Below are 288,358 nucleotides of genomic sequence, written 5' to 3' on the forward strand. Positions count from 1 at the left end.
GACCTGTTATGACCCCAGTGGACAGGGTCTCAGAGGAACGTGTAAGTCTGCAAGATACAAAAATCCAGCTCATAGGGCTGTGGTAACTGGGTTGACCAAATAGCTACTCCTAACGCCAACACTAGAAGTAGCCGGGGATCATGCCTACGGTGATCGCTAGATGACTCGCGCCAGCCGGAGAATCTAACTACCCCTAGGAGAAGAAAACAAAGACCTCTCTTGCCTCCAGAGAAAGGGACCCCAAAGCAAGATACAAGCCCCCCACAAATAATAACGGTGAGGTAAGAGGAAATGACAAGCACAGAAATGAACCAGGTTCAGCAAAGAGAGGCCAGCTTACTAATAGCAGAATATAGCAAGATAACTTATCTGGTCAACAAAAACCCTATAAAAATCCACGCTGGAGATTCAAGAACCCCCGAACCGTCTAATGGTCCGGGGGGAGAACACCAGCCCCCTAGAGCTTCCAGCAAAGGTCAGGATACAGATAGGAACAAGCTGGACAAAAATACCAAACAAAACAAAAGCAAAAAGCAAAGAAGCAGACTTAGCTTGAAAAACAGGAACCAGGATCAGAGGACAAGAGCACAACAGATTAGCTCTGATTTCAACGATGCCAGGCATTGAACTGAAGGTCCAGGGAGCTTATATAGCAACGCCCCTGAACTAACGGCCCAGGTGAGGATATAGAAAAAGACAGACGCTCCAGAGTCAAATCACTAATGACCACTAGAGGGAGCAAAAAGCAAAATCACAACAGTACCCCCCCCTTAGTGAGGGGTCACCGAACCCTCACCACGACCACCAGGGCGATCAGGATGAGCGGCGTGAAAGGCACGAACTAAATCGGCCGCATGAACATCAGAGGCGACCACCCAGGAATTATCTTCCTGACCATAGCCCTTCCACTTGACCAGGTACTGAAGCCTCCGCCTGGAGAGACGAGAATCCAAGATCTTCTCCACCACGTACTCCAACTCGCCCTCAACCAACACCGGAGCAGGAGGCTCAGCAGAAGGAACCACAGGCACAACGTACCGCCGCAACAAGGACCTATGAAACACGTTGTGGATAGCAAACGACACAGGAAGATCCAGGCGAAAGGATACAGGATTAAGAGTTTCCAATATCTTGTAAGGACCAATAAAACGAGGTTTAAATTTGGGAGAGGAAACCTTCATAGGAACAAAGCGGGAAGAAAGCCACACCAAATCCCCAACACGTAGTCGGGGACCCACACCGCGGCGGCGGTTGGCAAAGCGCTGAGCCCTCTCCTGTGACAACTTCAAGTTGTCCACCACAAGATTCCAGATCCGCTGCAACCTATCCACCACAGAATCCACCCCAGGGCAGTCAGAAGGTTCCACATGACCCGAAGAAAAACGAGGGTGGAAACCAGAGTTGCAGAAAAACGGCGAAACCAAGGTGGCGGAACTAGCCCGATTATTAAGGGCAAACTCAGCTAACGGCAAGAAGGTCACCCAATCGTCCTGATCAGCAGAGACAAAACACCTCAAATAAGCCTCCAAAGTCTGATTAGTTCGCTCCGTCTGTCCATTAGTCTGAGGATGGAAAGCAGACGAAAACGACAAGTCAATGCCCATCCTACTACAAAAGGATCGCCAGAATCTGGAAACGAACTGGGATCCTCTGTCTGACACAATATTCTCAGGGATGCCGTGCAAACGAACCACGTTCTGGAAAAACACAGGAACCAGATCGGAAGAGGAAGGCAGCTTAGGCAAAGGAACCAAATGGACCATCTTGGAGAAGCGATCACATATCACCCAGATAACAGACATGCCCTGAGACACCGGAAGATCAGAAATGAAATCCATGGAGATATGTGTCCAAGGTCTCTTAGGGACAGGCAAGGGCAAGAGCAACCCGCTGGCACGAGAACAGCAAGGCTTAGCTCGAGCACAAGTCCCACAGGACTGTACAAATGACCGCACATCCCTAGACAAGGAAGGCCACCAAAAGGATCTGGCCACCAGATCTCTGGTGCCAAAAATTCCTGGGTGACCTGCCAACACCGAGGAATGAACCTCGGAAATGACTCTGCTGGTCCACTTATCAGGCACAAACAGTCTGTCAGGTGGACAAGAATCAGGCCTATCAGCCTGAAATCTCTGCAACACACGTCGCAGATCTGGAGAAATAGCTGACAAGATAATACCATCCTTAAGAATACCAACAGGTTCAGCGACTCCAGGAGCATCAGGCACAAAGCTCCTGGAAAGAGCATCGGCCTTCACATTCTTAGAACCTGGTAAATACGAGACAACAAAGTCAAAACGGGAGAAAAACAATGACCAGCGGGCCTGTCTAGGATTCAGGCGTTTAGCAGACTCGAGATACATCAGATTTTTGTGATCAGTCAAGACCACCACACGATGCTTAGCACCCTCGAGCCAATGACGCCACTCCTCAAATGCCCATTTCATGGCCAACAACTCCCGATTGCCCACATCATAATTTCGCTCCGCAGGCGAAAACTTCCTAGAGAAAAAGGCGCAAGGTCTCATAACAGAGCAACCAGGGCCTCTCTGCGACAAAACGGCCCCTGCTCCAATCTCTGAAGCATCCACCTCAACTTGAAAGGGAAGCGAGACATCAGGCTGGCACAAAACAGGCGCCGAAGTAAACCGATGTTTCAACTCCTGGAAAGCCTCCATGGCAGCAGGAGCCCAATTAACCACATCGGAGCCCTTCTTGGTCATATCCGTCAAAGGTTTCACAATGCTAGAAAAGTTAGCGATAAAACGACGGTAGAAGTTAGCGAAACCCAAGAACTTCTGAAGACTCTTAACTGACGAGGGCTGAGTCCAATCAAGAATAGCTCGGACCTTGACTGGGTCCATCTCCACAGCAGAAGGGGAAAAAATGAACCCCAAAAAGGGAATCTTCTGTACACCAAAAAGACACTTTGAGCCCTTGACAAACAAAGAATTTTCACGCAAAATTTTAAAGACCATCCTGACCTGCTCCACATGCGAGTCCCAATTATCAGAAAAAACCAGAATATCATCCAGATAAACGATCAGAAATTTATCCAGATAGTTCCGGAAAATGTCATGCATAAAGGACTGAAAAACTGAAGGGGCATTAGAGAGCCCAAAAGGCATCACCAAGTACTCAAAATGACCTTCGGGCGTATTGAATGCGGTTTTCCATTCATCCCCTTGCTTAATGCGCACAAGGTTGTACGCACCACGAAGGTCTATCTTGGTAAACCACTTGGCACCTTTAATCCGGGCAAACAAGTCAGACAACAGCGGCAAAGGATACTGAAATTTGACAGTGATCTTATTTAAAAGCCGATAGTCAATACAAGGCCTCAAAGATCCGTCCTTTTTAGCCACAAAAAAGAATCCCGCACCAAGAGGGGAAGAAGACGGACGGATGTGTCCTTTCTCCAGAGACTCCTTGATATATGAACGCATAGCGGTATGTTCAGGTATCGACAGATTAAACAGTCTTCCCTTAGGAAATTTACTGCCTGGAATCAAATCTATTGCACAGTCACATTCCCTATGAGGAGGCAATGCACTGGACCTGGACTCGCTAAAGACATCCTGATAATCAGACAAGTACTCCGGAACTTCCGAAGGCGTAGAAGAAGCAATAGACACAGGCAGGGAATCCTCATGAATACCACGACAGCCCCAACTAGACACTGACATAGCCTTCCAGTCAAGGACTGGATTATGGGTCTGTAACCATGGCAGCCCCAAAACAACCAAATCATGCATTTTATGTAGAACGAGAAAACGTATTACCTCGCGGTGTTCAGGAGTCATGCACATGGTAACCTGTGTCCAATACTGCGGCTTATTTTCTGCCAATGGCGTAGCATCAATACCCCTAAGAGGGATAGGATTTTCTAATGGTTCAAGAATAAAACCACAGCGCTTAGCAAATGAGAGATCCATAAGACTCAGGGCAGCACCTGAATCTACAAACGCCATGACAGGATAAGATGACAGTGAGCAAATCAAAGTTACAGACAGAATAAACTTAGGATGCAAATTACCAATGGTGACAGGACTAACAACCTTAGATATACGTTTAGAGCATGCTGAGATAACATGTGTAGAATCACCACAGTAGTAGCACAAGCCATTCCGGCGTCTATGAATTTTCCTCTCATTTCTAGTCAGGATTCTATCACATTGCATCAAATCAGGTGTCCGTTCAGACAACACCATGAGGGAATTTGCGGTTTTTCTATCACATTGCATCACATCAGGTGTCTGTTCAGACAATAACATGAGGGAATTTGCGGTTTTGCGCTCCCGCAACCGCCGGTCAATTTGAATAGCCAGGGACATGGTATCATTCAGACCTGTGGGAATGGGAAAACCCACCATAACATTCTTAATGGCCTCAGAAAGGCCATTTCTAAAATTAGCGGCCAGTGCACACTCGTTCCAATGTGTCAGCACGGACCATTTCCGAAATTTTTGGCAATACACCTCAGCCTCGTCCTGGCCCTGAGACATAGCCAGCAAGGCTTTCTCTGCCTGAATCTCAAGATTGGGTTCCTCATAAAGTAAACCGAGCGCCAGAAAAAACGCATCAATATCAGCCAATGCCGGATCTCCTGGCGCCAACGAAAAAGCCCAATCCTGAGGGTCACCCCGTAAGAATGAAATAACAATTTTTACTTGTTGAGCAGAGTCTCCAGACGAACAAGGTTTCAGGGACAAAAATAATTTACAATTATTCCTGAAATTCCTAAACTTAAATCGGTCTCCTGAAAACAGTTCAGGAATCGGAATCTTGGGTTCAGACCTAGGATTTCTGGTAACATAATCTTGTATACCCTGCACACGAGCGGCAAGCTGGTCCACACTTGTAATCAAGGTCTGGACATTCATGTCTGCAGCAAGCTTAAGCCACTCTGAGGTAAAGGGGAAAAGAAAAAAAAAAAATGAGAGAGGGAAAAAAAAACTCAAAATTTTCTTTCTTATAATCCCACTTCTGCAATGCATTAAACATTTAATACTGGCCTGGCATACTGTTATGACCCCAGTGGACAGGGTCTCAGAGGAACGTGTAAGTCTGCAAGATACAAAAATCCAGCTCATAGGGCTGTGGTAACTGGGTTGACCAAATAGCTACTCCTAACGCCAACACTAGAAGTAGCCGGGGATCATGCCTACGGTGATCGCTAGATGACTCGCGCCAGCCGGAGAATCTAACTACCCCTAGGAGAAGAAAACAAAGACCTCTCTTGCCTCCAGAGAAAGGGACCCCAAAGCAAGATACAAGCCCCCCACAAATAATAACGGTGAGGTAAGAGGAAATGACAAACACAGAAATGAACCAGGTTCAGCAAAGAGAGGCCAGCTTACTAATAGCAGAATATAGCAAGATAACTTATCTGGTCAACAAAAACCCTATAAAAATCCACGCTGGAGATTCAAGAACCCCCGAACCGTCTAACGGTCCGGGGGGAGAACACCAGCCCCCTAGAGCTTCCAGCAAAGGTCAGGATACAGATAGGAACAAGCTGGACAAAAATACCAAACAAAACAAAAGCAAAAAGCAAAGAAGCAGACTTAGCTTGAAAAACAGGAACCAGGATCAGAGGACAAGAGCACAACAGATTAGCTCTGATTTCAACGATGCCAGGCATTGAACTGAAGGTCCAGGGAGCTTATATAGCAACGCCCCTGAACTAACGGCCCAGGTGAGGATATAGAAAAAGACAGACGCTCCAGAGTCAAATCACTAATGACCACTAGAGGGAGCAAAAAGCAAAATCACAACACTGACCCCATCTGAAGCCCTAGAGACTGCTAAACAGAAAATGCCCTGTTCTCCAAAGAACTATCCAAGGTGTACTCCCAACTATAGAGTAACAGCACAAAAGCAGCAACTCCTCCAATAGCAGAGACTGAACAATACTGTAGGAACATACGGGAGAAGGAAAAAATTCACAGCAAGAACCAGTCACCATTACAGAAGCAGACATCCAGCAAGAACATGAGGAGCTGGACAGCACCTGGCCCAGACATGATCCACACCTACTGGCTAAAGAAATTAACAGTGGTACATTAACGCATGGCAAAGCAGATGAACCAACTGTCACCACAAAGATTGGCTAACACAAGGAAGAACAGTGCTGATCATGAAGAATCCTCACAAAGGAACAGTTCCATCCAACTGTCACCCAATAACGTGCCTTACAACAACATGGAAACTCCTGTCAGGCATCATAGCCACCAAGCTACAGAACCATATGAACCACTACATGAATGCAACTCAGAAAGGCATTGGGACCAACACCAGAGGTACTAAGCACCAGCTCCTAGTAGATAGAGCAGTCACTCAAGACTCAAGATTTAGACAGACCAATCTCAGCAAGGCCTGGATTGACTACAGGAAAGCCTATGACTCAATGCCAAACACATAGATCTGTGAATCCTTGGCTCTATAATATGTCAACAGGAAATTACAACAAGAAATAGGAGACTTCCTGAGAAACTCAATTGGACAATGGAGAACAACATTGGAAGTCAACTCAAGACAACTAGCACAAGTGACCATCAAATGTCACTGTCAAGGTGACGCACTATCCCCATTTCTGTTCTGCATAGGCTTGAACCACCTCAGTCAGATAATTACAGAGTCTGGCTATGGATACAAGTTCAAAAGTGGAAGCACCATCATCCACCTCCTGTACATGGATAACATCAAGCTGTATGCGAAAAACAAACGAGACATCAATTCGCTGATCCACCTGACAAGGATCTACAGTGAAGACATCGGGAAGTACTTCGGATTGAAGAAGTATGGCCGGCTGTTAATAAAGAGAAGCAAGGTAGTCAAGACTGATGGAGTGGACTGATGGATTACCAGCAGGGCACATAGCAGATGTACAGGCAAGCTACAAGTACCTCGGCATCCCACAGTGAAACGATAGCCATGACGAAGAGGCAAGGAAAGAAGCAGCATTCAAATACCATCAAAGGGTAAGTTAGGTCCTGAAGAATCAGCTCAATGGAAAGAATAAAACCGGCACCATCAATGCATATGCCTTGCCAGTTATCAGATATCCTGCTGGCATAGTGTGCTAACCAAAAGAAGAGATGGAAGCTGCAGATGTGAAGACACGAAAGCTCCTCACAATGCATGGAGGCCTCCACCCTAAGTCTAACACCCAAATATTGTATACCAACAGAAAGGAGTGTGGGCGAGGGTTCATAAGCATCCAAGCCACCATCATGGATGAAATAAGGAATATCAAGGAATACATAAGAAAAATGGCACCAAAAGATGAGATCCTGAGAGAAAGCCTAAGGCAGCAACAACTACAGATCTGGAAGGCAAGACAAGCCCCTGCATGGGATGTACCATCAACAGATAGTGGAGGTGGCTGACATGGAGAAATCCTACCAATGGCTGGAGAAAGCTGGACTCCGAGACAGCACAGAGGCACTAATCATAGTGACATAAGAGCAAGCACTAAGTACAAGAGCCATAGAAGCAGGAATCTATGACACAAGACAAGATTCCAGGTGCAGACTATGCAAAGAAGCCTCAAAAACCGTCCAGCACATAGTGGCAGGATGCAAAATGCAAGCAGGAACAGCGTATACCGAACGCCACAACCAAGTAGGGGGAATTGTATATGGGAACATCTGCACAGCATATGGGCTAAGTCCCCCTAAGTGATGGAGAATGAAAGGGCTAAAATCCTGTGGGACTTCAAGATCCAGATGGATAAGCAGGTGTTGGTTAGCCATCCAGACATTGTGATAGTAGACAAGGATCAGAAGACAGCAATGATAATAGATGTGGCAGTGCCAAGTGACAGCAACATCAGAAAGAAGGAATATGAGAAGCTGGAGAAATACCAGGGCCTCAAAGGAGAACTGGAGAAGATGTGGAAGGTGAAGGCAACAGTGATTCCATTGGTGATACGAGCACTTGGAGCAGTGACCCCTAAGTTGGAAGAATGGCTACAACAGATCCCAGGAGCAACTTCAGAGCTCTCTGTCCAGAAAAGAGCAATGCTGGGAACAACTAAGATCCTGTGCAGAGCCCTCAGGTTCCCTGGCAATCTTGCCTTATGCAGGCGTGTACTATGGAGGACAGAGAATGAACTTCAATCCAATATTGCAGCCAGCATGCAGCCAGCGGGTAAGGAAAGGGTGAATCAAACACCCGAAAACCCCGCCCCTATGGCTGAAAATTGTTCCCTCCAAATTCAGGTGACAGAGTCCCTTTAATCTTAAGCTTAATGTTTTATAAAAATTGTTTTTTTTGCAACAGCTATTTCAGTTTCATATACTGTATCTAATAACTGTTGGACACAGTAATGTTTCTGCCCTGAAATGAGGTTTATTGTACTAACAGAAAATGTGCAATCTGCATTCAAACAAAATTTGACAGGTGCATAAGTATGGGCACCTCACCAGAAAAGTAACATTAATATTTAGTAGATCCTCCTTTTGCAAAAATAACAGCCTCTAGTCGCTTCCTGTAGCTTTTAATGAGTTCCTGGATCGTGGATGAATGTATTTTTGTCCATTCCTCTTTACACAACAATTCCAGTTCAGTTGAGTTTGATGGTCGCCGAGCATGGACAGCCCTCTTCAAATGATCCCACAGATGTTCAATGATATTCAGGTCTGGGGACTGGGATGGCCATTCCAGAACAGTGTAATTGTTCCTCTGCATGAATGCCTGAGTAGATTTGGAGCGGTGTTTTGGATCATTGTCTTGCTGAAAGATCCATCCCCTGCGTAACTTCAACTTTGTCACTGATTCATGAACATTATTGTCAAGAATCTGCTGATACTGAGAGGAATCCATGCGTCCCTCAACTTTAACAAGATTCCCAATGCCGGCATTGGCCACACAGCCCCAAAGCATGATGGAACCTCCACCAAATTTTACTGTGGGTAGCAAGTGTTTTTATTGGAATGCTGTGTTTTTTGGCTGCCATGCATAACGCCTTTTTGTATGACCAAACAACTCAATCTTGGTTTCATCAGTCCACAGGACCTTCTTCCAAAAATAAATTGGCTTCTCCAAATGTGCTTTTGCATACCTCAACCGACTCTGTTTGTGGCGTGCTTGCAGAAATGGCTTCTTTCGCATCACTCTCCCATACAGCTTCTCCTTGTGCAAAGTGCGTTGTATAGTTTATCGATGCACAGTGACACCATCTGCAGCAAGTTGATGCTGCTGTTCTCTGGAGGTGGTCTGAGGATTGTCCTTGACTGATTTCACCATTCTTCTTCTCTGCCTTTCTGATGTTTTTCTTGGCCTGCCACTTCTGGCCTTAACAAGAACTGTACCTGTGTTCTTCCATTTCCTTACTATGTTCCTCACAGTGGAAATTGACAGGTTACATCTCTTAGACAGCTTTTTGTATCCTTCCCCTGAACAACTATGTTGAATAATCGTTGTTTTCAGATCATTTGATAGTTGTTTTGAGGAGCCCATGATGCCACTCTTCAGAGGAGATTCAAACAGGAGAACAACTTGCAAGTGGCCACTTTAAGTAGCTTTTCTCATGATTGCATACACCTGGCTATGAAGTTCAAAGCTCAATGAGGTTACAAAACCAAAAAAAAGTGCTTTAATAAGTCAGTAAAAAGTAGGTAGGAGTATTTAAAACAAGAAAATGATAAGGGTGCCCATACTCATGCACCTGTCAAATTTTGTTTGAAAGCAGATAGCACATTTTCTGTTAGTACAATAAACCTCATTTCAAGGCAGAAACAATACTGTGTCCAACAGTTATTAGATATATGAAACTGAAATAGCTGTTGCAAAAAAAACAATTTTTATAAAACATTAAGCTTAAGATTAATAGGGGTGCCCAAACTTTTTCATATAACTGTATATATATATATATATATATATATATATATATATATATATATATATATATATATATATATACACTCACCGGCCACTTTATTAGGTACACCTGTCCAACTTCTTGTTAACACTTAATTTCTAATTAGCCAATCACATGGCGGCAACTCAGTGCATTTAGGCATGTAGACATGGTCAAGACAATCTCCTGCAGTTCAAACCGAGCATCAGTATGGGGAAGAAAGGTGATTTGAGTGCCTTTGAACGTGGCATGGTTGTTGGTGCCAGAAGGGCTGGTCTGAGTATTTCAGAAACTGCTGATCTACTGGGATTTTCACGCACAACCATCTCTAGGGTTTACAGAGAATGGTCCGAAAAAGAAAAAAAATCCAGTGAGCGGCAGTTCTGTGGGCGGAAATGCCTTGTTGATGCCAGAGGTCAGAGGAGAATGGGCAGACTGGTTCGAGCTGATAGAAAGGCAACAGTGACTCAAATCGCCACCCGTTACAACCAAGGTAGGCCTAAGAGCATCTCTGAACGCACAGTGCCTCGAACTTTGAGGCAGATGGGCTACAGCAGCAGAAGACCACACCAGGTACCACTCCTTTCAGCTAAGAACAGGAAACTGAGGCTACAATTTGTACAAGCTCATCGAAATTGGACAGTAGAAGATTGGAAAAACGTTGCTTGGTCTGATGAGTCTCGATTTCTGCTGCGACATTCGGATGGTAGGGTCAGAATTTGGCGTAAACAACATGAAAGCATGGATCCATCCTGCCTTGTATGGAGCATCTTTGGGATGTGCAGCCGACAAATCTGCGGCAACTGTGTGATGCCATCATGTCAATATCGACCAAAATCTCTGAGGAATGCTTCCAGCACCTTGTTGAATCTATGCCACGAAGAATTGAGGCAGTTCTGAAGGCAAAAGGGGGTCCAACCCGTTACTAGCATGGTGTACCTAATAAAGTGGCCAGTGAGTGTATATATATATATATATATATATAGTGCCTTGTGAAAGTATTCAGCTCCCTGGAACTTTTCAACCTTTTCCCACATATCATGCTTGAAACATAAAGATACCAAATGTAAATTTTTGGTGAGGAATCAACAATAAGTGGAACACAATTGTGTAGTTGAACGAAATTTATTGGTTATTTTAAATTTTTTGGGAAATTCAAAAACTGAAAAGTGGGGCGTGCAATATTATTCGGCCCCTTTACTTTCAGTGCAGCAAACTCACTCCAGAAGTTCATTGTGGATCTCTGAATGATCCAATGTTTTCCTAAATGCCTACATATGATAAATATAATCCACCTGTGTGAAATTAAGTCTCCGTATAAATGCACCTGCTCTGTGATAGTCTCAGGGTTCTGTTTGAAGCACAGAGAGCATCATGAAGACCAAGGAACACAACAGGTAGGACCGTGATACTGTTGTGGAGAAGTTTAAAGCTGGATTTGGATACAAAATGATTTCCAAAACTTTAAACATACCAAGGAGCACTGTGCAAGTGATCATATTGAAATGGAAGGAGTATCATACCACTGCAAACTTTCATCTCAAACAAGGAGAAGACTGATCAGAGAGGCAGCCAAGTTGCCCATGATCACAATGGATGAACTGCATAGATCTACAGCTGAGGTGGGACAGTCTGTCCATAGGACAACAATCAGTTGTACACTGCACAAATCAGGCCTTTATGATAGAGTGGCAAGAAGAAAGCTATTTCTCAATGATATCCATAAAAAGTGTCATTTAAAGTTTGTAACAAGCCACCTGGGAGACACACCAAACATGTGGAAGAAGGTGCTCTGGTCAGATGAAACCAAAATCAAAGTTTTTGGCAACAATGCCAAACGATATGTTTGGCGTAAAGGCAACACAGCTCATCACCCTGAACACACCATCCCCACTGTCAAACATGATGGTGGCAGAATCATGGTTTGGGCCTGCTTTTCTTCAGCAGGGACAGAGAAGATGGTTAAAATTTATGGGAAGATGGATGGAGCCAAATACAGGACTATTCTTGAAGAAAACCTGTTTGAGTCTGCAAAAGACCTGAGACTGGGATGGAAATTTGTCTTCCAACAAGACAATGATCCCAAACATAAAGCCAAATCTACAATGGAATGGTTCCCAAATAAACATATCCAGGTGTTAGACTGTCCAAGTCAAAGTCCAGACCTCAATCAAATCGAGAATCTGTGGAAAGAGCTGAAAACTGCTGTTCACAAACGATCTCCATCAAACCTCACTGAGCTCGAGCTGTTTGCCAAAAATTTACATTTGGTATCTTTATGTATGAAGCATGATATGTGGGAAAAGGTTGAAAAGTTCCAGGGAGCCGAAAACTTTCGCAAGGCACTGTATCAAAAAGAAGGGATGGGCTCATAAAAGACAAAAACAAGCATATATCAGCCCAGCACCAAAAATATACTAATTTACACATCAATAGGTATGTAATATTATTGGAAAGCATATTGATTATCAAATATAGATAATAAAAAACATACAAGACAAAGTAAAAATAGAACAATAGAAAGCATAAGAGCAGTGATAAATGGATCACTGTGTAGGCTTGGATATCAAAGATATGAGATGAAGATATATCTAATAAATAAGTATCGAATATATCTAATAACTATGGAAAAACAAATATAAATATACGGTTATGACTAGTGTTGAGCATTCCGATACTGCAAGTATCGGGTATCGGCCGATACTTGCTGTATCGGAATTCCGATACCGAGATCCGATATTTTTGTGATATCGGGTATCGGTATCGAAACAACATTAATGTAAAAATGTGTAAAAGAGAGAATTAAAATAAAAAATATTGCTATACTCACCTCTCCGACGCAGCCTGCACCTTACCGAGGGAAGCGGCAGCGTTCTTTGTTTAAACTTCGCGCTTTTCTTTCATTTACGTGAGTCCCGGCTTGTGATTGGTTGCGTGCCGCCCATGTGACCGGGACGCAACCAATCACAGCAAGCCGTGACGTAATTTCAGGTCCTTCAGGATTTTAAAATTACGTTCCGGCGTTGTGATTGGTTGCGTCGCAGTCACATGGGCGACGCAACCAATCACAGCAAGCCGTGACGTAATTTCAGGTCCTTAAGGATTTTAAAATTACGTCCCGGCTTTGTGATTGGTTGCGTCGCAGTCACATGGGAGACGCAACCAATCACAAGCCGTGACGTCACGGGAGGCTGGACACGCGCGCATTTTAAAATTTTAAAATGCGCGCGTGTCCAGCCTCCCGGCTTGTGATTGGTTGATCGCGGCGCAACCAATCACAAGCCGGGACGTCACGGGAGGCTGGACACGCGCCCATTTTAAAATTTTAAAATGCGCGCGTGTCCAGCCTCCCGGCTTGTGATTGGTTGATCGCGGCGCAACCAATCACAAGCCGGGACGTCACGGGAGGCTGGACACGCGCCCATTTTAAAAAGCGCGCGTGTCCAGCCTCCCGTGACGTCACGGCTTGTGATTGGTCAGGGCGGCCATGTTGCCGGGACGCGGACCAATCACAGCAAGCCGTGACGAAATTACGTCACGGCTTGCTGTGATTGGTCCGCGTCCCGGCAACATGGGCGCCGTGACCAATCATAAGCCAGGACGTCACTGGAGGCTGGACACGCGCGCTTTTTAAAATGGGCGCATGTCCAGCCTCCCGTGACGTCCCGGCTTGTGATTGGTGAATGGCGGCCATGTTGCCGGGACGCGGACCAATCACAGCAAGCCGTGACGTAATTTCGTCACGGCTTGCTGTGATTGGTCCGCGTCCCGGCAACATGGCCGCCCTGACCAATCAGAAGCCGGGACTTCACGTAACCAAGTAAAAGCGTGAATTTTAAACAAACAACGCTGCCGGTTCCCTCGCTGAGGTCCAGGCTGCGTCGGACAGGTGAGTATAGCGATATTTTTTATTTTAATTCTTTCTTTTACACATTTATATGGATCCCAGGGCCTGAAGGAGAGTTTCCTCTCCTTCAGACCCTGGGAACCATCAGGGATACCGTCCGATACTTGAGTCCCATTGACTTGTATTGGTATCGGGTATCGGTATCGGATTGGATCCGATACTTTGCCGGTATCGGCCGATACTTTCCGATACCGATACTTTCAAGTATCGGACGGTATCGCTCAACACTAGTTATGACTGAAAGTGTTTCTCGCACTCATTGACTTGCATTGGCAAGTTTCGTCCAAGATATGAGGACAATCGCAGCATGCTATGATTTTTTTTCTTATCTCGATCTGAGCAAAGACTCATAGATTAACAATGGTCTGAGTGCAATCCGATTTTTTATTGGGTTGCACTCGTCCGTTTTCCTCGCACATGAGTAAGAGCCCTAACACTGGCAATCCAGATTGGCAGAGGCGAGTAAATAGTGGAGAAAAAAAAGTATCTAGTCAGCCAACAATTGTGCAAGTTCTCCCATTTAAAAGATGAGAGAGGCCTGTAATTGACATCATAGGTATACCACAACTATGAGAGTCAAAATGAGAGAACAAATCCAGAAAATCACCTTGTCTGATTTGGCAAGATTTATTTTGCAAATTATGGTGGAAAATAAGTATTTAGTCACCTAGCAACATGCAAGATTTCTGTCTCTCACAGACCTGGAACTTCTTTAAGAGGCTCCTCTGTCCTCCACTCATTACATGTAGTAATGGCACCTGTTTGAACTTGTTATCAGTATAAAAGACACTTATCCACAACCTCAAACAGTCACACTTCAAACTCCGCGATGGTGAAGACCAAAGAGCTGTCGAAAGACACCAGAAACAAAATTGTAGCCCTGCACCAGGCTGGGAAGCCTGAATCTGCAATAGGCAAGCAGCTTGATGTGATCAACTGTGGGAGCAATAATAAGAAAATAGAAAACATACAAGACTACTGATAATCTCCCTCGATCTGGGGCTCCAACCAATATCTCACCCCATGGGGTCAAACTGATCACAAGAATGGTGAGAAAAAATCCCAGAACCACACGGGGGGACTTAGTGAATGACGTGCATGGAGCTGGGACCACCGTAACAAAGGCTACCATCAGTAACACACTACGCCGCCAAGGACGCAGTTCCTACAGTGCCAGACGTGTCCACTTGCTTAAGCTAGTACATGTCCAGGCCCGTCTGAAGTTTGCTAGATAGCATTTAGATTATCCAGAAGAGTATTGGGAGAATGTCATACGGTCTGATGTAATCAAAGTAGAACTGTTTGGTAGAAACAAAACTCATCATGTTTGGAGGAGGCAGAATGCTGAGTTGCATCCAAAGAACACCATACTCACTGTGAAGCATGGGGGTGGCAATGTAAGATGCTAGCAGGTGCGTAGGATGCAGTGACACAAAGGAGGCAGAGCAAGGGTAAACAGGGATTTTTATGTAACTGCAGCGCCCCAGAGTCCTGGTCGTTGCAGTACTGTGGCTCCGCCGCTAAGGGGGGCTATGGTACGTCTGATGGCACTGAAGGAGTTCATCTGACCAGGTATCACATACACCAATACATTTCACAGTCGGGCCTCCAGGGGGAGCTAAGGGTGCTATTTATTAGGCCACTCCTCACCGTGTGGGTAAACTGGGGGTCAGGCAGGAAGTTAGTCAGAAAGCTGACTGGGTTGGAACCAGGCAACACCTTGTGGCAGAGGGTGTTGTGGAGAAGATTCGGTAGGGTCTCTGTCAGGTTTGGGACCCTGACAGAGGCCTGGCAACAAGAAAGAACATCACGGGACCGTGCCTGCTCAGCATAGCGGCGGTGCCCTAAGCAAGGATCAGAAGCGAGATATATTGTGCTGAGTGAGAAACGAGATCAAAGCAAGAAGGAGATTACCAGTAGGAGTCGTGCTGTAAGATCGAGGCAACATCCTACTGAGGCGCACAACCGGCGGCCGGAACGCCGAGGAAGTATTCATATATCTAGCTCCAAGCAATACTTCAAACCAACGGCAGGACAGTCAGTCACAGGCGGGCTGTCTCACCTAAATCACCTATGCAGACTTGGGGGGCAACCTGTGGAGAGGGGCAACTCTAGGGTCCCGGAAGAGCTCCGAGCCTACCCGTCATACGGGTGCGTCCCAACCATAACACCGGGAGGGACGGAGGATTAGCAGAACATCATCTAATGGAGTTGTTGTGAGGGAACATGAGAAACAGACACAACAGTTGTGGGGACTATCCCGTAAGCACAGCAGGGGAGGACCACAACACATAGCGCTAGCAGGAAGGCACAGATTTCCACCTGCAAGGAGAACTCTGGAGGTGCCATCGGACCGGCCGGACTTGCGCAGCCTGGTGAACCGTATTCTGGACTGAGGACCCAGAGACCTTCAGTAAAGAGGTAAAGAGACTGCAACCTGGTGTCCTCGTTATTTACTGCACCGCACCACCACCACCATCCACATCCATCATATCTATCACAGTACGCCCCTCAGCAGGGTCACAGACCGGGCCTAGCCACCGTGACAACCCCAGAGCAGAGACTCAGAGGCCCGGTACCGGGTACCCCTCTGCCCTGCGGCAGTGGGGGCGCTACAACTTGGCGTCATGAACAGGATCTACTTAAGCCTGAGGAATCGGGTCATGTGTGCCTTGGAACTGTGATTTATTGTGCTTGGACTGTACTTTATTGCAAAGACTGTGCTGTGCCACTTCCCGCCAAAACCGCCGCCATTACAGCGCTAAGGAGAGCGCAGGAGAAGAAGGGCGTGGAAGTGGGCGTAAACAAGCTGAAGAGCGCGAAAGACAATGGCCGCCCAGTCTAAGTATTTCTGCCCCTTGAGGACGTGTCCGTCAGCAGCTGAGGTCCGCCTCCTGATCCTCAATGGTGGGCAGAGACAAAGAAAACGAAACCGCCCATGAAGGAGAGAGCGGGAAAAGGACCAGGAAGAAGAAGTCAGCGACATGGAGGACGCCATGGCCAGCCGCCCGGAGCCGGAGCGTGGGGTCGGAGCCGAGGACTCCCCCAGCTACCCAGAGAGGCACCGCAGCCAGACCTCCACAGTTGACGCTGACCTCCTGCAGACGGGAGCGGACGAGCTGATCCACCAACTCCTGCAGACGCAGCTGAGCACTGAGGCCGGGTGGAAGAAGACCATCATCGGGAGCCTCACCAGACATCTGTCGGCAGCCTCGTCTGGTCCGGAGCAGGAAAGAAGTTCCAGCGCTCCGAAGCCAGAAAGCAAGGCTCTACCGGAAAGCGAGATGCTGCAAGCAGAGATGACAACGTCGCAGCACGACGCCCTGCAGCCAGCATTCCAGACCCCAGCGGAGGCAGAGCAGACCAGCACCGGAGGGACCGCATCTGAAGCAGGTATGAAGGACGACCCTGCCCTGACGACCGACACCACTCCAGTGACTGATCTTGCAGCAGCCGCTACCTCTGCTGCGCAGACCTCCATCGCTGCGCATGATTTAACCGTACATGAAAGACGGATTAACGGCGTTTGTCCAGCACTGGGTGTAACCCTGGACCTCACTTTTCCCAGGCCAAGAAGGGTTAAGTGCCAGGTGCAGCCCTGGAAGCCGTCCAACTAAACCTCGGAAACCTGAATATGTAAATAGTTAACTGCTTGTTTCCCTGCTTTTTGCTGCTAATACCCGACTAGGGTTATTCTTAAAGGGATCCCTTCGTTTACCCGGGATCCCTATTGTTTTTTATTTTTGCTTTTATTTTCATTTTTGCTTTTGTTCCACAATGTTACAAAGAACTGCTGAATCATGAACAATGCATGATACAAACTTCTTGTATATAGTTTGCACCTTCTTAAAGGTGCTCTCTACTGGTTTTACATAAAGACGGACTCTTTGCAAAGATACGGTTCTTGGAACCTGCACTGGAGTCCTTGCTGCATACGGACTTGCAGCTTGAAAAGTTGCACCACCTCATAGAGACTTGGTCCCCTCTTAAAGGGGATGTTCATTGATAGCACTTAAGGAATGATGATGCTTTGAAAGAAGAAGTAATAATGTTGATATGTGAAAGTTAAATGTAACCAATTAGTTAATTGTAAGAAATGTTCAATAATGTTAATAGAAGGATGAGGACAGGAAGTGAACCCGTAGGGGTTAGTGCTGAGTCCTCTTAGGAGCCATATAGGGATGGCTCAGTAATCTCCAACTGAAGGAAAAACATGTTCTATACTGTGTATAGTAGTGGAAGGACAGAAGGCTCGGGCTGAAAGGAGCGGTCCTGTAATAGAAAGGAGAGGCAGTAGGTCTGGAGCCGTTAGGACAGGCGGTCCTGCAGACATAAAGTAGGAGAATGTAGCACAGTTGCTTAAGCCTTATAATGTGTTATAAGAAGGTCTTTAGTGGATTCAGAGTGTACATCCTTAAAGGCAATGTTGAATTAATGTTTAAAAATTTTTGCACTTAGTAGAATACCCGGTTGGATAAGAAAAGTTATTTGAAAGTATTTAACCATGTTTGTAACGTTTAAGTGTCCTCACCTCCCATAAAGGGAAGCTCTGTTCAAATATGCTTATTGTTATTGCACTCACAAAAATTGTATGTCTTTTTGCTGACATGTATTGTTGTTTTCTTCCCAGTCCTGGAGTACTGGATTTAACCGGGGGGAGTGCAGCGCCCCAGAGTCCTGGTCGTTGCAGTACTGTGGCTCCGCCGCTAAAGGGGGCTATGGTACGTCTGATGGCACTGAAGGAGTTCATCTGACCAGGTATCACATACACCAATACATTTCACAGTCGGGCCTCCAGGGGGAGCTAAGGGTGCTATTTATTAGGCCACTCCTCACCGTGTGGGTAAACTGGGGGTCAGGCAGGAAGTTAGTCAGAAAGCTGACTGGGTTGGAACCAGGCAACACCTTGTGGCAGAGGGTGTTGTGGAGAAGATTCGGTAGGGTCTCTGTCAGGTTTGGGACCCTGACAGAGGCCTGGCAACAAGAAAGAACATCACGGGACCGTGCCTGCTCAGCATAGCGGCGGTGCCCTAAGAAAGGATCAGAAGCGAGATATATTGTGCTGAGTGAGAAACGAGATCAAAGCAAGAAGGAGATTACCAGTAGGAGTCGTGCTGTAAGATCGAGGCAACATCCTACTGAGGCGCACAACCGGCGGCCGGAACGCCGAGGAAGTATTCATATATCTAGCTCCAAGCAATACTTCAAACCAACGGCAGGACAGTCAGTCACAGGCGGGCTGTCTCACCTAAATCACCTATGCAGACTTGGGGGGCAACCTGTGGAGAGGGGCAACTCTAGGGTCCCGGAAGAGCTCCGAGCCTACCCGTCATACGGGTGCGTCCCAACCATAACACCGGGAGGGACGGAGGATTAGCAGAACATCATCTAATGGAGTTGTTGTGAGGGAACATGAGAAACAGACACAACAGTTGTGGGGACTATCCCGTAAGCACAGCAGGGGAGGACCACAACACATAGCGCTAGCAGGAAGGCACAGATTTCCACCTGCAAGGAGAACTCTGGAGGTGCCATCGGACCGGCCGGACTTGCGCAGCCTGGTGAACCGTATTCTGGACTGAGGACCCAGAGACCTTCAGTAAAGAGGTAAAGAGACTGCAACCTGGTGTCCTCGTTATTTACTGCACCGCACCACCACCACCATCCACATCCATCATATCTATCACAGTACGCCCCTCAGCAGGGTCACAGACCGGGCCTAGCCACCGTGACAACCCCAGAGCAGAGACTCAGAGGCCCGGTACCGGGTACCCCTCTGCCCTGCGGCAGTGGGGGCGCTACAACTTGGCGTCATGAACAGGATCTACTTAAGCCTGAGGAATCGGGTCATGTGTGCCTTGGAACTGTGATTTATTGTGCTTGGACTGTACTTTATTGCAAAGACTGTGCTGTGCCACTTCCCGCCAAAACCGCCGCCATTACAGCGCTAAGGAGAGCGCAGGAGAAGAAGAAGGGCGTGGAAGTGGGCGTAAACAAGCTGAAGAGCGCGAAAGACAATGGCCGCCCAGTCTAAGTATTTCTGCCCCTTGAGGACGTGTCCGTCAGCAGCTGAGGTCCGCCTCCTGATCCTCAATGGTGGGCAGAGACAAAGAAAACGAAACCGCCCATGAAGGAGAGAGCGGGAAAAGGACCAGGAAGAAGAAGTCAGCGACATGGAGGACGCCATGGCCAGCCGCCCGGAGCCGGAGCGTGGGGTCGGAGCCGAGGACTCCCCCAGCTACCCAGAGAGGCACCGCAGCCAGACCTCCACAGTTGACGCTGACCTCCTGCAGACGGGAGCGGACGAGCTGATCCACCAACTCCTGCAGACGCAGCTGAGCACTGAGGCCGGGTGGAAGAAGACCATCATCGGGAGCCTCACCAGACATCTGTCGGCAGCCTCGTCTGGTCCGGAGCAGGAAAGAAGTTCCAGCGCTCCGAAGCCAGAAAGCAAGGCTCTACCGGAAAGCGAGATGCTGCAAGCAGAGATGACAACGTCGCAGCACGACGCCCTGCAGCCAGCATTCCAGACCCCAGCGGAGGCAGAGCAGACCGGCACCGGAGGGACCGCATCTGAAGCAGGTATGAAGGACGACCCTGCCCTGACGACCGACACCACTCCAGTGACTGATCTTGCAGCAGCCGCTACCTCTGCTGCGCAGACCTCCATCGCTGCGCATGATTTAACCGTACATGAAAGACGGATTAACGGCGTTTGTCCAGCACTGGGTGTAACCCTGGACCTCACTTTTCCCAGGCCAAGAAGGGTTAAGTGCCAGGTGCAGCCCTGGAAGCCGTCCAACTAAACCTCGGAAACCTGAATATGTAAATAGTTAACTGCTTGTTTCCCTGCTTTTTGCTGCTAATACCCGACTAGGGTTATTCTTAAAGGGATCCCTTCGTTTACCCGGGATCCCTATTGTTTTTTATTTTTGCTTTTATTTTCATTTTTGCTTTTGTTCCACAATGTTACAAAGAACTGCTGAATCATGAACAATGCATGATACAAACTTCTTGTATATAGTTTGCACCTTCTTAAAGGTGCTCTCTACTGGTTTTACATAAAGACGGACTCTTTGCAAAGATACGGTTCTTGGAACCTGCACTGGAGTCCTTGCTGCATACGGACTTGCAGCTTGAAAAGTTGCACCACCTCATAGAGACTTGGTCCCCTCTTAAAGGGGATGTTCATTGATAGCACTTAAGGAATGATGATGCTTTGAAAGAAGAAGTAATAATGTTGATATGTGAAAGTTAAATGTAACCAATTAGTTAATTGTAAGAAATGTTCAATAATGTTAATAGAAGGATGAGGACAGGAAGTGAACCCGTAGGGGTTAGTGCTGAGTCCTCTTAGGAGCCATATAGGGATGGCTCAGTAATCTCCAACTGAAGGAAAAACATGTTCTATACTGTGTATAGTAGTGGAAGGACAGAAGGCTCGGGCTGAAAGGAGCGGTCCTGTAATAGAAAGGAGAGGCAGTAGGTCTGGAGCCGTTAGGACAGGCGGTCCTGCAGACATAAAGTAGGAGAATGTAGCACAGTTGCTTAAGCCTTATAATGTGTTATAAGAAGGTCTTTAGTGGATTCAGAGTGTACATCCTTAAAGGCAATGTTGAATTAATGTTTAAAAATTTTTGCACTTAGTAGAATACCCGGTTGGATAAGAAAAGTTATTTGAAAGTATTTAACCATGTTTGTAACGTTTAAGTGTCCTCACCTCCCATAAAGGGAAGCTCTGTTCAAATATGCTTATTGTTATTGCACTCACAAAAATTGTATGTCTTTTTGCTGACATGTATTGTTGTTTTCTTCCCAGTCCTGGAGTACTGGATTTAACCGGGGGGAGTGCAGCGCCCCAGAGTCCTGGTCGTTGCAGTACTGTGGCTCCGCCGCTAAAGGGGGCTATGGTACGTCTGATGGCACTGAAGGAGTTCATCTGACCAGGTATCACATACACCAATACATTTCACAGTCGGGCCTCCAGGGGGAGCTAAGGGTGCTATTTATTAGGCCACTCCTCACCGTGTGGGTAAACTGGGGGTCAGGCAGGAAGTTAGTCAGAAAGCTGACTGGGTTGGAACCAGGCAACACCTTGTGGCAGAGGGTGTTGTGGGGAAGATTCGGTAGGGTCTCTGTCAGGTTTGGGACCCTGACAGAGGCCTGGCAACAAGAAAGAACATCACGGGACCGTGCCTGCTCAGCATAGCGGCGGTGCCCTAAGAAAGGATCAGAAGCGAGATATATTGTGCTGAGTGAGAAACGAGATCAAAGCAAGAAGGAGATTACCAGTAGGAGTCGTGCTGTAAGATCGAGGCAACATCCTACTGAGGCGCACAACCGGCGGCCGGAACGCCGAGGAAGTATTCATATATCTAGCTCCAAGCAATACTTCAAACCAACGGCAGGACAGTCAGTCACAGGCGGGCTGTCTCACCTAAATTACCTATGCAGACTTGGGGGGCAACCTGTGGAGAGGGGCGACTCTAGGGTCCCGGAAGAGCTCCGAGCCTACCCGTCATACGGGTGCGTCCCAACCATAACACCGGGAGGGACGGAGGATTAGCAGAACATCATCTAATCGAGTTGTTGTGAGGGAACATGAGAAACAGACACAACAGTTGTGGGGACTATCCCGTAAGCACAGCAGGGGAGGACCAAAACACATAGCGCTAGCAGGAAGGCACAGATTTCCACCTGCAAGGAGAACTCTGGAGGTGCCATCGGACCGGCTGGACTTGCGCAGCCTGGTGAACCGTATTCCGGACTGAGGACCCAGAGACCTTCAGTAAAGAGGTAAAGAGACTGCAACCTGGTGTCCTCGTTATTTACTGCACCGCACCACCACCACCATCCACATCCATCATATCTATCACTGTACGCCCCTCAGCAGGGTCACGGACTGGGCCTAGCCACCGTGACAACCCCAGAGTACCCCTCGGCCCTGCGGCAGTGGGGGCGCTACATAACAGTAATAAATTAAGCAGGGTGGTATTATTGTAAAAGTAACAACAGATCAACTTATCAGTCTCTGGGCCTTGGTAGGAGGTAGCTGGAAGATCCATCGGTGACTCCGCAGGCGGCGCGAGAAGTCTCCAATCCGGTACCGCAGAAAGGTGATGCACTGGCTCCTTGCGGTGGTGAATCCTCGCGGTCCTTCGGCACATGGTCTCCAGGTACGGGCACGAGATGTTGTAGAGGTGTTGATCCACGGCACAGCGGATGTAGCAAACAGTTCAGCAGACAAGGCCACAGAAGTAGTATGCAGTCCAGAGGTCGCGGCCACAGGTACAGGCCATCACTCAGGGCACAACAGGGATAGGACTGAGCAGTGCCTCCGTGGTGGTGAGCGGAACAATGCTCTGCAGTCTGTACTGGTCACTGTACAGTGCAGGGATCTCTCTAGGCCCTGGGCCGTCAGTCAGAATGGAACTGCTCACCGGGCGAGAAGGCAGGGATAGCTGGATTAGGTCAGCCGAGAGGGAGTCAACCGTCTCTGTGCTCTCACTCTGGTTCCTCGCCAAAAGCCCCATCTTCCCTTGCACACCGCTATTTAAGTCGGACCCGCCCCCTTCAGTCAGGTGTCCTGAACTGCTCTGGACAGAAATCTCTTCCCCTAGGAATAATGGTGACATCCCCGACAGTTGCAGCCCAGACACAGAAGAGGGACAGTTAGCCTGGCTCTCCTCCCTACAGCAACATCATGCTTTGGGGCTGTTTCTCTGTAAAGGGACAAGGATACCTGATCCGTGTACATGAAAGAATTAATGGGGCCATGTATTGTGAGATTTTGAGTTCAAACCTCCTTCCATCAGCATAGAAGGGCATTGAAGATGAAACGTGGATGAGTCTTTCAGCATGATAGTGATCCCAAGCACACTGGCAGACCAATGAAGGAGTGGCTTCGCAAGAAGCATATAAAGGTCCTGGAGTTTCCTAGCCAGTCTCCAGATCTGAACCCCATAGAAAACTTTTGGAGGGAGTTGAAAGTCCATGTGGCCCAGCGACAGGCCCAAAACATCACTGCTCTAGAGGAGATCTGCAGGGAAGGATGGGAAAAGATACCACCAACCTCTGTCATTGCAAACAAAGGATATATAACAAAATATTGAGAAGAACTTTTGTTACTGACCAAATACTTATTTTCCACCATAATTTGCAAAATAAAGCTTGCCAAATCAGACAAGGTGATTTTCTGGATTTTTTTCTCATTTTGACTCTCATAGTTGTGGTCTACCTATGATGTCAATTACTTGCACAATTGGTGGTTGACTAAATACTTTTTTTTCCCCACTGTATACTCGCCTCTGGCAATCTGGATTGCCAGTGTTAGGGCTCTTATTCATGTGCGAGGATAACGGACAAGTGCAACCCAATAAAAAAAATCAGATTACACTCAGACCAATGTTAATCTATGAGTCCTTGCTCAGATCGAGATAAGAAAAAATCACAGCATGCTGCAATTATATCTTGGACGAGACTTGCCAATGCAAGTCAATGGGTGCGAGATAAAAAATCTAACGGCAGTTGGATCATGCGAGTGCCATCCGACTTACACACCAATGTCCTTTGAAAAGCTGGCAATTCATCTGCCACGTACAGTAAAATCACAGCATGACCCGACAGAACAGAATAGATAAAATAGATATATAAACATAAAATAGATAGATATAAAGATGTCAGTGACATATATAATTAGTATAGTGCTTGTTTGGCTTACTGTACATTTATTTTTGTACATACTAAATTATTTTCTGAAAAAAAAGGCATGGGATCCCCCAACATTTTATTAGCCATCAGACGGAAAGCGGATAGATGGAGGCAGATTTTTATAGCCTGAGAAGGGGTAATACCCATGGATCTTCCCAGGCTATTAATATCAGCTCACAGTTTTATTCTTAGCCATTACTGGTTGTTAAAATGGGGAACCCCTCAAAATAGTTATGTAAGGTTCCCCTACATTTAGTAACCAGCAAAGGCTAGGCAGACAGTTCCAGGCTGATATTAATTGCCTAGGAAGGCGCCATGGGTATTGACCTCTTCCCAGACTAACAACATCAGCTCTTAGCCACCCCAGAAAAGGTGCATACATAAGGTGCGCCAATTCTGCCACTTAACCTTGCTCTTCCCACTTGCCCTGGTGTGGTGGCAAGTGGGGTGATAGTTGGGGGGTTGATGCTACCTTTGTATTGTCATTTTTTTCGGGTCCCCCATTTTAATAACCAGGAAAGGCTGGTACAGCTGTAAATTGATATCAATAGGCTGGGAAGCTCTATGAGTATTACCCCCTTCCGGGTGACCCAATGCAATTTTTTTCCGTAAGGAATTTATTTAATAAAAATAAACATGTACAGTAAACTACACACGGAAAGCAATGATTATATATCTCACTCACATATTTAAATCTATCTTTTTGTATTTATCTATCTGTCTCTCTAATCTCTCTCTCTCTATACTGTATATATATTTATATATTATAAGATGGCCGGATGAGTCCTTGAGGGCAGATATGTGTCATTGCAGTTATTAGCTGCAGTGCTGTGAGCACGGAAAAATGCTCCAGCACCTATTGTCCTAAGAGAGTTATTAGGCTATTCCAGGATCGGTTTTACGAGCTGCCATAAGAGATGGGTGGAAATGACTGCTCACATATCCCAACCCCAGGGGTGTGGTTTGGCCAATAAAATGGAGGTTGAGTTTCTCATTCAGTGTCTGGAGCTGGAGATGTGTGGATCTCCTGTGTGTTGGTCTGTCCTAAGGCCTAAAGAACTGGACACTATCCTGAGCGGGTGAACCCACTATAAGTTGTATGGACTTTTTACTTCATCAAAAAGTGAAAAAGCAGAAAAACCGGCACCAAACTGTTAACTGCAGTCTGAATCAGTCCTTAACCCCTTAACCCCCAGAGCTTTTTTCGGTTTTGCGTTTTAGTTTTTCGCTCCTCTTCTTCCCAAAGCCATAGCTTTTTTATTTTTCTGTCAATATGGCCATGTGAGGGCTTTTTTTTGCGGGACGAGTAGTAGTTTTGAAGGACACCATTGGTTTTGCCATGTCCTGTACTAGAAAACAGGAAAACAATTCCAAGTGCGGTGAAATTGCAAAAAAAGTGCGATCCCAGACTTGTTTTTTGTTTGGCTTTTTTACTAGTTTCACTAAATACTAAAATTGACCTGCCAGTATGATTCTCCAGGTCATCACGAGTTCATAGACACCAAATATGTCTAGGTTCTTTTTTTATCTAAGTGGTGAAAAAAAATCCAAACTTTGTTAAAAAAATAAAATATAAATTGTGCCATTTTCCGATACCCGTAGCTTCTCCATTTTTCGTGATCTGGGGTCGAATGCCAAGCTGACATTTTTAATGATACCATTTTGGTGCAGATATGATTTTTTGATCACCTGCTATTGCATTTTAATGCGATGTTACGGGGACCAAAAAAACGTAACTTTGATGTTTTGACTTTTTCCCACTACGCCGTTTAAAGGGAACCTGTCACCTGAATTTGGCGGGACCAGTTTTGGGTCATATGGGCGGGGTTTTCGGGTGTTTGATTCACCCTTTCCTTACCCGCAGGCTGCATGCTGGCCGCAAAATTGGATTGAAGTTTATTCTCTGTCCTCCGGAGTACACGCCTGCGCAAGGCAACTTATATTACTTTTTCTTATATTTTTTATTGATACCTTACATCTTTCTAGGAGGAATCAGAGATAAAAAATATAAAAAAAACCTTAGTTGTGTCTGATTTTTTTTTATCCATGTATCTCACATCCCTGTGCATATTATAATCATCTGCACTATGCACTTTACTTAGAACTAATTTATACTTCATACCTCATTGAGCTGTTTATTTCACAATATTGGTTGTAAAAAAAACTTTTTAAGATGTGTTATCTTTCAGGGCACAGATTCAGTACACTTTTTGTACAGTGTTAGCTTTATTCCATCCGCTGTTTGGTCTGCTTTCATCTCCAATTATTCTATATTTATTTTTGAAAATATTATGTAAACTAATAAAATTATTTATTTGGTTTGTAACCTTGTGTTGGAGGACTTTGTTTTTTCTACATAATTTTTGGCTTGTATACAGTCCTCCGTATTTATATTCTAGGGCTATTCCTTGTAGTTTACACATGGAATAAAGGACATTAACCTTTCTTAAAAGGAACCTGTCACCCTGTTTTTTCAAGGTGAGATAAAAATAGCGTTAAATAGGGGCAGAGCTGTGCTTTACATTAGTGTATTTTTTGTGCCTTTATTCCCCAGCTATGCTGCCGAAATACCTTTGTAAAGTCGCCGTTTTGGGCTGTCACTCACGCTGGTCTGGTCATATGGGCGTGGTGACATCGCTGTTTCTCCCCCAGATCCTGCTCATCTTTCCGTTGGTGGCATAGTGGCGTGCGCATGCCCAACAGGCGAATCCACTGCGCAGCTGAAGGAAAAGAGCGCGATCTGCGCTATTCAGCGGTTTATCGGTGGGGGCGGCCATCTTCCTGAGGCCGCACGTGCGCAGATGGTAGTGCTCGGCTTCCCGGGGCTTCAGGAAAATGGCCGCGGGATGCTGCACGTGCGCAGATGGAGATCGCAGCGGCCATTTTCCTGAAGCCGAGATGCGAACATACACTAATGTAAAGCACAGCTCTGCCTCTATTTAACGCTATTTTTATCTCATCTTGAAAAAACGGGGTGACAGGTTCCCTTTAAGAAGCAATGGTGAGTGCCATTTCTTTTTTTTAATATTGAATATACTTTTTACTTTGTTTTCGCTTTGTGCTGGAAAAGGCCGCACTTTTATTTTGCTATCCTGAGAAGGTGATGCAGTTTAAATAAAGTTGCCTGTATATTTCAGCAATACTGCTTCCTGTGCCTACCTCAACCGCATCTGAGTGAATACAAACCTCTACAATTGTTGGAAAATGCGAGCACGAATCCCAAAGGGTAGTGTGACTGCTGCACAGATACCGCATGTCCTGGGTGAAAGCAACTGCAGGAGCGAAACCTGACAACATGGAGGAATTTATAAAGTAACTGTTGCAACCTAATCTGTAACAGCAACAGATATGAAAGCAGCAGCAGCAGTAGCAGATGCAGCAGCAGCACAGGCAGCAGATGGAACTCCTAGCTGAGGCGATCCATGGCAGGGCACCGACCCGAACATCAAATCCAGGTGATGACTCTCACGTGAGGAAGACGGTAAGAAAACATTGGAAAATATGACCCTGGGAGATGATGTTGAGGCATTCCTGACGATTTTCAAGAAGGTGGCGGTGCGGGAGAAATTTCATCTGGAGCAGTGGGTGGAGGTTCTGGCGCCATATTTAACAGGTGAACCGTAGAAGGCCTATTATGACCTGGCCTTTCAGGACGCTAAAGAGTACGCCAAGTTAAAAGCTGAGATCTTGGTGTGCTTAGGAGTAATTCTGACTGTCAACGGGTGTACCAGTAGGACTATCGCAGTGATAAACCTCCCCGGTCCCACATGTTTGACCTCCTACACCTGGACCAAAAATGGTTGCAACCCGAATCTTCCTCCCCAGCACAGATGGTGGAGAAGATTGTCATAGACAGGTTAATACACTCCCTACCAAGGCCGGTGCAATTCTGGGCAGCCCAAAGTGGTCCCCATAAGGCCAATGACCTAGTGAGCCTGTTGGAGATGTACCAGGCGGTCGAGAGTTCCTTGGAGAAGCAAGGGGTCACAGCTTCCTCATACTGGAGTTCCCAAGGGGGGTCTGAAAAGAGGGGAGCTAGAGCCTTATCTGGGGGACGTCCAAGAGCTCAGGAGGCATCTGAGTTATTGTCAAAGGCCCCATCCAATAGTATGATTTGTTGGAGGTGTCATACCCCAGGTCACATAGCCGCCCATTATACCCCTATACGCAGGCCGCAGGTTTCCGTTTTGTGTGCTTGTTGGCGATGAGGATCAGGCAGCATCCCCAGAGGCCAATATCCCTGAGCTGGAGCTGCCCAACTCAGGGATTTAACTCTAAAACGGGCACTTGATAATGTGACATGCCTAATGGTATTGCTCAAAAGCCGGGACTGACACTCAATACCCATTTTTTGCTTTGAATGGGGAGTTGATATATTGCGTCACCAAGCTGAGAGGGGAGGTAATTAAGCAGTTACTGGTGCCAGGGCCATACAGGTGCAGAGTGTTAGAAATGGCCCATACACATGTGTTAAGTGGTCACCTGGGCATAGAAAAAACCCAGGAACAGACCCTCCAGAGGTTCAACTGGCCCGATGGTCACCGTGATATTGTAAATTTCTGTATGTCCTGTTCCACATGCCAGCTTACTTCTCCAGTGGCCTACTTTTGTAGCCCCTTAGTGCCATTGCCCATTATTGAGGTGCCATTTGATTGCATAGCCATGCATCTAGTGGGATCCCTGGTCAAGTCCGCCATCACAATATCTTGGTGGTACTGGACTATGTTACACAATACCGGGAGGCCTTTCCACTACGTAACTCCTCCGCCAAGTGTATTGCCTGAGAGTTGGTCCATATCTTCTTTAGAAAGGAGTTGCCTAAAGAGATCCTGACTGGCCAAGGGACCCCGTTTATGTCAAAGGTGGTGAAGGAGTTGTGCAAAACCCTGCAAATCTCACAACTCTGGACCTCAGTCTACCATCCACAGACGGATGGCTTGGTAGAAAGATTCTATAAAACCTTGAAGGCCATGTTAAAGAAGGTCATAGAGAAGGACAGCCAAGACTGCAACTGTCTACTACCGTACCTTCTATTCTCTATCAGAGAAGACCCACAAACCTCTGCTGGGGTTTTAAACTTTTGTATGGCCGACACCCCCTTGGGCTCCTCGATGTAGCAAAAAAGACATGGGAGGCAGAGTTTACACGTTACTGGAGTGTAATCAAACATGTGGCCCAGATGCTAGAGAAGATTGTCAAGATTGTCAAGGTGATGCCCATTGTGAGAGAACACCTCCTCAAAGCACAAGAGGTGCAGTTGAGGGTGTACAATAGGTCGGCGACAGTGAGACACTTAGACCTTAGGGATTGAGTACTGGTGCTGGTACCTATGGTGGAGAGCAAATGGCAGGGACCATATGAAATTGTTGAAAAGGTTGGAGATGTCAACTATAAAGTACACTAACCAGGGAGCAAGGAAGCCCAACAGGTATACCATGGCAACCTGATAAAGCCATGATAAGATATGGAGCCCATGGAAGCTTCGTGCTTGGTGGCCAAGCCTGAAGCTATTGTAGAAGAAGTTAAGGTGGCAGAGACGCTGTCACGTGCCTAAAAGTAACAGTGCCGAGAGTTGTTACAACAGAACAGAGACCTGTTCTCGGAGCTGCCAGGTTCTTCAAAGGTCATAGAGCGCGAGGTTCTGACTGAGACTCATGTCCGAGTCAACTTGAAGCTATATCAGATTTACGAAGCCCGCCAAGAGGTGATTTCGAAAGAGGTAAAGTGGATGCTGAGCCGGGGAGTCATCAAAGAGTCCAAGAGTGGGTGGTTCTGTCCAATAATCTTAGTACCGAAACCAGATGGAGAATGGCAGTTTTGTAATGACTATAGGAAATTTAATGAGGTCTCTAAGTTCGATGTATACCCAATGCCCTGTGTCAATGAATTAATTGAGAGGCTAGGGCCGGCTCGTTACATTACTACCATTGACCTTGCATAATGGAATTGGCAAATTTCCATGTCATAAGATGCCAAGGAGTAGACTGCCTTTTCAATGCCTGATGGATGCTTCCAGTACACTAGGATGCCGTTTGGATTACAAGGCGCTCGACCCACATTCCAGAGAGCCATGGACCAGATTCTAGCTCCCCACAAGAGGCACACAGCAGCCTACCTAGATGACAATATGATCTTCAGCCAGGATTGGGGAAACTATCTGAGCAAGGTCCAGGCGATACTTGATGCTCTACGGAAGACATGATTTTCCACAAACTGGAAGAAATGTGCCTTGGGAATGGAGAAAGCAAGATACCTGGACAACCCATGTTTGACCACAACCCTTCTCAAAGAAGCAGGTCAGAGCATTCCTGGGCATTGTGGGACATTATTGCCGGTTTATCCCAAACATCACCATGGTAGCCGCCTCTCTGATGGACCTCCTTAAAGGGACAATGTTTGCTATGGCTAAGTGGTCTCTAGAAGCTGAAATGGCTTTCCAGGAACTGAAGCTAGTCCTGTGTTAACAGTCAGTGCTGGTGGCACCGGAGTTTATGGTCCAAATGGAAGAGTCAGATGTTGGACTGGACGCTGTCTTATCACAAAAGGTAAACTGGGAAGACCACTCCATAATGTATCTGAGTCGGAAGTTGTCATCCTGCGAGAAGAATTACTTCATTAGTGGAGAAGGAATATTTGGCCGTCAAGTTGGCGTTGGATACTCTAAGGTACTGCCTCTTAGGCAGGAAATTCAGACTATTGTCAGACCATGCCCCACTGAAGTGCATGAGGGAGAAGAAGGGTAACAATGCCCAAAAGACAAGATGGTTTCTAGCATTTCAGGATTTTAACTTCCATGTCAGGGCCAGGGAAACTGCGTGGCAATGCTGACACTCTCTCTCGAGTCCACTGTTTGATGGCAGAAGGTGCCAAGCCCTCCAGCTTTGAGCAGAGGAGGAATATGTAAGATGGCCGCCAGACCGGTCCTTGAGAGGAGATATGTGTCATCGCAGTTATTAGCTGTGGTGATGTGAGCTCGGAAGCATGCTCCAGCATATGTAGTGCTGAGAGAGTTATTAGGCCATTCCAGTGCTGGATTTTACGAGCAGTCATAAGAGATGTGTGGGCATGACTGCTCACATATCCCAACCCCACAGGTGTGGTTTAGCAGTTAAAATGGAGGCCGAGTGTCTCAGTGTCTGGAGCTGGAGATGTGTGGATCTCCTGTGTGGTGGTCCGTGCTAAGGCCTAAAGAACTGGACACTATCCTGAGCAAGCGGACCTGCTGTATGTTGTCTGGACTTTTTACTTCATGTTTTCACTTTGTGCCGGAAAAGGCTGTTCTTTTGTTTTGCAATCTTGAGTGGTTCATTCTGTTTAAATAAACTTGCCTGGACATTTCAGCAATAACGCTTCCTGTGCCTACCTCAACTGCAGCTGAGTGAGAACAAACCTCTATAATATATATATTGCAATCGGATCGCATTCGCATGAAAATCGGATGCTAAGTGTTAAACATCGAATTGCACTGACAGGAAAATTGGATGACACTTGCATGACACTCTAATCACTTTTTCGGACCAAAATCAGACCTTTTTTTCACAGTGATGAGTATGTTTTACTGGCTGCTGTGGAGTGGAGGTGACGGTTGTTGTTACAGGCATCCGGAGTGTTGATCTGTGACTGTTGCTTGGTGTTTCGGCTGTGTGCAAATCATCATTTTCTCCTACTTGTTTTTTCTTAATTTTCTCCCTGGTGTTTCTCTGTTGTCTGTTAGTACAAATTTGTATGTTTGATATTTTCATTTATTCCCGTACGTCTTCCCTTGCTAGTCTGGTTTGGGTATATACATACACCATTAATCCCCACTTCTCTGGGTGGGGGAGGTGATCAGATATAGGACTGATTCAGGAGTTCAGCAAGGTACGTGGCCCCGGCGTCTTCACTATCAGAAGTAATTTGGTGGGCAGGGATAGCTAGGTTGCCCCTAATGTTAGAGACAGGAAAGGAGCCCCTGACCCTGAATATTCTGACAACAGAGTTATAACATTTCCTTTGTTTGTTCTGGAACAGCACAAAAAAGCAGAGAAAAAAAGACAATTTAGATATCATTTCACACAAAACCTCCAAAATGTTAGGGCATGTTAGGTTAGGCTATGGGTTGAACTAGATGGACTTAAAGTCTTCCTTCAACCTTAATAACTATGTAACTATGTAACTATGTAAGATGGGCAAAATTGCTGGCACTCTTAGCCTAATACTTGGTTGCACATCTTTGGAATAATTAACTGCAATTAATAGCTTCCTGTAATCATCAACAAGCTTCTTAAGGTACCGTCACATTAAGCGACGCTGCAGCGATATAGACAACGATGCCGATCGCTGCAGCGTCGCTGTTTCGTCGTTGTGTGGTCGCTGGAGAGCTGTCACACAGACAGCTCTCCAGCGACCAACGATGCCGAAGTCCCCGGGTAACCAGGGTAAACATCGGGTTACTAAGCGCAGGGCCGCGCTTAGTAACCCGATGTATACCCTGGTTACCAGTGTAAATGTAAAAAAAACCAAACACTACATACTTACATTCCGGTGCCTGTCGCGTCCTCCGGCGTCCGCTTCCCTGCACTGTGTAAGCGCCAGCCCTAAATCAGAGCGGTGACGTCACCGCTGTGCTTTGCTTTACGGCCGGCGCTGACACAGTGCAGGAAGCTCTGAGCAATAGCGCGGACGCCGGGGGACGTGACAGACATCAGAAGGTGAGTATGTAGTGTTTTTTTTTTACTTTTACAATGGTAACCAGGGTAAATATCGGGTTACTAAGCGCGGCCCTGCGTTTAGTAACCCGATATTTACCCTGGTTACCATTGTAAAACATTGCTGGCATCGTTGCTTTTGCTGTCAAACACAACGATACACGCCGATCTGACGACCAAATAAAGTTCTGGACTTCTAGCTCCGACCAACAATATCACAGCAGGATCCAGATCGCTGCTGTGTGTCAAACACAACAATATCGCTATCCAGGATGCTGCAACGTCACGGATCGCTATCGTTATCATTGGAAAGTTGGTCAGTGTGAAGGTACCTTTACACTTCTCAAATGGAATTTTGAATCACTCTTGTCTTGCAAATTGTCTCTCATATTTGAAGGGCACTTTCCCCCAACAACAATTTTAAGATCTCTCCACAGGTGTTCAATGAGATTTAGTTTTGGACTCATTGCTGGCCACTTCAGAATTAATTACTTGCACAGTAATGGCTTTCTTCTGGCGACTTGACCATGCAGCCTATTTTTCTTCAAGTGCCTCCTTATTGTGCATCTTTAAACAGCCACACCGCTAGTTTTTAGAAAGTCCTGTATTTTAGCTGATGTTATTTGTGGGTTTTTCTTTGCATCCCAAACAATTTTCCTGGCAGTTGTGGAAACATTTTTGTTGATCTACCTATGATTTTGTTTTTACAGAGCCACTGATTTTCCATTTGGTAATTACAGTTTGAATGCTGCAGACTGTCATTATCAATTCCTTGGATATCTTTTTGTATACCTTTTCCTGTTTTATACAGTTCAACTACCTTTTCCTGTAAGTCCATGGACAATTCTTTTGCTTTCCCCATGACTCACAATCCAGAAATGTCAGGGGCTGGATGAATGAGGCAAGAGTCTGTGTGGATCCAAGAAACTCACTCAGCTTTTATGCACACACACTGATTACAAGTAAACAGGTCACAGGTGAGGATGTTACCTTTAGTAGCCATTCAAACCCATTTGTGTCAACTTCTGTGTATGTTAGCAGGCTAAAATCACCAGGGTATGTGAACTTTTAATCAGGGTCATTTGGATGTTTTGGGTTTTCAATAGGATTTAAAAAGAGAAAACACAGTAGTTTGACAATAAATGACTTCACCCACCCACTATCCATGAGTGTAGAAAAGGTTTTGGTGTTATCATTCATACACTCTGAAAAAAGGCCAAGTGTTAGGATTTGAACCTGTGACTCTTTGTTTGCTAGTCTGTTTCTTTGCTTGGAACTTGCTTGACTTCTGCCTGAAACCATATGAACTTCGTCTGGGATAGAGATCATCACCTGCCCTGCTGATTTGTCCCCGCCCTGACTGAGCTTGATTGGACCTGCTATATATACCTGGCCCTGTGCAGCTTCCTGTTGCTGAGTATTTTGTGTGCTCAGTCTAACTGAGTGAAGCAATCTCTGAGCTCCTGGTTGGAAGGTGTCTTGCTGGTATCTCCCTGCTTCTTATTGATATTCTGCTGCTACTACCCTGAACTCCTGCTGCTCATACGGACTTTGTGCATGTGTGTGATCCAGGCCGGCCCTTGCTCGGGCTGGTCCCTACATCTGCGGATATATTGAACTGCCACTGCCATATATTGCATCTCCAGAGGTCTTTCCACAGTCCGGTCACTTGTATACACCTGCTTCGGCCACTGACCTTCAGTCCTGTATCGCCAGTAACGTGACACCAAGAAAGCAAAAAATGATGCTGGGGTATGTAAACTTCTGAGCACAACTGTATATGTGTAATGCAGGCCTTATTGGAACAATATTGAAAATTATGCTCCTCCACTCCGCTCTTCAGCTCATGTTTTGCATTTGTTTTCTCAGGGAGTGAGGAGGCAGGGAGGGCTGTCAATTCTTATATTTGATGAGGAGAGGTTTCCAGCCAATGAAAACTAAAAAAGGCTTTAGTCATTATTGCTTGTGATGTTAGATGGAGTGTGATTGAAAATCAGGAAGTCTGCATAAGTGCAGATTTCAGGACGTCCGAAGCCACCACCCAGTAGTGACATCAATGCAATTGTCACGCTCATGCCCTGACTGTTAAGCGTGAGCTTGGGGGGTTTGTGGCCCCACTGCACCACAAACCAGACTACCCTGGAAGGGGAGTGACTATGACAGCTGCCTTGGTCTTCACTGGAGCTTCTGATGGTGAGGTCAGGCTTGTGCGGCAGGCAGCTGCCAGGAGCTACTCCAGGGTGGTGTCTAGCTGTGGCTGCTGATCCCACTTGGAGAACAGGAACACTAGGACAGGTGTGGGCATCAGGCAGGACTGGCACAGCTGAGACACAGAGCTGGCAGAGACACAGGGCTGGCAGGTACGGCAGAGACACAGGACTGGCAGGTACGGCAGAGACACAGGGCTGGCAGGTACGGCAGAGACGCAGGGCTGGCAGGTACCGCAGAGACGCAGGGCTGGCAGGTACGGCAGAGACGCAGGGCTGGCAGGTACGGCAGAGACGCAGGGCTGGCAGGTACAACAGAGACACAGGGCTGGCAGCTATGGTAGAGACACAGGGCTGGCAGGTACGGCAGAGACACAGGGCTGGCAGGTACAGCAGAGACACAGGGCTGGCAGGTACAGCAGAGACACAGGGATGGCAGGTATGGCAGAGACACAGGGCTGGCAGGAACGGTGTATGAAGGTGTGGTGTATGAACGAACAGGTAGGGACCTGTTCTTACAGAAGATGCAGGTACAGAAACAAGCATGAAGGAATGGAGTATGAAGGAACAGGTTGGGACCTGTTCACACAGGAGATGCAGGTACGGAAACAGCAAGAAGGAATGGAGTGTGAAGGAACAGGTTGGGACCTGTTCACACAGCAGAGAACTGCAAGGCTGCGGATAGGAATAGTAGAGCAACAGGAGATGGAGCAGCAACAGAAGCTAAGCAGAGCGGAACCACAAGGAATGCGGAGAGGAGCTGCAGCAAGAGGTCTCTGCAGCAGCAGAGCAGAGCGGAGCAGAACTGCAGGAGTTCGGAGCAGAGGCAAAGCTGTAAGAGAGCGGAGCCCAGGCAAAGTCACAAGGGTTCAGAGCAGGCAGAGCCGCAAGAGTGCAGAGCATAAGCAGACTGTGAACACAAGGAAAGATACAGCAGAGAAGGAAGCCACAGACAAGGAGACAGGGATAGGACAAAGTTCAGACAAGGTAATGGAACAAGACAAGGAACAAGAACAAAGACACAGGGATCAGGATATTCTGCCTTCTGGAGGGCGGACAACAAGATCAAGGCAAGAACACCGAGAAAAGCTTCTAGAGAGGGAGTAACACAGAGAAAGGCCTGGCAAACTCAGAAGCTAAACACAAACTGAGCTAACACATTGCACAGGCCCAGTCCACTGGGTGGAGCTGCACTAAATATTGGAGGTCTCTTGGCAATTGGTCAGGAACAGATTAGACAGATGCACCTGATTCCTATAAGAACCAGAGAGTTCAGGCGCCGCCCCCCTATGCACACAGCCAGGACGCATGCAGAGAGCAGAGACACAGAATATGGAGCTGGCAAGAAACAGACACCACACTATGACCTGGAGCAGTGGGTAAGATAGTGTGAGAGATGAGAGGCCATGCCGTGATGCCAGCAGAGTTGTTACAGCAATTATGTATAAACTAAAGCATAACGCCAGACCCATGCTAACTAATATGGTAAATGTGCGCAATAAACTAATAAAGGTACTACATGTCAGGGTATTCACATTCTCCACCTAAAGAAGTATTATTCACATTTTTCCCTCTCGACCCTATATATTTCCATCTAGATGTATTAATATGAAAATTTCTTATATCACTAACTCATCAACCATGCATTGAAAAGGAGGACCTGAGTCACCATATCCGTTTAGGTACGTGGCCGCTGCTTGGACGGGAGACACCGCACTCATGGGTAATTAACCCTTTTGATTCTTAATTTTTATGGCATTACATAATGACTACTGAATTTTTGGTACCACGTTATTGTATGGGCATTATAGTAGCATGGACTGATCTAGGTTGATTCATTCAGTCCTTCTCCTTTATGTGGATGGTCTGTTTTTTATTTTGGCCATTTCCTTACCATGTGGCCATCTATATGCATGATTAGACTATGTTGCAAACAGTGTTCTGATATGTTTTCCTGTCCGTAGTCTATGACCTCTACATCTTGTGAATAACCATTTTTCACATCCATAAATATGTAAAGAAAGAATTCTCTTAATACTTCTTTATTGTACTTTTATTCTAAAATCTATTTTTGTATTAATAAATATTGTATTTCATAATATATGGTGACTCATGTCCTCCTTTTAAATGCATTGTATATTGGAGTCAATATGTTTGTGAATACTGTGATAATTGAGTACTGGTAATATTTTCATGCTAAATCATCAACCATGCGTGACTGATAAATCAATATTTTGTTATTTGTTCTAGCGATTATTGACTTACAGCTACTTTCATGTTTCAAACACGTATTTAAATATTGTGTATCCAATGATAAACAGATGATTTGAAGATGGAGTCAGCTTTTAACTTTGCTATTAATAATTGGAAGCAGCTTGTCTTGTTGGCCTATTTTCTTTATTAAATAATTAATCTTGCATGAAAAATAAAAAAAAAGTTATCAGGATTCAAAAAGCATTTGGAGTATGATGTAAAAATATATAAATGACTGTTACATACCTGCTTTATCATAACAGTCATGTTCTGCTCCATTTCTCTATGAGCATCACTCTTTTTTGTGCTTCATGTTGTGTTTTACAGATGCTTTGGTGTTCCTGAGTCATATACTGTACTTTCTCAAGTCCTTTTAAGGCTCATTTGGACACACCCCTGTCTCTGAGTATTGAGATAGGAGTGTGTTCAGTTGATGGTTGTTTGGAGATTGCCACCATTCAGTATCTTCTGTTGCCATCATTTCCTCAGACACCGGTGATTTCTACTATTTGTATCTGTTGATCCATGACCTGCTGCTTAATCGATCAATTGCTGTAAACATCACATACTCTTATTGGATTGTTTAAAATGTTTTGCAATTTTCTGTAGATTTTATATTTTGCATCTGCTGCTTCTGTGACCTGCTGTTTAACCCATTGTTTGTTGTAAGCATCACAAACTGGTATTTAAGACTATTCACATTATGGTACAAACTGTTGTAGATTCTGGTACCTGCATCTGATTTCTGTTTTAGACCTGCCATTTCCCTCTTCATTTGCCCTCATTGTTCTGTGGCTTCTGGGGTGTCCTTCGTCCCTCACATATTTGCCTGCTCTTTATCATAGTCTGTAATCTGATTCTTTACTGCTCCTTATGAATTTCAGCCCAATTAACAAACACATAGGGTACATGAGCCCACCCTGACCAGATTCTTTGCAAAGCCACCTCATCAGGTGAGCATAGCATTAGCAGACTTTTTCCCTCTTTTATGTACTGTAGAAATTAACTAGACATATATAATTCTAAAAATAATGATAATATTAACCCCTTAACGACCGCCAATACGCCTTTTAACTGCGGCAGTTAAGGGTACTTAAACCACAGCGCCGTTAATTAACGGCACTGTGGAAAAAGTGAATAGCGCCTCCCAGAGTTGGATTTTCTCTGGGGTCTCGGTTACCGGGGGTAGCTGAGACCCCAGAGAACATGATTCGGGGGCTTCTTACTGATCCCCGGGTTGCGATCGCCGGTAATTAGCCGCTTACCGGCGGTCGCAAAAAAAACCCAAAAACCGTGATTTCCCATTTAATTTCTCTGTCCTCCGATGTGATCGCACATCAGAGGACAGAGAAATGGGGTCCCCGATTGCCCCCGATACTCACCTGTCTTCCCCGGTGCTCCTCGTGGCTCCCGATGGGCGCCGCCATCTTGTTCCGGCCAAAAAATGGTGGGTGCATGCGCAGTGCGCCCGCCGGCCGGCACCCGGAATATCTGTGGGGTCTCGGCTGCCGGGGGTAGCCGAGACCCCAAAGAACATGATCGGGGTTGGTTTTTACCGACCCTTGTTTTGCAATCGCCGGTAATTAACTGTTTACCGTCGACCGCAAAAAAAAAAAAAAAAAAAGCGGTGTGTCATTCTCTGTCCTCTGATGTGATCGTACATCAGAGGACAGAGAAATAGGGGGATTCGGGGACCCTGTTATACTTACCGGTGTCCCTGGGTCCCCCTGCGACCCCTCCTGCCTGCCGGCTTCTTCATCTGGTAAGAAAATGGCGGGCGCATGCGCAGTGCGCCCGCCATGATCTGCTGGGGCTAAATTTAGGGTTGGGGCTAAATTTAGGGTTAGGGTTAGGGTTGGGGCTAAATTTACGGTTAGGGTTGGGGCTAAATTTAGGGTTAGGGTTGGGGCTAAATTTAGGGTTAGGGCTAGGATTAGGGTTGAGGCTAAAGTTAGTGTTAGTGTTGGGGCTAAAGTTAGGGTTACAGTTGAGGCTAAAGTTAGGGCTAGGGTTGCGGCTAAAGTTAGGGTTAGAGTTGGGATTAGGGTTAGGGTTTGGATTAGGGTTAAGGTTAGGGTTGGGATTAGGGTTAGGGGTGTATTGGTATTAGGGTTAGGTTTGAGGTTAGGGTTGAGATTAGGATTAGGGGTGTGTTGGATTTAGGGTTTTGATAATGGTTATGGTTAGTGTTGAGATTCATGTTGTGTTGGGGTTAGGGTTGGAGTTAGAATTGGGGGGGTTTCCACTGTTTAGGTACATCAGGGGGTCTCCAAACACGACAGCCAATTTTGCGCTCAAAAAGTCAAATGGTGCTCCCTCCCTTCTGAGCTATGCCGTGCGCCCAATCAGTGGTTTACCCTCACATATGGGGCATCAGCGTACTCGGGATAAATTGGACAACAACTTTTGGGGTCCAATTTCTCCTGTTACCTTTGTGAAAATAAAAACTTGGGGCTAAAAAATCTTATTTGTGGAAAAAAAATATTTTTTATTTTCACGACTCTGCATTATAGACCTCTGTGAAGCACTTGGGAATTCAAAGTTCTCACAACACATCTAGATAAGTTCCTTGGGGGGTCTAGTTTCCAAAATGGGGTCACTTGTGGGGGGTTTCTACTGTTTAGGTACATCAGAGGCTCTGTAAACGCAACATAATGCCCGCAGACCTTTCTATCAAAGTCTGCATTTCAAAACGGCGCTCCTTCCCCTCCAAGCTTTGCCGTGCCCCAAACAGTGGTCCCCCCCACACATGGGGTTCCAGCATACTCAGGACAAATTGGACAACAACTTTTCGGTCCAATTTCTCTTGTTACCTTTGTGAAAATAAAAACTTGGGGGCAAAAAAATATTTTTTGCCAGAAAAAAATGTTTTATTTTCACGACTCTGCATCATAAACTTCTGTGAAGCACTTGGGCATTCAAAGTTTTCACCACACATCTAGATAAGTTCCTTGGGGGGTCTAGTTTCCAAAATGGGGTCACTTGTGTTTTTTTTTTACTGTTTAGGTACATCAGGAGCTCTGCAAATGCAACATGATGCCCGCAGACCATCCCATCAAAGTCTGCATTCCAAGCGGCGCTCCTTCCCTTCCGAGCCCCGATGGGTGCCCAAACAGTGCCCCCCCACATATGGGGTATCAGCATACTCAGGACAAACTGGTCATCAGATTTGGGGGTCCAAAGTCTCCTGTTACCCTTGAGAAAATAAAAAATTGCAGGCTAAAAAATCATTTTGGAAGAAAAAAAAGGATTTTTTATTTTCACGGCTCTACTTTATAAATTTCCGTGAAGCACCTGGGGGTTTAAAGTGCTCAACACACATCTAGCTAAGTTCCTTAAGCAGTCTAGTTTCCAAAATGGGGTCACTTGTGGGGGGTTTCTACTGTTTAGGCACATCAGGGGCTCTCCAAACGTGACATGGCGTCCGATCTCAATTCCAGCCAATTCTACATTGAAAAAGTAAAATGGCACTCCTTCTCTTCCAAGCTCTGCGGTGCGCCCAAACAGTGGTTTACCCCCACATATGGGGTATCAACGTACTCAGGAGAAATTGCACAACAACGTTTGTGGTCTAATTTCTCCTGTTACCCTTGTCAAAATAAAAATTTGGGGGCAAAAAGATCATTTTTGTAGAAAAAATTTGATTTTTTATTTTCACGGCTCTACGTTATAAACTTCCGTGAAGCACCTGGGGGTTTAAAGTGCTCAACACACATCTAGCTAAGTTCCTTAAGCAGTCTAGTTTCCAAAATGGTGTCACTTGTGGGGGGTTTCCACTGTTTAGGCACATCAGGGGTTCTCCAAATGTGACATGGCGTCCGATCTCAATTCCAGCCAATTCTACATTGAAAAAGTAAAACGGCACTCCTTCTCTTCCAAGCTCTGCGGTGCGCCCAAACAGTGGTTTACCCCCACATATGGGGTATCGACGAACTCAGGAGAAATTGCACAACAACATTTGTGGTCTAATTTCTCCTGGTACCCTTGTGAAAATAAGAATTTGTGGGTGAAAAGGTCATTTGTGTGTAAACAAATGCAGTTTTTTATTTTCACGGCTCTACGTTATAAACTTCTGTGAAGCACTTGGGGGTTCAAAGTGCTCACCACACATCTAGATAAGTTCCTTAAGGGTCTAGTTTCCAAAATAGTGTCATTTGTGGAGCGTTTCCACTGTTTAGGCCCATCAGGGGCTCTTTAAACGTGACATGGCATCCGATCTCAATTCCAGCCAATTCTGCATTGAAAAAGTCAAACGGCGCTCCTTCTCTTCCAAGCTCTGCGGTGTGCCCAAACAGTGGTTTACCCCCACATATGGGGTACCGTCGTATTCAGGAGAAATTGCACAACAAAATTTATGGTTAAATTTCCATTTTTACACTTGTTAAAATAAAAAAAAATTGTTCTGAAGTAAAATGTTTGCAAAAAAAAGTTAAATGTTCATTTTTGCCTTCCACATTGTTTCAGTTATTGTGAAGCACGTAAAGGGTTAATAAACTTCTTGAATGTGGTTTTGAGCACCTTGAGGGGTGCAGTTTTTCAGAATGGTGTCACACTTGGCTATTTTCTATCATATAGACCCCTCAAAATGACTTCAAATGTGATGTGGTCCCTAAAAAAAAATGGTGTTGTAAAAATGAGAAATTGCTGGTCAACTTTTAACCCTTATAACTCCCTAACAAAAAAAAAATTTGTTTTTAATTGTGCTGATGTAAAGTAGGCATGTAGGAAAAGTTATTTATTAACTATTTTTTGTGACATATCTCTCTGATTTAAGGGCATAAAAAATACAAAGTTTGAAAATTGCAAAATTTTTCAAAAATGTTCGCCATATTTCAATTTTTTTCATAAATAATCGCAAGTAATATCGAAGAAATGTTACCACTAACATGAAGTACAATATGTCACGAAAAAACCTTCTCAGAATCAGCGGGATCTGTTAAAGCATTCCAGAGTTATAACCTCATAAAATGACAGTGGTTAAAATTGTAAAAATTGTCTCAGTCATTAAGTACCAAATTGGCTCTGTCACTAAGGGGTTAATATAGTGACAAAGCTAATTTTTACTTTAATAACCAGGCCAAATTTTACAATTCTGACCACTGTCAGTTTATGCAGTAGTATCTCTGGAACGCTTCAATGTAATCCCAGTGATTTTGAGATTATTTTTTTCATCACATATTGTACTTAATGAAAGTGGTAAAATTTGTTTGATATGACTTGCATTTATTTGTGAAAATATAGCAATTTTGTCAAAAATGTTGAAATAGAATGCAATTTTCAAACTTTCAATCTTTATGTCTTTAAATCAATTAGTCATGCTGAACAAAAAAATAAATAACACCTCCCATATGTCTAGTTTGCATCTGCATCATTTTTCAAGTCTTATTTTATTTTGCTAGGACGTTAGAGCAGTTCAAAATTTTGTAGCAATTTCAATTTTTTTCAACACATTTACAAACCCTGTCTCTTTAGGGACTAGGGTTGAGCGACCTTTACTTTTATAGGATCGGGTCGGGTTTCACGAAACCCGACTTTTTCAAAAGTCGGGTCGAGTGAAATCGGCCGATCCTATAAAAAAGTCGGGGTCGGGGTCGGCCGAAACTCGAAACCCAATGCAGTGCATTGGGTTTCCAATGGTTCCCAGGGTCTGAAGGAGCGGAAACTCTCCTTCAGGCCCTGGGATCCATATTTAAGTGTAAAATAAAGAATTAAAATAAAAAATATCGCTATACTTACCATCTGACGGGCCCTGGTACTAACCGGGAACCTTCCTTCCTTAGAATCAGCCTTCCAGGACCTCGCGGTGACGTCGCGGTGACGTCGCGGTGACGTCGCGGCTTGTGATTGGTCGCGCGGCCGCCCATGTGACCGCTCGCACGACCAATCACAAGCCGCGACGTCACCGTGACGTCACCGAAGGTCCTGGAAGGGCTGATTCTTAGGAAGGAAGGCTGCCGGAAAGAAGCAGGGCATGTCCGAGGGTGAGTATATACCTAATAGGAATAAACTCACCCTCGGCTTCGTTCCGGCAGCCTTCCTTCCTAAGAATCAGCCCTTCCAGGACCTTCGGTGACGTCACGGCTTGTGATTGGTCGCGCGAGCGGTCACATGGGCGGCCGCGCGACCAATCACAAGCCGCGACGTCACCGCGACGTCACCGCAAGGTCCTGGAAGGCTGATTCTAAGGAAGGAAGGTTCCCGGTTAGTACCAGGGCCCGTCAGATGGTAAGTATAGCGATATTTTTTATTTTAATTCTTTATTTTACACTTAAATCTGAATTCCGATACCAATTCCCGATATCTTAAACGTATCGGGAATCGGTATCGGAATTCCGATTCCAGATTCAGAAGATCGCCGACTTCATGGCCGACCCCACACAGGGGTCGGGTCGGGTTTCATGAAACCCGACTTTGCCAAAAGTCGGCGACTTCTGAAAATTGCCGACCCGTTTCGCTCAACCCTATTAGGGACCTATTCCGATTTCAATGGACCTTGAAGGGCCTATATTTTGGAATCTCCCCAAAAGTTATACTATTTTAAAAACTGCGCTCCTCAAATACTTCAAAACTGTTATCAGGAAATGTTTTAGCCCTTCATGTGCTATTCAGAAATTAATGCAAAGTGTAAGAAAAAAATAATAATTTTACCTCTAAAATGTTGCTTTAGCCCAATTATTTCACTTTTGCAGGAGAAAACACCCCAAACTGAACCCCACAGTTTTTTACTCAGTTTCTTTTGAGCACAGTGATATCCCATATGTAGTCAAAAAGTTCTATTTGGATAAATGGCAGGGCTCAGAACGTAAGGAGCAATATTTGAATTTTGGAACACAAATTGGCTGAAATACAGGGTGGGTCATTTATATGGATACACTTAAATAAAATGGGAATGGTTGGTGATATCAACTTCCTGTTTGTGGCACATTATTATATTTGAGGAGAAAACTTTCAAGATGAGTGTTGACCATGACAGCCATTTTGAAGTTGGCCATTTTGGATCAAACTTTTTTTGCTCCAATGGGAAGAGGGTCATGTGACACATCAAACTTATTGAGAATTTCACAAGAAAAACAATGGTGTGCTTTGTTTTAATGTAACTTTATTCTTTCTTGAGTTATTTACAAGTTTCTCTTTGTTTACAGCCATTTACATGTCGCAGAGGTTAACATCTAAGGAGCAGATAGAAATTGTGTTGGTGTCTGGTGAACACAGTACCCTGGTCATTGCAGCAGATTTCAATGCAAGACACCCTATGAGACCATTCATCTCCCATGCTACAGTTAGCAAACTGCTTGCCAAATTTTGTGAAACAGGTTCAGTGTTGGATTTGCCAAAATGTGGATACAAGAAAACTGTCACTAATGAAGAAACATGAGTGGCTGTCCTAGCTTCATTCAGCAAGAGTCCACAGCATAGCACTTGCCATATTTCACTGGAGAGTGGCATCAGTCGAACATCCCTTCGGCGGATATTAGCTACTCACAAATGGCACCCTTACAAAATCCAGCTGCGGCAGCATCTCAACGAGGATGACCCAGATCGGCGCGCTGAATTTGCAGAATGGGCAAAACAAAAATTGGAACAGGACTCTCAGTTTACACAGAAAATTATGTTCAGTGATGAGGCAAACATTTTTGTGAATGGTGAAGTTAACAAACAAAACCACTAACCCACAGTGTATAAATCTCTCCAAGACTGTTGGAACACAAAAATTCATGGTATGATGTGATATATGGGGTACAAAGATGGGCCATTCTTCATCAATGGAGACCTCAATGCCACTGGATATCTGAAATTGCTACATGATGATGTGTTGCCCTCTTTATGCACTGAAGATGGCACGTTTCCTGAGTTTTTCCAGCAAGATGGTGCACCACCACATTATGGATGTCAGGTCCGAGCATTCCTACATGAACAGTTTCCTGGAAAGTAGATTGATAGTCGTGGGCCAGTTGAATGGCCACCAAGGTCTCCAGATCTGACCCCCTTAGACTTTTATCTTTGGGGTCATCTGAAGGCTATTGTCTATGCTGTGAAGATGTGAGATGTGCAGAATCTGAAACAAGGAATACTGGAAGCCTGTGCTAGCATTTCTTCTGTGGTGTTGCTATCCAAGTGTCAAAAGTGGGAGAAGAGAGTTGCATTGACAATCCAACGCAATGGGCATTCGTGGTCATAAACTTGTAAATAGCTCATGAAAGAATAAAGTTACATTTAAACCAAGCAAACCAAGTTTTCTCCCTTCCATATACTAATGTGCCACAAACAGGTAGTTGATATCACCAACCATTCCCATTTTATTTAGGTGTATCCATATAAATGGCCCACCCTGTAGATTGCTGCACCATGTTGCACTGCCCTGAAGGTCACCAAACTGCAGAAATCTACTACAACAGACCCCATTTTGAAAACTACACTACACAGAATTTGATAATATATATTGAATATGTCATCTTATCGTTATAATTTTTTTAACTTTTGAAAAATCCCTAACCCTAAGCCTAACCCTAACCTTTGCCCTAAGCTCAACCCTAACCCTAAGCCCCACCCTAACCCTAATTCCAATCTTAATCCCAGCCATAACAGCAAAGAATGAAAGAAATAAAAATTATAAAATAAAAATAACCTCACTAAGGTGATGACACGGATGGACCACTTACTAATTATTGGACTTTTAATCAATGTGATAGGGTCTATCACAATATTCAAAACGGAATCAATGAGCAAAATCCCTTCTGTTGCAGGGTTACTGCAGACAGATCTTGGCGAGGGTACTATGCATGCGCCCATCATTTTTCTTCATGAGCAGGAAGTTGAGGGATGGGAATGACACAAGAGGGCCGGGGATGGCAAAGGTACAGAGGGGGGCTTGGGGACATTATTTCTCTGTCCTCTGATGTGTTATATCATAATAATAGTGAATCATATATTTTTATGTAATCATCCTTATTCATTGAATAATGGCGATCACATGATCGGAGACCTGAGAAACCATCCCTGATCGTGATCTCCATATTCTCACCTACCCCTAGCAGCTGAGACTAAGATTTTTGGACTCTCGGGGGTACTATACCTGTAATGACACAGCTGTCGAGTGACCCAGGACCACGGGCTCCTTCCCTGTCCCTAACACTAGGGGGCACCCTAGCTTGCCCCAATCCCTGGGATTTTTCTGAAGCTGAAGATGCTGGGCCTCCACCCTTGCCTTACCTCCATAGTTAGCCCTCCGTTTGTTCTCTTCCCCCACCCAGGGAAGAGGGACGCTACTATGCACTATATTACATCAACCCGACAAACAAGGCAACAAAAACAAGGGTTAACAGAAAACTCCAGGCACACAAAATATTCACTCACATATAACAGAGGAATGCAACAGGGTGTGGAGGTAGGGGAATAAACCAAAATAAAGAAGGATAGGGAATTACCACACTTACAAACCAAGCAACAGCCACTGATAACTCCTCCAACTCTCCTCATATGAACTTCTCTCCCTCCATTAGCCATGCAGCAAATGCTAGCTCTGACAAGGATTTTTAACAGAGCCCAGATTATAAAGGGGAAAGGAGTGGCTAACCAAGCTCAGTTGTGAGCACAGGGATTGCTGATTAACCCATGTTCTGCCAAAAGGAATAAACACATTGAAAATGAAGAAGAAGTGCTTCTTTTCATTGCCGGAGTAGGAGCAATCAGATGCTGTGGTCTTGCTACTCTTCACTGTCGCGGTAACCCCATGACAATACCTTTATTCCCAGTTTCCGTTTTAAAATGGCAATGAAGAAATAAGCCTCTTAGTGGCAGCTGTTTTAATGAGTGTCGGCGATTATTAAGGGGTTAATGTTGTTGTGAAATGTAAACAATAAAGAATATAAACAAAAAAACTAAACCAAAAATGTTTTTTTATGTTGTGTTGCCAAAGCAAATTATATTAATTACACAATAATTTATATGTTTTCAAAGCAGTACTAATAAGTTATACAATTTATCTTATAAAAAAACAAAGCCTCATACAGCCACATCAGTGAAATAATAATAAAAAGAATAGAGGCAAAAACAAACAAACAAAATTGCAAGTCATTTTGGCCCATTCAGGCCTGGTCACTAAGGGTTTAATACATTTAACCAGAACAACAAAAATGTAAACATTGGCTCTCACGTACCTATTGTATCATTGCAGAATTCAGGGAACCAACTTCCCAGTTTTTATTTTTACGATACCATTCTTTTCATGACACATTTTAATCTTACCCAATCAATCTATCTGTCACTTAACTATAGGATTCCTGGGAATTTAGTCAACTCTGTGAGAATCAGACACAAGACATATTTATGTAGTGATCTGAGTTAATAGTTGTTTGTCTGAGAACCATCTTAATTGAAAATCAAGCTATGAGTCTATAAATCATGATGTGGATAGATGAGAGTGCACAATAAATCAGGCCACATGTGAAGAAAAAGAAAGACTGTTGTGTCTACAGATTTATTTTAATCCGGCAAAATATGTTAGGAGCGCAGAAGATTTAGAAATGTTACATTTTCAATGAGCATGGGTTTTATTTGAATCATGGGAGTATACTGATGTAGAAGCAGAATAGAATTTCACAGATACAAAGCTACATTTTATGGAACAAAAAATGAAAAAATATTCTATGAAATTCGTCCTTGCTAGGAATAATTTATAGACTGTAATTAGACCTGAATTTTTCAATACTGAGTCCATACACCTAGGATTTATCTAGCATCTACCAGTAATGGAAGAAATAATATGGCTGTGGGCTACACTTTAAAGCACACATGAACACTTGCTGTGAGCCGAAATATAAATTATTAAAGATGTCCTTAAATTTGAGGATTCTAGCAAACTTTAATTTTTTTGGAATTTGATTTGCTCAATGGTGGCTAGCAGGTTGCTATTTGGCTGTGCTCACATTAGCCAGGAGAGTGATAAAAACAATAAAACACTCACCTAGTCCCTTATCTACATCTACTGCCAACAACTCCCTGTTGGCCATCAACTGGTTTTCTAAAGAATTTGTCATCTGTTCACTATTTTATTCTGGAAATGATTAGGACTCAATGTTCTCATGATGTCATAACGTGTATTGCCCAAAACGGTTATGTGATGCAGCGCACATTATGATGGCATGATAGCCGTGGAGGCCTAGCCAGTGTTGGAAGCTCAAGGAGCCAATTGAAGACCAGTATGGAACTGCTGTGGCACTAATAGGTGAGGAGTGAGATGAGTGTGATGTTTTATTGCTTTTGAACCTATTTCTGGCCCATCTGATTATCATGCTCAGGAGAACTTGGAGCATAAAGGCTTTTTTAATAGCAATTGAGTCACATGTGATTCACATAGAGACACCCAGGAGAATTTCAGCAAATCTTGAATTTATGCAGATTCCCTCATATTTACAAAATATGTTTAAGCACTTTTACATTATGAGAAAATACATCATATGTGCATTTATATCACACAGCATAGGAAGAGCTTTCAGAAGCATTTATATCACTTTGCCTGAAAAACCTGTGGCCTTGTTATGCAAAGTAATACCTCCTTTTATTATTATTATTATTATTATTATTATCATTATCATCATTATTATTCATCTTTATTATAGCTAAGCAGACCCATGGAAGTTTGGGTTCGGCTGAATTTTAGTCCAAAGTTCGGTTCAGGCACCAGAACTGGACCCGAACTTGACCCCTGACCTGAAACCCATACAGTTAGGTCCATATATATTTGGACAGAGACAAGATTTTTTTAATTTTGGTTATAGACATTACCACAATGAATTTTAAACAAAACATTTCAGATGCAGTTGAAGATCAGACTTTCAGCTTTCATTTGAGGGTATCCACATCAAAATTGGATGAAGGGTTTAGGAGTTTCAGCTCCTTAACATGTGCCACCCTGTTTTTAAAGGGACCAAAAGTAATTGGACAGTTCAATAATTTTAAATAAAATGTTCATTTTTAGTACTTGGTTGAAAACCCTTTGTTGGCAATGACTGCCTGAAGTCTTGAACTCATGGACATCACCAGACACTGTGTTTCCTCCTTTTTGATGCTCTGTCAGGCCTTCACTGTGGTGGTTTTCAGTTGCTGTCTGTTTGTGGGCCTTTCTATCTGAAGTTTAGTCTTTAACAAGTAAAATACATGCTGAATTGGGTTGAGATTAGGTGACTGACTTGGCCATTCAAGAATATTCCACTTCTTTGATTTAATAAACTCCTGGGTTGCTTTGGCTTTATGTTTTGGGTCATTGTCCATCTGTAGTATGAAACAACGACCAGTTTTGCTGCATTTGGCTGGATCTGAGCACACAGTATGTCTCTGAATACCTCAGAATTCATTGGGCTGCTTCTGTCCTGTGTCACATCATCAATAAACACTAGTGACCCAGTGCCACTGGCAGCCATGCATGCCCAAGCCATCACACTGCCTCCGCCGTGTTTTACAGATGATGTGGTATGCTTTGGATCATGAGCTGTACCACGCCTTCACCATACTTTTCTCTTTCCATCATTCTGGTAGAGGTTGATCTTGGTTTCATCTGTCCAAAGAATGTTCTTCCAGATCTGTGCTGGCTTTTTTAGATGTTTTATAGCAAAGTCCATTCTAGCCTTTTTATTCTTGATGCTTATGAGTGGCTTGCACCGTGCAGTGAACCCTCTGTATTTACTTTCATGCAGTCTTCTCTTTATGGTAGATTTGGATATTGATATGCCTACCTTCTGGAGAGTGTTGTTCACTTGGTTCGCTGTTGTGAAGGGGCTTCTCTTCACCATGGAGATTATTCTGCGATCATCCACCACTGCTGTCTTCTGTGGACGCCCAGGTCTTTTTGCATTGATGAGTTCACCAGTGCTTTCTTTCTTTCTCAGGATGTACCAAGCTGTAGATCTTGCCACTCCTAATATTGTAGCAATTTCTCGGATGGGTTTTTTCTGTTTTTGCAGCTTAAGGATGGCTTGTTTCATCTGCATGGAGAGCTCCTTTGACCGCATGTTTACTTCACAGCAAAACCTTCCAAATGCAAGCACCACACCTCAAATCAAGTCCAAGTCTTTTATCTGCTTAATTGAGAATGACATAATGAAGGGATTGTCCACACCTGTCCATGAAATAGCCTTGGAGTCAATTGTCCAATTACTTTTGGTCCCTTTAAAAACAGGGAGGCACATGTTAAGGAGCTGGAACTCCTAAACCCTTCATCCAATTTTAATGTGGATACCCTCAAATGAAAGCTGAAAGTCTGAACTTCAACTGCATCTGAATTGTTTTGTTTCACATTCATTGTGGTAATGTATATAACCAAAATTAGAAAAATGTTGTCTCTGTCCAAATATATATGGACCTAACTGTATAAGTAAACGGGGACTCGAACTTTTGGTGCTGTAAAATGGCTATAAAATGATCATAGTAAGGGCTAGGGCACTGAAAAGGGAAAAAATGGGGGTAAGAGAATTAAAATTGCCCTACAAACAAATGTGGATAGAGAAATTACATAAAATAACATACAAATTAATAAAAATAAAATAGTAATCTTGAACCAGGAGGCGGAGGTCCAAGTGGAGGAGTTAAGCATAGCCTTATGTGTGTAGTTTATTGTATTTGTTAATATATAAAAAAGTAAATGAAACAATCTGGGGTCTCCATTACCAGCCAAGGGAAAGCAGAAAGCAGGGTAAGCTGGTCTTATTATGCTAGGAAAGGGACAATATCTATGCATCTTCCCAGCCTATTAATATAAGTCCTCAGCTGACTGCTTTGCCTAGGCAGGTTATTAAAAATGATGTGGGGTCCTCCCTATTTTTAATAACCAGCTAAGGCAAAGCAGGCAGCTGGGGGCTGATATTAATAGTCCGAGAAGGTCCATGGATATTGGGTTCTTCCCAGCCTAATAATTAAAGCCCTCAGCTCTCCAGAAATGGCGCACCCATTAAAAGCACCAACACTGGTGCCTAGCCTTAGTTTTTCCTTATTGCCCTGGTTCAGTGGCAATCAGGGTAATGGGATTGGCGGGTTGATGTCAACAGCTAGCAGTGACATGAAGCCCACGGGTTACTAATGGAGAGACTTCTATCAGACATTCCCATTACTAGCTCAGTAAGTAAAAAAATAAAAAATAGATACAGAAGAAAATATATTTTTTTGAAAAAACAGAAAAAATCTTTATTTGAAATAAAACTCCTCAATAATTTTTATTAATTAATAGAAGCTACATGATTATTAGACCCTTCCCAGCATAATAAGACTAGCTCACAGCCAATAGAAGCCAATGGGGTCCTAACTTTTTTTGCTGTAAAATGGGGATAATAAGGGGTAGGGGGCTGAAAAAGGAAGCAAGATGGGGGCAACAACAGGAAAATTGTCCTGCAAGCAACTGTTGATCCACACACTGCATAAAACTTAGCACTAGGCACCTGTGTTTCGTCTTCCTCTGAGATGTGCTGAGGTAGTCCACTGACTAGCATTCCCATGTACTCATTGTCCAACATAAAAAATGGTTGGGCATCAGTGCACACAATCTCTTCCACTTATTTGGCAGTTAAAGGTGGATGGGTCACAGAAACCCAGACAGAGGTGAAATCAAAAAGCAGAAGAGATTGCTGCATGACTTTGGGCCCAGACTGATTGGATGATTTGCAAGGGGGTGAAGAGGAAGAAAGATGTTCATGGTTCTCAGGTGCCAACTTTGCACTTTCTGCAGAGGACTGGGTGGAAGACAATGCGAAGAAACTAGAGGAATTCTCAGCCACCCAATCTAACACCGCCTCAACATGCTCTGGCATCACCATTTGTTTAGTGCTACTAAGGCCTACAAAATAACACAAAACGTTCTGTCGCTTGCGTGCACCTGAGGAAGATGTTGCACTTTTGGACACATAATAGGTACAGATTGACCACAACCTCTCACTGCAGCAGCTACACCATCACCATCAGCAGCACCACAATCACTCTCCTCATGTTTAATATATTTGATGCTCTCCTCATGTTTTTTTCTCTAATAAATATTCCTAGCACAGAAGAGGCCCAAATAGGCCACTCTGCACTAGGTTTTTAGGGCAGTATGTACCAGGCTATATTACAGGCACGTTACACCAGCTTTTATTATGGGCACGCTTAACTAGATTGTATTATGGGCATGCTACACAAGGCTATATTATGGGTATGCTACACCTCCTTGTATTACGAGCATGCTATACAAGGCTGAATTCAGGGCATGCTACACCAGCCTGTATTATGAGCACGCTACTCCTGTCTATATTATGGTCAAGCTACACCAGGCTGCATTACAGACACTCTACACCAGGCTATATTACAGACACACTACACCAGGCTGTATTATGGGAATGCTACACCAAGTTGTATTGCGGGAACGCTACACCACTCTGTATTACGGACATGCTGCACCAGGCTGTTATGTCACGCTACATAAACCTATTAGGGCACTCTAGAGAATATTTTTTTTTTGCATGCTGCACCAGGCTCTGAGGGCACAAGGCTCTGAAGACAGAATGGTGGCGCAACACGTGATCTGTTATGATCCCTAGTGGCTGAGGATCACAAATAGATCAGCAAGTGATTAAACTAAGGACGAGCTCTAGGGAGATGGTAACTGGACTGATCGCAAATCTGAACCTATTCAAAACAACTAGAGATATCCGGTGAACGTGCCTAAAATATTCCTAGACGTCTCGAGCCAGCCTGAGGAACTAGCTACCCCTAAAGAGAAAGAAAGACCTCGCTTGCCTCCAGAGAAATAATCCCCAAAGATATAGAAGCCCCCAACAAATATTAACGGTGAAGTAAGAAGAAGGCACATACATAGGGATGAAATCAGATTCAGCAAAAGAGGCCCACTAGTACTAGAAAGCAGAAAATAGAGCAGGGGTCTATGCGATCAATAAAAAACCCTTACAAAATATCCATCCTGAGATTTCAGGAACCCACACACCAACTAACGGTGTGTGGGGAGAAACTCAGCCCACTAGAGCAACCAGCAAGCGAGGGAATTACATTTTAGCAAGCTGGAACAGAAAACATGATAAACACTGCTGATCAAAAAATGAGCAAACAAAACTTAGCTTATCCTGGATGGACTGGGAGCAAGGTAGTCAGAAGGAATCTGAGTAGCACTGATTACATCGACAGCCGGCAACAAGTGGAAGTAAAACAGAGCTATATAGGAACCTCCCAGAGGATAACGAACCAGCTGATAGCCAGAGACCAGCAGGATAACAGGCAAAGCCACCAGGGGGAGCCCAAAGCAAAAGTCACACCATACCACCAGTGACCACAAGAGGGAGCCTGAACACAGAGTTCACAACAGTACCCCCCCCTTGAGGAGGGGTCACCGAACCCTCATGAAAACCGCCAGGGCGATCAGGATGAGCCACATGGAAGGCACAAACCAAATCGGCTGCATGAACATCAGAGGCGACAACCCAAGAATTATCCTCCTGACCATAGCTCTTCCATTTAACCAAATACTGGAGCCTCCATCTAGAAATACGAGAATCCAAGATCTTCTCCACCACATATTCCAATTCTCCCTCAACCAGCACCGGGGCAAGAGGCTCAATCGGAGGAACCACAGGCACCACATACCTCCGCAACAACGAGCGATGGAACACATTATGAATAGCAAATGATGCTGGGAGGTCCAGACGAAATGACACAGGGCCAAGGACTTCCAGAATCTTATAAGGACCGATAAACCGAGGCTTGAACTTAGGAGAGGAGACCTTCATAGGAACGAAGCGAGAAGACAACCACACCAAGTCCCCAACGCAAAGTTGGGGACCCACACAGCGACGGCGGTTGGCAAAGAGCTGAGCCTTCTCTTGAGACAGCTTCAAATTGTCCACCACATGATTCCAAATCTGATATAACCTATCAACCACAACATCCACTCCAGGACAGTCAGAAGGCTCCACCTGACCCGAGGAAAAACGAGGATGAAACCCCGAATTACAAAAGAAAGGAGAAACCAAAGTAGCAGAACTAGCCCGATTATTAAGGGCAAACTCGGCCAACGGCAAAAAAGTAACCCAGTCGTCCTGATCAGCAGAAACAAAACATCTTAAATAAGTCTCCAAGGTCTGATTAGTTCGCTCGGTTTGGCCATTCGTCTGAGGATGGAAGGCCAACGAAAAAGACAAATCAATGCCCAATTTAGCACAAAAGGTCCGCCAAAATCTAGACACAAACTGGGATCCTCTGTCAGAAACAATGTTCTCAGGAATCCCGTGCAAACGAACCACATTTTGAAAAAACAGTGGAACCAACTCGGAGGAGGAAGGCAACTTAGGCAAGGGCACCAAATGGACCATCTTAGAAAAACGATCACACACCACCCAGATGACAGACATTCTCTGAGAGACAGGGAGATCTGAAATAAAATCCATGGAAATGTGCATCCAAGGCCTCTTCGGGACAGGCAAAGGTAACAGCAAACCACTGGCTCGAGAACAGCAAGGCTTAGCCCGAGCACAAATTCCACAAGACTGCACAAAGGAACGCACATCCCGCGACAAGGAAGGCCACCAAAAAAACCTGGCCACCAAGTCTCTGGTACCAAATATTCCAGGATGGCCCGCCAACACCGAAGAATGAACCTCGGAGATGACTCTGTTGGTCCATCTATCCGGGACAAACAGTCTCTCCGGTGGACAGCGATCAGGTCTATCCGCCTGAAACTCTTGCAGCACACGTCGCAAATCTGGGGAGATGGCAGACAAAATCACCCCTTCTCTAAGAATACCAGCCGGCTCTGAATCTCCAGGAGAGTCAGGCACAAAACTCCTAGAAAGAGCATCAGCCTTCACATTCTTCGAACCAGGCAGGTACGAAACCACGAAATCAAAACGAGAGAAAAACGACCAACGAGCCTGTCTGGGATTCAGCCGCTTGGCCGACTCGAGATAAATCAAATTCTTGTGATCAGTCAAGACCACCACACGATGCTTAGCTCCCTCGAGCCAATGTCGCCACTCCTCAAATGCCCACTTCATAGCCAACAACTCCCGATTACCGACATCATAATTCCGCTCGGCAGGCGAAAACTTTCTAGAAAAGAAAGCACATGGCTTCATCACAGAGTCATCGGAGCTTCTCTGCGACAAAACAGCCCCCGCTCCAATCTCGGAAGCATCAACCTCCACCTGGAAGGGAAGTGAGACATCTGGCTGACATAAGACCGGAGCCGAAGAAAACCGGCGCTTCAGCTCCCGAAAGGCCTCCACAGCCGCAGAGGACCAATTAGTCACATCAGAACCTTTCTTGGTCAAATCCATCAAAGGCTTAACAACACCAGAAAAATTAGCTATGAAGCGACGGTAAAAATTAGCAAAACCCAAGAACTTCTGAAGACTCTTAACCGATGTAGGCTGCGTCCAGTCATAAATAGCCTGAACCTTGACTGGGTCCATCTCAATAGTAGAAGGAGAAAAAATTAAACCCAAAAAAGAAATCTTCTGGACTCCAGAGAGATATTTTGAGCCCTTCACAAATAAAGCATTGTCACGCAGGACCTGAAAGACCATCCTGACCTGCTTAACATGAGACTCCCAATCATCCGAAAAAAACAGAATATCATCCAGATACACAATCATAAACTTATCCAGATATTCACGGAAGATGTCGTGCATAAAGGACTGAAAGACTGAAGGAGCATTAGAAAGTACAAAAGGCATCACCAGGTACTCAAAATGGCCTTCAGGCGTATTAAATGCAGTTTTCCATTCATCACCCTGTTTTATACGCACAAGGTTATACGCACCACGAAGATCTATCTTGGTGAACCAACTAGACCCCCTAATGCGAGCAAACAAATCAGTTAACAATGGCAAAGGATACTGAAATTTGACCGTGATTTTATTCAAAAGGCGATAATCAATACAAAGTCTCAGGGAACCATCCTTCTTAGCCACAAAAAAGAATCCCGCACCAAGAGGGGAAGAGGACAGGCGAATATGTCCCTTCTCCAAAGACTCTATATAACTCCGCATGGCAGCATGCTCCGGCTCCTCAAATACATCCTGGTAGTCTGACAAAAACGTAGGGACTTCAGAAGGAGTGGACGAAGCAATTGACACCACAGGAGCGTCACCATGAATTCCCTGACAACCCCAACTTGACACAGACATAGCTTTCCAATCCAGGACTGGATTATGAGTCTGCAACCATGGTAGACCCAACACGACAACATCATGCAAATTATGCAATACAAGAAAGCGAATCACCTCCTGATGAACAGGAGTCATGCACATGGTCACTTGTGTCCAGTACTGAGGTCTATTCGTAGCCAATGGCGTAGAGTCAATTCCCCTTAGTGGAAAAGGGAATTTTAAAGGCTCCAAATCAAAACCACAGCGCCTGGCAAATGACCAATCCATCAGACTCAGGGCAGCACCTGAATCTACAAAGGCATTAACCGGGTAAGATGACAGGGAACAAATCAGGGTAACAGACAAAATGAACTTAGGCTGTAAAGTACCAATGGTGACAGATTTATCAACCTTTTTTTTGCGCTTAGAGCATGCTGAGATAACATGAGCTGAGTCACCACAGTAAAAGCACAACCCATTTTGCCGTCTATAATTTTGCCGTTCACTTCTGGTCAGAATTCTGTCACATTGCATAGATTCAGGTGTCTGTTCAGAAGACACCGCCAAATGGTGCACAGGTTTGCGCTCCCGCAACCGCCGATCAATCTGAATGGCCAGAGTCATTAACTCATTCAGACCTGCAGGCGTAGGGAACCCCACCATGACATTCTTAATGGCTTCAGAAAGACCTTCTCTGAAATTTGCAGCCAGGGCACACTCATTCCACTGAGTAAGCACCGACCATTTCCGAAATTTCTGGCAGTACACCTCTGCTTCATCTTGCCCCTGCGAGAGGGCCAATAACGCTTTTTCAGCCTGGTTCTCAAGATTAGGTTCCTCATAGAGCAATCCAAGGGCCAGAAAAAACGCATCCACACTGAGCAATGCAGGATCCCCTGGCGCCAATGCGAAGGCCCAATCTTGAGGGTCACCACGCAAAAAGGAAATAATAATCCTAACTTGCTGAACGGCATCACCAGAGGAACGAGGTTTCAAAGAAAGAAACAACTTACAATTGTTCTTAAAATTTAGGAACCTAGATCTATCTCCAGAAAACAACTCCGGAATAGGTATCCTAGGCTCAGGCATAGGACTGTGAACAACAAAATCCTGAATACTCTGAACTCTAGCAGCAAGATGATCCAGACTGGAAGCCAAGCTCTGGACATCCATGTCAGCAGCTGAACTCAGAGCCACACCAAGATTAAGAGGAGGAGAGAATCTAGCACAGCAGCTAGACACACGGCAACAACAAGAAAAAAAAAAAATTCTCAAGGCTTCTTTTCTCCTGCTTCTGCCATGCAATTAACACTTTGCGGGCCGGGTGTACTGTTATGATCCCTAGTGGCTGAGAATCACAAATAGATCAGCAAGTGATTAAACTAAGGACGAGCTCTAGGGAGATGGTAACTGGACTGATCGCAAATCTGAACCTATCCAAAACAACTAGAGGTAGCCAGTGAACGTGCCTAAAAAATTCCTAGACGTCTCGAGCCAGCCTGAGGAACTAGCTACCCCTAAAGAGAAAGAAAGACCTCGCTTGCCTCCAGAGAAATAATCCCCAAAGATATAGAAGTCCCCAACAAATATTAACGGTGAAGTAAGAAGAAGGCACATACATAGGGATGAAATCAGATTCAGCAAAAGAGGCCCACTAGTACTAGAAAGCAGAAAATAGAGCAGGGGTCTATGCGATCAATAAAAAACCCTTACAAAATATCCATCCTGAGATTTCAAGAACCCACACACCAACTAATGGTGTGTGGGGAGAAACTCAGCCCACTAGAGCAACCAGCAAGGGAGGGAATTACATTTTAGCAAGCTGGAACAGAAAACATGATAAACACTGCTGATGAAAAAATGAGCAAACAAAACATAGCTTATCCTGGATGGACTGGGAGCAAGGTAGTAAGAAGGAATCTGAGTAGCACTGATTACATCGACAGCCGGCAACAAGTGGAAGTAAAACAGAGCTATATAGGAACCTCCCAGAGGATAACGAACCAGCTGATAGCCAGAGACCAGCAGGATAACAGGCAAAGCCACCAGGGGGAGCCCAAAGCAAAAGTCACACCATACCACCAGTGACCACAAGAGGGAGTCTGGACATAGAGTTCACAACAGTGATCCAGCTTTAATACAGGACGTGTCGCGTGGTGCACCGGCCAAACACAGCCATGTCAATACTTGGCATGGCTGTTGTTAGTTCAGAAGTGCCCACAGTCTTAGATCTTGTTGATTGGCTGTGCTGCAGCCTTCCAGCAAGCTTTATTAGGCTGTTGAACCCGAACAGGAAGTCCATGTTTAAGGTTTGATACCAAGCACTAGGTGACCGGTACGAACCTCGAACTTTACCTTTTGGGTTTGCTTATCCCTAATCTCTATTACAAAAACAGACGATCCAGTAGTATCCAGGGAGTTCTTCATAAATTATTCTGCCTTATTCAAACTATGTTAAAGGGAACCTGTCTTGCTGAACATGGTATGTGATCTGCCACAGAAGCTGATCAGATTGATGTACATTTCAGCGCAAAAAGTGTTAACATAACTTACTTGTTTTTCTTTGAAATGCCTGGTGTCTGTGTGGCACCCCAGGAGTCCGGTAGCCCCAGTGGCATTGCCTCCCTCACAGGGGTTGATGACATGCCTGGAAGTAAGGAGGGTTTCTCTGACTAGATAACATTTACATCCAAAATCCTTCCTACTCGAGACCAGAAGGGGGAACTTTAACACCTGATTTCAGGGGAGTTTCCTGATATAAGTTCTGGCCTGGAGGCGGAGTTAGTTAGTCTGAAGAAGACAGAGAGGAGAGAAGTCAAGGAAGAACCTGAGGAGTGGAGCTGTAGACAAGCTGACCTCAAGGCCAAGTGCTTGAGACTGGACGCCGGAGTCCATGGTTGTGCCTTTGGGTGCAAACGAAGGGTACAGGACAGTATACGGGACTATGATCTTAACCTTCAGAAAGCACCACAGGCTGTAAAGCAGGTTGACCCTGACAGTGTGCAAGATGAAGATAAGTTGCTGATGGAGCAGTTTATAGAAGGATTCCTGTCTAACAATCAAAAGACACAGCTGCGCATAATGAGCCTACAAAATCCTGAACTGGACTTTGCACACTTTAAAACCATTGCAGTCCATGCAAGAGGCCCCAAAGAAGAAGATTCAGCAGGCCTCCAGTCCAGATGATGTCCCATGGCAATGGCAGAGGAGGATTCCACTGACCAGAGGGAGAGATAACAACCGCTACAAGCAGGATGGACAACCCATCTGTCGCCACTGCAACAAGGTGGGACACATCGCAAGATTCTGCAATTTAAATGAGCAAACCCCTGGGGCAGAGGGCCAACCCCAGGAGTAAAATGTCCACACCCCCACAGTTGTTGAGACAAGTACATGGGAGGACGGCAGGTCCTGTTTGTTGTGATTGATGACATCTCGATGAACGCTTTACTGGACACCGGCTCCCAGGTGATGACTATGCCATTTATTCTTTACAAATGATACTGGGCTGACTCTGATATTACCGGTGGCCCAGATAATGATCTGACAGTAGTCACCTCACCAGCAATGGTCAGCCTTTGCCACAAGTAGGGTATAAAGAGGTGACAATTAAGATTGGCCAAGTAGAATTGCAGTCACAAGGTTTGATTGTAGTTGATATTGACAAACGAGAATGCCATCCTATGATTACTTTAGGTACCAATGTAATAGAATATTGTCTTGCAGAAATTATTGTTTTGTTGCAACAGGTAGCCGTGACTGCCAGTTCCAGTCAACAATGAGTCCTGCGAAAGGAGATCAAAGCACTGATGCAGAGACAATAAGTGGAGTTGTCTGGTGGAGAAGTCGGCAGTGTCAGAGTGAGTGATCCGTTCCCCATTGTAGTACCCCCAAGGATTGAAATGTTAATTTGGTGTCGGGCAGCCAAAGGCCTCAGGGGTCCAGATTACCAGGCTCTGGTAGAACCAGTGTACTCTGATAGCAGGCTCTCTGTCCTGACAGCCAGGGGGTAGTCGATGTTCGCAAGGGGAGAGTACTGATACACATCCTGAATTGTGGGGAAAAAGAGGTCCATTTACCCTGATATGCCACCCTTGCTAAGCTGTTCACTGTAAATAACAATGCAATAGTGACAGCAGAACCCTTGCTTCCATCTGACCAGGTGAGGACAATGGCTCTGAGTGGCAGCTGGAGGATTGGTGTCAACAGCTACACGTAGGCACTGACTGCACTCCTTTGCACCAAAAGCATGGGGCTTACTGAGTGGCTTGAGAGTACGAGCGGGTCTTCGGCAAACTTCCTCTAGACTTTGGGCAGGTAAAAGGGGTCCAACACCATATCCCCACTGTAGATCATCTGCCCATTAAGGAAAGGTACCAGAGTGTATCCCCAGCACACTATCAACATGCCAAGGATATGTTGCGGGAGATGAAGGAGGCTGTGGTAATCAGAGATAGTTGTAGTCCCTGGGCAGCTCTGTTAGACCTCATTAAAAAGAAAGATGGTACCATGAGATTGTGTTTTGACAACAGGCGAATTAACAGCATTACACACAAGGATGCCTACCCATTACCTAGAATTGAGGAGTCACTAGCTGCACTGAGATCCGCTAACTGTTTCTCCACCTTAGATCTCACCAGTGGGTACTGGCAGGTTCCCGGGGCAGAGGCAGATAGAGAAAAGACAGCGTTTACGACACCAATGGGCCTCTGCAAGTTCAACTACGTGCCATTTGGCATTGCAACACACCGGGGACATTCCAAAAGATGATGGAGTGTTGCCTCGGCACAGGAACTTTGAAACCATTCTGTTGTACCTGGATTACATCATCGTCTTCTCCAAGCCCTATGAAGACCACTCAAAGCACCTGGCCTAGGTGTTTGAAGCCCTGTCCAACTTTGGCCTGAAAGTGAAGCCGTCCAAATGCCACCTGCTGAAGCCCAAGGTGCAGTACCTAGGTCACGTGGTAAGCACCGAAGATGTGACACCAGACCCTGAGAAAGTCACCATTATCAGGAAATGGCCAAAACTCCACAACATTCATGAAGTACGATAGTTCCTCGGGTTGATAGGCTACTACTGGAGATTTATTAGGGGCTTCACCAAGATAGCTGCACCTCTGCAAGACTTGCTAGTGGGCCAATCCAACAAGACAAAGAACAAGAGTCCTCAGTTCGAGTGGAACAACAGGTTATAAGAATCCTTCATTTGGATGAAGCTGGCTCTCATGGGAGATGAAGTCCTGGCCTACCCTGACTATGACCAACCATTTGTACTTTGCACAGATGCCAGCAATGTGGGATTAGGAGCCATGCTGTCACAAATGCAGAAAGGCAGGGAGAGAGTGATTGCCTATGCCAGCAGGAAGCTTCATCTCACTGAAAGGAATCCAGACTACAGTTCCTTTAAACTGGAATTCCTCACCATAGTCTGGTTGGTAACAGAGTGCTTCAAGCACTACCCGGCATCAGCGAAGTTCACTATCTACACAGACAATAATCCGCTAACCCACCTTGAAACGCAAAGCAGCGATGGATGGCCCGGCCGTGCAACTATGAGTTTACCATCAAGTACCAAGTGGAACATTAGAACGCTAATGCTGTCCAGGATGCCCAATTCACCAGATGGGGGAGAAGATCTGGAACCATTTGCAGAAATCGAGTTAAAAGCCTTTCACCGCCCAGTTGTGGCCTAATGCTCCCAGGGGGTGAGGAACAAGCGCTGCATCGTGCAGGAGGCTGCGTTAAACCCATTGCTCCACCATGAGTGGCCAGAGATGCAGCACAGTGATCCAGCAGTCCGCCTAGTAAAGGAGTTACGGTCACAAGGTGACTCACACCCTGGTCCAGACGCTCCAAAAGAGACCCAACAGTTGTGGAAGGAGAAGGGCAAGCTGTTCATCTATGAGGGTAAGCTGTGTCAGAGGAACATCAACTCACGCACTCATGAACTGATCTGGCAGGTGGTAGTCCCAAAGCGGAATGCGCCAATGGTCTTGGAAGCGTACCACGATGGAGCAGGACATTTCTGGTGGAAGTAGTTGGAGGTCCTATTTCGTGAAAGATTCTACTGGGTTTGCATGAGAAGAGCCATTGAGAAGTGGTGCCGAGAGTGTGGCCCATGCAACTTGCGCAGGAACGACCGCAGCAGCCAGCGAGCCCCATTACAGCCAATAATCACCAAACTGGTAGTCTTGGACCATGTGAAGCTACCCCAAGCCGGGCAGGCTATGTCTACACCCTCACCATAGTGGACCATTACTCAAGGTTCCTGGTAGTCGTGCCTCTTAAAGACCAAACAGCAAATACAACAGCCAAAGCGTTCCAAGAACACTTTTGTCGACCACACGGTTACCCAGAATGAATGCTCACTGACCAAGGCTCAGCCTTCGAAGCCAAAGTGTTCCAGTAGTTCTGTAACCTGTACGGCTGCAAGAAAATCAGGACAATGCCGTACTACCCGCAGACAAATGGCATGTGCAAGAAAATGAGCCAGGTGGTAATTGACCTGTTGAAGACCTTGCAACTGGAAGAGAGTATTAACCAGCAAAATTGAGTCAAAGCCCAATTTCTCTCTCCTATAAATATAATCCAGCCAAGAGAAAATGATATAAAATATAACTTTTAATCCTATATTTTTTTAAAAAAAGAACTACCCAAAGAAAAGAAAATTTGATAAAGTGCACATTAAAATCTCACTTATCGGCTATAATGTCCATCCGGACCAACATAACATAGGGATGTAAACCTCTTTTATACACAAGGTCCCTACAAGTTATACAGTTAAACCAATTCTGATTAGATTAGATGCCCAATCATATATTTATAGACCGTGAATTTATCAATCCCGACATCATACATGATGTTCTTATTAAAGGGATTCAAACACAGTCTCTATGTGGACTAATTGGCTTGGTTGCATATATTGTTCACCATAGAAAAGAACAAGTAGAGATAAAAAGGAAAGATCTCACCCATCAGCCGTGCAGGCACCGATAATCACCTCTTTGTTTATAACCAACCAGGCTCCATAAAGGGAGTGGATCCAGTTTCTGACCTATTACGCCCTGTACAGGCTAGTATGGCCCTGATCCCCAAACTCCCGCCCTTACAAGGGCAGTCCACATCTGACCCTTATACAAAACAGCCCTATTTGTCCCTGTACCTCCCGACGCGTTTCGTCTGTACTGCGACTCCTCAGGGGACCTCTACACTCAAATAGGGTACATAGCTCCTTCATAGGCGACTAGGGTGCTGTACTGGTAATACTCCGGTTTTCAATGGTCTATCGCCACGCCCCTCTTAATTACCTTTATAGGCTTCACCACGCTATGACAAGATGTCCAATCATTGTGACTCACCTATTCACATACCGCCGCTTTCTCACATCATCCCCTTCACTACACGTGTCTTCAAAAATGGCCGCTATACTTCCGGTTCACACACCCGAGGTCACCGCGCATCACCGTGGAAACCGCTGGTATCCTTCCACGTGTAAACCAAAAATTGCCGCTGACTATCCGGTTCGCGACCCGGAAGTATACTATGGAACGCATCCTGCGTTCCATTCTCACCTCTTCAAGTGGCCACTAATAATGACGACTTCAGCCGTCATATTTCACCTATTCAAAGCCGGAAGAAAATAACAAAGCGGTGGATTTATTAAGTTTATTCATCTTGATTATGTACTTTAAAACCGTATTTCCGCATCACCATTCTCCATGGCAAAAAGAGTATACATGTGGTAGGTATATTCTCCCATACCACCAATATGTCTCCATAACACCATAAAATAAAATAAATGATGAAAGAACTGGTAACATTAATCCCAGAATAATAGGTAATAGCCTCAGAAATGGAATAATTAGGTAGTATAGATCTTCTCATACAGTATTGACAGTACATCAACCAAAGAGGTATTTTACATATCAACCTTCACTTATAGTCTCTTAAATAAAACAATTATAATTCAGTTGCTCATTAAGCCCTCTTGGAGCCACAGTATTTAAGTGGAATATCCATCTCGTTTCTTTTTGCAAGATGATCTTATCCCAATCCCCTCCTCTTATGGGTCTCGCCACTTTCTCAATACCCATAAATTTGATGGAATCTAAATTGCCTCCCTGATAACTGTTAATATGTCGTGCAATTGGGGTTTCTCTTTTATGCGTCACGTCTCCAATGTGTTCTCCTATCCTCCGTTTGAATTCTCTGATAGTTTTACCGATATACTCCTTCCCACATACACAGGAGGCTTTATAAACTACCCCCTTACTACTACAATTGATAAATTCTCTTATCATATACTCCTTCCCAGTAACATGACTGGTAAACCTATCACCCGTAGTAATGTGGGAACAGGCAACACAATGTCCGCATTTAAAGCAGCCCTTTGTATCGTTTGTTAACTATGTCCTAGATATCGGGCTTTTAAAGTGGCTCCTTACAAGCCTATCCTTTAATGAGCGACCTCTTCTATAGGTGATTAACGGTCGCTCCGTTAGTTGACTACCAATGTCTGGATCCATAAGCAAGATGGACCAATGCTTGGTTAAGACTTTCTGTACCTCCTGTGCCCCATTGTCAAACGTGGTAATGTCTCATTTGCCCTTCATTATCCACTCTGCGGGCTGGCCTCAACAATTCAGACCTATTCTTATTTTTTACCTCCTTATATGCCCGCTTTAGAACGTCAGGAGGATATCCCCTTTCCAGGAATTTATTACAAAGTTCCTTAGCCTGTACTTCAAAATCTTCTTCTGTGGAACAGTTCCTGCGGATCCTGAGGTATTGGCTCTTAGGTATCCCTCTTTTCAAATGAGTTGGGTGACTACTCCCATTTGAGTAGTGCATTTGTTGTGGTAGGTTTTTTATACGTGCACATGGTCAAAGTGCCCTCTTCCCCCTTCTTGATCAAGATATCTAAAAATGGTAGTGTCGACGAGTCTATCACTGATGTAAAATAAAGACCCAAATCATTTCGATTAACTGTGTCCACAAATAATGTGAAGTTTGTTAAGGAATCACCCCAGATTACCAGGACATCGTCAATATAATGGGTCCACAATTCAATGGACCCAATAAACTCTGTTATGACCTGGTGGGTATGGAGCGGTGCTGAGATGACCTGGTGGGCAAAACCAATCATGCACTCACTACGGAGCAGCACTGAAAAGACCTGGTGGGTAAAACAAAAATAGGACTAACTCTGAGGAGGTGGTAACTTTACTGACCGCAATCCCTACTCCTAACACCAACACTAGAAATAGCCGTGGAGCGTACCTAACTCTGCCTAGACGCCTCTGCACAGCCTAAGAACTAGCTACCCCTAAAGATGGAAACGGAAAGCTATCTCGCCTCAGAGAAACCCCCAAAGGAAGATAGCCCCCCACAAATATTGACGGTGAGTGGAGAGGGAAATGACAAACTCAGAAATGAAACTAGATTTTTTTTAGCAAAGGAGGCCACTACTATCTAAATAGACAGAGATAGGATAGGTTGCTGTATAAAAACTAAAAGTCCACGCAGAGTTTACAAAAATAACCACCACACCGACTCACGGTGTGGAGGGGCAAATCTGGGACCCCAGAGCTTCCAACTAGCCGGAATATTTCATAATGACAAGCTGGACAAAGAGACATAAATTGAACTGAACAGAAGGTCATAAGCAGGGAAACACCCGAAAAGTAGCAGACTTATCTTAAGCTGAAAATGGACTGGCCAATAGAGAACTTCCAGGAAAGGACTGAATCCACAGGAAATACATTGACAGCTGCCATCCACTAAAGCAAAAAGCCCAGTTAAATAACCAGGCCAGGAAACCGATTAGTGAACGCAGCTGCTAAGTTCCACTTGAAACCACCAGAGGGAGCCCAAGAGCAGAACTCCCAAAAATACCATTCGCAACCACAGGATGGAGCCCAAGAACGGAATTCACAACAGTACCCCCCCTTGAGGAGGGGTCACCGAACCCTCACCAGAGCCCCCAGGCCGATCGGGACGAGCCAAATGAAAAGCACGTACCAAATCGGCAGCATGGACATCAGAGGCAAAAACCCAAGAGTTATCCTCCTGGCCATAACCCTTCCACTTGACCAAATACTGAAGTTTCCGCCTTGAAAGACGAGAATCCAAAAACTTCTCCACCACATATTCCAGCTCCCCCTCAACCAATACCGGAGCAGGAGGGTCAACGGAGGGAACCATGGGCACCACATATCTCCGCAACAAAGATCTATGGAACACATTATGAATGGAAAACGAAGCTGGAAGGGCCAAACGAAAAGACACCGGATTGATAATTTCCGAAATCCTATAAGGACCAATAAAACGAGGTTTAAACTTAGGGGAAGAGACCTTCATAGGAACATGACGAGAAGACAACCAGACCAAATCCCCAACCCGAAGCCGGGGAACAACGCACTGACGGCAGTTAGCAAAACGTTGAGCCTTTTCCTGAGACAATGCTAAATTGTCCACCACATGAGTCCAAATCCGCTGCAACCTGTCCACCACAGAATCCACCCCAGGACAGTCCGAAGACTCAACCTGCCCTGAAGAAAAACGAGGATGAAAACCGAAATTGCAAAAAAAAGGCGAAACCAAAGTAGCCGAACTAGCCCGATTATTAAGGGCAAACTCGGCCAACGGCAAGAAGGTAACCCAATCATCCTGATCAGCAGACACAAAGCATCTCAAGTAGGTTTCCAAGGTCTGATTGGTTCGCTCCGTCTGTCCATTTGCCTGAGGGTGAAATGCCGAAGAAAAAGACAAATTAATGCCCATTCTACCACAAAAGGACCGCCAAAACCTAGAAACAAACTGGGTACCTCTGTCAGACACAATATTCTCCGGAATACCATGCAAACGAACCACATGCTGGAAAAACAAAGGAACCAAATCAGAGGAGGAAGGCAACTTAGGCAAAGTTACCAAATGGACCATTTTAGAAAACCAGTCACAAACCACCCAGATGACAGACATCTTCTGAGACACAGGAAGATCGGAAATAAAATCCATGGAAATATGCGTCCAGGGCCTCTCAGGGATAGGCAAGGGCAAAAGCAACCCACTAGCACGAGAACAGCAGGGCTTAGCCCGAGCACAAATTCCACAGGACTGCACGAAGGAACGCACATCCCGTGATAAAGAAGGCCACCAAAAGGACCTGGCAACCAAATCTCTGGTTCCAAAGATCCCAGGATGACCAGCCAACACCGAACAATGGATCTCAGAAATCACCTTATTAGTCCATCTATCAGGAACAAACAATTTCCCCACAGGACAGCGGTCGGGTCTATCAGCCTGAAACTCCTGAAGCACCCGCCGCAAATCAGGGGAGATAGCAGAAAGAATCACCCCCTCTTTGAGAATACCAGCTGGCTCACGGACTCCAGGAGAATCAGGCAAAAAACTCCTAGACAAGGCATCAGCTTTCACATTCTTAGATCCCGGAAGATACGAGACCCCAAAATCACAACGGGAGAAAAACAAAGACCACCGAGCCTGTCTAGGATTCAAGCGCTTGGCCGACTCAAGGTAAATCAGATTCTTATGGTCGGTCAAGACCACAACACGATGCTTGGCTCCCTCAAGCCAATGTCCCCACTCCTCGAATGCCCACTTCATAGCCAACAACTCCCGATTGCTGACATCATAATTACGCTCAGCAGGCAAAAACTTTCTGGAGAAGAAAGCACACGGCTTCAACACAGAGCCATCAGAGCTTCTCTGAGACAGAACAGCTCCTGCCCCAATCTCAGAAGCGTCAACCTCAACCTGAAAAGGGAGAGAAACATCTGGCTGACGCAACACAGGGGCAGAAGTAAAACGACGCTTAAGCTCCTGAAAGGCCTCCACAGCCGCAGAGGACCAATTCACCACATCTGCACCTTTCTTGGTCAAATCGGTCAGAGGTTTAACCACAATAGAAAAATTAGCAATGAAGCGATGATAAAAATTCGCAAAGCCCAAAAATTTCTGAAGGCTCTTCACAGATGTGGGCTGAGTCCAATCATAAATAGCCTGGACCTTAACAGGGTCCATTTCAATAGCCGAGGGAGAAAAAATGAACCCCAGAAAAGAAACCTTCTGAACTCCAAAAAGGCATTTAGACCCCTTCAAACAGTATATTAGCATGAAGAATCTGAAATACCATCCTGACCTGCTTCACATGAGTCTCCCAATCATCGGAAAAAAACAAAATATCATCCAAATATACAATCATAAATTTATCCAAAAACTCCCGGAAAATATCATGCATAAAGGACTGAAACACAGATGGAGCATTAGAGAGCCCGAAAGGCATCACAAGATATTCAAAATGGCCTTCGGGCATATTAAATGCTGTTTTCCATTTATCACCCTGTTTGGTGCGAACCAGATTACACGCCCCTCGAAGGTCAATCTTGGTAAACCAGCTAGCCCCTTTGATCCGAGCAAACAAATCAGAAAGCAAAGGCAAAGGGTACTGGAATTTGACCGTGATCTTATTGAGAAGGCGATAATCTATACAGGGCCTCAAGGAGCCATCCTTCTTGGCAACAAAAAAGAACCCCGCTCCCAACGGTGACGAAGACGGGCGAATATGCCCCTTCTCCAAGGACTCTTTTACATAAGTCCGCATAGCGGTATGCTCTGGCACAGACAGATTGAAAAGTCGACCCTTAGGGAACTTACAGCCAGGAATCAAATTAATAGCGCAATCACAGTCCCTATGAGGAGGCAGAGGACTGGATTTAGGCTCCTCAAATATATCCTGGAAATCTGACAAAACCTCAGGAACCTCAGAAGAAGGGGACGAGGAAATTGACATCAGAGGAATGTCACTATGTATCCCCTGACAACCCCAACTAGTCACGGACATGGATTTCCAATCCAGCACTGGATTATGTACCTGTAACCATGGAAACCCCAGCACAACCACATCATGCAAATTATGCAACACCAAAAAGCGAATATTTTCCTGATGTGCTGGAGCCATGTTCATGGCTAACTGTGTCCAGTACTGAGGTTTATTCTTGGCCAATGGCGTAGCATCAATCCCCCTCAGGGGAATAGGACTCTGCAACGGCTCCCAGGAAAAACCACAGCGCTTGGCAAATTCCAGGTCCATTAAGTTCAGGGCAGCGCCAGAATCCACAAATGCCATTACAGAAAAGGACGACAATGAGCAAATCAGGGTAACAGATAAGAGAAATTTAGGCTGTAAAGTACTGATGGTAACCGACCTAGCAACCCTCTTAGTTTGCTTCGGGCAGTCAGAGATAGCATGAGTAGCATCACCACAGTAAAAACACAGCCCATTCTGACATCTGAACTCCTGCCGTTCTGCTCTCGTCAAAACTCTATTGCATTGCATAGGCTCAGAACTCTGCCCAGAGGACCGATCAATCTGAATGGCCAGAGACATTGATTCATTCAAACCAGCAGGCATGGGAAACCCCACCATAACATCTTTAAGAGCTTCAGAAAGACCCTTTCTGAAAATAGCTGCCAGGGCATCCTCATTCCATTTTGTAAGCACAGACCACTTTCTAAATTTCTGACAATATATCTCTACTGCTTCCTGACCCTGACACAGAGCCAGCAAAATTTTTTCTGCCTGATCCACAGAATTGGGTTCGTCATAAAGCAGTCCAAGTGCTTGAAAAAACGAATCTATATTGAGCAATGCAGGATTCCCTGGCTCAAGGGAGAATGCCCAGTCCTGCGGGTCGCCACGCAACAGAGAAATAACAATCTTCACCTGCTGAATGGGGTCACCAGAGGAACGGGATCTCAGAGCAAAAAATAATCTGCAATTATTTTTAAAATTCAAAAACCTAGATCTATCCCCAGAAAACAAATCAGGAATAGGAATTCTAGGCTCAGAAACAGGAGTTTGAACAACATAGTCTTGGATACTCTGTACCCTTGCAGCGAGATGATCAACACGCGCAGACAAAGCCTGAACCTCCATATCAGCACCAAGCTCCTGCACCATCCAAAAATCAAGGGGGAAAAAAAAGGACAAAACAAGCAACACAAAAAAAAAAAAAAATGACTCAGAACTTTCTCTTCCCTCTTTTGAGATGCATTTAACACATTGTGGGCCAGCTGTACTGTTATGACCTGGTGGGTACGGAGCGGTGCTGAGATGACCTGGTGGGCAAAACCAATCATGGACTCACTACGGAGCAGCACTGAAAAAACCTGGTGGGTAAAACAAAAATAGGACTAGCTCTGAGGAGGTGGCAACTTTACTGACCGCAATCCCTACTCCTAACACCAACACTAGAAATAGCCGTGGAGCGTACCTAACTCTGCCTAGACGCCTCTGCACAGCCTAAGAACTAGCTACCCCTAAAGATGGAAACGGAAAGCTATCTCGCCTCAGAGAAACCCCCAAAGGAAGATAGCCCCCCACAAATATTGACGGTGAGTGGAGAGGGAAATGACAAACTCAGAAATGAAACTAGATTTTTTAGCAAAGGAGGCCACTACTATCTAAATAGACAGAGATAGGATAGGTTACTGTGCGGTCAGTATAAAAACTAAAAGTCCACGCAGAGTTTACAAAAATAACCACCACACCGACTCACGGAAAGTGGATATACGTCAGTTCTGTTAGTTTGTCGTATATCAGCCAGCCACGTTCTGCCACTTACATTGTGTTGTGTTATACACTGGGCCTGAGTTGTGGTGCAGTCTCCCCCCAAAAAAAAGGAGATTAAAATTGACACAAAGTGGATATTTTGGTTACATTTTTCCAAAAATGAGGAAGTCTGGTGGAAGAGGCCGTGGGCGGTCGTTGCCAGCTGGTACTGATGGTGGTGGTGGTGGAGCATCTGGTGGTAGTGGGAAAAGCAAAATAGCACCTAAGGCTGGAGGTGTTGAGCCAGCGTCATCGTCTGGCTACACAAGGCCTCGAAGGCTCCCTTATCTTGGAGTAGGAAAACCGCTTTTAAAGCCGGAGCAGCAGGAAAAAGTTTTGGTTTTCCTTGCTGACTCAGCCTCTAGCTCTTTCGCCTCCTCTTCAGAAAGTTCCAAATATAAAAGCAGCGAGTCGTCAGTGGATGCTCCCGGTCAGGAACAAGACGTTTCCTTGTGTCCTTCACCCAAACCAAAAGTGAACGATGCGTCAGGCGACACTACAGGTTACTCCATGGAGCTCTTTACATATACCGTGCCTGGGTTAGAAAGGGAAATTGTTAACTGCCCATTACAAGATGAATCGGACATGGAGTGCACTGATGCACAGCCACAGCTAAATTATTATGCTGTTCCATTGACTCAGATCACTAAATTGCCCTCGCAGTGTACTCAGCCAGAATCTGACCCTGATGAGACTATGGTGCCCCGTCCCGAACGCTATAGCACCTTACACGGTGACACAGAGGAAGGTGCACATGACATTGAAGAGGAGGTGATAGATGACCCAGTTGTTGACCCAGATTGGCAGCCATTGGGGGAAGAGGGTGCCGCTGCCAGTAACTCAGAAGTGGAGGAGGATAATCCGCAGCAGCCATCTACATTGCAACAACTGTCATCTGGCAGGCCCGTATTAGGCCAAAAACGTGTGTCAAAAACAAAAACAGTTTTAGGACAGCGTGGCCATCTGGGGAAAGTAGCACAGCGTGCAATGCCTGAAAAGGTATTCGATAGTAGGAAGAGTGAAGTGTGTCAATTTTTTAACCAAGATCCGAATGATCAGTGCAAAGTTATCTGTAAGAAATGCTCAAAGACCTTTAGCAGAGGGAAGAATCTTCAAAATTTAAATACAACGTGCATGCGTAGACATTTAACCAGCATGCACTTGCAAGCCTGGACTAACTACCAAACGTCACGTACCATTGGTGTACCTGCTCAGAATGAAGGTAGTCAGCAACGCAACATTGCTTCCTTCACTGTAAGCCCACCGGTTAGGACACCACCAGCAGCAAATGTGGAGGTATCGTCGCAAGGCCAAAGCAGTCAGGGAATCACAAGGTTATTGGTAGGAAACACTGTATGTAGGCCAACATCAAGAATACGATCACCAACCATCTCTCAATCCGCTATGTCCACCACCACCACCACCGCTAGTTCCACCATATGCAGCTCTCCAGTCCAGCTCACACTACAAGAGACTCTCGTTAGGAAAAGAAAGTAATCATCCTCTCATCTGCCTACACAGGGTTTGAACGCCCACATTGCTAGACTAATCCCGTTAGAGATGATGCGCTACCAGTTGGTTGAAAGCAAAGCTTTCAAAGACCAGATGGCCTACGCAGTACCACGCTATGACCTACCCAGTCGGCACTTCTTTGCGAGAAAAGCCATCCCAGCCCTCCACCAGCATGTCAAAGACCGCATTGTCCATGCACTGAGGCAATCAGTCAGTGGAAAGGTGCACCTCACAACAGATGCATGTACCAGTAGGCATGGCCATGGACATTACATGTCCATCATGGTGCACTGGGTTAATGTGGTGGATGCAGGGTCCACTGGGGAAAGCCATAGTGGGACAGTTCTGCCTAGCCCACGGTCTAGGAAACAATTGGCTGTAAGCGTTCGCCACCGCTCCTCCTCCTCCTCCAGAAGCGAAAGCTCGTCCACAGAGTGCAGACGCACGACCACTCCATCCGCAGCTGCCGGTGTTGCACACGACGTGTCCCATTATCGAACAGCTAGTGGTAAGCGTCACCAGGCTGTGTTACAAATGAAGTGTTTGGGCGACAACAGACACACCGCGGAAGTACTGGCCGAGTACTTGCAGCAAGAAACTCAGTCATGGCTGGGCAGTGTACATCTTGAGGCAGGCAAGGTAGTCAGTGATAACGGAAGGAATTTTATGGCTGCCATAGACCTTTCAGAACTGAAACACATACCTTGCCTGGCTCACACCTTGAACCTGGTGGTGCAGTGCTTCCTGAAAAATTATCCGGGTTTACCAGCCCTGCTCCTGAAGATGCAAAGACTTTGCTCGCACATCCGCCAGTCGCCCATACACTCCAGCCATATGCTGAACCATCAGCGATTGCTGAATTTTCCCCAGCACCACCTAATAATCGACGTTGCAACAAGGTGGAACTCCACACTGCACATGCTTCAGAGGCTGTGCGAACAGAGGCGTGCTGTAATTTATTTGTGGGAGAATACACATACATGGACAGGCACTTGGATGGCAGACATGGAGTTGTCTGGTGTGCAGTGGTCGAAGCTACAAGACTTCTGTCAAGTCCTTCAGTGTTTTGAGGAATGCACACGGCTGGTAAGTGCAGACAACGCCATCATAAGCATGAGCATCCCACTAATGCGTCTGCTGATGCAAAGTTTGATGCACATTAAGGAGCAGGCGTCTGCACCCGAGGAGGAGGGAAGCCTTGATGACAGTCAGCCATTGTCTGCTCAGGGAACTCTCCTGGAAGAGGTGGTGGACGAAGAGGAGGAGGATGATGGGGATGAATATTTATGGGAGGAGGATGCTTCTCAGGGGGCAATAGAAACTCGTGGCGTTGCAAGGTCAGGTACAGGGTTTTTGCGGGACACAAGTGATGTTGATTTGCAAGAAAGTGCTCCTCAACCCAGCACAAGCAGTGAATTGACACCTGGAACATTGGCCCACATGGCTGAGTATGCCTTGCATATCCAAAAAAGGGACCCCCGCATTATCAAAATGTTGACCGATGACGATTACTGGTTGGCCTGCCTCCTGGATCCACGATATAAAGGAAAATTACAAAATATCATGCCACATGAGAACCACCTTGAGCAAGTATTGGCTACCAAACAAGCAACTCTTGTAGACCGTTTGGTTCAGGCATTCCCAGCACACAGCGGCGGTGATGGTTGTCACACGAGCCATAGGGGGCAACATGGCAGAGGTGTTAGAGGTGCACAAATCCGAAGTGGCGTTGGACAGAGGGGTTTTATGACCAGGTTGTGGAGTGATTTCGCAATGACCTCTGACACGACATATACTGCTGCATTGATTCAAAATGACAGGAGATAGCATTTTTCCAGTATGGTTACAAGCTACTTTTACTCCCTCATCAATGTTCTCCCTCACAGGTCATTCCCCTTTGATTACTGGGCATCTAAAATAGACACCTGGCCTGAATTGGCAGAACATGCATTACAGGAGCTCGCTTGCCCTGCTGCTAGTGTGCTATCCGAAAGAGTCTTCAGTGCTGCTGGTTCAATACTGACCGAAAAAAGGACACGTCTGGCTACCCGAAATGTCGATGATGTAACCTTCATTAAAATGAACCAATCATGGATTTCAAATTATTTGTCCCCACCTTCCCCTGCTGACACGTAGCTTGCCTGAAAAATGTTTTGCTTTTGGCCTCCTCTTACTGACTGCTTCAATTCCTCCATTTGCAGCTGCTGAATGTCCACCATAGGCCATTTTTATACCTCCCTAAATGGGCTGACTCCCCCCACAGGGCCGTGGTCACCACCTGGCGCCAGCACCCGTGCGAATGCCTTTTGCCTGGACAGATGGGTGTGCCCACTCTTTGGCGACGGCACTGGCACAGGGTCCCTCATAGTATAATGAAGTGTCTCTTATGGTTGTGGTGCACAACCAATGTCAGACACACTGTCGTAATATGAGGGGCCCTGTGCCAGTACCGCTGCCCACGAGAGTGTTCCCCCCAGCTCGAACAGTGCTCTACCACTTGCAATACTTACCTCTCCCTGCTCCACCACTGTGTAGTCTGTGCTGTTACATCCTTCAATGGCATTGCCAATACAAATTTGTTGAAATGATAGATGACAGTTAAAATATACAGGGGCCCTGGCCTCCATTTAGACCAGTTAATACTTAGTGGTAGTAGATGCAATCTGCTGCTCAGCAGAGGAGCCCACCCCTGTACCTAGCTATGCCACCTGTTTATTTATGAACAATTTTTTGGCTGACATTTAGCCTAGTTAATTATTTGGGCCTACTAACTGTGTCAGCCCCTCATTACAGTTGTCCTCCGCTGAACAAAGCAATGCCTCCTGTTTAGTCCTGTTACCAATTTTGAACTGCATTTAGCCTACTTACTTTTTTGGGCCTACTAACTGTGTCTGCCCCTCATTACAGTTGTCCTCTGCTAAACAAAGCAATGCCGCCAGTTTAGTCCTGTTACCAATTTTGAACTGCATTTAGCCTACTTACTTTTTTGGGCCTACTAACTGTGTCAGCCTCTCATTACAGTTGTCCTCCACTGAACAAAGCAATGCTGCCTGTTTAGTCCTGTTACCAATTTTGAACTGCATTTAGCCTACTTACTTTTTTGGGCCTACTAACTGTGTCAGCCTCTCATTACAGTTGTCCTCCGCTGAAGAAATGCTGCCAATTTAGTCCTGTTACCAATTTTGAACTGCATTTAGCCTACTTACTTTTTTGGGCCTACTAACTGTGTCTGCCCCTCATTACAGTTGTCTTCCGCTGAACAAAGCAATGCTGCCTGTTTAGTCATGTTACCAATTTTGAACTGCATTTAGCCTACTTACTTTTTTGGGCCTACTAACTGTGTCAGACACTCCTTACAGTTGTCCTCCACTGAACAAAGCAATGCCGCCTGTTTAGTCCTGTTACCAATTTTGAACTGCATTTAGCCTACTTTATTATTTGGGCCTATATCTGTGTTTCCCCCTCATCCTGCCCATTGCCCAGCCACTGCTAGATGAGTCTACTGGTACATTGACCCAGACCACTACATTCCCCTTGCACTCTACACAGCCAGAATCTGACCCTGCTGAAAGTCAGGTTCCCCTTCTCGCATACTATACCACCTTACACGGGGACAAAGAGGAAGGTGCAGATGAAAGTGCAGGTTCCTTCATCAGGTGGGGGGAGCATACTTGTTGGCGACATCACTGGCACAGGGCCCCTCATAGTATGCAAAAGTGTCTCTGCCAGTGGGAGGCGCCACCCGCCATCAAACACACCTCTGTACTTTGAGGGACCCTGTGCCAGTGCCAATGCCAACGAGTGGGCCCCCCAGCTTGCTCAGGATCACAGCACTTGCAAAGTTGAAATACTTACCTCTCCCTTCTCCATCGCCGTGACGTATTCCGCATTTCCTGGGCCCATGAAAATCTTGAGCCAGCCCTACCCCCCCACAACTTTAGCCAAATGATCCCCAGTTTTCAATGCCTAACTATTATCATAAAGTGAATTAAGGTTGACAAGCTTCAGTAATAAGAATTGATGTTTTTGGCATTAAAATGGGCACTGTATGTGTTTTCCTGCCCTCCACTCACTGCTGACTTTGATTCCCTATTGACTTGCATTGGGTTTCGTGTTTCAGTCGGCCCCCGACTTTTCGCAATAATCGGCCAATTTCACCCAACCCAACTTTTGACAAAGTCGGGTTTCACGAAACCCGACTCAATCCGAAAAAAGTAAAAGTCGCTCAACTCTACTGGCAAGGTTAGGTCACAAGTGTCTAGGCCGATATTAACTAGCACAGTCAGGGGTAGCTGACAGTCACACTCCAGTCTCTGTCAAGCAGCACGGTTGCAGTACTCACTATCCTGAAGCGGCTGGCACCTGGCTTTATGGCGGTCACTGGGCACACACTGTCTCTTTCTCTCTGGTCCCCACTGTCTACGGCGGGCATCTGCGGTCGCTGGTCTGTGTGGCGCTGGTGCTCCCTGGATGGAGCACTCCTCTCTTTGGTTGCTGCAGCACCAGCTTGACTCTGCTCTGTGAACACGGCTCTGCAAGACTCTGCTCCTCATGGCTCTGCTCGGCTCTCTTCACAGGCAGTGGGGGCACCTTATATACGGCCCATCGCCAAGTCAGTCCTCTCAGGTGGGTTAAGCAGAGGGTGCAGCTCACCATTCTGCATGCTGCTCTCTGCGCTGCTCTCCGCCGGCGCCAGACTGCTCTGCCTCTGGTGCTTTCCTCCTCTCTTACTACTTTGCTGTGAGCACTTGTTTAGCTCTTCCCACCCTCTTGAGACAGCAGGAAACCCCGTCTCACTCAGGCTTCCCCCAGACAGCAAGGGAAGGTCCGCCCCACTCAGGCTTCCCCCCGGGAAGAGAGGATGCAGCTTTTTCAGCTCCAGACCCGGCATGCAATTACCCTCAGTCCAGTCTATCCCCTTTCATCAAAATAAACACTGCACCCCTAGATGAATTAATTGAGAAGTTTAGTTTGTAAAATGGGGTAACTTATGGGGGGTTCTGCTGTCCTGGTTCCTTAGGGGCTCTGCCAGTGTAACATGGCACCCTCAAAAAAGTGCAGCAAAATTTGCACTCTATTATGGTGTTTCTTCCTTTCTGAGCTTTACACTGTGGCTCAAAAGAAGTTTTCATAGTTACATAGGTTGAAAAAAGACCTAGGTCCATCAGGTTCAACCTTCTTCAATCAATTGTTTTTTATCACCAAGGCTAGGTTCACATTAGCGTTTATGTGCACATTGTATCATCTGCATGCACAAATGCATGCAAAAATGCATGCAAACACATATTAATGCAGCGTTTATTCGCTTGATCTTACGCATGACGCAAAAAAACTGCTGCGCTTGTATGCATTTTTGCATGCGTTTGCGTTGTTTATGCGCATGAGTATGGTCTTTCCCAATGGGATTTCAATATAGACCCGGCACAGATGAAATCCTTTTCTTTTGATGCTGTATCCTGCTGCAAGATGGATCTTAGCGTGGTGAGCTTCAATCCGAATCTGGATTTATCATTGAAATTGGCTTTTGCTTTTGCTGTGGCTTGTGAGGAGGAAGGAAGAGAAAAACAGAGAAGATGTTGTCATCGCTATTGGCAACACCCCATTGTTGAGGTCCGAGAGACCCATGGAGCCTACCACTCATTGTACACTGAGCTTTGTGAAAACCCACAAAATTTCTTTGAATACACGAGTATGTCTGAACAGAGCTTCGATGAATTGCTGCATCGTGTGTGAGGATCCATAACCAGGCAGGACATGCAACTACTTAGAGCAAGTCCTGCTGAGGAACGTCTGTTGGTGACCCTACGTACGTAATTTTGAAAAAGAAACACCTGACATTAATATTCTTTTTATAAAAGCCATGTACTCATTTTTTCCCCCATTTTATTTTCCACAGATTTCTGGCTACCAGAGAGACCTTAAGATCTTTACATTTTCAATTTTTGATTGGATTGTCCACCCTTTCTGGAATTGTTGTAGACACCTGCCATGCATTGTGTGACATTCTGCATGCAGAATTTCTCCCTCAAACCCACAACTGAACTCTGGCTGGAAAAATGCTTAAAAATTCAAGGAAATTTGTAATTTTCCAAAATGTGTGGGATCTGTGGATGGCAAACACATTCGGATTCTAAAACCTGCTGGAAGTGGTTCCCAGTACATCAATTATAAAAATACTTTTTCATTGTTCTCATGGCGATTGCGGATGCTGAATGTCGATTTGTCGCCATTGATGATGGCTCATTTGGTGATGAAATGACTCACAGACTTTTAAAAGCTCTGACATGGGATAACATTTGTATGCTAATAATTTTAATTTTCCACCGCCACAACCTCTTCCGAACACTGAAGGACCGCCAATGCTATTTGTTGTTGTTGGGGATGAGGCATTTCAAATGTGTGCCAACTTCATAAAACCATACTCAAGTCGGGGTTTGAATCACACCAAATAGATTTTCAACTACAGTCTGACAAGGGCACGAAAAACTGTGGAGTGTGTTTTTGGTTTGCTAGCAGCTAAATGGCGCATTTTGGGAACACCAAACAATCTTACAATAGAGACAATTGATGAGGTTGTGAAAGCATGTGTTGTTCTACATAATTACATCCTGGCAAAAGAGCAACCCCACTTCGAACTTGATGAAACTGTTAATACCACATTGCCGGATTATCATTATCACCCTCTGAGGACTACAGTGGAAATTGCCCAAAATGAGTGATAAATTGGCTGCCTACTTTGTCTCTGATATTGGATGTGTGTCATAGCAAGATGAAATGGTTTAAAATGTACGTGTAATGTTACACCTGTACTTTTTTCTAACTGTAATATTGACACCTTGAATGTAACTTTAATAATAAACACATTATCTGTAACACCCGTTAATGCTTCACTCAAAAATACACTCAGCAATACACACGTTTAAATAGATAAATTCTTCACTCAACAATACAGAGATGTTTAAATAAAGAGCTAAAGAAAACACAGTGAGACATTTATCTTGAATCAAAATAATTTTTATTAACAAAAATAAAAACAATTTTAACTTTTTTTTAAATTAAAATATGATTACTTTCGGGTTCTGGGGGAGGGACTGACCTGGTGGACCTGAGGGGTGTCGGGCTGTGATGGTAGGCTTGGAGTAGTTGGGGAAGTAGTGGAAGTGGAAGTGGCGGACAATTGGAGGATTGTGTCAGAAACATTGGCAGAGGACACATTGGGGAAAGTGGACACATTAGGAGTGGAAAACAAGTTGGAAGGGATTGACACATTGGATGGGAAAGAACCAAGGGAAGGTGTGGACAGACTTGAAAAAGAGACACATTCAGAGGTGAGGGTTTCCTGGACTTTGTTTTGCTGCTTCCTCTGCCTTTTGCTTCCTGTTGCTGCATGGTGGGTGTGGAAGTCTGAGCTGCTGCACTCGGCTGCATGGTAGAAGTGGAAGGCTGGGTTGCGAAAGCAAAAAAAATAGGTATAAAGGAAAAGTTTTGTGAAAGAAAGTTACCGTATATACTCGAGTATAAGCCGACCCGAGTATAAGCCGAGACCCCTAATTTTGCCACAAAAAACTGGGAAAACTTAATGACTCGAGTATAAGCCTAGGGTAGGAAATGCAGCAGCTACTGGTAAATTTCAAAAATAAAAATAGATACCAATAAACAAAAAATTCATTGAGACATCAGTAGGTTAAGTGTTTTTGAATATCCATATCGAATCAGGAGCCCCATATAATGCTACATACAGTTCATGATGGGCCCCATAAGGTGCTCCATACAAAATACGCCCCATATAATGCTCCATACAGTTTATGATTGGCCCCATAAGATGCTCCATAGAAACATTTTCCCCATACAATGCTGCATAAAGATTAATAATGGCCCCATAAGATGCTCCATAGAAACATTTGCCCCACATAATGCAGCATAAAGGTTGATTATGGCCCCATAAGATGCTCCATAGAGTAAATTGCCCCAAATTCTGTTGCTGCGATTAAAAAAAAAAAAAGATATACTCACATCTCGTCACTCAGGCCCCCGGCACTTGCGATATTCACCTGTCCCCGTTCCATCGCCACGCGCCGGAAGATGTCACAAGCAGAAGGATGCAGTGGTAGAACGGGGACAGGTGAATATCGCGCAATGCTCACCTCCCCAATACTCCCGGCACAGTCCCTGCTTCCATATTCATTACTTTAATGAGTGGTACCATATGTACACAGGAAGAGCTGCCGGTGCCCGGAGACCATCGGAGATGAAGGGACCGCACCAGGAGCAGGTGTAAGTGACAGCCGCCGCTCCCCCTCCCCCGCCGACTCCCTGGGAAAATGACTCGAGTATAAGCAGATAGGGGCACTTTCAGCCAAAAAAAATGGGCTGAAAATCTCGGCTTGTAAAAGAGTATGTACGGTAAATGTTTATTTTTTCCTTCCACATTCCAAAAATTCCTGTGAAGCACCTGAAGAGTTAATCAACTTCTTGAATGTGATTTTGAACAACTTGGGCCGGTTTCACATTTGCGGTTGTGTCCGCAGCGTTTCTTCCACAAATATCCGCATGCGTTGTGTATTCCTATATTTAACATTAGGGACGCATGCATCTGCGATCGTTCGCATTTTGCCGCGTTTGACGAAGCATGCTTGGTTTCATCGTCTGTGGCTTGTCGCAGAAATGCAACATGCAGTAATTTTTAGAGGCATCAATTTGACGCCTGGAAACGTATGCGGTCGATTGCGTAAGGAATGCGCCAAAAAAACACATTGCTGTTCACAAGCACATGTGTTTGCTTGCGCTCGTGAACGCATGCGTTCCACAAGAGAAAAACATGTCTAGACACTGATAAGCCACCCCCCACATACAAGGTGATAAAGGGAGGGAGTGGACATTTGCAGGTCACTACTCAGCAGACACTGAAGCAGACGAGACGCAGGCTACATCCTTGGAGGAAAACAAGACACTGAACAATGTGAGTATATCCTATCCAATGCCTTTATTTTCTATTTTCTGTCTCTACATGTCCTAATTTCTGCCATTTCTTTCTTTCTGCATGCATCAGAATTTCTTCTTCTGATGAGGAGCAACGTCCTGGGCCTTCTGAAGTAGAACATGTCAGTGAGGTGAGTACTTGCCTCCTCAGATTGGTAAGCATTCACTGTCACATCTACACATATGACAATTTTTTTTTTCATTTTTTTAGAGCACTTCTTCTACTGTGGCAGAGACTGGGCAGGAGCAGCGGAGTCACGGTCGGGTGGCAAGGCGGCAGCGTGTACGTATACAAGGCTGACTGTTTACTGTATCCTCACTTTAGTATTCTTGAATCTTCCTTTCTTTACATTCCTATTTCTTTACATTTTTCTTCTGGAATCCTTTTGTATCTTGACTTTCCTATTCATGCCATTTCTCAGCCTCTGTTTTCTTTCTTTTCCTTATGTTAATGGACTCAACAATAATGTCTTTATTTAATTTTTAGGTTCCAGAATGGGATGAAGACCTCATAGAAAATGACCTACTCATCTCCCTGGTCCAGGAGCGAGTCCCGTTGTGGGACACCCGGGTTCCACAGCACTCGGACAACATGACGATCCGGAGCCTATGGAATGAGGTGGCCAAAGAGATGTGGGATGGCTGGGACAACGCCCAGAATCGGGTCTGAAATGCTTTTGGTAAGTATTGCAATGCAGTGTGAAGCAGCAGAGACCTTGGCCGTGCTCACACAACTGTGTGTGATGAGATAAACTCTCAGGAGTTTCTCTCATCACACACAGTTGTGTTAGCACAGCCAAAAGTCCATTGTCTAACCATTATGTTTTGTTTTTTCAGCAGTGGCCAGAGTCAAAACATGTTGGCGTTCGATGAAGGACCGCATCAACAAGGACCTGCGTCAAGAGAGCCGGGTTCCCAGTGGTTCAGAAGCAAGGATCAGAAAATACAAATACCATCGCGTTCTGGCATTTTTAAGACCGGTCCTTGCCCAGAGAACGTAAGTATTTCTCCCGTGCATTAGGTTGTTTTGTATTGCCATAATCTGTATATTTCTATTCCACAGGATTTTGCGTCTGGTTAATTTTTGGTATTAATTTTCTTTTTCCTTTTTTCACTGCACATGGAGCACTACTGTGTCACGGGGAGACTAGGTGAGCGAGAGCTAACAACCCGGGCCCCTGCAATTTCCCTCAGACAGGGAAATCCTGACTGACCCTCTACCTGGAGTTTACACTGATGGTGTGCATGTCCAGGCCTCGACCCTCGCCCTGTCTCCTGTTTCAACCCTAGGCTGAAAACCTCCGCCCACCACCCAGTGAAGATGTAATTCACCAATACCCACAGTTAGCACAGACAAGGGTAAAGGAAAATATACACCACGCCGCAGACACTCAGGAATACACTATAAATGTGCAGGGCAAAATAAATACAAATATAGGAAGGCGTAAATAAGACAAAGGAAAATACACCACCAGCAACGACTCTACAGCAACCAGCTCTCCACTCCAGACCGAGATAAAAACGCACAAGACAGAAGCTATAATCGGCGATGCCCAATGATCAGGAGAGCTATTTAAAGGCAATGGGCATGGCCCAGCTTCCAATCCGAGGATCAGGTAAATTAACCCTGGAACAGCTAGATAGAATCTAGCCGACGCCAATGAGCAAATAGTGGTAAAAAGCGGAATTACCGCTGTCTGTCGAACGACCTGATCTGAACAGCGTCCGACATGACAGTACCCCGCCTTCTACGAGGGACCCCAGGACCCTCACGGTTTATAGGACCCAGCTTGTCCGGATGGCGACGATGAAAAAACCTGACCAGCTGATCCGCATGAATGTCCGAGGCTGGTACCCAGGATCTCTCCTCAGGCCCATAACCACGCCAGTTCACCAAGTACTGTAAAGTGCGGCGCACTAAACGAGAGTCAACCACCTTGGAAACTTCAAACTCCAAATTACCATTCACTAAGACTGGAGGTGACATAGGCGCTGCGTCCACAGAACCCACCACCTTCTTTAGAAGAGACCTGTGGAACACGTTGTGTATCTTATACACCGTAGGGATCTCCAATCGGTACGCTACTGGGTTATTGACGGCGGTGACCCTAAATTGACCAATAAACCGTGGACCCAATTTAAGGGACGGTATTTTGAGTCTTATGTTTTTTGTGGATAACCACACCCAGTCATCCACACTCAGGTCCGGACCTGGCACACGCCTACTGTCAGCCACACGTTTGTACCTAGCACCCACACTCAACAGGCGCTGTTTAACTCTCCTCCAGACTGATGACAATTGTGCTCCTAACTGGTCCTCCTTTGGAACGCCGGAAGAGCCCCTCTGACTCAAAGTACAAAATTGAGGATGTAGCCCGTAAACACAAAAAAACGGAGACTCCCCAGATGACTCCTGGCGGTGATTATTGATGGCAAACTCAGCCAAAGGAAGAAAGGTAGACCACTCCTCCTGGTTATCAGAGACAAAGCAGCGTAAGTACTGTTCCAAATTTTGGTTCATACGCTCCGTCTGACCATTTGACTGAGGATGAAACGCCGAAGAATGAGACAACTTGATCCCCAGCCGTGAGCAAAATGCTTTCCAAAATTTTGCCAAAAACTGAGACCCCCTATCAGACACGATGTCAGACGGAACCCCATGAAGTCTGACCACCTCCTGCACAAATACCTGAGCCAGAGTCTTAGCGTTAGGCAACGAAGGCAAAGACACAAAGTGCGACATTTTAGAAAACCGATCAACAATCACCAAGATGACCGTGTTCCCAGCTGATGAGGGCAAATCAGTGATGAAATTCATGGAGATTTCCATCCATGGCTTACTAGGTACCTCAACAGGAAGTAGTGTGCCAACAGGACGGGAGCGGGGCGTCTTAGCCCTAGCGCACGTGGTACAAGCTGACACGTATGAGGCCATGTCCTGTCGGATCTTGGGCCACCAAAACCGACGTGACACCAACTCCAAGATACCTCTAACCCCTGGGTGGCAAGCCAGGACAGCATCATGATGCTCCGCCAAAACCTTTAAGTGGAGATGAAGCGGTACAAAAGATTTGTTGATGGGAAGCTCAGATGGTACCTCCTCCTGAGCCTCGGCAATCTCAGCCTCAACCTCGGTAGTGAGAGCCGAAACCACAACACCCTTTTGGAGGATGGGTACTGGATCCTCCCGAGGTTCTCCCCCCGGAAAACACCTGGACAGAGCATCCGCCTTAGTGTTTTTAGACCCCGGTCTATAAGTGACAACAAAATTGAACCGCATGAAAAACAATGCCCAGCGAGCCTGCCTGGGGGACAGACGCTTGGCTGACTCCAAATACAGCAGATTCTTATGATCGGTAATAACAGTTACCTGATGTACCAACCCCTCCAAGAAGTGTCGCCATTCCTCAAAGGCCAACTTAATTGCCAACAACTCCCTGTTGCCGATATCGTAGTTACATTCGGCGGACGACAGTTTCTTGGAGAAATAGGCGCACCATCCTAGCACAAAAGGCCCGCCAAAACCTGGAAACAAATTGGGAACCTCTGTCAGACACAATATTCTCCGGAATGCCATGTAAACGAACCACATGCTGAAAAAATAATGGAACCAAATCAGAGGAGGAAGGCAATTTAGGCAAAGGTACCAAATGGACCATTTTAGAGAACCGGTCACAAACCACCCAGATAACAGACATCCTCTGGGACACAGGAAGATCCAAAATAAAATCCATGGAAATATGCGTCCAGGGCCTCTCAGGGACGGGCAAAGGCAAAAGCAACCCACTAGCGCCGGAACAGCAAGGCTTAGCCCGGGCACAGGTCCCACAGGACTGCACAAAAGACCGCACATCCCGTGACAAGGAAGGCCACCAAAAGGACCTAGCAACCAAATCTCTGGTACCAAAAATCCCAGGATGACCGGCCAACACCGAACAATGGACCTCAGAAATTACCTTACTTGTCCATCTATCATCAACAAACAGCTTCCCCACAGGACAGCGGTCAGGTTTATCAGCCTGAAATTCCTGAAGCACTCGCCGTAAATCAGGAGAGATGGCAGAAAGAATCACCCCTTCCCTAAGAATGCCAACCGGCTCAAGAACTCCAGGAGAATCAGGCAAAAAACTCCTAGAAAGAGCATCCGCTTTAACATTCTTAGATCCTGGAAGATATGAGACCACAAAATTGAAACGGGAGAAAAACAGGGACCATCGAGCCTGTCTAGGGTTCAGCCGCTTGGCCGACTCGAGGTAAATCAGATTATTATGATCGGTCAAGACCACAATGCGGTGCTTGGCTCCCTCAAGCCAATGTCGCCACTCCTCAAATGCCCACTTCATAGCCAACAACTCCCGATTGCCGACATCATAATTGCGTTCCGCAGTCGAAAACTTTCGGTAAAAGAAGGCACATGGTTTCATCAAGGAACCATCAGAATTCCTCTGTGACAAAACGGCCCCTGCCCCAATCTCAGAAGCGTCAACCTCAACCTGAAAAGGAAGAGACACATCTGGCTGACGCAAGACAGGGGCAGAAGTAAATTGGCGCTTAAGCTCCTGAAAGGCCTCAACAGCCGCAGAGGACCAATTTGTCACATCAGCGCCTTTCTTTGTCAAATCGGTCAGGGGCTTAACCACGCTAGAGAAGTTGGCAATGAAACGGCGATAAAAATTAGCAAAGCCCAAAAATTTTTGAAGGCTCTTTACAGATGTGGGTTGAATCCAGTCATGAATGGCTTGGACCTTAACAGGATCCATTTCTATAGACGAAGGAGAAAAAATAAACCCCAAAAAAGAGACCTTCTGAACTCCAAATAGGCACTTAGACCCCTTCACAAATAGAGCATTATCACGAAGGATCTGGAATACCATCCTGACCTGCTTCACATGAGACTCCCAATCATTGGAGAAAATCAAAATATCATCCAAATACACAATCAAAAATTTATCAAGATAATTGCGGAAAATATCATGCATGAAGGACTGGAACACAGAAAGAGCATTAGAAAGCCCGAAAGGCATCACCAGATATTCAAAATGGCCTTCGGGCGTATTAAATGCAGTTTTCCATTCGTCACCCTGTTTAATACGGACAAGATTATATGCCCCTCGAAGGTCAATCTTGGTAAACCAACTAGCCCCCTTAATCCGAGCAAACAAATCAGAGAGGAAAGGTAAAGGGTATTGGAATTTGACCGTGATTTTATTAAGAAGGCGATAATCAATACAGGGTCTCAAGGAGCCATCCTTCTTGGCAACAAAAAAGAATCCCGCTCCCAATGGTGACGAAGACGGCCGGGTATGCCCCTTCTCTAAAGACTCCTTTACATAGCTCTGCATGGCGGCATGTTCTGGCACAGACAGATTGAAGAGTCGGCCCTTAGGGAACTTACAGCCAGGAACCAAGTCAATAGCACAATCACAGTCCCTATGTGGAGGAAGGGAACTGGACTTGGGCTCATCGAATACATCCTGGAAATCTGACAAAAATTCAGGAACATCAGAAGAGCGGGAAGAGGAAATTGACATTAAAGGAACATCACTATGTACCCCTTGACAACCCCAACTAGTCACAGACATCGATTTCCAATCCAACACTGGATTGTGTACTTGTAACCATGGAAAACCCAGTACAACAACATCATGTAAATTATGCAACACCAGAAAACGACAATCTTCCTGATGTGCTGGAGCCATGCACATAGTCAGCTGAGTCCAATACTGAGGTTTATTCTTGGCCAACGGTGTAGCATCAATACCCCTCAAAGGAATAGGGCTCTGCAAAGGCTGCAAAGAAAAAACACAGCGCCTGGCGAAGTCTAAGTCCATTAAGTTCAGGGCAGCGCCTGAATCCACAAATGCCATGACAGAAAAAGATGACAATGAGCAAATCAGGGTCACAGACAGGAGAAACTTAGGCTGTACAGTACTAATGGTAACAGATCTAGCGACCCTCTTAATATGCTTAGGGCAATCAGAAATAGTATGAGCAGAATCACCACAGTTAAAACACAGCCCATTCTGACGTCTGTATCCCCTCTGTTCCGCTCTAGTCAGAATCCTATCACATTGCATAGGCTCAGGACTCTGAGGACGCTGCCATATGGTGCACCACTTTGCGCTCGCGCAGGCGCCGATCAATCTGAATGGCTAGGGACATAGATTCGCTCAAACCAACAGGCGTGGGGAACCCCACCATAACATCTTTTAGGGCTTCAGAAAGACCCTTTCTGAAAATTGCTGCCAGAGCGTCCTCATTCCATTTACTCAGCACAGACCATTTTCTAAATTTCTGGCAGTACAATTCTGCCGCTTCCTGACCCTGACACAGGGCCAACAAGGTTTTTTCCGCATGATCCACAGAGTTAGGTTCGTCATACAATAATCCGAGCAATTGAAAAAATGCATCTACATTAAGCAATGCCGGATCCCCTGACTCAAGGGAGAATGCCCAGTCCTGAGGGTCACCACGCAGCAGAGAAATAACTATTTTAACTTGCTGAGTGGGGTCACCAGAGGAACGGGGTTTCAGAGCAAAAAACAATTTGCAGTTATTTTTAAAGTTCAAAAACTTAGATCTATCCCCGTAAAACAAATCTGGAGTAGGAATTCTAGGCTCTAAGGCTGGAGTCTGAACAACATAATCTTGGATACTCTGAACTCTTGCAGCAAGCTGATCCACACGAGAAAACAAACCCTGAACACCCATGTCCGCGCCCAAATCCTGAACCACCCAGAGATTAAGAGGAATGAAAAAGACAAAACAGACTAAAGAAAAAAAAAATGGCTCAGAACTCTTTTTCTTTTCCTTCTTTTGAGATGCATTCAACTCATTTTTAGCCAGTTGTACTGTTATGGTCTGGTGATTTAGGAGCGACATGCGACTAGCTCTGAGCAGGTGGTAACTATACAGACCACAGTTCCTGATCTTAACACAACACTAGCAGTAGCCGTGGGATGTTCCTGTCACTCCCTGGACACCTCGTCACAGCCGGAGATTTAGCTACCCCTAAAGGTAGAAACAGGAAAGCTATCTTGCCTCAGAGAAAATCCCCAAAGGATAGGACAGCCCCCCACAAATAATGAGTGTGAGAGGAGAAGGAAATGACATACGTAGTATGAAACAAGATTTAGCAAAGGAGGCCACTTCTAGCTAGATAGATAGTACAGGAAAGAACACTGTGCGGTCAGTAATAAAAAAAATAGATAAGGTCCACCGCAGAGATATGCAAAAATCTCCACACCTGACTAAAGGTGTGGAGGGCAAAATCTGCTGCCCAGAGCTTCCAGCTTAGCTGAATAGATCCATACTGATAAGCTGGACAAATGAGCAAAACATAGAATGTGCTGAACAATAAAGTCCACAACAAGTGGACTGCAAAAGGACAAGCAAGGACTTATCTTTGCAGAACTGGTCAGAGTGTCAGGGAAATCCAAAAGAGCAGTGGCTCCAAGCAGGAACAATTGACAACTGGCATTGATTGAGGGATAAGGCCAGACTAAAATAGCCGAGCCAGAAAGACGATCAGTGGAAGCAGCTGCTGATGCTAAATCCAAGAAGCAGCTATACCACTCAAAACCACAGGAGGGAGCCCAAGAGCAGAATTCACAAAAGTGCTACTTACAACCACCGGAGGGAGCCCAAGAACGGAATTCACAACAGTACAGATCCCGGGCAGGCCCGCACAGACTCCGCCCGCACACACAGACACGCACAGTGTCCACCCAGGCACCGCCCACACTCTTCCCCCTCCAGAACAGGAAGGACATGGACATAAAGGGCTTATTTACATTCCAATATTTGTGTCTAATTGACTTGCATTGGTATCGGGTATCGGTATCGGCGATATCCGATATTTTTGGGATATCGGCTGATCCAATCCGATACCGATACTTCTGGATATCGGAAGGTATCGCTCAACACTAGTCCTGATGCATAAGTGCACCCAACTGTCACCTGAAAGTGTAGACTATTTAACTTTCATCAAAACTAACAAGTCATGGATTTCCAATGACTTTTGCACCTCAGTCACAGTTTGGACAAACTAGGCAATGGTGTGGTTTTTAGTGTCATGTATTGCTCTCGCATTATTGCAGTCTGTGCCATCTTTGTGGTGTCTTCTGTGCCTGCTGTTGCTACTGCTGATGTTACAAATAGTTTTTTGAAATGTGGAGACTCCAAGTTGGGTCTCCATCTAGTGGGTTGCCTGTAGTAGAAGATGTGTCAGAGGCTTTTATACTGTTTGTGAAAATTGACGCCATCTTAGTGCTGTGGAGGAATTATTATTTTTTTTAAATGTGAAGACTGCAAGTTGAGTGTCAATCTGGTGGGCTGCCTGGGTAAGTAGGACAGGCAGGCCTGCACTTACCTTCCATAAATTACCTGAGTCAATGTCCTAACTTTTTTCTGCCAATAGTACTTCATGAAACTGATGATTGTGCCATCTGAGTGTGGCTGGAAAAAAGTGTCGTATGAGGTATCAGGGCTCTCAGATAAAAAGGCTTACATTGCTCCCTTAGCTACGAGATCCTCATTAAAACATCAATTCCAATATGTAAATGCTGTTCCAGACCCTGATACCTCATGCATAGGCCATGGCTGACTGCTTCTGTGTCTTTATAAATGTCTCTATTGTGGGTCAATTGATGAATCAAGTACCTGTGTTACTTTCCTTATATTTTTCTTCCTATAGTACTGTATGAAACTCATATTTGTGCCATCTGAGTGTGGCTGATAAAAAAAAAAGTTGGAGATGTTGCATGAGGTATCAGGTCTCCCAGCTAAGAAGGCTCACATCACTCCCTTAACCACCAGGTCCTCATTAAAACTTCAATTCCAAGCTGTAAATGCTGGGCCAGACCCTGATACCTCATGCATGGGCCATGGCTGACTGCTTCTGTGCCATTATAACAGGTTTTACTGTGGGTCAATTGATCAGTCAACTACCTGTGTTACTATTCTTACATTTTTCTACCAATAGTAGACTATGAAACTGATGTTTGTGAGACCTGAGTGTGGCTAGGAAACTAAAAAAAATGAACTGTTGCACGAGGTATCCCAACTAAGAAGGCTTTACCCTGCTCCCTCAACCACCAGTTTCCTCATTGAAACCTAAATTCTAAGCTGTAAATGGCTGACTGCTGCTGTGCCATTTGCAAGTTTCTACTGTGGGTCAATTGATGACACTTTTCATGGTGTTCTCCCCTAATTTTAGCTATTTGGGAAGCTTTTTTCACCCTTTATGATGTTGTCTATACGCTTGGTTTGGCTTCCCATAGAATCTAATGACGTTCGGGTACATTCGTTGACCAACTGTCGAACTTGTTCAGCGAACGTCTAATTGTTTGCTGAATCGAACAGAATCGAACCTTGAAAATTTCAATCATCTCTAGCAAATGTGCCAGTGGAGCGCCCCCACACCGCCGCAGGACCGAGGGGTACCCGGAGCCGGGCCTCTAGGTCTCAGTCCTGGGGTTGTCACGGTGGCTAGACCCGGTCCGTGGCCCTGTCTGTCAGTGGGGGACGTCCGGTGCAATAAGTGATGTTGTAGCGGTGCAGTTGTGGGGTGCAGGTCGCGGTAAATAACGAGGACACCAGGTTGCAGTCTCTTTACCTCTTTACTGAAGCTCTCTGGGTCCTCAGTCCGGAATACGGCTCACCAGGCTGCGCAAGTCCGGCCGGTCCAATGGCACTTCCAGAGCTCTCCTTGCAGGTGGAAATCGGTGCCTTCCTTCTAGCGCTATGTGTTGCAGTCCTTCCCTGCTGTGCTTACGGAAAGTACCCCACAACTGTTGTGTCTGTTTCTCGTGTTCCCTCACAACAACTTAATTCGCAATGATCTTCCTCGTCCCTCCAGATACTATGGTAGGAACGCACCCGTATGACGGGGAGGCTCGGAGATCTTCCGGGACTCTATCTGCGCCCCTCTCCTGTTGGTACCCCCCTTTGCCTTCCTGGGTGATGCGTGAGACAGTCCGCCTCAAGCTAACTGCCCTGCCGTAGGTCTGAGGTATGGCTTGAAACTCTTTACCTCCTCGGCGTTCCGGCCACCGGTAGTGCGCCTCAGTAAGGTGCTGCCTCTTTCAGCACAACCCTCACTGGTATCTCCTTTCGCTTGATTTCGTTTCTCACTCAGCACAATCTATCTCGCTTCTTAGTCCTTCCTTGGGCACCGCCGCTATGCTGAGCAGGCACGGTCCCTTTACGTTCTTTCCATGCCAAGCCTCTGCCAGGATCCCACCCCTGGCAGAGACCCTACAGTCTCTCCCTTCACAACACCCTCTGCCACTAGGTGTTGCTCCGTTCAATCCCGTCAGCGTTCTCTCTAACTTCCTGCCTGACCCCCAGTTTACCCACTATGGTGGGGAGTGGCCTAATGAATAGCACCCTTAGCTCCCCCCGGAGGCCCAGCTGTGAAATGTATTGGTGACTGTGATACCTGCTCAGAGAACTCCTTCCGTGCCATCGAACGCAGCATGGCCCCCCTTAGTGGCTGAACCATGCTACTGCAACGACCAGGACTCTGGGGCGCTGCACCAGCAAAACAAAATCTCCATTTTTTATATTGCCAGGGACATGTATCTTTAGCAGCCAATCACAAAAGACATTGTATCATGACGTTGTGGATGGTTTAAGCACCGTTATTGGATGCCGGAATCAACACACAAAGTTAAGGAAAAAAAAAGAGCGTTTCACTATTTTAACATCTCCACATACTCATCTTAGGCTAAGTTCACATTTGCGTTGTGCGCCACAGCGTCAGTGACGCAACGCACAGCGCAAATGTAAACGCATGCACAACGCAGCGTTTTGTGACGCATGCGTCCATTTTTGCATGGTTTTGGGCGCAGAAAAAACTGCAACTTGCTGCGTCCTCTGCGCCCTGACACATGCACCACAGTGACGCATGCGTCACAAAACGCAAGTGCAACGCATGTCCATGCGCCCCCATGTTAAATATAGGGGTGCATGACGCATGCGGCGATGCTGCAGCGCCCGACGCTGCGGCGCAGAACGCGAATGTGAACGTAGCCTAACCTCTCCTCAACTCCTCTGTTCATCAAACATGTATCCCCATCTACTCCGCTCATCATACTGAACCGCTATCCTAGCCAAAGTAATAACAAAGACATTAGCGGAAACGTGATGATTTACAGAACTATGACATAATTTTGCTGACTTTGAGTAAGAATGTAATACATTCATGGCGAATTTGAGATTGGCGAACGTTTTCGAACAGCTTCCCTCATCTCTAGTATGTATTTGAACCATTATAAACTAATGTCTATATTTGGCCTTATGGGTAGTGTTTTTTTTCTTGTTTCATTTGGTCTCGTGGCAGTATGAAAGTGTTAAAGATCATTTTCCCAATTTAATGAAAAGACAGAAGTTTATGCAAGCATTCACTTTAAAATACAGCCATCAAATATTAAAGGCAACATGTTCCATCAAGCAGAAAATACACTTCAAATGAAAGTTCTGAATTAAGAAATAGTTATAATATTAAAATATTTTAAAATAACAGTGAGAGTGAACACTCTTTCGTAAGCAATTGACACTTGTTTGAAATGTAAAACACCCTCTGATTTTATTTTTGACAGGCTGCACAGTGAACTAAAATTATATTTTCTAATGAAACAGTAAAGTGAATGTATTATATTTAAACATGAGTCAGTTCCAGAAGAATAGTTGGACTAAAGTAAATGTATTTTTACTACTTATGCTTCTCTCCCAGAAAACAGATCATGCATTTGCAAAAAAAAATCAACTCTATTTCTTCTGCATCAAAGCAGTACTCTGCACACAAAATTAAAAAGAAGTTGAGAAAATATGGGTGACTTTCCAATCGGTGCTCTTAAGAGAGAGCTTGGTCACCAACAACAAAAAAAAGAGTTTCTTTACTTGTACTGGTTAAAGATTCTTCTGGGGCACAGAATGCAGAAGAGGGAGCAGCGCAATCAGAGATGTTGTCCAGATGACCCAGGTAATCGTGCAACAGGAGAACGAACAGTAGGCAGCTGTCGCCAACCCTCATGTTGCAACGTATTAGAAAGCATCTGGAACAATGTTATATAGGACCAGATTGGGGGCACTACAACTCTACATTGGGTGACATTAATAATATTCACCACTGTGGCCGATACATTTTTTTATTATTAAAGGTATTATGTCAGTAGGATCATCCTGCAAAACTATCTATGGGGACTTGCAGGTCATAAGGAGCTGGATAAAGTGATACGTTGATATGTGCGATCCAGAGAAAACTGCTTATTCCAGAGAAAATTATATTTTATCATATTTTCCATATCTTAACATATATGGTTTCGGGCATCTTAACCCCTTAGTGACAGAGCCAATTTTTTGAAATCTGACCAGTGTCACTTTATGTGGTAATAACTCTGCAACGCTTCAACAAATCCCAGTGATTTTGAGATTGTTTTTTCGTGACACATTATACTTTATGATAATGGTAAATTTAGGTCAATATGTTTTGTGTTTATTTATAAAAAAAAAAAAAAAATTGTGATCGCGTTGCTCCGAGGGTCTCCTACCTCCCTCCTCGTCGCAGGTCCCAGATCCAAGATGGCTGCGGCATCCGGGTCCTGCAGGGAGGGAGGTGGCTTACCGAGTGCCTGCTCAGAGCAGGCGCTGGTAAGCCTGCAGCCCTGCACAGCAGATCGCAGATCTGACAGAGTGCTGTGCACACTGTCAGATCAACGATCTGTGATGTCCCCCCCCTGGGACAAAGTAAAAATGTAAAAAAAAAATTTTTCCACATGTGTAAAAAAATAAATAAAAAATAAATTCCTAAATAAAGAAAAAAAAATATTATTCCCATAAAGACATTTCTTTATCTAAATAAAAAAAACAAAACAATAAAAGTACACATATTTAGTATCGCCGCGTCCGTAACGACCCAACCTATAAAACTATATCACTAGTTAACCCCTTCAGTAAACACCGTGAGAAAAAAAAAAAAAACGAGGCAAAAAACGACGCTTTATTACCATACCGCTGAACAAAAAGTGGAATAACACGCGATCAAAAAGACAGATATAAATAACCATGGTACCGCTGAAAACGTCATCTTGTCCCGCAAAAAACGAGCCACCATACAGCATCATCAGCAAAAAAATAAAAAAGTTATAGTCCTGAGAATAAAGCGATACCAAAATAATTATTTTTTCTATAAAATAGCTTTTATCGTATAAAAGTGCCAAAACATAAAAAAATGATATAAATGAGATATCGCTGTAATTGTACTGACCCGACGAATAAAACTGCCTTATCAATTTTACCAAACGCCTCACAAAAATCGGAATAAAAAGTGATCAAAAAATGTCATGTGCCCGAAAATGTTACCAATAAAAACGTCAACTCGTCCCGCAAAAAACAAGACCTCACATAACTCTGTGGACTCAAATATGGAAAAATTATAGCTCTCAAAATGGGGTAATGCAAAAAATATTTTTTGCAATAAAAAGCGTCTTTCAGTGTGTGACGGCTGCCAATCATAAAAATCCGCTAAATAACCCGCTATAAAAGTAAAGCAAACCCCCCTTCATCACCCCCTTAGTTAGGGAAAAAAAAAAAAAAAAATGTATTTATTTCCATTTTCCCATTAGGGTTAGGGTTAGGGCTAGGGTTAGGGTTAGGGTTAGGGCTAGGGTTAGGGCTAGGGTTAGGGCTAGGGCTAGGGTTAGGGCTAGCGTTAGGGCTAGGGTTATTGCTAGGGTTATTGCTAGGGTTAGGGTTACGGCTAGGGTTAGGGCTATGGTTAGGGCTAGGGTTATTGCTAGGGTTATTGCTAGGGTTAGGGTTAGGGCTAGGGTTAGGGCTAGGGTTAGGGCTAGGGTTATTGCTAGGGTTAGGGCTAGGGTTAGGGCTAGGGTTAGGGCTAGGGTTAGGGTTATTGCTAGGGTTAGGGCTAGGGTTAGGGCTAGGGTTAGGGCTAGGGTTGGGGTTAGGGTTAAGGCTACAGTTAGGGTTGGGGCTAAAGTTAGGGTTAGGGTTTGGATTACATTTACAGTTGGGAATAGGGTTGGGATTAGGGTTAGGGGTGTGTCAGGGTTAGGGGTGTGGTTAGGGTTACCATTGGGATTAGGGTAAGGGGTGTGTTTGGATTAGGGTTTCAGTTATGATTGGGGGGTTTCCACTGTTTAGGCACATCAGGGGCTCTCCAAACGGGACATGGCATCCGATCTCAATTCCAGACAATTCTGCGTTGAAAAAGTAAAACAGTGCTCCTTCACTTCAGAGCTCTCCCGTGTACCCAAACAGGGGTTTACCCCAACATATGGGGTATCAGCGTACTCAGGACAAATTGGACAACATCTTTTGGGGTCCAATTTCTCCTGTTACCCTTGGGAAAATACAAAACTGGGGGCTAAAAAATAAGTTTTGTGGGAAAAAAAAGATTTTTTATTTTCACGGCTCTACGTTGTAAACTGTAGTGAAACACTTGGGGATTCAAAGTTTTCACAACACATCTAGATAAGTTCCTTGGGAGGTCTAGTTTCCAATTTGGGGTCACTTGTGGGGGGTTTCTACTGTTTGGGTACATCAGGGGCTCTGCAAATGCAACGTGACGCCTGCAGACCAATCCATTTAAGTCTGCATTCCAAATGGCGCTCCTTCCCTTCCGAGCTCTGCCATGTGCCCAAACAGTGGTTCCCCCCCACATATGGGGTATCAGCATACTCAGGACAAATTGGACAACAACTTTTGGGGTCCAATTTATTATGTTACCCTTGTAAAAATACAAAGCTGGGGGCTAAAAAGTCATCTCTGTGAAAAAAAAGAGGAATTTTTATTTTCACGGCTCTGCGTTATAAACTGTAGTGAAACATTTGGGGGTTCAAAGTTCTCACAACACATCTAGATAAGTATCTTGGGAGGTCTAGTTTCCAATTTGGGGTCACTTGTGGGGGGTTTCTACTGTTTGGGTACATCAGGGGCTCTGCAAATGCAACGTGACGCCAGCAGACCAATCCATTTAAGTCTGCATTCCAAATGGCGCTCCTTCCCTTCCGAGCTCTGCCATGCGCCCAAACAGTGGTTCCCCCCCAAATATGGGGTGTCAGCGTACTCAGGACAAATTGACAACAACTTTTGGGGTCCAATTTATTATGTTACCCTTGTAAAAATACAAAGCTGGGGGCTAAAAAATCATCTCTGTGAAAAAAAAGAGGAATTTTTATTTTCACGGCTCTGCGTTATAAACTGTAGTGAAACATTTGGGGGTTCAAAGTTCTCACAACACATCTAGATAAGTTCCTTAGGGGGTCTACTTTCCAAAATGGTGTCACTTGTGGGGGGTTTTAATGTTTAGGCACATCAGGGGCTCTCCAAACGCAACATGGCGTCCCATCTTAATTCCAGTCAATTTTGCATTGAAAAGTAAAATAGCGCTCCTTCCCTTCCGAACTCTGCTATGCGCTCAAACAGTGGTTTACCCCCACATATGGGGTATCGTCGTACTCAGGACAAATTGCACAACAACTTTTGTGGTCTAATTTATTTTCTTACCCTTGGGAAAATAAAAAAATGGGGGCGAAAAAATCATTTTTGTGAAAAAATATGATTTTTTGTTTTTACGGCTCTGCATTATAAACTTCTGTGAAGCACTTGTTGGGTCAAAGTGCTCAACACACATCTAGATAAGTTCCTTAAGGGGTCTACTTTCCAAAATGGTGTCACTTGTGGGGGGTTTCAATGCTTAGGCACATCAGGGGCTCTCCAAACGCAACATGGCGTCCCATCTTAATTCCAGTCAATTTTTCATTGAAAAGTCAAATGGCGCTCCTTCCCTTCCGAGCTCTGCCCTGCGCCCAAACAATGGTTTACACCCACATATGGGGTATCATCGTACTCAGGACAAATTGCACAACAACTTTTGTGGTCTAATTTCTTCTCTTACCCTTGGGAAAATAAAAAATGGGGGCGAAAAGATCATTTTTGTGAAAAAATATGATTTTTTATTTTTACGGCTCTGCATTATAAACTTCTGTGAAGCACTTGTTGGGTCAAAGTGCTCACCACACATCTAGATAAGTTCCTTAGGGGGTCTAATTTCCAAAATGGTGTCACTTGTGGGGGGTTTCAATGTTTAGGCACATCAGGGGCTCTCCAAATGCAACATGGCGTCCCATCTTAATTCCAGTCAATTTTTCATTGAAAAGTCAAATGGCGCTCCTTCCCTTCCGAGCTCTGCCCTGCGCCCAAACAATGGTTTACACCCACATATGGGGTATCGTCGTACTCAGGACAAATTGCACAACAACTTTTGTTGTCTAATTTCTTCTCTTACCCTTGGGAAAAAAAAAATGGGGGCGAAAAGATCATTTTTGTGAAAAAATATGATTTTTTATTTTTACGGCTCTGCATTATAAACTTCTGTGAAGCACTTGTTGGGTCAAAGTGCTCAACACACATCTAGATAAGTTCCTTAAGGGGTCTACTTTCCAAAATGGTGTCACTTGTGGGGGGTTTCAATGCTTAGGCACATCAGGGGCTCTCCAAACGCAACATGGCGTCCCATCTTAATTCCAGTCAATTTTTCATTGAAAAGTCAAATGGCGCTCCTTCCCTTCCGAGCTCTGCCCTGCGCCCAAACAATGGTTTACACCCACATATGGGGTATCATCGTACTCAGGACAAATTGCACAACAACTTTTGTGGTCTAATTTCTTCTCTTACCCTTGGGAAAATAAAAAATGGGGGCGAAAAGATCATTTTTGTGAAAAAATATGATTTTTTATTTTTACGGCTCTGCATTATAAACTTCTGTGAAGCACTTGTTGGGTCAAAGTGCTCACCACACATCTAGATAAGTTCCTTAGGGGGTCTAATTTCCAAAATGGTGTCACTTGTGGGGGGTTTCAATGTTTAGGCACATCAGGGGCTCTCCAAATGCAACATGGCGTCCCATCTTAATTCCAGTCAATTTTTCATTGAAAAGTCAAATGGCGCTCCTTCCCTTCCGAGCTCTGCCCTGCGCCCAAACAATGGTTTACACCCACATATGGGGTATCGTCGTACTCAGGACAAATTGCACAACAACTTTTGTTGTCTAATTTCTTCTCTTACCCTTGGGAAAAAAAAATGGGGGCGAAAAGATCATTTTTGTGAAAAAATATGATTTTTTATTTTTACGGCTCTGCATTATAAACTTCTGTGAAGCACTTGTTGGGTTAAAGTGCTTACCACACATCTAGATAAGTTCCTTAGGGGGTCTACTTTCCAAAATGGTGTCACTTGTGGGGGGTTTCAATGTTTAGGCACATCAGGGGCTCTCCAAACGCAACATGGCGTCCCATCTTAATTCCAGTCAATTTTTCATTGAAAAGTCAAATGGCGCTCCTTCCCTTCCGAGCTCTGCCCTGCGCCCAAACAATGGTTTACACCCACATATGGGGTATCGTCGTACTCAGGACAAATTGCACAACAACTTTTGTGGTCTAATTTCTTCTCTTACCCTTGGGGAAAAAAATGGGGGCGAAAAGATCATTTTTGTGAAAAAATATGATTTTTTATTTTTACGGCTCTGCATTATAAACTTCTGTGAAGCACTTGTTGGGTCAAAGTGCTCACCACACATCTAGATAAGTTCCTTAGGGGGTCTACTTTCCAAAATAGTGTCACTTGTGGGGGGTTTCAATGTTTAGGCACATCAGGGGCTCTCCAAACGCAACATGGCATCCCATCTTAATTCCAGTCAATTTTTCATTGAAAAGTCAAATGGCGCTCCTTCCCTTCCGAGCTCTGCCCTGCGCCCAAACAATGGTTTACACCCACATATGGGGTATCATCGTACTCAGGACAAATTGCACAACAACTTTTGTGGTCTAATTTCTTCTCTTACCCTTGGGAAAATAAAAAAATGGGGGCGAAAAATCATTTTTGTGAAAAAATATGATTTTTTATTTTTACGGCTCTGCATTATAAACTTCTGTGAAGCATTTGTTGGGTCAAAGTGCTCACCACACATCTAGATAAGTTCCTTAGGGGGTCTGCTTTCCAAAATGGTGTCACTTGTGGGGGGTTTCAATGTTTAGGCACATCAGGGGCTCTCCAAACGCAACATGGCGTCCCATCTTAATTCCAGTCAATTTTTTATTGAAAAGTCAAATGGCGCTCCTTCCCTTCCGAGCTCTGCCCTGCGCCCAAACAATGGTTTACACCCACATATGGGGTATCGTCGTACTCAGGACAAATTGCACAACAACTTTTGTGGTCTAATTTCTTCTCTTACCCTTGGGAAAAAAAATGGGGGCGAAAAGATCATTTTTGTGAAAAAATATGATTTTTTATTTTTACGGCTCTGCATTATAAACTTCTGTGAAGCACTTGTTGGGTTAAAGTGCTCACCACACATCTAGATAAGTTCCTTAGGGGGTCTACTTTCCAAAATGGTGTCACTTGTGGGGGGTTTCAATGTTTAGGCACATCAGGGGCTCTCCAAACCCAAAATGGCGTCCCATCTTAATTCCAGTCAATTTTTCATTGAAAAGTCAAATGGCACTCCTTCCCTTCCGAGCTCTGCCCTGCGCCCAAACAATGGTTTACACCCACATATGGGGTATCATCGTACTCAGGACAAATAGCACAACAACTTTTGTGGTCTAATTTCTTCTCTTACCCTTGGGAAAATAAAAAAATGGGGGCGAAAAATCATTTTTGTGAAAAAATATGATTTTTTATTTTTACGGCTCTGCATTATAAACTTCTGTGAAGCACTTGTTGGGTCAAAGTGCTCACCACACATCTAGATAAGTTCCTTAGGGGGTCTACTTTCCAAAATGGTGTCACTTGTGGGGGGTTTCAATGTTTAGGCACATCAGGGGCTCTCCAAACGCAACATGGCGTCCCATCTTAATTCCAGTCAATTTTTCATTGAAAAGTCAAATGGCGCTCCTTCCCTTCCGAGCTCTGCCCTGCGCCCAAACAATGGTTTACACCCACATATGGGGTATCGTCGTACTCAGGACAAATTGCACAACAACTTTTGTGGTCTAATTTCTTCTCTTACCTTTGGGAAAATAAAAAAATGGGGGCGAAAAGATCATTTTTGTGAAAAAATATGATTTTTTATTTTTACGGCTCTGCATTATAAACTTCTGTGAAGCACTTGTTGGGTTAAAGTGCTCAGCACACATCTAGATAAGTTCCTTAGGGGGTCTACTTTCCAAAATGGTGTCACTTGTGGGGAGTTTCAATGTTTAGGCACATCAGGGGCTCTCCAATGGCAACATGGCGTCCCATCTTAATTCCAGTCAATTTTTCATTGAAAAGTCAAATGGCGCTCCTTCCCTTCCGAGCTCTGCCCTGCGCCCAAACAATGGTTTACACCCACATATGGGGTATCGTCGTACTCAGGACAAATTGCACAACAACTTTTGTGGTCTAATTTCTTCTCTTACCCTTGGGGAAAAAAATGGGGGCGAAAAGATCATTTTTGTGAAAAAATATGATTTTTTATTTTTACGGCTCTGCATTATAAACTTCTGTGAAGCACTTGTTGGGTCAAAGTGCTCACCACACATCTAGATAAGTTCCTTAGGGGGTCTAATTTCCAAAATGGTGTCACTTGTGGGGGTTTCAATGTTTAGGCACATCAGGGGCTCTCCAAACGCAACATGGCGTTCCATGTCAATTCCAGTCAATTTTGCATTGAAAAGTCAACTGGCGCTCCATTCCTTCTGAGCTCTGCCATGCGCCCAAACAGGGGTTTACCCCAACATATGGGGTATCAGCGTACTCAGGACAAATTGTACAACAACTTTTGCGGTCCATTTTCTCCTGTTACCCTTGGTAAAATAAAACAAATTGGAGCTGAAATAAATTTTGTGTGAAAAAAAGTTAAATGTTCATTTTTATTTAAACATTCCAAAAATTCCTGTGAAACACCTGAAGGGTTAATAAATGTCTTGAATGTGGTTTTGAGCACCTTGAGGGGTGCAGTTTTTAGAATGGTGTCACATTTGGGTATTTTCTGTCATATAGACTCCTCAAAATGACTTCAAATGAGACGTGGTCCCTAAAAAAAAATTGTGTTGTAAAAATGAGAAATTTCTGGTCAACTTTTAACCCTTATAACTCCCTAACAAAAAAAAATTTGGTTCCAAAATTGTGCTAATGTAAAGTAGACATGTGGGAAATGTTACTTATTAAGTATTTTGCGTGACATATGTCTGTGATTCAAGGGCATAAAAATTCAAAGTTGGAAAATTGCGAAATTTTCAAAATTTTCGCCAAATATCCATTTTTTTCACAAATAAACGCAAGTTATATCGAAGAAATTTTACCACTATCATGAAGTACAATATGTCCCGAGAAAACAGTGTCAGAATCGCCAAGATCCGTTGAAGCGTTCCAGAGTTATAAGCTCATAAAGGGACAGTGGTCTGAATTGTTAAAATTGTCCTGGTCATTAACGTGCAAACCACCCTTGGGGGTGAAGGGGTTAAGGGGTTAACATTTTAATAAGGTAGCAGTAATGATAACTTTAATTTGATATTTAAACCAATTCTGCTAGATGCAATTAACAATATATTTGCCTGCAGCCAGCGCCGAGTTCCTTTTATGCCTCAACGTGCGTACTTCCTTTTGCATAGGAGTATGCTAGCGTTTCAGTAACCTAATGATGACATCTTCTGGTTTGCGTTCCATATACTGGAAGTTTGTCAATGGTTGGTCACACGCATGGGCCATGGCATTTTTCGGGCCAACGCTGTTTGAGTCTAGCGGTTAGCATATGACAACACTAGTCAGCTGACATTTGGGTGTGTCAAGTACCCGGAAACACGCTCGGCGTGTGTTCCATGCACCAGAATAACCACCATTAGAGCATATACAAACCAGTGACAGCACTGACCATTCATTAATAGGCGTGCTAAGTACCTGTTAATTTGCTCGGTGTGCGTTCCACGCATTATGAACTCTTTTAACTAGGCAACAGCTACTTCATTCATCAAGGGATTGCCCTATTGGAAGTGCTGAGTTTTTTTCTATAGCATACCCTTCCCTATTTAAGTCTAGCCCTATGATCCTCCCACTCTCTGCAGTATAGCATAGAGAGTGGCAGGACATTATGTCCCTCTATTTAGCACTTAGGCACTTTATCTCCTGAAACAAGCAAGGCCCCTGATGATTCAGCTTGGAAAATACGCGTTGGGACAATCCATGAGGGAGAGTGGAGGGCATGTTTAATACAGGGGTAGATGTGGACTGCCCTTGTAAGGGCGGGAGTCTTGGGGATAGATTATTAATTGCTCCATAGGGATTGACAGGGTATTGTCTTCCCCATGCAGCGTTCTATGGATCATCCTTAACCCAGGAATATCCATGACTCCCGTACCTGACTTCTGGAATTGGTGAGACCGTTCCTCTTTTCATTATATTCTCTTGGGTTGCATATTTTGCTTCATGTTAATAACTGCGACATTTTATGATAACTGTCAATAATTATGCAGCCAAGGGTATAAGGACTAGTATTGGTACCTGCTTGATTGATTGGCATGTGCATTAATATTTTATAGCCACTGCAAGAGATATATTTTTATCCTAAGGGAGTTTTCGTTTCTGTATTGTCCGGGTCTTACAATTAACTGCACCCCTTGTGTTTTAGTTCACTTAGGGTGACACTTTTTTGCTTTTGATATCTTTTAAGCACATATTAAAAGTTATGTTTTAATTTCCACTTATGCTGCATTATTTATATGTATATATATATATACAGTATATACACTCACCGGCCACTTTATTAGGTACACCTGTCCAACTTCTTGTTAACACTTAATTTCTAATCAGCTAATCACATGGCGGCAACTCAGTGCATTTAGGCATGTAGGCATGGTCAAGACAATCTCCTGCAGTTCAAACCGAGCATCAGTATGGGGAAGAAAGGTGATTTGAGTGCCTTTGAACGTGGCATGGTTGTTGGTGCCAGAAGGGCTGGTCTGAGTATTTCAGAAACTGCTGATCTACTGGGATTTTCACGCACAACCATCTCTAGGGTTTACAGAGAATGGTCCGAAAAAGAAAAAAAATCCAGTGAGCGGCAGTTCTGTGGGCGGAAATGCCTTGTTGATGCCAGAGGTCAGAGGAGAATGGGCAGACTGGTTCGAGCTGATAGAAAGGCAACAGTGACTCAAATCGCCACCCGTTACAACCAAGGTAGGCCTAAGAGCATCTCTGAACGCACAGTGCGTCGAACTTTGAGGCAGATGGGCTACAGCAGCAGAAGACCACACCGGGTACCACTCCTTTCAGCTAAGAACAGGAAACTGAGGCTACAATTTGTACAAACTCATCGAAATTGGACAGTAGAAGATTGGAAAAACGTTGCTTGGTCTGATGAGTCTCGATTTCTGCTGCGACATTCGGATGGTAGGGTCAGAATTTGGCGTAAACAACATGAAAGCATGGATCCATCCTGCCTTGTATGGAGCATCTTTGGGATGTGCAGCCGACAAATCTGCGGCAACTGTGTGATGCCATCATGTCAATATGGACCAAAATCTCTGAGGAATGCTTCCAGCACCTTGTTGAATCTATGCCACGAAGAATTGAGGCAGTTCTGAAGGCAAAAGGGGGTCCAACCCGTTACTAGCATGGTGTACCTAATAAAGTGGCCGGTGAGTGTATATATATATACTAGATTGTGGCCCCATTCTAACGCATCGGGTATTCTAGAATATGCATGTCCCCGTAGAATATGGACAACGATGATTCCAGAATTCGCGGCAGACTGTGCCCGTCGCTGATTGGTCGAGGCAACCTTTATGACATCATCGTCGCCATGGCAATCCATTATGACATCTACATCGATACTGTGCCCGTCGCTGATTGGTCGAGGCGAATTCGCGGCAGACTGTGTCCGTCGCTGATTGGTCGAGGCAACCTTTATGACATCATCGTCGCCATGCTGTGCCCGTCGCTGATTGGTCGAGGCCTGGCGGCCTCGACCAATCAGGGTCGCAGGATTTCCAGGACTGACAGACAGACAGACAGAAAAACCCTTAGACAATTATATATATAGATATATATATATATGTACAGTATATATGTCATAGGGTTACAAAGTCTGAGGAAATCCAGCCCTTGTTCAATTTTATAAGAGTCAGCCTGTCTATAGTTGTGCTCAAAAGTTTACATGCCCGGGCAGAATTTTTGCTTTCTTGGCCTTTTTTCAGAGAATATGAATGATAGCAACAAAACTTTTTCTCCACTCATGGTTATTGGTTGGGTGAAGCCATTTATTGTCACGCTACTGTGTTTTCTCTTTTTAAAACATAATGACAGCCCAAAACATCCAAATGACCCTGATCAAAAGTTCACATACCCCATTTATTAATACCGTGTATTGCCCCCTCTAAAATCCATGACAGCTTGAAGTCTTTTGTGGTAGTTGTGGATGAGGTTCTTTTTTTTCTCAGATGGTAAAGCTGCCCACTCTTCTTGGCAAAAAGCCTCCAGTTCCTGTAAATTCCTGGGCTGTCTAGCATGAACTGAGCGCTTTAGATCTTTCCAGAGTAGCTCAATGATATTGAGGTCAGGAGACTGAGATGGCCACTCCAGAACCTTCACTTTGATCTGCTGTAGCCAATGACAGGTCGACTTGGCCTTGTGTTTTGGATTGTTGTCATGTTGGAATGTCCAAGTACATCCCATGCGCAGCTTCCAGGCTGATGAGTGCAAATTTGTCTTCAGTATTTGCTGAAACCTGCTGCATTCATCTTTCCTTAATCCACCTCTGTGTTGTACAGTAGGAATGGTGTTCCTTTCATCATATGCCTTGTTGACCTCTTTCCAAATGTAATGTTTATGGGTGTGGACAAAAAGTTCAATCTTGGTCTCATCACTCCAAGTTATCTTGTTCCAGAGGTTTGGAGCTTGTCTCTGTCTTGCTTTGCATATATGTAGGCAAGATATTTTGTGGCATTTGCACAGTAATGGCTTTCTTCTGGCGAATTGACCCTGCAGCCTATTTTTCTTCAAGTGCCTCCTTATTGTGCATCATGAAACAGACACACCACTAGTTTTCAGAGAGTCCAGTATTTCAGCTGCTGCTATTTGTGGGTTTTTCTTTGCATCCCAAACAATTTTCCAGGCAGCTGTGGGCAAAAATTTGTTGGTCTACCTGACTGTGGTTTTGTTTTTACAGAGCCTCTGTTTTTCCATTTGTTAATCACAGTTTGAATGCTGCTGTCTGGTACTATCAATTCCTTGGATATCTTTTTGTATCCCTTTCCTGATTTATACAGTTCAACTACCATTTTCCGTAGATACATTGACAATTCTTTTGCTTTCCCCATGACTCACAATCCAGAAACATCAGTGGCTGATTCAAAGATGCAATTTGAGTAGAATTGAGTACCGCGGGGCTGCCACCGCCAAGTGGTTGAGGAAAGACTCAGTTCCCACAAGTCGAAACAACAATATTTCCAGGGCTACAAATCTGGCATGTGGGGGCTTAGCGCTTTGGCCTGTGTTAATTTCTGCTTTCTGTTAAACGTCTGGAGCAGGGACAGGTGAATGCTGCACTGAGACAATGAACTGAACGTGGTTGCTGACTTGTGTCTGTGCAACTGCATTTTTTGGTTAGGAGGCATCAGCGCTTGCTTCATGGATAGCAGATTAGGCAGGCCATAACACAGGGGAAGGGGCAGTGGTTTTGCCATCAGACAAAGATTTTGTACCCAGGCATTATGCCCATCAACTGGGGTGCTTCGCTGCCATGTGCTTTTGAATGCCGGTGGTGCTCAGGATGGCAGTGTCCTTGCCTCTTCTTAGCTTGGTTTGGCAGATGCTGCAAATTACAGTTCTGTCTGAAGCACTGTCAGAAAAAAACTGCCATACAGTGGAACAACACACCCTGGGCCTGTTATCTAGCCGAGTATGGGGGCTCTTGAAACAGTTGACCGAGTTCTCCCTCTCGTCAAACCACTACCTCTTCTTGCCTGTTTTCTTGCTACAGATCCATCCCTCTCTGCACTGCAGGTTGGATCAGTGGCCATATCATTGACCACGTTGTCTTCCAATTTCTCAATCTGATCCTCCTTCTGAGTTGCGATTTGAGGCTGACCTAATGACAACTGTGTGTTAAGATTTTCCTCCACCACTTCAGACATGAATGGACCTTCCCCACTGTGGCTTTCTCCTTGTTGTGGGTGTTCAATTATTTGGGCATCACTGCACTCCACCTCCTCATATTTAATGGTGCACGTTGAGAGGCCTGACAAATTACAACTGCTAGCTAAAGATATGCTATTTATTAAACAAATAGAAAAATATTGCTATTTTTATATACCTCTTGTAATATCTGCAAAGTATATTGTAATGTCCCCATCATGGCATCTTTTAGTGTGTATGATACAGACCCCTTGGTTAATTTTTGGAAACCTTTGTACATTGTGCAAATGTCAAATTTCGACTCTCAATCTCTCTATATACTATTATTATAATTTGTAAATTGTGTTGCCCTTCTCACGGTCTCTTTAAGCGTGTATCTGGTAGTCCAATATTGATTTCTGGTTATGGACTTGGACATTTTGGTACATGAATGCATTATTATGCTCCACACAATTCTTCTGGTTTCAGCCTTACACAGAATAATAATATTAGTAATGAAACATACTCTATATATATGCTGCTAGTTCGAAAATCTTACCCTCAAATCCCTGTATGAAGGGAAATTCGACATAATACATCTGTTAGCAGTTTCTGTACATATTAACCCCTTAGTGATGGGGCAAAATTTTAGAAATTTGACCAGTATCACATTTACGTGGTAATAACTCTGAAATGCTTCAACATATCCCATTGATATATTGTACCCTATTGTTATAAAAAATATCAGAAATTTGACAAAAATGTAAAAAAATTGGCAATTTTCAAACTTTGAATGATTATACCTTTAACCCAAATAGTCATACCACAGAAAAACATTAATAAATAACATTTCCCTCATGTCTGCTCTAAATCAGCACCATTTTAAAAATGTTATTTTATTTTGTTAGCATTTTAGGAGGTTTAAAAATGTAGCAGCAATTATTTATTTTCCCAAGGAAATTTACAAAATTATTTTTAGGGACCTATCCAGGTTTGAAGTGACTTTGGGGGCCCTATACATTGGAAACCCACCAAAAGTGATACCATTTTAAAAACAGCACATCTTGACATATTCAAAACTGCTGTCAGGTAGTTTAATTACTCTTCAGGTAATTTTCAGGAATTAATGCAAAGTGACATGACAGGAATGAAAAAAAATATTTTTATTACCTGAATGTTGCTAACTTCTGAACAGATTGCTACAACCATTATTTGGTCGTGAATTGCCATAGCAAAGATTAGGACCACACAATCATGATCTCAGGGTGCTGATGGGAATAGCCCCCACACTCTGTTAACCATTTATATGATGCAGTCAGTCACTATTGACACTATTGACAGCAGCATCTAAAGGCCCCGTCTCACATAGCGAGATCGCTAGCGAGATCGCTGCTGAGTCACAAGTTTTGTGACGCAACAGCGACCTCAGTAGCGATCTCGCTATGTGTGACACGTACCAGCGACCCGGCCCCTGCTGTGAGATCGCTGGTCGTGTCGGAATGGCCTGGACCTTTTTTCGGTCGTTGAGGTCCTGCTAACATCGCTGAATCGGTGTGAGTGACACCGATCCAGCGATGTCTTCACTGGTAACCAGGGTAAACATCGGGTTACTAAGCGCAGGGCCGCGCTTAGTAACCCGATGTTTACCCTGGTTACCAGCGTAAATGTAAAAAAAACCAAACAGTACATACTCACCATCTGATGTCCGTCAGGTCCCCCGGCGTCTGCTTCCCACACTGACTGAGCGCCGCAAAGTGAAAGTGAAAGTACAGCACAGCGGTGACATCACCGCTGCGCTCTGCTCTCACTGTACGGCCGGATCTCAGTCAGAGCAGGAAGCAGACGGCAAGGGACCTGACGGACCTCAGATGGTGAGTATGTAGTGTTTGGTTTTTTTGGTAACCAGGGTAAACATCGGGTTACTAAGCGCGGCCCTGCACTTAGTAACCCAATGTTTACCCTGGTTACCCGGGTGCTGCAGGGGGACTTCGGCATCGTTGAAAACAGTTTCAACGATGCCGAAGTCCTTCCCCTGATCGTTGGTCGCTGGAGAGAGCTGTCTGTGTGACAGCTCCCCAGCGACCACACAGCGACTTACCAACGATCACGGCCAGGTCGTATCACTGGTCGTGATCGTTGGTAAATCGCTATGTGAGACGGGGCCATTAGGGTTTAAACAGATATGCACGGTGCCAACAATGATTGTGGCTGATACAGCTGATACAGTAAGTTGTCAGCTATAGTGTACAGCTGACAGCTGCTGGATTGTAACCGGTATTGGGATGCTATCCAGGGGCGTGGCTAGAGCTTTTGCCGCCCGGGGCTGTTCCCGAGTTTGGCGCCCCCCCCCCCCCCCAGAATGTATGCGATTTGCACACTTAGGCTACTTTCACACTAGCGTTAACTGCAATACGTCGCAAATGCGTCGTTTTGCCGAAAATACGCATCCAGCAAAAGTTCTTGCTGGATACGTTTTTTCGTCATAGACTAACATTAGCGACGCATTTGCGACGCATTGCCAAACGTCGCGTCCGTTTTGCGACGCTTGGGCGTGTGGTAGCGGACCGTCGTGAGAAAAAAAACGTTACATGTAACGTTTTTTGCTCACGACGGTCCGCTTTTTCCGACCGCGCATGCGCGGCCGGAACTCCGCCCCCACCTCCCCGCACCTCACAATGGGGCAGCGGATGCGTTGGAAAAATACATCCGCTGCCCCCGTTGTGCGGCGGAGACCACGCTAGCGTCGGGAACGTCGGCCCGACGCACAGCGACGGGTCTTTCCCGACGCTAGTGTGAAAGTAGCCTTAGTCATGTACCGACGAGCTCCTCTCCCTTAAGCTCCCAATGTTCAGTAAAAACTGAGAGAAGCAGAAGAGAAGCTTGTTGTTACAGGACCATGAGTATGAAAGTCGCATATGAGTGAAGTGTCCATGTGTCGACTACTGGAACCTGCAGAGCTGAATCCTGACATCGCAGCTTCTGAATTCTCACATCGAATGCACTGCATACTTTTAGGATTCTCCCTTGCCGGTGGACGGTCATGTCAGCACAAGTATGTGATTTGTATACTTCTGACCACATTCCGACTAGACGTGCCCGGCCTCGCTCAGTTCGTTTTCATTGAGTGAGGCCACACATGTCTAGTCAGCACATGACTGCATGTATGTAAATCGCCGGCACGAGAGAATCCTGACAGTGTGCAGGGCGCACTGGGAGAATTCAGAAGTCTGCAGTCACAAAGAATGACTGCAGACTCATCACAAACCTGGACATCCCCTTTAATGCTCCTAACATAAATAAAAACATGAGTTAGTCAGTATCACACATAACCTTTACATCCAGGTACCTTATAGATGATGTCGTCTCTGGAGTCGTTCTCCTTCTTTTCTTCATCTTGTCCAGACCCCATGATGAGTTTTCTCATCCACAGCCGTCTCTGCAGACTTCTATCTTCTCCGCTCTTTTGCAGAAAATCTCCACATGACGCCCTTAAAGATACAAGTGTCATTATAATGCTCCTGAATAAAAAATTGCCCCTCACTATATTGTCTGCATAAAATATGACCCCCACACTGTCCCTCTTATGGTACATGCTCTTCACACTGACCTCCCCTTTCTATACCGAACCCCTCTTCACACTGTCCTCTCACACTGAGTCCCCCCTATAGGGCCCAGTATTTAAACTGTACTCTCTAATCACACTCCCCCTCCTTGGTATACTGTCCCCTCCTGGCTGTGCCCTTACACTGTCCCCCATGCTACGCATGCACACATCCCAACACCCTCACTCCCCGTACTCTGTCCACATAAGTTTTTCACATCGCTACTCATACTGTGTCCGCATACATTCCCCCGTTTGACCCCAAACTGTCTGCACCCATCCCCCCATACTGTTTCCTCATATATGCCCCCCCATCTCCCCCTTTGCTCTTCATTTTGTGTCCTTAGATCTCCCCCACACATTAAATCCCCCCATCCCCATGACAAATCTCCTCCCACACACATTCAATCCCCCATCTCCACTCCAATTCTCCCCACACACAATAAATACCCCCATCTCCACTCACATTAAATCTCCCCCCACAATAAATCCCCCCATCTCCACTCATATTAAATCTCCCCCCAACAATAAATCCCCCCTCCCTACTCACATTAAATCCCCCCCACAATAAATCCCCCCTCCCTACTCACATTAAATCTCCCCCCACAATAAATCCCATCTCCACCCATATTAAATATCCCCCATCCAATAATATATCCCACCATCCCCACTCACATTAAATCCCCCCACCCCCACTCACATTAAATCCCCCCACAATATATCCCCCATCCCCACTCACATTAAATCCCCCCACAATATATGCCCCCCATCCCCACTCACATTAAATCCCCCCAATATATGCCCCCCATCCCCACTCACAGTAAATCCCCCCACAATATATGCCCCCCATCCCCACTCACAGTAAATCCCCCCACAATATATGCCCCCCATCCCCACTCACAGTAAATCCCCCCACAATATATGCCCCCCATCCCCACTCACAGTAAATCCCCCCACAATATATCCCCCCCATTCCCACTCACAGTAAATCCCCCCCACAATATATGCCCCCCATCCCCACTCACATAAAATCCCCCCACAATATATCCCCCCATCCCCACTCACAGTAAATCCCCCCCATCCCCACTCAGTAAATCCCCCCACAATATATGCCCCCCATTCCCACTCACAGTAAATCCCCCCACAATATATCCCCCCATCCCCACTCACAGTAAATCCCCCCACAATATATGCCCCCCATTCCCACTCACAGTAAATCCCCCCACAATATATGCCCCCCATTCCCACTCACAGTAAATCCCCCCACAATATATCCCCCCCATCCCCACTCACAGTAAATCCCCCATCCCCACTCACAGTAAATCCCCCCACAATATATCCCCCCCATTCCCACTCACAGTAAATCCCCCCACAATATATGCCCCCCATCCCCACTCACATAAAATCCCCCCCATTCCCACTCACAGTAAATCCCCCCACAATATATGCCCCCCATCCCCACTCACATAAAATCCCCCCCACAATATATCCCCCCCATCCCCACTCACAGTAAATCCCCCCCCATCCCCACTCACAGTAAATTCCCCCCCACAATATATCCCCCCCCCATCCCCACTCACAGTAAATCCCCCCCTGCACCTTCGGTGTCTTCAGCTCCACTGGAGCACTTAGCACCGCTCTGTGTCTCCTGCTCTGCCGCGCAGGTGAGTGACGTCAGCAGCGTGATCACATGACCTGATCACGTTGCTGGCGTCGCTCTGACCCGGCAGTCAGAGCTTCAATTGTACTCGCATCTCAGATGCAGTACAATTGAACACTGGGAGCCGGCGCGCCGCAGCTTCTCTGTGCCGGCTGTCAGCTTGACAGTCGGCACAGCGAACAGCTGACTCCCAGTGCGGGGGGTGACAGAATGCAGCCGCCGGGGGGGACACTGCGGACCGCCACTTTAGGCGGCCCGACCGCGCCCCCCTGCCGGCTGTGCCCGGCCGGGGCGCATGCCCCGGCTGCCCCCCCCCCTAGATACGCCAGACTGACGACCTCACCCCCGCATTGTGCCGCCCCCCGCATTGTGCCGCCCGGGGCGGCCCGCCCCCCCCGCACCCCCCTTCCTACGCCACTGATGCTATCTAATATATAATTGCCTAGAATACTACTTCCTGCAATTTGTGCCAACTTCCGTGGCTTTGTCCGGAGCTAATGTCCGGAGATAATGTTCGGAGCTAATGTCCGGAGCTAATGTCCGGAGCTAATGTCCGGAGCTAATGTCCGGAGATTAATTGCCTAGAATACTACTTCCTGCAATTTATGCCAACTTCCGTGGCTTTATCCGGAGCTAATGTCCGGAGCTAATGTCCGGAGCTAATGTCCGGAGCTAATGTCCGGAGATAAGTGACGTCACCAGTGTCCTACACCCAGGCTGAGCACAGGGGCCCCAGGCAGCATATGGGGCCCCAGGCAGAGCACAGGGGCCCCAGGCAGCATATGGGGCCCCAGGCAGAGCACAGGGGCCCCAGGCAGCATATGGGGCCCCAGGCAGAGCACAGGGGCCCCAGGCAGCATATGGGGCCCCAGGCAGAGCACAGTGGCCACAGGCAGAGCACAGGGGCCCCAGGCAGCATATGGGGCCCCAGTCAGAGCACAGTGGTCCCAGGCAGAGCACAGGGGCCCCAGGCAGCCTATGGGGCCCCAGGCAGAGCACAGTGGCCCCAGGCAGAACATGGGGCCCCAGGCAGAGCACAGGGGCCCCAGGCAGAGCACAGGGGCCCCAGGCAGCATATGGGGCCCCAGGCAGAGCACAGGGGCCCCAGGCAGCATATGGGGCCCCAGGCAGAGCACAGTGGCCCCAGGCAGAGCACAGGGGCCCCAGGCAAAACATGGGGCCCCAGGCAGAGCACAGGGGCCCCAGGCAGAGCACAGGGGCCCCAGGCAGCATATGGGGCCCCAGGCAGAGCACAGGGGCCCCAGGCAGCATATGGGGCCCCAGGCAGAGCACAGTGGCCCCAGGCAGAGCACAGGGGCCCCAGGCAGCATATGGGGCCCCAGGCAGAGCACAGTGGTCCAAGGCAGAGCACAGGGGCCCCAGGCAGCATATGGGGCCCCAGGCAGAGCACAGGGGCCCCAGGCAGCATATGGGGCCCCAGGCAGAGCACAGTGGCCCCAGGCAGAGCACAGGGGCCCCAGGCAGCATATGGGGCCCCAGGCAGAGCACAGTGGCCCCAGGCAGAGCACAGGGGCCCCAGGCAGCATATGGGGCCCCAGGCAGAGCTCAGTGGTCCCAGGCAGAGCACAGGGGCCCCAGGCAGCATATGGGGCCCCAGGCAGAGCACAGTGGTCCCAGGCAGAGCACAGGGGCCCCAGGCAGCCTATGGGGCCCCAGGCATAGCACAGTGGCCCCAAGCAGAACATGGGGCCCCAGGCAGAGCACAGGGGCCCCAGGCAGAGCACAGGGGCCCCAGGCAGCATATGGGGCCCCAGGCAGAGCACAGGGCCCCAGGCAGCATATGGGACCCCAGGCAAAGCACAGTGGCCCCAGGCAGAGCACAGGGGCCCCAGGCAGAACATGGGGCCCCAGGCAGAGCACAGGGGCCCCAGGCAGCATATTGGGCCCCAGGCAGAGCACAGTGGCCCCAGGCAGAGCACAGGGGCCCCAGGCAGCTAATGGGGCCCCAGGCAGAGTACAGTGGCCCCAGGCAGAACATGGGGCCCCAGGCAGAGCACAGGGGCCCCAGGCAGAGCACAGGGGCCCCAGGCAGCATATGGGGCCCCAGGCAGAGCACAGTGGCCCCAGGCAGAGCACAGGGGCGCCAGGCAGAACATGGGGCCCCAGGCAGAGCACAGGGGCCCCAGGCAGAGCACAGGGGCCCCAGGCAGCATATGGGGCCCCAGGCAGAGCACAGGGGCCCCAGGCAGCATATGGGGCCCCAGGCAGAGCACAGGGGCCCCAGGCAGAGCACAGGGGCCCCAGGCAGCATATGGGGCCCCAGGCAGAGCACAGTGGTCCCAGGAAGAGCACAGGGGCCCCAGGCAGCCTATGGGGCCCCAGGCAGAGTACAGTGGCCCCAGGCAGAACATGGGGCCCCAGGCAGAGCACAGGGGCCCCAGGCAGAGCACAGGGGCCTCAGGCAGCATATGGGGCCCCAGGCAGGGCACAGTGGTCCCAGGTAGAGCACAGGGGCCCCAGGCAGCCTATGGGGCCCCAGGCAGAGCACAGGGGCCCCAGGCAGCATATGGGGCCCCAGGCAGAGCACAGGGGCCCCAGGCAGCATATGGGGCCCCAGGCAGAGCACAGTGGCCCCAGGCAGAGCACAGGGGCCCCAGGCAGAACATGGGGCCCCAGGCAGAGCACAGGGGCCCCAGGCAGATCACAGGGGCCCCAGGCAGCATATGGGGCCCCAGGCAGAGCACAGGGGCCCCAGGCAGCATATGGGGCCCCAGGCAGAGCACAGCGATATTTTGGGCCACTGTGCGGTGTTTCAGACCCCCTGTGTGATGTCTGGGGCCCTGTTCTTAAGTATATTAAAGATTAAAGTAACGTATATTAAAGTATATTATAGATCAAATTTGACACGTTTATGAGCACCATTGAGTGATATACTCAAGAATGACATAATTTTTCAACATTTTATGGTTTCAAACTGTAAACACTCAGCGTTTTTTTTACTTCAACCAGAAAACCTTAACGGTTCATAAAAAACTTGACTGTTCAGGATATGATAAAAGTCATAGTATTCTGAATCTTTAACTTATAAAGATACCTTTACATGGGGTGATTATTGGTTCCAGAGAGGCTTTCGGCCGATAATCGTACACATGGCTGGTGACAGGACAATCTAATATATAATTGCCTAGAATACTACTTCCGGCAATTTGTGCCAACTTCCGTGGCTTTGTCCGGAGATAATGTCCGGAGATAAGTGACGTCACCAGCGTCCTACACCCGCTCAGGGTGGACAAAGATATATGCCTTCGTGGTGCGCGGCACTTTTCTGATTGGTTGCCGCCTGCCGCGAGTGACCAATCAGAAATGTGCCGTACTGTGACACACTCCGCCCGCCATTTTGGTGTGATTTTTGAATTTTTACCTCACAGCAAGTTTCTACTGTGTGGAGGCGGTCCCAGTGACGTCGCTCTTCAAGCTCCTGCTGAATTTCGTCAAAAAAATGATAATACCATTTACCAAAACTATATATATTTAGTTGTGAAGTGGTTCAGTGACATTTTCACACCAATTTTGAACTTTTGTTTGGTGTTTTCTCCATATACTGCCTATTATTCACTGACTGTTATACTGAGAGACTGCCGTTTATTAACCTCTTCTTTGCCACACTGGGTATATTGCTCTATTATTTGCCACATACGGACATTGTCCATTATTGCCCAGCAATTTCTCTGCAATATAAACTGCCTATTTATTAATATCTGTATTCCTGCAAAGAACTATTGCCTATTATTAACTGGCTATTTTCCTACTACCTGACACTGCCTCTTATTAACCTGTTGTTTGCCACCACCACGCTTAAAGCTGTTTAGCTTAGCCAACATGAGCTCAAATAGTAAAGATACTAATGACACAGAGCCCAAAGCTGCTGATGGTGCACGTAAGATTAGGTCTGATATAAAGTATACTAATAATGCAGAGCAAAAAGACGCCGATGCCGCACGTAAGCGTAAACAGCGTGCTAACAAGAGTACAGAGGATAGATGCAAGCGCCTGGACACTGTTAAGTATAGTAATGACACAGAGTCCAAAGCTGCTGATGGCGCACGTAAGATCAGGTCTGATATAAAGTATGGTAATGATGCAGAGCGAAAAGCCGCCGATGCCGCACGTAAGCGTAAACAGCGTGTTAACAAGAGTACAGAGGATAGATGCAAGCGCCTGGATACTGTTAAGTAAACTAATGACACAGAGCCCAAAGCTGCTGATGGCGCACGTAAGATCAGGTCTGATATAAAGTATGGTAATGATGCAGAGCGAAAAGCCGCCGATGCCGCACGTAAGCGCAAACAGCGTGTTAACAAGAGTACAGAGGATAGATGCAAGCGCCTGGATACTGTTAAGTATATTAATGACACAGAGTCCAAAGCTGCTGATGGCGCACGTAAGATCAGGTCTGATATAAAGTATGGTAATGATGCAGAGCGAAAAGCCGCCGATGCTGCACGTAAGCGCAAACAGCGTGCTAACAAGAGTACAGAGGAGAGATGCAAGCGCCTGGACACTGTTAAGTATACTAATGACACAGAGCCCAAAGCTGCTGATGGCGCACGTAACATCAGGTCTGATAATAAGTATACCAATGACGCAGAGCGAAAAGCCGCCGATGCTGCACGTAAGCATAAACAGCGTGCTAACAAGAGTACAGAGGATAGATGCAAGTGCCTGGACACTGTTAAGTATACTAATGACACAGAGCCCAAAGCTGCTGATGGCGCACGTAACATCAGGTCTGATAATAAGTATACCAATGACGCACAGCGAAAAGACACCGATGCTGCACGTAAGCGCAAACAGCGTGCTAACAAGAGTACAGAGGATAGATGCAAGCGCCTGGACACTGTTAAGTATACTAATGACACAGAGCCCAAAGCTGCTGATGGCGCACGTAACATCAGGTCTGATAATAAGTATACCAATGACGCAGAGCGAAAAGCCGCCGATGCCGCACGTAAGCGCAAACAGCGTGCTAACGAGACTACAGAGGACAGACAGAAGCGCCTGGACACTGTTAATGCTGCTTGCATTAAACGCATTACTAATGAGTCTTTTGAGGACAAAACTAATCGATTAAGTAATAAAGCTGCTGCTGCACGCTCTCAACGTTGCAAACATAATATTTCCACGTCCTCAGTCATAGATTCTGCCCACAATACAGCTTCTTTGTCTCCATTCATAGAATGTGTGCATCCTCAAGCTCCTTTAACCGTTGGTAAATCTGCACGTAAGCGCAAACACTGTCCTACTTACACTCCAAATGATAAACGCCGTCGCCTGTACACCGTTAAGTCTGCTTATAAGACATGCTTCACACCTGACTCTTCTAAGGCAACAAACAAACCATTACCAAATGCAGCTGGTGCACGCCGTGAACGGTGCAAAAAAAAACGCTTGCACCTCCATATTAATAAACCCTGACCACGATACACCTTCCAACTCCTCAGTGATTGAATCTGTGGACAGTGAAGATCCTCTACCAGGTCCACGCTTTATATATGTTGGCTTAAAGAAACATTCCAATGCTCCGTTACCACAACCTGTACCTCAACATCCTACAGGTTTTACTAATGATGACAGTACCATAGTAGAACACTCCTGTGGTCCTATGAACTATTTATGTGAACATTGTCAAGCATTACATTTTAATGCTGAGATACCAGCAGATAAAAATTTTACTCTGTGTTGTCACAAGAGTAAAGTGCATATACCTATACCCCAATATCCCGAGGTCTTTAAACGATTGCTGACAGGGGAGAGTGAGTTCAGTAAGAATCTCATGGAAAATATTCGTAGTATTAACAGCTCATTTGCTTTCGCCTCCATGGGTGCCAATATATCCCCTCCACCTGGACATGGCCCTTACTGTTTCCGTATACATGGACAAATATATCATCGTACTGGAACCCTACATCCCAGTGATGATCAAGTTCCAGCTTATGCCCAACTGTATATTTTGGATACCGCTACCGCGAATGAACAACGTTTAAACTGTGAACAAAATCAAAAATGTCATCCCACTTTGATGAGTATAATTGCTCTTCAGTTAGACAATGTGAATCCCTTTGTTGCTGCCTACTAAATGTTACGAGATGTGGAACATGAAGAACATCTTAAAGCTGAAGCTAATGGCACTCTCATGCCAAATATCATCATGGCCCTTAAACAAGATCGGAATCAAGACCCTCGCCGATATAATAATCCAACTGTCAATGAAGTTGCTGTCGTATTTGAAAATGACAATGGAGAGCCACCATTTAATCGTGATATTTTAATACATTTACAACCGGACCCCAAAAATCATTTGGCGCCAAGAACACAACAGGTCAGCATTCTACACAGTAATTTAGATGCTTTACTCTATCCTTTATTTTTCCCTTATGGAGACCAGGGCTGGCATGATGGCCTCAAGCAACAAGGGCAAAGTCCACGCAGAGTTACACAACTGCAATATTACTGCTATGTGCTGTCTGTCCGTAATCAGTTTAATCCACTCCTGAATGGTGGCAAACTCACTCAGCAGTACTTAGTGGATGCTTATGTGAAAATCGAGGCAAATCGCCTAAATTATATCCGTCAACACCAAAAGGATTTGAAAGTAGAGGATTATTGTGTACTCCAGGAACATCTCCAGAAAAAATCCATTGAGAAGGGCATCCCCATTGGAAAAACGGTCATTTTACCATCTTCGTTTGAAGGCAGTCCCAGGAATATGCAGCAGCGGTACCAGGATGCCATGGCTATTGTGACTAAATATGGTCGTCCTGATCTATTCATCACCATGACCTGTAATCCGAAATGGAATGAGATTACTGAGAATTTGGAACCTTGGCAGCGTGTGGAACATAGACCTGATTTGGTGGCACGTGTTTTCAAAATAAAACTGGAAGCACTCTTAAAAGACATTAACAACGGATTATTTGGGAAAGTTTGCGCTATGGTTCATGTAATTGAATTTCAAAAACGTGGCCTTCCACACGCTCACATTTTGATTATTCTGGACAGCAACTCCAAATTAAGGACTGAGGAGGACATAGACAATACAGTGTGGGCTGAAATTCCCAATCCTACCCACTACCCTCAGCTCCATAAAATTGTTCTCCAACATATGATTCATGGTCCGTGTGGAGAACACAACCCAAATTCTCCCTGTATGGATCTGGGGAAGTGTACAAAAGGTTTCCCTAAAGATTTGCAACCAAGAACCATCATAGCTAAGGACGCCTATCCTACTTATCGCAGACACTTTGGCCCATCTTTTCAACACCATTCTAACATGATTGACAATTCGTGGGTGGTTCCATATAATCCGTTCCTGCTATTAAAATACAAGTGCCATATAAATGTCGAAGTTTGTGGTTCCATTCAGGCTGTGAAATATTTATTTAAATACGTCTACAAAGGACATGATAAAGCCAATCTTGAAATCTGTCAGACTAACATCCAACATGATGAAACACACCAATTCATGGATTCAAGATATGTCAGTGCACCAGAGGCAGCTTGGCGAATATTCTCATATCCAATGCATAAACAATCTCATAGCATCATTCGCCTTGCTGTACATCTACCGCATTCTCAGCCACTCTATTTTCATGAGGATGACTCTATTGGAAACATCAAACAAAAGCTCCATCAAAATTCTACACTTATGGCCTACTTCAAGCTTAATCAGAACGACCATCATGCTCATATTTATTTATACCGTGAAATTCCCAAAAACTATGTTTGGAAAGAAGGTTCTTGGGAAGTTAGAAAGCGAGCAGGTGGTTCTGTGATTGGACGAATGTATACTGTCAGTGTGAAAGACCAAGAACGCTACTATTTAAGATTGTTATTGTTACATGTCAAAGGTGCAACCAGTTTTGACAGCATAAAAACTGTACACGGAGTCACACATGAAACCTTCAAAGATGCGGCATTAGCTCTTGGCTTACTATTTGATGATAGTCTGTGGAGAAATACATTACTTGATGCCAGTATTCTCAACATGCCAGCACAGCTACGTGACATGTTTGCCTACAATTGTATTTTTGGTCCTCCAGCTAAACCTCGGGACTTATGGGATGATTTAAGGAACACTTTGTAGAAGACTACTGCTATGCATACCACTCCGACACTCTGGAGTGTGTCAATTGTGAAGGCTATGCTATGACAGATGTCCAACATGTTCTTAAAGCTCATGGCAAAACTTATACTGATTTTAATTTGCCAAGTCCAGTCAAGAAACAACACCTCCTCCCACAGTATGATAAAGATTATGAGTTATCAGCAGCTGCTGAAATGAAAGCTACTCTAAATGAGGACCAACTTTTTGCTTTTGATGCTATCACTCAAGCTTTAGAAGACACTAATTCTACAGCAAAGTATTTTTTCCTTGATGGTCCTGGTGGCAGCGGAAAAACGTACCTATATCATCTACTCCTACATCAGCTAAGAGGACAAGGAGACATTGTGTCACCTGCTGCCACTACTGGAATTGCCGCCAACTTGCTACAAGGTGGACGAACCATTCATTCTCTTTATGGGATTCCAATTCCTGTGAATGAAACATCTGTTTCCAGGATTAAGAATGATACCGATGCAGCAAAAGATTTGCACAGCACTAAACTTTTTATTATTGATGAGTGCACAATGCTATCCAAATATGCATTGCATGTCATTGATAGAGTTTTACGTGATGTCATGACAACAAATGTAGCTCACAAAGAAAAAACACCGTTTGGAGGTAAAGTGATTGTTTTTGGAGGCGACTTTAGACAATGTCTTCCTGTCATCCCTCATGGGACAAGAACTGATGTTGTAGAGAGCTGTATAAAATATTCACAACACTGGCAACATTTTACTCGCCTGCCACTTATTAACAACATGCGCTCCATTGATCCTCACTACAGCAGTTGGTTGCTTCAACTGGGAAATGGTGAACTATCTAATGAACATAACCTTGGAGATGATGTAATTGAAATTCCTCCAGACATGGTATGCACTGGCTCTTTAATAATTTAAATTTTTGGAGATAATCTTTGTATTGATGTGAATGACACCGAAAGCATAAATACAGCTGCATCTCATGCAATTTTATGTCCAAAAAATGAGGACGTTGAGAAAGTCAATTCCCAAGTCATGGATTTATTGATAGGTGACTATACTGAATATATCAGTGATGATTCCATCGATCCTGATGAAGCTGATGACCTCGATCAATACCCACTTGAGTTTTTGAATTCACTAACACCAACTGGAATGCCTTCACATCGGCTGAAACTTAAAATTGGCACCATTGTCGTGTTATTACGTAATCTGAACACGAACAAAGGTCTCTGCAATGGTACGCGGCTCATTGTCACTGCCTTACATGCCAATATCATACTGGCTAAAGTAATTAGTGGGTCAGCAGCAGGAAATGTGGTATTCATTCCACGAATTGATTTGTGTCCATCAGAGACTGGATTACCTTTTAAATTAAGACGGAGACAATTTCCCATCAAGCCCGCATTTGCAATGACCATAAATAAATCTCAAGGCCAGACCCTCCATCGAGTTGGCATTTATCTACCAGAACCTGCTTTTGCCCATGGTCAATTGTATGTTGCTTTTTCCAGGGTGAAGCAATGTTGCAATGTGAGGGTTAAAGTGGTTAATACACCACTTCAAGGACAATTATTGGCTGATAGTACTAAAGTGTTCACACGTAATATTATCTACAAAAATATTTTAGTTTAAAGTTACTTTTCTTTTTTTTCATTATTCAGTTTTTCTAATAACATAGACAGCAATAGGCAAATTCTATGTATAGAGATAAGGAAAAAAAACAAAAACAAAAAAAAATTAGTGTAGCCATAGACATATAGATTTTAAGTACTTATGTAGGAAATACGTATATAACATACGTACTCATTAGCATATAGGGTTAATAACTCTATATCATATCTACATAAATTTAGAAATATGATATATCAATACATATTTTTATAGGTAAGTAGAACACACATTAAGTACAAGATGTAAGATGTGTATCATCCAAATGCCTGTATTTGGTGATAGGAACCTGTATTTGAAGCTCCAGCAGTATAGCTGCTGAGAGATTTCATTTTGTTTTTAAAAAGGGTGAGGTTTTTGTGAACAGGTAAGAGACGGGTGGGATGGCTGTTCACACACATCTCTATCTCCAGGTGTGTTCTGTACATAGAAATAGATATATAGATAGGTACATATTTAGATAGACAGGGAAAGAATAGAGATTTTGCTTTCACATCAACATTTTTCTGCTATTTGGAGAATTTATGGTGGAAAAAAGGCTATTTCTGCACTTCCTGCCTAAGGGCTGACCCACGCCACTCTTGCTGTAAGTTGCATGCAATGTATACGGAATTTGTACTTCACTTGCAGCAGGTGCGGCACATGTGGTTTCTGCAGTTTTCGCCACAAAATCTCCACTTACCAGTGTTTTTGTTGTGGCTGCATTTAATGCAATTGTCGAAGCCGCGTTTGCCGCATTTACTGCAAGTTAACTCCAAGCTTCATCTACATTGCATGGCACTTGCTGAAAGTGTGTTGTAGGTCAGTTCTTTGGTGCCAAGTGTGGAAGTTGTATTGTTTTTAACATTACTTCTGCAAATATCAGAAACATGCAGATGTGAAAGAGGTTTGAGTATTAAGAAATAGGAATCAGTTAGTTAGGACCCATCAGTTCAAAGGCTACCGTGACGTGGTTGATGGGCATGCTTATATTAGCCCATCGGTGTACTATGAACGTTGATTTCTTAAATCTTACACTTCTGTAAAAATAAACACAAAAAATTTGGATACACAAAAAGGCTTTTATTTCTGTTGTACTTATTAGAATTATTTAAAATGAAGGCTTAGCTAAGCCCAAGAGATGATTAAAAACGTTTCATACCAACCCATCAGATGTAAAATTACTGTGAAAATACCTGATGGGCACACAAGTATGCGCCAGTATGGGTACTAAGAGCTTTTCCACATAATAATGAAATATTTTAAAATGTCATAGAACATACCAATATACATAGTTATTGATACATATTATTTATTATTTACGTTATTGTTCTTAAGCAAAGAACCGTTGTTGTGGCATTTGCCACAACACGCAAAGTTGTTGTCTGATGTCTTTCATTCCTCCCCTCATAAGCATGTTCATGGATCCTGCGTAACTGTACCTTAAATAACAAGAATTGTCAAGAGCTGGTGAGTGCAGCCATTTTTTGTTCTTTCTTACTATTATTTATTAATTGTATTATTCTTACATTTGAATAAATAAAGTATATATGGATTCTAGACTCCCGATTCTTTAGAATCGGGCTGCCATCTAGTTCTCTTATATCTCAGGTCAATAAAAATAAGTATTGGCGGTCATTAGGGGTTAAGCACATCTAAGAGACTGGGTTAATACGCTCCATAGACCTATTCAGGCCGCAGCCGTACACATATTGGAACATGGTCATTGCCACAATAAGGCCTTTTCCTGAGCTTTGTAGCGGTGTCAGTGACCTGAAAAATATACTCCACAGACCTCGACACTCTCTAGGACAGACATATTCTGTAATTACTCCATTGTAGCTCAAAACCATGCAAAATATACATTTTCCTGGTTGGGTAGTTTCCAGAAGAAGTGCATAGGCTTGTGCAGATTGGTCAATGGCACTCCTGTGTCTTTTCCTTGAGGAGGCTGCTTCCAAGTAAAATGAGGCTTGTACATGTTCCTGACATGGGTTTAAGGCCTGACAGACTGACCACAACACAGGTCCTCGCTTGCATACACTGTATTCAGAATTTAATTTTAATGCTTTTATGCCTTTGGTGTCTTGTAGAATCCAATTTACTGACATTAATCATACAGCTCCCCCAACTTCTGTATTATATTCACCTTACGGCGGCTTCACACACTATGACAGTGGTTCCATTGGGATCTGCTGGAAAAAATGAACTTGAGTTTACAAAATGCAGGTTTCTCAGCACCTGGTGGCCCTTTGAAAATGTGAAGCCAGGGCCGCATAATGAGATGGTGGTGGATATGGTGGTGGTGGTGGACGAAGCCCAAAATTCAAATGGGCATCCTGGAAATGGCATTGTAAAGGGATGGGGAATATGTATTCCACTATCTTGCTAACTATTTGGCATGAGGGAGGGACCTCCCAAATGTAGGAGTGAGAGCACTCACAAATGATAAAAGAAAAACTAAAGCCAAAACGCTCTGTGTGAACATACAGATTTACACTTAAATATTTTTACGCCTAAAATAGTGGTGCAGCCAATGGGCCCAATTAGCTACTCCTAATAGTTCATGCTAAAATTGTGTTTCAGTTGCAAATCAGAAGGCCAGATTTCCACTTAACCCCTTTCTGCCATCAGATGTACTATTCCACCCATGTGACCTTGGCCCTAATTCCCGTGGATGGAATAGTACCTCAGCCGCGTTCAAAGGGTCAGAGCGGCTGATCATGGCTGGATGTCAGCTGATTATCACAGCTGACACCCGGTACTAAGTGCCAGGAGTGGTCATGCACCTCTCCCAGCACTTTAACCCCCGGAACACTGCAATCAAAGAAGATTGCAGCGATCCGGTGGCATAGAAAAGCATTGCACAGGGAGGGCGCTCCCTGGTGCTTCCCTCAGACCCTCAGGACAACGCGATGTGATTGCATTGTTCTGAGGTTCTCCCTGCCTGTCGACCCCCCGATCCAAGATGGCCATGGGGTCCTTCCGAGTCCTGCAGGGAGGTGGTTTCTCAATGCCTGCAGAGAACAGGCACCGGAAAGACTCCTTCACTGCCTGTCAGGTCGCTGATCTAAAAACAATGCCTTATACAGTTATACAGTACCACCCTAGGACAATATAAAAGAGTAAAAAAAAAAATTTTACTGTGTAAAAATATTGTAAAAATTCTAAATAAAGAAAAAAAAATATTGTTCCAATAAATACATTTCTATATGCAAAAAAATACAATAAAACTACACATATTTAGTATCGCCGCGTCTGTACCAACCCGACCTATAAAACTTTCCCACAAGCTAACCCTTTTAGTGAACCCCATAAAAAAAGAAGGCAAAAAAAACGATACTTTATCATCCTACCGTCAAACAAAAAGTGGAATAACACTCGATCAAACTATTTTTTGTAATAAAAAGCATCTTTTAGCGTGTGACAGCTGACAAACATAAAACCCCGCTATAAAAACCTACTAGAAATAATCAATCAACCCCCTTTTATCACCCCCTTAGTTAGGGAAAAATGATAACATTAAAAAATGTATTTATTTCCATTTTCCCATTAGGTTAGGGCTAAAGTTAGGGTTATGGTTGGGGCTAAAGTTAGAGTTAGGGTTGGGGCTAAAGTTAGGGTTAGGGTTGGGGCTAAAGTTAGGGTTAGAGTTGGGGCTAAAGTTAGGGTTACGGTTGGGGCTTAAGTTAGGGTTTGGGTTGGGGCTAAAGTTAGGGTTTGGATTAGGGTTAGGATTGGGATTACGTTTACAGTTGGGATTAGGATTAGGGTTGGGATTATGGTTAGGGGTGTGTCAGGCTTAGGGGTGTGGTTAGGGTTATGGTTGGGATTAGGTTTAGGGGTGTGTTGGGCTTAGGGTTAGGGGTGTGTTTGGGTTAGGGGTCTGGTTAGGGTTATAGTTAGGGTTGGGATTAGGGTTATGGGTATGTTGGGGTTAGGGTTGGAGTTAGAATTGGGGTTTTCCACTGTTTAGGCACATTAGGGGCTCTCCAAACATGACATGGCATCCGATTTCAAGTCCAGCCAATTCTGAGTTTAAAAAGTAAAACGGTGCTCCTTCCTTTCTGAGCTCTTCCGTGCACAGTGGTTTACCCCCACATATGAGGTATCAGCGTACTCAGGACAAATTGAACAACAACTTTTGCAGTCCAGTATTTCTTGTTACCCATGTGAAAATAAAAATTGGGGGGATAAAAAATAATTTTTGTGGGAAAAAATGATTTTTCGTCTGCATTATAAACTTTAGTATAACACTTGGGGGTTTAAAGTTCTCACAACACATCTAGATAAGTTCCTTGGAGGGGTCTAGTTTCCAAAATGGTGTCACTTGTGTGGGGTTTCTACTATTTAGGTACATCAGGGGCTCTGCAAACGCAACGTGACACAGACCATTCCATCAAAGTCTGAATTCCAAAACTGCGCTCCTTCCATTCCGAGCTCTGCCATGCACACAAATGGTGGTTTCCCCCACATATGGGGTATCGGTGTACTCAGGACAAATTGCACAACAACTTTTGGGGTGTAATTTCTCCATATACCCTTGGGAAAATAAAGAAATTGCAGGCTAAAATTTTTTTATTTTCACGGCTCTACATTATATACTTCTGTGATGCGCTTGGGGGGTCAAAGTGCTCACCACACATCTAGATAAGTTCCTTTGGGGGTCTACTTTCCAAAATGGTGTCACTTGTGGGGTGTTTCTACTGCTTCGGAACATCAGAAGTTCTCCAAATGCGACATGACGTCCGATCTCAATTCCAGCCAATTTTGTATTGAAAAGTCAAACGGCGCTCCTTCCCTTTCGAGCTCTGCCATGTACCTAAACAGTAGTTTACCCCCAATTATGGGGTATGAGCGCACTGAGGACAACTTGCACAACAAGTTTTGTGGTCCAATTTCTCCTGCTACCCTTGGGAAAATAAAAAATTGGGGGCAAAAAGATAATTTTTATGAAAAAAATATGATTTTTTTAATGTCGCTACATTATAAATGTCTGTGAAGCACTTGGGGGTTCAAAGTCCTCACCACCACTCCTGTTACCCTTGGTAAAATAAAACAAATTGGATCTGTAGTAAATTTTTGTGAAAAAAAGTTAAATGTTCATTTTTTGTAAACATTCCAAAAATTCCTGTGAAGCACCTGAAGGGTTAATAAACTTCTTGAATGTGGTTTTCAGCACCTTGAGGGGTGCAGTTTTTAGAATGGTGTCACTTTTGGGTGTTTTTTATCATATAGACCCCAAAGCGACTTCAAATGTGATATGGTCCCTAAAAAAATGGTTCAGTGGCAAATAAGAAGGCCAGATTTCCAAGTAAAAATCATTAAGCCTACTCAGGGGCAGACACTGACAGCTTGGGGCCCCTGTGCAAGAAATGTGTCTGGGCCCTCCTCCTTTTATGGCTACAAAGATATATATATATATATATATATATATATATATATATATATATATATATATATACATATACAGTGTTATAAATATATATATATATATATATATATATATATATATATATACTGTATATATATATATATATACTGTATATATTGTATAAACAGAGAAATCTTCCTTCTCACCTCCAATGAGGGTGGTCTTTGTTGTCCTTTGTCTTTCTCGGGTCCTCTGCCATAGTCCTGGGAGTTTAAGGGTTCTGCGCAGGATCTTAGTTGTTCCCAGCATTGTGCTTTTCTGGACAGAGAGCTCAGATGTTGCTCCTTTGATCTGTTGTAGCCATTCTTCCAACTTAGGGGTCACTGCTCCAAGTGCTCCTATCACCACTGAAATCACTTTTGCCTTTACCTTCCACATCTTCTCCTTTGAGGCCCTAGTAATTCTCCAGCTTCTCATATTCCTTCTTTCTGATGTTGCTGTCACCTGGCACTGCCACAACTATTATCATTGCTGTCTTCTGATCCTTGTCTACTATCACAATGTCTGGTTGGTTAGCCAACAACTGTTTATCCATCTGGATCTTGAAGTACCACAGGATTTTACCCCTTTCATTCTTCACCTTTTTTTCTGGGGTCTCTCACTTGGACTTAGGGGGAGTTAGCCCATATGCTGTGCAGATGTTTCTGTATACAATTACCACTACTTGGTCATAGCGTTGGGTACATGCTGTTCCTGCTTGCATTTTAAATTTTGCATCCTTCCACTATGTGTTGGACGGTTTCAGAGTTTTCTTTGCATATTTTGCACCTTGGGTCTTGTCTTGTGTGGTAGAATCCTGCTTCAATGGATCTGATACTTAGTGCTTGCTCTTATGCCACTATGATTAGTGCCTCTCGGAGTCCCACTTTCTCCAGCTATTGGTAGGATTTCTCCATGTCAGCCACCTCCATTATCTGTCGGTTGTACATCCCATGCAGCGGCTTGTCTTGCCATGGTGCTTCATGTTCCTGTTCTTCCTTCCAGATCTGTTGTTGTTGCTACCTTAGGCTTTCTCTCAGCATCTCATCTTTTGTTGCCATTTTTTTTATATATTCCTGGATACTCCTTGCTTCAACCGTGATGGTGGCTTGGATGCTTAACAAGCCTCGCCCACCCTCATTTCTGTTGGTATACAATCTTTGGGTGTTTGACTTAGGGTGGTGACCTCCTTGCATTGTGAGGAGCTTTCGTGTCTTTACATCTGCAGCTTCCATTTATGGCCAGCACACTATGCCAGCAAGGTATCTGATAACTGGCAGGGCATATGCATTGATGGTGCAGATTTTATTCTTCCCATTGAGCTGACTCATCAGGACCTGTCTTACCCTTTGATGGTATTTGGGTGTTGCTGTTTCCCTTGCCTCCTCATCATGGTTGCCAAATTTCTATGGAATGCTGAGGTACTTGCAGCTTGTCTGTACATCTGCTATGTGCCCTGCTGGTAATTCCACTCCATCAATCTTGACTACCTTGCCTCTCTTTATTACCAACCGGCTGCACTTCTCCAGTCTGAAGGACATCCCAATGTCTTCAGTGTAGATCCTTGTCAGGTTGATCAGTGAATTAATGTCTCATTTAGGGTTGAGCGAAACGGGTCGATCATTTTCAAAAGTCGCCGACTTTTGGCTAAGTCGGCGTCTCATGAAACCCGATCCGACCCCTGTGCTTGTCGGCCATGCGGTACGCGACTTTCGCGCCAAAGTCGCGTTTCAATGACGCGAAAAGCGCCATTTCTCAGCCAATGAAGGTGAACGCAGAGTGTGGGCAGCGTGATGACATAGATCCTGGTCCCCACCATCTTAGAGAAGGGCATTGCAGTGATTGGCTTGCTGTCTGCGGCGTCACAGGGGCTATAAAGGGGCGTTCCCGCCGACCGCCATCTTACTGCTGCTGATCTGAGCTTAGGGACAGGTTGCTGCCGCTTCATCAGAAGCAGGGAGAGCGTTAGGCAGGGTCCACTAACCACCAAACCGCTTGTGCTGCAGCGATTTCCACTGTCCAACACCACCTTCGGTGTGCAGGAACAGTGGAAGCTATTTTTTTTTTTTTTTCCCCTCAGCGCTGTAGCTCATTGGGCTGCCCTAGAAGGCTCCGTGATAGCTGTATTGCTGTGTGTACGCCACTGTGGAAACCAACTGCTTTTTTCAAAGCACATATCCTCTTGTTCCTTCCTTTCTGCACAGCTATCTTTTTTGTTTGTCCACACTTTTTATTTAATTTGTGCATCAGTCCACTCCTATTGCTGCCTGCCATACCTGGCTTACATTACTGCAGGGAGATAGTAATTGTAGGACAGTTTTTTTTTTTTTTTTGTTTTTTTTTTGTGGGAGATTAAGATTGGCATTTCTGCTACAGTGCCATCCCTGTGTGTGCCATCTCTCACTGAGTGGGCCATAGAAAGCCTATTTATTTTTTCCGTGATTTGTGTTCTAAAATCTACCTCAACACAGAAACACTACATCAATCAGTGGGAGAAAAATATTGGCCTCAGTCAGGGCTTGTGTGCCACTGCTGTGTGTGCGCTATCTCTCATTCAGTGGGCTATAGCAAGCCTATATTTTTTTTTTTTTTTTTTTTTTAATATTATTTGGTTTCAAAAGTCTCCCTGAAAAAAAAAAAAAACCTAAAAAAACAGTGGGAGAGTAATATTGCCCTTTCAGCTTGTGTGCCAGTCTTGACTCCTGGGTGTGCCACCTCTCTCCCTCTCATTCAGTGGGCCATAGAAAGCCTATTTATTTTTTTTTTTAAATATTATTGGGTTTCTAAAGTCTCCCTGAAAAAAACAAAAAATACATAAAAAAACAGTGGGAGAGTAATATTGCCCTTTCAGCTTGTGTGCCAGTCTTGACTCCTGGGTGTGCCACCTCTCTCCCTCTCATTCAGTGGGCCATAGAAAGCCTTTTTTTTTTTTGGTTTTTTTAATATTATTTGGTTTCTAAAGTCTCCCTGAAAAAAACAAAAAAAACATAAAAAACAGTGGGAGAGTAATATTGCCCTTTCAGCTTGTGCGCCAGTCTTGACTCCTGGTTGTGCCACCTCTCTCTCTCTAATTGTGGGCCATAGAAAGCCTTTTTTTTTTTTTAAAATATTATTGGGTTTCTAAAGTCTCCCTGAAAAAACAAAAAATACATAAAAAAACAGTGGGAGAGTAATATTGCCCTTTCAGCTTGTGTGCCAGTCTTGACTCCTGGGTGTGCCACCTCTCTCCCTTTCATTCAGTGGGCCATAGAAAGCCTATTTATTTTTTCCGTGATTTGTGTTCTAAATTCTACCTCAACACAAAAACACTACATCAATCAGTGGGAGAAAAATATTGGCCTCAGTCAGGGCTTGTGTGCCACTGCTGTGTGTGCTATCTCTCATTCAGTGGGCTATAGCAAGCCTATTTTTTTTTTTTTTTTTTTTTTTTTAATATTATTTGGTTTCTAAAGTCTCCCTGAAAAAAAAAAAAAACCTAAAAAAACAGTGGGAGAGTAATATTGCCCTTTCAGCTTGTGTGCCAGTCTTGACTCCTGGGTGTGCCACCTCTCTCCCTCTCATTCAGTGGGCCATAGAAAGCCTATTTATTTATTTTTTTAAATATTATTGGGTTTCTAAAGTCTCCCTGAAAAAACAAAAAATACATAAAAAAACAGTGGGAGAGTAATATTGCCCTTTCAGCTTGTGTGCCAGTCTTGACTCCTGGGTGTGCCACCTCTCTCCCTTTCATTCAGTGGGCCATAGAAAGCCTATTTTTTTTTTTTTTAATATTATTTGGTTTCTAATTCTCCCTGAAAAAAAAAAAAAAACCTAAAAAAACAGTGGGAGAGTAATATTGCCCTTTCAGCTTGTGTGCCAGTCTTGACTCCTGGGTGTGCCACCTCTCTCCCTCTCATTCAGTGGGCCATAGAAAGCCTATTTATTTTTTTTTTTAAATATTATTGGGTTTCTAAAGTCTCCCTGAAAAAACAAAAAATACATAAAAAAACAGTGGGAGAGTAATATTGCCCTTTCAGCTTGTGTGCCAGTCTTGACTCCTGGGTGTGCCACCTCTCTCCCTTTCATTCAGTGGGCCATAGAAAGCCTATTTTTTTTTTTTTTTTAATATTATTTGGTTTCTAATTCTCCCTGAAAAAAAAAAAAAAACCTAAAAAAACAGTGGGAGAGTAATATTGCCCTTTCAGCTTGTGTGCCAGTCTTGACTCCTGGGTGTGTCACCTCTCTCCCTCTCATTCAGTGGGCCATAGAAAGCCTATTTATTTATTTTTTTAAATATTATTGGGTTTCTAAAGTCTCCCTGAAAAAACAAAAAATACATAAAAAAACAGTGGGAGAGTAATATTGCCCTTTCAGCTTGTGTGCCAGTCTTGACTCCTGGGTGTGTCACCTCTCTCCCTCTCATTCAGTGGGCCATAGAAAGCCTATTTATTTTTTTTTTTAAATATTATTGGGTTTCTAAAGTCTCCCTGAAAAAACAAAAAATACATAAAAAAACAGTGGGAGAGTAATATTGCCCTTTCAGCTTGTGTGCCAGTCTTGACTCCTGGGTGTGCCACCTCTCTCCCTCTCATTCAGTGGGCCATAGAAAGCCTTTTTTTTTTTTGGTTTTTTTAATATTATTTGGTTTCTAAAGTCTCCCTGAAAAAAACAAAAAAAACATAAAAAACAGTGGGAGAGTAATATTGCCCTTTCAGCTTGTGCGCCAGTCTTGACTCCTGGTTGTGCCACCTCTCTCTCTCTAATTGTGGGCCATAGAAAGCCTTTTTTTTTTTTTTTTTTAATATTATTTGGTTTCTAAAGTCTCCCTGAGAAAAAAAAATAAATAAATTAGGTGGGAGATTAATATTGACATTAGTGCTTGAGTGACAGTCCTGCGTGTGTGTCATCTCTGTGATTTTGTGCCACAGAAAACAGAGTGTGTAACATTGTGCCTGATTTTCCTTGTGGTCTCACCAACCTGTTAAGGGATATTGAAATCATACTGAAGTTATAGCTCACCGTGTAAGTTGTTTGATAGCAACAAATAAAGTTACTTTGGTTAAGATTTTAAAACAATGAGGAAGTCTGGTGCAAGAGGTCGTCGTGGGCGTTCATTGTCAGCTGGTAATGATGGTAGTGGTAGTGGAGCATCAGGTGGTCGTGGGGATAAAAATATTCCACCTAAGTCTGGAGCTGTGGAGCCAGTTTCGTCGTCAGGCTACACAAGGCCTCGAACGCTCTCTTTTCTGGGAGTAGGAAAACCGCTTTTAAAGGCGGAGCAGCAACAGCAAGTTTTGGCTTACATTGCAGACTCAGCCTCTAGCTCTTTTGCCTCCTCTTCCGAAACTGGTAAATGTAAAAGCAGCGCGTCGCTTGTGGATGTTCACGGTCAGGGACAAGTCGCTTCCTTGTCCTCCTCAGCAAAAACTACAACAAGAGAGAAGGATGCAGCAGGCGACACAACGGGTCACTCCATGGAGCTCTTTACACATACCGTCCCTGGCTTAGAAAGTGAAACATTTAACAGGCCATGCCCATTACAAGTATATTCTGACATGGAGTGCACTGATGCACAGCCACAGCCAGAGTACTATGCTGCTCCTTTGACTCAGACCACCACATTGCCCTCTCAGGGTACAGATCCACAATCAGACCCTGATGAGACTATGTTGCCCCGCCACGAACGCTATACCACCGACCGACACAGTGACACAGACGAAGTTGCACACGAGCTCGAAGAGGAGGTAATAGATGACCCAGTTATTGACCCCGATTGGCAGCCATTGGGGGAACAGGGTGCAGGCGGCAGTAGTTCAGAAGCGGAGGTGGAGGAGGGGCCGCAGCAGGCATCAACATCGCAACAGGTTCCATCTGCCGGGCCCGTATCTGGACCAAAACGCGTGTCAAAGCCAAAACCTGTTGGAGCACAGCGTTGCCATCCGGTTAAAGCTCAGTCTGCAATCCCTGAAAAGGGATCAGAGTCTAGGAAGAGTGCAGTCTGGCATTTTTTTAAACAACATCCAACTGATCAGCGCAAAGTCATCTGTCAAAAATGTTCAACTAGCTTAAGCAGAGGTCAGAATCTGAAAAGTCTAAATACTAGTTGCATGCATAGACACTTAACCACCATGCATTCTCAAGCCTGGACTAACTACCAAACGTCCCTCAAGGTTGTAGCACCCTCGGCCAATGAAGCTAGTCAGCAACGCAACATCCCTTCCGTCACTGTAAGGCCACCATTTTCCGCACCACCGGCAGTATCTGTGCAGGTTTCTTTGCCAGCCAAAAGCAGTCAGGGTCAGGGAATCACCAGTTTTGTAGGAGGAAATATTGCATGTAGGGCACCGGCGGAAACAATACCGTCTCCAACCGTCTCTCAGTCTGCCATGTCCACCGGCACACCCGAAAGTTCCACGATCTACAGCTCTCCAGTCCAGCTCACCCTACATGAGACTCTGGTTAGAAAAAGGAAGTACTTATCCTCGCATCCGCGTACACAGGGTTTTAACGCCCACATAGCTAGACTAATCTCGTTAGAGATGATGCCCTACCGGTTAGTTGAAAGCGAAGCTTTCAAAGCCCTGATGGAGTACGCTGAACCACGATACGAGCTACCCAGTCGACACTTTTTTTCCAGAAAAGCCATCCCAGCCCTGCACCAGCATGTTAAACAGCGCATCGTCCATGCACTCAGGCAATCTGTGAGTACAAAGGTGCACCTGACTACAGATGCATGGACCAGTAGGCATGGCCAGGGACGTTATGTGTCCATCACGGCACACTGGGTGAATGTGGTGGATGCAGGGTCCACAGGCGACATCAATTTAGGGACAGTTGTGCCTAGCCCACGGTCTAGGAAACAGTTGGCTGTAGGCGTTCGCACCCCCTCCTCCTCCTCCTCGTCCTCCTGCAGAAGCTACAGCTCTTCCACAGAACGCAGTCGGCCAACCACTCCATCGGCAGATGACACTGTTGCACACCAGTTGTCCCATTATGGGCCAGCTACTGCCAAGCGTCAGCAGGCTGTATTGGCTATGAAGTGTTTGGGCGACAACAGACACACCGCGGAAGTTCTGTCCGAGTTCTTGCAACAAGAAACGCAGTCGTGGCTGGGCACAGTAGATCTTGAGGCAGGCAAGGTAGTGAGTGATAACGGAAGGAATTTCATGGCTGCCATCTCCCTTTCCCAACTGAAACACATTCCTTGCCTGGCTCACACCTTAAACCTGGTGGTGCAGTGCTTATTGAAAACTTATCCTGGGTTCTCCGACCTGCTCCTCAAAGTGCGTGCACTTTGCTCACATATCCGACGTTCGCCTGTACACGCCAGCCGTATGCAGACCTATCAGCGGTCTTTGAACCTTCCCCAGCATCGCCTAATCATAGACGTTGCAACAAGGTGGAACTCAACACTGCACATGCTTCAGAGACTGTGCGAACAGAGGCGTGCTGTTATTTATTTGTGGGAGGATACACGGGCAGGCAGTAGGATGGCAGACATGGAGTTGTCAGGTGTGCAGTGGTCGAAGATACAAGACATGTGTCAAGTCCTTCAGTGTTTTGAGGAATGCACACGGCTGGTTAGTGCAGACAACGCCGTAATAAGCATGAGCATCCCCCTAATGCGTCTGCTGATGCAAAGTTTGACGCACATAAAGGAGCAGGCGTCTGCACCAGAGGAAGAGGGAAGCCTTGATGACAGTCAGCCATTGTCTGGTCAGGGCAGTGTACAGGACGAGGTAGCGGGCGAAGAGGAGGTGGAGGACGAGGAGGATGATGGGGATGAGTATATTTTTAATGCGGAAACTTTCACGGGGGCACAGGAAATTGGTTGCGTGTCACGGCCGGGTTCTGGTTTTTTGAGGGACACAAGTGACGTAGATTTGCCTGCAACTGCCCCTCAACCAATCACAACCGGAGATTTGACAAGTGGAACTTTGGCCCACATGGCGGATTATGCCTTACGTATCCTACAAAGGGACACACGCATTACGAAAATGATGAACGATGACGATTACTGGTTGGCCTGCCTCCTTGATCCACGCTATAAAGGCAAATTGCAAAATATTATGCCACATGAGAACTTGGAACTAATATTAGCAACCAAACAATCAACTCTTGTTGACCGTTTGCTTCAGGCATTCCCAGCACACAGCGCACGTGATCGTTCTCACACGAGCTCCAGGGGGCAGCAGACTAGGAGTGTTAGGGGTGCACACATCAGAAGTGGCGTTGGACAGAGGGGTTTTCTGACCAGGTTGTGGAGTGATTTTGCTATGACCGCAGACAGGACAGGTACTGCTGCATCAATTGAAAGTGACAGGAGACAACATTTGTCCAGTATGGTTACTAACTATTTTTCATCCCTTATCGATGTTCTCCCTCAACCGTCATTCCCATTTGATTACTGGGCCTCCAAATTAGACACCTGGCCAGAATTGGCAGAATATGCATTGCAGGAGCTTGCTTGCCCGGCAGCAAGTGTCCTATCAGAAAGAGTATTCAGTGCTGCAGGGTCAATATTAACCGAAAAAAGGACTCGTCTGGCTACCCAAAATGTTGACGATCTAACATTCATTAAAATGAACCACAACTGGATTTCAAAATCTTTTGCCCCACCTTGCCCGGCCGACACCTAGCTTTCCTATGAAAAGCTCTTGCCTGTGAATTACTTTTCTAATGTCTAATTTGCTGCTGCAGATTGTACAGCATACGACATGTTTACACCTCCCTAAATGGCCAAACTCCCCACACGGGGCCGTGGTATCGCGACTTGGCGCAAGCACCCGTGAGACTGCTGTTTGTCTGAAGAGGTGGGTGTGCTCGCTTTTGGTTGACGGCATTGCTACTGGGTCCCTCATAGTACAATGTAGTGTCTCTGGCGGTGGTGGTGCGCACCCAACGTCAGACACACCGTTGTAACATGAGTGGCCCTGGGGCGGTCCCGCCGGCCTCAAGAGAGTTCCCCCCTACCCCAGCTCAAACTGGGCTCTACTACGTGCAAAATTATGTCGCACAGCTCCACCAATCTTTAGTCTATTCGCTGACATCATTCAATGTCTGGCACTGACAATACAAATTTGTAGACATCTATGATGCAACTTAAAGTAGTCTGTGTCTGTGTCCTATATTGGCACCATTAAATAGTTACTGCCAAATTACTATGTCAGAAACACAGCAGATGAGCCCACCCCTGTACCTAAGTATGCCATCTTTTTTTTTGTTTTGGTTGTTTTGCGAGACATTAACATCTATTTATATTTTGGGAGTACTGGGACAGACACTCCTTGCACTACTCCTCCACTCAGCACCAAGCTGCCTGCCCGTGTATCCATGTAACCGCTGTAAAACTGCCATGAGCCTATTGTTTGTTATTTTAGGCCTTTGATAGCCTGTCTGCGGTCCCTACTCCTCCACTGACCACCAAGCTGCCTGCCCGTGTATCCATGTAACCGCTGTAAAACTGCCATGAGCCTATTGTTTGTTATTTTAGGCCTTTGAAGCCTTTCTGCGCTCCCTCCTTCCACTAGTCCTCCACTGACCAGACCACTGCTGCCCGTGTACCCCTGGAACCAATTTTAAAGTGCCTACAGCCAGCCCATTTTATTGTGTTAGGCCTTCGAAGCCTGTCTGCGGTCCCTCCTTCCACTAGGCCTCCACTGACCAGACCACTGCTGCCCGTGTACCCCTGGAACCAATTTTAAAGTGCCTACAGCCAGCCCATTTTATTGTGTTAGGCCTTCGAAGCCTGTCTGCGGTCCATACTTCCACTAGTCCTCCACTGACCAGACCACTGCTGCCCGTGTACCCCTGGAACCAATTTTAAAGTGCCTACAGCCAGCCCATTTTATTGTGTTAGGCCTTCGAAGCCTGTCTGCGGTCCATACTTCCACTAGTCCTCCACTGACCAGACCACTGCTGCCCGTGTACCCCTGGAACCAATTTTAAAGTGCCTACAGCCAGCCCATTTTATTGTGTTAGGCCTTCGAAGCCTGTCTGCGGTCCATACTTCCACTAGGCCTCCACTGACCAGACCACTGCTGCCCGTGTACCCCTGGAACCAATTTTAAAGTGCCTACAGCCAGCCCATTTTATTGTGTTAGGCCTTCGAAGCCTGTCTGCGGTCCATACTTCCACTAGTCCTCCACTGACCAGACCACTGCTGCCCGTGTACCCCTGGAACCAATTTTAAAGTGCCTACAGCCAGCCCATTTTATTGTGTTAGGCCTTCGAAGCCTGTCTGCGGTCCATACTTCCACTAGGCCTCCACTGACCAGACCACTGCTGCCCGTGTACCCCTGGAACCAATTTTAAAGTGCCTACAGCCAGCCCATTTTATTGTGTTAGGCCTTCGAAGCCTGTCTGCGGTCCCTCCTTCCACTAGGCCTCCACTGACCAGACCACTGCTGCCCGTGTACCCCTGGAACCAATTTTAAAGTGCCTACAGCCAGCCCATTTTATTGTGTTAGGCCTTCGAAGCCTGTCTGCGGTCCATACTTCCACTAGTCCTCCACTGACCAGACCACTGCTGCCCGTGTACCCCTGGAACCAATTTTAAAGTGCCTACAGCCAGCCCATTTTATTGTGTTAGGCCTTCGAAGCCTGTCTGCGGTCCATACTTCCACTAGGCCTCCACTGACCAGACCACTGCTGCCCGTGTACCCCTGGAACCAATTTTAAAGTGCCTACAGCCAGCCCATTTTATTGTGTTAGGCCTTCGAAGCCTGTCTGCGGTCCATACTTCCACTAGGCCTCCACTGACCAGACCACTGCTGCCCGTGTACCCCTGGAACCAATTTTAAAGTGCCTACAGCCAGCCCATTTTATTGTGTTAGGCCTTCGAAGCCTGTCTGCGGTCCCTCCTTCCACTAGGCCTCCACTGACCAGACCACTGCTGCCCGTGTACCCCTGGAACCAATTTTAAAGTGCCTACAGCCAGCCCATTTTATTGTGTTAGGCCTTCGAAGCCTGTCTGCGGTCCATACTTTAAATACTCCTCCACTCAGCACCAAGCTGCCTGCCCGTGTATCCATGTAACCGCTGTAAAACTGCCATGAGCCTATTGTTTGTTATGTTAGGCCTTTGATAGCCTGTCTGCGGTCCCTACTTTAAATACTCCTCCACTCACCACCACCAAGCTGCCTGCCCGTGTATCCATGTAACCGCTGTGAAACTGCCATGAGCCTATTGTTTTTTTATGTTAGGCCTTTGATAGCCTGTCTGCGGTCCCTACTTTAAATACTCCTCCACTCACCACCACCAAGCTGCCTGCCCGTGTATCCATGTAACCGCTGTAAAACTGCCATGAGCCTATTGTTTGTTATTTTAGGCCTTTGATAGCCTGTCTGCGGTCCCTACTCCTCCACTGACCACCAAGCTGCCTGCCCGTGTATCCATGTAACCGCTGTAAAACTGCCATGAGCCTATTGTTTGTTATTTTAGGCCTTTGAAGCCTTTCTGCGCTCCCTCCTTCCACTAGTCCTCCACTGACCAGACCACTGCTGCCCGTGTACCCCTGGAACCAATTTTAAAGTGCCTACAGCCAGCCCATTTTATTGTGTTAGGCCTTCGAAGCCTGTCTGCGGTCCATACTTCCACTAGTCCTCCACTGACCAGACCACTGCTGCCCGTGTACCCCTGGAACCAATTTTAAAGTGCCTACAGCCAGCCCATTTTATTGTGTTAGGCCTTCGAAGCCTGTCTGCGGTCCATACTTCCACTAGGCCTCCACTGACCAGACCACTGCTGCCCGTGTACCCCTGGAACCAATTTTAAAGTGCCTACAGCCAGCCCATTTTATTGTGTTAGGCCTTCGAAGCCTGTCTGCGGTCCATACTTCCACTAGGCCTCCACTGACCAGACCACTGCTGCCCGTGTACCCCTGGAACCAATTTTAAAGTGCCTACAGCCAGCCCATTTTATTGTGTTAGGCCTTCGAAGCCTGTCTGCGGTCCATACTTTAAATACTCCTCCACTCACCACCAAGCTGCCTGCCCGTGTATCCATGTAACCGCTGTAAAACTGCCATGAGCCTATTGTTTGTTATGTTAGGCCTTTGATAGCCTGTCTGCGGTCCTTACTTTAAATACTCCTCCACTCACCACCTAGCTGCCTGTGTATCCATGTAACCGATGTAAAACTGCCATGACTGCCTACTGTTTGTTATTTTAGGCCTTTGATAGCCTGTCTGCGGCCCCTACTTGCAATACTCCTCCACTGACCACAATGCTGCCTGGAGTGCCTGCCTGTGTATCCATGTAACCGATGTAAAACTGCCATGACTGCCTACTGTTTGTTATTTTAGGCCTTTGATAGCCTGTCTGCGGCCCCTACTTGCAATACTCCTCCACTGAGCACAATGCTGCCTGGAGTGCCTGCCTGTGTATCCATGTAACCGATGTAAAACTGCCATGACTGCCTACTGTTTGTTATTTTAGGCCTTTGATAGCCTGTCTGCAGCCCCTACTTGCAATACTCCTCCACTGACCACACCAATGCTGCCCGTGTACCCCTGGAACCTATTTAAAAGTTCATAGAGCCTAGTTATATATTTTATTTACTATTAATAAGGCCATGATGGACTACGCTGTACCACGCTACAAGCTAACCAGTCGACACTTCTTTTGCGAGAAAAGCCATCCCAACCCTCCACCAGCATGTAGAAGACCGCATTGTCCATGCACTCTGGCAATCTGTGAGTACAAAGGTGCACCTGACAACAGACGCATGGACCTGTAGGCATGGCCACGGAAGATTACGTGTCCATTACGGCGCAATGGGTTAATGTGGTGGATGCATGGTCCACAGGGGACAGCCTACTAAGTCTGTCTGCAGTCCCTAATTCAAATTGTCCTCCACTGTCTAAATCGGAACTTCCACCTTCTGGCTTTCGGCCTATAGTATCAGAAATTAAACTGCATTTGGCCTTCAACTTTGGTTAGGGCCTACTAACGGCTTCTGCCCCTCCCTGGTGTTGCCCTCAACTAAATAAAGCTGAGCTTCAACCTTCCGGCTCTCATTATGTGGTTTTAAAAAAAAAAATGGTGGTTAGGGCCTACTAACGGCTTCTGCCCCTCCCTGGTGTTGCCCTCAACTAAATAAAGCTGAGCTTCAACCTTCCGGCTCTCATTATGTGGTTTTAAAAAAAAAAATGGTGGTTAGGGCCTACTAACGGCTTCTGCCCCTCCCTGGTGTTGTCCTCAACTAAATAAAGCTGAGCTTCAACCTTCCGGCTCTCATTATGTGGTTTTAAAAAAAAAAATGGTGGTTAGGGCCTACTAACGGCTTCTGCCCCTCCCTGGTGTTGTCCTCAACTAAATAAAGCTGAGCTTCAACCTTCCGGCTCTCATTATGTGGTTTTAAAAAAAAAAATGGTGGTTAGGGCCTACTAACGGCTTCTGCCCCTCCCTGGTGTTGTCCTCAACTAAATAAAGCTGAGCTTCAACCTTCCGGCTCTCATTAAGTGGTTTTAAAAAAAAAATGGTGGTTAGGGCCTACTAACGGCTTCTGCCCCTCCCTGGTGTTGTCCTCAACTAAATAAAGCTGAGCTTCAACCTTCCGGCTCTCATTATGTGGTTTTAAAAAAAAAAATGGTGGTTAGGGCCTACTAACGGCTTCTGCCCCTCCCTGGTGTTGTCCTCAACTAAATAAAGCTGAGCTTCAACCTTCCGGCTCTCATTATGTGGTTTTAAAAAAAAAAATGGTGGTTAGGGCCTACTAACGGCTTCTGCCCCTCCCTGGTGTTGTCCTCAACTAAATAAAGCTGAGCTTCAACCTTCCGGCTCTCATTAAGTGGTTTTAAAAAAAAAATGGTGGTTAGGGCCTACTAACGGCTTCTGCCCCTCCCTGGTGTTGTCCTCAACTAAATAAAGCTGAGCTTCAACCTTCCGGCTCTCATTATGTGGTTTTAAAAAAAAAAATGGTGGTTAGGGCCTACTAACGGCTTCTGCCCCTCCCTGGTGTTGTCCTCAACTAAATAAAGCTGAGCTTCAACCTTCCGGCTCTCATTATGTGGTTTTAAAAAAAAAAATGGTGGTTAGGGCCTACTAACGGCTTCTGCCCCTCCCTGGTGTTGTCCTCAACTAAATAAAGCTGAGCTTCAACCTTCCGGCTCTCATTATGTGGTTTTAAAAAAAAAAAAAATGGTGGTTAGGGCCTACTAACGGCTTCTGCCCCTCCCTGGTGTTGTCCTCAACTAAATAAAGCTGAGCTTCAACCTTCCGGCTCTCATTAAGTGGTTTTAAAAAAAAAATGGTGGTTAGGGCCTACTAACGGCTTCTGCCCCTCCCTGGTGTTGTCCTCAACTAAATAAAGCTGAGCTTCAACCTTCCGGCTCTCATTATGTGGTTTTAAAAAAAAAATGGTGGTTAGGGCCTACTAACGGCTTCTGCCCCTCCCTGGTGTTGTCCTCAACTAAATAAAGCTGAGCTTCAACCTTCCGGCTCTCATTATGTGGTTTTAAAAAAAAAAATGGTGGTTAGGGCCTACTAACGGCTTCTGCCCCTCCCTGGTGTTGTCCTCAACTAAATAAAGCTGAGCTTCAACCTTCCGGCTCTCATTATGTGGTTTTAAAAAAAAAAAAAATGGTGGTTAGGGCCTACTAACGGCTTCTGCCCCTCCCTGGTGTTGTCCTCAACTAAATAAAGCTGAGCTTCAACCTTCCGGCTCTCATTAAGTGGTTTTAAAAAAAAAATGGTGGTTAGGGCCTACTAACGGCTTCTGCCCCTCCCTGGTGTTGTCCTCAACTAAATAAAGCTGAGCTTCAACCTTCCGGCTCTCATTATGTGGTTTTAAAAAAAAAATGGTGGTTAGGGCCTACTAACGGCTTCTGCCCCTCCCTGGTGTTGTCCTCAACTAAATAAAGCTGAGCTTCAACCTTCCGGCTCTCATTAAGTGGTTTTAAAAAAAAAAAAAATGGTGGTTAGGGCCTACTAACGGCTTCTGCCCCTCCCTGGTGTTGCCCTCAACTAAATAAAGCTGAGCTTCAACCTTCTGCTCCAAATTACCATTTTAAAAAATGCAATAGGCTTTTCCGGCCTACTAAAGGTGTCTGCCCCTCCCTGGTGTTGTCCTCAACTGAACAAAGCTGAGCTTCCACATTCTGGCTTTCGCCCTATACTATCAGATATTAAACTGCATTTGGCCTACTAGTGTGGTTAGGCCCTTGAAACAGTGTCTGCTGCTCTTGGGTTTGCTACTCCACTGAACAAAGCAATGCCGCCTGTTTAGTCCTGTTACCAATTTTGAACTGCATGTAGCCTACTTTATTCTTTGGCCCTATATCTGTTTCCTCCTCATCCTGCCCATTGCCCAGCCACTGCTAAATGAGTCTGCTGGTACATTGACCTAGACCACTACATTCCCCTTGTACTCTACACAGCCAGAATCTGTCCCTGCTGAAAGTAAGGTTCCCCTTCCCGCATGTTATACCACCTTACACAGGGACAAAGAGGAAGGTGCAGATGAAAGTGCAGGTTCCTTCATCAGGTGGGGGGGCATACTCGTTGGCGACGTCACTGGCACAGGGCCCCTCAGAGTACGCAAAAGTGTCGCTGCTGGTGGGAGGCGCCCCCGCCATGCAAACACACCGCCGTACTTTGAGGGGCCCTGTGCCAGTGGCAATGCGAACGAGTGGGCCCCCCCTGCTTGCTCAGGATCACAGCACTTGCAACTTTTAAATACTTACCTTTCCCTGCAACACCGCCGTGACGTAGTCCGCATTTCCTGGGCCCACGAAAAACTTGAGCCAGCCCTACTCCCCCCACAACTTTCCCCCAATTCCCTATGCCCAACTATTATTATACAGTTAATTAAGATTGGCAAGCTTCAGAAACAAGAATGGATGTTTTTGGCATTAAAATGGGCACTGTAGGTGTTTTCCTGGCCTCCACTCACTGCCGACTATGCTTCCCCATTGACTTGCATTGGGTTTCGTGTTTCGGTCGATCCCCGACTTTTAGCGATAATCGGCCGACTGCACTCGACTCGACTCTGGACAAAATCGGGTTTCCCAAAACCCTACTCGATCTTAAAAAAATGAAAGTCGCTCAACCCTAGTCTCATTCATTTTTCTCATACAGCTTGATGTCATCCATGTACAGGAGGTGGCTGATGGTGCTTCCACTCTTGAACTTGTATCCATAGCCAGACTCTGTAATTATCTGACAGGGGGTTCAAGCCTATACAGAACAGCAATGGGGACAGTGCATCACCTTGTTATATGCGGCATTTGATGGTCACTTGTGCTTGTTGTCTTGAGTTGACTTCCAATGTTGTTCTCCATTGCCCCATTGAGTTTTTGAGGAAGGTTCTTAATTTACTGATGACATTGTAGAGAGCCAAGCATTCACAAATCCATGTGTATGGCATTGAGTCATAGGCTTTCCTTTAGTCAATCCAGGCTGTGCTGAGATGGGTCTGTCTGGATCTTGTGTCTTGAGTGACTTTTCTATCTACTAGGAGCTGGTTCTTAGAGCCTCTGGTGTGGGTTCCAATGCCTTTCTGAGCTGGATTCATGTACTGGTTCATATGGTTCTGTAGCTTGGTGGCTGTGATAATTGATGTTTTCATGTTGTTGTAAGGCAGGTTTTTGGGTGGGAGTTGGATGGAACTGTTGCTTCATGAGGATCCTTGATGATCAGCACTGTTCTTCCTTGTGTTAGCCAATCTGGATGGTGGACTATTTCTAGCAGTTGGTTCATCTGCTTTGCCATGCATTCATGTACCGCTGTTAATTTCTTTAGCCAGTACGTGTGGATCGTGTCTTGGCCAGGTGCTGTCCAGCTCTTCATGTTCTTGACACGTTGTTGGATGTCTGCTTCTGTAATGATAACTGGCTCTTGCTCTAAGTGGTTGCTGTGTTTCATTCTCAGATCTTGCAGCCACATTGCACTGGTGTTGTGTGTTTTTTCCTTCTCCCATATGCTTCATCAGTATTGTTCAGTCTCTGCTATTAGTGGAGTTGCTGCCTTTGTGCTGCTGCCTTTGTGCTGTTACTCTGTAGTTTGGAGTACACCTTGGATGGTTCTTTGGAGAACAGGGCGTTTATCTTCTTTGCTTCAGCTTCTCTGGTGTATCTCCCTAGTCTTGCAGCAAGTGCAGTGAGCCTTTGTTTAGCAGTTCTAGGGCAGTGTTCCCCAACTCCAGTCCTCAAGAGCCATGAACAGGTCATGTTTTCAGGATTTCCTTAGTATTGTAAAGGTGATGGAATTCTCAGCTGTGCAGATACTGCAATTATCACCTGGGCAATACTAAGTAAATACTGAAAACATGACCTGTTGGTGGCTTTTGAGGACTGGAGTTTGGAAACACTGCTCTAGGGCCAGAGTTGGGGTCAGGCCTTTGAACTTGTCTAACTTGGTCTTATTCTTGATCTTTACACCCTTCTGTATTTCTGTTAGTTGGCTGACTTCCCTTCGCGTCACCTTGATCTTGGTCTCAAGTCTTCTTTTAAAAGGGGGGCACGTACTTCTGTTGTTCTTGCTGGTTGTATAGCCAAGCATTCCCATGATTGCTGAGGCAATAGCATAGATTAATTTATTAGTTTGAGTTATAATGGTGGTAGGTATTGATGCATATGCTCTATTGGCATCTTCTAGCATACTGTTTGGTGGTGCTTCTTTGCTGAGCCTTGGCAGTCGATCACTGGTATTGATGGCAGTTAGTTTATCTAAGATTTTCTGTTTCAGATCAGCTGCAGTGCTCTCTAGTTGCAGGATTGGATCAGGGGTTGCACATGTTGTTCTTCCATGTCTTCATGTGGGGTGGATCTGCAGTGCAGTTGATCCATCTCATGTTGTGATAATAGCTTTCACTTTATGATATTGAAACGTTGGGTGACTAGTTGTTTCCCTACTCAGTAGACATGCAGGTCTTGTCCAGGGACGGACAGGCCATCGGGCACTTCTGGCAAATGCCAGAAGAGCCGGTGCCAGGAGTGGGCCGCTGCTGCTATCAGCGGCGCCAGGGCCGACTCCTCCCACCAGCGCCGACTCACCCCCCCTGACGCCCGTGCTGCATTGAACTATCCCGGTGTCTATGACACCGGTACAGTTGAATGCAATGATGGAGGAGAGAGCGTCCGCTGTCGCTCCCTCTCCCATCATTCCCCGGTCTGACTCGCTCTGACACTGCGGGTGCGCAGTGACGTCATATCATCGCGCACCTGCTGTGTGGCCGGGCAGACTGCAGCTGCTGAGACCGGAGCCGGGAGCTGTGTGGGGCACGAGGAGAGTGTTTTTTTTTGTTTTTTTTAAATATATCAATGAGTGATAACTGGATTGTGGGGCAATTGGGGGGGGGGCTATATTACATTCTATGGGGGCTGTGCTGTATTACATTCTATGAGGCTGGCTGCATTATATTTTATGGGGGCTGGCTGCATTACATTGCTATGTTACATTCTATTGGGGGGCTTTATTACATTCTATGGGGGCTGGCTGCATTACATTCTATGGGGCTGGCTGCATTATATTCTATGGGGGCTGGCTGCATTACATTGCTGTATTACATTCTATTGGGGGGCTTTATTACATTCTATGGGGGCTGGCTGCATTACCTTCTGTGGGGGCTGGCTGCATTACATTATATGGGGGGGCTGTATTACATTCTATGGGGGCTGTCCTGTATTACTTTCTATTGGGAAGGGCTGTGTTACATTCTTTGGGGGCTGTGCTGTATTACATTCTATGGGGGGGCTTTATTACATTCTATGGGGGCTGGCTGTATTACATTCTATGGGGGCTGGCTGCATTCAGGGTTGGACTGGGGCATCGGGACACCAGAGAATCCTCCGGTGGGCCCCGCCCCCCAGCTCATGCATCCTTCATTTGTGCCTGCCCTGCATGCTCATAGCGTGTGCCCAGCAGTGCGCACTTTATTATATAGCCGGCACCGGCTGGCAGACTGCACAGGTGATGGGAAGTGCAAGCACAGCTCCTTCACATCACCTGCTGCCGCTGCCGGCTTCTATTACTCTGCCAGGAGAGCTGTGTGTGCGTGCCGACCCTCACTTCAGCCAGCACAGTCAGCGGAACAGCTGACTGTGAGGCTGAGTGTGAGAGGAGACACACACAAAACAGGTGACCCACAGTCACCTGTTTCCTGTGCTGCGTATCTCTGCTCCTCTTCCACAAAGCCCAGGGCAGCAGTGTAAACGCTGATTGGCTGCAAGTCAGCCAATCAGCGTTAGTTTTCTTTGTGTGAGCTCACAGCACAGCTCAGGCAAGGAGCTGTGCTGTGATTGGTCAGCAGTCCTACCCAAGCAGCACACAGCATGGCCATGTATTGTGCAGTGGAGCAGAGGGAGTCTGATGGCTGCAGTCAGTGTGACTGTAAGTAAATAACTATATGATGCACCCTGATTAGATCTCCAGCCACAGAGGCAGTTAGGGGAGTGGGTCCCATGCAACCTAAAGGTGACATAGGGGAGGGGTCTCACAGTGATATTCTAATTTTCTTGTGGGTCCCCTCCCCCATTGTGTCAACCACCTCTATTTTACTGTGGCTCCCCTTTCCCTCTCTGAGTAGGCCCATAGGAAATTAGAGGTGAAATAGTGGGGGAGGGGCCCACAGAATATTGGGGGAAGGGGCCACAGGAAAATAGAGGTGAAACAGTGGGGGAGGGGGCCCACAGCAGATTGGGTGACACAGTAGGGGAGGCGGCCCACAGGAAAATAGAGGTGACACAGTGGTGGAGGGGGCCCACAGGATATTGGGTGACACAGTGGTGAAGGGGGTCCTCAGGCAATTAACACCTTTACGACATCCACCTTACATGTATGGCGCATGTTAAATGCCACTGTCAATCTCTGACAGCAGCATATAACACATGCCAACATGCGTGCGCATCATTCTCTCACCCATTGGCACCCATGATGTGATCGTGGGTCGCCAATGGGTTGTCATGACAGCCAGGGGTCTTCTTCCTGTGGACAGGCTTTAAAGGAGACTGTGATTTCTGCTATATGCAGTGATGCTGTGGCATCACTGTATATAATAGCACATGCGACCGGATGATCACATCTTCATGTCCTCTAAGGGGGCTAGCTGTACCAGTGAATGGTAAAAACAAAATTAAAAAAATTCCTAAAAGTTCAAATCACCCCTTTTTATCCAATTGAAAATAAATATATTTAAAAAATAAGAAACAACACATATTTGATATTGCTGGGTTCAGAAAAGTCTGATCTATCAAAATATAAAAACAATTAACTCGATCAGTAAACACCGTAAACAGAAACAACTCAAGAACACCAAATGTCCTTTTTTCGGGTCGCCACAATTCCACAAAAAAAGCTATAACAAGTGATGAAAAAAATCACATCTATCCCAAAATCGTACTAATAAAACAATGTCTCGCCCCCAACAGAAAGCTATGATACAGCTTCCCTGTGTGTAATAAAGTACGCAGCAGTTGCCATCTTCTGCCGCTGTATCATTGCTTCTGTCTTCTTCATTGCAGTGGAATATGGCCACCAGTATTTTACTACACACAGTGGACCTACATTACTGCTCTCCTGTGTGGTGTAGTATGTAGAGATGTATGTATTTATGTATGTATGTATATAAAAGATTTGTCAGCTCTCCCGTGTGGTGTAGTATATAGAGGATCTGTCAGCTCTCCTGTGTGGTGAAGTATATAGAGGATCTGTCAGCTCACCTGTGTGGTGTAGTATATAGCAGATCTGTGAGCTTTACAATGTGGTGTATTATATAGAGGATCTGTCAGCGCTCCTGTGTGGTGTAGTATGTAGAGGATCTGTCAGCTCTCCTGTGTGGTGTAGTATATACAGGATCTGTCAGCTGTCCTGTATGGTGTAGTATATAGAGGATCTGTTAGCTCTCCTGGGTGGTGTAATATACAGAGGATCTGTCATCTCTCCTGTGAGGTGTAGTATATAGAGGATCTACCAGCTCGCCTGTGTGGTGTAGTATATAGAGGATCTGTCAGCTCGCCTGTGTGGTGTAGTATATAGAGGATCTGTCAGCTCGCCTGTGTGGTGTAGTATATAGAGGATCTGTCAGCTCGCCTGTGTGGTGTAGCATACAGTGGATCTGTCAGCTCTCCTGTGTGGTGTAGTATATAGAGGATCTGTCAGCTTTCCCGTGTGGTGTAGTATATAGAGGATCTGTCAGCTCTCCTGTGTGGTGTAATATATAGAGGATCTGTCAGCTCTCCTGTGTGGTGTAGTATATAGAGGATCTGTCAGCTCTCCCGTGTGGTGTAGTATATAGAGGATTTGTCAGCTTTACAATGTGGTGTAGTATATAGAGGATCTGTCAGCTCTCCTGTGTGGTGTAATATACAGAAGATCTGTCAGCTCTCCTGTGTGGTGTAGTATATAGAGGATCTGTCAGCTCGCCTGTGTGGCGTAGCATACAGAGGATCTGTCAGCTCTCCTGTGTGGTGTAGTATATAGAGAATCTGTCAGCTTTCCCGTGTGGTGTAGTATATAGAGGATTTGTCAGCTTTACAATGTGGTGTAGTATATAGAGGATCTGTCAGCTCTCCGGTGTGGTGTAATATACAGAGGATCTGTCAGCTCTCCTGTGTGGTGTAGTATATAGAGGATCTGTCAGCTCGCCTGTGTGGTGTAGTATACAGAGGATCTGTCAGCTCTCCTATGTGGTGTAGTATATAGAGGATCTGTCAGCTCGCCTGTGTGGTGTAGCATACAGAGGATCTGTCAGCTCTCCTGTGTGGTGTAGTATATAGAGGATCTGTCAGCTCTCCCGTGTGGTGTAGTATATAGAGGATCTGTCAGCTCTCCTGTGTGGTGTAGTATACAGAGGATCTGTCTGCTCTCCTATGTGGTGTAATATATAGAGGATCTGTCAGCTCTCCTGTGTGGTGTAGTATATAGAGGATCTGTCAGCTCGCCTGTGTGGTGTAGTATACAGAGGATCTGTCAGCTCTCCTGTGTGGTGTAATATATAGAGGATCTGTCAGCTCTCCTGTGTGGTGTAGTATACAGATGATCTGTCAGCTCTCCTGTGTGGTGTAATATATAGAGGATCTGTCAGCTCTCCTGTGTGGTGTAGTATATAGAGAATCTGTCAGCTCTCCTGTGTGGTGTAGTATATAGAGGATCTGTCAGCTCTCCTGTGTGGTGCAGTGTATAGAGGATCTCTCAGCTATCCTGTGTGGTGTAGTATATAGAGGATCTGTCAGCTCTCCTGTGTGGTGTAGTATATAGAGGATCTGTCAGCTCTCCTGTGTGGTGTAGTATATAGGGGATCTGTCAACTCTCCTGTGTGGTGTAGTATATAGAGGATCTGTCAGCTTTCCTGTGTGGTGTAGTATATAGAGGATCTGTCAGCTCTCATGTGTGGTGTTGTATATAGGATCTATCCTGTGTGGTATTTTTAAACGGCATGGTGGGCCCCAGGAATGATTTTTCTCTGGTGGGCCCAAGGTTCTCCAGTCCGACGCTGGCTGCATTACATTCTATGAGGGCTGGCTGCATTACATTCTATGGGGGCTGGCTCCATTACATTCTATGGGGGCTGGCTGCATTACATTCTATGGGGGCTGTGCTGTATTACATTCTATTGGGGGGCTTTATTACATTCTATGAGGGCTGGCTGCATTACATTCTATTGGGGGGCTTTATTACATTCTATGGGAGCTGGATGCATTACATTCTATGGGGGCTCGCTGTATTACATTCTATGGGGGCTGTGCTGTATTACATTCTATTGGGGGCTGCACTACATTCTCTGGGGGCTGGCTGCAATACTTTCTATGGGGGCTGGTTGCATTACATTCTATGGGGGCTGGCTGCATTACATTCAATGGGGGGCCGTATTACATTATTACATTCTACGGGGGGGGGTTGTATTACATTCTATGGGGGCTACATTATATTCCATGGGGGTTGTATTATATTCTGTGGGGAGGTGGGCTGTATTACATTCTATGGGGTGCTGTATTATATTCTATGGGGGGCTGTATTACATTCTATGGGGGGCTGTATTACATTCTCTGTGGGCTACATTATATTCTATGAGGGGCTGTATTATATTCTATGAGGGGTAATTGCATCATACTCTATGAGGGGGCTACATTATATTCTATGGGGAGCTGCATTATACTATATGAGGAGGGCTGCATTGTATTCTATGGAGGGGCTACATTATATTCTACGGGGGCTGCATTATGCTCTATGAAGGGGGCTACCATATATATGCAGGGGCTGCATTATACTATATGAGGGGGCTGCATTATATTCTCTGGGGGTTACATTATATTCTGTGGGGTGGCTGCATTATACTCTGGAGTGACATCATTATACTATATATAGGCTGCATTATACTGTTTAGAGGACCATGGGGAATACAATATACTATGTGAAGAACTATGGGGTGCATTATACTATGGGAAGTGAATTGTACTACATGGATGACAATGGCGGTGCATTATACTATATAGAGCACTATGAGGAGTGTATTATATTATTTGGAGGACATTATACTATATGGAGGACTGAGGAGTGTATTATACTATATGGAGGAATGAGGAGTGTATTATACTATATGGAGAACTGAGGAGCGTATTATACTATATGGAGGACTGAGGAGTGTATTATACTATTATACTATATGGAGAACTGAGGAGTGTATTATACTATATGGAGGACTGAGGTGCACATTATAATATATGGATGACTCAGGGATGTATTATACTAAACAAGCAAAATACTGCCTATTCATCGAGTGATTGGATTGTTTATGTGGGAACAGAAATCCATGTTCTCAGCAGCACATAGCCGGTGTAAACTGTAGTTGTGCTGCTGATAGCATGATACTGTATAGGGACAGATTGATCTAATTGTGATTGTTCTGTCCCCATCATTCTTTCTCAGTTGGTGTAAAGAGGCCGGGAAACAAGCGAACGACTTCAGTATTGTCGATCACATTCGTTTAGTGGCCTGAGATCAGCACATGTAAATTCAGCAGAAATGCTTCGCAAGGAGACCAGGCAAGGATGATTACAGTTGTAGTTAGCACTAGTGTTGAGCATTCCGATACCGCAAGTATTGGGTATCGGACGATATTTGCGGTATCGGAATTCCGATACCGAGTTCCGATACTTTCAGTATATCGGATACCGGAATCGGAAGTTCCCATAATTCAAAGAGCGAGAATTCTTTGATTGGCTGCTGAAATGATGTCATGATGCACTATAAGAGTCACCACTGCCATTTTGGGCTAACTCTGCTGTGAATTCAGTTAGGGACAGGACGCTGTGTTCGGACTGAGGGCTAGTTTAGAGATAGCGATTTGCTTCATTGTGCTTTACCCAGGCTAATTTAGCAACCGCTGTGTGAAAACCTTGCTTTTGCCTTGCAGCGCCATTCACGGCTGTCTGCACAGTCTCTGTGTGTGTGAGTGCAGCTCACTCTGTAGTCTGTGCACAGCCACAGCCAGTTGTAGTCAGTTCAGGGTGCGTCACTGCTTCATACTGTTCAATCCATTGTCCTTTTTTGCAATTAGTGCAGCCTGCTGCACATTTTTTCAAATTTATCTTATTAGTGGCTTTCCATCCGTATCCAGCTAGATTGTGGAAAAGCACTATATAGGATTACATAGAGGACCTTTTTTTGGCCTTGCAGTGCCGTTTACGGCTGTCTGCCTGGTCTGTGTGTGAGTGCAGCTTGCTCTGTAGTCTGTTCTGCCGCCACAGCCGGTTGTAGTCAGCTCAGGGTGTGTCACAGCCTCATACCGTTCCATTGTCCGTTTCTCAATTAATTAGTGCAGCCTGCTGCACATTTTTTCAAATTTATCCTATTAGTGGCTTTCCATCCGTATCCTGCTAGATTGTGGAAAAACACTATATAGGATTACATAGAGGAGCTTTTTTTGGCCTTGCAGCGCCATTTACGGCTGTCTGCACGGTATGTGTGTGATTGCAGCTCAAAACAAAAAGTTTATAAAGTTCACCAAACACTCCACTTTAGAGTTGTATAGGCCACAGTAGCTCATATTAAAGTCTAGTCCACACTTGATAAAATTAGTGTTCCTTATACCTGTTAGCAGCTGTTCAGGAATAAGCACACTAAGCCCTTAGTACTTTCTGCCTATCTTTATCAGTCTACCAAGATGAAGAAGGCAGAGAGTAAAAGGCACGTGGGCGTGGAGCAGGGAGAGGACGTGGGGATTCTGTGCCTGCTGCGGGCACCGGTGACTCATCATCCCCCAGTTTTAGCAGGGAACAGTCCTTCATGCGCAGCTTTGTTGGAGCTCGCCGTACCCCGCTGCTGCGGGACAAACAAATTGAAGCCATTGTCGGATGGATGGCAGCTAACACATCGACTTCAATTAGTGCCACATCCTCTCAGGCACAGAGCACTGAAGAGCACCCATCTGTCTCTTCACCACATGCCAAATTGCTCAGGTAGTCAGAGAGCACAGGACATGAGCCATCTCTACTTCTGTTCTCTGAATCTCTTGGCTTGGAAAAAGGGGGCCAGCCAAGCAGCATTGGAGAAATGGAAGAAGAGGTAGTATGCAGTGATGCCCACCAGCTTTGTCTCTCTGACTCTGAAGAGACAGGTGGGCCAGTGCCTCCGGTCAGCACACCTCAGTAGGCATCTGATGATGAGACTCAGGTGCCACTTTCAGGTGCGTACTGTGCTGCCGAATCTACCCCGGAGAAGCAGTTGGTGGAAGAGGGTAGTGTAGATGATGAGGTCCTTGACCCATCATGGCGTGGGGTACAGGAACGTGGTGGGAGCAGCTCTGAGGAAGAGATTCCCTGAACGGCACAGAGGGAGAGGGAGGGGGAAGACTGCGGTGCCTGTAGCCTCCACTTCGGCAACCATTAGGAGCATGCCTCCTCCAAAAGCCAAAGCGGGCGCTCCCAAGACTTGCAGTGCCTGGTCCTTTTTTGACACAGTTGCAGATGACATTTGCTTAGTCAAATGCAAGGTGTGTCATCAGAAAGTCAAAAGAGGGAAAAGTGTCAGCAACCTCAATACCACAAATATGTGGAAACATGTGCAGACCAAGCACGTGGTGGAGTTACAAAAACACACTGAAGACCTAGGCCAACCTACAGTGGCACCTACCACCTCTTCAGCTCGTGTTGTTGCCTCTTCCTCCAGCTCACACACAGCTGGTTCTGCTTCCTCACAGGATCGCCATGGAAGAACCTCTGGCACTGTTGTCCAGAGACCCAGTGTAATTCCACCCAGAGCACCACTTTCCCAGTCATCCTCACACTCCCAGCCCAGTCTACAGCCACCGGTAGCACATGCATGGGAGAAAAGGTGGCCATTCTCGGCAAACCACCCCCGAGCACAGGCTCTGAATGCTGGCATTGCAAAACTACTGTCCCTTGAAATGCTGTCATTCAGGCTGGTGGAGACTGACAGCTTCCGTAACTTCATGGCATTGGCAGTCCCACAATACAATGTGCACAGCCGCTTTTATTTCAGCAGGCAAGCCGTCCCTGCCCTGCAAAAACATGTGGAGGGACACATAAAACACGCACTACTGAACGCCGTCAGTAGCAATGTCCACCTCACCACCAATGCGTGGACCAGTCACCATGGACAGGGGTGATACCTTTCCCTCACTGCCCATTGGGTTAATGTTGTGGAGCCGGGTACAGATCGTGTGAGTGGCGCAGGACGTGTTCTGCCAACTCCAAGGATTGCAGGAATCCAGTCTGTACACATTGACTCCTCTTCATACTCAAGTTCCTCAGAATCAACACTGCAGGATCCGTCACAGTCCACCTCCACATGGACCCGTGAACGTTTACCTGTTACTACCGATATGAGCACAGCCGTGGCCAAACGTCAACAGGCCGTATTGAAATTAATTTCTTTGGGGAATCGAAGCCACACAGCGCAGGAGCTCTGGAATGCCATCAAGCAGGAGAGCGTCGTGTGGTCTGTGCCAGCGAATCTCCAGTCAGGCATGGTAGTGTGTGACAATGGCCGAAATCTGGTGGTAGCTCTGGCCCTAGGCAACCTCACTCACATCCCATGTCTTGCACATGTGCTCAACTTGATCATGCAGAGTTTTTTGAGGGACTATCCGGATCTTGATGCACTGCTGCACAAGCTCCGCCTAGAGTGTGCTCACTTGCGGAGTTCCAGCATGGCAAGATCGCGCATTGCAGCTCTGCAGCGCCGATTCTGCCTTCCGGAACATCGCATCATATGTGACCTACCCACCAGGTGGAATTCCACATTACATATGTTGGAGCGGTTGTGTGAGCAGCAGCAAGCAGTAATGGAGTACCAGCTGCATCAGGCGCAATGAAGTCGCACTGCGCGCCGTTCAGACTTCACAACTACTAGTCAGCATGACTGTCCCCCTTATCTGCCTGCTTGAAAGAACACTGCTAGCGCTAAGGGATGATGCTGTGGAAGAGGTGGAGGATAAGGAGTCACCAATTCCATCTGCTTCTGATTCAGCGTAACGTGGTTCCGTTAGTAACGTTAGCGTAACGTTAGTCAGCGTAACGTGGTTCCTCACAAAGGCCTAGGCAGGGGACACTTTGTGAGGAGGATGAGGAGGAGTCAATGGAGGAGGAAGACATCGGTCCAGAGGAGGGAGTTACACAATTCTCCTTTAGTCAGTGTGTAGAGCGAGGGTGGGTGATGCAGAGCAGGCAGAGATCACGCCTCAAGCAGGGGACAGCGTTTCTTGGCCAGTAGGCAGTCTGTAGCACATGGTTGATTTCATGCTGCAGTGCCTGAGAAACGACCGCCGCATCCCCCACATTCTCAACACGGCTGATTATTGGGTGTACACCCTCCTAGATCCTCGCTACCGGGACAACTTACAAAGCCTCATAACTAGTGTTGAGCGATACCTTCCCATATTCAAAAGTATCGGTATCGTATTGGATCGGCTGATATCCAAAAAATATCAGATATCGCCGATACCGATACCCGATACCAATGCAAGTCAATGGGACACAAATATTGGAGCGTAAATAAGCCATTTCTGTCCTTCTATATGCTGTTCCGGAGGGGGGTAGAGTGTGTGCGGTGCGTTGGCAGACACTGTGCATGTCTGTGTGTGTGCGGGCGGGTTCTGTGCGGGCCTGCCAAGGATCTGTACATGCCTACCGGGGCTCTATGCGGGCCTGCCCGGGCTCTATGCGGGCCTGCCGGGGCTGTATGCGGGCTGCCCGCGCTCTATGCGGTGTGCCGGGGCTGGATGCGGCGTGTCGGGTCTGTATGTAGGCTGACCGGGCTCTATGTGGAGTGCCGGGGCTGTATGTGGGCTGCCAGGGCTCTATGCGGCGTGCCGGGGATCTATGCGGGCTGCCCGGGCTGTATGCGGCGTGTCGGGGCTGTATGTGGGCTGCCCTGGCTCTATGTGGCGTGGGGGGTCTCTGTGCGGCGTGGGGGGTCTCTGTGCGGCGTGGGGGGTCTCTGTGCGGCATGGGGGGTCTCTGCAGCGTGCCGGGGTCTGTGAGGCGTGCTGGTGCTCTGTGCGTGTGTGCAGGCATCGTCCGATGGGACTACAAGTCCCATCGGACGATGCCTGCTACACTGACAGTGATTGACACATTAGCCAATGATGGGACAGTAGTAGTCCCATCATCCGGCTAATGTGTTGAATGAAAAAAAAAATACTCCATACATACTACATACATACTACATACATACTACATACATACTGCATACATACTACATACATACATACTCCATACATACTCCATACATACTCCATACATACTCTAAACATACTACATACATACTACATATATACTCCATACATACTACATACATACTACATACACACATACATACTACATACATACATACATTCTACAAACATACATACATACTACATACATACTACATACATACATACTACATACAGTACATTCATACATTACATACATGACATACATACAGACATACAGTACATTAAACATAGATTACATACTCACCATTACCTGTCATTTTGATCCCCAAAGCCAGTGTCAACCTGTAAATAATATGAAAAAAACAAACAACCAATATGCTCCCTGTCCACAGAAATCCACGAGTGTCCCACGACGATCTTCCGTGGAGAGCAGCAGCATGACATAATGTGACCGCTCTCCAGGGGCCCCAGAAACACAATGACGGGAGGAAGTCCCTAGTGTGACTTATGGCATTTCTGGGTGAGAAATTTTCACAGGCAGCAATTGCCATAAAGTAAGACTTTGAACTTTAGTAACCTCAGTGATACAATGCAGGAGCCATTGTCTCCTGTCAGTGTGTCACTGAGGGTCCTATAGAGCAGTGACATCTCCCGATGTCACTGTTCTATAGGGGAGTATTGTGAATTCCGTTCTCGGGCTCCCTCCTGTGGTCGTGAATGGTACTTTGGTGAGTTCTGTCCTTGGACACCCTCTGGTGGCTTTAAGTGGAACTGCTGATCTTTGAGGTTGGCTTTCTCAGCTGCCCTCGTTTATTGCTGCTGCTGGCTTCCCTATTTAACTCTGCCCAGGTCGTTAGTTCATGCCAGCTGTCAATGTCTCAGTACTGGTTCAGATCTCTCTTGGATTTCTCAGATGACCTGTCTACTCCAGCAGAAGCTAAGTCCTCGCTAGTCCATTTGCTGTTTATTGGTTTTTGAATATATTTCTCAGTACATGCTATGTTTCTAGTCCAGCTTGCTATTATGATATTTCCTTGCTAGCTGGAAGCTCTGGGGGTGCAGAGATGCACCTCCACACCGTGAGTCGGTGTGGAGGTCTTTTTGCACACTCTGCGTGGTTTTTGTAGTTTTTAATACTGACCGCATAGTTCCCTTTCCTATCCTCTGTCTGTCTAGAGAAGATTTGGCCTCCTTTGCTAAAATCTGTTTCATTCCTGCGTTTGTTACTTCCTCTTAACTCACAGTCAATATTTGTGGGGGGCTACCTTTACTTTGGGGAATTTCTCTGAGGCAAGGTAGGCTGCTATTTCTATCTTTAGGGGTAGTTAGCTCTTAGGCTGTGAAGAGGTGTCTAGGGAGAGTTAGGTACGCTCCACGGCTATTTCTAGTGTGTGTGATAGGATTAGGGATTGCGGTCAGTAGAGTTACCACTTCCTCAGAGCTTGTCCCAGGTTTTTCCATTTTAACCATCAGGTCATTTCGGGTGCTCCTAACCACCAGGTCCCTAACAGGGGAGATCGTCGTGGGACACTCGTTATTAATTGGACTACGGCGGACAGGTAGTATACGGTTTATTATTTTACGTTTTTTGCAGGCGCTGAAGTATGGTAAGTATGGTTAAATGAAGAATATTAAAATACTTTTTTCCTAATGTGTGCGTGTTTTATTAACCCTTTCTTATTATTGGATTAATAATGGATAGGCGTCTTATTGACGCCTCTCCATTATTAACCCAGCTTAATGTCACCTTACAATAGCAAGGTGACATTAACCCCTTATTACCCCATATCCCACCGCTACACGGGAGTGGGAAGAGAGGGGCTAAGTGCCGCAATTGGCGCATCTTACAGATGCGCCATTTCTGGGGCGGCTGCAGACTGGTATTTTTAGCCAGGGGGGGCCAATATCCATGGGCCCTCTATAGGCTATGAGTATCAGCCCGCAGCTGTCTGCGTAGTCTTTATGCTATAAAATATAGGGGGACCCCACGTCATTTTTTTTTGGGTCCCCCTATTTTAATAGCCAGTAAAGGCTACGCAGACAGCTGCGGGCTGACATTCATAGCAGGCTACAAATATTGGCCCCCCGCCGTTGGCTTTTCCCCTCTGGCGCAGAAAATTGCGTGGGAGCCATTTTTTTCCCTTTTTTTGTTGTTTTTTTAAATTCAACGCTCATAAAGGCCTCTTTCACACTTGCATCGGTACGGGTCCATCGCTATGCGTCAGGCCGACGAACCGACGCACGTTGTGAAATTTGTGCACGAGGTGGGCAGCAGATGAAGTTTTTCAACGCATCCGCTGCCCATTCTGAAGTGCGGGGAGGAGGGGGCGGAGTTTCTGCCGCGCATGCGCGGTAGAAAATGGCGGACGCGACGGACAAAAAAACGTTCACGCAAATGTGAAAGAGGCCTTTATGAGCGTTGAATTTAAAAAAAAAAACAGAAAAAAACATTCTGCGCCAGAGGGGGAAAGCCGACGGCCGGGGGCCAATATTTGTAGCCTGCTATGAATATCAACCCGCAGCTGTCTGCGTAGCCTTTACTGGCTATTAAAATAGGGGGACCCCCCCAAAAAATGACGTGGGGTCCCCCTATATTTTATAGCCAGTAGGGTTGAGCGAAACGGATCGGACATTTTCAAAAATTGCCGACTTTCGGCAAAGTCGGGTTTCGTGAAACCCGACCCGATCCCAGCGTGGGATCAGCCATGCTGTTGGCGATCTTCACGTCAAAGTCGCTTTTCGTATGACGCTTTCAGTGCCATTTCTCAGCCAATGCAGGTGGATGTAGAGTGTGGGCAGCGTGATGACATAGGTCTCGGTCCCCACCATCTTAGAGAAAGGCATGACAGTGATTGGCTTGCTTTCTGCGGCGTCACAGGGGCGTACATGCCGACCGCCATCTTCTGCCGATCTGAGCGTAGGGAGAGGTTGCTGCAGCTTCGTCAGAAGCAGGGATATTGTTAGGGAGGAAATATTAACCCCCAAACCGCTTGTGCTGTAGCGATTTCCACTGTCCAACACCACCTTTTCTTTGCAGGGACAGTGGAGGCTAGATTTCTGTGCATCAGCTCTGTAGCTTATAAGGCTGCCTTATAAGGCTCCCTGATAGCTGCATTGCTGTTTGCACAGCTGCTGTGCAAACCAACTGCTTTTTTAAAAGCAAAAGTCCTGTTGCTCCTTTCTGCACAGTTCTATTGTTTATTTGTCCACACTTTTGTGTGCAGCAGTCCTTTTTATTGCTGGCTGCCATACTTGTCCTGAGATCATTGTAGGGAGATGGTTATTGTAGTACAGTCCCTTTTTTATATATATTTCCAGCCACTTTCTGCCACTTATACTGTGTAGTGTAATACAGTGGGCCTGAATTTTGCAGCAGTCTCCCTCACATAAAAAGGGAGATTTATATTTCCACTAAGTGCATCTGCGTCAGTTTTGTTTGGCGTATATCTGCCAGCCACTGTCTGCCACTTATACTGTGTAGTGTAATACAGTGGACCTGTGTTTTTTTGCACCAGTCTCCCACACATAAAAAGTGAGATTTATATTAACACTAAATGCATCTGCGTCCGCTCTGTTTGGCGTATATCTGCCAGCCACTTTCTGCCACTTATACCGTGAAGTGTAATACAGTGGGCCTGAATATTGCAGCAGTCTCCCACACATAAAAAGGGAGATTTATATTGCCACTAAGTGCATCTGCGTCCATTCTGTTTGGTGTATATCTGCCAGCCACTTTCTGCCACTTATACCGTGTAGTGTAATACAGTGGGCCTGAATTTTGCAGCAGTCTCCCTTACATAAAAACGGAGATTTATATTGCCACTAAGTGCATCTGCGTCAGTTCTGTTTGGCGTATATCTGCCAGCCACTTTCTGCCACTTATACCATGTAGTGTAATACAGTGGGCCTGAATTTTCCAGCAGTCTCCCACACATAAAGAGGGAGATTTATATTGCCACTAAGTGCATCTGCGTCCGTTCTGTTTGGCGTATATCTGCCAGCCACTTTCTGCCACTTATACCTTGTAGTGTAATACAGTGGGCCTGAATTTTGCAGCAGTGTCCCACACATAAAAAGGGAGATTTATATTGCCACTAAGTGCATCTTCGTCCGTTCTGTTTGGCGTATATCTGCCAGCCACTTTCGCCACTTATACTGTGTAGTGTAATACAGTGGGCCTGAATTTTGCAGCAGTGTCCCACACATAAAAAGGGAGATTTATATTGCCACTAAGTGCATCTGTGTCCGTTCTGTTTGGCGTATATCTGCCAGCCACTTTTGCCACTTATACTGTGTAGTATAATACATTGGGCCTGAATTTTGCAGCAGTGTCCCACACATAAAAAGGGAGATTTATATTGCCACTAAGTGCATCTGTGTCAGTTCTGTTTGGCGTATGTCTGCCAGCCACTTTCTGCCACTTGTACTGTGTAGTGTAATACAGTGGGCCTGAATTTTGCAGCAGTGTCCCACACATAAAAAGGGAGATTTATATTGCCACTAAGTGCATCTGTGTCCGTTCTGTTTGGCGTATATCTGCCAGCCACTTTCTGCCACTTATACCGTGTAGTGTAATACAGTGGGCCTGAATTTTGCAGCAGTGTCCCACACATAAAAAGGGAGATTTATATTGCCACTAAGTGCATCTGTGTCCGTTCTGTTTGGCGTATATCTGCCAGTCACTTTCTGCCACGTACACTGTGTAGTGTAATACAGTGGGCCTGATTTTTGCAGCAGTCTCCTACACATATTGAAAAGGAGATTTAAATTCACAACAAGTTAACATACACCTTCTACCTTGTTTTATAGTACCAATAATGGTTGTAAGTTTGGTTACATTTTCCCAAGAATGAGGAAGTCTGGTGGAAGAGGTCATGGCCGTGGGCGGTCATTGCCAGCTGGTAATGATGGTGTTGGTGGTGGTGGAGCATCTGGTGGTAGTGGGAAAAGCAAAATAGCACCTAAGGCTCGAGTTGTTGAGCCAGCGTCTTCGTCTGGCTACACAAGGCCTCAAACGCTCCATTTTCTGGAAGTAGGAAAACCGCTTTTAAAGCCGGAGCAGCAGGAAAAAGTTTTGGCTTTCCTTGCTGACTCAGCCTCTAGCTCTTTCGCCTCCTCTTAGGAAAGTGCAAAATTTAAAAGAAGAGAGTCGTCAGTGGATGCTCCCGGTCAGGAACAAATCGCTTCCTTGTGTCCTTCACCCAGAACAACAGTGAAGGATGCGTCAGGCAACACAACAGGTTACTCTATGGAGCTCTTTACACATACCGTGCCTGGGTTAGAAAGGTAAATTGTTAACAGGCCATTACAAGATGAATCGGACATGGAGTGCACAGATGCACAGCCACAGCTAGAATATTATGCTGTTCCATTGACTCAGATCACAACATTGCCCTCGCAGTGTACTGAGCCAGAATCTGACCCTGATGAGACTATGGTGCCCCGTCCCGAACGCTATAGCACCTTACACGGTGACACAGAGGAAGGTACACAGGACATTGAAGAGGAGGTGATAGATGACTCAGTTGTTGACCCCGATTGGCAGCCATTGGGGGAACAGGGTGCCTCTGGCAGTAGCTCTGAAGCAGAGGAGTATGAGCCGCAGCAGGCATCAACATCGCAACAGCTTTCATCTGGCAGGCCCGTATCTGGCCAAAACCGTGTGTCAAAACCAAAAACAGTTTTAGGACACCGTGGCCATCCGGTGAAAGTAGCACAGCATGCAATGCCTGAAAAGGTATTCGATAGTAGGAAGAGTGCAGTCTGGCAATCTTTTAACCAAGATCCGATTGATCAGTGCAAAGTTATCTGTAAGAAATACTCAAGGACCTTTAGCAGAGGGCAGAATGTTAAAAATTTAAATACAACGTGCATGCGTAGACATTTAGCCAGCATGCACTTGCAAGCCTGGACTAACTACCAAACGTCCCGTAACGTAGGTGCACCTGCTCAGAATGAAGCTAGTCAGCAATGCTACATTGCTTCCCTCACTGTAAGCCCACCGTTTAGGACACCACCTGCAGCAAATGTGGAGGTATCGTCGCAAGGCCAAAGCAGTCAGGGAATCATCACGTTGTTGGTAGGAAACACTGTATGTAGGCCAACAGCAAGAATACCCTCACCAACCCTCTCTCAATCTGCCATGTCCACTACCACCCCCGCTAGTTCCACCATATGCAGCTCTCCAGTCCAGGTCACCCTACAAGAGACTCTCATTAGGAAAAGGAAGTACTCATCCTCTCATCTGCGTACACAGGGTTTGAACGCCCACATTGCTAAACATCTCGTTAGAGATGATGCCCTACCGGTTGGTTGAAAGCGAAGCTTTCAATGCCCTGATGGCCTACACAGTACCACGCTATGACCTACCCAGTCAACACTTCTTTGTGAGAAAAGCCATCCCAGCACTTCACCAGCATGTCAAAGACCGCATTGTCCATGCACTCAGGCAATCAGTCAGTAGAAAGGTGCACCTCACAACAGATGCATGGACCGGTAGGCATGGCCAGGGGCGTTACGGCTCCATCACGGCACACTGGGTTAATGTGGTGGATGCAGGGTCCACAGGGGACAGCCATAGTGGGACAGTTCTGCCTAGCCCACGGTCTAGGAAACAGTTGGCTGTAGGCGTTCGCCACCCCTCCTCCTCCTCCTCCTCCAGCAGAAGCAAAAGCTCGTCCACAGAGCACAGTCGCACGACCACTCCATCCGCAGCTGCCAGTGTTGCTCACGAGGTGTCCCATTATGGAACAGCTAGTGGTAAGCGTTAGCAGGCTGTGTTGAAAATGAAGTGTTTGGGCGACAACAGACACACCGCGGAAGTTCTGGCCGAGTTCTTGCAGCAAGAAACTCATTCATGGCTGGGCAGTGTACATCTTGAGGCAGGCAAAGTAGTCAGTGATAACGGAAGAATTTTAAGGCTGCCATAGCCCTTTCAGAACTGAAACACATACCTTGCCTGGCTCACACCTTGAACTTGGTGGTGCAGTGCTTCCTGAAAACTTATCTGGGGTTACCAGCCCTGCTCCTGAAGGTGCGAAGACTTTGCTCGCACATCCGCCGTTCGCCTGTACACTGCAGCCGTATGCAGAACCATCAGCGATCATTGAAGCTTCCCCAGCACCGTCTAATAATCGACGTTGCAACAAGGTGGAACTCCACACTGCACATGCTTCAGAGGCTGTGCGAACAGAGGTGTGCTGTAATGTATTTGTGGGAGGATACACATACACGTGCAGGCAGTTGGATGGCAGACATGGAGTTGTCAGGTGTGAAGTGGTCGAAGCTACAAGACCTCTGTCAAGTCCTTCAGTGTTTTCAGGAATGCACATGGCTAGTAAGTGCAGACGACGCCATCATAAGCATGAGCATCCCACTAATGCGACTGCTGATGCAAAGTTTGACGCACATTAAGGAGCAGGCGTCTGCAGCCGCGGATGAGGGAAGCCTTGATGACAGTCAGCCATTGTCTTCTCAGGGAACTCTCCTGGATAAGGTGGCGGATGAAGAGGAGGAGGAGGAGGATGATGGGGATGAATATTTATGGGAGGAGGAAACTTCTCTGGGGGCAATAGAAACTGTTGGCATTGCAAGGTCAGGTACAGGCTTTTTGCGGGAGACAAGTGATGTTGATTTGCCAGAAAGTGCTCCTCAACCCAGCACAAGCAGTGATGTGACACCTGGAACATTGGCCTACATGGCTGATTATGCATTGCGTATCCTAAAAAGGGACCCCCGCATTATCAATATGATGACCGATGACGATTACTGGTTGGCCTGCCTCCTGGAAACACGCTGTAAAGGAAATTGCAAAATATCATGCCACATGAGAACCTTGAACAAATATTGGCTACCAAACAAGCAACTCTTGTAGACCGTTTGGTTCAGGCATTCCCAGCACACAGCGGTGGTGATGGTTCTCACAAGAGCTGCAGGGGGCAACATGGCCGAGGTGTTAGAGGTGCACAAATCAGAAGTGGCGTTGGACAGAGGGGTTTTATGAAAATGTTGTGGAGTGATTTTGCAATGACCGCAGACACGACAGGTACTGCTGCATCAATTCAAAGTGACAGGAGACAACATTTGTCCAGTATGGTTACGAACTATTTTTCCTCCCTTATCGATGTTCTCCCTCACACGTCATTCCCCTTTGATTACTGGGCATCTAAAATAGACACCTGGCCTGAATTGGCAGAATATGCATTACAGGAGCTCGCTTGCCCAGCTGCTAGTGTGCTATCAGAAAGAGTCTTCAGTGCTGCTGGTTCAATACTGACCGAAAAAAGGACTCGTCTGGCTACCCAAAATGTTGATGATCTAACCTTCATTAAAATGAACCAATCATGGATTTCTAATTATTTTGCCCCACCTTCCCCTGCTGACACGTAGCTTTCCTGTAAAAAGGTCTTGCTTTTGGACTCCTCTTACTGACTGCTCCAATTCCTCCATTTGCAGCTGCTGAATGTCCACCATAGGCCATTTTTACACCTCCCTAAATGGGCTGACTCCCCCCACGGGGCCGTGGTCACCACTTGGCGCAAGTACCCGTGCGAGTGCCGTTTGCCTGGACAGGTGGGTGTGCCCACTTTTGGCCGACGACACTGGCACAGGGTCCCTCATAGTACAATGAAGTGTCTCTGGCGGTGGTGATGCACACCCAACGTCAGACACACCATCGTAAGATGAGGGGCCCTGGGCCAGTACCGCCGCCCACGAGAGAGTGACCACTTGCAAAACTTACCTCTCACTGCTCCACCACTATTTAGTCTGTGCTGTTAAATCCTTCAATGGCACTGCCAATACAAATTTGTTGAAATGATAGATGATAGTAAAAATATACAGGGGCCCTGCCCTCCATTTAGACCTGTGAATACTGTGTGAGAACTACCACTGTCTGCTACTCAGCAGAGGAACCCACCCCTGTACCTAGCTTTGCCACCTGTTTATTTAGGAACATTTTTTGGCAGACATTTAGCCCACTTTACTATTTTGGCCAACTTACTGTGTCAGCCACTTCTTCCAGTTGTCCTCCACCGAACAAAGCAGTGCCGCCAGTTTACTCCTGTTACCAGTTTAGAACTGCATAGAGCCTACTTTTTTATTTTAGGCCCAGTAAGTCTGCACCACTCCTTGCAATCGTCCTCCGCTGACCAAACCAATGCTGCCTGCGTACCCCTGTAACCTATTTTAAACTGCATAGAGCCAACTTTTTTATTTTAGGCCTAGTAAGTCTGCGCCACTCCTTGCAATCGTCCTCCCCTGACCAAACCATTGCTGCCTGTGTACCCCTGTAACCTATTTTAAACTGCATTGAGTCTACTTTTCTATTTTAGGCCTAGTAAGTCTGCGCCATTTCTTGCAATCATCCTCCGCTGACCAAACCAATGCTGCCTGTGTACCCCTGTAACCTATTTTAAACTGCATAGAGCCTACGTTTTTATTTTAGGCCTAGTAAGTCTGCGCCACTCCTTGCAATCGTCCTCCGCTGACCAAACCAATGCTGCCTGTGTACCCCTGTAACCCATTTTAAACTGCACTGAGCCTACTTTTCTATTTTAGGCCTACTACATGTGTCTGTCTGCGCCACTCAATACAGCTGTCCTCCACTGAACAAAGCTGAGCTTCAATCTTCAGGCTTTCGGCCTATAGTAAATTTTAAACTGCATTTGGCCTACTTGTTTGGTTGGGCCCTACTAACGGTGTCTGCTGCTCCTTGCTTTTCTCCTTCACTGAACAAAGCTGAGCTTCAATCTTCAGGCTTTCGGCCTATAGGAAATTTTAAACTGCATTTGGCCTACTAGTTTGGTTGGGCCCTACTAACGTTGTCTGCCACTCCTTGGTGTTCTCCTCCACTGAACAAAGCTGAGCTTCAATCTTCAGGCTTTTGGCCTATAGGAAATTTTAAACTGCATTTAGCCTACTAGCTTGGTTGGGCCCTACTAACGGTGTCTGCCGCTGCTTGTTGTTGTCCTCCACTGAAAAAAGCTGAGCTTCAATTTTCAGGCTTTCGGCCTAGATCAGATATTAAACTGCATTTGGCCTACTTGTTTGGTTGGGCCCTACTAACGGTGTCTGCTGCTCCTTGCTTTTCTCCTCCACTGAACAAGGCTGAGCTTCAATCTTCAGGCTTTCGGCCTATAGGAAATTTTAAACTGCATTTGGCCTACTAGTTTGGTTGGGCCCTACTAACGGTGTCTGCCGCTCCTTGGTGTTCTCCTCCACTGAACAAAGCTGAGCTTCAATCTTCAGGCTTTTGGCCTATATTTTGAATATGAAACTGCATTTGGCCTACTAGTTTGGTTGGGCCTACTAACGGTGTCCGCTGCTGCTTGTTGTTGTCCTCCACTGAAAAAAAGCTGAGCTTCAATTTTCAGGCTTTCGGCCTAGATCAGATATTAAACTGCATTTGGCCTACTTGTTTGGTTGGGCCCTACTAACGGTGTCTGCTGCTCCTTGCTTTTCTCCTCCACTGAACAAGGCTGAGCTTCAATCTTCAGGCTTTCGGCCTATAGGAAATTTTAAACTGCATTTGGCCTACTAGTTTGGTTGGGCCCTACTAACGGTGTCTGCCGCTCCTTGGTGTTCTCCTCCACTGAACAAAGCTGAGCTTCAATCTTCAGGCTTTTGGCCTATATTTTGAATATGAAACTGCATTTGGCCTACTAGTTTGGTTGGGCCTACTAACGGTGTCCGCTGCTGCTTGTTGTTGTCCTCCACTGAAAAAAAGCTGAGCTTCAATTTTCAGGCTTTCCGCCTAGATCAGATATTAAACTGCATTTGGCCTACTTGTTTGGTTGGGCCCTACTAACGGTGTCTGCCGCTGCTTGCTTTTCTCCTCCACTGTTCAAAGCTGAGCTTTAATCTTCAGGCTTTCGGCCTATAGGAAATTTTAAACTGCATTTGGCCTACTAGTTTGGTTGGGCCCTACTAATGGTGTCTGCCGCTCCTTGATGTTCTCCTCCCCTGAACAAAGCTGAGCTTCAATCATCAGGCTTTCGGCCTATATTTACAATATGAAACTGCATTTGGGCTACTTGTTTGGTTGGGCCTAGTAACGGTGTCTGCCGCTCCTTGCTTTTCTCCTCCACTGAACAAAGCAGTGCCGCCTGTTTACTCCTGTTACCAATTTTGAATTTCATTTGGCCCACTTTATTGTTTTGGCCTACTAACTGTGTCTGCCACTCATTACAGTTGTCCTCCACTGAACAAAGCAATGCCGCCTGGTCAGTCCTGTTACCAATTTTGAACTGCATTTAGCCTAGTTACTTATTTGGACCTACTCACTGTGTCAGCCTCTCATTACAGTTGTCCTCCACTGAACAAAGCAATGCCGCCTGGTTAGTCCTGTTACCAATTTTGAACTGCATTTAGCCTACTTTATTCTTTGGGCCTATATCTGTGTTTCCTCCTCATCCTGCCCATTGCCCAGCCACTGCTAGATGAGTCTGCTGGTACATTGACCCAGACCACTACATTCCTCTTGCACTCTACACAGCCAGTATCTGACCCTGCTGAAAGTCTGGTTCCCCTTCCCGCATACTATACCACCTTACACGGGGACAAAGAGGAAGGTGCATACTCGTTGGCGACGTCACTGGCACAGGGCCCCTCATAGTACGCAAAAGTGTCTCTACTGGTGGGAGGCGCCCCCGCCATCAAACACACCGCCATACTTTGAGGGGCCCTGTGCCAGTGCCAATGCGAACGAGTGTGCCCCCCCTGCTTGCTCAGGATCACAGCACTTGCAAAGTTGAAATACTTACCTCTCCCTGCTCTACCGCCTTGACGTAGTCCGTGCTTCCTGGGCCCACGAAAAATTTGAGCCAGCCCTACCCCCCCACAACTTTAGCCAAATGACCCCCAATTTTCAATGCCTAACTATTATTATAAGGTAAATTATGATTGACAAGCTTAAGTAACAAGAATTGATGTTTTTGGCATTAAAATGGGCACTGTAGGTGTTTTCCTGTCCTCCACTTTCTGCTGACTTTGCTTCCCCATTGACTTGCATTGGGTTTCGTGTTTCAGTCAGATCCCCGACTTTTCAAAATAATCGGCCGATTTCACCCGACCTGACTTTTGGCAAAGTCGGGTTTCGCAAAACCCGACTCGATCCTAAAAAAGTAAAAGTCGCTCAACTCTAATAGCCAGAAAGGCTACGCAGACAGCTGCGGGCTGATATTCATAGCCTAGAGAGGGGCCATGGATATTGCCCCCCCCGGCTACAAATACCAGTCCGCAGCCTTCCCAGATATGGCGCATCTGTAAGATGCGCCAATTCTGTCATTTAGCCCCTCTCTTCCCACTCCCGTGTAGCGGTGGGATATGGGGTAATAAGGGGTTAATGTCACCTTGCTATTGTAAGGTGACATTAAGCCAGGTTAATAACGCAGAGGCGTCAATAAGACGCCTATCCATTATTAATCCAATAGCAAGAAAGGGTTAATAAAACACGCACACATTAGGAAAAAGTTTTTTGTAATATTCTTCGTTCAACTATACTTACCATACTTCAGCGCCTGCAAAAACGTAAAATAATAAACCGTATACTACCTGTCCACCGTAGTCCAATTAATAACGAGTGTCCCACGACGATCTCCCCTATAGAACAGTGACATCCGGTGATGTCACTGCTCTATAGGACCCTCAGTGACACACTGACAGGAGACAATGGCTCCTGCAGTGTATCACTGAGGTTACTAAAGTTCAAAGTCTTACTTTATGGCAATTGCTGCCTGGGAAAATTTCTCACCCAGCAATGCCATAAGTCAGACTAGGGACTCTTTTCTTACAGCAGCGGAGGAATACCTTCCTCCCGTTATTGTGTTTCTGGGGCCCCTGGAGAGCGGTCGCATTATCTGATGCTGCTGCTCTTCACGGGAGATTGTCGTGGGACACTCGTGGATTTCTGCGGACAGGGAGTATATTGGTTGTTTGTTTTATTCATATTTTTTACAGGTTGACACTGGCTTCGGGGATCAAAATGAGAAGTAATGGTGAGTATGTAATCTATGTTTAATGTACTGTATGTCTATATGTATGTCATGTATGTAATGTATGAATGTACTGTATGTAGTATGTATGTAATATGTATGTAGTATGTATGTAGTATGTATGTATGTATGTAGTATGTATGTACTGTGTATGTATGTAGTGTGTATGTATGTAGTATGTATGTAGTATTTATATAATATGTATTGTAGCGTGGCTAAAGGGTGTCTAATTGACGGGAGATATGTGTCGCATAGATGGCTTGCCGCTGTGATGTAACCATAGCTACCTATATGTCTGTCAGGACCTGTGGTGATGTCAGACCACATGGCTAATCATGTGATGGGTTACTAGGTGTGGTTAGCTCTATATAAGACAGGCTAATGTTTAACACAGGGGATATGTGTGGAGGTGCTAGCCTCCAGTGTGTTAAGGCTCCAGCACTGAGCCTGAAGGAATGGACACTTGTTTTTTCCCTTTTGCCTGAGTTAAAGGCTATTTGTTTTTCCTGTTTATGCTAAACTGGTTTATGAAGCAATAAACTTTTGAACTTTTGTTGGAACCTGCCTCCTAAGTGTCAGCCGTCGCACCTGAGTGAGTGAAATCCCTACAATTGGTGTAGAATGCGGGGAGCGTTCCCAGTGGAGACGTAAGTCTATTTTTTGGATGTCCTGGGTCAAGTCGGCTGTAAGCCAGCAAGCATTGCCGGGGAAAATGGAGGACCTGCTGAAACACTTGGTCCAGTCGCAGTCACAGCAGCAAGAGGCTAACAGGCTGTTTATGCAGCAGTTGCAACAGAACCAGCAAGAGACCAGCAAGCTGTTGATGCAGCAGATACAACAGAGCCTGCAGGAGCAATGGCAGAGTCAGCAGGAGCAACGGCAGCAGATGCAGCTTCTGGCAACCGCCATCCAGGGCAAGACGAGCACCCCAACCCCAGGTTTGGCTGATGACACCCACGTCCGGAAGACGGTAAGACACGCATTACAGAAAATGACCCCCGGGGATGATGTTGAGGCCTTCCTGACAGTGTTTGAGAGGGTCGCTGAGAGGGAAAAACTCCCGCCAGAGCAGTGGGCAGAGGTACTGGCGCCATACCTGACGGGAGAACCCCAGAAGGCGTACTATGATTTGACCTTGCAGGATGCCAAAGAGTATCACAAATTGAAAGTCAAAATTCTCGCACGTTTGGGGGTGACACTGACTGTTAGGGCACAGCGAGTTCACTGCTGGGCCTATCACCGGGACAAACCGCCTCGCTCCCAAATGTTTGACCTGTTGCACCTGGTCCAGAAATGGCTGCAGCCAGAGTTATGTACACCTGCACAGATGGTGGAACGAGTGATGATGGATCGGTTTGTGCATTCCCTCCCGAGGTCCATACAGACTTGGGTTGCCCAGGGTGATCCCCAGAATGCCGACGAACTGATCGGACTGGTCGAGAGATACCAAGGGATGGAAGGCTCCTTCAGGATGCAGCCCATGCCGTACTGGGGGTCCCAGAAAGCTGCTGAGTCCCAAAAAGGGGTGGCGCGTCCAAGGTCACAAAGGACGGGGGAGGTGGTGCCCAAGGTCCCTAGGGGTGATATTATTTGCTGGAGGTGCCACGGGCCAGGACATATAGCTGCCCGTTGTTCCCAGACCACTGAGCAGATGGACTGCAGCATGGGACGCCGTTGTTCATACTATGCGTATCCAGCCTGCAGTGTGAACTCTCCGCCCAATGAGGGACCTCAAGCGTGTCCCGTAAGGGTGAACGGTCGAGCAGCAACGGCGCTGTTAGACTCAGGGAGCTTAGTGACCCTGGTGAGGGCCACTTTCCCTCTCCACCTGCTCCCGGGAAAGAAGGTCGGCGTGCGGTGCATACATGGTGATGCCAAGGACTACCCTTTGGCCAGGGTGGACATTGAAACGGCATGTGGCACTGAGTCCCACATAGTCGGTGTCGTGCAGGACTTGTTGCACCCTATAATTATTGACCGGGATTTCTGTCTGTTTTGGGATTTGTGGGGAAAAGGTTCTGAGCTCCCTAGCAAGAGTAGGGAACCAGTGAACCCTGGAAGGGTGTCACCACACCCAGAGACAGACAGGTTTCTTTTTTGTGTGCTGGTTGGGGATGAGGAGGAAGTATCCCCTGCATCTGACACTATGGAGTTAGAGGTAACCGGTGAAAATTTTGGGACTGCCCAACATAGGGACCCCACTCTGAGGGAAGCCTTTAATAATGTCACAGTTATTGACGGGGTGGTACAGGAGCCGGGGGCAGACACAAGGTTTCCCCATTTTCTGATGAGTGGGGAGTTGTTGTACCGGGTCACGAAAATAAGGGATGAGTTGGTAGAGCAGTTGGTAGTGCCGGGTCCATATAGACGGAAGGTGTTGGACATGGCCCATTCACACATCTTGGGTGGACACCTAGGGGTGGAAAAAACGCAGGAACGGGTTGTGCAGAGATTCTATTGGCCTGGGTGTCACCGAGAAATAGTGAACTATTGCAGGTCCTGCCCTACATGTCAGCTAACTGCTCCCACTCCTCATTTCTGGAACCCCCTTGTGCCACTGCCCATTATTGAGGTACCGTTCGAGAGAATTGCCATGGACTTGGTTGGTCCCTTAGTTAAATCAGCCCAGGGCCATCAGTATATATTAGTCATCCTGGACTATGCCACACGCTATCCTGAGGCAATTCCCTTGAGAAATTCTTCCTCGAAGAGTATAGCCCGTGAGTTGGTCCATGTCTTTTCCCGGACAGGTCTGCCTAAGGAGATCCTGACTGACCAGGGGACACCTTTCATGAGCAAGGTGATGAGGGAGTTATGCAAAGCCCTGAAAATCTCCCAGTTGAGGACCTCAGTGTACCATCCCCAGTCAGATGGTCTTGTTGAGAGATTTAACAAGACACTGAAGAGCATGCTGAGAAAAGCTATAGAGAAAGACGGTAGAGACTGGGATTGTCTCTTACCCTATCTGATGTTTTCCATTCGTGAATTTCCACAGGCCTCCACAGGGTTCTCACCGTTTGAGCTTCTATATGGCCGACATCCGCGAGGACTCCTGGATGTAGCCAAGGAAACCTGGGAAGCCGAAGCCACGCCCCACAGAAGCGTCATTGAGCATGTGGCCCTGATGCAGCAGAGGATTGCAAAGGTGATGCCTATCATGAAAGCACACCTCCTCCAGGCACAAGAAGCTCAGGCCAGAATCTACAACCGGTCTGCAAGAGTGAGGCAGTTCAATCCGGGAGACCGAGTTCTTGTGTTAGTTCCGACGGTGGAAAGCAAGTTCTTGGCCAAATGGCAAGGGCCATATGAGGTTGTCGAGAAACTTGGTGAAGTAAATTATAAAATTCACCAACCAGGAAGACGGGAACCATTCCAAGTGTACCATGTCAACCTCATCAAGCCGTGGCAAGATAGAGAGCCGACAGTAACTCCATCGTTGTTAAGCAACCCAGAAGGTGAGGTTGGAGCGGTTACTATAGCGGAGACGCTATCGAAGACCCAGAAACAACAGTGCCGGGAGTTACTCCAGAAAAACAGGGACCTGTTTTCAGAGTTGCCAGGACACACGAAGGTCATAGCGCACGAGGTCCTAACAGAGCCACATGTGCGGGTGAACGTGAAGCCCTATCGTATTCCTGAGGCTCGTCGAGAAGTTATCTCCAAGGAAGTGGAGCGTATGTTGAAGCTTGGAGTCATTGAGGAATCCAAGAGCGGTGGGTCGAGCCCAATTGTCCTGGTCCCAAAACCTGATGGAGAGTGGAGGTTTTGCAACGACTATCGGAAGTTGAATGAGGTCTCCAAGTTTGATGCTTATCCCATGCCCCGCGTTGATGAGCTCATCGAAAGGCTTGGGCCCGCCAGGTACATAACCACCTTGGATTTGACGAAGGGGTATTGGCAGATCCCCATGGCACAGGAAGCCAAGGAGAAGACGGCGTTTTCTACACCAGATGGATGTTTCCAGTATGTCCGGATGCCGTTTGGCCTACAGGGAGCTCCGGCGACCTTCCAGAGGGCTATGGATAGAATCCTTGCACCCCATAAGGCATACGCTGCTGCGTACCTGGATGATATCGTCATCTTTAGCCCAGACTGGGAGAGTCATCTGGAAAAGGTCCAAGCGGTGTTTGATGCTATAAGAGAGGCCGGATTTACAATAAACCCGAAGAAGTGTGCCTTGGGTAAAGAGGAAGCTAAGTACCTTGGATACATAGTGGGTCGTGGAGAAATAAAACCCCAAATCAGTAAAGTGGAGGCAATTCAAACATGGCCAAAACCAGTTTCCAAGAAGCAAGTTAAAGCCTTCCTGGGAATCGTGGGATATTACAGGAGGTTCATCACAAACTTCGCCACGATGGCTGCACCTCTGACTGACCTGCTAAAAGGGACAAAATCAGTAATTGTTAAGTGGTCCGAAGAAACAGAGTCAGCCTTCCAAGAAATGAAAGAGGCTTTGTGTAAGCAACCCGTTCTGATGGCCCCAAACTTCAAAAAAGAGTTTATTCTTCAGACAGATGCCTCAGATGTCGGGGTGGGAGCAGTCCTTTCCCAAGAGCTACATGGGGAGGAGCATCCTGTCCTCTATCTGAGTAGGAAGTTGTCCTCGTCTGAAAAGAACTACTCAGTCGTTGAGAAGGAGTGCTTGGCCATAAAATGGGCGGTGGACACATTACGGTACTATCTGCTGGGACGTAAATTTAGATTGATATCCGACCATGCCCCACTTAGGTGGATGAGGGAAACGAAGGGTAGAAATGCTAGGGTCACCCGTTGGTTCTTAGCCCTGCAGGACTTCTGTTTCCATGTGGAACATAGGGCCGGAAAGCTGCACGGTAATGCTGATGCCCTGTCAAGAATCCCTTGTATAGTGGGGGAAAGTGCCAAGCCCCACGGCTTTAGGCAGAGAGGGGAGGTATGTAGCGTGGCTAAAGGGTGTCTAATCGACGGGAGATATGTGTCGCATAGATGGCTTGCCGCTGTGATGTAACCATAGCTACCTATATGTCTGTCAGGACCTGTGGTGATGTCAGACCACATGGCTAATCATGTGATGGGTTACTGGGTGTGGTTAGCTCTATATAAGACAGGCTAATGTTTAACACAGGGGATATGTGTGGAGGTGCTAGCCTCCAGTGTGTTAAGGCTCCAGCACTGAGCCTGAAGGAATGGACACTTGTTTTTTCCCTTTTGCCTGAGTTAAAGGCTATTTGTTTTTCCTGTTTATGCTAAACTGGTTTATGAAGCAATAAACCTTTGAACTTTTGTTGGAACCTGCCTCCTAAGTGTCAGCCGTCGCACCTGAGTGAGTGAAATCCCTACAGTATATAGTATGTATGTAATATGTATGTAGTATGTATGTATGTAGTATGTATGTATGTAGTACAGTTATATGAAAAAGTTTGGGCCCCCCTATTAATCTTAAGCTTAATGTTTTAAAAAATTGTTTTTTTGCAACAGCTATTTCAGTTTCATATATCTAATAACTGTTGGACACAGTAATGTTTCTGCCTTGAAATGAGGTTTATTGTACTAACAGAAAATGTGCAATCTGCATTCAAACAAAATTTGACAGGTGCATAAGTATGGACACCCTTGTAATGTTCTTGTTTTAAATACTCCTACCTACTTTTTACTGACTTACTAAAGCACTTTTTTGGTTTTGTAACCTCATTGAGCTTTGAACTTCATAGCCAGGTGTATGCAATCATGAGAAAAGCTACTTAAAGTGGCCACTTGCAAGTTGTTCTCCTGTTTTAATCTCCTCTGAAGAGTGGCATCATGGGCTCCTCAAAACAACTGTCAAATGATCTGAAAACAAAGATTATTCAACATAGTTGTTCAGGGGAAGGATACAAATCGCTGTCTCAGAAATTTAACCTGTCAATTTCCACTGTGAGGAACTGTTATGATCTGGTGGCCTAAGAGCAGCATGAGAAGTACTCTGGAGAAGGTGGTACCTGTACTGACCGCAGACCCTGAACTTAACACCGCAACTAGAAGTAGCCGTGGAATGTACCTAACCTCCCTGGACATCTCGACACAGCCGGAGGACTAATTACCCCTAGAGCTAAAAAAGGGAAAACTATCTTGCCTCAGAGAAAATCCCCAAAGGATAGACAGCCCCCCACAAATATTGACTGTGAGAGGAGAGGGAAAAACATACACAGACTGAAATCAGAATTTAGCAAAGGAGGCCACTTCTAGCTAAATAGAAAGGATAGGACAGAGTACTATGCGGTCAGTATTAAAACACTAGAAAATATCCCATCACACAAAATACAAAATCTCCACAGCTAACTAAAGATATGGAGGGTATATCTGCATCTCCAGAGATACCAGCTTGGCTAAACAAATCCTTATACAGACCAAGCTGGACAAGACAAAAACATGAAAAAGAACTGAACAATAAGGCCAAAGCATGTGGACAGCAAAAATCAAGGCCAGAACTTATCTTTGTTGAAATGAACAGCAAAGCAGGAGAGACCAGGAAAGGATGTGAATCCTCCAGGAACAATGGACAACTGGCACTGACTAAAGGGAGCAAGACTAAAGTCAAGCAAGACTAAATAGCCCAGTCAGAATTGCAAAATGTGAACACACCTGACAAATGCTGCGACTCAGAGACAGCAGCGCTACCACTTACAACCACCGGAGGGAGCCCAAGAACAGAATTCACAACAGTACCCTCCCTTGAGGAGGGGTCACGGAACCCTCACCAGAGCCCCCAGGCCGATCCGGATGAGCCAAATGAAAGGCACGAACCAAATCCTCAGCATGAACATCGGAAGCAACAACCCAAGAATTATCCTCCTGGCCATAACCCTTCCATTTGACAAGATACTGAAGCTTCCGCCTCAAAAAACGAGAATCCAAAATCTTCTCAACCACATACTCCAACTCCCCATCAATCAACACCAGGGCAGGAGGATCAACAGAGGGAACAACGGGCACCACATATTTCCGCAACAAAGATCTATGAAAAACATTATGGATGGAAAAAGAGGCTGGAAGGGCCAAATGAAAAGACACTGGATTGATAATCTCAGAAATCCTATAAGGGCCAATAAACCAAGGCTTAAACTTAGGGGAAGAAACCTTCATAGGAACATGACGGGATGACAACCAGACCAAATCCCCAACCCAAAGCCGGGAACCAACACACCGACGACGGTTAGCAAAACGCTGAGCCCCCTCCTGGGACAACACCAAATTGTCAACAACATGAGCCCAAATTTGCTGCAACCTGTCAACCACAGAGTCCACCCCAGGACAATCAGAAGGCTCAACCTGCCCCGAAGAAAAACGAGGATGAAAACCAGAGTTACAAAAGAAGGGTGAAACCAAGGTAGCAGAACTAGCCTGATTATTAAGGGCAAACTCGGCCAATGGCAAGAAAGCCACCCAATCATCCTGATCAGCAGACACAAAGCATCTCAAATAAGTTTCCAAAGTCTGATTAGTTTGCTCGGTTTGGCCATTTGTCTGAGGATGAAATGCGGAAGAAAAAGACAAATCAATGCCCAGCCTAGCACAAAAGGCCCGCCAAAACCTAGAAACAAACTGGGAACCTCTATCGGACACAATATTCTCCGGAATGCCATGTAAACAAACCACATGCTGAAAAAACAACGGAACCAAATCAGAAGAGGAAGGTAACTTAGGCAAAGGTACCAAATGAACCATCTTAGAAAACCGGTCACAAACCACCCAGATAACTGACATCCTCTGGGAAACCGGAAGATCCGAAATAAAATCCATAGAAATATGCGTCCAAGGCCTCTCAGGGACCGGCAAAGGCAAATGCAACGCACAAGCGCGGGAACAGCAAGGCTTGGCCCACGCACAAGTCCCACAGGACTGCACAAAAGAACACACATCCCATGACAAAGAAGGCCACCAAAAGGACCTACCAACCAAATCTCTGGTACCAAAAATCCCAGGATGACCAGCCAACACAGAACAATGAACCTCCGAAATCACTTTACTAGTCCATCTGTCAGGAACAAACAATTTCCCCACTGGACAGCGGACAGGTTTATCAGCCTGAAATTCCTGAAGAACCTGTCGTAAATCAGGGGAGATGGCAGAAAGAATCACCCCTTCCTTCAGAATGCCGACCGGCTCAAGGATCCCAGGAGAATCAGGCAAAAAGCTCCTAGAGAGGGCAACAGCCTTAACATTCTTAGAACCCGGAAGATACGAGACCACAAAATCAAAACGGGAGAAAAACAGGGACCATCGGGCCTGTCTAGGATTCAGCCGCTTGGCAGACTCGAGATAAATCAGATTCTTATGATCGGTCAAGACCACAATACGGTGTTTGGCCCCCTCAAGCCAATGTCGCCACTCCTCAAATGACCACTTCATAGCCAACAACTCACGATTGCCGACATCATAATTGCGTTCCGCAGGCGAAAACTTTCGAGAAAAGAAGGCACACGGTTTCATCAAGGAACCATCAGAATTCCTCTGAGACAAAACGGCCCCTGCCCCAATCTCAGAAGCGTCAACCTCAACCTGAAAAGAAAGAGAAACATCCGGCTGACGCAACACAGGGGCAGAAGTAAATCGGTGTTTAAGCTCCTGAAAGGCAGAAACAGCCGCAGAGGACCAATTCGTCACATCAGCGCCTTCCTTCGTCAAATCGGTCAGGGGTTTAACCACACTAAAGAAGTTGGCAATGAAACGGCGATAAAAATTAGCAAAGCCCAAAAATTTCTGAAGGCTCTTCACGGATGTGGGCTGGATCCAATCATGAATGGCCTGAACCTTATCCGGATCCATTTCTATAGATGAGGGAGAAAAAATGAAGCCCAAAAAAGAAATCTTCTGTACTCCAAAGAGGCACTTAGACCCCTTCACAAACAAGGCATTATTACTAAGGATCTGAAATACCATCCTGACTTGTTTCACATGAGACTTCCAATCATCTGAAAAAATCAAAATATCATCCAAATATACAATCATGAATTTATCAAGATAATTCCGAAATATATCATGCATGAAGGACTGAAACACAGATGGAGCATTAGAGAGTCCAAATGGCATCACAAGGTATTCAAAATGGCCTTCGGGCGTATTAAACGCAGTTTTCCATTCATCACCCTGCTTAATACGAACAGGATTATATGCCCCTCGAAGGTCAATCTTAGTAAACCAACTAGCCCTCTTAATCCTAGCAAACAGATCAGAAAGCAAAGGCAAAGGGTATTGGAATTTGACTGTGATCTTATTCAAGAGGCGATAATCAATACAGGGTCTCAAGGAGCCATCTTTTTTGGCAACAAAAAAAAAACCTGCTCCCAATGGTGAAGAAGATGGCCGAATATGCCCCTTCTCCAAGGACTCCTTAACATAGCTCCGCATGGCGGTATGTTCAAGCACAGACAGGTTGAAAAGTCGGCCCTTAGGGAACTTACAGCCTGGAATCAAGTCAATAGCACAATCACAGTCCCTATGCGGTGGAAGGGAACTGGACTTGGGCTCATTGAATACATCCTGGAAATCTGACAAAAACTCAGGAATTTCAGAAGAGGGGGAGGAGGCTATTGACATCAAAGGAACGTCACCATGAACCCCCTGACAACCCCAACTAGTCACAGACATAGATTTCCAATCTAATACTGGATTATGCACCTGTAACCATGGGAAACCCAGCACAATAGCATCATGCAAATTATGCAACACCAGAAAACGACAATCTTCCTGATGGGCTGGCGCCATGCACATGGTCAGCTGTGTCCAAAACTGAGGTTTATTTTTAGCCAACGGTGTAGCATCAATGCCCCTCAAAGGAATAGGACTCTGCAAAGGCTGCAAGGGGAAACCACAACGTCTGGCAAATTCTAAGTCCATTAAGTTTAGAGCGGCGCCTGAATCCACAAATGCCATGACAGAAAATGACGATAATGAGCAGATCAGGGTCACAGATAACAGAAATTTAGGTTGTACTGTACTGATGGTAACAGAACTAGCGATTCTCTTGGTACGCTTAGGGCAATCAGAAATAACATGAGCAGAATCGCCGCAGTAAAAACACAACCTATTCTGACGTCTGAATCCTTGTCCTATCACACTGCATAGGCTCAGGACTCCGCTCAGAAGACAATGCCATAGTGTGCACAACTCTGCGCTCGCGCAAGCGCCGATCAATCTGAATGGCCAGAGACATAGAATCACTCAGACCAGCAGGCGTGGGGAACCCCACCATAACATCTTTAACGGATTCAGAAAGACCCTTTCTGAAAATTGCCGCCAAGGCATCCTCATTCCATTTAGTCAGTACAAACCATTTTCTAAACTTCTGGCAATATTATTCTGCCACTTCTTGACCCTGACACAGGGCCAACAAGTTCTTCTCAGCATGATCCACTGAATTAGGTTCATCATACAATAACCCAAGCGCCTGAAAAAAGGTGTCTGAAGCAGTGAATAGCCAGACCTTTCCCCGGGAAGGAACAACCACGGGAAGGGCAGCATCCAATAAAGGAAAACATCCAATACAGGAAAACCACCTATGCCAAGCATGGTATCCATCCACAGACAGCTGTTTCGGGGTGTTTGCCCCTCATCAGTGTGGAGTAGGAATCTGGCTATTAGGAGCAGTGCCTAGTAAAAGGCTGTGAAGGAACAGATGATTGGCCTCGGGGAGACCAAAACATCCAACACCACGGAACATATCATATCGACAGATATATCTTTTGCTGATCAGGACAGGGCGGCTTTTGCCAGTAATTATTTATATGTGTATACTATTTGATTATCTGCCATATTTGATGTATGAATATTGTGTATTGGGCAGTGTTGGGCACACGTATATGGAGGGAGTTTTGTATGTATGGTTTTAATTGTTTTTATATATGTTACCAATAAAGCTTGTTTGATTCATTATAATTTCTGGTGGTGTGCATACAGTATAATGGCTTTCTTTTTCTTGTTTATTATCTGCTCTGCTTATTAGCCATTGTTTTGCACCCCCAGTATATATTTATTTGATATCATTGTGGTGCGCCAACCTATTTTTCTATGATGCATTGTTAAAGTTGAGGGACGCATGGATTCCCCTCAGTACCAGCAGATTCTTGACAATAATGTTCATGAATCAGTGACAAAGTTGAAGTTACGCAGGGGATGGATCTTTCAGCAAGACAATGATCTAAAATACCGCTCCAAATCTGCTCAGGCATTCATGCAGAGGAACAATTACACTGTTCTGGAATGGCCATCCCAGTCCCCAGACATGAATATCATTGAACATCTGTGGGATCATTTGAAGAGGGCTGTCCATGATCGGCGACCATCAAACTTAACTGAACTGGAATTGTTTTGTACAGAGGAATGGTCAAAAATACCTTTATCCAGGAACCAGGAACTCATTAAAAGCTACAGGAAGCGACTAGAGGCTTTTATTTTTGCAAAAGGAGGATCTACTAAATATCAATGTCACTTTTCTGGTGAGGTGCCCATACTTATGCACCTGTCAAATTTTGTTTGAATGCAGATTGCACATTTTCTGTTAGTACAATAAACCTCATTTCAAGGCAGAAACATTACTGTGTCCAACAGTTATTAGATATATGAAACTGAAATAGCTGTTGCAAAAAAAACAATTTTTATAAAACATTAAGCTTAAGATTAATAGGGGTGCCCAAACTTTTTCATATAACTGTATACAATAAAAAGAATTTAATATAAAAAAAAGTTTACAAATTTTATTTTGTAGAATTCATATTCACCTTTGTAACATGGTATAAAAATATCATGCCATTATTAAATACAATTTGAGTTTTTTATTCTGGTGTATGATTTAATTTTTCTCATTTCAACATCACACTATTGCATGTGATTATTATAATTTTGGTGTGTGACTTTATATATAATTTTTTCACTTGCACTGTGAAAAAATTCATGGACACTAATAATTAGTTTTGTAATGTTATTCTAGCATTTGCTACATCGCTTGCTATATGAAACACTAAATTGTTTAGTGAATTAAGAACATCTGTGTTATACCTTGTAAAATAATATATAAATGACTGCATGGTTTTTGACCATTAGTCTTGAGTAAGACTGCCTAGTGCAGTCGAAACTAGTGTTGAGCATTCCGATACTGCAAATATCGGATATCGGCCGATATTCGCTGTATCAGAATTCCGATACTGAGTTCCGATATTTTTGTGATATCGGAAATCGGAATCGGAAGTTCCTATAAGTTTCCAGGCGTGTGCGGTGCGTATGGTTCCCAGGGTCTGGAGGAGAGGAGACTCTCCTTCAGGCCCTGGGATCCATATTCATGTAAAAAATAAAGAATAAAAATAAAAAATATGGATATACTCACCCCTCCGACGGACCCTGGACCTCAGCGGTGCAACCAGCAGCCTCTGTTCCTAAGAATGCAGTGAGTGTAGGACCTGCGATGACGTCGCGGCTTGTGATTGGTCGCATTACCGCTCATGTGACCGATCACGTGACCGCAACGTCATCGAAGGTCCTTCACTCTGCATTCTTAGGAACGGAGGCAGACGCTTGCAGCGGTGACAGCCAGGGCTCGTCCGAGGGTGAGTATATCCATATTTTTTATTTTTATTCTTTATTTTTTGCATGAATATGGATCCCAGGGCCTGAAGGAGCGTTTCCTCTCCTTCAGACCCTGGGAACCATCCAGGATCACTTCCGATATTTGTGTCCCATTGACTTGTATTGGTATCGTGTATCGGTATCGGCGATATCCGATATTTTTGGGATATCGGCCGATCCAATCCGATACCAATATTTTCAAATATCGGAAGGTATCGCTCAACACTAGTCAAAACGCGTCAACTGGGTCATGTCAACCAGGTAAATTTTTCTTCTGTATGCACCATATTTTCTTTTGAAAAATAAAAAGATAAGGAAAATCCAGTCCTGTTGAGCCGGAATCCAATTTTTTCTATTTTCCTTGATGTGAGGCCAGGGCGACACTGGTGTCTGAGCCCCAGGTGGATGAGCATAGAGCAACTGGGTGAGCTTGAATTAAGTTTCTATAATATCTGTTACTGGCCGGCCTACCAGTCACCATCTCTTTGGCAGCCGCACAGCGGTACGCTTTGTAGATGAGGCCCAGAAAGAGCTTCTGCTGGAGTGGATGGCAAGTGCTGTATCAAGTGGCCTCTCTTTCTCTTCCTCCACTTATCATCACACACAGTACAATCCTCAGAGGTGGCACCCCAATCACTCTTTTTTCCCCCTGCATCAAAAATTTCCAAACGCCCTACTGACTGGGAAACCTCAGATGTGCCATTCTGAAGAGCCGTTCACACATTGTATTCCTTGGGCATTAGAAGTCTGCTCCTGAGAATCACAGATTCCAGAGGAAGAAAGCATCTGCACCAATGCCCAAATTTTTTCATGTTGGATCTGAGGCCAGACAAAGTAGGGTCCGAGTAGAATCCAGACCCTCATCACCAGATGTTAACCACAAGTGTGTAGGTGATCCTGATGAGACTCAGATACCAGAGGTGCACACTGACTGTACTGTGTTTTCAGGGCAGGAATAGGAGAGGTGTGACTCTCAGTGTGAGGAGTGTGAGATCAAAGAGGATAACAATCAGGTTGCAGATCCCATTTGGAGTGAACTCAGATGTAGCTTAGCAGAGGAGGAAGATGAGGAGGTTACTCTGCGGCTTCCCACACAGACATGATGTGACACAACCACGACAAGCACTGCATCCTCAGCCGCAACTCTGCCTATGGCTGGCATTGGTCGTGAGTGTGCAGTTCGCAGGGGCGGCATGGGTTGACAAGTTTGAGCATTTTTTGAGACTGCAAAGGATGACCTAACTCACATTATCTGTTACATTTTCAAAGAAAAGTCAGTAGATGCAAAAATTGCAATAAATTGACAACTACATTCATGTGCAGGCACATGCGTGATCAACATGCCTTAGTATGCGAATCTCACTGTGCTAAAATGCAAATTAGTGGGCCTCACCAACCACCAGCCATCCCATCAAACCCATCTGATGCTTCTTCTTCCTCCATCACCATTCCAAGTGTTCACAAACAGGTCCCCGGGAACAGAAACTAGAATTGTTTATTCACCACCATTGACGTGAGAGACGGTCAGCTGTTAAGGAAGGAGACATAACTGCTGCTTTTGTGTCACCTAGTACAACACATCTTTCTCAATTCATCATGACATCTCCGCCTTCACCTCATTTACAGTCCAGCAGATTGTCCTGTTCTCCATTCTCCGCCTTCTCTCAGCACTGCAGCCAGCCCTTGGTCCCGCAGTTGTGGTCAAGTAAAAGAATGTTTGCTTCTACAGATGGTGAAGCTAAGAGCTTGTGCGGCGCGCCCCCACACCGCCGCAGGGCCGAGGGGTACCCGGAGCCGGGCCTCTAGTTCTCAGTCTCGGGGTTGTCACGGTGGCTAGACCCGGTCCGTGGCCCTGTCCGTCAGTGGGGGACGTCCGGTGTAATAGGTGGTAGTAATGGTAGCGATGTAGCGGTGCGGTTGTGGGGTGTAAGTCGCGGTAAATAACGAGGACACCAGGTTGCAGTCTCTTTACCTCTTTACTGGAGATCTCTGAGTCCTCAGTCCAGAACACGGTTCACCAGGCTACGCAAGTCCGGCCGGTCCAATGGCACCTCCAGAGTTCTCCTCTCAGGTGGAGATCTGTGCCTTCCTTCTAGCGCTATGTGTTGTAGTCCTTCCCTGCTGTGCTCACGGAAAGTAACCCCACAACGGTTGTGTCTGTTTCTTAAGTTCCCTCACAACTCGATTTGATGTTCCTCTGTAATCCACCCCTTCCCTGTATTCAGGTTGGAATGGCACCCGTTTGTCAGGTAGGCCTGGAGTTCTTCCGGGACCCTAGAGTCGCCCCTCTCCCGCAATTGCCCCCCAAGACTTCATAGGTGATATGTGGTAGACAGCCCGCCTGAGACCGACTGTCCTGCCGCTGTTTGGAGTATGGCTTGAAGCTGTATTCTAATCCACTCCCTCGGCGTTCCGGCCACCGGTATTGCGCCTCAGCAGGGTGCTGCCTCTTTCAACAAAACCCCTGCTGGTATTCTCCTTCTGCTTGATCTCGTTTCTCACTCAGCACAATCTATCTCGCTTCTAGTCCTTTCTTGAGTCCCGCCGCTTCCAGGAGCCTGCGCGGACCCGTTACGTTCTTTCAATGCCAAGCCTCTGCCAGGATCCCACCCCTGGCAGAGACCCTACAGTCTCTCCCTTCACAACACCCCCTGCCACAGGGTGTTGCTCCGTTCAATCCCGTCAGCGTTCTCTCTCTAACTTCCTGCCTGACCCCCAGTTTACCCACTATGGTGGGGAGTGGCCTAATGAATAGCACCCTTAGCTCCCCCCGGAGGCCCAGCTGTGAAACATATTGGTGTCTGTGATACCTGATTGGAGGAACTCCTTCGGTGCCATCGAACGTACCATGGCTCCCCTTAGCGGCGAAGCCACAGCACTGCAACGACCAGGAATCTGGGGCGCTGCACTCCCCCCTGGTTAAACACAGTACTCCGGGACTGGGAAGAAAAACAACAATACAGATTAGCAAAAAGACATACAATTTTGTTGAGTGCAAAACGATAAGTATACTTGAACAGGCTTCCCTTTATGGGAGGTGAGGACACTTTTAACGTTACAAACATGGTCAACATTATAAATTACAGGCTATGCATAACTCCTGTTACCCAACCGGGTATTCTACTTAGTGCAAATTCTGGAACAATAAATTAACATTGCCTTTAAGAAACATACACTCTTAGTTTACCAAAGGCCTTCCTATAATCACATTACAGGGTAAGGTAACTTCACATTCTCCTACTTTGAACCTGCAGGACCGCCTGTCCCTATGGCACCAGACCTACTGCCTCTCCTTTCTTTTACAGGACCGCCCCGTTCAGCCAGGGCCTACTGCCTTTCGCTACTATACATAGTATAGACATAACATTCCTTTCGTTTCAAGAACTCTGAGCCCGCTCTACTCGGCTCCTTTAAGGACTCACTCTCTAACCCCTACGGGTTCGCCTTCTGTCCTTAGTAACAAAGTAACTTTCTATGGGGACGCAGGGTTGACCTTCTATCCTCACCTTCATCATTACTTCCTTACTTTCAGCTATGCAGATCTCTATCTCTACCCCTACGGGCTCTCTGCATCTTTTCTTTCTGCAAAACATTATTTAGATTTCACATTTCAACAAATTCAACACATATAACTTAGCATGTAAAACAGTTACATTTCTTTTTCAAGCTTCATTATCACATTACTGTTCTGCAACAGTATCTTTCTCAAGTTCAATTTCACACATCCCCTTTAAGAGGGGACCAAGTCTTTCTGAGGTAGCTCGTTTCCTCAGCCTACCAGCCCACGCAAAGGTTCCGGTATGGTATCATCGCAAAGTGTCTTTAACTAGAACCGGTAGGAAAGGTATCTTCACAAAGTGTCTTTGGCTCAAACCAATAGGGCAAATATCTTCGCAAAGTGTCTTTGGCTAAAACCAGTAGGGAGCACCTTTAAGAAGGTGCAAACTATTTACAAAAGAAAGTTCGAATCATGCACAGTCCATGATTTCTGCAGTTTGTGTAACTTGGTGCAAAAACTTCAAGAAAAAGAAAAACAAACAAACAAAGGGGATCCCGGGTCAACAAAGGGATCCATTAACCCTGGACAGGTTTAGCAGCAACTTAAAAGAACAAACAGTAACTATTTACATTTTCATGGTATCGAGGTTTATTCTTCTTCTGGTGGCTTGGGTTCCTGAACCCCGGCCACTGTAGCACGGACACCAGCGGCAAGCTCCGCAGGGACCACCTGGTCGCCTGCTGTCTGAATTTGAAGCCTAACTCTGTCGGCAAGTTCAGGAGCTGCTACAAAGCGTACAGTAGAAACAGTAACAAGGTCTGGCAGCCCTGGATTGACCACAGTTGGGGCCACAGGTGCCATTCTCTCAGACTCGTATCGCTGAACTTTCCGGGCACGCCATCCTTGTGTGTTCCAGTGACGGGTATACGTCACCTGATCCCCCTCCCGGAGTGGTTCACCTTCTCGATCACAGCAGGGAGTCTCCACATCGTAGCCGGCAACGAAGATGCCAGTAGGTAGACCCGACTCCCAAATGGAACCCCACCCCTTCTTTGGGTGGAATGCCGCCACCGTCCCTCGCCTGACAGCATCCGTCCCATCATAGATCATTTTTTTGCCCTGCAGTTCCCGTTTTTCAACTTCAGTGCGCTGCCCCCAATGCTGGAGCATGCATTGTTTGTATTGGTCCCAGGTAAGTATCGCAATAGTGAGACCTTCCATTGGAATCCCATCCTGCTCGACCCAGGGAACATCCCATCGGAACATCACCCCTCCTGGGTCCATTTCTATGGGCTCTCCCCACCTGGTTGGCAATGGTGGTAACAACTTCCCCAACGCGCCGGGGGTGAGAACCGCCCGGTCGATTGTAAACGCGGGGTTACTGTTGTGGGGAGGATCGGTCGGGAGAGCAGAACCGTCCAGGGGAGTAGGGGCGCCGCCCATACCTGCGCCTGATGTGGTTCCACCGGCGTCGCTCTGGTCCGTTAACGAGGACGCTGGAGTCTGCTGCAGCCCGGACCGGGGCTCCTCCAATGGGATGCTCGGACTCCGCTCCGCTTGCTGTGGTTCCTCCTCCTCTAACTCCGAGGTCGGGATTGGTGGACGTAGCTTCGCTGTCGGATCCGCAGGCTTCCGGTCCATCTCCGGTGAAGAAAGGCAGGCCTGAACCGCTTCTTCCTCGCTCAGGCACTCGCCGTTCATCATCGCCACCTGATAGTCGCTGGCAGTGCATGCACCTAACTCCGCCATTTCTCTGAGGTCGGGCTTCTCCGTCACCAGCCTCTCGCCGTTGCATATCAAGGGGTGTTTCTCTTCTGCTTTGGGGCAGGTCATTCCTCTGCAGCCAGAAGTGCAGGGGGCGGTAGCCATTTCTCGCGCCACACTGGGAGTCTCCGCCCATAACACGCCCTCCTTCCCCTTGGGTGTAGCAATGGCGGCGCCTTTTGGCGGGAACTTTTGGCGGCTAATGGCGCAGCACAGTCTTACAATAAAGTACAGTCCAAGCACAACAAATCACAGTCTCTAGGCACACATGACCTGATTCTTCAGGCTTAAGTAGATCCTGTTCGTGACGCCAAGTCTGCGGCGCGCCCCCACTCCGCCGCAGGGCCGAGGGGTACCCGGAGCCGGGCCGGGCCTCTAGTTCTCAGTCTCGGGGTTGTCACGGTGGCTAGACCCGGTCCGTGGCCCTGTCCGTCAGTGGGGGACGTCCGGTGTAATAGGTGGTAGTAATGGTAGCGATGTAGCGGTGCGGTTGTGGGGTGTAAGTCGCGGTAAATAACGAGGACACCAGGTTGCAGTCTCTTTACCTCTTTACTGGAGATCTCTGAGTCCTCAGTCCAAAACACGGTTCACCAGGCTACGCAAGTCCGGCCGGTCCAATGGCACCTCCAGAGTTCTCCTCTCAGGTGGAGATCTGTGCCTTCCTTCTAGCGCTATGTGTTGTAGTCCTTCCCTGCTGTGCTCACGGAAAGTAACCCCACAACGGTTGTGTCTGTTTCTTAAGTTCCCTCACAACTCGATTTGATGTTCCTCTGTAATCCACCCCTTCCCTGTATTCAGGTTGGAATAGCACCCGTTTGTCAGGTAGGCCTGGAGTTCTTCCGGGACCCTAGAGTCGCCCCTCTCCCGCAATTGCCCCCCAAGACTTCATAGGTGATATGTGGTAGACAGCCCGCCTGAGACCGACTGTCCTGCCGCTGTTTGGAGTATGGCTTGAAGTTGTATTCTAATCCACTCCCTCGGCGTTCCGGCCACCGGTATTGCGCCTCAGCAGGGTGCTGCCTCTTTCAACAAAACCCCTGCTGGTATTCTCCTTCTGCTTGATCTCGTTTCTCACTCAGCACAATCTATCTCGCTTCTAGTCCTTTCTTGAGTCCCGCCGCTTCCAGGAGCCTGCGCGGACCCGTTACGTTCTTTCAATGCCAAGCCTCTGCCAGGATCCCACCCCTGGCAGAGACCCTACAGTCTCTCCCTTCACAACACCCCCTGCCACAGGGTGTTGCTCCGTTCAATCCCGTCAGCGTTCTCTCTCTAACTTCCTGCCTGACCCCCAGTTTACCCACTATGGTGGGGAGTGGCCTAATGAATATCACCCTTAGCTCCCCCCGGAGGCCCAGCTGTGAAACATATTGGTGTCTGTGATACCTGATTGGAGGAACTCCTTCGGTGCCATCGAACGTACCATGGCTCCCCTTAGCGGCGAAGCCACAGCACTGCAACGACCAGGACTCTGGGGCGCTGCACTTGAACCCCACCATCTCCAATCTGTTGGCCATGGAAATGCTGCCTTTCTATCTAGCAGATAGAGACGGTTTCTGAAAGTTGATGGCCATCGCAGTCCCCAGTACCAATTACCCAGTTGCTATTACTTCTCAAAGAAAGCTGTGCCTGTGCTTCATTAGCATGTCACCGACAACATCACCTGTTCCCTGAAAATATCTATGTCTGCCAGGGTGCTTTTTACCACTGACACCTGGACGAGCAAACATGGGCAAGGGCATTACATCTTGCTGACTGTGCACTCAGTGACTCTGGTGGCTATGGGGGCAGGTGGTCAAGGGGCTGCTTCACAAGTCTTTGAATTCCCAGGGCTTGTGGGACAAACCTCTGTATCAAACAGTTCCTCCACTGCTTCTGCCTCCTCCACCTCCTCTAGGGCCTCCACCTGTGCCCTCAACTACTCCCTTAATCAGACATGCCTTTTAACAGTGCAGATAGAATATCCTCCACCTTTGTACTGAGCAGCCATAGCTCACCGCAATCAGGCAGAGTTAAAATTAATATGCCTTGTAGATAGTAGTCACAGAGCTCAAGAATTGTGGACAGGTATTGTGGAGAAATGGGGTCAGTGGGTGCTCTCATCCGCTGGCCCGGCTGCCTTTCACAGGACTGCATGGACCAGGACTCAGAACACTGAAGAACACCTGCTCTATCTACTGGTGGGAAATACACTACACAGACAACACAGGGTTAGGGTAAAACAGTGTGGCAATACTTTATTGAACCACAGTACCCAATAGCAAACAGAACAATCTCAGCAATTACCCCAAGATGGGCCTCACCCTTCCGCTGACTCACCGTGATAATGGTAGATGTTATGTCCGAGCTCCCAGGGTCACTACTCCACCTGTGATACGCACGCAGAGAGGAGGTAATGACAAACATAGGGAGATATCCGAGAGCAGTCCTGTGTTCTTTCAGCCATGTCCAATGTACCTTCAGCTGAGTTCCTGAAGAGTGACAATGCCATGACTTCTGAAATGTAGGCTCCCTGAACACAAAAAGCTCTTCCTTTTTATAGGTCACAACTTCTAATTCAGTCATTCCACCACAGGCTTGGGGGAAGGAGGTAGGAGGCCATCCCTCACTGCAGGAGTGTGCAAACAACATGCATAGATTGTCCTTCATATTGCAGAGCACCAATGGGTCATCAACATATTAACAAACATTCAAACATTGTGCCTTTGTTTCCCAAAGATTGTAGAACAATACTAGGACAGATAAAATAGCTAATCAGCAGATAGTCAACAAATGGCAGTCAGTGAATTCATTACAATAAGTGCCAACAGTCATTCTCATATGAACCCTAGCTCATGTCCCTGGGCATACTGAAATAATATGTCTGAATAATTCAGATTAAATGCAATATCGCCACTTACCTCCCCCATCTTAATTAACCAGACATAATAGGCTTCCTATTATCCTTCTCCACTTATCGAGGACAATCTGTTAACATGTCTTTAACTGAGTAATTGAGTGCCATGTATATTTTTAGGTTCAGCTGTTTGTCTTATTTTTTCTTGTATTTTTGATATTATATTTTGGTGTGGGGTTCATATATGTACATATATTTTCCCTTGCAAGACCTGTCTACTGCGCAGGCGTCATTTTTTACCTGCTGTTGTTCGCTGGTTTCTTTTCTTTTGCTGCGGCGTCTTTATTTGTAGACTGCGCATGCGCGCACTTTCGTTTTCTTCTTTGGGTTCTCTGATCGTATACCGGAAGTTGCATCACATTTTTACAGCATTTATACCCGGTTTTTGGCCACAGTATGCACACTGCCTCCCGACACCATCGGACACACGCCGGTCACTGTCTACAGGTATGGTATATGTTCACTCAGCGATTTAGAGAGCTGCATAGGATATTGTTGGATACTTACGGCATCTTGTTTTTTCACCCCCGTAGCACCACCTTAGTGTCTAGCCTCTTGGCTAGTGATGTATCCTATGAAATAAATTGCTCTATACAGGTACTCATTGCTCTGGCTTTTTTCTGTAGGATCTCTATTTTTGTGCTTCACCCCCATTTGGCACCGTATATATATGTTAACACCAGAGTGTGGCTCTTTGTTATTCTTTCTATCTTCAGGTTGGTATGGTCTCTGTATTCACCTCTGTATAATCCATGGGATATACTCTAATCTAAATCTAGGTAACATGTAATGTTTAAAAAAATGGCTTCACTAGTTGCTTCATGTAAGTAAGGTTAGACATTAGACCCACTTTCTTTTATTTATTTACTTGGTTCTTTTGTCTTTTTTTCCCACCACCATTCTTATTCAGCCACATGTCCTGGGTGGACTATCTCTCTTTTTTTCTTTTTTTCAACCTCTGTTGTTGAATAAGCATTTATTGTTATTGATTGTGATTTTTCTGATGTTATAGACCTCCTTGAAAAAGGCATTGTTTTGCCGAAACGTTGGATTTCTCTGTTTGTCTGTCTGAATACCGGCTGAATGGTGTGAATAAATACATTTTGCAAAGTCGAATCTACTGTGGATCAATTTTTGAGTGCCAAAGGTTTTTCTTCAACGTATATATCAGGCAGCCACTTTCTGCCACATTCATAGTTTACTGTTATACCACTGGGCCAGAGTTGTGGTTCTGTGTCTCCCCCCCCAAAAAAGGGAGATTAAAATTCGCACACAGTGTATATTCTGCTATACTGCTAGTGTGTCGTATATATCAGGCAGCCACTTTCTGCCACATTCATAGTTTACTGTTATACCACTGGGCCAGAGTTGTGGTTCTGTGTCTCCCCCCCAAAAAAAGGGAGATTAAAATTCGCACACAGTGTATATTCTGCTGTACTGCTAGTGTGTCGTATATATCAGGCAGCCACTTTCTGCCACATTCATAGTTTACTGTTATACCACTGGGCCAGAGTTGTGGTTCTGTGTCTCCCCCCAAAAAAAAGGGAGATTAAAATTCGCACACAGTGTATATTCTGCTGTACTGCTAGTGTGTCGTATATATCAGGCAGCCACTTTCTGCCACATTCATAGTTTACTGTTATACCACTGGGCCAGAGTTGTGGTTCTGTGTCTCCCCCCCAAAAAAAGGGAGATTAAAATTCGCACACAGTGTATATTCTGCTGTACTGCTAGTGTGTCGTATATATCAGGCAGCCACTTTCTGCCACATTCATAGTTTACTGTTATACCACTGGGCCAGAGTTGTGGTTCTGTGTCTCCCCCCAAAAAAAGGGAGATTAAAATTCGCACACAGTGTATATTCTGCTGTACTGCTAGTGTTGTACAAATAGTCCCCAAAACATATTTATAGTACAATAATTAGCATACACATAGTTGTATATTAATGCTAAATTGCATTCTAGAGTATAGGGCAAGAAACGACTCCAATAATGATTAGCAGAACGGAGACAAATAGAGTCAAAATGCCAATAATTGCAAAATTTAGTAGAAACTTTATTAAATAGTTGATACAAATATAAAATCAGTATTGTGCACACAATGTGCACATAGCCGTGAGCAATACAGTAATAGTGTAACACCTATAAAGTGATAAAAACGACACTCCAAGGATAAGAGAGCAAACGGTACACCTAGTCAGTATATATGGGTTCTATTGTAAATATGGCTTTTGTATGTATATATGTATCCAACTTAGGGCACACAAAATAGATAGGGCGCTACATGGGATTGGTAAGTGGTGGTATATAGGGCAGGCTATGCTACAAGACAATATAATGGTTGATCACATATAATAGTAGCCTAACACCTGCTGCTGACAGCCAGATAGAGACACTGGCCAAAGACCTACAACCAATGCAAGCAGTAGCTAATAGGTAATCCCCTAAGTGCCAAGGTGGAACAATGATAAACAATAAAGTGAAGTAAACACAGCCTAACACAAATATTTACCCATAGTGTGTCATGGACCGGCGCAGCCGTGCTCTCACCCCTACGCACGTTTCGGTGCGGGATCACCTTCTTCAGGGGGCGTGTATATTCTGCTGTACTGCTAGTGTGTCGTATATATCAGGCAGCCACTTTCTGCCACATTCATAGTTTACTGTTATACCACTGGGCCAGAGTTGTGGTTCTGTGTCTCCCCCCCAAAAAAGGGAGATTAAAATTCGCACACAGTGTATATTCTGCTGTACTGCTAGTGTGTTGTATATATCAGGCAGCCACTTTCTGCCACGTTCATAGTTTACTGTTATACCACTGGGCCAGAGTTGTGGTTCTGTGTCTCCCCCCAAAAAAAAGGGAGATTAAAATTCGCACACAGTGTATATTTTCCTGTACTGCTAGTGTGTCGTATATATCAGGCAGCCACTTTCTGCCACGTTCATAGTTTACTGTTATACCACAGGGCCAGAGTTGTGGTTCTGTGTCTCCCCCCAAAAAATGAGGAAGTCTGGTGGAAGAGTCCGTGGGCGGGGGTTGTCACCTGGTACTGATGGTGGTGCTGCATCTGGTGGTAGTGGCAAAAGCACAGTAGCACCTAAGGCTGGAGGTGTTGAGCCAGCGTCATCGTCTGGGTACACAAGGCCTTGAAGACTCCCTTACCTGGGAGTAGGAAAACAGCTTTTAAAGCCGGAGCAGCAGGAAAAAGATTGGGCTTTCCTTGCTGACTCAGCCTCTAGCTCTTTGGCCTCCTCTTCCCAAAGTTCAAAATGTCACAGCAGCCAGTCGTCAGTGGATGCTCCCAGTCAGGAACAAGACGTTTCCTTGTGTCCTTCTCCCAAACCAAAAGTGAAGGATGCGTCAGGCGACACAACAGGTTACTCCATGGAGCTCTTTACACATACCGTGCCTGGGTTAGAAAGGGAAATTGTACCCTGCCCATTACTAGAAGAATCGGACATGGAGTGCACTGATGCACAGCCACAGCTAGATTATGATGCTGTTCCATTGAGTCAGATCACTACATTGCCCTTGCAGTTTGCTGAGCCAGAATCTGACCCTGATGAGACTATGGTGCCCTGTCCCGAACGCTATAGCACCTTACACGGTGACACTGAGGAAGGTGCACATGACATTGAGGAGGAGGTGATAGATGGCCCAGTTGTTGACCCAGATTGGCAGCCATTGGGGGAAGAGGGTAGTGCTGCCAGTAGCTCAGAAGCGGAGGAGGGTTATCCACAGCAGCACCAATCTACATCGCAACAGCTGTCATCTGGCAGGCCCGTATCAGGCAAAAAACGTTTGACAAAACCAGTTTTAGGACAGCGTGGCCATCCTGTGAAAGTTGCACAGCGTGCAATGCCTGAAAAGGAATTCCATAGTAGGAAGAGTGCAGTGTGGCATTTTTTTGACCAAGATCCCAATGATCAGTCAAAAGTGATCTGTAAAAAATGCTCGAAGACCTTTAGCAGAGGGAAGATTCTTAAAGGGCCACTGTCACCCCCCTCCAGCTGTTATAAACTAAAAGAGCAACCTTGTGCAGCAGTAATGCTGCATTCTAACAAGGTGGCTCTTTTAGTTTTAGGTTCAAGCATACCCCAAATAAAACATTTTTATACTTAGCCACAATTCCTGTCTCTAGCCAGGTAGGCGGGTCCTCACTCCCCAGCTTGGCCAGCTCCTCTGCCGTCACTCACATCTTCCTGCGCTTTCGGCGCCGCCCCCTCAGCGCTGTTGTCGTTTCAAATCCGGCGCCTGCGCTGTGTACTGGTGTCCTGCGCAGACGCAGTAAGCTCTGGCCGTCTGATGTAATGGCTGATACCAGAGAACAAAAGACATCCACAGAACACCAGGATGGATCTGCTGCACAGCAAATAGCTGTAGGACCTGCGATGACGTCACTGCCATGTGATTGCCCTAAGGTATGCTTGAACCTAAAACTAAAAGAGCCACCTTGTTAGAGTGCAGCATTACTGCTGCACAAGGTGGCTCTTTTAGTTTATAACGGCTGGAGGGGGGTGACAGTGGCCCTTTAACAATTTAAATACAACGTGCATGCGTAGACATTTAAACAGCATGCACTTGCAAGCCTGGACTAACTACCTAACGTCCCGTACCGTTGGTGCACCAGGTCTGAATGAAGGTAGTCAGCACCGCAACATTGCTTCCCTCACTGTAAGCCCACCGGTTAGGACACCAGCAGCAAATGTGGAGGGATCGTCGCTAGGCCAAAGCAGTCAGGGAGTCAGAAGGTTATTGGTAGGAAGCACTGTATGTAGGCCAACATCACCAACTCACTCTCAATCTGCCATGTCCACAACCACCACCACCGCTAGTTCCACCATAGGCAGCTCTCCAGTCCAGCTCACCCTAGAAGAGACTCTTGTTAGGAAACGAAAGTACTCATCCTGTCATCCGCGTACAGAGGGTTTGAACGCCCACATTGCCAGACTTATCTCGTTAGATATGATGCCCTACCGGTTGGTTGAAAGCGAAGCTTTCAAAGCCCTGATGGCCTACGCAGTACCACGCTATGACCTACTCAGTCGCCACTTGTTTGCGAGAAAAGCCATCCCAGCCCTCCACCAGCATGTCAAAGACCGCATTGTCCATGCACTGAGGCAGTCTGTCAGTGGGAAGATGCACCTCACAACAGATGCATGGACCAGTAGGCATGGCCAGGGATGTTACGTGTCCATCACGGTGCACTGGGTTAATGTCGTGGATGCTGGGTCTACAGGGGACAGCAATAGTGGGACAGTTCTGCCTAGCCCACGATCTAGGAAACAGTTGGCTGTAGACGTTCACCACCCCACCTCCTCCTCCTCCAGAAGCGAAAGCTCATCCACAGAGCGCTGTCACATGACCACTCCATCCGCAGCTGCCAGTGTTGCACACGAGGTGTCCCATTACGGAACAGCTAGTGGGAAGCGTCAGCAGGCCGTGTTTGAAATGAAGTGTTTGGGCGACAACAGACACACCGCGGAAGTTCTGGCCGAGTTCTTGCAGCAAGAAACTCAGTCATGGCTGGGCAGTGTACATCTTGAGGCAGGCAAGGTAGTCAGTGATAATATAAGGAATTTTATGGCTGCCATAGCCCTTTCACAACTCAAACACATACCTTGCCTGGCTCACACTTTGAACCTGGTGGTGCAGTGCTTTGTTAAAAATTATCCGGAATTACCAGCTCTTCTCCTGAAGGTGCGAAGACTTTGCTCGCACATCCGTCGGTCGCCCGTACACTCCAGCAATATGCTGAACCATCAGCGATCGCTCAATCTTCCACAGCACCGCCTAATTATCGACGTTGCAACAAGGTGGAACTCCACACTGCACATGGTTCAGAGGCTGTGTGAACAGAGGCGTGCTGTCATGTATTTGTGGGAGGATACGCATACACGGGCAGGCAGTTGGATGGCAGACATGGAGTTGTCTGGTGTGCAGTGGTCCAAGCTACAAGACCTCTGTCAAGTCCTTCAGTGTTTCGAGGAATGCACACGGCTGGCAAGTGCAGACGACGCCATCAGAAGCATGAGCATCCCACTTATGCGTCTTCTGATGCAAAGTTTGACGCACATCAAGGAGCTGGCATCTACAGCCGAGGAGGAGGGAATTCTTGATGACAGTCAGCCATTGTCTGGTCAGGGAACTGTCCAGGACGAGGTGGCGGTCGAAGAGGATGAGGAGGAGGATGATGGGGATGACTATGCATGGGAGGAGGATGCTTCTCAGGGGCCACTTGAAACTGGTGGCGTTGCAAGGTCAGGTACAGGTTTCTTGTGAGACACTTGTGATGTGGATTTCCAAGAAAGTGCTCCTCAACCCAGCAGGACCAGTGAATTGACACCAGGAACATTGGCCCACATGGCTGAGTATGCCTTGCGTATTCTAAAAAGGGACCCCCGCATTGTCAAAATGATGACCGATGATGATTACTGGTTGGCCTGCCTCCTGGATCCATGCTATAAAGGGAAAATGCAAAACATCATGCCACATGAGAACCTTGAGCAAATATTGGCTACCAAACAAGCAACTCTTGTAGACCGTTTGGTTCAGGCATTCTCAGCACACAGAAGCGGTGATGGTCCTCACACTTGCCGTAGGGGGCAACATGACAGAGGTGCTAGAGGTGCCGAAATCCGAAGTGGCGTTGGACAGAGGGGTTTCCTGACAAGGTTGTGGAGTGATTTTTCAATGACCGCTGACACAACAGGGACTACTGCATCTATTCAAAGTGACAGGAGACAGCATTTGTCCAGTATGGTTACAAACTATTTTTCATCCCTTATCGATGTTCTCCCTCACAGGTCATTCCCCTTTGATTACTGGGCATCTAAACTAGACACCTGGCCCGAATTGGCAGAATATGCATTACAGGAGCTCGCTTGCCCTGCTGCCAGTGTGCTTTCAGAAAGAGTCTTTAGTGCTGCTGGTTCAATACTGACTGAAAAAAGGACACATCTGGCTACCCAAAATGTAGATGATCTAACCTTCATTAAAATGAACCAATCATGGATTGCCAATTCTTTTGCCCCACCTTCCCCTGCTGACACGTAGCTTGGGTGATAAATGACTCACTTTTGCCCCCCTCTTACTGACTTTGCCAATTCCTCCATTTGCAGCTGCTGAATGTCCACCATAGGCCATTTTTATACCTCCCTAAATGGGCTGACTCCCCTCACAGGACCGTGGTCACCACTTGGCGCAAGCACCCGTGCAAGTGCCGTTTGCCTGGAAAGGTGGGTGCGCCCACTCTACCTCTACTAAACAAAGCTGAGTTTGAATATACAGGCTTTTGGCCTCTATCAACAATATGAAACTGCATTTGGCCTGGTTCTTGGTTTGGGCCTAGTGACGTCTGCCACTGCCTCTTGGTTTCCTCAAAGAAACAAAGCTGAGTTTCAATCTACAGGCTTTCGGCCTCTATCAACAATATGAAACTGCATTTGGCCTGGTTCTTGGTTTGGGCCTAGTGACGTCTGCTGCTGCCTCTTGGTTTCCTCAAAGAAACAAAGCTGAGTTTCATTCTACAGGCTTTCGGCCTCTATCAACAATATGAAACTGCATTTGGCCTGGTTCTTGGTTTGGGCCTAGTGACGTCTGCTGCTGCCTCTTGGTTTCCTCAAAGAAACAAAGCTGAGTTTCGATCTACAGGCTTTCGGCCTGTATTTAGAATTTGCCCTACTAGTTTGGTTTGGCCCTACTAACAGTGTCTGCTGCTGCTTGTTGTTGTCCTCCACTGAACAAAGCAATGCTGCCTGTTTACTCCTGTTACCAATTTTTTTCTGCTTTTAGCCTCCTTTTTTTATTTTGGGCCTATATCTGTGTTTCCTCCTCATCCTGCCTATTGCCCAGCCACTGCTTGATGGGTCTGCTTGTACATTGACCTAGACCACTACATTCCCCTTGCACTCTACACAGCCAGAATCTGACCCTGCTGAAAGTCAGGTCCCCCTTCCCGCATACTATACCACCTTACACGGGGACAAAGAGGAAGGTGCATATGAAAGTGCAGGTTCCTTCATCAGGTGGGGGGGCATACTCGTTGGCGACGTCACTGTCACAGGGCCCGTCATAGCACGCAAAAGTGTCACTGCCGGTGGGAGGCACCCCCGCCGTCAAACACAACGCCGTACTTTGAGGGGCCCTTTGCCAGTGCCAACGAGTGGGCCCCGCTGCTTGCTCTGGATCACAGCACTTGCAAAGTTGAAATACTTACCTCTCCCTGCTCCACCGCCGTGACGTATTCCACATTTCCTGGGCCCAAGAAACAATTGAGCCAGCCCTCCCCCCCCACAACTTTAACCAAATGACCCCCAATTTTCAAAACCTAACTATTATTATAAGGTTAATTAAGATTGACAAGCTTAAGTAACAATAATTGATGTTTTTGACATTAAAATGGGCTCTGTAGGTGTTTTCCTGTCCTCCACTCACTGCCGACTTTTATTCTCCATTGACTTGCATTGGGTTTCGTGTTTCAGTCGGCCCCCGACTTTTCGCAATGATCGGCCGATTTCACCCGACCCGACTTTTGACAAAGTCGTGTTTCGCGAAACCCGACTCGATCCTGAAAAAGTAAAAGTCGCTCAACCCTATACTCGAGTATAAGCCGAGATTTTCAGCCCACTTTTTTGGGCTGAAAGTCCCCCTCTCGGCTTATACTCGAGTCATACCCAGGGGTCGGCAGGGGAGGGGGAGCGGCGGCTGTCTAAAAATACTCACCTAGTTCAGGCGCGGTCCCTGCAGGTCCCTGGCTTCCCCGGCAGCAGCAGCTTCAGCTTCTTCCTGTACAGAGCGGTCACATGGTACCGCTCATTACAGTAAATGAATATGCAGCTCCACCTCCCATAGGGGTGGAGCCGCATATTCATTACTGTATTGAGCGGTAACAGTAACCGCTCAGTACAGTTAGAAGCTGCGGCGTCGGGGAAGCAGGGACTGCACAGCAGGTGAGTATACGGGGAGGGGAGCGCAGCGCAGAGCGATAGTCACCTTTCCTCGTTCCGGGTGCCGATCTGTCTTCAGCAGTGACGCTCAGGTCAGAGGGCACGGTGACGTAGTTAGTGTGCACCCTCTTCTGAACGTCGGTGCTGAACATGGAGTGGCACCGGAACGAGGTGCGGGTGACTATTGAAAGTGCCGGGGGCCTGACCGACGGAGAGGTGAGTATGTGATTTTTTTTTATCGCAGCAAATGGGGCAAATATCAGTATGGGGCATCTATGAGGCCATAACGTTTGTGCAGCACTATATGGGACCATAACGTTTGTGCAGCACTATATGGGGCCATAACATTTGTGCAGCACTATATGGGGCAATAAAGTTTGTGCAGCACTATATGGGGCCATAACGTTTGTGCAGCACTATATGGGGCCATAAAGTTTGTGCAGCACTATATGGGGCCATAAAGTTTTTCAGCACTATATGGGGCCATAATGTTTGTGCAGCACTATATGGGGCCATAACGTTTGTGCAGCGCTATATGAGGCCATAATGTGTGTGCAGCACTATATGGGGCCATAACGTTTGTGCAGCACTATATGGGGCAAGTGTCTGTATGGGGCCATAATTAACCTTTGTAGAGCACTACAGTATATGGGGCAAGTGTCTGTATGGAGCATTTTAAAGGGCCATAATCAAGGTTTGTGCAGCACTATATGGGGCAAATATCTTTATGGAGCATCTTATGGGGCCATAATCAGCATTTGTGCAGCATTATATTGGGCAAATGTGTCTATGGAGCATCTTATGGGGCCTTTATTAACCTTTATGCAGGATTATATGGGGCATATTTTAATATGGAACATCTTATGGGGCCATCATAAACTGCATGGAGCATTATATGGGGCTCCTGATTCAATATGGATATTCAAAAACACTTAACCTACTAATGTCTCAATTAATTTTACTTTTATTGGTATCTATTTTTACTTTTGACATTTACCGGTAGCTGCTGCATTTCCCACCCTAGGCTTATACTCGAGTCATTAAGTTTTCCCAGTTTTTTGTGGCAAGATTAGGGGGGTCGGCTTATACTCGAGTATATACGGTACTCCAATAAACAGATGAAAAAGTACCTAAACTAATACAAAAAAGGATAAGTACTGTCTTGCTGTTGGTGCAAATATAAGACCTTTTTGGAGGAGGGACTGGTCATGGAATGTTAATCGATAAGAACTTAAATTGAAATTTTTTTGTTAATTAGAAATGGATGGGGGTTGTGCATTTGTTTGATTATTTATTTTCTTTTTGGTGCGCGACCCACCCATCTTGCCTCTTTTGGTTTTGTAATTACTGGACGAAAAGCAAAACGCTGTATCACCACTTTTACAAGCAGTACTGGGCAGTCTACAGTTAAAGGCCATCTTTAGATGACTTGCAGGACCTAGGTCCCACTCACAAACAGCGGTTTAACCCAGTAAGTGCGATTATACAATTGGTACTCCTTTCAATACACTGTGATCCCTTTATTATAATTTGTATTATTATTTCCAGATTTATTTATTTTTTTACCTTTGGACCCGTAGGCAAGTGCCTCTAAACCCCAGTCGTCTTACAAAATACTCACACATACCAGCACTTATCCTTTTTTGGATTAGTTTTCGGTACTTTTTCATCAGTTTATTGGAGTAAATAATTATCTACTATTCAGAACCAGTGCCACTATAATTATACTGATACCAGGTACTAAGTACCATATCATCTCACTAGCTTCTGCCATTGGATATTTCATCCTCTTATGGCTCTATAAATATTTTCAAACTATCTCCACTACTAAAGTGAGTATACCTTACTTTTTGATATTTACATCACATTATATAGTCTTTTTTACTTAGCACGATGAATAGGGTTGAGCGACTTTTACTTTTTTGGGGTCGAGTCGGGTTTTGCGAAAACCGACTTTGTCAAAAGTCGAGTCGAGTGAAATCGGCCGATCTTCTTGAAAAGTCGGGGTCGTTGTTCGGCCAAAACACGAAACCCAATGCAAGTCAATGGGGAAGCATAGTCGGCAGTGAGTGGAGGCCAGGAAAACACCTACAGTGCCCATTTTAATGCCAAAAACATCAATTCTTGTTACTTAGGCTTGTCAATCTTAATTTACCTTACAATAATCGGTAGCCATTGAAAATTGGGGGTCATTTGGCTAAAGTTGTGGGGGGTAGGGCTGGTTCAAGTTTTTAGTGGGCCCAGGAAACGTGGACTACGTCACGGCGGTGGAGCAGTTAGAGGTAAGTATTGCAACGTTGCAAGTGTTGTGATCCTGAGCAAGCAGGGGGTCCCACTCATTCGCATTGGCACTGGCACAGGGCCCCTCACAGTACGGCGGTGTGTTTGCACGGCGGGGGCGCCTCCCACCGGCAGCGACACTTTTGCGTACTATGAGGGGCCCTGTTCCAGTGACGTCCCAACGAGTGGGCCCCCCCACCTGATGAAGGAACCTGCACTTTCACCTGCACCTTCCTCTTTGTCCCCGTGTAAGGTGGTATAGTATACTGTTGTGAATTCCGTTCTCGGACTCCCTCCTGTGGTCATGAATGGTACTTTGGTTAGTTCTGCTCTTGGACTCCCTCTGGTGGCTTAGAGCGGAACTGCTGGTCACTGAGGTTGGCTTTGTCAGCTGCTCTCGTTTATTGCTTGCTGGCTTCCCTATTTAACTCCACTCAGATCGTTACTTGATGCCAGCTGTCAATGTTTCAGTATTGGTTCAGATCTCTCTTGGACTTCTCTGAGGACCTGTCTACTCCAGCAGAAGCTAAGTCTTTGCTAGTTCATTTGTTGTTACTGCTTCCTGAATATATTTCTTAGTACTGCTAATTTCTAGTCCAGCTTGCTATCATGATATTTCCTTACTAGCTGGAAGCTCTGGGGTGCAGAGTCGCACCTCCACACCGTGAGTCGGTGTGGGGAGTCTTTTTTGCTTACTCTGTGTGGTTTTTTGTAGTCTTTTGTGCTGACCGCATAGTTCCTTTTTCTATCCTCTGACTATTTTAGTGAAGTCTGGCCTCCTTTGCTGAAACCTGTTTCATTCCTGTGTTTGTGACATTCCTCTTAACTCACAGTCAATATATGTGGGGGGCTGCCTTTACCTTTGGGGAATTTCTCTGAGGCAAGGTTAGGCTTATATTTCTATCTTTAGGGGTAGTTAGCTCTTAGGCTGTGAAGAGGGAGAGTTAAGTACGCTCCACAGCTATTTCTAGTTTGTGTGATAGGAGTAGGGTTTGCGGTCAGCAGAGTTCCCACTTTCCCAGAGCTTGTTCCGATTACTAGTTTACTCATCAGGTCATTCCGTGTGCTCCTAACCACCAGGTCCATAACAGTATACGGGAAGAGGAACCAGACTTTCAGCAGGGTCAGATTCAGGCTGTGTAGAGTGCAAGGGGAATGTAGTGGTCTGGGTCAATGTACCAGCGGGCTAATCTAGCAGTGGCTGGGCAATGGGCAGGATGAGGAGGAAACACAGATCTAGGCCCAAATAATAAAGTGGCCTAAATGCAGTTCAAAATTGGTAACAGGACTAACCAGGCGGCATTGCTGCGTTCAGTGGAGGAGAACACCAAGCAGTGGCAGACACCGTTACTAGGCTCCAACCCAAGTAGTAGGGCAACTGCAGTGTTACATTTAAAAATACTTAATGAGAGCCAGAAGGTTGAAGCTCAGACAAGGAAACCTGGAGGAGAACACCAAGGAGCGGCAGATTTAGTGGCGCAGACAGACAAAGGTAGCATGTGTTAACTAAAAAAGTTGGCTCTATGCAGTATTAAATTGGTTACAGGGGTACACAGGCAGCATTGGTGTGGTCAGTGGAGGACAATTGGAAGGAGGGACCGCAGACAGACTTCCTAGGCCTAAAATAATAAAATAAATTGTAATAAAAGTCTCGCACTCAACTTAAATCTGATAGATTTATTGGTACTAAGGTAGCAATGGAAACGTTTCAGCTCTTATCGAGCTTTCATCAGTCACTACAACATTTGAAAGAAAGAAACTCATAAAATACAATGTGCAAAACAAAAAAACATATAAACCAAAGTATATACAGCTTTCCACAAGAGTTTAACAAAAGCCAGAATCATAATTATATAATTATTAATTATATAATGATTCTGGCTTTTGTTAAACTCTTGTGGAAAGCTGTATATACTTTGGTTTATTTATTATGCTCGATAAGAGCTGAAACGTTTCCAGTGCTACCTTAGTACCAATAAATCTATCAGATTTAAGTTGAGTGCGAGACTTTTTTACAATTTACTATACGGCTTGGGAACCTAGTCTCTGCACCAATACATAGCAGTGCACACGGTGTTTATTTATATAAAATAATAAAATAGGCTCTATGCAGCTTAAATTTGGCAACAGGGGTACACAGGCAGCATTGGTGTGGTCAGTGAAGGACAATTGGAAGGAGGGACCGCAGACAGACTTACTAGGCCTAAAATAATAAAATAGGCTCTATGCAGCTTAAATTTGGCAACAGGGGTACACAGGCAGCATTGGTGTGGTCAGTGGAGGACAATTGGAAGGAGGGACCGCAGACACAGACTTCCTAGGCCTAAAATAATAAAATAGGCTCTATGCAGCTTAAATTTGGCAACAGGGGTACACAGGAAGCATTGGTGTGGTCAGTGGAGGACAATTGGAAGGAGGGACCGCAGACAGACTTCCTAGGCCTAAAATAATAAAATAGGCTCCATGCAGCTTAAATTTGGCAACAGGGGTACACAGGAAGCATTGGTGTGGTCAGTGGAGGACAATTGGAGGGAGGGACCGCAGACAGACTTCCTAATCCCAAAATATTAAAATAGGCTCTATGCAGCTTAAATTTGGCTACAGTGGTACACAGGCAGCATTGGTGTGGTCAGTGAAGGACAATTGGAAGGAGGGACCGCAGACAGACTTCCTAGGCCCAAAATATTAAAATAGGCTCTATGCAGCTCAAAATTTGGCTACAGGGGTACACAGGCAGCATTGGTGTGGTCAGTGGTGGACAATTGGAAGGAGGGACCGCAGACAGACTTCCTAGGCCGAAAATAATAAAATAGGCTCTATGCAGTTTTAAATTTATAACAGGGGTACACAGGCAGCATTGGTGTGGTCAGTGGAGGACAATTGGAAGGAGGGACCGCAGACAGACTTCCTAGACCCAAAATATTAAAATAGGCTCTATGCAGCTTAAATTTGGCTACAGGGGTACATAGGAAGCATTGGTGTGGTCAGTGGAGGACAATTGGAAGGAGGGACCGCAGACAGACTTCTTAGGCCTAAATTAATAAAGTAGGCTCTATGCAGTTTTAAATTGGTAACAGGGGTACACAGGCAGCATTGGTGTGGTCAGTGGAGGACAATTGGAAGGAGGGACCGCAGACAGACTTCCTAGGCCTAAAATAATATAAAAGGCTCTATGCAGTTTTAAATTGGTAACAGGGGTACACAGGCAGCATTGGTGTGGTCAGTGGAGGACAATTGGAAGGAGGGACCGCAGACAGACTTCCTAGGCCCAAAATATTAAAATAGGCTCTATGCAGCTTAAATTTGGCTACAGGGGTACACAGGCAGCATTGGTGTGGTCAGTGGCGGACAATTGGAAGGAGGGACCGCAGACAGACTTCCTAGGCCTAAAATGATAAAATAGGCTCTATGCAGCTTAAATTTGGCAACAGGGGTACACAGGCAGCATTGATGTGGTCAGTGGAGGACAATTGGGAGGAGGGACCGCAGACAGACTTCCTAGGCCTAAATTAATAAAATAGGCTCTATGCAGTTTTAAATTGGTAACAGGGGTACACAGGCAGCATTGGTGTGGTCAGTGGAGGACAATTGGAAGGAGGGACGGCAGACAGACTTTCTAGGCCCAAAATATTAAAATAGGCTCTATGCAGATTAAATTTGGCTACAGGGGTGCACAGGCAGCATTGGTGTGGTCAGTGGAGGACAATTGGAAGGAGGAACCGCAGACAGACTTCCTAGGCCTAAAATAATAAAATAGGCTCTATGCAGCTTAAATTTGGCAAGAGGGGTAAACAGACAGCATTGGTGTGGTCAGTGGAGGACAATTGGAAGAAGGGACAGCGGACAGACTTCCTAGGCCCAAAATATTAAAATAGGCTCTATGCAGCTTAAATTTGGCTACAGGGGTACACAGGAAGCATTGGTGTGGTCAGTGGAGGACAATTGGAAGGAGGGACCGCAGACAGACTTCCTAGGCCTAAAATAATAAAATAGGCTCTATGCAGCTTAAATTTGGCAACAGGGGTACACAGGAAGCATTGGTGTGGTCAGTGGAGGACAATTGGAAGGAGGGACCGCAGACAGACTTCCTAGGCCTAAAATAATAAAAAAGTCTCTATGCAGTTTTAAATTTGTAACAGGGGTACACAGGCAGCATTGGTGTGGTCAGTGGAGGACAATTGGAAGGAGGGACCGCAGACAGACTTCCTAGGCCTAAATTAATAAAGTAGGCTCTATGCAGTTTTAAATTGGTAACAGGGGTACACAGGCAGCATTGGTGTGGTCAGTGGAGGACAATAGGAAGGAGGGACCGCAGACAGACTTTCTAGGCCTAAATTAATAAAGTAGGCTCTATGCAGTTGTAAATTGGTAACAGGGGTACACAGGCAGCATTGGTGTGGTCAGTGGAGGACAATTGGAAGGAGGGACCGCAGACAGACTTCCTAGGCCTAAAATAATAAAATAGGCTCTATGCAGCTTAAATTTGGCAACAGGGGTACACAGACAGCATTGGTGTGGTCAGTGGAGGACAATTGGAAGGAGGGACCGCAGACAGACTTCCTAGGCCTAAAATAATAAAATAGGCTCTATGCAGCTTAAATTTGGCAACAGGGGTACACAGGCAGCATTGGTGTGGTCAGTGGAGGACAATTGGAAGGAGGGACCGCAGACAGACTTCCTAGGCCTAAAATAATAAAATAGGCTCTATGCAGTTTTAAATTGGTAACAGGGGTACACAGGCAGCATTGGTGTGGTCAGTGAAGGACAATTGGAAGGAGGGACCGCAGACAGACTTCCTAGGCCTAAAATAATAAAATAGGCTCTATGCAGTTTTAAATTGGTAGCAGGGGTACACAGGCAGCATTGGTGTGGTCAGTGGAGGACATTTGGAAGGAAGGACCGCAGACAGACTTCCTAGGCACAAAATATTAAAATAGGCTCTATGCAGCTTAAATTTGGCTATAGGGGTACACAGGCAGCATTGGTGTGGTCAGTGGTGGACAATTGGAAGGAGAGACCGCAGACAGACTTCCTAGGCCTAAAATAATAAAATAGGCTCTATGCAGTTTTAAATTTATAACAGGGGTACACAGGCAGCATTGGTGTGGTCAGTGGAGGACAATTGGAAGGAGGGACCGCAGACAGACTTCCTAGGCCTAAAATAATAAAATAGGCTCTATGCAGTTTTAAATTGGTAACAGGGGTACACAGGCAGCATTGATGTGGTCAGTGGAGGACAATTGGAAGGAGGGACCGCAGACAGACTTCCTAGGCCCAAAATATTAAAATAGGCTCTATGCAGCTTAAAGTTGGCTACAGGGGTACATATGAAGCATTGGTGTGGTCAGTGGAGGACAATTGGAAGGAGGGACAGCGGACAGACTTCCTAGGCCCAAAATATTAAAATAGGCTCTATGCAGCTTAAATTTGGCAACAGGGGTACACAGGCAGCATTGGTATGGTCAGTGGAGGACAATTGGAAGGAGGGACCGCAGACAGACTTCCTAGGCCTAAAATAATAAAAAAGGCTCTTTGCAGTTTTAAATTGGTAACAGGGGTACACAGGCAGCATTGGTGTGGTCAGTGGAGGAGAATTGGAAGGAAGGACCGCAGACAGACTTCATAGGCCCAAAATATTAAAATAGGCTCTATGCAGCTTAAATTTGGCTACAGGGGTACATAGGCAGCATTGGTGTGGTCAGAGGAGGACAATTGGAAGGAGGGACCGCAGACAGACTTCCTAGGCCTACAATAATAAAATACGCTCTATGCAGCTTAAATTTGGCAACAGGGGTACACAGGAAGCATTGGTGTGGTCAGTGGAGGACAATTGGAAGGAGGGACAGCGGACAGACTTCCTAGGCCCAAAATATTAAAATAGGCTCTATGCAGCTTAAATTTGGCTACAGGGGTACACAGGCAGCATTGGTGTGGTCAGTGGAGGACAATTGGAAGGAGGGACCGCAGAAAGACTTCCTAGGCCTAAAATAATAAAATAGGCTCTATGCAGCTTAAATTTGGCAACAGGGGTACACAGGCAGCATTGGTGTGGTCAGTGGAGGACAATTGGAAGGAGGGACCGCAGACAGACTTCCTAGGCCTAAAATAATAAAAAAGGCTCTATGCAGTTTTAAATTGGTAACAGGGGTACACAGGCAGCATTGGTGTGGTCAGTGGAGGAAAATTGGAAGGAGGGACCGCAGACAGACTTCCTAGGCCCAAAATATTAAAATAGGCTCTATGCAGCTTAAATTTGGCTACAGGGGTACACAGGCAGCATTGGTGTGGTCAGTGGCGGACAATTGGAAGGAGGGACCGCAGACAGACTTCCTAGGCCTAAAATGATAAAATAGGCTCTATGCAGCTTAAATTTGGCAACAGGGGTACACAGGCAGCATTGATGTGGTCAGTGGAGGACAATTGGAAGGAGGGACCGCAGACAGACTTCCTAGGCCTAAATTAATAAAATAGGCTCTATGCAGTTTTAAATTGGTAACAGGGGTACACAGGCAGCATTGGTGTGGTCAGTGGAGGACAATTGGAAGGAGGGACGGCAGACAGACTTTCTAGGCCCAAAATAGTAAAATAGGCTCTATGCAGATTAAATTTGGCTACAGGGGTGCACAGGCAGCATTGGTGTGGTCAGTGGAGGACAATTGGAAGGAGGAACCGCAGACAGACTTCCTAGGCCTAAAATAATAAAATAGGCTCTATGCAGCTTAAATTTGGCAAGAGGGGTAAACAGACAGCATTGGTGTGGTCAGTGGAGGACAATTGGAAGGAGGGACAGCGGACAGACTTCCTAGGCCCAAAATTTTAAAACAGGCTCTATGCAGCTTAAATTTGGCTACAGGGGTACACAGGAAGCATTGGTGTGGTCAGTGGAGGACAATTGGAAGGAGGGACCGCAGACAGACTTCCTAGGCCTAAAATAATAAAATAGGCTCTATGCAGCTTAAATTTGGCAACAGGGGTACACAGGAAGCATTGGTGTGGTCAGTGGAGGACAATTGGAAGGAGGGACCGCAGACAGACTTCCTAGGCCTAAAATAATAAAAAAGTCTCTATGCAGTTTTAAATTTGTAACAGGGGTACACAGGCAGCATTGGTGTGGTCAGTGGAGGACAATTGGAAGGAGGGACCGCAGACAGACTTCCTAGGCCTAAATTAATAAAGTAGGCTCTATGCAGTTTTAAATTGGTAACAGGGGTACACAGGCAGCATTGGTGTGGTCAGTGGAGGACAATAGGAAGGAGGGACCGCAGACAGACTTTCTAGGCCTAAATTAATGAAGTAGGCTCTATGCAGTTTTAAATTGGTAACAGGGGTACACAGGCAGCATTGGTGTGGTCAGTGGAGGACAATTGGAAGGAGGGACCGCAGACAGACTTCCTAGGCCTAAAATAATAAAATAGGCTCTATGCAGCTTAAGTTTGGCAACAGGGGTACACAGACAGCATTGGTGTGGTCAGTGGAGGACAATTGGAAGGAGGGACCGCAGACAGACTTCCTAGGCCTAAAATAATAAAATAGGCTCTATGCAGCTTAAATTTGGCAACAGGGGTACACAGGCAGCATTGGTGTGTTCAGTGGAGGACAATTGGAAGGAGGGACCGCAGACAGACTTCCTAGGCCTAAAATAATTAAAAAAGGCTCTATGCAGTTTTAAATTGGTAACAGGGGTACACAGGCAGCATTGGTGTGGTCAGTGGAGGACAATTGGAAGGAGGGACCGCAGACAGACTTCCTAGGCCCAAAATATTAAAATAGGCTCTATGCAGCTTAAATTTGGCTACAGGGGTACACAGGCAGCATTGGTGTGGTCAGTGGCGGACAATTGGAAGGAGGGACCGCAGACAGACTTCCTAGGCCTAAAATGATAAAATAGGCTCTATGCAGCTTAAATTTGGCAACAGGGGTACACAGGCAGCATTGATGTGGTCAGTGGAGGACAATTGGAAGGAGGGACCGCAGACAGACTTCCTAGGCCTAAAATAATAAAATACGCTCTATGCAGCTTAAATTTGGCTACAGGGGTACACAGGCAGCATTGGTGTGGTCAGTGGAGGACAATTGGAAGGAGGGACCGCAGACAGACTTCCTAGGCCTAAAATAATAAAATAGGCTCTATGCAGCTTAAATTTGGCAACAGGGGTACACAGGCAGCATTGGTGTGGTCAGTGGAGGACAAATGGAAGGAGGGACCGCAGACAGACTTCCTAGGCCTAAAATAATAAAAAAGGCTCTATGCAGTTTTAAATTGGTAACAGGGGTACACAGGCAGCATTGGTGTGGTCAGTGGAGGAAAATTGGAAGGAGGGACCGCAGACAGACTTCCTAGGCCCAAAATATTAAAATAGGCTCTATGCAGCTTAAATTTTGCTACAGGGGTACACAGGCAGCATTGGTGTGGTCAGTGGCGGACAATTGGAAGGAGGGACCGCAGACAGACTTCCTAGGCCTAAAATGATAAAATAGGCTCTATGCAGCTTAAATTTGGCAACAGGGGTACACAGGCAGCATTGATGTGGTCAGTGGAGGTCAATTGGAAGGAGGGACCGCAGACAGACTTCCTAGGCCTAAATTAATAAAATAGGCTCTATGCAGTTTTAAATTGGTAACAGGGGTACACAGGCAGCATTGGTGTGGTCAGTGGAGGACAATTGGAAGGAGGGACGGCAGACAGACTTTCTAGGCCCAAAATATTAAAATAGGCTCTATGCAGATTAAATTTGGCTACAGGGGTGCACAGGCAGCATTGGTGTGGTCAGTGGAGGACAATTGCAAGGAGGAACCGCAGACAGACTTCCTAGGCCTAAAATAATAAAATAGGCTCTATGCAGCTGAAATTTGGCAAGAGGGGTAAACAGACAGCATTGGTGTGGTCAGTGGAGGACAATTGGAAGGAGGGACAGCGGACAGACTTCCTAGGCCCAAAATTTTAAAATAGGCTCTATGCAGCTTAAATTTGGCTACAGGGGTACACAGGAAGCATTGGTGTGGTCAGTGGAGGACAATTGGAAGGAGGGACCGCAGACAGACTTCCTAGGCCTAAATTAATAAAGTAGGCTCTATGCAGTTTTAAATTGGTAACAGGGGTACACAGGCAGCATTGGTGTGGTCAGTGGAGGACAATTGGAAGGAGGGACCGCAGACAGACTTCCTAGGCCTAAAATAATAAAATAGGCTCTATGCAGCTTAAATTTGGCAACAGGGGTACACAGACAGCATTGGTGTGGTCAGTGGAGGACAATTGGAAGGAGGGACCGCAGACAGACTTCCTAGGCCTAAAATAATAAAAAAGTCTCTATGCAGTTTTAAATTTGTAACAGGGGTACACAGGCAGCATTGGTGTGGTCAGTGGAGGACAATTGGAAGGAGGGACCGCAGACAGACTTCCTAGGCCTAAATTAATAAAGTAGGCTCTATGCAGTTTTAAATTGGTAACAGGGGTACACAGGCAGCATTGGTGTGGTCAGTGGAGGACAATAGGAAGGAGGGACCGCAGACAGACTTTCTAGGCCTAAATTAATAAAGTAGGCTCTATGCAGTTGTAAATTGGTAACAGGGGTACACAGGCAGCATTGGTGTGGTCAGTGGAGGACAATTGGAAGGAGGGACCGCAGACAGACTTCCTAGGCCTAAAATAATAAAATAGGCTCTATGCAGCTTAAATTTGGCAACAGGGGTACACAGACAGCATTGGTGTGGTCAGTGGAGGACAATTGGAAGGAGGGACCGCAGACAGACTTCCTAGGCCTAAAATAATAAAATAGGCTCTATGCAGCTTAAATTTGGCAACAGGGGTACACAGGCAGCATTGGTGTGGTCAGTGGAGGACAATTGGAAGGAGGGACCGCAGACAGACTTCCTAGGCCTAAAATAATAAAATAGGCTCTATGCAGTTTTAAATTGGTAACAGGGGTACACAGGCAGCATTGGTGTGGTCAGTGAAGGACAATTGGAAGGAGGGACCGCAGACAGACTTCCTAGGCCTAAAATAATAAAATAGGCTCTATGCAGTTTTAAATTGGTAGCAGGGGTACACAGGCAGCATTGGTGTGGTCAGTGGAGGACATTTGGAAGGAAGGACCGCAGACAGACTTCCTAGGCACAAAATATTAAAATAGGCTCTATGCAGCTTAAATTTGGCTATAGGGGTACACAGGCAGCATTGGTGTGGTCAGTGGTGGACAATTGGAAGGAGAGACCGCAGACAGACTTCCTAGGCCTAAAATAATAAAATAGGCTCTATGCAGTTTTAAATTTATAACAGGGGTACACAGGCAGCATTGGTGTGGTCAGTGGAGGACAATTGGAAGGAGGGACCGCAGACAGACTTCCTAGGCCTAAAATAATAAAATAGGCTCTATGCAGTTTTAAATTGGTAACAGGGGTACACAGGCAGCATTGATGTGGTCAGTGGAGGACAATTGGAAGGAGGGACCGCAGACAGACTTCCTAGGCCCAAAATATTAAAATAGGCTCTATGCAGCTTAAAGTTGGCTACAGGGGTACATATGAAGCATTGGTGTGGTCAGTGGAGGACAATTGGAAGGAGGGACAGCGGACAGACTTCCTAGGCCCAAAATATTAAAATAGGCTCTATGCAGCTTAAATTTGGCAACAGGGGTACACAGGCAGCATTGGTATGGTCAGTGGAGGACAATTGGAAGGAGGGACCGCAGACAGACTTCCTAGGCCTAAAATAATAAAAAAGGCTCTTTGCAGTTTTAAATTGGTAACAGGGGTACACAGGCAGCATTGGTGTGGTCAGTGGAGGAGAATTGGAAGGAAGGACCGCAGACAGACTTCATAGGCCCAAAATATTAAAATAGGCTCTATGCAGCTTAAATTTGGCTACAGGGGTACATAGGCAACATTGGTGTGGTCAGAGGAGGACAATTGGAAGGAGGGACCGCAGACAGACTTCCTAGGCCTACAATAATAAAATACGCTCTATGCAGCTTAAATTTGGCAACAGGGGTACACAGGAAGCATTGGTGTGGTCAGTGGAGGACAATTGGAAGGAGGGACAGCGGACAGACTTCCTAGGCCCAAAATATTAAAATAGGCTCTATGCAGCTTAAATTTGGCTACAGGGGTACACAGGCAGCATTGGTGTGGTCAGTGGAGGACAATTGGAAGGAGGGACCGCAGAAAGACTTCCTAGGCCTAAAATAATAAAATAGGCTCTATGCAGCTTAAATTTGGCAACAGGGGTACACAGGCAGCATTGGTGTGGTCAGTGGAGGACAATTGGAAGGAGGGACCGCAGACAGACTTCCTAGGCCTAAAATAATAAAAAAGGCTCTATGCAGTTTTAAATTGGTAACAGGGGTACACAGGCAGCATTGGTGTGGTCAGTGGAGGAAAATTGGAAGGAGGGACCGCAGACAGACTTCCTAGGCCCAAAATATTAAAATAGGCTCTATGCAGCTTAAATTTGGCTACAGGGGTACACAGGCAGCATTGGTGTGGTCAGTGGCGGACAATTGGAAGGAGGGACCGCAGACAGACTTCCTAGGCCTAAAATGATAAAATAGGCTCTATGCAGCTTAAATTTGGCAACAGGGGTACACAGGCAGCATTGATGTGGTCAGTGGAGGACAATTGGAAGGAGGGACCGCAGACAGACTTCCTAGGCCTAAATTAATAAAATAGGCTCTATGCAGTTTTAAATTGGTAACAGGGGTACACAGGCAGCATTGGTGTGGTCAGTGGAGGACAATTGGAAGGAGGGACGGCAGACAGACTTTCTAGGCCCAAAATATTAAAATAGGCTCTATGCAGATTAAATTTGGCTACAGGGGTGCACAGGCAGCATTGGTGTGGTCAGTGGAGGACAATTGGAAGGAGGAACCGCAGACAGACTTCCTAGGCCTAAAATAATAAAATAGGCTCTATGCAGCTTAAATTTGGCAAGAGGGGTAAACAGACAGCATTGGTGTGGTCAGTGGAGGACAATTGGAAGGAGGGACAGCGGACAGACTTCCTAGGCCCAAAATTTTAAAATAGGCTCTATGCAGCTTAAATTTGGCTACAGGGGTACACAGGAAGCATTGGTGTGGTCAGTGGAGGACAATTGGAAGGAGGGACCGCAGACAGACTTCCTAGGCCTAAAATAATAAAATAGGCTCTATGCAGCTTAAATTTGGCAACAGGGGTACACAGGAAGCATTGGTGTGGTCAGTGGAGGACAATTGGAAGGAGGGACCGCAGACAGACTTCCTAGGCCTAAAATAATAAAAAAGTCTCTATGCAGTTTTAAATTTGTAACAGGGGTACACAGGCAGCATTGGTGTGGTCAGTGGAGGACAATTGGAAGGAGGGACCGCAGACAGACTTCCTAGGCCTAAATTAATAAAGTAGGCTCTATGCAGTTTTAAATTGGTAACAGGGGTACACAGGCAGCATTGGTGTGGTCAGTGGAGGACAATAGGAAGGAGGGACCGCAGACAGACTTTCTAGGCCTAAATTAATGAAGTAGGCTCTATGCAGTTTTAAATTGGTAACAGGGGTACACAGGCAGCATTGGTGTGGTCAGTGGAGGACAATTGGAAGGAGGGACCGCAGACAGACTTCCTAGGCCTAAAATAATAAAATAGGCTCTATGCAGCTTAAATTTGGCAACAGGGGTACACAGACAGCATTGGTGTGGTCAGTGGAGGACAATTGGAAGGAGGGACCGCAGACAGACTTCCTAGGCCTAAAATAATAAAATAGGCTCTATGCAGCTTAAATTTGGCAACAGGGGTACACAGGCAGCATTGGTGTGTTCAGTGGAGGACAATTGGAAGGAGGGACCGCAGACAGACTTCCTAGGCCTAAAATAATTAAAAAAGGCTCTATGCAGTTTTAAATTGGTAACAGGGGTACACAGGCAGCATTGGTGTGGTCAGTGGAGGACAATTGGAAGGAGGGACCGCAGACAGACTTCCTAGGCCCAAAATATTAAAATAGGCTCTATGCAGCTTAAATTTGGCTACAGGGGTACACAGGCAGCATTGGTGTGGTCAGTGGCGGACAATTGGAAGGAGGGACCGCAGACAGACTTCCTAGGCCTAAAATGATAAAATAGGCTCTATGCAGCTTAAATTTGGCAACAGGGGTACACAGGCAGCATTGATGTGGTCAGTGGAGGACAATTGGAAGGAGGGACCGCAGACAGACTTCCTAGGCCTAAAATAATAAAATACGCTCTATGCAGCTTAAATTTGGCAACAGGGGTACACAGGAAGCATTGGTGTGGTCAGTGGAGGACAATTGGAAGGAGGGACAGCGGACAGACTTCCTAGGCCCAAAATATTAAAATAGGCTCTATGCAGCTTAAATTTGGCTACAGGGGTACACAGGCAGCATTGGTGTGGTCAGTGGAGGACAATTGGAAGGAGGGACCGCAGACAGACTTCCTAGGCCTAAAATAATAAAATAGGCTCTATGCAGCTTAAATTTGGCAACAGGGGTACACAGGCAGCATTGGTGTGGTCAGTGGAGGACAAATGGAAGGAGGGACCGCAGACAGACTTCCTAGGCCTAAAATAATAAAAAAGGCTCTATGCAGTTTTAAATTGGTAACAGGGGTACACAGGCAGCATTGGTGTGGTCAGTGGAGGAAAATTGGAAGGAGGGACCGCAGACAGACTTCCTAGGCCCAAAATATTAAAATAGGCTCTATGCAGCTTAAATTTGGCTACAGGGGTACACAGGCAGCATTGGTGTGGTCAGTGGCGGACAATTGGAAGGAGGGACCGCAGACAGACTTCCTAGGCCTAAAATGATAAAATAGGCTCTATGCAGCTTAAATTTGGCAACAGGGGTACACAGGCAGCATTGATGTGGTCAGTGGAGGACAATTGGAAGGAGGGACCGCAGACAGACTTCCTAGGCCTAAATTAATAAAATAGGCTCTATGCAGTTTTAAATTGGTAACAGGGGTACACAGGCAGCATTGGTGTGGTCAGTGGAGGACAATTGGAAGGAGGGACGGCAGACAGACTTTCTAGGCCCAAAATATTAAAATAGGCTCTATGCAGATTAAATTTGGCTACAGGGGTGCACAGGCAGCATTGGTGTGGTCAGTGGAGGACAATTGCAAGGAGGAACCGCAGACAGACTTCCTAGGCCTAAAATAATAAAATAGGCTCTATGCAGCTGAAATTTGGCAAGAGGGGTAAACAGACAGCATTGGTGTGGTCAGTGGAGGACAATTGGAAGGAGGGACAGCGGACAGACTTCCTAGGCCCAAAATTTTAAAATAGGCTCTATGCAGCTTAAATTTGGCTACAGGGGTACACAGGAAGCATTGGTGTGGTCAGTGGAGGACAATTGGAAGGAGGGACCGCAGACAGACTTCCTAGGCCTAAAATAATAAAATAGGCTCTATGCAGCTTAAATTTGGCAACAGGGGTACACAGGAAGCATTGGTGTGGTCAGTGGAGGACAATTGGAAGGAGGGACCGCAGACAGACTTCCTAGGCCTAAAATAATAAAAAAGTCTCTATGCAGTTTTAAATTTGTAACAGGGGTACACAGGCAGCATTGGTGTGGTCAGTGGAGGACAATTGGAAGGAGGGACCGCAGACAGACTTCCTAGGCCTAAATTAATAAAGTAGGCTCTATGCAGTTTTAAATTGGTAACAGGGGTACACAGGCAGCATTGGTGTGGTCAGTGGAGGACAATAGGAAGGAGGGACCGCAGACAGACTTTCTAGGCCTAAATTAATGAAGTAGGCTCTATGCAGTTTTAAATTGGTAACAGGGGTACACAGGCAGCATTGGTGTGGTCAGTGGAGGACAATTGGAAGGAGGGACCGCAGACAGACTTCCTAGGCCTAAAATAATAAAATAGGCTCTATGCAGCTTAAATTTGGCAACAGGGGTACACAGACAGCATTGGTGTGGTCAGTGGAGGACAATTGGAAGGAGGGACCGCAGACAGACTTCCTAGGCCTAAAATAATAAAATAGGCTCTATGCAGCTTAAATTTGGCAACAGGGGTACACAGGCAGCATTGGTGTGTTCAGTGGAGGACAATTGGAAGGAGGGACCGCAGACAGACTTCCTAGGCCTAAAATAATTAAAAAAGGCTCTATGCAGTTTTAAATTGGTAACAGGGGTACACAGGCAGCATTGGTGTGGTCAGTGGAGGACAATTGGAAGGAGGGACCGCAGACAGACTTCCTAGGCCCAAAATATTAAAATAGGCTCTATGCAGCTTAAATTTGGCTACAGGGGTACACAGGCAGCATTGGTGTGGTCAGTGGCGGACAATTGGAAGGAGGGACCGCAGACAGACTTCCTAGGCCTAAAATGATAAAATAGGCTCTATGCAGCTTAAATTTGGCAACAGGGGTACACAGGCAGCATTGATGTGGTCAGTGGAGGACAATTGGAAGGAGGGACCGCAGACAGACTTCCTAGGCCTAAAATAATAAAATACGCTCTATGCAGCTTAAATTTGGCAACAGGGGTACACAGGAAGCATTGGTGTGGTCAGTGGAGGACAATTGGAAGGAGGGACAGCGGACAGACTTCCTAGGCCCAAAATATTAAAATAGGCTCTATGCAGCTTAAATTTGGCTACAGGGGTACACAGGCAGCATTGGTGTGGTCAGTGGAGGACAATTGGAAGGAGGGACCGCAGACAGACTTCCTAGGCCTAAAATAATAAAATAGGCTCTATGCAGCTTAAATTTGGCAACAGGGGTACACAGGCAGCATTGGTGTGGTCAGTGGAGGACAAATGGAAGGAGGGACCGCAGACAGACTTCCTAGGCCTAAAATAATAAAAAAGGCTCTATGCAGTTTTAAATTGGTAACAGGGGTACACAGGCAGCATTGGTGTGGTCAGTGGAGGAAAATTGGAAGGAGGGACCGCAGACAGACTTCCTAGGCCCAAAATATTAAAATAGGCTCTATGCAGCTTAAATTTTGCTACAGGGGTACACAGGCAGCATTGGTGTGGTCAGTGGCGGACAATTGGAAGGAGGGACCGCAGACAGACTTCCTAGGCCTAAAATGATAAAATAGGCTCTATGCAGCTTAAATTTGGCAACAGGGGTACACAGGCAGCATTGATGTGGTCAGTGGAGGACAATTGGAAGGAGGGACCGCAGACAGACTTCCTAGGCCTAAATTAATAAAATAGGCTCTATGCAGTTTTAAATTGGTAACAGGGGTACACAGGCAGCATTGGTGTGGTCAGTGGAGGACAATTGGAAGGAGGGACGGCAGACAGACTTTCTAGGCCCAAAATATTAAAATAGGCTCTATGCAGATTAAATTTGGCTACAGGGGTGCACAGGCAGCATTGGTGTGGTCAGTGGAGGACAATTGCAAGGAGGAACCGCAGACAGACTTCCTAGGCCTAAAATAATAAAATAGGCTCTATGCAGCTGAAATTTGGCAAGAGGGGTAAACAGACAGCATTGGTGTGGTTAGTGGAGGACAATTGGAAGGAGGGACAGCGGACAGACTTCCTAGGCCCAAAATTTTAAAATAGGCTCTATGCAGCTTAAATTTGGCTACAGGGGTACACAGGAAGCATTGGTGTGGTCAGTGGAGGACAATTGGAAGGAGGGACCGCAGACAGACTTCCTAGGCCTAAATTAATAAAGTAGGCTCTATGCAGTTTTAAATTGGTAACAGGGGTACACAGGCAGCATTGGTGTGGTCAGTGGAGGACAATTGGAAGGAGGGACCGCAGACAGACTTCCTAGGCCTAAAATAATAAAATAGGCTCTATGCAGCTTAAATTTGGCAACAGGGGTACACAGACAGCATTGGTGTGGTCAGTGGAGGACAATTGGAAGGAGGGACCGCAGACAGACTTCCTAGGCCTAAAATAATAAAAAAGTCTCTATGCAGTTTTAAATTTGTAACAGGGGTACACAGGCAGCATTGGTGTGGTCAGTGGAGGACAATTGGAAGGAGGGACCGCAGACAGACTTCCTAGGCCTAAATTAATAAAGTAGGCTCTATGCAGTTTTAAATTGGTAACAGGGGTACACAGGCAGCATTGGTGTGGTCAGTGGAGGACAATAGGAAGGAGGGACCGCAGACAGACTTTCTAGGCCTAAATTAATGAAGTAGGCTCTATGCAGTTTTAAATTGGTAACAGGGGTACACAGGCAGCATTGGTGTGGTCAGTGGAGGACAATTGGAAGGAGGGACCGCAGACAGACTTCCTAGGCCTAAAATAATAAAATAGGCTCTATGCAGCTTAAATTTGGCAACAGGGGTACACAGACAGCATTGGTGTGGTCAGTGGAGGACAATTGGAAGGAGGGACCGCAGACAGACTTCCTAGGCCTAAAATAATAAAAAAGTCTCTATGCAGTTTTAAATTTGTAACAGGGGTACACAGGCAGCATTGGTGTGGTCAGTGGAGGACAATTGGAAGGAGGGACCGCAGACAGACTTCCTAGGCCTAAATTAATAAAGTAGGCTCTATGCAGTTTTAAATTGGTAACAGGGGTACACAGGCAGCATTGGTGTGGTCAGTGGAGGACAATTGGAAGGAGGGACCGCAGACAGACTTCCTAGGCCCAAAATATTAAAATAGGCTCTATGCAGCTTAAATTTGGCTACAGGGGTACACAGGCAGCATTGGTGTGGTCAGTGGCGGACAATTGGAAGGAGGGACCGCAGACAGACTTCCTAGGCCTAAAATGATAAAATAGGCTCTATGCAGCTTAAATTTGGCAACAGGGGTACACAGGCAGCATTGATGTGGTCAGTGGAGGACAATTGGAAGGAGGGACCGCAGACAGACTTCCTAGGCCTAAATTAATAAAGTAGGCTCTATGCAGTTTTAAATTGGTAACAGGGGTACACAGGCAGCATTGGTGTGGTCAGTGGAGGACAATAGGAAGGAGGGACCGCAGACAGACTTTCTAGGCCTAAATTAATGAAGTAGGCTCTATGCAGTTTTAAATTGGTAACAGGGGTACACAGGCAGCATTGGTGTGGTCAGTGGAGGACAATTGGAAGGAGGGACCGCAGACAGACTTCCTAGGCCTAAAATAATAAAATAGGCTCTATGCAGCTTAAATTTGGCAACAGGGGTACACAGACAGCATTGGTGTGGTCAGTGGAGGACAATTGGAAGGAGGGACCGCAGACAGACTTCCTAGGCCTAAAATAATAAAATAGGCTCTATGCAGCTTAAATTTGGCAACAGGGGTACACAGGCAGCATTGGTGTGTTCAGTGGAGGACAATTGGAAGGAGGGACCGCAGACAGACTTCCTAGGCCTAAAATAATTAAAAAAGGCTCTATGCAGTTTTAAATTGGTAACAGGGGTACACAGGCAGCATTGGTGTGGTCAGTGGAGGACAATTGGAAGGAGGGACCGCAGACAGACTTCCTAGGCCCAAAATATTAAAATAGGCTCTATGCAGCTTAAATTTGGCTACAGGGGTACACAGGCAGCATTGGTGTGGTCAGTGGCGGACAATTGGAAGGAGGGACCGCAGACAGACTTCCTAGGCCTAAAATGATAAAATAGGCTCTATGCAGCTTAAATTTGGCAACAGGGGTACACAGGCAGCATTGATGTGGTCAGTGGAGGACAATTGGAAGGAGGGACCGCAGACAGACTTCCTAGGCCTAAAATAATAAAATACGCTCTATGCAGCTTAAATTTGGCAACAGGGGTACACAGGAAGCATTGGTGTGGTCAGTGGAGGACAATTGGAAGGAGGGACAGCGGACAGACTTCCTAGGCCCAAAATATTAAAATAGGCTCTATGCAGCTTAAATTTGGCTACAGGGGTACACAGGCAGCATTGGTGTGGTCAGTGGAGGACAATTGGAAGGAGGGACCGCAGACAGACTTCCTAGGCCTAAAATAATAAAATAGGCTCTATGCAGCTTAAATTTGGCAACAGGGGTACACAGGCAGCATTGGTGTGGTCAGTGGAGGACAATTGGAAGGAGGGACCGCAGACAGACTTCCTAGGCCTAAAATAATAAAAAAGGCTCTATGCAGTTTTAAATTGGTAACAGGGGTACACAGGCAGCATTGGTGTGGTCAGTGGAGGAAAATTGGAAGGAGGGACCGCAGACAGACTTCCTAGGCCCAAAATATTAAAATAGGCTCTATGCAGCTTAAATTTGGCTACAGGGGTACACAGGCAGCATTGGTGTGGTCAGTGGCGGACAATTGGAAGGAGGGACCGCAGACAGACTTCCTAGGCCTAAAATGATAAAATAGGCTCTATGCAGCTTAAATTTGGCAACAGGGGTACACAGGCAGCATTGATGTGGTCAGTGGAGGACAATTGGAAGGAGGGACCGCAGACAGACTTCCTAGGCCTAAATTAATAAAATAGGCTCTATGCAGTTTTAAATTGGTAACAGGGGTACACAGGCAGCATTGGTGTGGTCAGTGGAGGACAATTGGAAGGAGGGACGGCAGACAGACTTTCTAGGCCCAAAATATTAAAATAGGCTCTATGCAGATTAAATTTGGCTACAGGGGTGCACAGGCAGCATTGGTGTGGTCAGTGGAGGACAATTGCAAGGAGGAACCGCAGACAGACTTCCTAGGCCTAAAATAATAAAATAGGCTCTATGCAGCTTAAATTTGGCAAGAGGGGTAAACAGACAGCATTGGTGTGGTCAGTGGAGGACAATTGGAAGGAGGGACAGCGGACAGACTTCCTAGGCCCAAAATTTTAAAATAGGCTCTATGCAGCTTAAATTTGGCTACAGGGGTACACAGGAAGCATTGGTGTGGTCAGTGGAGGACAATTGGAAGGAGGGACCGCAGACAGACTTCCTAGGCCTAAATTAATAAAGTAGGCTCTATGCAGTTTTAAATTGGTAACAGGGGTACACAGGCAGCATTGGTGTGGTCAGTGGAGGACAATTGGAAGGAGGGACCGCAGACAGACTTCCTAGGCCTAAAATAATAAAATAGGCTCTATGCAGCTTAAATTTGGCAACAGGGGTACACAGACAGCATTGTTGTGGTCAGTGGAGGACAATTGGAAGGAGGGACCGCAGACAGACTTCCTAGGCCTAAAATAATAAAATAGGCTCTATGCAGCTTAAATTTGGCAACAGGGGTACACAGGCAGCATTGGTGTGGTCAGTGGAGGACAATTGGAAGGAGGGACCGCAGACAGACTTCCTAGGCCTAAAATAATTAAAAAAGGCTCTATGCAGTTTTAAATTGGTAACAGGGGTACACAGGCAGCATTGTTGTGGTCAGTGGAGGACAATTGGAAGGAGGGACCGCAGACAGACTTCCTAGGCCCAAAATATTAAAATAGGCTCTATGCAGCTTAAATTTGGCTACAGGGGTACACAGGCAGCATTGGTGTGGTCAGTGGCGGACAATTGGAAGGAGGGACCGCAGACAGACTTCCTAGGCCTAAAATGATAAAATAGGCTCTATGCAGCTTAAATTTGGCAACAGGGGTACACAGGCAGCATTGATGTGGTCAGTGGAGGACAATTGGAAGGAGGGACCGCAGACAGACTTCCTAGGCCTAAATTAATAAAATAGGCTCTATGCCGTTTTAAATTGGTAACAGGGGTACACAAGCAGCATTGGTGTGGTCAGTGGAGGACAATTGGAAGGAGGGACGGCAGACAGACTTTCTAGGCCCAAAATGTTAAAATAGGCTCTATGCAGATTAAATTTGGCTACAGGGGTACACAGGCAGCATTGGTGTGGTCAGTGGAGGACAATTGGAAGGAGGAACCACAGACAGACTTCCTAGGCCTAAAATAATAAAATAGGCTCTATGCAGCTTAAATTTGGCAAGAGGGGTAAACAGACAGCATTGGTGTGGTCAGTGGAGGACAATTGGACGGAGGGACAGCGGACAGACTTCCTAGGCCCAAAATATTAAAATAGGCTCTATGCAGCTTAAATTTGGCTACAGGGGTACACAGGAAGCATTGGTGTGGTCAGTGGAGGACAATTGGAAGGAGGGACCGCAGACAGACTTCCTAGGCCTAAAATAATAAAATAGGCTCTATGCAGCTTAAATTTGGCAACAGGGGTACACAGGAAGCATTGGTGTGGTCAGTGGAGGACAATTGGAAGGAGGGACCGCAGACAGACTTCCTAGGCCTAAAATAATAAAAAAGTCTCTATGCAGTTTTAAATTTGTAACAGGGGTACACAGGCAGCATTGGTGTGGTCAGTGGAGGACAATTGGAAGGAGGGACCGCAGACAGACTTCCTAGGCCTAAATTAATAAAGTAGGCTCTATGCAGTTTTAAATTGGTAACAGGGGTACACAGGCAGCATTGGTGTGGTCAGTGGAGGACAATAGGAAGGAGGGACCGCAGACAGACTTTCTAGGCCTAAATTAATAAAGTAGGCTCTATGCAGTTGTAAATTGGTAACAGGGGTACACAGGCAGCATTGGTGTGGTCAGTGGAGGACAATTGGAAGGAGGGACCGCAGACAGACTTCCTAGGCCTAAAATAATAAAATAGGCTCTTTGCAGCTTAAATTTGGCAACAGGGGTACACAGACAGCATTGGTGTGGTCAGTGGAGGACAATTGGAAGGAGGGACCGCAGACAGACTTCCTAAGCCTAAAATAATAAAATAGGCTCTATGCAGCTTAAATTTGGCAACAGGGGTACACAGGCAGCATTGGTGTGGTCAGTGGAGGACAATTGGAAGGAGGGACCGCAGACAGACTTCCTAGGCCTAAAATAATAAAATAGGCTCTATGCAGTTTTAAATTGGTAACAGGGGTACACAGGCAGCATTGGTGTGGTCAGTGAAGGACAATTGGAAGGAGGGACCGCAGACAGACTTCCTAGGCCTAAAATAATAAAATAGGCTCTATGCAGTTTTAAATTGGTAGCAGGGGTACACAGGCAGCATTGGTGTGGTCAGTGGAGGACATTTGGAAGGAAGGACCGCAGACAGACTTCCTAGGCACAAAATATTAAAATAGGCTCTATGCAGCTTAAATTTGGCTATAGGGGTACACAGGCAGCATTGGTGTGGTCAGTGGTGGACAATTGGAAGGAGAGACCGCAGACAGACTTCCTAGGCCTAAAATAATAAAATAGGCTCTATGCAGTTTTAAATTTATAACAGGGGTACACAGGCAGCATTGGTGTGGTCAGTGGAGGACAATTGGAAGGAGGGACCGCAGACAGACTTCCTAGGCCTAAAATAATAAAATAGGCTCTATGCAGTTTTAAATTGGTAACAGGGGTACACAGGCAGCATTGATGTGGTCAGTGGAGGACAATTGGAAGGAGGGACCGCAGACAGACTTCCTAGGCCCAAAATATTAAAATAGGCTCTATGCAGCTTAAAGTTGGCTACAGGGGTACATATGAAGCATTGGTGTGGTCAGTGGAGGACAATTGGAAGGAGGGACAGCGGACAGACTTCCTAGGCCCAAAATATTAAAATAGGCTCTATGCAGCTTAAATTTGGCAACAGGGGTACACAGGCAGCATTGGTGTGGTCAGTGGAGGACAATTGGAAGGAGGGACCGCAGACAGACTTCCTAGGCCTAAAATAATAAAAAAGGCTCTTTGCAGTTTTAAATTGGTAACAGGGGTACACAGGCAGCATTGGTGTGGTCAGAGGAGGACAATTGGAAGGAGGGACCGCAGACAGACTTCCTAGGCCTAAAATAATAAAATACGCTCTATGCAGCTTAAATTTGGCAACAGGGGTACACAGGAAGCATTGGTGTGGTCAGTGGAGGACAATTGGAAGGAGGGACAGCGGACAGACTTCCTAGGCCCAAAATATTAAAATAGGCTCTATGCAGCTTAAATTTGGCTACAGGGGTACACAGGCAGCATTGGTGTGGTCAGTGGAGGACAATTGGAAGGAGGGACCGCAGAAAGACTTCCTAGGCCTAAAATAATAAAATAGGCTCTATGCAGCTTAAATTTGGCAACAGGGGTACACAGGCAGCATTGGTGTGGTCAGTGGAGGACAATTGGAAGGAGGGACCGCAGACAGACTTCCTAGGCCTAAAATAATAAAAAAGGCTCTATGCAGTTTTAAATTGGTAACAGGGGTACACAGGCAGCATTGGTGTGGTCAGTGGAGGAAAATTGGAAGGAGGGACCGCAGACAGACTTCCTAGGCCCAAAATATTAAAATAGGCTCTATGCAGCTTAAATTTGGCTACAGGGGTACACAGGCAGCATTGGTGTGGTCAGTGGCGGACAATTGGAAGGAGGGACCGCAGACAGATTTCCTAGGCCTAAAATGATAAAATAGGCTCTATGCAGCTTAAATTTGGCAACAGGGGTACACAGGCAGCATTGATGTGGTCAGTGGAGGACAATTGGAAGGAGGGACCGCAGACAGACTTCCTAGGCCTAAATTAATAAAATAGGCTCTATGCAGTTTTAAATTGGTAACAGGGGTACACAGGCAGCATTGGTGTGGTCAGTGGAGGACAATTGGAAGGAGGGACGGCAGACAGACTTTCTAGGCCCAAAATATTAAAATAGGCTCTATGCAGATTAAATTTGGCTACAGGGGTGCACAGGCAGCATTGGTGTGGTCAGTGGAGGACAATTGGAAGGAGGAACCGCAGACAGACTTCCTAGGCCTAAAATAATAAAATAGGCTCTATGCAGCTTAAATTTGGCAAGAGGGGTAAACAGACAGCATTGGTGTGGTCAGTGGAGGACAATTGGAAGGAGGGACAGCGGACAGACTTCCTAGGCCCAAAATTTTAAAATAGGCTCTATGCAGCTTAAATTTGGCTACAGGGGTACACAGGAAGCATTGGTGTGGTCAGTGGAGGACAATTGGAAGGAGGGACCGCAGACAGACTTCCTAGGCCTAAAATAATAAAATAGGCTCTATGCAGCTTAAATTTGGCAACAGGGGTACACAGGAAGCATTGGTGTGGTCAGTGGAGGACAATTGGAAGGAGGGACCGCAGACAGACTTCCTAGGCCTAAAATAATAAAAAAGTCTCTATGCAGTTTTAAATTTGTAACAGGGGTACACAGGCAGCATTGGTGTGGTCAGTGGAGGACAATTGGAAGGAGGGACCGCAGACAGACTTCCTAGGCCTAAATTAATAAAGTAGGCTCTATGCAGTTTTAAATTGGTAACAGGGGTACACAGGCAGCATTGGTGTGGTCAGTGGAGGACAATAGGAAGGAGGGACCGCAGACAGACTTTCTAGGCCTAAATTAATGAAGTAGGCTCTATGCAGTTTTAAATTGGTAACAGGGGTACACAGGCAGCATTGGTGTGGTCAGTGGAGGACAATTGGAAGGAGGGACCGCAGACAGACTTCCTAGGCCTAAAATAATAAAATAGGCTCTATGCAGCTTAAATTTGGCAACAGGGGTACACAGACAGCATTGGTGTGGTCAGTGGAGGACAATTGGAAGGAGGGACCGCAGACAGACTTCCTAGGCCTAAAATAATAAAATAGGCTCTATGCAGCTTAAATTTGGCAACAGGGGTACACAGGCAGCATTGGTGTGTTCAGTGGAGGACAATTGGAAGGAGGGACCGCAGACAGACTTCCTAGGCCTAAAATAATTAAAAAAGGCTCTATGCAGTTTTAAATTGGTAACAGGGGTACACAGGCAGCATTGGTGTGGTCAGTGGAGGACAATTGGAAGGAGGGACCGCAGACAGACTTCCTAGGCCCAAAATATTAAAATAGGCTCTATGCAGCTTAAATTTGGCTACAGGGGTACACAGGCAGCATTGGTGTGGTCAGTGGCGGACAATTGGAAGGAGGGACCGCAGACAGACTTCCTAGGCCTAAAATGATAAAATAGGCTCTATGCAGCTTAAATTTGGCAACAGGGGTACACAGGCAGCATTGATGTGGTCAGTGGAGGACAATTGGAAGGAGGGACCGCAGACAGACTTCCTAGGCCTAAAATAATAAAATACGCTCTATGCAGCTTAAATTTGGCAACAGGGGTACACAGGAAGCATTGGTGTGGTCAGTGGAGGACAATTGGAAGGAGGGACAGCGGACAGACTTCCTAGGCCCAAAATATTAAAATAGGCTCTATGCAGCTTAAATTTGGCTACAGGGGTACACAGGCAGCATTGGTGTGGTCAGTGGAGGACAATTGGAAGGAGGGACCGCAGACAGACTTCCTAGGCCTAAAATAATAAAATAGGCTCTATGCAGCTTAAATTTGGCAACAGGGGTACACAGGCAGCATTGGTGTGGTCAGTGGAGGACAATTGGAAGGAGGGACCGCAGACAGACTTCCTAGGCCTAAAATAATAAAAAAGGCTCTATGCAGTTTTAAATTGGTAACAGGGGTACACAGGCAGCATTGGTGTGGTCAGTGGAGGAAAATTGGAAGGAGGGACCGCAGACAGACTTCCTAGGCCCAAAATATTAAAATAGGCTCTATGCAGCTTAAATTTGGCTACAGGGGTACACAGGCAGCATTGGTGTGGTCAGTGGCGGACAATTGGAAGGAGGGACCGCAGACAGACTTCCTAGGCCTAAAATGATAAAATAGGCTCTATGCAGCTTAAATTTGGCAACAGGGGTACACAGGCAGCATTGATGTGGTCAGTGGAGGACAGTTGGAAGGAGGGACCGCAGACAGACTTCCTAGGCCTAAATTAATAAAATAGGCTCTGTGCAGTTTTAAATTGGTAACAGGGGTACACAGGCAGCATTGGTGTGGTCAGTGGAGGACAATTGGAAGGAGGGAGGCAGACAGACTTTCTAGGCCCAAAATATTAAAATAGGCTCTATGCAGATTAAATTTGGCTACAGGGGTGCACAGGCAGCATTGGTGTGGTCAGTGGAGGACAATTGCAAGGAGGAACCGCAGACAGACTTCCTAGGCCTAAAATAATAAAATAGGCTCTATGCAGCTTAAATTTGGCAAGAGGGGTAAACAGACAGCATTGGTGTGGTCAGTGGAGGACAATTGGAAGGAGGGACAGCGGACAGACTTCCTAGGCCCAAAATTTTAAAATAGGCTCTATGCAGCTTAAATTTGGCTACAGGGGTACACAGGAAGCATTGGTGTGGTCAGTGGAGGACAATTGGAAGGAGGGACCGCAGACAGACTTCCTAGGCCTAAATTAATAAAGTAGGCTCTATGCAGTTTTAAATTGGTAACAGGGGTACACAGGCAGCATTGGTGTGGTCAGTGGAGGACAATTGGAAGGAGGGACCGCAGACAGACTTCCTAGGCCTAAAATAATTAAAAAAGGCTCTATGCAGTTTTAAATTGGTAACAGGGGTACACAGGCAGCATTGGTGTGGTCAGTGGAGGACAATTGGAAGGAGGGACCGCAGACAGACTTCCTAGGCCCAAAATATTAAAATAGGCTCTATGCAGCTTAAATTTGGCTACAGGGGTACACAGGCAGCATTGGTGTGGTCAGTGGCGGACAATTGGAAGGAGGGACCGCAGACAGACTTCCTAGGCCTAAAATGATAAAATAGGCTCTATGCAGCTTAAATTTGGCAACAGGGGTACACAGGCAGCATTGATGTGGTCAGTGGAGGACAATTGGAAGGAGGGACCGCAGACAGACTTCCTAGGCCTAAATTAATAAAATAGGCTCTATGCAGTTTTAAATTGGTAACAGGGGTACACAAGCAGCATTGGTGTGGTCAGTGGAGGACAATTGGAAGGAGGGACGGCAGACAGACTTTCTAGGCCCAAAATATTAAAATAGGCTCTATGCAGATTAAATTTGGCTACAGGGGTGCACAGGCAGCATTGGTGTGGTCAGTGGAGGACAATTGGAAGGAGGAACCACAGACAGACTTCCTAGGCCTAAAATAATAAAATAGGCTCTATGCAGCTTAAATTTGGCAAGAGGGGTAAACAGACAGCATTGGTGTGGTCAGTGGAGGACAATTGGACGGAGGGACAGCGGACAGACTTCCTAGGCCCAAAATATTAAAATAGGCTCTATGCAGTTTTAAATTGGTAACAGGGGTACACAGGCAGCATTGGTGTGGTCAGTGGAGGACAATAGGAAGGAGGGACCGCAGACAGACTTTCTAGGCCTAAATTAATAAAGTAGGCTCTATGCAGTTGTAAATTGGTAACAGGGGTACACAGGCAGCATTGGTGTGGTCAGTGGAGGACAATTGGAAGGAGGGACCGCAGACAGACTTCCTAGGCCTAAAATAATAAAATAGGCTCTATGCAGCTTAAATTTGGCAACAGGGTTACACAGACAGCATTGGTGTGGTCAGTGGAGGACAATTGGAAGGAGGGACAGCGGACAGACTTCCTAGGCCCAAAATATTAAAATAGGCTCTATGCAGCTTAAATTTGGCAACAGGGGTAGACAGGCAGCATTGGTGTGGTCAGTGGAGGACAATTGGAAGGAGGGACCGCAGACAGACTTCCTAGGCCTAAAATAATAAAATAGGCTCTATGCAGCTTAAATTTGGCAACAGGGGTACACAGGCAGCATTGGTATGGTCAGTGGAGGACAATTGGAAGGAGGGACCGCAGACAGACTTCCTAGGCCTAAAATAATAAAAAAGGCTCTATGCAGTTTTAAATTGGTAACAGGGGTACACAGGCAGCATTGGTGTGGTCAGTGGAGGACAATTGGAAGAAGGGACCGCAGACAGACTTCCTAGGCCCAAAATATTAAAATAGGCTCTATGCAGCTTAAATTTGGCTACAGGGGTACATAGGCAGCATTGGTGTGGTCAGAGGAGGACAATTGGAAGGAGGGACCGCAGACAGACTTCCTAGGCCTAAAATAATAAAATACGCTCTATGCAGCTTAAATTTGGCAACAGGGGTACACAGGCAGCATTGGTGTGGTCAGTGGAGGACAATTGGAAGGAGGGACCGCAGACAGACTTCTAGGTCTAAAATAATAAAATAGGCTCTATGCAGCTTAAATTTGGCAACAGGGGTACACAGGCAGCATTGGTGTTGTCAGTGGAGGACAATTGGAAGGAGGGACCGCAGACAGACTTCCTAGGCCTAAAATAATAAAAAAGGCTCTATGCAGTTTTAAATTGGTAACAGGGGTACACAGGCAGCATTGGTGTGGTCAGTGGAGGACAATTGGAAGGAGGGACCGCAGACAGACTTCCTAGGCCCAAAATATTAAAATAGGCTCTATGCAGCTTAAATTTGGCTACAGGGGTACACAGGCAGCATTGGTGTGGTCAGTGGCGGACAATTGGAAGGAGGGACCGCAGACAGACTTCCTAGGCCTAAAATGATAAAATAGGCTCTATGCAACTTAAATTTGGCAACAGGGGTACACAGGCAGCATTGATGTGGTCTGTGGAGGACAATTGGAAGGAGGGACCGCAGACAGACTTCCTAGGCCTAAATTAATAAAATAGGCTCTATGCAGTTTTAAATTGGTAACAGGGGTACACAGGCAGCATTGGTGTGGTCAGTGGAGGACAATTGGAAGGAGGGACCGCAGACAGACTTTCTAGGCCCAAAATATTAAAATACGCTCTATGCAGATTAAAATTGGCTACAGGGGTGCACAGGCAGCATTGGTGTGGTCAGTGGAGGACAATTGGAAGGAGGAACCGCAGACAGACTTCCTAGGCCTAAAATAATAAAATAGGCTCTATGCAGCTTAAATTTGGCAAGAGGGGTAAACAGACAGCATTGGTGTGGTCAGTGGAGGACAATTGGAAGGAGGGACAGCGGACAGACTTCCTAGGCCCAAAATATTAAAATAGGCTCTATGCAGCTTAAATTTGCCTACAGGGGTACACAGGAAGCATTGGTGTGGTCAGTGGAGGACAATTGGAAGGAGGGACCGCAGACAGACTTCCTAGGCCTAAAATAATAAAATAGGCTCTATGCAGCTTAAATTTGGCTACAGGGGTCCACAGGCAGCATTGGTGTGGTCAGTTTAGGACAATTGGAAGGAGGGACGGCAGACAGACTTCCTAGGCCTAAAATAATAAAATAGGCTCTATGCAGCTTAAATTTGGCAACAGGGGTACACAGACAGCATTGGTGTGGTCAGTGGAGGACAATTGGAAGGAGGGACAGCGGACAGACTTCCTAGGCCCAAAATATTAAAATAGGCTCTATGCAGCTTAAATTTGGCTACAGGGGTACACAGGCAGCACTGGTGTGGTCAGTGGAGGACAATTGGAAGGAGGGACCGCAGACAGACTTCCTAGGCCTAAAATAATAAAATAGGCTCTATGCAGCTTAAATTTGGCAACAGGGGTACACAGGCAGCATTGGTGTGGTCAGTGGAGGACAATTGGAAGGAGGGACCGCAGACAGACTTCCTAGGCCTAAAACAATATAATAGGCTCTATGCAGCTTAAATTTGGCAACAGGGGTACAGGCAGCATTGGTGTGGTCAGTGGAGGACAATTGGAAGGAGGGACCGCAGACAGACTTCCTAGGCCTAAAATAATAAAAAAGGCTCTATGCAGCTTTAAATTGGTAACAGGGGTACACAGGCAGCATTGGTGTGGTCAGTGGAGGACAATTGGAAGGAGGGACCGCAGACAGACTTTCTAGGCCCAAAATATTAAAATAGGCTCTATGCAGCTTAAATTTGGCTACAGGGGTGCACAGGCAGCATTGGTGTGGTCAGTGGAGGACAATTGGAAGGAGGGACCGCAGACAGACTTCCTAGGCCTAAAATAATAAAATAGGCTCTATGCAGCTTAAATTTGGCAACAGGGGTACACAGACAGCATTGGTGTGGTCAGTGGAGGACAATTAGAAGGAGGGACAGCGGACAGACTTCCTAGGCCCAAAATATTAAAATAGGCTCTATGCAGCTTAAATTTGGCTACAGGGGTACACAGGCAGCATTGGTGTGGTCAGTGGAGGACAATTGGAAGGAGGGACCGCAGACAGACTTCCTAGGCCTAAAATAATAAAATAGGCTCTATGCAGCTTAAATTTGGCAACAGGGGTACACAGGCAGCATTGGTATGGTCAGTGGAGGACAATTGGAAGGAGGGACCGCAGACAGACTTCCTAGGCCTAAAATAATTAAAAAAGCTCTATGCAGTTTTAAATTGGTAACAGGGGTACACAGGCAGCATTGGTGTGGTCAGTGGAGGACAATTGGAAGGAGGGACCGCAGACAGACTTTCTAGGCCCAAAATATTAAAATACGCTCTATGCAGATTAAAATTGGCTACAGGGGTGCACAGGCAGCATTGGTGTGGTCAGTGGAGGACAATTGGAAGGAGGAACCGCAGACAGACTTCCTAGGCCTAAAATAATAAAATAGGCTCTATGCAGCTTAAATTTGGCAAGAGGGGTAAACAGACAGCATTGGTGTGGTCAGTGGAGGACAATTGGAAGGAGGGACAGCGGACAGACTTCCTAGGCCCAAAATATTAAAATAGGCTCTATGCAGCTTAAATTTGCCTACAGGGGTACACAGGAAGCATTGGTGTGGTCAGTGGAGGACAATTGGAAGGAGGGACCGCAGACAGACTTCCTAGGCCTAAAATAATAAAATAGGCTCTATGCAGCTTAAATTTGGCTACAGGGGTCCACAGGCAGCATTGGTGTGGTCAGTTTAGGACAATTGGAAGGAGGGACCGCAGACAGACTTCCTAGGCCTAAAATAATAAAATAGGCTCTATGCAGCTTAAATTTGGCAACAGGGGTACACAGACAGCATTGGTGTGGTCAGTGGAGGACAATTGGAAGGAGGGACAGCGGACAGACTTCCTAGGCCCAAAATATTAAAATAGGCTCTATGCAGCTTAAATTTGGCTACAGGGGTACACAGGCAGCACTGGTGTGGTCAGTGGAGGACAATTGGAAGGAGGGACCGCAGACAGACTTCCTAGGCCTAAAATAATAAAATAGGCTCTATGCAGCTTAAATTTGGCAACAGGGGTACACAGGCAGCATTGGTGTGGTCAGTGGAGGACAATTGGAAGGAGGGACCGCAGACAGACTTCCTAGGCCTAAAACAATATAATAGGCTCTATGCAGCTTAAATTTGGCAACAGGGGTACAGGCAGCATTGGTGTGGTCAGTGGAGGACAATTGGAAGGAGGGACCGCAGACAGACTTCCTAGGCCTAAAATAATAAAAAAGGCTCTATGCAGCTTTAAATTGGTAACAGGGGTACACAGGCAGCATTGGTGTGGTCAGTGGAGGACAATTGGAAGGAGGGACCGCAGACAGACTTTCTAGGCCCAAAATATTAAAATAGGCTCTATGCAGCTTAAATTTGGCTACAGGGGTGCACAGGCAGCATTGGTGTGGTCAGTGGAGGACAATTGGAAGGAGGGACCGCAGACAGACTTCCTAGGCCTAAAATAATAAAATAGGCTCTATGCAGCTTAAATTTGGCAACAGGGGTACACAGACAGCATTGGTGTGGTCAGTGGAGGACAATTAGAAGGAGGGACAGCGGACAGACTTCCTAGGCCCAAAATATTAAAATAGGCTCTATGCAGCTTAAATTTGGCTACAGGGGTACACAGGCAGCATTGGTGTGGTCAGTGGAGGACAAGTGGAAGGAGGGACCGCAGACAGACTTCCTAGGCCTAAAATAATAAAATAGGCTCTATGCAGCTTAAATTTGGCAACAGGGGTACACAGGCAGCATTGGTATGGTCAGTGGAGGACAATTGGAAGGAGGGACCGCAGACAGACTTCCTAGGCCTAAAATAATTAAAAAAGCTCTATGCAGTTTTAAATTGGTAACAGGGGTACACAGGCAGCATTGGTGTGGTCAGTGGAGGACAATTGGAAGGAGGGACCGCAGACAGACTTCCTAGGCCTATTATAATAAAATAAGCTCTATGCAGCTTAAATTTGGCAACAGGGGTACACAGGCAGCATTGGTGTGGTCAGTGGAGGACAATTGGAAGGAGGGACCGCAGACAGACTTCCTAGGCCTAAAATAATAAAAAAGGCTCTATGCAGCTTTAAATTGGTAACAGGGGTACACAGGCAGCATTGGTGTGGTCAGTGGAGGACAATTGGAAGGAGGGACCGCAGACAGACTTTCTAGGCCCAAAATATTAAAATAGGCTCTATGCAGCTTAAATTTGGCTACAGGGGTGCACAGGCAGCATTGGTGTGGTCAGTGGAGGACAATTGGAAGGAGGGACCGCAGACAGACTTCCTAGGCCTAAAATAATAAAATAGGCTCTATGCAGCTTAAATTTGGCAACAGGGGTACACAGACAGCATTGGTGTGGTCAGTGGAGGACAATTAGAAGGAGGGACAGCGGACAGACTTCCTAGGCCCAAAATATTAAAATAGGCTCTATGCAGCTTAAATTTGGCTACAGGGGTACACAGGCAGCATTGGTGTGGTCAGTGGAGGACAAGTGGAAGGAGGGACCGCAGACAGACTTCCTAGGCCTAAAATAATAAAATAGGCTCTATGCAGCTTAAATTTGGCAACAGGGGTACACAGGCAGCATTGGTATGGTCAGTGGAGGACAATTGGAAGGAGGGACCGCAGACAGACTTCCTAGGCCTAAAATAATTAAAAAAGCTCTATGCAGTTTTAAATTGGTAACAGGGGTACACAGGCAGCATTGGTGTGGTCAGTGGAGGACAATTGGAAGGAGGGACCGCAGACAGACTTCCTAGGCCTATTATAATAAAATAAGCTCTATGCAGCTTAAATTTGGCAACAGGGGTACACAGGCAGCATTGGTGTGGTCAGTGGAGGACAATTGGAAGGAGGGACCGCAGACAGACTTCCTAGGCCTAAAATAATAAAAAAGGCTCTATGCAGCTTCAAATTGGTAACAGGGGTACACAGGCAGCATTGGTGTGGTCAGTGGAGGACAATTGGAAGGAGGGACCGCAGACAGACTTCCTAGGCCCAAAATATTAAAATAGGCTCTATGCAGCTTAAATTTGGCTACAGGGGTACACAGGCAGCATTGGTGTGGTCAGTGGCGGACAATTGGAAGGAGGGACCGCAGACAGACTTCCTAGGCCTAAAATGATAAAATAGGCTCTATGCAGCTTAAATTTGGCAACAGGGGTACACAGGCAGCATTGATGTGGTCAGTGGAGGACAATTGGAAGGAGGGACCGCAGACAGACTTCCTAGGCCTAAAATAATAAAATAGGCTCTATGCAGCTTAAATTTGGCAACAGGGGTACACAGGAAGCATTGGTGTGGTCAGTGGAGGACAATTGGAAGGAGGGACCGCAGACAGACTTCCTAGGCCTAAAATAATAAAAAAGTCTCTATGCAGTTTTAAATTTGTAACAGGGGTACACAGGCAGCATTGGTGTGGTCAGTGGAGGACAATTGGAAGGAGGGACCGCAGACAGACTTCCTAGGCCTAAATTAATAAAGTAGGCTCTATGCAGTTTTAAATTGGTAACAGGGGTACACAGGCAGCATTGGTGTGGTCAGTGGAGGACAATAGGAAGGAGGGACCGCAGACAGACTTTCTAGGCCTAAATTAATAAAGTAGGCTCTATGCAGTTTTAAATTGGTAACAGGGGTACACAGGCAGCATTGGTGTGGTCAGTGGAGGACAATTGGAAGGAGGGACCGCAGACAGACTTCCTAGGCCTAAAATAATAAAATAGGCTCTATGCAGCTTAAATTTGGCAACAGGGGTACACAGACAGCATTGGTGTGGTCAGTGGAGGACAATTGGAAGGAGGGACCGCAGACAGACTTCCTAGGCCTAAAATAATAAAATAGGCTCTATGCAGCTTAAATTTGGCAACAGGGGTACACAGGCAGCATTGGTGTGGTCAGTGGAGGACAATTGGAAGGAGGGACCGCAGACAGACTTCCTAGGCCTAAATTAATAAAATAGGCTCTATGCAGTTTTAAATTGGTAACAGGGGTACACAGGCAGCATTGGTGTGGTCAGTGGAGGACAATTGGAAGGAGGGACGGCAGACAGACTTTCTAGGCCCAAAATAATAAAATAGGCTCTATGCAGATTAAATTTGGCTACAGGGGTGCACAGGCAGCATTGGTGTGGTCAGTGGAGGACAATTGGAAGGAGGAACCACAGACAGACTTCCTAGGCCTAAAATAATAAAATAGGCTCTATGCAGCTTAAATTTGGCAAGAGGGGTAAACAGACAGCATTGGTGTGGTCAGTGGAGGACAATTGGACGGAGGGACAGCGGACAGACTTCCTAGGCCCAAAATATTAAAATAGGCTCTATGCAGCTTAAATTTGGCTACAGGGGTACACAGGAAGCATTGGTGTGGTCAGTGGAGGACAATTGGAAGGAGGGACCACAGACAGACTTCCTAGGCCTAAAATAATAAAATAGGCTCTATGCAGCTTAAATTTGGCAACAGGGGTACACAGGAAGCATTGGTGTGGTCAGTGGAGGACAATTGGAAGGAGGGACCGCAGACAGACTTCCTAGGCCTAAAATAATAAAAAAGTCTCTATGCAGTTTTAAATTTGTAACAGGGGTACACAGGCAGCATTGGTGTGGTCAGTGGAGGACAATTGGAAGGAGGGACCGCAGACAGACTTCCTAGGCCTAAATTAATAAAGTAGGCTCTATGCAGTTTTAAATTGGTAACAGGGGTACACAGGCAGCATTGGTGTGGTCAGTGGAGGACAATAGGAAGGAGGGACCGCAGACAGACTTTCTAGGCCTAAATTAATAAAGTAGGCTCTATGCAGTTGTAAATTGGTAACAGGGGTACACAGGCAGCATTGGTGTGGTCAGTGGAGGACAATTGGAAGGAGGGACCGCAGACAGACTTCCTAGGCCTAAAATAATAAAATAGGCTCTATGCAGCTTAAATTTGGCAACAGGGGTACACAGACAGCATTGGTGTGGTCAGTGGAGGACAATTGGAAGGAGGGACAGCGGACAGACTTCCTAGGCCCAAAATATTAAAATAGGCTCTATGCAGCTTAAATTTGGCAACAGGGGTACACAGGCAGCATTGGTGTGGTCAGTGGAGGACAATTGGAAGGAGGGACCGCAGACAGACTTCCTAGGCCTAAAATAATAAAATAGGCTCTATGCAGCTTAAATTTGGCAACAGGGGTACACAGGCAGCATTGGTATGGTCAGTGGAGGACAATTGGAAGGAGGGACCACAGACAGACTTCCTAGGCCTAAAATAATAAAAAAGGCTCTATGCAGTTTTAAATTGGTAACAGGGGTACACAGGCAGCATTGGTGTGGTCAGTGGAGGACAATTGGAAGGAGGGACAGCGGACAGACTTCCTAGGCCCAAAATATTAAAATAGGCTCTATGCAGCTTAAATTTGGCTACAGGGGTACATAGGCAGCATTGGTGTGGTCAGAGGAGGACAATTGGAAGGAGGGACCGCAGACAGACTTCCTAGGCCTAAAATAATAAAATACGCTCCATGCAGCTTAAATTTGGCAACAGGGGTACACAGGCAGCATTGGTGTGGTCAGTGGAGGACAATTGGAAGGAGGGACCGCAGACAGACTTCCTAGGCCTAAAATAATAAAATAGGCTCTATGCAGCTTAAATTTGGCAACAGGGGTACACAGGCAGCATTCGTGTTGTCAGTGGAGGACAATTGGAAGGAGGGACCGCAGACAGACTTCCTAGGCCTAAAATAATAAAAAAGGCTCTATGCAGTTTTAAATTGGTAACAGGGGTACACAGGCAGCATTGGTGTGGTCAGTGGAGGACAATTGGAAGGAGGGACCGCAGACAGACTTCCTAGGCCCAAAATATTAAAATAGGCTCTATGCAGCTTAAATTTGGCTACAGGGGTACACAGGCAGCATTGGTGTGGTCAGTGGCGGACAATTGGAAGGAGGGACCGCAGACAGACTTCCTAGGCCTAAAATGATAAAATAGGCTCTATGCAGCTTAAATTTGGCAACAGGGGTACACAGGCAGCATTGATGTGGTCAGTGGAGGACAATTGGAAGGAGGGACCGCAGACAGACTTCCTAGGCCTAAATTAATAAAATAGGCTCTATGCAGTTTTAAATTGGTAACAGGGGTACACAGGCAGCATTGGTGTGGTCAGTGGAGGACAATTGGAAGGAGGGACCGCAGACAGACTTTCTAGGCCCAAAATATTAAAATACGCTCTATGCAGATTAAATTTGGCTACAGGGGTGCACAGGCAGCATTGGTGTGGTCAGTGGAGGACAATTGGAAGGAGGAACCGCAGACAGACTTCCTAGGCCTAAAATAATAAAATAGGATCTATGCAGCTTAAATTTGGCAAGAAGGGTAAACAGACAGCATTGGTGTGGTCAGTGGAGGACAATTGGAAGGAGGGACAGCGGACAGACTTCCTAGGCCCAAAATATTAAAATAGGCTCTATGTAGATTAAATTTGGCTACAGTGGTACACAGGAAGCATTGGTGTGGTCAGTGGAGGACAATTGGAAGGAGGGACCGCAGACAGACTTCCTAGGCCTAAAATAATAAAATAGGCTCTATGCAGCTTAAATTTGGCAACAGGGGTACACAGGAAGCATTGGTGTGTTCAGTGGAGGACAATTGGAAGGAGGGACCGCAGACAGACTTCCTAGGCCTAAATTAATAAAGTAGGCTCTATGCAGTTTTAAATTGGTAACAGGGGTACACAGGCAGCATTGGTGTGGTCAGTGGAGGACAATTGGAAGGAGGGACCGCAGACAGACTTTCTAGGCCCAAAATATTAAAATAGGCTCTATGCAGCTTAAATTTGGCTACAGGGGTCCACAGGCAGCATTGGTGTGGTCAGTGGAGGACAATTGGAAGGAGGGACCGCAGACAGACTTCCTAGGCCTAAAATAATAAAATAGGCTCTATGCAGCTTAAATTTGGCAACAGGGGTACACAGACAGCATTGGTGTGGTCAGTGGAGGACAATTGGAAGGAGGGACAGCGGACAGACTTCCTAGGCCCAAAATATTAAAATAGGCTCTATGCAGCTTAAATTTGGCTACAGGGGTACACAGGCAGCACTGGTGTGGTCAGTGGAGGACAATTGGAAGGAGGGACCGCAGACAGACTTCCTAGGCCTAAAATAATAAAATAGGCTCTATGCAGCTTAAATTTGGCAACAGGGGTACACAGGCAGCATTGGTGTTGTGAATTTGGATTCTGGGCTCCCCCGGTGGCCGCTTGTGGAATTGGACTTGTCATCCTCTTTCCTGTTTCACCTGATTCCATCAGTAGTGGGTGTCGCTATTTAAGCTCATTTCTCTGGTGGTTTCTTGCCGGTCAACAATGTTATCTGATGCCTCTCAGTGCTTGTTCCTGCTTCTAGACAACTACTGATAAGTTGGACTTTTGTCCATGTTTTGTTTTGCCTATTTGTTCCAGTTCGCAGCTGAAGTTTTGTTACTGTGTCTGGAAAGCTCTCGTCGATCAGGGATTGCTACTCTGGCGTTATGAGTTAATGCCAGAGTTTAAGGTAATCTCTGGATGGTGTTTTGTTAGTATTTTTCTGCTGACCATGAAAGTATACTATCTGTCTTCTGCTATCTAGTAAGCGGACCTCAAATTTGCTAAGACTATTTTCCTGCTGCGTTTGTTGTTTCATCTGAACTCACCGTCATTATATGTGGGGGGCTACTGTCTTCTTTGGAATATTTCTCTAGAGGTGAGCCAGGTCTTATATTTCCCTCTGCTAGCTATTTAGGTCTTAGGCCAGAGCTGGGCATCTAGCGATTAATAGGAAATGCTACCTGGCTATTTCTAGTTGCGCGGCAGGCTTAGTTCATGGTCAGTATAGTTCCATCTTCCGAGAGCTTGTCCCTCTATAGGCTTGCTATGATCTCTGCCTGCAGAGATCATGACAGTTTGACCGGCCCACTAAAGTGTTAAAGACCCAGGTTGAGAAAGGAGAGTTATAAGAAGTCTGCTGGAATTTTTTTTTTTTTTTTTCCTCCAGTCTGCCTTGCTGCAGTCTTTTTTCTCTCTCTCCTCCTAATCTCTGTATGCTCTGTGTGCACCTGACAATAATGGATCTCCAGAGTGTAACTGCGGGTTTGAATAATCTCATCACGAAAGTACAAAATTTACAAGATTTTGTAGTACATGCTCCGGTATCTGAGCCGAGAATTCCTTTGCCGGAGTTCTTCACAGGGAATAGAGCTAGCTTCCAGAATTTCCGAAATAATTGTAAGCTTTATTTGTCCCTGAAGTCTCGTTCAGCTGGAGACCCTGCTCAGCAGGTTAGGATTGTGATTTCCTTGCTCAGGGGTGACCCTCAAGATTGGGCCTTCTCATTGCCAGCAGGGGATCCTGCGTTACGCGATGTGGATGCGTTTTTTCTGGCCTTGGGCTTGCTTTATGAGGAACCTCATTTGGAACTTCAGGCAGAAAAAACTTTGATGGCACTATCTCAGGGGCAAGACGAAGCTGAAGTTTTCTGCCAAAAATTCCGTAAATGGTCTGTGCTTACTCAGTGGAATGAGTGCGCCTTGGCGGCAACTTTCAGAGAAGGTCTCTCTGATGCCGTTAAGGATGTTATGGTGGGGTTCCCTTTGCCTGCAGGTCTGAATGAGTCCATGACAATGGCTATTCAGATTGATAGGCGTCTGCGGGAGCGCAAACCGATGCACCATCTGGCGGTGTCTATGGAAAAGACGCCAGAAAGTATGCAGTGTGATAGAATTCTGTCCAGGAGTGAGCGACAGAATTTTAGACGGAAGAATGGATTGTGTTTCTATTGTGGGGATTCTACTCATGTTATATCGGCATGCTCTAGGCGTACAAAGAAGCTTGATAAGTCTGTTTCCATTGGCACCATTCAGTCTAAGTTTATTTTGTCTGTAACCCTGATTTGCTCTTTGTCATCCATTGCCACGGACGCCTATGTTGACTCTGGCGCCGCTCTGAGTCTTATGGATTGGTCCTTTGCCAATCGTTGTGGTTTTGATTTAGAGCCTTTGGAGACTCTTATTCCTCTGAAGGGGATTGACTCCACCCCATTGGCTAATAATAAACCACAATACTGGACACAAGTAACCATGCGTATCAATCCGGATCACCAGGAGATTATTCGTTTCCTGGTGCTGTATAATTTACATGACGATTTGGTACTGGGATTGCCATGGTTGCAGTCTCACAACCCAGTCTTGGACTGGAGAGCTATGTCTGTGTTGAGCTGGGGATGTAAGGGTATTCATGGGGACGTACCTTTGGTTTCTATTTCGTCGTCCATTCCCTCTGAAGTCCCTGAGTTCCTCTCTGATTATCAAGACGTCTTTGACGAACCCAAGCTTGGGTCGTTACCTCCGCACCGTGAGTGCGATTGTGCCATAGATTTGATACCGGGTTGTAAATATCCAAAGGGTCGTTTGTTTAATTTGTCTGTGCCGGAACATGCTGCTATGCGGGAATATATAAAGGAGTCTTTGGAAAAGGGACATATTCGTCCATCTTCTTCTCCCTTGGGAGCTGGGTTTTTCTTTGTCTCAAAAAAAGACGGCTCTTTGAGACCATGTATTGATTATCGGCTTCTGAATAAGATCACTGTTAAGTATCAATACCCATTGCCATTGCTTACTGATTTGTTTGCTCGTATAGAGGGTGCTAAGTGGTTCTCTAAAATTGATCTTCGTGGGGCGTATAATTTGGTGCGGATCAGGCAGGGGGATGAGTGGAAGACCGCATTTAATACGCCCGAGGGCCACTTTGAGTATTTGGTCATGCCTTTTGGTCTTTCTAATGCCCCTTCAGTTTTCCAGTCTTTTATGCATGATATTTTCCGCGATTTTCTGGATAAATTTATGATAATATATCTGGATGATATTCTGATTTTTTCTGATGACTGGGACTCTCATGTCCAGCAGGTCAGGAGAGTTTTTCAGGTTCTGCGGTCTAATTCTTTATGTGTGAAGGGGTCTAAGTGCGTTTTTGGGGTCCAGAAAATTTCTTTTTTGGGGTATATTTTTTCTCCCTCTTCCATTGAGATGGATCCCGTCAAGGTGCAAGCTATTTGTGACTGGACTCAGCCCTCCTCTCTTAAGGGTCTTCAGAGATTTTTGGGCTTTGCCAACTTTTACCGCCGATTTATTGCTGGTTTTTCGGATGTCGTTAAACCACTGACTGATTTGACCAGACAAGGCGCTGATGTTGCTAATTGGTCCCCTCATGCTGTAGAGGCCTTTCAGGAGCTTAAGCGCCGTTTTGCCTCTGCCCCTGTGTTGCGTCAGCCTGATGTGAATCTGCCTTTTCAGGTTGAGGTTGACGCTTCGGAGATCGGAGCTGGGGCAGTGTTGTCGCAGAAAGGTTCCGACTGCTCCGTCATTAGGCCTTGTGCCTTCTTTTCTCGCAAATTTTCGCCCGCAGAGCGGAATTATGATGTTGGGAATCGGGAGCTTTTGGCCATGAAGTGGGCGTTTGAGGAGTGGCGCCATTGGCTCGAGGGGGCTAGGCATCAGGTGGTGGTATTGACTGACCACAAAAATTTGATTTATCTTGAGACTGCCAGACGCCTGAATCCTAGACAGGCGCGCTGGTCTTTATTTTTTTCTCGCTTTAATTTTGTGGTGTCATACCTACCGGGTTCTAAGAATGTTAAGGCAGATGCCCTTTCTAGGAGTTTTGACCCGGACTCTCCTGGTAATTCTGAACCCACAGGTATCCTTAGGGAGGGAGTAATTTTGTCGGCCGTTTCTCCTGATCTGCGGCGGTCCTTGCAAGAGTTTCAGGCGGATAGACCGGATCGTTGTCCGCCTGATAGACTGTTTGTTCCGGATGATTGGACCAGCAGAGTCATCTCTGAGGTACATTCTTCTGCATTGGCAGGTCATCCCGGAATTTTTGGTACCAGGGATTTGGTGGCAAGATCCTTCTGGTGGCCTTCTCTGTCACGAGATGTGCGAGTCTTTGTGCAGTCATGTGACGTTTGTGCTCGGGCCAAGTCTTGTAGTTCTCGGGCTAGCGGACTGCTGTTGCCCTTGCCTATTCCTAAGAGGCCTTGGACACACATCTCGATGGATTTTATTTCAGATCTGCCTGTTTCCCAGAAGATGTCTGTCATCTGGGTGGTCTGTGACCGTTTCTCTAAAATGGTCCATTTGGTTCCTCTGCCCAAGTTGCCTTCTTCTTCTGAGTTGGTTCCTCTGTTTTTTCAGAATGTTGTCCGATTGCACGGTATTCCTGAGAATATTGTTTCTGACAGAGGTACCCAATTTGTGTCTAGATTTTGGCGGGCATTCTGTGCTAGGATGGGCATAGATTTGTCTTTTTCATCTGCTTTTCACCCTCAGACTAATGGCCAGACCGAGCGGACTAATCAGACCCTTGAGACATATCTGAGGTGTTTTGTCTCTGCTGACCAGGATGATTGGGTTGCTTTTTTGCCATTGGCAGAGTTCGCCCTCAATAATCGGGCCAGTTCTTCCACCTTGGTGTCCCCGTTTTTCTGTAATTCGGGGTTTCACCCTCGATTTTCCTCCGGTCAGGTGGAATCCTCGGATTGTCCTGGAGTGGATGCGGTGGTGGAGAGATTGCATCACATCTGGGGGCAGGTTATGGACAATTTGAAGTTGTCACAGGAGAAGACTCAGCGTTTTGCCAACCGTCATCGTCGTGTTGGTTCTCGGCTTTGTGTTGGAGATTTAGTGTGGTTGTCTTCTCGTTTTGTCCCTATGAGGGTCTCTTCTCCTAAGTTTAAACCTCGGTTCATCGGCCCTTATAGAATATTGGAGATTCTTAATCCTGTTTCTTTCCGTTTGGACCTCCCTGCGTCCTTTTCCATTCATAACGTTTTTCATCGGTCGTTATTGCGCAGGTATGAGGTACCTGTTGTACCTTCTCTTGAGCCTCCTGCTCCGGTGTTGGTTGAGGGTGAGTTGGAGTACGTTGTGGAGAAAATTTTGGACTCTCGTGTTTCCAGACGGAAACTCCAGTATCTGGTCAACTGGAAGGGTTACGGCCAGGAGGATAATTCTTGGGTCAATGCATCTGATGTTCATGCTTCTGATCTTGTTCGTGCCTTCCATAGGGCTCATCCTGGTCGCCCTGGTGGATCTGGTGAGGGTTCGGTGCCCCCTCCTTGAGGGGGGGGTACTGTTGTGAATTTGGATTCTGGGCTCCCCCGGTGGCCGCTTGTGGAATTGGACTTGTCATCCTCTTTCCTGTTTCACCTGATTCCATCAGTAGTGGGTGTCGCTATTTAAGCTCATTTCTCTGGTGGTTTCTTGCCGGTCAACAATGTTATCTGATGCCTCTCAGTGCTTGTTCCTGCTTCTAGACAACTACTGATAAGTTGGACTTTTGTCCATGTTTTGTTTTGCCTATTTGTTCCAGTTCGCAGCTGAAGTTTTGTTACTGTGTCTGGAAAGCTCTCGTCGATCAGGGATTGCTACTCTGGCGTTATGAGTTAATGCCAGAGTTTAAGGTAATCTCTGGATGGTGTTTTGTTAGTATTTTTCTGCTGACCATGAAAGTATACTATCTGTCTTCTGCTATCTAGTAAGCGGACCTCAAATTTGCTAAGACTATTTTCCTGCTGCGTTTGTTGTTTCATCTGAACTCACCGTCATTATATGTGGGGGGCTACTGTCTTCTTTGGAATATTTCTCTAGAGGTGAGCCAGGTCTTATATTTCCCTCTGCTAGCTATTTAGGTCTTAGGCCAGAGCTGGGCATCTAGCGATTAATAGGAAATGCTACCTGGCTATTTCTAGTTGCGCGGCAGGCTTAGTTCATGGTCAGTATAGTTCCATCTTCCGAGAGCTTGTCCCTCTATAGGCTTGCTATGATCTCTGCCTGCAGAGATCATGACACATTGGTATGGTCAGTGGAGGACAATTGGAAGGAGGGACCACAGACAGACTTCCTAGGCCTAAAATAATTAAAAAGGCTCTATGCAGTTTTAAATTGGTAACAGGGGTACACAGGCAGCATTGGTGTGGTCAGTGGAGGACAATTGGAAGGAGGGACCGCAGACAGACTTCCTAGGCCTAAAACAATATAATAGGCTCTATGCAGCTTAAATTTGGCAACAGGGGTACAGGCAGCATTGGTGTGGTCAGTGGAGGACAATTGGAAGGAGGGACCGCAGACAGACTTCCTAGGCCTAAAATAATAAAAAAGGCTCTATGCAGCTTTAAATTGGTAACAGGGGTACACAGGCAGCATTGGTGTGGTCAGTGGAGGACAATTGGAAGGAGGGACCGCAGACAGACTTTCTAGGCCCAAAATATTAAAATAGGCTCTATGCAGCTTAAATTTGGCTACAGGGGTGCACAGGCAGCATTGGTGTGGTCAGTGGAGGACAATTGGAAGGAGGGACCGCAGACAGACTTCCTAGGCCTAAAATAATAAAATAGGCTCTATGCAGCTTAAATTTGGCAACAGGGGTACACAGACAGCATTGGTGTGGTCAGTGGAGGACAATTAGAAGGAGGGACAGCGGACAGACTTCCTAGGCCCAAAATATTAAAATAGGCTCTATGCAGCTTAAATTTGGCTACAGGGGTACACAGGCAGCATTGGTGTGGTCAGTGGAGGACAATTGGAAGGAGGGACCGCAGACAGACTTCCTAGGCCTAAAATAATAAAATAGGCTCTATGCAGCTTAAATTTGGCAACAGGGGTACACAGGCAGCATTGGTATGGTCAGTGGAGGACAATTGGAAGGAGGGACCGCAGACAGACTTCCTAGGCCTAAAATAATTAAAAAGGCTCTATGCAGCTTCAAATTGGTAACAGGGGTACACAGGCAGCATTGGTGTGGTCAGTGGAGGACAATTGGAAGGAGGGACCGCAGACAGACTTCCTAGGCCCAAAATATTAAAATAGGCTCTATGCAGCTTAAATTTGGCTACAGGGGTACACAGGCAGCATTGGTGTGGTCAGTGGCGGACAATTGGAAGGAGGGACCGCAGACAGACTTCCTAGGCCTAAAAAGATAAAATAGGCTCTATGCAGCTTAAATTTGGCAACAGGGGTACACAGGCAGCATTGATGTGGTCAGTGGAGGACAATTGGAAGGAGGGACCGCAGACAGACTTCCTAGGCCTAAATTAATAAAATAGGCTCTATGCAGTTTTAAATTGGTAACAGGGGTACACAGGCAGCATTGGTGTGGTCAGTGGAGGACAATTGGAAGGAGGGACCGCAGACAGACTTTCTAGGCCCAAAATATTAAAATACGCTCTATGCAGATTAAATTTGGCTACAGGGGTGCACAGGCAGTATTGGTGTGGTCAGTGGAGGACAATTGGAAGGAGGAACCGCAGACAGACTTCCTAGGCCTAAAATAATAAAATAGGCTCTATGTAGCTTAAATTTGGCAAGAGGGGTAAATAGACAGCATTGGTGTGGTCAGTGGAGGACAATTGGAAGGAGGGACAGCGGACAGACTTCCTAGGCCCAAAATATTAAAATAGGCTCTATGCAGCTTAAATTTGGCTACAGGGGTACTCAGGAAGCATTGGTGTGATCAGTGGAGGACAATTGGAAGGAGGGACCGCAGACAGACTTCCTAGGCCTAAAATAATAAAATAGGCTCTATGCAGCTTAAATTTGGCAACAGGGGTACACAGGAAGCATTGGTGTGGTCAGTGGAGGACAATTGGAAGGAGGGACTGCAGACAGACTTCCTAGGCCTAAATTAATAAAGTAGGCTCTATGCAGTTTTAAATTGGTAACAGGGGTACACAGGCAGCATTGGTGTGGTCAGTGGAGGACAATTGGAAGGAGGGACCGCAGACAGACTTTCTAGGCCCAAAATATTAAAATAGGCTCTATGCAGCTTAAATTTGGCTACAGGGGTCCACAGGCAGCATTGGTGTGGTCAGTGGAGGACAATTGGAAGGAGGGACCGCAGACAGACTTCCTAGGCCTAAAATAATAAAATAGGCTCTATGCAGCTTAAATTTGGCAACAGGGGTACACAGACAGCATTGGTGTGGTCAGTGGAGGACAATTGGAAGGAGGGACAGCGGACAGACTTCCTAGGCCCAAAATATTAAAATAGGCTCTATGCAGCTTAAATTTGGCTACAGGGGTACACAGGCAGCATTGGTGTGGTCAGTGGAGGACAATTGGAAGGAGGGACCGCAGACAGACTTCCTAGGCCTAAAATAATAAAATAGGCTCTATGCAGCTTAAATTTGGCAACAGGGGTACACAGGCAGCATTGGTATGGTCAGTGGAGGACAATTGGAAGGAGGGACCACAGACAGACTTCCTAGGCCTAAAATAATTAAAAAGGCTCTATGCAGTTTTAAATTGGTAACAGGGGTACACAGGCAGCATTGGTGTGGTCAGTGGAGGACAATTGGAAGGAGGGACCGCAGACAGACTTCCTAGGCCTAAAACAATATAATAGGCTCTATGCAGCTTAAATTTGGCAACAGGGGTACAGGCAGCATTGGTGTGGTCAGTGGAGGACAATTGGAAGGAGGGACCGCAGACAGACTTCCTAGGCCTAAAATAATAAAAAAGGCTCTATGCAGCTTTAAATTGGTAACAGGGTTACACAGGCAGCATTGGTGTGGTCAGTGGAGGACAATTGGAAGGATGGACCGCAGACAGACTTTCTAGGCCCAAAATATTAAAATAGGCTCTATGCAGCTTAAATTTGGCTACAGGGGTGCACAGGCAGCATTGGTGTGGTCAGTGGAGGACAATTGGAAGGAGGGACCGCAGACAGACTTCCTAGGCCTAAAATAATAAAATAGGCTCTATGCAGCTTAAATTTGGCAACAGGGGTATACAGACAGCATTGGTGTGGTCAGTGGAGGACAATTAGAAGGAGGGACAGCGGACAGACTTCCTAGGCCCAAAATATTAAAATAGGCTCTATGCAGCTTAAATTTGGCTACAGGGGTACACAGGCAGCATTGGTGTGGTCAGTGGAGGACAATTGGAAGGAGGGACCGCAGACAGACTTCCTAGGCCTAAAATAATAAAATAGGCTCTATGCAGCTTAAATTTGGCAACAGGGGTACACAGGCAGCATTGGTATGGTCAGTGGAGGACAATTGGAAGGAGGGACCGCAGACAGACTTCCTAGGCCTAAAATAATAAAATAGGCTCTATGCAGTTTTAAATTGGTAACAGGGGTACACAGGCAGCATTGGTGTGGTCAGTGGAGGACAATTGGAAGGAGGGACCGCAGACAGACTTCCTAGGCCTATTATAATAAAATAGGCTCTATGCAGCTTAAATTTGGCAACAGGGGTACACAGGCAGCATTGGTGTGGTCAGTGGAGGACAATTGGAAGGAGGGACCACAGACAGACTTTCTAGGCCCAAAATATTAAAATAGGCTCTATGCAGCTTAAATTTGGCTACAGGGGTACACAGGCAGCATTGGTGTGGTCAGTGGAGGACAATTGGAAGGAGGGACCGCAGACAGACTTCCTAGGCCTAAAATAATAAAATAGGCTCTATGCAGCTTAAGTTTGGCAACAGGGGTACACAGGCAGCATTGGTATGTTCAGTGGAGGACAATTGGAAGGAGGGACCGCAGACAGACTTCCTAGGCCTAAAATAATTAAAAAGGCTCTATGCAGTTTTAAATTGGTAACAGGGGTACACAGGCAGCATTGGTGTGGTCAGTGGAGGACAATTGGAAGGAGGGACCGCAGACAGACTTCCTTGGCCCAAAATATTAAAATAGGCTCTATGCAGCTTAAATTTGGCTACAGGGGTACATAGGCAGCATTGGTGTGGTCAGAGGAGGACAATTGGAAGGAGGGACCGCAGACAGACTTCCTATGCCCAAAATAATAAAATAGGCTCTATGCAGCTTAAATTTGGCTACAGGGGTGCACAGGCAGCATTGGTGTGGTCAGTGAAGGACAATTGGAAGGAGGGACCGCAGACAGACTTCCTAGGCCCAAAATAATAAAATAGGCTCTATGTAGCTGAAATTTGGCTACAGGGGTACACAGGCAGCATTGGTGTGGTCAGTGGAGGGCAATTGGAAGGAGGGACCGCAGACAGACTTCCTAGGCCTAAAATAATTAAAAAGGCTCTATGCAGTTTTAAATTGGTAACAGGGGTACACAGGCAGCATTGGTGTGGTCAGTGGAGGACAATTGGAAGGAGGGACCGCAGACAGACTTCCTAGGCCCAAAATATTAAAATAGGCTCTATGCAGCTTAAATTTGGCAACAGGGGTACACAGGAAGCATTGGTGTGGTCAGTGGAGGACAATTGGAAGGAGGGACAGCAGACAGACTTCCTAGGCCCAAAATATTAAAATAGGCTCTATGCAGCTTAAATTCGGCTACAGGGGTAAACAGGCAGCATTGGTGTGGTCAGTGGAGGACAATTGGAAGGAGGGACCGCAGACAGACTTCCTAGGCCTAAAATAATAAAAAAGGCTCTATGCAGCTTTAAATTGGTAACAGGGGTACACAGGCAGCATTGGTGTGGTCAGTGGAGGACAATTGGAAGGAGGGACCGCAGACAGACTTTCTAGGCCCAAAATATTAAAATAGGCTCTATGCAGCTTAAATTTGGCTACAGGGGTGCACAGGCAGCATTGGTGTGGTCAGTGGAGGACAATTGGAAGGAGGGACCGCAGACAGACTTCCTAGGCCTAAAATAATAAAATAGGCTCTATGCAGCTTAAATTTGGCAACAGGGGTACACAGACAGCATTGGTGTGGTCAGTGGAGGACAATTAGAAGGAGGGACAGCGGACAGACTTCCTAGGCTCAAAATATTAAAATAGGCTCTATGCAGCTTAAATTTGGCTACAGGGGTACACAGGCAGCATTGGTGTGGTCAGTGGAGGACAATTGGAAGGAGGGACCGCAGACAGACTTCCTAGGCCTAAAATAATAAAATAGGCTCTATGCAGCTTAAATTTGGCAACAGGGGTACACAGGCAGCATTGGTATGGTCAGTGGAGGACAATTGGAAGGAGGGACCGCAGACAGACTTCCTAGGCCTAAAATAATTAAAAAGGCTCTATGCAGCTTCAAATTGGTAACAGGGGTACACAGGCAGCATTGGTGTGGTCAGTGGAGGACAATTGGAAGGAGGGACCGCAGACAGACTTCCTAGGCCCAAAATATTAAAATAGGCTCTATGCAGCTTAAATTTGGCTACAGGGGTACACAGGCAGCATTGGTGTGGTCAGTGGCGGACAATTGGAAGGAGGGACCGCAGACAGACTTCCTAGGCCTAAAAAGATAAAATAGGCTCTATGCAGCTTAAATTTGGCAACAGGGGTACACAGGCAGCATTGATGTGGTCAGTGGAGGACAATTGGAAGGAGGGACCGCAGACAGACTTCCTAGGCCTAAATTAATAAAATAGGCTCTATGCAGTTTTAAATTGGTAACAGGGGTACACAGGCAGCATTGGTGTGGTCAGTGGAGGACAATTGGAAGGAGGGACCGCAGACAGACTTTCTAGGCCCAAAATATTAAAATACGCTCTATGCAGATTAAATTTGGCTACAGGGGTGCACAGGCAGTATTGGTGTGGTCAGTGGAGGACAATTGGAAGGAGGAACCGCAGACAGACTTCCTAGGCCTAAAATAATAAAATAGGCTCTATGCAGCTTAAATTTGGCAAGAGGGGTAAATAGACAGCATTGGTGTGGTCAGTGGAGGACAATTGGAAGGAGGGACAGCGGACAGACTTCCTAGGCCCAAAATATTAAAATAGGCTCTATGCAGCTTAAATTTGGCTACAGGGGTACTCAGGAAGCATTGGTGTGATCAGTGGAGGACAATTGGAAGGAGGGACCGCAGACAGACTTCCTAGGCCTAAAATAATAAAATAGGCTCTATGCAGCTTAAATTTGGCAACAGGGGTACACAGGAAGCATTGGTGTGGTCAGTGGAGGACAATTGGAAGGAGGGACTGCAGACAGACTTCCTAGGCCTAAATTAATAAAGTAGGCTCTATGCAGTTTTAAATTGGTAACAGGGGTACACAGGCAGCATTGGTGTGGTCAGTGGAGGACAATTGGAAGGAGGGACCGCAGACAGACTTTCTAGGCCCAAAATATTAAAATAGGCTCTATGCAGCTTAAATTTGGCTACAGGGGTCCACAGGCAGCATTGGTGTGGTCAGTGGAGGACAATTGGAAGGAGGGACCGCAGACAGACTTCCTAGGCCTAAAATAATAAAATAGGCTCTATGCAGCTTAAATTTGGCAACAGGGGTACACAGACAGCATTGGTGTGGTCAGTGGAGGACAATTGGAAGGAGGGACAGCGGACAGACTTCCTAGGCCCAAAATATTAAAATAGGCTCTATGCAGCTTAAATTTGGCTACAGGGGTACACAGGCAGCATTGGTGTGGTCAGTGGAGGACAATTGGAAGGAGGGACCGCAGACAGACTTCCTAGGCCTAAAATAATAAAATAGGCTCTATGCAGCTTAAATTTGGCAACAGGGGTACACAGGCAGCATTGGTATGGTCAGTGGAGGACAATTGGAAGGAGGGACCACAGACAGACTTCCTAGGCCTAAAATAATTAAAAAGGCTCTATGCAGTTTTAAATTGGTAACAGGGGTACACAGGCAGCATTGGTGTGGTCAGTGGAGGACAATTGGAAGGAGGGACCGCAGACAGACTTCCTAGGCCTAAAACAATATAATAGGCTCTATGCAGCTTAAATTTGGCAACAGGGGTACAGGCAGCATTGGTGTGGTCAGTGGAGGACAATTGGAAGGAGGGACCGCAGACAGACTTCCTAGGCCTAAAATAATAAAAAAGGCTCTATGCAGCTTTAAATTGGTAACAGGGGTACACAGGCAGCATTGGTGTGGTCAGTGGAGGACAATTGGAAGGATGGACCGCAGACAGACTTTCTAGGCCCAAAATATTAAAATAGGCTCTATGCAGCTTAAATTTGGCTACAGGGGTGCACAGGCAGCATTGGTGTGGTCAGTGGAGGACAATTGGAAGGAGGGACCGCAGACAGACTTCCTAGGCCTAAAATAATAAAATAGGCTCTATGCAGCTTAAATTTGGCAACAGGGGTATACAGACAGCATTGGTGTGGTCAGTGGAGGACAATTAGAAGGAGGGACAGCGGACAGACTTCCTAGGCCCAAAATATTAAAATAGGCTCTATGCAGCTTAAATTTGGCTACAGGGGTACACAGGCAGCATTGGTGTGGTCAGTGGAGGACAATTGGAAGGAGGGACCGCAGACAGACTTCCTAGGCCTAAAATAATAAAATAGGCTCTATGCAGCTTAAATTTGGCAACAGGGGTACACAGGCAGCATTGGTATGGTCAGTGGAGGACAATTGGAAGGAGGGACCGCAGACAGACTTCCTAGGCCTAAAATAATAAAATAGGCTCTATGCAGTTTTAAATTGGTAACAGGGGTACACAGGCAGCATTGGTGTGGTCAGTGGAGGACAATTGGAAGGAGGGACCGCAGACAGACTTCCTAGGCCTATTATAATAAAATAGGCTCTATGCAGCTTAAATTTGGCAACAGGGGTACACAGGCAGCATTGGTGTGGTCAGTGGAAGACAATTGGAAGGAGGGACCGCAGACAGACTTCCTAGGCCTAAAATAATAAAAAAGGCTCTATGCAGCTTTAAATTGGTAACAGTGGTACACAGGCAGCATTGGTGTGGTCAGTGGAGGACAATTGGAAGGAGGGACCACAGACAGACTTTCTAGGCCCAAAATATTAAAATAGGCTCTATGCAGCTTAAATTTGGCTACAGGGGTACACAGGCAGCATTGGTGTGGTCAGTGGAGGACAATTGGAAGGAGGGACCGCAGACAGACTTCCTAGGCCTAAAATAATAAAATAGGCTCTATGCAGCTTAAATTTGGCAACAGGGGTACACAGGCAGCATTGGTATGTTCAGTGGAGGACAATTGGAAGGAGGGACCGCAGACAGACTTCCTAGGCCTAAAATAATTAAAAAGGCTCTATGCAGTTTTAAATTGGTAACAGGGGTACACAGGCAGCATTGGTGTGGTCAGTGGAGGACAATTGGAAGGAGGGACCGCAGACAGACTTCCTTGGCCCAAAATATTAAAATAGGCTCTATGCAGCTTAAATTTGGCTACAGGGGTACATAGGCAGCATTGGTGTGGTCAGAGGAGGACAATTGGAAGGAGGGACCGCAGACAGACTTCCTATGCCCAAAATAATAAAATAGGCTCTATGCAGCTTAAATTTGGCTACAGGGGTGCACAGGCAGCATTGGTGTGGTCAGTGAAGGACAATTGGAAGGAGGGACCGCAGACAGACTTCCTAGGCCCAAAATAATAAAATAGGCTCTATGTAGCTGAAATTTGGCTACAGGGGTACACAGGCAGCATTGGTGTGGTCAGTGGAGGACAATTGGAAGGAGGGACCGCAGACAGACTTCCTAGGCCTAAAATAATTAAAAAGGCTCTATGCAGTTTTAAATTGGTAACAGGGGTACACAGGCAGCATTGGTGTGGTCAGTGGAGGACAATTGGAAGGAGGGACCGCAGACAGACTTCCTAGGCCCAAAATATTAAAATAGGCTCTATGCAGCTTAAATTTGGCAACAGGGGTACACAGGAAGCATTGGTGTGGTCAGTGGAGGACAATTGGAAGGAGGGACAGCAGACAGACTTCCTAGGCCCAAAATATTAAAATAGGCTCTATGCAGCTTAAATTCGGCTACAGGGGTAAACAGGCAGCATTGGTGTGGTCAGTGGAGGACAATTGGAAGGAGGGACCGCAGACAGACTTCCTAGGCCCAAAATATTAAAATAGGCTCTATGCAGCTTAAATTTGGCTACAGGGGTACACAGGCAGCATTGGTGTGGTCCGTGGCGGACAATTGGAAGGAGGGACCGTAGACAGACTTCCTAGGCCTAAAATAATAAAATAGGCTCTATGCAGCTTAAATTTGGCAACAGGGGTACACAGGAAGCATTGGTGTGGTCAGTAGAGGACAATTGGAAGGAGGGACCGCAGACAGAGTTCATAGGCCCAAAATATTAAAATAGGCTCTATGCAGCTTAAATTTGGCTACAGGGGTACACAGGCAGCATTGGTGTGGTCAGTGGAGGACAATTGGAAGGAGGGACCACAGACAGACTTTCTAGGCCCAAAATATTAAAATAGGCTCTATGCAGCTTAAATTTGGCTACAGGGGTACACAGGCAGCATTGGTGTGGTCAGTGGAGGACAATTGGAAGGAGGGACCGCAGACAGACTTCCTAGGCCTAAAATAATAAAATAGGCTCTATGCAGCTTAAATTTGGCAACAGGGGTACACAGGCAGCATTGGTATGGTCAGTGGAGGACAATTGGAAGGAGGGACCGCAGACAGACTTCCTAGGCCTAAAATAATTAAAAAGGCTCTATGCAGTTTTAAATTGGTAACAGGGGTACACAGGCAGCATTGGTGTGGTCAGTGGAGGACAATTGGAAGGAGGGACCGCAGACAGACTTCCTTGGCCCAAAATATTAAAATAGGCTCTATGCAGCTTAAATTTGGCTACAGGGGTACATAGGCAGCATTGGTGTGGTCAAAGGCGGACAATTGGAAGGAGGGACCGCAGACAGACTTCCTAGGCCCAAAATAATAAAATAGGCTCTATGCAGCTTAAATTTGGCTACAGGGGTGCACAGGCAGCATTGGTGTGGTCAGTGAAGGACAATTGGAAGGAGGGACCGCAGACAGACTTCCTAGGCCTAAAATAATTAAAAAGGCTCTATGCAGTTTTAAATTGGTAACAGGGGTACACAGGCAGCATTGGTGTGGTCAGTGGAGGACAATTGGAAGGAGGGACCGCAGACAGACTTCCTAGGCCCAAAATATTAAAATAGACTCTATGCAGCTTAAATTTGGCAACAGGGGTACACAGGAAGCATTGGTGTGGTCAGTGGAGGACAATTGGAAGGAGGGACAGCAGACAGACTTCCTAGGCCCAAAATATTAAAATAGGCTCTATGCAGCTTAAATTCGGCTACAGGGGTAAACAGGCAGCATTGGTGTGGTCAGTGGAGGACAATTGGAAGGAGGGACCGCAGACAGACTTCCTAGGCCCAAAATATTAAAATAGGCTCTATGCAGCTTAAATTTGGCTACAGGGGTACACAGGCAGCATTGGTGTGGTCCGTGGCGGACAATTGGAAGGAGGGACCGTAGACAGACTTCCTAGGCCTAAAATAATAAAATAGGCTCTATGCAGCTTAAATTTGGCAACAGGGGTACACAGGAAGCATTGGTGTGGTCAGTAGAGGACAATTGGAAGGAGGGACAGCAGACAGACTTCCTAGGGCTAAAATAATAAAATAGGCTCTATGCAGCTTTAATTTGGCAACAGGGGTACACAGGAAGCATTGGTGTGGTCAGTGGAGGACAATTGGAAGGAGGGACCGCAGACAGACTTCCTAGGCCCATAATATTAAAATAGGCTGTATGCAGCTTAAATTTGGCTACAGAGGTACACAGGCAGCATTGGTGTGGTCAGTGGAGGACAATTGGAAGGAGGGACCGCAGACAGACTTCCTAGGCCTAAAATAATAAAATAGGCTCTATGCAGCTTAAATTTGGCAACAGGGATACACAGGAAGCATTGGTGTGGTCAGCGGAGGACAATTGGAAGGAGTGTCTGACACCATAAGTACTCCGAGTCCCAAAACCTAAATTGATGTTAATGTATCCCAAACAAAAACAAAAACACCAAAAAAAAAAGATTGGCATACTTAGGTACAGGGGTGTGCTCCTATGCTGACTTTCAGACATTGTAATTTGGCGCAATGTATTTACTGGTGTAAATGTAGGACGGGGCCCCTGACTATTTTAACTAGCATCATACATGTCAACAAATTGTTTTGTCTGTGCCAGGCATGGAAGGATTTAAGCGCATAGACTAAACAGTGGTGGAGCAGCGACAGATAATTTTGGAAGTGGTAGAGCACTGTTGGAACTTGTGGGGGGGACACTCTCTCCTGGCCGGCGGTACAAGCCCAGAGCTCCTCATGTTACAACGGTGTGTCTGACGTTGGGTGCGCGCCACCACCGCCAGAGACACTTCATTGTACTATGAGGGACCCAGTGCCAGTGCCGTCGACCAAAAGTGGGCACACCCACCTCTTCAGACAAACGGCACTCTGACGGGTGCTTGCGACAAGTGGCGAGACCACGGCCCCGTGGGGGGAGTTAGGGCATTTAGGAAGGTGTAAACATGTCGTATGCTGGACAAACAGCAGCTGCAAATTAAGAGATTGGAACAGTCAGTAACACCAGTCCCAAAGCAAGACCTTTTTACAGGAAAGCTACGTGTCAGTCGGGAAAGGTGGGGCAAAATAATTTGAAATCCATGAGTGGTTCATTTTAATGAAGGTTAGATCATCAACATTTTGGGTAGCCAGAGATGAGTCCTTTTTTCGGTCAGTATTGAACCAGCAGCACTGAATACTCTTTCTGATAGCACACTAGCTGCTGGGCAAGCAAGCTCCTGCAATGCATATTCAGCCATTTCAGGCCAGGTGTCTATTTTGGATGCCCAGTAATCAAAGGGGAATGACGGTTGAGGGAGAACATCAGTAATGGAGGAAAAATAGTTAGTAACCATACTGGACAAATGTTGTCTCCTGTCACTTTGAATAGATGCTGCAGTACCTGTCGTGTCTGCGGTCATTGCGAAATCACTCCACAACCTGGTCAGAAAACCCCTCTGTCCTACCCCACTTCTGATCTGTGCACCTCTAACACCTCTGCCCTGTTGCCCCCTGCAGCTCGTGTGAGAACCATCACCGCTGTGTGCTGGGAATGCCTGAATCAAACGCTCTACAAGAGTAGCTTGTTTGGTTGCCAATAGAGTTGAGCGACTTTCATTTTTTTAAGATCGAGTCGGGTTTTGTGAAACCCGATTTTGTCCAGAGTCGAGTCGAGTGCAGTTGGCCGATTATCGCTAAAAGTCGGGGATCGACCGAAACACGAAACCCAATGCAAGTCAATGGGGAAGCATAGTCGGCAGTGAGTGGAGGCCAGGAAAACACCTACAGTGCCCATTTTAATGCCAAAAACATCCATTCTTGTTTCTGAAGCTTGTCAATCTTAATTAACTTTATAATAATAGTTGGGCATAGGGAATTGGGGGTCATTTGGCAAAAGTTGTGGGGGGAGTAGGGCCGGCTCAAGTTTTTCGTGGGCCCAGGAAATGCGGACTACGTCACGGCGGTGTTGCAGGGAAAGGTAAGTATTTCAACGTTGCAAGTGCTGTGATCCTGAGCAAGCAGGGGGGGCCCACTCGTTCGCATTGGCACTGGCACAGGGCCCCTCAAAGTACAGCGATGTGTGTTTGCATGGCGGGGGCGCCTCCCACCAGCAGTGACACTTTTGCGTACTCTGAGGGGCCCTGTGCCAGTGACGTCGCCAATGAGTATGCCCCCCCACCTGATGAAGGAACCTGCACTTTCATCTGCACCTTCCTCTTTGTCCCTGTGTAAGGTGGTATAACATGCGGGAAGGGGAACCTTACTTTCAGCAGGGTCAGATTCTGGCTGTGTAGAGTATAAGGGGAATGTAGTGGTCTAGGTCAATGTACCAGCAGACTCATCTAGCAGTGGCTGGGCAATGGGCAGGATGAGGAGGAAACAGATATAGGGCCAAAGAATAAAGTAGGCTAAATGCAGTTCAAAATTGGTAACAGGACTAAACAGGCGGCATTGCTTTGTTCAGTGGAGTAGCAAACCCAAGAGCAGCAGACACTGTTTCAAGGGCCTAACCACACTAGTAGGCCAAATGCAGTTTAATATCTGATAGTATAGGGCGAAAGCCAGAATGTGGAAGCTCAGCTTTGTTCAGATGAGGACAACACCAGGCAGGGGCAGACAGACACCTTTAGTAGGCCGGAACAGCCAATTTTTTAAAAAAACAGCAGTTAGTAAGAGGCAGAAGGTAGAAGCTCAGCTTTATTCAGTTGAGGACAACACCAGGCAGGGGCAGACAGACACCTTTAGTAGGCCGGAACAGCCAATTGCATTTTTAAAAATGGTAATTTGGAACTGAAGGTTGAAGCTCAGCTTTATTCAGTTGAGGACAACACCAGGCAGGGGCAGACAGACACCTTTAGTAGGCCGGAACAGCCAATGGCATTTTTAAAAATGGTAATTTGGAACAGAAGGTAGAAGCTCAGCTTTATTCAGTTGAGGACAACACCAGGCAGGGGCAGACATTCACCTTTAGTAGGCCGGAACAGCCAATTGCATTTTTAAAAATGGTAATTTGGAACAGAAGGTAGAAGCTCAGCTTTATTCAGTTGAGGACAACACCAGGCAGGGGCAGACATTCACCTTTAGTAGGCCGGAACAGCCAATTGCATTTTTAAAAATGGTAATTTGGAACTGAAGGTTGAAGCTCAGCTTTATTCAGTTGAGGACAACACCAGGCAGGGGCAGACAGACACCTTTAGTAGGCCGGAACAGCCAATTTTGAAAAAAAACAGCAGTTAGTAAGAGGCAGAAGGTAGAAGCTCAGCTTTATTCAGTTGAGGACAACACCAGGCAGGGGCAGACAGACACCTTTAGTAGGCCGGAACAGCCAATTGCATTTTTAAAAATGGTAATTTGGAACTGAAGGTTGAAGCTCAGCTTTATTCAGTTGAGGACAACACCAGGCAGGGGCAGACAGACACCTTTAGTAGGCCGGAACAGCCAATTTTTTAAAAAAACAGCAGTTAGTAAGAGGCAGAAGGTAGAAGCTCAGCTTTATTCAGTTGAGGACAACACCAGGCAGGGGCAGACAGACACCTTTAGTAGGCCGGAACAGCCAATTGCATTTTTAAAAATGGTAATTTGGAACTGAAGGTTGAAGCTCAGCTTTATTCAGTTGAGGACAACACCAGGCAGGGGCAGACAGACACCTTTAGTAGGCCGGAACAGCCAATGGCATTTTTAAAAATGGTAATTTGGAACAGAAGGTAGAAGCTCAGCTTTATTCAGTTGAGGACAACACCAGGCAGGGGCAGACATTCACCTTTAGTAGGCCGGAACAGCCAATTGCATTTTTAAAAATGGTAATTTGGAACAGAAGGTAGAAGCTCAGCTTTATTCAGTTGAGGACAACACCAGGCAGGGGCAGACATTCACCTTTAGTAGGCCGGAACAGCCAATTGCATTTTTAAAAATGGTAATTTGGAACTGAAGGTTGAAGCTCAGCTTTATTCAGTTGAGGACAACACCAGGCAGGGGCAGACAGACACCTTTAGTAGGCCGGAACAGCCAATTTTTTAAAAAAACAGCAGTTAGTAAGAGGCAGAAGGTAGAAGCTCAGCTTTATTCAGTTGCAGCTTCTTGGCAATAATATAAAGAAGACGCGACAGGACAACACTCGGTGGATGCCATATCTGTGTTTTCAATGGAAAAAAACCTTTCAGTTAACTACTTGCAGGAGAAAGTTTTTGTAGCTGGTGGACAATTTTTTTAAAAAAAAGCAGTTAATAAGAGGCAGAAGGTAGAAGCTCAGCTTTATTCAGTTGCAGCTTCTTGGCAATAATATAAAGAAGACGCGACAGGACAACACTCGGTGGATGCCATATCTGTGTTTTCAATGGAAAAAAACCTTTCAGTTAACTACTTGCAGGAGCAAGTTTTTGTAGCTGGTGGACAATTTTTTTTAAAAAAAGCAGTTAATAAGAGGCAGAAGGTAGAAGCTCAGCTTTATTCAGTTGCAGCTTCTTGGCAATAATATAAAGAAGACGCCACAGGACAACACTCGGTGGATGCCATATCTGTGTTTTCAATGGAAAAAAACCTTTCAGTTAACTACTTGCAGGAGAAAGTTTTTGTAGCTGGTGAACAATTTTTTTTAAAAAAAGCAGTTAATAAGAGGCAGAAGGTAGAAGCTCAGCTTTATTCAGTTGCAGCTTCTTGGCAATAATATAAAGAAGACGCGACAGGACAACACTCGGTGGATGCCATATCTGTGTTTTCAATGGAAAAAAACCTTTCAGTTAACTACTTGCAGGAGCAAGTTTTTGTAGCTGGTGGACAATTTTTGTACTGTACCAGTTTTTTGTTGTATGTGTTTTTGTTTTTAATGTTAAAATGTCTGCATTTGATATCTCTCCAGTATTTTCTTTTTTATAAGCAAAATACTGCAGTTTTACATCGGTTACATGGATACACAGGCAGCTTGGTGGTGAGTGGAGGAGTATTTAAAGTAGGGACCGCAGACAGGCTATCAAAGGCCTAAAATAACAAACAATAGGCTCATGGCAGCTTTACAGCGGTTACATGGATACACGGGCAGGCAGCTTGGTGGTGAGTGGAGGAGTATTTAAAGTAGGGACCGCAGACAGGCTATCAAAGGCCTAAAATAACAAACAATAGGCTCATGGCAGTTTTACAGCGGTTACATGGATACACGGGCAGGCAGCTGGTGATGAGTGGAGGAGTATTTAAAGTAGGGACCGCAGACAGGCTATCAAAGGCCTAAAATAACAAACAATAGGCTCATGGCAGCTTTACAGCGGTTACATGGATACACAGGCAGCTTGGTGGTGAGTGGAGGAGTATTTAAAGTAGGGACCGCAGACAGGCTATCAAAGGCCTAAAATAACAAACAATAGGCTCATGGCAGCTTTACAGCGGTTACATGGATACACAGGCAGCTTGGTGGTGAGTGGAGGAGTATTTAAAGTAGGGACCGCAGACAGGCTATCAAAGGCCTAAAATAACAAACAATAGGCTCATGGCAGTTTTACAGCGGTTACATGGATACACGGGCAGGCAGCTGGTGATGAGTGGAGGAGTATTTAAAGTAGGGACCGCAGACAGGCTATCAAAGGCCTAAAATAACAAACAATAGGCTCATGGCAGTTTTACAGCGGTTACATGGATACACGGGCAGGCAGCTGGTGATGAGTGGAGGAGTATTTAAAGTAGGGACCGCAGACAGGCTATCAAAGGCCTAAAATAACAAACAATAGGCTCATGGCAGCTTTACAGCGGTTACATGGATACACAGGCAGCTTGGTGGTGAGTGGAGGAGTATTTAAAGTAGGGACCGCAGACAGGCTATCAAAGGCCTAAAATAACAAACAATAGGCTCATGGCAGTTTTACATCGGTTACATGGATACACAGGCAGCTTGGTGGTCAGTGGAGGAGTATTTAAAGTAGGGACCGCAGACAGGCTATCAAAGGCCTAAAATAACAAACAATAGGCTCATGGCAGCTTTACAGCGGTTACATGGATACACAGGCAGCTTGGTGGTGAGTGGAGGAGTAGTGCAAGGAGTGTCTGTCCCAGTACTCCCAAAATATAAATAGATGTTAATGTCTCGCAAAACAACCAAAACAAAAAAAAAGGTGGCATACTTAGGTACAGGGGTGGGCTCATCTACTGAGTTTCTGACATAGTAATTTGGCAGTAACTATTTAATGGTGCCAATATAGGACACAGACACAGACTACTTTAAGTTGCATCATAGATGTCTACAAATTTGTATTGTCAGTGCCAGACATTGAATGATGTCAGCGAATAGACTAAAGATTGGTGGAGCTGTGCGACATAATTTTGCACGTGGTAGAGCACATTTTGAGCTGGGGTAGGGGGGAACTCTCTTGAGGCCGGCGGGACCGCCCCAGGGCCCCTCATGTTACAACGGTGTGTCTGACGTTGGGTGCGCACCACCACCGCCAGAGACACTACATTGTACTATGAGGGACCCAGTAGCAATGCCGTCAACCAAAAGCGAGCACACCCACCTCTTCAGACAAACAGCAGTCTCACGGGTGCTTGCGCCAAGTCGCGATGCCACGGCCCCGTGTGGGGAGTTTTGCCATTTAGGGAGGTGTAAACATGTCGTATGCTGTACAATCAGCTGCAGCAAATTAGACATTAGAAAAGTAATTCACAGGCAAGAGCTTTTCATAGGAAAGCTAGGTGTCGGCCGGGCAAGGTGGGGCAAAAGATTTCGAAATCCAGTTGTGGTTCATTTTAATGAATGTTAGATCGTCAACATTTTGGGTAGCCAGACGAGTCCTTTTTTCGGTTAATATTGAACCTGCAGCACTGAATACTCTTTCTGATAGGACACTTGCTGCCGGGCAAGCAAGCTCCTGCAATGCATATTCTGCCAATTCTGGCCAGGTGTCTAATTTGGAGGCCCAGTAATCAAATGGGAATGACGGTTGAGGGAGAACATCGATAAGGGATGAAAAATAGTTAGTAACCATACTGGACAAATGTTGTCTCCTGTCACTTTCAATTGATGCAGCAGTACCTGTCCTGTCTGCGGTCATAGCAAAATCACTCCACAACCTGGTCAGAAAACCCCTCTGTCCAACGCCACTTCTGATGTGTGCACCCCTAACACTCCTAGTCTGCTGCCCCCTGGAGCTCGTGTGAGAGTGATCACGTGCGCTGTGTGCTGGGAATGCCTGAAGCAAACGGTCAACAAGAGTTGATTGTTTAGTTGCTAATATTAGTTCCAAGTTCTCATGTGGCATAATATTTTGCAATTTGCCTTTATAGCGTGGATCAAGGAGGCAGGCCAACCAGTAATCGTCATCGTTCATCATTTTCGTAATGCGTGTGTCCCTTTTTAGGATACGTAAGGCATAATCCGCCATGTGGGCCAAAGTTCCAGTTGTCAAATCTCCGGTTGTGATTGGTTGAGGGGCAGTTGCAGGCAAATCTACGTCACTTGTGTCCCTCAAAAAACCAGAACCCGGCCGTGACACGCAACCAATTTCCTGTGCCCCCGGGAAAGGTTCGGCATTAAAAATATACTCATCCCCATCATCCTCCTCGTCCTCCACCTCCTCTTCGCCCGCTACCTCGTCCTGTACACTGCCCTGACCAGACAATGGCTGACTGTCATCAAGGCTTTCCTCTTCCTCTGGTGCAGACGCCTGCTCCTTTATGTGCGTCAAACTTTGCATCAGCAGACGCATTAGGGGGATGCTCATGCTTATTACGGCGTTGTCTGCACTAACCAGCCGTGTGCATTCCTCAAAACACTGAAGGACTTGACACATGTCTTGTATCTTAGACCACTGCACACCTGACAACTCCATGTCTGCCATCCTACTGCCTGCCCGTGTATCCTCCCACAAATAAATAACAGCACGCCTCTGTTCGCACAGTCTCTGAAGCATGTGCAGTGTTGAGTTCCACCTTGTTGCAACGTCTATGATTAGGCGATGCTGGGGAAGGTTCAAAGACCGCTGATAGGTCTGCATACGGCTGGCGTGTACAGGCGAACGTCGGATATGTGAGCAAAGTGCACGCACTTTGAGGAGCAGGTCGGAGAACCCAGGATAAGTTTTCAATAAGCACTGCACCACCAGGTTTAAGGTGTGAGCCAGGCAAGGAATGTGTTTCAGTTGGGAAAGGGAGATGGCAGCCATGAAATTCCTTCCGTTATCACTCACTACCTTGCCTGCCTCAAGATCTACTGTGCCCAGCCACGACTGCGTTTCTTGTTGCAAGAACTCGGATAGAACTTCCGCGGTGTGTCTGTTGTCGCCCAAACACTTCATAGCCAATACAGCCAATTGCCTGAGTGCATGGACGATGCGCTGTTTAACATGCTGGTGCAGGGCTGGGATGGCTTTTCTGGAAAAAAAGTGTCGACTGGGTAGCTCGTATCGTGGTTCAGCGTACTCCATCAGGGCTTTGAAAGCTTCGCTTTCAACTAACCGGTAGGGCATCATCTCTAACGAGATTAGTCTAGCTATGTGGGCGTTAAAACCCTGTGTACGCGGATGCGAGGATAAGTACTTCCTTTTTCTAACCAGAGTCTCATGTAGGGTGAGCTGGACTGGAGAGCTGGAGATCGTGGAACTTTCGGGTGTGCCGGTGTACATGGCAGACTGAGAGACGGTTGGAGACGGTATTGTTTCCGCCGGTGCCCTAGATGCAATATTTCCTCCTACAAAACTGGTGGTTCCCTGACCCTGACTGCTTTTGGCTGGCAAAGAAACCTGCACAGATACTGCCGGTGGTGCGGAAAATGGTGGCCTTACAGTGACGGAAGGGATGTTGCGTTGCTGACTAGCTTCATTGGCCGAGGGTGCTACAACCTTAAGGGACGTTTGGTAGTTAGTCCAGGCTTGAAAATGCATGGTGGTTAAGTGTCTATGCATGCAACTAGTATTTAGACTTTTCAGATTCTGACCTCTGCTTAAGCTAGTTGAACATTTTTGACAGATGACTTTGCGCTGATCAGTTGGATGTTGTTTAAAAAAATGCCAGACTGCACTCTTCCTAGACTCGGATCCCTTTTCAGGGATTGCAGACTGAGCTTTAACCGGATGGCCACGCTGTCCTCCAACAGGTTTTGGCTTTGACACGCGTTTTGGGCCAGATACGGGCCCGGCAGATGGAACCTGTTGCGATGTTGATGCCTGCTGCGGCCCCTCCTCCACCTCCGCTTCTGAACTACTGCCGCCTGCACCCTGTTCCCCCAATGGCTGCCAATCGGGGTCAATAACTGGGTCATCTATTACCTCCTCTTCGAGCTCGTGTGCAACTTCGTCTGTGTCACTGTGTCGGTCGGTGGTATAGCGTTCGTGGCGGGGCAACATAGTCTCATCAGGGTCTGATTGTGGATCTGTACCCTGAGAGGGCAATGTGGTGGTCTGAGTCAAAGGAGCAGCATAGTACTCTGGCTGTGGCTGTGCATCAGTGCACTCCATGTCAGAATCTACTTGTAATGGGCATGGCCTGTTAAATGTTTCACTTTCTAAGCCAGGGACGGTATGTGTAAAGAGCTCCATGGAGTGACCCGTTGTGTCGCCTGCTGCATCCTTCTCTCTTGTTGTAGTTTTTGCTGAGGAGGACAAGGAAGCGACTTGTCCCTGACCGTGAACATCCACAAGCGACGCGCTGCTTTTACATTTACCAGTTTCGGAAGAGGAGGCAAAAGAGCTAGAGGCTGAGTCTGCAATGTAAGCCAAAACTTGCTGTTGCTGCTCCGCCTTTAAAAGCGGTTTTCCTACTCCCAGAAAAGAGAGCGTTCGAGGCCTTGTGTAGCCTGACGACGAAACTGGCTCCACAGCTCCAGACTTAGGTGGAATATTTTTATCCCCACGACCACCTGATGCTCCACTACCACTACCATCATTACCAGCTGACAATGAACGCCCACGACGACCTCTTGCACCAGACTTCCTCATTGTTTTAAAATCTTAACCAAAGTAACTTTATTTGTTGCTGTCAAACAACTTACACGGTGAGCTATAACTTCAGTATGATTTCAATATCCCTTAACAGGTTGGTGAGACCACAAGGAAAATCAGGCACAATGTTACACACTCTGTTTTCTGTGGCACAAAATCACAGAGATGACACACACGCAGGACTGTCACTCAAGCACTAATGTCAATATTAATCTCCCACCTAATTTATTTTTTTTTTTTTCTCAGGGAGACTTTAGAAACCAAATAATATTAAAAAAAACAAAAAAATAAATAGGCTTTCTATGGCCCACTGAATGAGAGAGAGAGGTGGCACACCCAGGAGTCAAGACTGGCACACAAGCTGAAAGGGCAATATTACTCTCCCACTGTTTTTTTATGTATTTTTTGTTTTTTAAGGGAGACTTTAGAAACCAAATAATATTAAAAAAACCAAAAAAATAAATAGCCTTTTTATGGCCCACTGAATGAGAGAGAGAGGTGGCACACCCAGGAGTCAAGACTGGCACACAAGCTGAAAGGGCAATATTACTCTCCCGCTGTTTTTTTATGTTTTTTTTTTTTTCAGGGAGACTTTAGAAACCAAATAATATTAAAAAAACCAAAAAAATAAATAGCCTTTCTATGGCCCACTGAATGAGAGAGGTGGCACACCCAGGAGTCAAGACTGGCACACAAGCTGAAAGGGCAATATTACTCTCCCACTGTTTTTTTATGTTTTTTTTTTTTCAGGGAGACTTTAGAAACCAAATAATAAGAAAAAAAATAAATAAATAAATAGGCTTTCTATAGCCCACTGAATGAGAGATAGCACACACAGCAGTGGCACACAAGCCCTGACTGAGGCCAATATTTTTCTCCCACTGATTGATGTAGTGTTTTTGTGTTGAGGTAGATTTTAGAACACAAATCAAGGAAAAAAAAAAATGCTTTCTATGGCCCACTGAATGAGAGAGAGAGGTGGCACACCCAGGAGTCAAGACTGGCACACAAGCTGAAAGGGCAATATTACTCTCCCACTGTTTTTTTATGTTTTTTTTGTTTTCAGGGAGACTTTAGAAACCAAATAATATTTAAAAAAAAAAATAAATAGGCTTTCTATGGCCCACTGAATGAGAGAGGTGGCACACCCAGGAGTCAAGACTGGCACACAAGCTGAAAGGGCAATATTACTCTCCCACTGTTTTTTTATGTTTTTTTTGTTTTTTAAGGGAGACTTTAGAAACCAAATAATATTAAAAAAACCAAAAAAATAAATAGGCTTTCTATGGCCCACTGAATGAGAGAGAGAGGTGGCACACCCAGGAGTCAAGACTGGCACACAAGCTGAAAGGGCAATATTACTCTCCCACTGTTTTTTTATGTATTTTTTGTTTTTTAAGGGAGACTTTAGAAACCCAATAATATTTAAAAAAAAAAATAAATAGGCTTTCTATGGCCCACTGAATGAGAGAGGTGGCACACCCAGGAGTCAAGACTGGCACACAAGCTGAAAGGGCAATATTACTCTCCCACTGTTTTTTTATGTATTTTTTGTTTTTTAAGGGAGACTTTAGAAACCCAATAATATTTAAAAAAATAAATAAATAGGCTTTCTATGGCCCACTGAATGAGAGAGGTGGCACACCCAGGAGTCAAGACTGGCACACAAGCTGAAAGGGCAATATTACTCTCCCACTGTTTTTTTATGTTTTTTTTTTTCAGGGAGACTTTAGAAACCAAATAATATTAAAAAAACCAAAAAAATAAATAGGCTTTCTATGGCCCACTGAATGAGAGAGAGAGGTGGCACACCCAGGAGTCAAGACTGGCACACAAGCTGAAAGGGCAATATTACTCTCCCACTGTTTTTTTTTTTTTTTTTTTTTTTTCAGGGAGACTTTAGAAACCAAATAATAAGAAAAAAAATAAATAAATAAATAAATAGGCTTTCTATAGCCCACTGAATGAGAGATAGCACACACAGCAGTGGCACACAAGCCCTGACTGAGGCCAATATTTTTCTCCCACTGATTGATGTAGTGTTTTTGTGTTGAGGTAGATTTTAGAACACAAATCAAGGAAAAAAAAAAAAATGCTTTCTATGGCCCACTGAATGAGAGAGGTGGCACACCCAGGAGTCAAGACTGGCACACAAGCTGAAAGGGCAATATTACTCTCCCACTGTTTTTTTATGTATTTTTTGTTTTTTAAGGGAGACTTTAGAAACCCAATAATATTTAAAAAAATAAATAAATAGGCTTTCTATGGCCCACTGAATGAGAGGGAGAGAGGTGGCACACCCAGGAGTCAAGACTGGCACACAAGCTGAAAGGGCAATATTACTCTCCCACTGTTTTTTTATGTTTTTTTTTTTTTCAGGGAGACTTTAGAAACCAAATAATATTAAAAAAACCAAAAAAATAAATAGGCTTTCTATGGCCCACTGAATGAGAGAGAGAGGTGGCACACCCAGGAGTCAAGACTGGCACACAAGCTGAAAGGGCAATATTACTCTCCCACTGTTTTTTTATGTATTTTTTGTTTTTTAAGGGAGACTTTAGAAACCAAATAATATTAAAAAAAAAAAAAAAAAAAAAAAGGCTTTCTATGGCCCACAATTAGAGAGAGAGAGGTGGCACACCCAGGAGTCAAGACTGGCGCACAAGCTGAAAGGGCAATATTACTCTCCCACTGTTTTCTTAAGTTTTTTTTCTTTTATTTTCAGGGAGACTTTAGAAACCAAATAATATTAAAAAAACCAAAAAAATAAATAGCCTTTCTATGGCCCACTGAATGAGAGAGAGGTGGCACACCCAGGAGTCAAGACTGGCACACAAGCTGAAAGGGCAATATTACTCTCCCACTGTTTTTTTTTTTTTTTTTTTTTTTTTTTCAGGGAGACTTTAGAAACCAAATAATAAGAAAAAAAAAATAAATAAATAGGCTTTCTATAGCCCACTGAATGAGAGATAGCACACACAGCAGTGGCACACAAGCCCTGACTGAGGCCAATATTTTTCTACCACTGATTGATGTAGTGTTTTTGTGTTGAGGTAGAATTTAGAACACAAATCACGGAAAAAATAAATAGGCTTTCTATGGCCCACTCAGTGAGAGATGGCACACACAGGGATGGCACTGTAGCAGAAATGCCAATCTTAATCTCCCACAAAAAAAAAAAAAAAAAAAAACCAGGGACTGTCCTACAATTACTATCTCCCTGCAGTAATCTAAGCCAGGTATGGCAGGCAGCAATAGGAGTGGACTGATGCACAAATTAAATAAAAAGTGTGGACAAACAAAAAAGATAGCTGTGCAGAAAGGAACAAGAGGATATGTGCTTTGAAAAAAGCAGTTGGTTTCCACAGTGGCGTACACACAGCAATACAGCTATCACGGAGCCTTCTAGGGCAGCCCAATGAGCTACAGCGCTGAGGAAAAAAAAAAAAAAAATAGCTTCCACTGTTCCTGCACACCGAAGGTGGTGTTGGACAGTGGAAATCGCTACAGCACAAGCGGTTTGGTGGTTAGTGGACCCTGCCTAACGCTCTCCCTGCTTCTGACGAAGCGGCAGCAACCTCTCCCTAAGCTCAGATCAGCAGCAGTGAGATGGCGGTCGGCGGGAACGCCCCTTTATAGCCCCTGTGACGCCGCAGACAGCAAGCCAATCACTGCAATGCCCTTCTCTAAGATGGTGGGGACCAGGACCTATGTCATCACGCTGCCCACACTCTGCGTTCACCTTCATTGGCTGAGAAATGGCGCTTTTCGCGTCATTAAAACGCGACTTTGGCGCGAAAGTCGCGTACCGCATGGCCGACAAGCACAGGGGTCGGATCGGGTTTCATGAGACGCCGACTTAGCCAAAAGTCGGCGACTTTTGAAAATGATCGACCCGTTTCGCTCAACCCTAGTTGCCAATATCTGTTCGAGGTTCTCATGTGGCATGATATTTTGCAATTTGCCTTTATAGCGAGGATCAAGGAGGCAGGCCAACCAGTATTCGTCATCTGTCATCATTTTTATAATGCGTGGGTCTCTTTTGAGACGCAAGGCATAATCCGCCATGTGGGCCAATGTTCCAGTTGTCAAGTCAGTGCATATGCTGGGTTAAGGAGCACTTTCTGGCAAATCAACGTCACTTGTCTCCCTCAAAAACCCTGAACCCGGCCTTGCACCGCCAGCAGTTTCTATTGCCCCCTGAGAAGCTTCCTTATCCAAAAAATAGTCATCCCCATCATCCTCCTCGTCCTCCTCCTCTTCGCCCGCCACCTTGTCCTGTAGACTTCCCTGAGCAGACAATGGCTGACTGTCATCAAGGCTTCCCTCGTCCTCGGCTGCAGACGCCTGTTCCTTTATGTGCGTCAAACTTTGCATCAGCAGACGCATTAGGGGGATGCTCATGCTTATTACGGCGTTGTCTGCACTAACCAGCTGTGTGCATTCCTCAAAACATGAAGCATGTGCAGTGTGGAGTTCCACCTTGTTGCAACGTCGATGATTAGGCGATGCTGGGGAAGGTTCAAAGACCGCTGATGGTTCTGCATACGGCTGGAGTGTACGGGCGAACGACGGATGTGAGAGCAAAGTCTGCGCACTTTCAGCAGCAGGTCGGGTAACCCCGGATAACTTTTCAGGAAGCACTGCACCACCAGGTTTAAGGTGGGAGCCAGGCAAGGAATGTGTTTCAGTTGTGAAAGGGCTATGGCAGCCATAAAATTCCTTCCGTTATCACTCATTACCTTGCCTGCCTCAAGATGTACAGTGCCCAGCCATGACCGAGTTTCTTGCTGCAAGAACTCGGACAGAACTTCCGCGGTGTGTCTGTTGTCGCCCAAACACTTCATTGCCAATACAGCCTGCTGACTCTTGCCACTAGCTGTTCCATAATTGGATACCTCGTGTGCAACAGTGGCAGCTGCGGATGGAGTGGTCGTGTGACTGCGGTCTGTGGATGAGCTCTCGCTTCTGCTGGAAGATGAGGAGGAAGAGGGGGGACGAACGCCTACAGCCAACTGTTTCCTAGACCGTGGGCTTGGCAGAACTGTCCCAATATTACTGTCCCCTGTGGACCCTGCATCCACCACATTAGCCCACTGTGCTGTGATGGAGACGTAAAGCCCCTGGCCATGCCTACTGGTCCATGCATCTGTTGTCAGGTGCACCTTTCTACTCACAGATTGCCTGAGCGCATGGACAATGCGGCCTTTTACATGCTGGTGAGGGCTGGGATGGCTTTTCTCGAAAAGAAGTGTCGACTAGGTAGCTCGTAGCGTGGCACATCATAGTCCATCAAGGCTTTGAAAGCTTTGCTTTCAACTAACCGGTAGGGCATCATCTCTAACGAGATTAGTCTAGCAATGTGGGCGTTCAAACCCTGTGTACGCGGATGCGAGGATGAGTACTTCCTTTTCCTAATGAGAGTCTCATGTAGGGTGAGCTGGACTGGAGAGCTGCATACGGTGGAACTAGCTGGGGTGCCGGTGGACATGGGTGACTGAGAGAGGGTTGGTGATGGTATTCTTGATGGTGCCCTACATACAGTTTTTCTGACCATGAACCTGGTGATTCCCTGACTGCTTTGGCCTTGCGACGAAATCGCAACATTACCTGCAGGTGGTGTGGTAAACGGTGGGCTTACAGTGAGGGAAGGAATGTCACCTTGCTGATTAGCTTAATTGTGAGAGGGTGCTACAACGTTAAGGGACGTTTGGTAGTTTGTCCAGGCTTGCAAGTGCATGGTGGTTAAATGTCTATGCATGCAACTTGCATTTACATTTTTTATATTCTGACTTCTGCTGAAGGTCCTTGAGCATTTCTTACAGATGACTTTGCACTGATCATTGGGATCTTGGTTAAAAAAATTCCAGACTGCACTCTTCCTATCCGATACCTTTTCAGGCATTGCACACTGAGCTACTTTAACCTGATGGCCACGCTGTCCTACAACTTGTTTTGGTTTTGCCACACGTTTTTGGCCAGATACGGGCCTGCCAGATGGAACCTGTTGCGATGTTGATGCCTGCTGCGGCTCCTCCTCCTCCGCTTCAGAGCTACTGCCGCCTGCACCCTGTTCCCCCAATGGCTGCCAATCGGGGTCAACAACTGGGTCATCTATGACCTCCTCTTCTATGTTCTGTGCACCTTCCTCTGGGTCACCGTGTAAGCCGGTGCTATAGCGTTCGTGACGGGGCTCCATAGTCTCATCGGGGTCAGATTCTGGATCAGTACACTGCGAGGGCAATGTTCTGATTTGAGTCAAAGGAACAGCATATTAATCTGGCTGTGGCTGTGCATCTGTGCACTCCATGTCCGATAAATCTTGTAATGGGCGTGGCCTGTTAACAATTTCCCTTTCTAACCCAGGCACGGTATGTGTAAAGAGCTCCATGGAGTAACCAGTTGTGTCGCCTGACGCATCCTTCACTGTTGTTCTGGGTGAAGGACACAAGGAAGCGACTTGTTCCTGACCGGGAGCATCCACTGACGACGCACTGCTCTGACATTTGGCACTTTCCGAGAAGGAGGCGAAAGAGCTAGAGGCAGAGTCAGCAATGAAAGCCAATACTTGTTCCTGCTGCTCCGGCTTCAAAAGCGGTTTTCCTACTCCCAGAAAAGGGAGCCTTCGAGGCCTTGTGCAACCAGACGATGACACTGGCTCAACAACTCAAGACTTAGGGGCTATACTGCTTTTCCCACGACCACCTGATGCTCCACGACCACCACCACTACCATCATTACCAGCTGCCAATGACCGCCCACGGCCACGACCTCTTCCAAGAGACTTCCTCATTCTTGGAAAAGTGTTACCAAACTAACAACTGTTATGTGGTCCTGTAAAACCAGGTACAAGGTGTGCGTGAACTTGTTGGGAATGTAAATCTCCCTTTTTATGTGTGGGAGAATGCAGTGAAAAATGAGGCCCAGTGTATTACACTAGACAGTTTGATTGGCAGAAAGAGGCTGGCAGATATGGCACTAACAGGATTGACGCATATAAAAACACTGGCAATAGAAATGTCCCTCTTTATGTGTGGGAGAATGCAGGGAAAAATCAGGCCCACTGTATTACACAACACAGTTTGATTAGCAGAAAGAGGCTGGCAGATATGGCACTAACAGGAGTGACGCAGATGAAAACACTGGCAATAGAAATGTCCCTCTTTATGTGTGGGAGAATGCAGGGAAAAATCAGGCCCACTGTATTACACAACAACACAGTTTGATTAGCAGAAAGAGGCTGGCAGATATGGCACTAACAGGATTGACGCAGATAAAAACACTGGCAATAGAAATGTCCCTCTTTATGTGTGGGAGAATGCAGGGAAAAATCAGGCCCACTGTATTACATAACACAGTTTGATTAGCAGAAAAAGGCTGGCAGATATGGCACTAACAGGAGTGATGCAGATGAAAACACTGGCAATAGAAATGTCCCTCTTTATGTGTGGGAGTATGCAGGTAAAAATCAGGCCCACTGTATTACACAACACAGTTTGATTAGTAGAAAGAGGCTGGCAGATATGGCACTAACAGGAGTGACGCAGATGAAAACACTGGCAATAGAAATGTCCCTCTTTATGTGTGGGAGAATGCAGGGAAAAATCAGGCCCACTGTATTACACAACACGGTTTGATTAGCAGAAAGAGGCTGGCAGATATGGCACTAAAAGGAGTGACGCAGATGAAAACACTGGCAATAGAAATGTCCCTCTTTATGTGTGGGAGAATGCAGGTAAAAATCAGGCCCACTGTATTACACAACAACACAGTTTGATTAGCAGAAAGAGGCTGGGAGATATGGCACTAACAGGATTGATGCAGATAAAAACACTGGCAATAGAAATGTCCCTCTTTATGTGTGGGAGAATGCAGGGAAAAATCAGGCCCACTGTATTACACAACACAGTTTGATTAGCAGAAAGAGGCTGGCAGATATGGCACTAACAGGACTGACGCAGATGCACACACTGGCAATAGAAATGTCCCTCTTTTTTTATATGGGAGACAAGGGATTGAATCAGGCCCACTATATCACGGTATAGTTCCTGTGGCACAAAATGACTGACAGATACCACAGACAGCACTCGCACACATGCACAGGTTTGGCAAGATTATCCTCCCTTTATTTTAATTTTTTGGGGGGATATGTGAGACAAGGGATTTAATCTGGCCCACTGTTACACAGTAGGTTTTCTGTGGCAGAAAAAAAAAAAAAAATGCCACACACAGGACTAGCACTAATGCAGATTTGCCAATCTTAATCTCCCACTTTTATTTTTTTTTCTGGAAGAATTGTGAAGAAAACAGGCCCACTGCTACACAGTAGGTTTTCTGTGGCAGAAAAAAAAGACAGATGCCACACACAGGACTGGCACTAATGCAGATTTGCCAGTCTTAATCTCCCAATTTTTTTTTTTTATGGGAGAATTAGGAAGAAATCAGGCACACTGTTATACAGTAGGTTTTCTGGTATAAACTGGTAATTTAGGAGCGACATGCGACTAGCTCAGAGCAGGTGGTAACTATACAGACCGCAGTTCCTGATCTTAACACAACACTAGCAGTAGCCGTGGGATGTTCCTGTCACTCCCTGGACACCTCGTCACAGCCGGAGAACTAGCTACCCCTAAAGGTAGAAATAGGAAAGCTATCTTGCCTCAGAGAAAATCCCCAAAGGATAGGACAGCCCCCCACAAATAATGACTGTGAGAGGAGAAGGAAATGACATACGTAGTATGAAACAAGATTTAGCAAAGGAGGCCACTTCTAGCTAGATAGATAGTACAGGAAAGAACACTGTGCGGTCAGTAATAAAAACTAGAAAAAGTCCACCGCAGAGATATGCAAAAATCTCCACACCTGACTAAAGGTGTGGAGGGCAAAATCTGCAGCCCAGAGCTTCCAGCTTAGCTGAATAAATCCATACTGATAAGCTGGACAAATGAGCAAAACATAACATGTGCTGAACAATAAAGTCCACAACAAGTGGACTGCAAAAGGACAAGCAAGGACTTATCTTTGATGAACTGGACAGAGAGTCAGGGAAATCCAAAAGAGCAGTGACTCCAAGCAGGAACTATTGTCAACTGGCATTGATTGAGGGATAAGGCCAGACTAAAATAGCCGAGCCAGAAAGATGATCAGTGGAAGCAGCTGCTGATGCTAAATCCAAGAAGCAGCTCTACCACTCAAAACCACAGGAGGGAGCCCAAGAGCAGAATTCACAAAAGTGCTACTTACAACCACCGGAGGGAGCCCAAGAGCGGAAATCACAACAGTTTTCTGTGGCAGAAAAAAAAGACAGAAGCCACACACAGGACTGGCACTAATGCAGATTTGCCAGTCTTAATCTCCCACTTTTTTTTGTTTTATGGGAGAATTAGGAACAAATCAGGCACAATGTTATACAGTAGGTTTTCTTTGGCAGAAAAAAAAAACAGATGCCACACACAGGACTGGCACTAATGCAGATTTGCCAGTCTTAATCTCCCAATTTTTTTTTTGTTTTATGGGAGAATTAGGAAGAAATCAGGCACACTGTTATACAGTAGGTTTTCTGTGGCAGAAAAAAAAGACAGAAGCCACACACAGGACTGGCACTAATGCAGATTTGCCAGTCTTAATCTCCCACTTTTTTTTGTTTTATGGGAGAATTAGGAACAAATCAGGCACAATGTTATACAGTAGGTTTTCTTTGGCAGAAAAAAAAAACAGATTCCACACACAGGACTGGCACTAATGCAGATTTGCCAGTCTTAATCTCCAAATTTTTTCTTTGTTTTATGGGAGAATTAGGAAGAAATCAGGCACACTGTTATACAGTAGGTTTTCTGTGGCAGAAAAAAAAGACAGAAGCCACACACAGGACTGGCACTAATGCAGATTTGCCAGTCTTAATCTCCCACTTTTTTTTTGTTTTATGGGAGAATTAGGAACAAATCAGGCACAATGTTATACAGTAGGTTTTCTTTGGCAGAAAAAAAAACAGATGCCACACACAGGACTGGCACTAATGCAGATTTGCCAGTCTTAATCTCCCAATTTTTTTTTTGTTTTATGGGAGAATTAGGAAGAAATCAGGCACACTGTTATACAGTAGGTTTTCTGTGGCAGAAAAAAAAGACAGAAGCCACACACAGGACTGGCACTAATGCAGATTTGCCAGTCTTAATCTCCCACTTTTTTTTGTTTTATGGGAGAATTAGGAACAAATCAGGCACAATGTTATACAGTAGGTTTTCTTTGGCAGAAAAAAAAAAACAGATTCCACACACAGGACTGGCACTAATGCAGATTTGCCAGTCTTAATCTCCAAATTTTTTCTTTGTTTTATGGGAGAATTAGGAAGAAATCAGGCACACTGTTATACAGTAGGTTTTCTGTGGCAGAAAAAAAAGACAGAAGCCACACAAAGGACTGGCACTAATGCAGATTTGCCAGTCTTAATCTCCCACTTTTATTTTTTTTTTCTGGGAGAGTTGTGAAGAAATCAGGCCCACTGCTACACAGTAGGTTTTCTGTGGCAGAAAAAAAAAGACAGATGTCACACACAGGACTGGCACTAATGCAGATTTGCCAGTCTTCATCTCCCAATTTTTTTTCTTTTATGGGAGAATTAGGAAGAAATCAGGCACACTGTTATACAGTAGATTTTCTGTGGCAGAAAAAAAAACAGATGCCACAGACAGGACTGGCACTAATGCAGATTTGCCAGTCTGAATCTCCCAATTTTTATTTTTTTATGGGAGAATTAGGAAGAAATCAGGCACACTGTCATACAGTAGGTTTTCTGTGGCAGAAAAAAAAAGACAGAAGCCACACACAGAACTTGCACTAATGCAGATTTGCCAGTCTTAATCTCCCACTTTTTTTTTGTTTTATGGGAGAATTAGGAACAAATCAGGTACACTGTTATACAGTAGGTTTTCTGTGGCAGAAAAAAAAACCAGTTGCCACACACAGGACTGGCACTAATGCAGATTTGCCAGTCTTAATCTCCCAATTTTTTTTTTTTTATGGGAGAATTAGGAAGAAAGCAGGCACACTGTTATACAGTAGGTTTTCTGTGGCAGAAAAAAAACCAGATGCCACACACAGGACTGGCACTAATGCAGATTTGCCAGTCTTAATCTCCCACTTTTATTTTTTTTTCTTTAAGAATTGTGAAGAAATCAGGCCCACTGCTACACAGTAGGTTTTCTGTGCCAGAAAAAAAAGACAGATGCCACACACAGGACTGGCACTAATGCAGATTTGCCAGTCTTAATCTCCCAATTTTTTTTTTGTTTTATGGGAGAATTAGGAAGAAATCAGGCACACTGTTATACAGTAGGTTTTCTGTGGCAGAAAAAAAAACAGATGCCACACACAGGACTGGCACTAATGCAGATTTGCCAGTCTTAATCTCCCAATTTTTTTTTTTTATGGGAGAATTAGGAAGAAATCAGGCACACTGTTATACAGTAGGTTTTCTGGTATAAACTGGTAATTTAGGAGCGACATGCGACTAGCTCAGAGCAGGTGGTAACTATACAGACCGCAGTTCCTGATCTTAACACAACACTAGCAGTAGCCGTGGGATGTTCCTGTCACTCCCTGGACACCTCGTCACAGCCGGAGAACTAGCTACCCCTAAAGGTAGAAATAGGAAAGCTATCTTGCCTCAGAGAAAATCCCCAAAGGATAGGACAGCCCCCCACAAATAATGACTGTGAGAGGAGAAGGAAATGACATACGTAGTATGAAACAAGATTTAGCAAAGGAGGCCACTTCTAGCTAGATAGATAGTACAGGAAAGAACACTGTGCGGTCAGTAATAAAAACTAGAAAAAATCCACCGCAGAGATATGCAAAAATCTCCACACCTGACTAAAAGTGTGGAGGGCAAAATCTGCAGCTCCAGCTTAGCTGAATAGATCCATACTGATAAGCTGGACAAATGAGCAAAACATAACATGTGCTGAACAATAAAGTCCACAACAAGTGGACTGCAAATGGACAAGCAAGGACTTATATTTGCTGAACTGGACAGAGAGTCAGGGAAATCCAAAAGAGCAGTGACTCCAAGCAGGAACAATTGTCAACTGGCATTGATTGAGGGATAAGGCCAGACTAAAATAGCCAAGCCAGAAAGACTATCAGTGGAAGCAGCTGCTGATGCTAACTCCAAGAAGCAGCTATACCACTCAAAACCACAGGAGGGAGCCCAAGAGCAGAATTCACAAAAGTGCTACTTACAACCACCGGAGGGAGCCCAAGAGCGGAATTCATAACAGTTTTCTGTGGCAGAAAAAAAAGACAGAAGCCACACACAGGACTGGCACTAATGCAGATTTGCCAGTCTTAATCTCCCAATTTTTTTTTTGTTTTATGGGAGAATTAGGAACAAATCAGGCACAATGTTATACAGTAGGTTTTCTTTGGCAGAAAAAAAAACAGATGCCACACACAGGACTGGCACTAATGCAGATTTGCCAGTCTTAATCTCCAAATTTTTTTTTTGTTTTATGGGAGAATTAGGAAGAAATCAGGCACACTGTTATACAGTAGGTTTTCTGTGGCAGAAAAAAAAGACAGAAGCCACACACAGGACTGGCACTAATGCAGATTTGCCAGTCTTAATCTCCCAATTTTTTTTTTTTATGGGAGAATTAGGAAGAAATCAGGCACACTGTTATACAGTAGATGTTCTGTGGCAGAAAAAAAAACAGATGCCACACACAGGACTGGCACCAATGCAGATTTGCCAGTCTTAATCTCCCATTTTTTTTTTTTTTTATGGGAGAATTAGGAAGAAATCAGGCACACTGTTATACAGTAGGTTTTCTGTGGCAGAAAAAAAAAAGACAGAAGCCACACACAGGACTGGCACTAATGCAGATTTACCAGTCTTAATCTCCCAATTTTTTTTTTGTTTTATGGGAGAATTAGGAACAAATCAGATACACTGTTATACAGTAGGTTTTCTGTGGCAGAAAAAAAAAAACAGATGCCACACACAGGACTGGCACTAATGCAGATTTTCCAGTCTAAATCTCCCAATTTTTTGTTTTTTTTATGGGAGAATTAAGAAGAAATCAGGCACACTGTTATACGGTAGGTTTTCTGTGGCAGAAAAAAAAGACAGAAGCCACACACAGGACTGGCACTAATGCAGATTTGCCAGTCTTAATCTCCCAATTTTTTTTTGTTTTATGGGAGAATTAGGAAGAAATCAGGCACACTGTTATATAGTAGGTTTTCTGTGGCAGAAAAAAAAAACAGATGCCACACACAGGACTGGCACTAATGCAGATGTGCCAGTCTTAATCTCCCACTTTTTTTTTTGTTTTATGGGAGAATTAGGAACAAATCAGGTACACTGTTATACAGTAGGTTTTCTGTGGCAGAAAGAAAAAACAGATGCCACACACAGGACTGGCACAATTGCAGATTTGCCAGTCTTAATCTCCCAATTTTTTTTTTTTATTGGAGAATTAGGAAGAAATCAGGCACACTGTTATATGGTAGGTTTTCTGTGGCAGAAAAAAAAGACAGAAGCCACACACAGGACTGGCACTAATGCAGATTTGCGAGTCTTAATCTCCCACTTTTATTTTTTTTTCTGGGAGAACTGTGAAGAAATCAGGCACACTGTTATACAGTAGGTTTTCTGTGGCAGAAAAAAAAAACAGATGACACACACAGGACTGGCACTAATGCAAATTTGCCAGTCTTAATCTCCCAATTTTTTTTTTTATGGGAGAATTAGGAAGAAATCAGGCACACTGTTATACAGTAGGTTTTCTGTGGCAGAAAAAAAAACAGATGCCACACACAGGACTGGCACTAATGCAGATTTGCCAGTCTTAATCTCCCAATTTTTTTTTTTTATTGGAGAATTAGGAAGAAATCAGGCACACTGTTATACATTAGGTTTTCTGTGGCAGAAAAAAAAACAGATGACACACACAGGACTGGCACTAATGCAAATTTGCCAGTCTTAATCTCCCAATTTTTTTTTTTTTATGGGAGAATTAGGAAGAAATCAGGCACACTGTTATACGGTAGGTTTTCTATGGCAGAAAAAAAAGACAGAAGCCACACACAGGACTGGCACTAATGCAGATTTGCCAGTCTTAATCTCCCACTTTTTTTTGTTTTATGGGAGAATTAGGAACAAATCAGGCACACTGTTATACAGTAGGTTTTCTGTGGCAGAAAAAAAAAACAGATGCCACACACAGGACTGGCACTAATGCATATTTGCCAGTCTTAATCTCCCAATTTTTTTTTTTTTATGGGAGAATTAGGAAGAAATCAGGCACACTGTTATACAGTAGGTTTTCTGTGGCAGAAAAAAAAAAGATGCCACACACAGGACTGGCACTAATGCAGATTTGCCAGTCTTAATCTCCCACTTTTTTTTGTTTTATGGGAGAATTAGGAACAAATCAGGTACACTGTTATACAGTAGGTTTTCTGTGGCAGAAAAAAAAACAGATGCCACACACAGGACTGGCACTAATGCAGATTTGCCAGTCTTAATCTCCCAATTTTTATTTTTTATTGGAGAATTAGGAAGAAATCAGGCACACTGTTATACAGTAGGTTTTCTGTGGCAGAAAAAAAACAGATGACACACACAGGACTGGCACTAATGCAGATTTGCCAGTCTTAATCTCCCACTTTTATTTTTTTTTCTGGGAGAATTGTGAAGAAATCAGGCCCACTGCTACACAGTAGGTTTTCTGTGGCAGAAAAAAAGACAGATGCCACACACAGGACTGGCACTAATGCAGATTTGCCAGTCTTAATCTCCCAATTTTTTTTTTTTATGGGAGAATTAGGAAGAAATCAGGCACACCGTTATACAGTAGGTTTTCTGTGGCAGGAAAAAAAACAGATGCCACACACAGGACTGGCACTAATGCATATTTGCCAGTCTTATTCTCCCAATTTTTTTTTTTTTTATGGGAGAAATATTGAAGAAATCGGGCACACTGTTATACAGTAGGTTTTCTGTGGCAGAAAAAAAAGACAGAAGCCACACACAGGACTGGCACTAATGCAGATTTGCCAGTCTTAATCTCCCACTTTTTTTTTGTTTTATGGGAGAATAAGGAACAAATCAGGCACACTGTTATACAGTAGGTTTTCTGTGGCAGAAAAAAAAAAACATGCCACACACAGGACTGACACTAATGCAGATTTGGCAGTCTTAATCTCCCAATTTTTTTTTTTTTCATGGGAGAATTAGGAAGAAATCAGGCACACTGTTATACAGTAGGTTTTCTGCGGCAGAAAAAAAGACAGAAGCCACACACAGGACTGGCACTAATGCAGATTTGCCAGTCTTAATCTCCCACTTTTATTTTTTTTTCTGGGAGAATTGTGAAGAAATCAGGCACACTGTTATACAGTAGGTTTTCTGTGGCAGAAAAAAAAAAAAAATGACACACACAGGACTGGCACTAATGCAAATTTGCCAGTCTTAATCTCCCAATTTTTTTTTTTTATGGGAGAATTAGGAAGAAATCAGGCACACTGTTATATGGTAGGTTTTCTGTGGCAGAAAAAAAAGACAGAAGCCACACACAGGACTGGCACTAATGCAGATTTGCCAGTCTTAATCTCCCACTTTTATTTTTTTTTCTGGGAGAATTGTGAAGAAATCAGGCACACTGTTATACAGTAGGTTTTCTGTGGCAGAAAAAAAAAACAGATGACACACACAGGACTGGCACTAATGCAAATTTGCCAGTCTTAATCTCCCAATTTTTTTTTTTTATGGGAGAATTAGGAAGAAATCAGGCACACTGTTATACAGTAGGTTTTCTGTGGCAGAAAAAAAAACAGATGCCACACACAGGACTGGCACTAATGCAGATTTGCCAGTCTTAATCTCCCAATTTTTTTTTTTTATTGGAGAATTAGGAAGAAATCAGGCACACTGTTATACATTAGGTTTTCTGTGGCAGAAAAAAAAAACAGATGACACACACAGGACTGGCACTAATGCAAATTTGCCAGTCTTAATCTCCCAATTTTTTTTTTTTTATGGGAGAATTAGGAAGAAATCAGGCACACTGTTATACGGTAGGTTTTCTGTGGCAGAAAAAAAAGACAGAAGCCACACACAGGACTGGCACTAATGCAGATTTGCCAGTCTTAATCTCCCAATTTTTTTTTTTTATTGGAGAATTAGGAAGAAATCAGGCACACTGTTATACAGTAGGTTTTCTGTGGCAGAAAAAAAACAGATGACACACACAGGACTGGCACTAATGCAGATTTGCCAGTCTTAATCTCCCACTTTTATTTTTTTTTCTGGGAGAATTGTGAAGAAATCAGGCCCACTGCTACACAGTAGGTTTTCTGTGGCAGAAAAAAAGACAGATGCCACACACAGGACTGGCACTAATGCAGATTTGCCAGTCTTAATCTCCCAATTTTTTTTTTTTATGGGAGAATTAGGAAGAAATCAGGCACACCGTTATACAGTAGGTTTTCTGTGGCAGGAAAAAAAACAGATGCCACACACAGGACTGGCACTAATGCAGATTTGCCAGTCTTATTCTCCCACTTTTTTTTTGTTTTATGGGAGAATTATTGAAGAAATCGGGCACACTGTTATACAGTAGGTTTTCTGTGGCAGAAAAAAAAGACAGAAGCCACACACAGGACTGGCACTAATGCAGATTTGCCAGTCTTAATCTCCCACTTTTTTTTGTTTTATGGGAGAATAAGGAACAAATCAGGCACACTGTTATACAGTAGGTTTTCTGTGGCAGAAAAAAAAAAACATGCCACACACAGGACTGACACTAATGCAGATTTGGCAGTCTTAATCTCCCAATTTTTTTTTTTTTTCATGGGAGAATTAGGAAGAAATCAGGCACACTGTTATACAGTAGGTTTTCTGCGGCAGAAAAAAAGACAGAAGCCACACACAAAACTGGCACTAATGCAGATTTGCCAGTCTTAATCTCCCACTTTTATTTTTTTTTCTGGGAGAATTGTGAAGAAATCAGGCACACTGTTATACAGTAGGTTTTCTGTGGCAGAAAAAAAAACAGATGACACACACAGGACTGGCACTAATGCAAATTTGCCAGTCTTAATCTCCCAATTTTTTTTTTTTATGGGAGAATTAGGAAGAAATCAGGCACACTGTTATACAGTAGGTTTTCTGTGGCAGAAAAAAAAACAGATGCCACACACAGGACTGGCACTAATGCAGATTTGCCAGTCTTAATCTCCCAATTTTTTTTTTTTATTGGAGAATTAGGAAGAAATCAGGCACACTGTTATACATTAGGTTTTCTGTGGCAGAAAAAAAAAACAGATGACACACACAGGACTGGCACTAATGCAAATTTGCCAGTCTTAATCTCCCACTTTTTTTTGTTTTATGGGAGAATAAGGAACAAATCAGGCACACTGTTATACAGTAGGTTTTCTGTGGCAGAAAAAAAAAAACATGCCACACACAGGACTGACACTAATGCAGATTTGGCAGTCTTAATCTCCCAATTTTTTTTTTTTTCATGGGAGAATTAGGAAGAAATCAGGCACACTGTTATACAGTAGGTTTTCTGCGGCAGAAAAAAAGACAGAAGCCACACACAGGACTGGCACTAATGCAGATTTGCCAGTCTTAATCTCCCACTTTTATTTTTTTTTCTGGGAGAATTGTGAAGAAATCAGGCACACTGTTATACAGTAGGTTTTCTGTGGCAGAAAAAAAAAACAGATGACACACACAGGACTGGCACTAATGCAAATTTGCCAGTCTTAATCTCCCAATTTTTTTTTTTTATGGGAGAATTAGGAAGAAATCAGGCACACTGTTATATGGTAGGTTTTCTGTGGCAGAAAAAAAAGACAGAAGCCACACACAGGACTGGCACTAATGCAGATTTGCCAGTCTTAATCTCCCACTTTTATTTTTTTTTCTGGGAGAATCGTGAAGAAATCAGGCACACTGTTATACAGTAGGTTTTCTGTGGCAGAAAAAAAAAACAGATGACACACACAGGACTGGCACTAATGCAAATTTGCCAGTCTTAATCTCCCAATTTTTTTTTTTTATGGGAGAATTAGGAAGAAATCAGGCACACTGTTATACAGTAGGTTTTCTGTGGCAGAAAAAAAAAACAGATGCCACACACAGGACTGGCACTAATGCAGATTTGCCAATCTTAATCTCCCAATTTTTTTTTTTTATTGGAGAATTAGGAAGAAATCAGGCACACTGTTATACATTAGGTTTTCTGTGGCAGAAAAAAAAAACAGATGACACACACAGGACTGGCACTAATGCAAATTTGCCAGTCTTAATCTCCCAATTTTTTTTTTTTTATGGGAGAATTAGGAAGAAATCAGGCACACTGTTATACGGTAGGTTTTCTGTGGCAGAAAAAAAAGACAGAAGCCACACACAGGACTGGCACTAATGCAGATTTGCCAGTCTTAATCTCCCAATTTTTTTTTTTTATTGGAGAATTAGGAAGAAATCAGGCACACTGTTATACAGTAGGTTTTCTGTGGCAGAAAAAAAACAGATGACACACACAGGACTGGCACTAATGCAGATTTGCCAGTCTTAATCTCCCACTTTTATTTTTTTTTCTGGGAGAATTGTGAAGAAATCAGGCCCACTGCTACACAGTAGGTTTTCTGTGGCAGAAAAAAAGACAGATGCCACACACAGGACTGGCACTAATGCAGATTTGCCAGTCTTAATCTCCCAATTTTTTTTTTTTATTGGAGAATTAGGAAGAAATCAGGCACACTGTTATACAGTAGGTTTTCTGTGGCAGAAAAAAAACAGATGACACACACAGGACTGGCACTAATGCAAATTTGCCAGTCTTAATCTCCCAATTTTTTTTTTTTATGGGAGAATTAGGAAGAAATCAGGCACACTGTTATACGGTAGGTTTTCTGAGGCAGAAAAAAAAGACAGAAGCCACACACAGGACTGGCACTAATGCAGATTTGCCAGTCTTAATCTCCCACTTTTATTTTTTTCTGGGAGAATTGTGAAGAAATCAGGCCCACTGCTACACAGTAGATTTTCTGTGGCAGAAAAAAAGACAGATGCCACACACAGGACTGGCACTAATGCAGATTTGCCAGTCTTAATCTCCCAATTATTTTTTTTTATGGGAGAATTAGGAAGAAATCAGGCACACTGTTATACAGTAGGTTTTCTGTGGCAGGAAAAAAAACAGATGCCACACACAGGACTGGCACTAATACATATTTGCCAGTCTTAATCTCCCAATTTTTTTTTTTTTTTTATGGGAGAATTAGGAAGAAATCAGGCACACTGTTTTACAGTTGGTTTTCTGTCATGGTTCCCAATGGCAAGGGAACGTAAGAAACATATAAGTAAGGAACGAGCTCTCGGGTGATGGAAACTCGAGTTAACCGTGAGCTAAATCTACCACACAACTAACAGTAGCCAGGGAGCATACCTACGGCTTCCTATATGCCACGCGCCAGCCGGAGGACTAACTACGCCTGGTAGAGGAAGAAACAGACCTGGCTTACCTCTAGGGAAATACCCCAAAAGATGATAGCAGCCCCCCACATGTAATAAAGGTGAATTAAGAGGAAAAGACATACACAGTATGAAAGTAGATTTAGCAAAGAGAGGTCCACTTACTAGATAGCAGAAGGATACAAAAGAGGACTTCACTGTCAACTGAAAACCCTTTCAAAAACCATCCTGAAATTACTTTAAGACTCCTGTGTCAACTCATGACACAGGAGTGGCAATTTCAGCCCGCAAGAGCTTCCAGCTACAGAGAATTACAAAATCTGCAAATTGGACAAAAGGTACAAAACAAAAGGACAAAGTCCACTTAGCTGATCAGCAGACTAGTAGCAGGAACATGCAACCGAAGGCTCTGGTTACAATGATGACCGGCAAGGAAATGACTGGAGAGCAAGGCTAAATAGGAAACTCCCAAACACTGATGGAAGCAGGTGAACAGAAGGAGCAAAGTGCAAACAAGTCACCAGTACCACCAGCAACCACCAGGGGAGCCCAAAAAGCGGATACACAACAGTACCAGCCCCATAAGGAGGGGGCACCGAACCCTCACAAGAACCGCCAGGGCGATCTGGATGAGCCCTATGAAAGGCACGAACCAAATCCGAGGCATGAACATCAGAGGCAGTTACCCAAGAATTATCTTCCTGACCATAGCCTTTCCATTTAACCAGATATTGAAGTCTCCGTCTGGAAATACGGGAGTCCAAGATCTTCTCTACGACGTACTCCAATTCACCCTCCACCAGCACAGGAGCAGGAGGTTCAGTAGAAGGAACCACCGGTACCTCATATCTCCGCAACAACGACCGATGGAACACATTATGGATAGCGAAAGATGCCGGGAGGTCCAAACGAAAGGAAACAGGGTTAAGAATCTCCAAAATCCTATAAGGACCGATGAACCGAGGCTTAAATTTGGGAGAAGAAACCCTCATAGTGACAAAACGGGAAGACAACCACACCAAGTCCCCAACGCGAAGGTGGGGACCAACACGACGACGACGGTTAGCAAACTGCTGAGTCCTCTCCTGGGACAATTCCAAATTATCCACCACTTGTCCCCAAATCCGATGCAACCGATCCACCACCGCATCCACTCCAGGACAATCCGAAGATTCAACCTGACCAGATGAAAAACGCGGATGAAACCCTGAATTGCAAAAGAAAGGAGAAACCAAAGTGGCAGAACTAGCCCGATTATTAAGAGCAAACTCCGCCAACGGCAGAAAGGCAACCCAATCATCCTGATCCGCAGACACAAAACACCTCAAATAAGTCTCCAAAGTTTGATTAGTTCGCTCCGTCTGGCCATTGGTCTGAGGATGGAATGCAGACGAAAAGGACAAATCAATGCCCAACCTGGCACAGACTGCCCGCCATAATCTAGACACGAACTGGGTACCCCTGTCAGAAACGATGTTTTCCAGAATACCATGCAAGCGAACCACATTTTGAAAAAACAGAGGGACCAACTCAGATGAGGAAGGTTCCTCATAAAGCAACCCTAAAGCCAGGAAAAACGCATCCACATTGAGCAACGCAGGATCCCCTGGTGCCAATGAAAATGCCCAATTTTGAGGGTCACCTCGCAGCAAAGAGATTACAATCTTAACCTGCTGGACAGGATCTCCTGAGGAGTGAGGTCTGAGAGGAAGGAATAATTTACAATTATATTTGAAATTCAAAAACCGAGATCTATCTCCGGAAAACACCTCTGGTGTAGGGATTTTAGGTTCAGAAATAGGAGCATGTATAACAAAATCTTGTAAATTTTGAACCTTCGTAGCAAGATTATTTGAACCTGCAGCCAAACTCTGAGGATCCATCTTTAAACAGGTGAGCTCAGAGCCATTCAAGGATTATAAGGAGAGAAAGGCAAAGGCTGTAATTAAAGCTGAAATACAACAGATCCAACTATGGAGCAAGCATAGAGGAAACAGGGAAAAAAAAAAAAAATTACAGACTTCTTTTTTCTCTCCTTTCTTCTGCCAATAAGTTTAACACTGGCCGGTCATACTGTCATGGTTCCCAATGGCAAGGGAACGTAAGAAACATATAAGTAACGAACGAGCTCTCGGGTGATGGAAACTCGAGTTGACCGTGAGCTAAATCTACCACACAACTAACAGTAGCCAGGGAGCATACCTACGGCTTCCTATATGCCACGCGCCAGCCGGAGGACTAACTACGCCTGGTAGAGGAAGAAACAGACCTGGCTTACCTCTAGGGAAATACCCCAAAAGATGATAGCAGCCCCCCACATGTAATAACGGTGAATTAAGAGGAAAAGACATACACAGTATGAAAGTAGATTTAGCAAAGAGAGGTCCACTTACTAGATAGCAGAAGGATACAAAAGAGGACTTCACGGTCAACTGAAAACCCTTTCAAAAACCATCCTGAAATTACTTTAAGACTCCTGTGTCAACTCATGACACAGGAGTGGCAATTTCAGCCCGCAAGAGCTTCCAGCTACAGAGAATTACAAAAACTGCAAACTGGACAAAAGGTACAAAACAAAAGGACAAAGTCCACTTAGCTGATCAGCAGACTTGTAGCAGGAACATGCAACCGAAGGCTCTGGTTACAATGATGACCGGCAAGGAAATGACTGGAGAGCAAGGCTAAATAGGAAACTCCCAAACACTGATGGAAGCAGGTGAACAGAAGCAGCAAAGTGCAAACAAGTCACCAGTACCACCAGCAACCACCAGGGGAGCCCAAAAAGCGGATACACAACAGTACCCTCCCCTTAAGGAGGGGGCACCGAACCCTCACAAGAACCGCCAGGGCGATCTGGATGAGCCCTATGAAAGGCACGAACCAAATCCGAGGCATGAACATCAGAGGCAGTTACCCAAGAATTATCTTCCTGACCATAGCCTTTCCATTTAACCAGATATTGAAGTCTCCGTCTGGAAATACGGGAGTCCAAGATCTTCTCTACGACGTACTCCAATTCACCCTCCACCAGCACAGGAGCAGGAGGTTCAGTAGAAGGAACCACCGGTACCTCATATCTCCGCAACAACGACCGATGGAACACATTATGGATAGCGAAAGATGCCGGGAGGTCCAAACGAAAGGAAACAGGGTTAAGAATCTCCAAAATCCTATAAGGACCGATGAACCGAGGCTTAAATTTGGGAGAAGAAACCCTCATAGTGACAAAACGGGAAGACAACCACACCAAGTCCCCAACGCGAAGGTGGGGACCAACACGACGACGACGGTTAGCAAACTGCTGAGTCCTCTCCTGGGACAATTCCAAATTATCCACCACTTGTCCCCAAATCCGATGCAACCGATCCACCACCGCATCCACTCCAGGACAATCCGAAGATTCAACCTGACCAGATGAAAAACGCGGATGAAACCCTGAATTGCAAAAGAAAGGAGAAACCAAAGTGGCAGAACTAGCCCGATTATTAAGAGCAAACTCCGCCAACGGCAGAAAGGCAACCCAATCATCCTGATCCGCAGACACAAAACACCTCAAATAAGTCTCCAAAGTTTGATTAGTTCGCTCCGTCTGGCCATTGGTCTGAGGATGGAATGCAGACGAAAAGGACAAATCAATGCCCAACCTGGCACAGACTGCCCGCCAAAATCTAGACACGAACTGGGTACCCCTGTCAGAAACGATGTTTTCCGGAATACCATGCAAGCGAACCACATTTTGAAAAAACAGAGGGACCAACTCAGATGAGGAAGGTTCCTCATAAAGCAACCCTAAAGCCAGGAAAAACGCATCCACATTGAGCAACGCAGGATCCCCTGGTGCCAATGAAAATGCCCAATTTTGAGGGTCACCTCGCAGCAAAGAGATTACAATCTTAACCTGCTGGACAGGATCTCCTGAGGAGTGAGGTCTGAGAGAAAGGAATAATTTACAATTATATTTGAAATTCAAAAACCGAGATCTATCTCCGGAAAACACCTCTGGTGTAGGGATTTTAGGTTCAGAAATAGGAGCATGTATAACAAGATCTTGTAAATTTTGAACCTTCGTAGCAAGATTATTTAAACCTGCAGCCAAACTCTGAGGATCCATCTTTAAACAGGTGAGCTCAGAGCCATTCAAGGATTATAAGGAGAGAAAGGCAAAGGCTGTAATTAAAGCTGAAATACAACAGATCCAACTATGGAGCAAGCATAGAGGAAAAAGGGAAAAAAAAAAAAATTACAGACTTCTTTTTTCTCTCCTTTCTTCTGCCAATAAGTTTAACACTGGCCGGTCATACTGTCATGGTTCCCAATGGCAAGGGAACGTAAGAAACATATAAGTAACGAACGAGCTCTCGGGTGATGGAAAGTCGAGTTAACCGTGAGCTAAATCTACCACACAACTAACAGTAGCCAGGGAGCATACCTACGGCTTCCTATATGCCACGCGCCAGCCGGAGGACTAACTACGCCTGGTAGAGGAAGAAACAGACCTGGCTTACCTCTAGGGAAATACCCCAAAAGATGATAGCAGCCCCCCACATGTAATAACGGTGAATTAAGAGGAAAAGACATACACAGTATGAAAGTAGATTTAGCAAAGAGAGGTCCACTTACTAGATAGCAGAAGGATACAAAAGAGGACTTCACGGTCAACTGAAAACCCTTTCAAAAACCATCCTGAAATTACATTAAGACTCCTGTGTCAACTCATGACACAGGAGTGGCAATTTCAGCCCGCAAGAGCTTCCAGCTACAGAGAATTACAAAAACTGCAAACTGGACAAAAGGTACAAAACAAAAGGACAAAGTCCACTTAGCTGATCAGCAGACTAGTAGCAGGAACATGCAACCGAAGGCTCTGGTTACAATGATGACCGGCAAGGAAATGACTGGAGAGCAAGGCTAAATAGGAAACTCCCAAACACTGATGGAAGCAGGTGAACAGAAGGAGCAAAGTGCAAACAAGTCACCAGTACCACCAGC

This window comes from Ranitomeya variabilis, chromosome 5 (genome assembly GCF_051348905.1).
Source record: "Ranitomeya variabilis isolate aRanVar5 chromosome 5, aRanVar5.hap1, whole genome shotgun sequence".
Lineage (NCBI taxonomy): Eukaryota > Metazoa > Chordata > Amphibia > Anura > Dendrobatidae > Ranitomeya > Ranitomeya variabilis.